Source organism: Rhinolophus sinicus, linkage group LG15 (assembly GCF_036562045.2).
Source record: "Rhinolophus sinicus isolate RSC01 linkage group LG15, ASM3656204v1, whole genome shotgun sequence".
NCBI classification, from domain to species: Eukaryota; Metazoa; Chordata; class Mammalia; order Chiroptera; family Rhinolophidae; genus Rhinolophus; species Rhinolophus sinicus.
Window position 1 is genome coordinate 27,467,431 of NC_133764.1, and position 288,358 is coordinate 27,755,788.

At 43.7% G+C, this 288,358-nt stretch overlaps 4 protein-coding genes and 1 long non-coding RNA gene across 14 annotated transcripts; 3 read left to right on the top strand and 2 right to left on the bottom strand.

Moving 5' to 3' along the window:
* The first annotated feature begins 4,132 nt into the window (after positions 1 to 4,132).
* Positions 4,133 to 10,068, top strand: LOC141568801 (uncharacterized). The gene is made up of 3 exons (XR_012492013.1): positions 4,133 to 4,331; positions 9,698 to 9,758; positions 9,863 to 10,068. It is a non-coding gene; the product is annotated as an uncharacterized LOC141568801 (long non-coding RNA).
* A 14,496-nt stretch (positions 10,069 to 24,564) lies between these two features.
* TLK2 (tousled like kinase 2) lies at positions 24,565 to 121,063 on the top strand. Of its 6 annotated transcripts, none has more exons than XM_019733010.2 (22): positions 24,565 to 24,997; positions 26,809 to 26,894; positions 58,025 to 58,096; positions 58,920 to 58,989; positions 60,002 to 60,045; positions 60,756 to 60,851; positions 70,412 to 70,579; positions 78,859 to 78,954; positions 80,211 to 80,303; positions 84,543 to 84,653; positions 86,127 to 86,263; positions 91,656 to 91,808; positions 95,091 to 95,157; positions 96,134 to 96,231; positions 97,851 to 97,932; positions 101,597 to 101,688; positions 107,241 to 107,330; positions 110,565 to 110,734; positions 111,942 to 112,080; positions 115,934 to 116,045; positions 117,881 to 117,988; positions 119,961 to 121,063. In XM_019733010.2, the coding sequence occupies exons 2-22, from the start codon at positions 26,814 to 26,816 to the stop codon at positions 120,132 to 120,134; spliced, it is 2,253 nt and encodes a 750-aa protein (XP_019588569.1). In that variant the 5' UTR covers positions 24,565 to 24,997; positions 26,809 to 26,813; the 3' UTR covers positions 120,135 to 121,063. The 6 variants fall into 6 exon arrangements, with proteins under 6 accessions (XP_019588569.1, XP_019588568.1, XP_019588567.2 ...); XM_019733009.2 differs by having other exon boundaries at positions 24,613 to 24,997; positions 26,812 to 26,894; XM_074320671.1 differs by lacking the exon at positions 24,565 to 24,997 and adding an exon at positions 25,106 to 25,320.
* Positions 121,064 to 132,162: 11,099 nt separating this feature from the next.
* On the top strand, positions 132,163 to 183,513 carry MRC2 (mannose receptor C-type 2). 4 transcript variants are annotated; one of them, XM_074319620.1, is made up of 31 exons: positions 132,322 to 132,576; positions 161,374 to 161,775; positions 162,532 to 162,705; positions 162,902 to 163,066; positions 163,283 to 163,396; positions 163,888 to 164,031; positions 166,298 to 166,486; positions 166,651 to 166,805; positions 168,098 to 168,205; positions 170,294 to 170,409; positions 170,850 to 170,998; positions 171,616 to 171,833; positions 172,582 to 172,724; positions 173,845 to 173,947; positions 174,230 to 174,368; positions 174,479 to 174,514; positions 174,753 to 174,913; positions 175,017 to 175,084; positions 175,815 to 175,915; positions 176,225 to 176,367; positions 178,745 to 178,859; positions 178,979 to 179,142; positions 179,329 to 179,437; positions 179,929 to 180,167; positions 180,313 to 180,481; positions 180,576 to 180,722; positions 181,049 to 181,168; positions 181,363 to 181,542; positions 182,013 to 182,039; positions 182,162 to 182,421; positions 183,148 to 183,513. In XM_074319620.1, exons 1-30 carry the CDS (start codon positions 132,459 to 132,461, stop codon positions 182,380 to 182,382), a joined length of 4,437 nt encoding a protein of 1,478 aa, XP_074175721.1. In that variant the 5' UTR covers positions 132,322 to 132,458; the 3' UTR covers positions 182,383 to 182,421; positions 183,148 to 183,513. The 4 variants fall into 4 exon arrangements, with proteins under 4 accessions (XP_019588585.2, XP_019588588.2, XP_074175721.1 ...); XM_019733027.2 differs by having other exon boundaries at positions 182,159 to 182,421; positions 183,148 to 183,285; XM_019733026.2 differs by having other exon boundaries at positions 132,163 to 132,576; positions 182,159 to 183,513.
* A 7,855-nt stretch (positions 183,514 to 191,368) lies between these two features.
* MARCHF10 (membrane associated ring-CH-type finger 10) lies at positions 191,369 to 277,241 on the bottom strand. Its single transcript, XM_074320075.1, has 11 exons — positions 277,115 to 277,241; positions 271,398 to 271,504; positions 262,822 to 262,941; positions 235,312 to 235,483; positions 222,563 to 222,715; positions 215,973 to 217,389; positions 211,772 to 211,938; positions 209,373 to 209,482; positions 200,412 to 200,525; positions 195,013 to 195,055; positions 191,369 to 191,559 (listed from the first exon to the last, which is right to left on the bottom strand). Exons 2-11 carry the CDS (start codon positions 271,485 to 271,487, stop codon positions 191,498 to 191,500), a joined length of 2,448 nt encoding a protein of 815 aa, XP_074176176.1. The 5' UTR covers positions 271,488 to 271,504; positions 277,115 to 277,241; the 3' UTR covers positions 191,369 to 191,497.
* LOC109448010 (large ribosomal subunit protein P1) lies at positions 241,191 to 241,520 on the bottom strand. 2 transcript variants are annotated; one of them, XM_019732831.2, is made up of 2 exons: positions 241,434 to 241,520; positions 241,191 to 241,373 (listed from the first exon to the last, which is right to left on the bottom strand). In XM_019732831.2, the coding sequence occupies exons 1-2, from the start codon at positions 241,518 to 241,520 to the stop codon at positions 241,191 to 241,193; spliced, it is 270 nt and encodes an 89-aa protein (XP_019588390.2). The 2 variants fall into 2 exon arrangements, with proteins under 2 accessions (XP_019588390.2, XP_019588388.2); XM_019732829.2 differs by having other exon boundaries at positions 241,191 to 241,520.
* Positions 277,242 to 288,358: the final 11,117 nt, after the last annotated feature.

Below are 288,358 nucleotides of genomic sequence, written 5' to 3' on the forward strand. Positions count from 1 at the left end.
TTCCACCCTTTCACTTTGAGTCTATGCTTGTCCTTGTAGCTGAGATACGTCTCTTGGAGACAACATATGGTTGGGTTTAGTTTTTTGATCCAATCTACTACTCTGTGCCTTTTTATTGGTGAGTTCAGTCCATTTACATTTAGGGTGATTATTGATATGTGAGGATTTCCTATCATTCTATCTTTAGTTTTCATTGTTTCTTTGCCTTTTTGTTGTTGTCTATTATTTCTGTGTGGTGGTATTCTATGATGTTTCCCTTTGTTTCTTCTTTTATTACAGTATGTATTTCAGTTCTGGATTTTTTTTTTGAGTGGTTTCCCTTAAGTTTATGTAAAAGAAAGTTTGATATTTAGGGTATTCCATTTTCTTCAGCATGCCTACTTTCTCCATTCCCGTATTCTGGTTCAGGCCTTTACTCTCCCTTTTTGTTTTGGTTGCCACAAATTGTCCCTGTTGATGGTGGTTGAATAGCCTCCTTTAGTATTTCTTGTAGTGCAGGTCATGTATTAGAAAATTCCCTCAGCTTCTGTATGTCTGGAAAGGTCTTTATTCCTCCTTCATATCTAAAGGATATCTTTGCTGGGTATATTATCCTTGGCTCATAATTTCTCTCTTTCAATAGTTTGAATATTTGGTTCCACTCCCTCCTGATTTGTAGAGTTACTGCTGAGAAATCTGATGATAATCTAATGGGCTTTCCTTTGTAGGTTACCATCTTCTTTTCCCTGGCTTCCTTGAGGATTCTTTCTTTGTCAATTTTAGACAGCTTCAATACAATGTGCCTTGGAGAAGGCCTGTTGGGGTTGAGGTAATTAGATGTTCTATTTGCTTCTTGGATTCGAGAATCCAGTTCTGTCCATAAGTTTGGGAATTTCTTATCGACTGTTTGTTTGAATATACTCTCTGTTCCCTTCTCTCTTTCTTCTCCTTCTGGTATGTCCATTATTCTTATATTGCTCTTTCTGATGGAGTCAGAAAGTTCTGTAGAGTTCTTTCATTTCTTTTAAGTCTCAAGTCTCTTCTTCCATCTGTGTCATTTCCAGGTTTTTATCTTCGATGTCACTGATTCTTTCCTCCATCTGGTCAACTCTACTACCTAAGCTGGCTATTTCATTCTTAATTTCTTCTATTGAGTTCTTAATCTCCAGAAATTCTATTTGGTTCTTTTTTAAAATTTCAATCTCTTTGGTAAAATGTTCATGTTGTTCTTTGATTGTGTTTCTGAGTTCATTAAACTGCCTTTCTGTGTTTTATTGCATCTCTTTGAATTTTTTTCAGAACTGCAATCTTGAATTCTCTGTCATTTAAGTCACATATTTCCATATCTTTAAGTTCATTTTCTGGAGACTTTTCACTTTCTTTCTGAGCTGTCTTGTTGCCTTGGTTATTCGTGGCAATTAATGATTTATTATTTGTCTTCCTAGACATCTACAGGAGTGGGTTCTGCAACAGGTTGATAGGAAGAGGTCTTTCTTTTGTTTTCCGGTATATGTTTGTAGAATGTTTTATTTTCTCTCCATCTACAGTCTTTTTTTCTCACGCTGTAGTGTTATATTTTCTCTGCACTATTCCAGCTTCTCACACAATGGGGGGATTCCCTGGAAGGCGGGCTTCTCCTCTGTTAACAGTTCACCTAGGTCATAGTGCGCCATGTCCTTCATGCCGCCATTTTGATGATGTCTCAACACTATTCTTCAACACTGTCCCCTCACTCTCTCCTTTCCTCTTAAGTATCTGTTCCAGGCTTGTTTGCTTGATCTTGACATTTGAAGATTACAGTATATTTTGCAGACTGCCCCTCAAATTAGGTTTGTTGATGTTTCCTCATGATTGGGTTCAAGTTCTTTTCTTGGTAGGAAGTCGTAAGTCGTGTTGTGCTTCTCCCATTGCTTCCAATTGGGATACATGCTTTTGAATTACCCCATTATTGGTGATGTTGACCGTGATCATGTAATTGAGGTGTCTGCTGGGATTCTCCACTGAAAAGTTATTAATATTTTGTCGAGTTGTACTTTGAGACTATAAATATCCCGTTCCTCATCAATCTTTACCCCTTGCTGTTTCTTGACTTCATGAATTACTCCTGTGATGGTAGCCACATAGTGTTTTCTAATCCCACCACTCCTACATGTATTGGTTGGCATTCCATAAGGAAGGCTTTCTTCTCTCCTTCATTTACTTAATATGGACTTGTGAGTTTCATTTTTATTCAGTGATTGTATACTGTCATTTTGATGCTTGTATTCAGATTTGCCCAGTGGGAACCCCTTCCAGTACTGCTGCGACCCATTGTTCTTTGAGCACTTCAAACAAATTGATCCAGGCCCACCTTGTACTTTTTCTGCCCCAGTCTGAATCAGCCATTTTCCCCAAGGAGTTCTGGTCTCTTGGTGGAGAAAGGTATTTAGAAACCTTTGCTATCGGGGTGTTCCTGTTCCCAGGCCCCCGAAGCAGATGGAGCTGAGGGATATATATCTATGTATATAGTAATATATACACACACTTATATCTGTATTTCTATACTTAGATATATTGAAAAACATCAGATTAATACATTTGATTCCAATCCAACACTACAGGATTTATTCTAGTTTTGATTCTCTCTCTGCACTTGAAGTTCCCTTTTCCAATAATCCCAACTCCTATGATCCTTATTATATTGGGCCAATTCCCTCACACATAGCCATTCTTTTGCCACCATTCACACACGGATGTCCTCACCCCTCTTGGGCTCTGCACCCCATTCCAAGCCACTGTTGCCACCACTCCCTCATACAAATACCATCCTCACTCTGCCCTGAGTCCAGTAACCCCATGGGGTCACCACCATCCATCCCTCTACCCCTCTGCTAGCAACTACTGAGCTTGGCTACACCTAATGAGTTTTAAAAGGTAGGAGGAAAGGAGGAAGGGAGCTGCCATCTTTTCCATTGTACTGAATTTATTTAAAAGGAAAAGAATGAGTCACTGGAATGGTATTTCATTTGTCTTTTGAAATGAACAGACACATTAACTCAAGTGGTCCACTGAAGACCTTCTTTGCATCTCCGAGACTTTCAAAGCAACAGGAACAGTTTTTATTCCATCTTCCTGGCACCTGACTTGGGCTTTGGGCTTAGGTGAAAAAAAGATGAGCCTCTTCCTGCCCCCTGTTCCCGTTTCTTTGCCATCTGCTAAGCTCTGACTTTTTTATCTGTCAGGCTAACTTGAACTCCCTAAGGGATTTTGCATACTTTTTCAGCCTTAGCATTGCTAATGATGGACAGAGGACAATTAAATGTGGTCAGGGTAGATTAAAGCATGACCTTGGTGCCACTCAAAAAAATATAGACTGTCTAGACTATCGGTCTGACTCCGAATGGTATCTCTTGATATTTTTAATACAAAAAAAAAAAAAAAAAAGTGCTGCATTGGCTGGGAAGGGAGCTCCACGTGTGAAACTGCTCAGGAAGTTGTGTGGTTTAGATTCGAGTCTAATAGAGAAGTGTTTCTGAAACTGACTGATCTTCCTAAGTAGTGTTAATTTGTCTGAGGAGATCAATTCAGTGTTGTTTGAAAAATGAGGCCCAGTTTAGTTTGAAGCAAATGCACTGGAGCTATTGGAGTGGATCTGTGTTCCTGAAGGTGGGCCCCAGGGTAACACAGCACGCAGGGAGCAAGGGTCCTTACACCACAGAAGGGGCCCATCTCCGATTTTGTGTGCTTCATCTTGAGCCTGGCCTCTGCTAATGCTGTCAAATCTTTATTTTGCAATGGGTCTGCTACCTGCCTTCATGTAAATTCATAAGGTCTCTGGTTGGAAAATTAGGGCCTTGTAACCTTAGTAGGAAAAGGAAAATCTAATGGACTAAGACATCCTACTTTCCCCTAATTGATTCCTCTCTTTGCTTAAGGATACTACTTTAGTAATAGCGGGGAGCTCTATCTGTGGCTTAAAAGATGAGCACAGGACAAACAGCGTCTTTCACTATGTTCACAAAGGCCTGTTCTTTGGTTTGTGGCTGCAGCTGCTATTTTCAGAGCCCGGCTGCATCGATGCATTACAGATTTTTGTGTGTTTCTTAATTTGGTGCGCAGGTTATGATTTGAGAAATGGAAGAAGTGCTGATGGTGAATTTCACAAGTAAAAACATGGAAATGGTACATTATTTCAATTAATTTCTAGGTTCAAGATTGGACATTGTCTCTGCACCATAGTCTATGGACTAGACTGTGTGACCAAGTAACAGGACAGATAGCCACAATCTGATCCCATGCTCCAGTGGGGGACCCTGAGACACAGTAACCAGAAGCCTTGTCCAAAAGCTCAAGCGTGGCATCTTCACCCTGAGGTGAGCCCTAAATTGCATTCGTTCATTCATTCCCCACCTTCCTTTCTTTGAGTTGGGAATTCTCCATTAAAACTTAAAATACCCTTAGAAAGAGCTGTACTTTACACATGAATCAGTAATAGCATGTTGGAGAAACACCTCCCAGGGGATGGTCAGGACTGGAGAACGCCCTGACATATCTCAACGCCCCCCGCACCCTCTTCAACCTTGCTTCCCATTACTCAACGTGTATTGATTGGATGATGAAGGCTGACACCCACTAAATGAAGAGTTCCTTGGGGGCGGGGGTACTTTGTATCCTCAACACTTAGCACAGCAGCACAGCGCCTGCCCATGGCTGGGTCACCATGAGTGAGAACTGAGTGACTAAATAGCTTCTTCCTGCCCTGCGCAATATTCCCCCGCCTCCTGGGACACCTCTTGACACAGTTTGTCTTGAACTGCAGAAGACCACAGTGTGTAGGGCTATGGTTGCCAGGATCAGCAGCTCAATCTGGCTTAAATGAGAAAACGAGGCAGAAGGAGACAGTGTGTCGTGGACCACGAGGGCAGAAATGTGCAGAGGCCTTAGAAGAGCCCTCGGAAGTGGGTACTCACCACCACTGCCCTCGGCTCTCTAAAGCCCTTCTGTCTACTCTGCCATCCACTTGTAGGAGGGAACAGGAACCTAGCTCTGGAGGCTTAACAGTTCAGTAATAGCGGCGTGTTGTGTGTGTGTGTGTGTGTGTGTGTGTGCGCGTGCATGTGTGTGTGCATGTACACATTTACGTGTGATGTAAGCAGTTCCCAGAATGGGTTTACCGGCCAGGGAGAGTCCCCAAAAGGCATCCACAGAGCACTAGTTTTGTTTCATCTTCCCAAATATTGACGTTGTCAACTGAACACTCATATCAACTAGATATTCCGTCACCAAAAAGGATTTATTTGGGAAAAAGAAAAAGAAAAAATGGGCTGCAACCCAGCACCACTAGCGTGTGCAGACCCAGCAAGCCACGTGCACGTTCTGGCTTGTGTGCTAAGATGCAGGGTATTTAAGGCAGGGGGGCAGGAAGTGAGAAGCATAGAGCTTTATGGAAAGGAAGTTAGGCCCACAGAGCCGGACCAGGTGTCATGAACATCCATGAGCCGGCTCCTGCCAGCCTGACCACTTTTCTTACAGCCCCAGTTCATCTTTAGCAACATCCAAGTATCACCATTATTTCCTTGATCTTTTAAAATTATTTGCATTCTTAAATGTATTTTTAAAGGAAACCATATTACTGCTATAAATGTAAAATAGTATCACTTGTCATGAACAGAAGGTATTTTAAAAAACAAATCCAATGAAAACAAAAGAATGCTATAAGTTCTAGCTGGATCCCATTGCCGGCCAAATGCTCTGAGCCATAGGCCTGGCAACAGCAGTGAACAGAACAGAGTCACAGACCTCTCAGAGGTAACATTTGGATGGGGAGAGCCCAACAACAAACCCACAGAACATATATCAGGTGGGCATGTGCCAGAACGAATTGAGCAGGACAGGAAGCATAGAGAGGGGATGGGGAACAGGGTAGAAGACCCTCTGGGATGAGGTGGACAGAGAAGGTCTGGAGGAGGCGACACCCCTCATGGGATGTCTGGGGGAAAGGCCTTCTAGGCAGAAGGAACAGTCACTGCCAAGGCCTGAGTGAGAATCATGGTAGACTCCCACACTCTCCACCCTCGAGCGTGGGGACCACTGCATCATAAATACACGCCTTCGTAAGAGTATTACCCAGTGCGCTATGTATTAAGAAATGAGTCAGAATGATCGCTTGCCTCCTACTGACCCTCAAGTGCAGCCAGAGTCTGGATTCTTCTCGGTTCTAGGGACTATTAAAATGACGAAGCCAGCCCAACTCACAGGAGTCTGGTATGTAAACCAGGATTGTTGGCCTGTGATCTGAGATGTAACTGACAAGCCGAGGGGATCTCCCCAGGAAAGGAAGCTGCTTGAGAAGCTGAAGTAAGATCAGAAGTTGATTGTTAAGAATACACCAGAGCCCAGGAGTCAGATGGCACCAAGAGAGGCTTCTGCCAATCCATGGCTGTCCCGAGCTCCCCGCACCAACCGGGCAGCTGCCGAGCAGACCTGTGGTACAACGGGTATTTGTTTAAACCTTAATACTCTGTAAAAAGCTTTTCACATATTTCATCCTCTCAGCGCCCCTGTGAAGTATAATTATCTCCATTTTACAGATGAGGAAATCTGAGGCTCAGGAGGGTAAATGATTTACCACGGTCAGACACTCTGTGTTAAACGTAAAGTAATTAGCTTAAGATTAAGGAGGGGTGGTTTGATATAAATGATATTTGACGTAATGTACGGGTTTAAACATTCTTGACTCCAACCAACTCTGTCTGCCCAGAAGACAAAACATTACGCCTGCTCAGAGGTTTACCCTGTTGCTGCCCTGGGGGAGAGAGGGAAGAGGAGAGACGGCACTGGCTCCTGCCCACACCCCTTACCCTCCCTCACCCCCCACCACCTTGCAATCTCCCAAGGAAAAAGAAAACACTGCAACTATCAGAAGTGTAACACAACTATCTAAAGTCCACAAAAAAAGCTACATAAATTGTGTTGGTTTTGCGACATTGTCCAATTGCAACATTTTCATCAAAGTAGAAAATTTTAATCCACCACCTGTCCCCTGTGGTGGGACCCTGCCTTTGAGGCTCAGCTCAGCCTGCGGTGAAGGGAGGACCTCGATTCGGCTGCCTCATCTTCCTGAGGGACCCCACCAGGCCCAGGGCCAGCATCATGGGCTGTGTGTCCTGTTCAGTCACACAGCGCCAGATGCTCAGAAAGGCCCACGCTAATTTTGGTGCTCTGCTGTTGCTCTCTTGAAATTGTTAATAATTTTTTAAGAAGAGGACCCCGCAAATTGTGTAGCTAGTCCTGCTGCTGCTTCTTTCTTGCCCCTTCCTCCCTCCTCCTTCCTTAGGAAAGAGCATCTTCTCTTGACTTTTATTTTTCACTTCTCACCTTGTCAGCTAACCCTTGGCGGCCTTGGATTGGACCTTCTCATGCAGGATAGGACCCCCAGCCCACCTTTGGCTCTTCCTGACTTTCCAAGTCATTCGCTCTCCCATCAGGCGGGCTTTTCAGACACCCAAGCCCAGACAACCTCAGGACTGACGCTCCTGCTGGAAAGGCCCCACATACACCCCATTTTCTCATGGCCAGTACCTTCTCCTCATGAGAGTCTCAGCTTGAACCGCCCTCCCCCACCAAGAGTCCTTCCCTACTCACACCCTTCCCCAGTATGGCCACTATTCCTCAGAACCCTTTCCAGGCCCACAGTCATTCTACTTTATGCAGCTTTCTCTTCCTCAGACACATAGCAGATTTTTTTGTTTAGTATCTGCCTCCTGTCTCTAGACTATAAGCCCCTTGGGGTCAGGACTTTGTTTACTTTATACACAGTTGTATCCTCAGTACTTGTAATGGTGTCTAGCACATAGAAGGTGCTCAATAAATATTTACTGGATGGGTGAGTCATAGACTGTCACCCAGGAGCTGGGTCCATAGAGATCATCTGGCATCAAAGTAAGGAAAGTCAAGTTCTGTCATCTAATCCAGCGAGAAATGGTGGGGCCGAAGCTGAAATTCTAAGCCTGGTAGCCAGGGTCTGTGAACAGAAAGTTATGTCTAAATGTTTCTCAGAAGCCAGGCATACCTGGGAAAGAGTAGGGAGTGAGAGCCAGCAAGGGAGCAAAGCTACCCAGCTTCCCAAAGAGGGAGGCCGGATCTGGATGGTTGAAAGGTACAGAAACTATTCTAGGGAAGCCCTCTGGCTTGGGCCCGATGGTACCGAGAGACTGCAAAGGAATGAATGAGCTGATCCTTTTTGAATCTTTAAATGCCAGTTGTACTCAGATAATTTCCAAATCTATGTCATGAGCTAAGGGTCTCACTTAAGCCTTGAACTAGTTTATCTAAGTACCTCCTGGACATCTCGCTCCCTGGAAGGCCCTTGGGTACCTCAAACTCAGTCTGTCCAAAGCTGCTTGTAAGGGTACAGACTGGGGTTGAAATTCTGGAGTCACCATTTCATTTGTCCTCTGTGTCATCTTGGCCCAGTTACTAAATTCCTCTGATTCTCAGTGTCCTTAACTACATATAAATTGAATGTAAACATTAATAATAATTCAGTAGTGCTAGTGGCCCCATAACTCAATCCTAACTTCTTGCAAAGAACAGCATCAAACGCCAACCTCTCTGGGCTATTATGTATTTACAAGGCTCGTTTGTGTAATACACACTTTTGTTATCCATTGTGTATTGAGCAGATGTATCAATGGTATGTACCTTGGCAATTTTTGCCTGAAAAGACTCAACATGTGTTATTGAGTGAGTCTTGGTAAGATGGTAGCAGAAAGCACTAATCTACATTTCTCCTCTAAGGTCTCAAAGAGCAGTGAAGAGGAGGTCAGCTCTTTGGGCTTTCAATGAACTTTGCCCTCAGTCAGGGTCAGCTTCTCCACTAGGCACAGGTCACATTTCTCCATTGTGGTGCAGTGTCTGGGGCCCACAATATCTTTAGGAGCCCCCAAAATGTTTTAAATTTATTTTATTATAAATCCAAAAGAAAAAAATGAATATGACAGTCATGAATATATGATAATGAAGGCAGCTTAGATTGTGTATGTTTTTATACCAAGATTGTAAAAAAAACTAGCTACCCTGTTTTCCCGAAAATAAGACCTAGCCAGACAATCAGCTCTAATGCGTCTTTTGGAGCAAAAATTAATATAAGACCCGGTCTTATATTATATTATGTTAGATAAGACCGGTCTTATAGTAAAATAAGACCAGGTCTTATATTAATTTTTGCTCCAAAAGACGCATTAGAGCTGATTGGCTAGGTCTTATTTTCTGGGAAACACCATACCTTTTAGATACATAGATGATAGATAGATAGATAGATAGATAGATAGATAGATAGATAGATAGATAGATAAACAGATAGATTTTTTTTTTTAATGGAGGAAAGAGCCCATGAAAGTATAAGTGCCCAGGGCCATGATAGTCACAGAGTGGCCAGGCCCTCATTGGACATTAGCCTCCCAGATGGAGGGGCAGAATTGATGGAGGTAGATGTGGGTGAACCGTTCACTCCACTTTTCCCATCTGCCCAACTCTCACTGTCTCAGGGAACCATATATGTGGGAAGAATTGTGTAAAGCCTCTATCCTTTCTGAGTGCATGCAGGGCAGTCTAACTGGGGGAAATATCAGTGGGTGAGGAGTTTGGAATGGTGGCATTCAGGGCATCAAGGAACTAAATCCAGCCATTTTACATTTATTTTTGTGGAAATAATTTCTATTTATATGTTTCTTGCTAGGACTAGCATTTTCCTAGAGCATGGAAGAGCAGGACTTCTTGGAGAGGATGTCACAGATCAGGTAACCCTCGGGCAGGGTCTTGGAGGATGAAGAGTTTTTCCAGGTGGATGGGATGGGATGGTGTCTGGCCAAGGGAACAGAATTTCACAAAGACCCATTTACAGGGAAGGACAGCAGATGGACAGGATCACCGCTGTTCCAGAAGGACAGTGCGTGGAGCCGTTCTCCGAGCATCCCGTGAGAATTAAATTGTGTTCTAGTCGGTTCCTTCACACAGATGGTGGAGGTCTCACATGCCATGCTGTGGAGTTGGGGCTTTATCCTGTAGGCAGCAGAAGACCAGTGGAGAAACTGAAGAAAGGGCAACAGAATAATTTCAGGGACGTCTAAGTTACCTCTGACAGCAGTTGGGACAGAGAGAATCACAGGGGATAAAGGGGCATGTGGGTGGGTGGGAGTGATAGAGACCAGAGCAGAGAGGACAGTGAGAAGAAGGTTCCGCTAGTTCCAACAACACAGGATGAACCAACGCTATGGAGGTGAGGAGAGAAAGGTGAGAGCAGGGTCGGCCACACTTCACCCATACAGTGGATGGGATTGGTGATGGGTATGAGACGAGGGAGGCAGGAGGTGAGAGAAACTGAGAATAACCTTGAAATTTCTGGCTTTAATCATGGGGGGATGTTGATGCCATAAGTAGGGCTTCAATCAAGAGAAGGAAGAAGAACTTTGAAGGTATGGAGGAGGGAGAGTAATGAGTAACAAATAACCTTTTATTGGAAAAATAAGAATGAACCTTTTATTGAAAAAAGTAATAAATAAATAAAGGCGCAGTTCCCAATAGGTTGTGTACTGCTAAGAGGCCAGTGCACTGAAGACTGAGCAGAGGTGTAGAGACAGCTTGTGGGGGTCCATCACCCATCCCTTCCCCCCCAACCTCCAGTCCCTGAGGGAACCAGAGCAGCTCTTGGCAGCCATGTTTCTGCCCAGTGACCCACTCTCTGGCCACAGATGATTGGACAGGGGTCTGCATGTGACACCAGCTAAGCCAATCAGAGCGCTTCCCAGTACATTGCTGAGAGGGCAGCCATGAAGGCCGAGGAGAGGACAGCCACTGAGTCCCAGGGTAAGAGCATTGCAGGCAGCGGCAAAAGCCAGTACAAACCAACCTTCGAGGGGGGAAGCCTCAGCATTCAAGGAGCTAAGGGGAGGCCAGTATGGGGTCACCAGAAAGAACGGTGGATGAGGGCCACATAAGCCCTGCTGTGTTGGGAGGTTTTCTCAACAATGAGAAGCTGTTGGAGGGTTTTAAGAGAGGGAGTGACCCGACATGGATTACATTTTCTAATATTAGTGCTTCTGGGACATGACTGTGGGGATGGGGCAAGGGTGAAGAGCAGTCTGGGGGCTCCTTGGTCTCCGGGCAGCTAATGGTGGATCTAACTTCAGCAGTGGCCATGAAGATGGAGGAAGTGGAGTCCAGACAGGCCCTGGCGGTGGGGGGGGGGGGTTGTGTGGAGAAGGAAGAGTGGACTCAGGACAGATGGTGGGTAATGGTGATACTGGTGATACTGTTACTGAGATGGGAAAGGAAGGAAGACATCAAGACCTCTGTGTGGATGTGTATATTATAAATGTATAATATACATTTATATTATGTATATTATCTATCAGAGAGAGAGGGAAAGCAAATGTGGCAAAATGCTAATTGGAAAATCTAGGTGGACGGTATTTTAGTAATTTTTTTAACTTTGCTGTAGGCTTAAATTTTTCCTAAAAGAATTGGGAAAGAAATAAATTAGTGACTAAGTGGAAGCAGCATAGTTTTCAAGGAGAGAAATGCTACAGCAAGGAGCTGGAGGGGAATGTGAGATCAAGGGAGGGTTTTATACAATATTTTTTATTATTATGAGTTGCAGGTGTACAAAACAACATAATGATCAGACATTGACATACCTCACAAAGTGGTAACCCCAACAAGTCCATACAAAATTTGTAACAATGAGAGCATATGTGTATCTTGACAGGAATGTTTCCGCGGAAAAGGAGAAATTAGTGACGTCAGAAAGGAGTGAGGGGGGCAGGCAGGCAGTGGCACCCAGCACATGGAAGGCAGCCTTTGGGGGGTGGGAGGGTGCCAAGGTGTTGTGCTGGGACACGGGGTCACTGGTGGTGAATGTTCCTGTCTGATGACTTCTGTTTTCCTCACGAAGTAGGGTCTGAGGTTCTCTCCTGACAAGGGCCAGGAGGGCAAGTAGATTGGGACACAGGGCCAAGAAAAAACTGGCAAGTTTGGTTTTTTGTGTTTAAGATTCTAATAAAGAGTATTCATCAGCGTAAAGAAGGAGCCAACAGAGGAAAAATTTAAGTCTTTATACCTCTGGGCCTCAGTTTTTCCATCTGTAACATGAGGGGGTTGAACTGGCAGCTCTCAAAGGACCCTCCAAACTCCTGTACACTCAGGGTCCCTTTTTGACACCTGATAGGGAGGCTTTGACTGAATAGCGTGCGTTTGGGTTGTTTAAGAATTAAAGATAGCTAGTAAGAACTAGACACTTGCCTAAGAGGTTTCTAATTGAGGTAAAAGCCAATATATACAGAGAGACACTTGAAAGGCCGGCTGCTTCAGGCTTCAGGGCCCCCCTGAGGGCGTGAGGCGGTGGTCTGGAGGTCGCTGGGGTTCTGTGATGCCTCCAGGCTCTTTTTGAATGAACGCAGTATGAGGTCTCTTGGAGAGTAAATTCTGCTCTCTCCTGGCTCTCGCTGAAGTTGGCATCGCACAGCGTGAAATGAAACAGCACATTAATGTGATTAACACTGAGTAAACCTCCGTGTGGGAGCAAATATAGCATGAAGTGGGTTCAGGAATTTTAAAATATCTATTATTAAAGACAGCCCGCAGGGCTGCTGTGGCATCTTATGACAAGCCATAGGCTGCTACGGGAATCTAATATCCCCGTAGTCCTTTCCCCAGGCAAGGGGTGTTTGCAGGCTTCTGTGCGAATGCTCTTTCCAGATCCTCTTAGGGACTGTCACCGCTACCCCCATTTTATAGATGAAGAAACTAAGGGCATTGTCAACAGCAGGTTTTTAATATCGTTGAAGGCAGAGACCGTGGGTGTCATCGGCTCCCCAGTGCCTGGCAGGGTGCCAGGGGAAGGGAAGTTGCCTGTCAGTCCCTGAGAGCTGGCCTGGTGAGGCAAGGGCACCATGCTGGGACGTGCCTGCTGAGCGCCTGGCTCTGTGCTGAATGCTTTTCGCAGAGTCTCACTTAGTCTTGAAAACAACCCTTGGCGGTTGGTAGTATCATTAACCCCAAGAGGAAACTGAAAGCAGAGAAGTTTAATAACTTGCCAAAGGTCACCCAGCAGAATCAGGATTCAAGTTCACGTTTATCTGAACCAAAAGCTTGTGCTCTTGAACTGCTTGGCTGGACACTGTCTTCCAGAAGAGCACGGTGTGGATTTTGGGAGTCCTTGCATTCTCTTGACTTGAAAGGGGTTAGCACCCAGCTGACCACTGGTAATCACATGCTTGACAAATGTCATGAGTACTGACTGAGGAACTGACAGTTTGGTTGAATGAGTGGAAATTCCTATCTTGTGGAGTCTTCCTCTTCAAATTGAAGATTTCCCTATAGCTTATGAATGCTCAATCTAATTAAGGCAAAAAGGCATCAGAGAATTGCTGGGCCTTTCCTTTATTAACTGTCAAGTGCAAGCCATGGGCTGTTTACGTGCCAAGGTCAGAGATCAGTCTTCCGCCGTTCTCCTTTCATTCATCTAGCAAAGCCCGAAAACATACAGTTTATTGATGCAAAACTGATTGGCAGGTAGGGGTAACGAGGTGGCGGGGACAGGGAATATCAGAAGGAGTTCTAAGCCATTCTGGGGTCAGTCCTGCTCTTTTGCTGGGCTATCTTCCATACTCCAGGTTACTGGGTCGTGGGTCTCTGCACAACAGTCTAGATGAGCCGCAGATGTCTGGACCTTGGGCAGTGTTCACACAGCCCAAGATGGGGAGGGGAGGAAGTCCCTACTCCTGGCTTTGTCTGCTATTTTGAACAGGAGAGAGGGAGGCATGGAAGGTTAGGTAGGGATGGTCTTGAAACTTCACAGATAAAAGGAATTCCTGTGTAAGCTTCTATCAGACAGGCCTGGGTGGGATTTGTTACACCTGCAGTTTGCAGCCAGCCCATGACTAAGTGGCCCCCTGTCTCTGGCCAGCTCCTGCCAGTGCCTCCTCTGTGCCCACCAGCAAAGAGGGCAAGGCAGCATGTGTGAGTCTGCACCTGGCTCTCCTTGCAGAGCAGCCTCAAGATAAAACCCAGGCGGTGGGCAGTAAGTTCCAAAAGAGGGAGGTGGACCCAGGAGTCACTGCAGCTCATGCCACGCAAGATGGGGAGAGGACTCAAATATCATTCCTTGTTATCAGGACCAAACTTGATTCTGTCTGATCTGAGAAAAGGCCCTGACTGCAGGTCATTTTAAATGCCTTCTGAGTCTCTGGAACTCAGAAATAGTGGTTTTCCATGGTAGACAGCTATCTGGGTTTAACCCCACCTACTCACACATCACAAAGTAAAATAGTTTATTTAGAAGCAAAAAGTAACAAAATTAAACAAACCAAACCCCCAACCTACGCTTGTTTTATTTCCTTAGGAAACAGTCCAAGTTCAAGGTCTAGTGTGAGCAGGGAATGTTTCGTTTCCTCTCCTAGTCTGTTTCTGGACAGGCAGAGGGACAAAGTCCCTTTTCCGCTTCTCGGTGGCAGGGCTAGGCCCAGGGAGCTCAGAGTTCCACAGAGAAATGCCCCCCAAGGAGCAGGGCAGAATCCTCCCTGAGTTCAGTTGGTGACCAACAATTGCTATCGTCAGGCGCTAGGATAGGAAGGTGATTATGGATCCCGGAGACCCACACACCAACCACTAACCATAACAGGACATAATAAATGCCCTATTCACAGTAGGAATAAAGTGTTTTAGGTGTACAGAGGAAGAAGCGGGGTGAGAAAGGCTTCAGTGGTTCTCAGGGGTTCCCTCATTGGGAAGTTGTCAGGAACTCTGGGGGTGAGGCCCAGCACTGCATTTGAGGAAACGCCCAGGTCATTCTGATGATGGTAAAGTTTGAGACTCATGCAGGCTCAGCACACTCCCCCGCAACCAGCAGCCTCGTTTTGCAAACAGTTTAATCTGAGCACAGCCATAGTCATTCATTTACACATTGTCTGTGGCCACTTTCCTGCCATGGCAGCGGAGTTGAGTACGTGTAACAGGCAGTATGGCCCACAAAACCTAAAATATTTACTATCTCACCCTTTATAGAAAAACATTGCTGCCCCACCCCCCACCCCCCAAAAAGGTGGGGATTGGGAAGGGACTGATCTCCTGCTGCCTTGGATCCCACCTCTGTGGCTGGTGCTACGATAGCTTCAGACAGCTACGCTTCAGTCAGCCAGGTGCTGGAACTCAGCCCAGTTTGGACTTCCTAAAAACCCTAAACAGAAAGTTTGATTCATGATAAATACGTATTAGTCAATACAATTAGGAAGGTGGATTTTTTTAAATGAGCAAGAGAAGTCATTATTCCAGGAAGCCCCCCTCCCCGCTCCATTATTGACTGCCTGTTCAGTTAAGCACTTGCTTGATGCTTTAGATGGCCTAACTCCACCCTGAAAGATGGGTATTGTATCCCCATTTTACAGGTGAGGAAGCTGAGGCTGGGAAAATGAAGTAACTAGCCCAAGTGCCCAGAGCTCAGCAGAGTAGAGCTTGGGCTGGATCCTACATCAGCCTTGTGCCCCAGTCAGGCTCTTTACCCCACACCCACCGCCTCTGCTTTCCCAGTTCTAAGGCAGAAACTCCCCTGATGGACCACGAGGCCCCTCACAGGGATTTATTGCAACACATCCACTTTTCATACTGTTTCCAGTGAAAGAGATGGGTCCGCAGGCACTGGAGAGCTCACCTCAGGCTGCATGCGGTGGTGTCTAGGCCTGTGGGGGGGAGCACAGTAAGGGGAAGGCAGGAGATGTGGAACCCACAAGGACGTAGGACCAGCTCTCACCTGCATGAGGCGAACGCCAGGTGAGGCCATGCAAACCCTGCATTGGTGCCACATACCAACACCACAGGCTGCAGGTCCTTCTGTCCCACTCGTGGGCTGTCATTGTGGGGGTATGAATCAGGGTGCCCCAGAGAAGAAGAACTTGGTGGTTCGGTGGGTCCGGTGTTCCTGTGAGGGGACAGAAGAACCTTTCAGCGTATTTCCTGCTCTGACACAGAGTCCCAAGAATGAGCAGGACAGGAAAGATGCCAAGTTTATAATCAGATTGGGGAGCCTGTTACTAATATGTGGTATCCTTGCCACATTGAGGCTGGGGACTAGAAGTCAGAACAAAAGTGAAGTCTTGCGCTGCTACCACTTAAGAAACCTAGAGGCTAGAACACCGCTGTCTGGGTGGCTCAAACAGTGACCAAGAAAGCCCCCTGCCCAGTTTTCTATTTTGACTTCCAAATATTTTGTTAGACTAGGAAGACAAAAAATATTCTTAACAAACAAGAGTGTGGTATGTCAGGCAGAAGTGAAAACCTCGGAAGAAAGCGTACATTTTGAGAAGACTAATGATAAACTGCTTTCTCTCACCAGCCAAATCAATGCCCATGACCTAACATTTGTATTATTTTTAAACAAGCACCTTGGAGTGTCTTCTACATGTTAGACACTACGCTAATCTTAACCTAGGTTACCAACATCCCATCCTCAAAGCAGCTCTGCGGAGAAGCTTCTCCTATGAGAAGCCCCATTTTATCGATGGGGCAGCCGGAGCTCAGGTGAGTGAGTGATACTTGGCTGAGCCTCACCCAGAATGCGTGGCAGAGGACTTGGGACTCTGTGTCTTCTATTCCTTTCACAGCATCACATTTACTCTGCAACCAGATCTGGCCTTAGGAAAGAGGCCAGGGACACCAGGGGAGCACAATCCTTAGTCTGTGGGTGGCTTCACCTGGAGATAGTATTCTTAGGGCAGTCAGTGGTTCTTGAACGAGGTGGAACTACACTCCCACTGCTAACGGACGCTGGGCTGCTGTGTAGACAGGCAATCCAGGGTGCAGACCATGGCTGCAATGTCATCCTCTCTTTCCCTGTTCCAACAGTTGTTTTAGGGAGACCTTGCCTTGGAAGTAATTTCATCTTGCACTTGCATGATACTTTTTAAAAGACTTGACTGTATTAACTGGTTAAATCCTTAGCGCAACCTTGGATGGAGGACAGATGTTAGCTCTCAGTTTGATAGATGAGGAAGTTGAATTAACTTTCCTAAAGTCTTAGGCTAATGCATGTTAAAGCAGAGTCTAAAACCTGAGGCCTAGGCAAGATACCTGCAAAACTTGAAAGACTCCAGAGTGATGGATGCCATCAGCTACCCACAAAGAAGCAGGGCTGGCTAAAAATGCGTGATCTAAATTTCTAAGAAAATGTAAGCCTATACATTCCTGGTGGTTGCAGAAGAGGCACGATCTGCCTACCCAGCATCTAAGAGAGGGGAGACTAAAAAGCAGGGCTTTGGTGTGATTCCATGAGGGATGGCCCTATTTCAAGGAATTAGGAACAGCAGCTGAATATAGCTTGACACAGTGGAGCCATTAAGATTATCCCACTCTTTCTCCTTGTTCCCCAAGGAACATTCTGGTTGTGGTTTGCCTTCCTGAGTAGCTGTCCCATGAGGAGAGTCTGGTGAAATGTTGCTACACGGCAGTCATGTTCTCCTTTTAAAATGAACAAATTGGGGTCCTGGATTGTGTACCATTCTCTCAGTATTTTGATTACATTCTTCCCGAGTTTGATTAACTCTGGGGCACGGGGGACCTGAAGAACTGAGAAGCAGATTCTGGCTGATGGTGAATTTGATAAGAATCTTACCTAAGTAACTAACCAATTGCCCATGCCTAAACCTTCAAAGGAAGCAGAAACTAACTGCCAGGTAGGGAAGTGGGAGAACACAATAAATAGGGGGTAGTGAAGCAAGAAGCCAGAACAAGATGAAAGAAAGAGTTAATTGAACCAAACTAAAAGGAGCAAGTGGCACCTAGAGAAAGCCTTAAGGACTCAGGTCAAAAGATAAAATAGCCGAAGGGGAAGTGGGGCTGAAAAATGGGAGCTTATTGATAAGACTATTGGATCGACTTTGGAAGGCCTAGAAAAGATTTAATCTGAAACAAGCAAATGGGTTAAAAATGCAGAATTCTTCTAGGCCAACTAACATCTACCAGTGGTGCCTTGGAAGTGAAGAGTTTGAATGGGGTGAGAGAAGGGGGCACAGAAATGAGTGCTCCGTGCACCTCATATGGCCGAAACCCCAGCAGAGCAGGGGGCAAACAGCCCCCATGCTGGAACCAGACCGTCTTTAGGAGAATTCCCTTTCAGCTGCCTGTGAGCGGTGACTGGAGATTCCATCCCTCCTCTCCACTTTCTCCTCCTCACCTGTAAGGTGGGCTTCCCTCAACGTTGAAAGGATTAAACGTGATAATGAACATGCTCTTATTCCAGTGCCCGCCCCATAAATGCTCAATAAGTGCTTTTTGTTATAATCCCTGTCCTTTGGGATTAGGCATTAAACACAGTCTCAAGACACTGAAACTCACTACAGCATAAAGTACCTATTACAGCAAAACTGCGGTGAAATCGTGGTCTCCTTGTGTGCGGGGCTTAGCAGCAGGCAGCCTTCTCACTCTATCGTGCAGCCCAGAAGGCCAAGGCCGCTGTAGTTTTGCCTGACAGTCTGCCTGCTGCAAACCCTGTGAGTTCTGGCCCTAGGGCATTTTCACTCACTGTTCTGCCTGGAAGGCTCTTCCCCCAGACGGTGACAGGGTTTGCACCTTTATTTCATGTAGACACCTGCTCAGATGTCACATTATCAGAGAACAGCTGTCCCTGACGGAACTTCCTATAAAGACCGCCACTGGGGGCCTAGCACTCCAGCCACGTCCCCTGCTTTCTGTTTCTGTTTCTCCATGGCACTCATTACCTCTGACATGGAATTATGTGTCTCCTGTCTGTTTCTCCCATTAGCACGCACACAAGCACAAGGATTTGGGTCTGGGCTCTGCTCTTTTTAAATCGCCCTCCTCATTTCCTCCTACTCAAAAGCCTGGCATGGCTCTCTCTTGAACGGGCCTGGAGGTTCTTCTCACTGTCGTGGAGAGGCAGCTACTTGCCAGCTCCGTATCATTATCACACGTACACGGAAGGTAGGACGTACTCCATGCGATGTAATAATATGTCGTCATGCCGGCTAGGAGTATTCCAGGTAGAGGTGTAGTAGGGACAAAGGCCCTGGGGCAGGAGAAGGCGGTAAGGCTGGAGTGGAACGAGAGGATAATCCCAAGGCTTTTGGTCTAAGTAATGAAAGAATGGGATTGACATTTGCTAAAATGAGTCAGCTGGTGGAGGGAGCAGGTTTTGGGTGTAAGTTTTGAGATGCTTTCTGTTTGGAGGCACCAGCCAAGAATTAGGCAGTATGCCCTTTACTGCCCAGATAAAGAGATCAAGGCACCAGATGTCACGTGTCCCTAGGTCTCAGAACATGTACCGAGAAGGCTGGGATTTGAACCAAGGCTGCTTCTCCAAGGACTTGTCACTCTCAGAAGCACTGGTTACTGAAGGAAGAGCTGAGAGAGGACTTGCCTGAAGTTGGAAAAAATCAGGAATAATCTGGATAAGGTGAACTCAGACTTCTTTCCCAAATTCGGCAATACCAGGACCAAGAAGGCCCCTCCAGTAAGTTTGGGGACAGTACGAGGAAGCACCATATCACAGGAGTGTTGGGGCCGCAACCCCCTAGGCTCAGACATGCAAATCCATTTCCACAGCCATTCAGGCTGTCATGTGATGCCAAAACAATGGGAGGAAACGTGGAAAATCCGCTTGAGGTTATTATCATGGGTTACACTCCAACTTTTCATATTTTCTAACATTTGTTTACTTAGGAATCATTCACCAAAAATACCACTGATGTGACAGACAAGCCTTTCAGAGCCTTGGTACACAGTGTGGTCTGCAGCCCAGAAGCAGCATCACCTAGATGTTGGAAATGCAGAATGTCAGGCCCCACCTGACTTACTAAATCAGAACATGCATTTTAACGAGATACCTAAGGGATACATGCGCCTGTTACAATTTGAGAAGTTCTGGCCTAGAGCAGGTCCACAAACTTGTTCTGTAAAAGGCCAGATAGGAAATAGTTTAGACTTTGCTGGCCTGTCGGAGTTACTGAATCCTGCCACTGGAGCACAAAAGCAGCCACAGACAATATATAAAGGAATTAGCATGGCTGTGTCCTAATGAAACTTTATTTATGGACACCAAAATCAGAATTTTAATTATTTCCACGTGTCTGAGGTTATATAAAAACACAACCATCTTCTGACTTGCCTTTCTGGGCTGACCATCCCCAAGCTCCTGTTCCCCATGGGTGATCCTCTTTGTGAGCAAGAGGCTCAAGCCCCCTTTCCTTCCTGGCCTGGGTCAGTGTATCTGAAGGTTGATTACTGCTGCTTAATATGAAAAGTCAACGGAAAACTGAGATTTTAATAATATACTTTGCCAGTTTCCACAAATACAGTGTATTTGCTGTTGTTTTCTACCTTGAAGTTTTCTTTCTCAGCAAGACCAATATGGAGGATTCAATAGCCAAGGGGAGGGGCATTTATTCTCCTTGGCCCCTCTATTTGTCCATTTTACATTTCAGCTGCTGGAAATAAGGAGCACACAATGCAGGAAAAAGACAACTATTAAAAAGAAGTAACGTTTGGGGAGGGAGTTGGAAGAGGAAATTAGAAAAGGGTGGTACTCTCCAGGAGAACAAGACGATTGTTCCAGCTTCAGTGGGCTTTGGGGCTGAACGCACGACTTGATAAAGAAAGCAAACTGTGTCAAGGAGACTTGCTCAAGAAGAGTTTCTGAAGCAAGTTGGGCAGCAGGAGGATATGAAAAACAAAGATATGAGAGTGATTGGCACAGCATCTTCCAAAGGCCAAGAGCTGAATTTTTAAAATCGGTACTGCACTTTCATGGCAACCAAACACTTTTCCATTATGTTAGGAATAGGGAGGAGAGAGGAAATAACATTGACTAAATGCCTACGTATGTCAGGACCGGTTACAAGGCATTTCCCATCATTATTTCCATTTTAATTAGAGCCGCTCATGGAGTGAGGTATGCTGGCCACAGCTTTCAGATGAGGAACCTGAAAGATGAAGAGACGGGATTGGAACCTACTTCTGTCTGACCACAAATACCCTAATGTTCTATATTGCCCCACCAAGAGTTTATAATGGAAATACTGCCTTCATGAAATTCCTATTTCTTCCTAACACTAGCAACCCTCGGTTCTCAGGGGTGGGGGAAGAATATAAACAGACCGGGCGACTTTTTTGTTTTTCTCTATTTTCCCCCTCCCAACAAATGCTATGCTTTCATTAAAGAAACATCAAGTCCTTTTTCTGTTCTGAAGAAAATAGTACCAAGGGAACTCAGCCCATCGGCAGCCTGGTTTCTGAAGTTAAACTGTGTGCCACCAAATGAATCTAATGATAAATGTATAAGTCCTTGGCAGAAATGTGAAGTCTGGGACCATTTATCCAGGAATTACTCTGTCAGGCAGATGTATCATCTCATTTAATCCTCCAACAGTCCTGTGAGGTTTTAACACCATTTTATGGATAAAGAAACCGAGGCTTAGAGAAGTTAATTATCTTGCGTAAAGCCTACACAACTGGTAAGAGGCAGGGCCAGGATTAAAACCAAGGACCTTGACTGGGAAGTTTATCCTTAGGCTCCTTTTAGAAAAACTGCAATCACGCAAGTGAAGATTCCTGAGCACTCTCAACCTGCTCAGTATCATATGCCACGATCTTTTGCTAAAGATGGTGGCTATGATGAAACATTCAAGAATATGCTGCACAATCATTAGTGTGGTAAACATGAATGAGCAAAAGGGGTTAAACTACTCTTGTTCTCCTCAGTGTCTTCCTCAGAACAATTTTCCCTTGAGTACCCTGAGACAACAAACCAACCAACAAAAAACCAGGGTGGTGGTTCCAAAATCAATTAGGAAAACAGTGAATACCCCAGTCCCCCTCCTGGAGATTGCCATATGCACATTACACATTTTAGGCTCTGACTAGTACTGAAATAAAGGATCCCACTTTAACCCAGAGTTTCCCAAAGACCATTGTAATGTCTATATTACACAGCATATAATATTAAAGCATATTAACCTATTGAAACCTGCAGAGGACACCTTGGGGAACACCAGAACTAGTCTGAGGTGTGTCCATATTCCCAGAGGTGGTTCGCTCTGGGAATGTGAACTTGGAGTTGTCATACACTCCCTGAAAGGCACGAAGGACCAGATGGCCAATGTGCTCATCTTCTAGTTGGACCCATGTTTGAGCCTTCTGTAGCTGATGGGAATTGGGCCTTTGTATGGGGCAGGTCACCATTTGCCAGTACATGACAAGTTGAGTGTCACAAAGTTGCCATGTGATCAAACACTTGAAACAAGTTGGTTCATGAACCCAAGGTTAAATCACATTTGTAAGAGGAACCATTTCACAACAGAATTTATTTTGAAATTATCCATCTTTCTCTGGGAAAGGTGAGCCCTATTGTCTGTTTTTTTCCTTACTATTGATATTTTCATTCATATGCCTATAAATAGAAGCACCAATCTTTGTGGTAAGCAAATACATTAAATTCCAATGAGCATTCCTATTGGGATGAGTGTTAAATCTGGAGGGGGACTGTGACTAGACATATGACCGTGTAAGTTCTTTGCAATGCCGAGAAAAACACATTAGGAAAGAGAAACTAAAAATCTCATCTTCCTGTGTTCCAATGATTACTTTAAATAATTAATTTTAAAAACAGAATTACAGGCTTTCAGACTGAAAAGGACTTTGGAAATCCTCCTTCACAGGTGAGGTTGGCGAAGCTTGAAAATGTTAGGAAATAGGCCCATGCAGCTTGTTTGTGGGAGAGCTGGGCTGGAACTCAGCTGACTCTGTTCAGTGCTCTTTCCTTCAACTCTTCTCTCCTCATTGAAGACATTCCAGTGTCATTTTAAGGAGTTAACTTTCTTGATCATTCACTGTAACGAAAGAGCTTGGCTCATTTGCTTTTCTTCTGTGTCGGAGTGGAAGGCAAGTCGTATGTACACTATCCACCTCTTGGTTCCTGTCTTGATAGTCCTTCACCTTGCCCTTTCCTCCTACCCTCTGCCTCCAACTTGCTCTCCCCCTCCCCTTCAAACACTGTTATCTTTGGAAACGTGTGCTGCACTTCCCAACCTGGCTTGGATCCAGAGCAAGGTGACTTTTGGTTTAATGGAGTTTTTCCACAGTGCTTGATTTTGCCCAAGGGTTTGGAAGGTTGGACAACTAACAGGAAACGGCCATCCTTTGCCCTTTCAGCAGGTTTATGTTCTGTTAATATGTGGAAGAATTAAGAAGTAACAAGGAAGAAAAATAGGCAGAAACTTCACTTAAAGTACTTGTCGACCTCCTGGAAAAGTTCAAGGCTATTGTTCAATGTCTGAATTTTTCCCTTGTGATTCGCTTGTAGTCCTTAAGTCATCTTCAGACATCTGATCAAGGAAGAAGCATCAGAGGAAAATAAAAAGTTGGGTATTTGCAAAGTTGGGAAGTCAGCGCCCTGCCTTGCAGGAGTCGGTGGAGAATATTTTTTCTTTGGTGCAGGGTGATCATAGTGGGAGCCGGAAAAGGAAGCCCTCCTTGCTACAGGAGCTACTGTGCATAAGAACTCCCTTCCATATTTCATTCCTCAGTAGACATTGTGAGGGGCACGCCTGTTTTTTCCATTCTAGCACTTACCCTCAGTCCCTCCTAAGTACCCAAGAGGGCCGTGTTTTTAATCAGAGGTTGAAATAGAACCTCCCCCTGGGTGCCCGAAGACAGTCCCTTTGGGGTAGCGCTTCCCCCGGCTTCTGGAGGGCAACATCCTGGTGGGGGTGGGGGCTCAGCTTTGATCCCAGGGCACCGTTTTTGTCCCTGGAGACGCCCTGCCAACCAGGTTTGTGGAGGAAAAGTGCTGTCTGTTTTCCAGGGCGGCAAGTGTGGATTTGGGGAGCAAGACCATCGCTTTGGAGAGTGGCGGGGCGTGAGAGCCAGCGAACACCGGTGGGCACAGCGAACTCACTAACTGGACATCCCCGGGGAAGTTCGGGCGGGATACGCCGGCTCACGGGCTTTCTTCCTCTAGAATCCATCCTGGGCAGAACCACCCCACTTCTCACCCAAACTCGTGGAGACGAGGGATTAGGCGGGCGCGGGGTTCCGCGAGGCGAATCCGGGAAGCGCCCGGCCCCGGCGGCGAGGCCCCTCCAGCGCCGGTCCGTAGCCCAGGGCGCCGGCCCAACCGCCTTGGCCGGGGCTGCTCCCGTGGGGCGGGGGCCGGTTATACAAAGACGGCAGCGGAGGCTCCGGGACTCCGGCCGGAGCCGATCTCTGGGCGGCCCGACCTCCCCTCGCGTCGCTGTCGGTCCGCCGGCTCCGCCCGCCCTCCCGCCAGGCGAGGCGGCGGCCTCCTCCACCAACGCGGGGTCCCCTAGTTAACCCCTGCCCGCCAGTCCGGCCGCTGATTGGAGGAGGCGGGGCGCCCGGGGCAGCGGGGACCCCCACCTTCCTCGTCCCCTCCCCCTCCTCCCCCACTGTCTGCTCTTCCCCCACCCCCCCAGGACCCCCCCTGCCTCCCAACCGTGCAAATCTCGCGAGGAAACACGCGGTTTCACTAGTGTGTTTACACCGATCACTACTAATCCGGACCGAACCGATCCGGATTAAGGGGCCGGAGGCGGGTCCTGGGCACCAGCGGTTCCGACCCCCCCGCCCTCCGCGCCGCACCCGAGTGGCCCCCAGCCAAGCGGGTCCCCACCTCCCGGCCCGGCCTGGGCCCTCCTGCGCCTCCCTTGGCCTTTGTCCGGCGCCAGGAGGCCGGTCCCGCGCCCCCCGTGGCCGCCCGGGCCCGGGCCCGCGTCGGGCGCCTGGCTCTGTACGCGAGCCCGGGGATCTGCGGCCTCCGCGGCCCCCCTCCCCCGCCCGCCCTCTCGTGGAGCCCGGCGCCGGCGGCGGCCACCCGGGCGGGGGGTTGCGGCGCTCAGGAGAGGCCCCGGCTCCGCCCCGGGCCTGCCCAGGGGGAGAGTAGAGCGGTCCGCAGCCGGGTCGGGTCGGGGCCCCTCCCTGGAGGAACGTGGAGCTGCGGCGGCGGCGACAGCGGCAGGTGAGAGGCTGAGCCCCGGGCGGGGGAGGGCGCCGGGCCTGAGGCATTAACCGTTCTGGGGACCCCTTCGGCTGAGGAGGCTGCGAACCGAGCCCACTCGGGGGGCCGGCGCCGGGCCGCAGCTCCTCGGTGCTGAGGCAGGAGGGGCTCCCCGAGGGCTGCGGGTCGCCGAGGGGCCGAGCGGAAGATGGGGGAGGCCCAGGCGGCCCCGGCCTGGGAGTGGAGCCCGCGGCCGGCAGGGAGAGAGGGGCGCCTGGGCAGCTGGAGGCCCTGGCAGTCTCCCGGGCGCCCCCGAGAGCTGGCCCGCCCTCCCTCCGTGACAGGTGGGCCTGGAGTTGGGGAAAGTTTAGAGCCGGCGGGAGGCGAGGGGCGCCGGGACCAGGCCCCATCGGTCCTGCTTCCCGGCTCGGGTGTACAGGGAGGATCCCAGTCCAAGGCCCCGCTGGAATGAGACTGAGTGGTATTTCCTTAACATGAGTTGACATTAAATGAAATAAACGCTTGGGTGTCGTTTTCCGAGCCAGGCCGGGGGATGGAGATTTAGGAAATGTTCGAGAGACCCTGGGGTTTGAGGGAGGCTGCAACCTCTGCCATTCCGGCCTCGATTAGGGCAGGGCGACACGCGAGGAAGGCCACTTAAGGGAAACTCTCATTCTCCTTTCTGTCTTTCTTTTCCATTTTAAAAGATGCCTTTCTACCCTTCCTTGAATTTTCTAATTCCCTCTCTAACCTGCACTCGTATGTGTGGGTGAAACTTTAATTTGTCACCCTTTCATTCCTCTTTGCCTCAGGCTCTCAATCCAGGAAGGAAATGAAACGGGAGGACTTGTAGGGGTTGTTACTGGAAATTGTGGAGTTGTTAGATTGCAGAAGAGAATGTTTAATTCATGTTTTCAGTGAACTTTTAAATCATGGCAATCATTCCTATACTATTTAATAATATGTTCAAAGGGGGTCTATGGAATGCTGTGTGCTCCTTTTCCACAGAGAGGTTTCCAATGGGTTCTGCAAAAGTTGATCTCTTGCGAAGGATGGACATATTTGCTGAAAGTGGCCTGTGCATTAATTGGTCATGGAAGGAGTTTAAAAATGGTGTCCTTCTGCCCCTCCCTGCTTGGAAGGAGTGCTAAAAGCAGATGTCTAGAGAAACCTACTGCTCCAGGGAGTGGTCAGAAAAAGATTTCGGTAAAGGGATGGTTATGGAACTGTACTAATTTCCTGAGTGAATGCAGGTTGATGGTTTTACCATGGGTTCGCTATTAAATTTAAAATAATTCCTTTTTTCATGAGCCACTGTGAGCTCTTCAGAGAAAGAAGCTATATAATAGCGTTAATTTCGAAGTTATTTGTAGCTTCTGATTCATACTGTACAATGAAATTATTATTAATGATTCATAGTTTTAGTTTAAGAACTAGTTCCTGTGTGTTTGGGAAGGAACTATCCAAAAGTACTTAGCTAAATTCGGAGGTTGATAGAAGGAATTTTATTTTTTTCAAGCTAGTCTCCTTTCTCAACTTTTACAGAAATTATATGAAGCGTTGGAAGTTTGAGGTTTTTTGCTGTTAGAATCAAATCAGAACTAGAGAAGAATAAGTGACCCTCAGAAGAGGACTTTTGAGCCGCTTTATAACTTGAAATGTATTACTATTTGATGCTGCACGTTGTTTACTTGTATGCTATATTTACTTGAGCTTTACCTGTATGTGACCATTCAGTGAAATAATTCCTGTGAGTTTTGTTATATGGAAAACTTGGCTCCTCACATTTTAGCTTTTATGGTCTTACAACCTACTTTTTTTTTTTTTCCCAGTAGAAATGATGGAAGAACTGCATAGCCTGGACCCACGACGGCAAGAATTACTAGAGGCCAGATTTACTGGAGTTGGTGTTAGTAAGGTGAGTAAAATGATAGTGAACACTGTTCGTAGTCTAATTTAAACACATTTAAAGATCAATTAAGGGCAGTTTGGGTGGGCCATACTGATAGGTGGTAGGAGAGAAGATTCAGCTTATGGTTCCAATGAACTTTTAAATCCTGCCAGTCATTCCAACCATTTAGCAGTACATTTGAAGGTATTCTATATGGGAGTATATGCTCTTTCCCCTCTGATTCGGGAGAGGTTTCCCATGGATTTTATTGTAAGGATGCTTAATGGTGTGTGTAGTCTAGGCCATATTTTGTCAAAACTCCTCAGTCACTCAGAAGAAAACTGTTCATTGAAAGGTATTGGCATAGCTTCCTTACACTGGACTTTTTGGGTAGTTATATGGTAGAGTTTGAAAACTCTGTGTCTTCAGTTTGTCAGTTCTCCACATCTGCAATTCAGCAGATTCCTCCAGGTTGCACCCCCAGACTGCTTTCTTTCTCTTCATATTTTTTCCTTCTTGTTCACTTTTTTTATTTTTGTCCTGGGAGCATAAAATAAGATCAAGCCTCCATTAACAGGCAGGTGTTAAACAATGTTAGGGCTTTCTGTGTATCCTTATGTACCTGCTACTTTACCCCTCTGCTCTCATAGGATGGTTTTAGTACAATAAGTAAAGCATATTTGACTTAATGTGATACATTTCTTTCTGTGCTATTCAAGAAATCTTATTTCTCATGGTGACCTAGATGTCAGTCTCCTGTTTTAGTTAGTAGCTCCTTAAAGAAGATGTTTGTCAAGTGTTAGTTGAAAAAACTAGCTGCTTTGATGAGTCTCATAATTTTGGTGAGCTGGAATAACTTGATAGTTTTTGTTCATTCAACAAATGCTGAGTGCCTACTGCATACTGGCATTGTGCAGGGTGTTAGGAATGACACCTCAGCCCAGTGCCTCCAAGCCCCCAGAAAGTGAGAGACACAGACAAAGAGAGATGATGAGAGCTGTGATGAGAACTGTGTTAGAGCTGTGACATGGGGCTATGGGAACACAGGATTTGTTACACATTTTGTACTTGGTTTTTTTGGCCACTTGAATAACTGACTTTGTGGCACTTTGGAGGGCTATACTCCTGACTGTTGTTACATATATTGAGGTTATATGATCTAGCTGAACTAGCTTCAACTGGAAGTGAGCACTATGTTTAAGTATTAAATTGATCTCTGATTCAGTTGATTACCTTTGATGTGTCTTTTAACTTGGGAATTCAGCAGAAGGCTCATATCCAAATTCGTCTGTTCAAATGGTTACCTACTGAGTAAAAGTAAGTTTGTATTCAAGTTGTAGGTAGTTTAAACTGGTTGGACTTGGTTGTTAGTATGCTTTTCTTTCCTTTTGTTTTTGGGTTCCTGATAGCTTATCCAAGTATACTTTTGATGGCTTAGAGCATGAGTGATGGGAATGAGTGACATTGTAAATTTTGCTGTTCAGACCCAACTTAACATCATGTAACTAATATGTCAGAAAATGTAATCCGGTGATCTGTTTAATAGGAAGTTCTACCTTTAATATATAGAGAAAGAAGGTCATTTCTATCCAAATGTTTTTATGGCATTAATTGTATGTTATTTTGACATTTCCAGTCATGGTAAGTATATTGATTACAATAAATACGTTATTCAAGGACTAGCAAGGGAGTGTGTTTTTTTCCCTCATAGCAAAGAAACTTGAAGGAAAAAAAAGCAAATAAATTATTCTGTAGTTTGCAGAGTTAGGAAGAGGAAAAGAAAATCTCCATTTTGTACAACTTCTTTTGCCTGCAAGACACTGTCTCCTACCACTGATTTGAAATAGGAGTTGAGAGGAGGCCATGGTCTGGGAGAAAAGGTGCTTTTGGAAAAATTCCTCCAAGTTTTGAATTCCTCATTATGGGTCATTATTTTCTAGTAAGGATGTCACTGTGTTGATGACAGCTTTCAGTTTTGCAAAAATCAAGAGAGCTTTCAGCCCTTACTCCAAAAGGGAGAGCAGAGTGACTTTCCTGTGATAGTGCCATCTAGTGGGGCTAGTGCAGCCGCATGGGGTGTCTCTTGAGTTTCTCCTAACTATTCATGACATTTTCAGTCCTTTTTGATGTCCATAGAAGGAAGAAAGTCAATGCTACTGTAGATTCTTTCCTAGCGGATAGGAGTGTTTCAAGTAGCTGCAGTCTTTGAACTTCCTGGTTATTATAGATCTTCTGTCATGTTGCTTCAATTTTTTTTTTGCACCTGCAAATTAGATACGCATTGCAAAACTTACACTGACACGAAATGGCCAAGCCACTGCATTTATTACTTCTATTTAAGTTGCTCTTTATTTATATTTAAGCTTTTATTTGCAAATTTAAAATATTCTTGCATTTTGAATTTGTATGCATTGAATTTCTCCTTGTTTAGCATATTTAATTTATAATAACTGTTGAACCAAAAGCACTTGTTTTGTGCTTTGGAATGCACTATGTGTTTTTTATTTAAGAGATTGATGTTTTCTGTCATTAGTGAGTTGATGATAGAGGAAAGTAGCCTAATGTGCTCCAAGAAGCTGTAGTTGTCTTTTCTCCTCTGGTCTAGCTGCCACTTTTTAGGAAGACCTATGACCATTCTGTTCACCTTTTTGAGGTGATAAAGTTAAATTGAGTTATGAACCTACTTTTTCATTTCTTGTTGACCCGATATGTGAGCTAGCCTACTTCTTTTTTAAGATCTGTTCCTTTAAGCACTGGATAACCCACTTCCAGTAATGTGAAACTGACTATACCCTGTATTGATATGTTTCCAGTGAGGACCATTGCAGTTTATATTCCCTTCTTTACTCCCTTTTGACAATTTAAGTATAGGTAGTCTCTGATTCTGGAGACTGTAAAGTAGGTGGAATTTCAACCTTGCCTGCACTCTTTACTGTACCTTGTTGAATTTTAATGCTAATATAGTAGCAAATACTTATATAGTACTTAGGATATGCCAGGAACTGTTCCATGTACAGTAAAAGCAATAAGAAGTAAATTTAGATCTCTCTTAACAGAGATACTAGTCAATAAACCTCCATTCTCTTTTTTATAAGACATGAGAACTAATGCCCACTGCATTGTTCCTACCAGTTGAAGTATAGACTTACCAAGGATCACTTTATGACAACTTGCATTTGTAGTATAATTTAATACAAAATTATGTGAACTAATGACATATTTTAAAATGAAAGAACTACTGGTTCTAAAAAAACTAAATTAACTGCCTTGGAAAGACACAATATAAAGTGCTATCTATAAAAATGTATAAATTACCTTTTTTTTTTTTTTTTAAATCTGGAAGAATTCTTCATTTAGATCCTTGCCAAGCATCTTTTAAGTTCTCCCTTCACTTTTAAAGAAATCGAAACTGGAAATTGTAGATGATGCATTATGGGTGTGGTTTGTGTAAGTGTAGAACTGCAGTCAGTGGATTTATAACTCAAAAGACCTGCATCAAAAGACTGGCAAGAGAGCATACATTTGTATAAGTTAAAAAAAAAATGTTTAAGGTGCCTTTTTCTTTTTTTTTTAGATTCCACACTGTAACCTACTTTTTGTCTAATGTCATTGGTTTTAGTTGTATTGGATAAAAAGGGTTATGCAGTATGTGGATGGTATTGAAAAGAAGAGCAAAATGAGAAGCCATGAAAAAATGGGACCGTTTGTTTTGACACAATAAGAACCTTCACTTTATAGAGCCTGAAGCAAGACCATATACTTTTAATTAATACCACATAGATTTTTGATGTCTTCTTAAAGAAAAATTTCATTTCCTGTCTTTTATAAATTTAAGAGTCTGATACACAATCACTTTAAATGATCAAATTTGACTTCTGAAAAGATATGTAACCAACTGCTACCTTTCTCTCCTATCTTTTAGTTAATTGCATCAATTAGAAGGTATCAGTTATGGATATCTGGTGTTAGCTGTTTTATATATCAATGGCAATAACTTAAAAAATTGTGTACGTTTAGATGTTTTAATACATAGTTTGACAATGCTCAGTAAGCGTAAATGCTGAAAAATAGTCTATACTTCTACTGGTGAATTTAAAGGAACTATTGATAAATGTATTATTGTGTTTGCCTTTATGTTGTCTTCTTTTCATTTGCTTTAGTGTTTATTTGATGCTCTCATTTCACATGTAGTCAAGTTATTAACTCATGTCTCTTCTTTCTCTGACATTTCTCAAGCATTTGTTTGCCCCCACTGCTACTGCCTTCATCCAGACCTTCACTCGTGACTGTAATAGCCAGTCTCTCCTAGCCCGTTCATCTTTCCGTAAACTGCCACGCGTTATGTTTCAACAAAATCCCAGGATTATTGTTTTACTCCCTTGCTTAAAGGCTCTATTGCCTACTGGATCAAGTTAAAACTCCCTATTCTAAATTTTCAACTTTGTGGCTACTTGTCTATTCCTCGACTGCTGTGCTCTGCTACCTCAAACCATGACGGATCTCCTAACGTTAGCGAACAGACTCATGCTGTCTCCTCTATCTTTCCTTTTTTATTTGCCTGATGAACTTTCAGTTTATTCTTTTTTGTTTTTCCCCTTCTTCTGCCTCCACACCCCCCCCCCTGCCCCCCGCCACTCTGGTTCAAGCCGTTGTTTCTTAGTCTAGTTGTGTAGGACACAGCTCCCTGGCCCATGCTGGTGTTATGAGCCTTGCGCTCCCCCCAGCTGAGGCTGTCATGTCAGTGGGCTGCTCACAGTAGCTCATGGCAGCTCTTGCCGGCTGCCGGCCCTCATGCCCGCCACTGGCCGCTCCTGGCAGGACATGGCAGCACAGCTCCAGGGAGAGCTGTTGTTCACAGTCTTAGCTGTAGAGGGTGCAGCTCACTGGCCCATGTGGGAATCGAACCAGGGACCTTGGCGTTAGGGGCACAGTGCTCCAACCACCTGAGCCACTGTGCTGCCCCCAGTTTATTCTTCAAAGCATAATCCAGATATCTCTTCATAGCTTTTCCAGACACCTCCACCAATCTAGTTGCATTATTTTATTAGCACTTGATAACCTACTTTTATTATAACATCATTAGTTTCCTTGGGATATGGATGATATCTTTATCTCTGACTATTCAAATGCTTAGCACATTATATACATTGAATAAATCTTTGTTGAATTGGAAAAGACTATTGAGAAGATGAAAGTAGAGTTAGTGGTGACCCATACAGGCATGGTCCACTCTAGCTTTTTGTTTTAATTCAATCTCTAAACTCTTGCCTTGTAATTGGAAGATTTAGTTCATTTACCTTTATTGCAATAACATATATTTGGGCTTAAATCTTCCTTGTTTCTTTTAAAATCTTCTTATGCTTTTTTAAACCTTCTTTTGAAATTAATTTTTCCATTTATTCTCTACTATGAAAGATAAAGAAATACGCATTCTCATACTTTTTCTTTTTGTCTGTTATTTATTTTTAACATTACATTTTCTCTTCTTCTAGTTTGAAACTTATGGACTCTTATTTGTTACCACAGAAATTGCAGCATGTGTCCTTAATTTATCAAAGATAAATGTTAATACCATTGCCGTCCTTTTTGTCAGTACCAGGACCTTGAAGGTTTAACTCCATTATTCCTCTCCCAACTCACATGCTGTTCTATATTTAATTATATGTATGTATATATATACGTGTGTGTATATATATATACACACACATACGTGTGTATGCATATATATGGATATATATACACACATATATATATTTTAATTAATAGACTTCATTTCTTAGAGCAGTTTTAGGTTTACAGAAAATTGAGCAGATAGTGCAGAGTTCCCACATACTGCCTCCCACCCAGCCAGTTTCCCCTATTACCATCCTGAATTAAGTGTGGTAGATTTGTTACAATTGATAACCAACATTGATGCATTATTATTAACTAAAGTCTGTAGTTTAACATTAGGGTTTACTCTTTGTGTTGTGCAATTCTGCGGGTTTTGATAAATGCAAAAAATGTCATGCATCCACCATTTGTATACATATTTTTAAGAGTCCACAGATATTACTGAATTTGTTTTATATAGTCAATGTCCATTTAGCCTAACCTACATGTTTACCCTTTTGTTCTTCTTTCCTTTTTGCATCTCTGACCTTCTATCTGGAATACTTTTCTTTTGCTTGAAATATGTCCTCTGGAATTCCTCTACTGTGGGTCTGTCAGTGACTGTCTTCCCTTTTTATCTGCTTTAAAATGTCTATTTTTGACTTTATTCTTGAATAGTAATTTTGTTAGGTTTAGAATTCTAGGTTGGCTATTATTTTCTTTCAGCACATTGTTCACTGTTATCCACGGGCTTCCATTACACCATTTTTATTTTTATCTTATTGCCCTTCTGTTGAAGGTAATTCACTTTTTCTTTGTCCATTTCCAAGATTTTCTTTGTCTTTTGATTTTCTGCGCTGTAATGTGGCAATGGGAGATATATCTAGGTTGGATTACTTTTTTTCTTTATTATTTACCTGTGTTTTATTTATATCTGAATATTTTTCAGGAACATGAGCATGCACTTTAAAAAAAAGTAGGTATTTGTTTTTAGAGCAGTTCTAGGCTCACAGCGAAATGGAGTAGAAGGTACAGAGATTTCCCGTGTTTGCCCTGCCCCCGTACATGCATAGCCTCCTCCTTACCAAGATTCCTCACTAGAGTGGCACACTTGTTACAATTGATGACCTATAGTGACAGACACATCATTGTCACCCAAAGTCCATGGTTTACATTAGGGGTTCACTTTTGGTGGTGTACATTCTATGGGTTTGGTCAAATGTATAGTGATATGTATCTATTTACAGTATCATACAGAGTAGTTTTACTGCCCTAAAAACCTGTGCTGCAGCTGTTCATCCCTATTTAACACTTGGCAACTACTGATCTTTTCACCGTCTCCATAGTTTTGTCTTTTCTGTATTGTCATGTAGTTGGAATCATACAGTATGTAGGCTTTTCAGATTGGCTTCTTTCACTTAGTAATAATGCACTTACGTTTTCTTCATGTCTTCTCATGGCTTGTTACCTCATTTCTTTTAGTACTGAGTAATCACATTCCATCGTCTGGATGTACCCAGTTTATCCGTCACCTACTGAAGGACATATTAGTTGCTTCCAAGCTTTCGCAGTTAGGAATATAGCTCCTATACACATCTGTGTGCAGGTTTTTGTGAATGGTAGATTTATTTATTCCCTTGGGATTCATTGGGCTTCTTGAATCTGGATTGCTGGTTTTTCATCAGTTGTAGAGCATATCCCCAGCCATTGTCTCCTCATACGAGGTCTGCTAGTTAAGTTTGCGAACTCATCCTAGAAGAAGTGCTACACACCTCATTGCTGAATATCACTATGGTCACCTTCGAAGGACTCCCCTTGGGAAGCTATGCACCAACGCCAGTGCCTAGTCCACCCTTCAAAGTAATTTTGGAACTCTTTTTTTGGAATAGTCATCAAAGCTGTCATCGTATTACCCTTGATGTCCTGAGTGTCATCAAAATGTCTTCCTTTCAATATTTCCTTTATCTTCGGGTAAAGAAAGAAGTCACTGGGGGCCACATCAGGTGAGTAGGGAGGGTGTTCCAATACAGTTATTTGTTTACTGGCTAAAAACTCCCTCACAGACAGTGCCGTGTGAGCTGGTGCATTGTCGTGATGCAAGAGCCATGAATTGTTTGTGAAAAGTTCAGGTCATCTAACTTTTTCACGCCTTTTCAGCACTTCCAAATAGTAAACTTGGTTAACTGTTTGTCCAGTTGGTACAAATTCATAATGAATAATCCCTCTGATATCAAAAAAGGTTAGCAACATCGTTGCAACAAGTTCGCAAACTTAATTGTCAGACCTCATATACGATGGCCTCTGTCAAATTCTCTGTCTTCTTCTTCCACTCCATTTAAACATATGTTAGACCTTCTTACTTACTGTATTTTCTCTTCTTATCCTGTCTTCTGTATTGCTCCTTTACTTCCCAGGGCTGAATACTGGGTAGTTTCTTCTGACCTACCTTCCACTTCTTTATTTTCTCTTTTAATTTGTAATCTGCATAAACTTATCCATTCAGTTTTCATGAGGGCTCTTTTATTTCTGGGTCGCTCTTATCCTGGGAGGATAGCCCTGTGCTCCTTGTTTAAAATATGGGGTGGGTTTCACAGACTCCCCTCGTTGGACAGGTCCTGGGCTTTGACTTTATTCTCTCCCCACATTCCCAGGCTTCCTATAGTACAGCTCAGTTTCAAAGCTTTTTCTGTAGAATTAAATCAGCAAATGCCCTCAAATAGAAGTGATTTTTTTTTTTTTTTTTTTTTTTAGTACTGAGCTTACCTTTCTTAATTCTTGTCTTCTCATGGATTTTGATGCAGCAATTCCTTATTTGACTATTTTATAATCAGTAATATAAAACTGTTTAGCACTTATAAAGTGTGCATGAACTCTGTGTCCCAGTATGTAAAGAATCCATATCTAGTTTCTTCCCATGTGATTTTTCACTTCTCATCTGTTCTTTCCTTCCTTCCTATATTTGGTCAGTGTTATTATCATCACTCCTGGCCATTAATGTCATTTATGTTATTTCTTATTCTGTTTACTTTTAGTTAAAGATTAGATTGAAATATTTCTTAAAACTTAAGGCAGGGAGAAGGAAAGCAAATAAGGTATATTATCAGTGGTTTCTTATTTCAAAGCTGAGTCTAGGGATGATTTGGCTTGGTCAGTGTTCTTCCTCTCTGCCTTGTCTGGGTCTCAAATTGCTAGGTCCCTCTTGGTGGTAAGTTTCACTTATTCCTAACTACTACTAGATGTGATGGGATGGATTAGTTTAACATCTGCTTCTTAGTATGTTAGCCATGCTTAAACACTTCTTAATGCTATTCTCTGACCTTTTGCAGTGCAGGTGCCCTGTTTTTCTAATCCAGAAAGAGATTTGGCTTGCCTAGTCTCAAATATTTCTTCCTTAGACTTTGGGCCATTAAGAAACAAAACAAAGCGAAATGAAACAAACATTCCTGGAGTGCTTGGTGACTTTGGCCTGCAGAAGGGTTCACATTCCCATATTTTTGTTCTCTTTGGTTAGTTTGAGGGTAGCATTTTGGCTAAACGTGGGGCCACAGAACCCCTATTGTAGGGTTATTTGTCCTAGCACCTGCCTGTCCCTTTCCCTGGTCAGCTTTTTTGTCTTTATTAAGACTTTCATTGGAAATCTTGTTTCATAATTTGGACTGTTCTTTCTTTCTACCCAAGGAACACTCTTGCATGTTAGAGCAGTCTGAAGGATTTGGAGTATCAGCAAAAGCTCTTCCCACTTGGTTTATTAGTTTTGCCTGCTTTCTAAGATTCTCATGACTAAGTCTGGTCCTTGGCTTTCTTACTACTCCCAGTACATTAGTTTTCTAGAATCTTATCTTTGCTGTTTAGCAATAGATCATAGTCTACGTTAGCCATCAGATATGCGATGTTATTCCCTTCACACATATACCTTGTGCTGTGGAATGCTCACAGTCAAGTAAATGCTCACAGTAAGAGAGAATTTTGGTTGTTTTCGATAGTTTTAGAAACTTAATTGGTAAGTTCCTATGCAATTTGAGATACAAAGCTAAGAATGGAATTTTTATTATAGTCATATGATGCTCTTAACATACTTTTTTTTTTTTTAACGGCAGATATATCGAGATAGGGATAATCTAGCTTTAGTCCTAGTACCGTCTAAGAAATGAATTAGCTATATGACTTGGAAGACAGTTCACCTCTGGCACTTCTGATTTAAATAATTTATTTTTGATGAACTATACCAAAAGAGGGAGCCATAGTTGAGATAGTGGAAAGTAAAACTCAAAAATTTCATTTAGGTATTAACACTATCAAAGAATGAGTAGTGATATTAAAATACAAAACCCTCAGGAACAAAGGCTAGAACAAAATCTTGCCAAAATTCTTTCCTTATTAAGCTCTTCACTATGTATATATAGGCTTTTGAGAATTTTGGTTACAAATACCTTAGGAATGAGAAAAGTACCTTGTTCTAAGTGTACTCTGAAGACAGCGTCAAGGAAAATAGAGGTAGAACATTTAAAAAATATATATTCTCAAAGGCAGGATGATGTCTGTTTCCTAATCCTAATTAGATGAGGGAGATAAAGAAAGAGGTTGGTCATTTAACTTTATTTTTTATTGTGGTAAATAACAAATAAAATTTACCATTCTAACCATTTTTTAAAAAAATATTTTATTGGGGAAGGGGAACAGGACTTTATTGGGGAACAGTGTGTACTTCCAGGCCTTTTTTCCAAGTCAAGTTGTTGCCCTTTCAATCTTAGTTGTGGAGGGTGCAGCTCAGCTCCAGGTCTGCTGTTTTCTAGTTGCACGGGGAGCAGCCCACCATCCCTTGCGGGAGTTGAACCGGCAACCTTGTGGTTGAGAGGACGCGCTCCAACCAACTGAGCCATCTGGGAGCTCAGCGGCAGCTCAGCTCAAGGTGCCGTGTTCAATTTTTGTTGCAGGGGGCGCAGCCCAACATCCCTTGCGGGACTCGAGGAATTGAACTGGAAACCTTGTGGTTGAGAGGATGTGCTCCAACCAACTGAGCCATCCGGGAGGCAGCTCAGCTCTAGGTGCCATGTTCAATCTTAGTTGCGGGGGATGGGGCCCACCATCCCTGCGGGACTCGAGGAGTTGAACTGGCAACCTTGTGGTTGAGAGCCCACTGGCCCATGTGGGGATCAAACCGATAGCCTTCAGAGTTAGGAGCACGGGAGCTCTAACTACCTGAGCCACTGGGCTGGCCCCATTCTAACCATTTTTGAGTGTACATTGATATTAAATACGTGCACTTTGTTGTGCAACCATCACCACCATCCCTCTCAAGAACTTTTTCATCTTGCACAAATGAAATTACACTTTTATTTATTACAATAACTCCCCGTTTACCCCTCCTCTCACTCCCTGGCTACCATCATTCTACTTTCTGTTTTATGAATTTGCTCGAGAAACCTCATATAAGTGGAGTCATACAGTATTTGTCTTTTTTGTGTCTGGCTTATTTCACTTGGCATAATATCTTCAGGGTTCATCCATGTTGTAGCGTGTGTCAGAATTTCCTTCCTTTTTAAGGCTGAATAATATTCCATTAATGTACCACATTTTATTTATCCATTTATCTGTCAATGGACTCTTGGATTGCTTCTGCCTTTTGGCTACTGTGAATGATGCTGCTGTGAACATGGGTGTACGGATATCTGTTTGAGTCCCTGCTTTCAGTTCTTTTGGGTGTATATGCAGAAGTGAATGGCTGGATCATATTAAAACTTCACTTTTGTGTTAAAGCTTGACTTCCCCTCAACCCTTATCGACAAAGGGTGACCAGCAAATGGTGATTCTTTTTCTTTTAGTTTATATTCAGCAAAAGCCTTAGAAGTCTTAGAAATTTTAATATGTGTAGAACTAGTACTCATACTCAAATGGCAATTATTTTTGTAAAATACTAGTATTATTTGCCCAGGAACTTGAAGAACTAAGTCGTCATGTAACTTGGTGAGTTACATAGGATAGCCTTTTATTTTAACTAAAGCATAGGTCAATTTTAGAATAACAGCGAGTGACTATCCAAAGTTGCTGTGTTAAAATTTTATTTTCACCAGTGTTGCCTCACATCGTAAGTCCTATGAAGACTGTTCATGTTGCCCACATGAAGATCACAAGTGATGGTGTCTGTTGTGATGGATGTGATCCATATCGCTAATAATTTTGCCTTATACAAAGAGTAAATATGTGACTTTTATCATATGAACTGCTGCCGGAGTTGGTGTTAATTTAGTTCCTGTTTTGCCTGACTGCAGAGAAATAGTAAGGATTAATTGTGAAATTAGAATGTAATCTGAAGGGCCAGTTTATCTCAGGAGATAGTACCTCTAGTTCAGGATATCTTAATTAACTTTAGCAATCAGATATGTTCAAAATTAACAGAAGCTAGTAGCATCAAACCAAAGCTGACTTAGCCAGTCTTCATTATATTAACAATTGACCCGCTAGAACCAGGACAAACTGTTCCGTCAGTTTCATTTGGCCTGCTTGTAGGGTAGTCTGGATAAGATGAAGGAAAAGATACATACAGCTATATTGCAATTTTAGTGCCCAAATTTTCAGCAGTTGAGTTCAACCAACTTTTATTGAGTCTGTACACTGTCTGGGTGTTACGGAGAATTAAAAAAAAAAAATCAGCCAGTTGCACTGTATACTCTTGAGGTACTTATAATCAGGCAGACATGGACCCCGATGTCTGTGGCACACAGCAGAGGGTGGATATGGAGATGGGAAGGTGTTACGCGCCTAAAAGAAGGGAGCGTAATTAATTTGCTCAGGGGTCAGGTTGTGTGTAGAAGGGTGAGACTTTCTGTGTTGTTCAGAAAGATCACTGTAGATAAACAACCTAAGAAAAATTCTGATAAAATATTATGAATAAGTCATAGAATGATAGTACAGAATAGATTGGTTTTGAAGCTTAGCAAAACTTCTTAGGGTCTGGGGCAGAGATTCTTTTTTAAATAATTAATTTTGATTACATGATATAGTCACATAGTATGAAATTGAAAAGATTTCAAAGATACAATGAAATAGCTCTTGTGTGCCTTTTCTATATCCACCTGGTTTCCCTCCCTGGACACAACTATTATTATCAGTTTCTAAATTTATGTATATATGTATATCATATGTATAATATATGTGATATGTCATAAATACTTGATATATATGTGAAATGTATATTTGCGCAAATACATATATATATCTATGTAGTCATCCCCTCCAGTTTAAAAAAGATACAAGGACAAGCATATACAGCTGTGTATTTTGCTTTTTGTGCATAAAGTAATTTGGAAATGGTTTTATATTAGTACATACAGAACTTCCTTGTCCTTTTTTTTCCTAGGCTGCTTAATATTCCATTGTACTGCTGATCCATAAATGAACCTGTTTCCTGTTGATGGACATTTAGATGGACAGCAATGTTTTGATATAAGCAGTGCTATAGAGAATAGCCTTGTACATAATGTCATTTTACACGTTTACATATATTTACAGGGTAAGTCCCTAGAAATGGAATTGCTGGGTCAAAGGATATGAGCATTTGTCATTTTGGTAGTTCTAACCACATTCCTCTCCATTGAGGTGAGGAATAGAACCATATTTCTCCATCTGTGAATGAGAGCATTTGTTTCCCTGTGGTCACCTATGGCAAGAGAGTCTTTGGACAGATGTCAGGGTTATCTTTTTCTAGGGGGAGAGGTCCACAGTTTTCATTACGTTTTTTGAAAAAGATCTGTGACTCAAAATAGGGTTAAAAACCACTGTCTGGCAGTTAGCTGCCTCAAATTAGAACACATTGCTTTGTATGGTATTTCTCTTTTATAGGAAGAATTTGAGCAGAAGCGTGTAAGTACATAATTATTATAGATGTTATATGGAGAGTTACTGTGTAGGAGACTGGACTAAATCTAATTCCCAACCTTTGATTATTCTTCCTTTCACTCCCTGGGAAGCTATATTTTAAAAGGTCTTTTTTTCCTATTAAGTTTAATTTATTAAGCAATACTTTACTTCACCAATTTTGTTAATCAGAGCTTTAGAGCAGTATCAGATGAATTTTACTATAAGGAGTTGAAATCTTTTTATTTATATGGAGTTGATAAAATTTTAGCCAAAGTCAAGTGAATTTGGTGTTTTAAGTAGGCTGTGTAGGTGAAAAACAGTTCAAATACTTCCATAATGATCTTTAGGAGACTTATTGGGGATCTAAGGAATAAACCTCTATACCAATTAATCTCCAAGACCCTTTTTAGGTTCTGTGTGTGGGTGTCAATATATATTACAAGTACTATTACAGATAAACTCTTACCATAACAGATTCCATAAGACTTTCATATTTTGGGATAATGGAATTAATTTATGATATTATATAAATTATTGAAAGTCAAAATTTTGGAGGTCCTGGAGAGAAAAACAGGAGTTCTATATAATGAATTAGAAAGTTAAAGTTTTAATTTATTTAGAGATAGTTTATTTAGAGATGGTGTTATGTAAAGCCCTCTTTTTAAATACTGTATTATTATTTGGTGGCTTGCTTTGAAAGAGGATTTTTCTAGAGATGATTTGGAATATCTTTGTGGGGAAAAGTGAGGTGAAACTATATGTCATTCTAGATACTGGAGCAAAAGTTAGAAGGTCTTACCTGTTAATAACACTCAATAGGAAATTAAAAAAAAAAAAGATTGTTACATATTCTGGAAAAGAACCAGAGGAGCCATTTGTTGTACAGAATTATTTGTTGTAGATAACTTATTTTAACTAGGTATTACTCAAGTTTTATTTCGGAAATGGAAGCTTAGAACAAAATTCTTATGGGCTATCCTTAGGACTTTTTATAGTGCCTTCTGCTATAATGGGATTCTCCTTTTACTACAAACTTTGATTACAGTGAACTTCTAAGATCCCTATGCTATTGATTTCAGATAATATTCAGATTATTTGAAGGTAGACTATAAGTTAAATAAGCATACCACTAGAAAAATAACAAAACAAAGCGATAATATTATGCCAGTATTCCTTCGGGGAAATAAAATGGAATATTTAACATGTCAGTCCTAAAGAAGGAAGGAAAAGAAGAAAAAGAAACAAACAAAAAAGATGTGACAAATAGGAAAATAATTAACAATATAGTAGATTTAAACCCAGATATGTTGATAATTAAATAAATTGTAAATCGTGTAAGCACTCTAGTTAAAAGAGTGTCAGGTTAGATCACTGTGTATGAAGTGTGATCAAACAATATGGTGAATGTTTAAATTAAAAAAATTATTACAGTAAAAGACACTTTGCCATTAATCCCCCTCACTTCGAACACACTTATCCCATTGTTTTTGCCACTTTCTGAAGCAGTTCTGGAAGTCCTCTTTCGTGAGTGTCTTTAGTTGCGCTGTTGTGGCTGCCTCCATGTCCTGAATCATTTTGACTTTTGGGGGAAGAACCAGAAGTCACACAGTGCCAGATCCAGTGAATAAGGTGGATGAGGACACACTGTCGTGTTTTTATTTGACAGAAAGTGCCGAATACCAGAAGTGGATGTGTGACACAGAGTGTTGTCATGATGGAGGATGATTTATGACACATTTTAAAACACAGCTTCTTTCAACCGTAGCTCATGCCTGACTGCACCAAACAAGTTGAAACTTTCCACATGCTGTTACTAAGGTTGGACATGCCACTTCCCATATGAAGATCCCTGCCTTTCCGTTGGATGGCACTCGAAAGCAGCATTCACTGTATTCTTTGATCACAAGAAAGACTCCGTGTCACATACCGCTTCTGATACGGATCGAAATTTCTGTCAAATAAAAACATTACAGTGTATCCGCATCTGCCTTATTCACTGGATATGGCACCGTGCAACTTCTGGCTCTTCCCCAAAGTCAAAATGATCATGAAAGGCAAATGTTTGCAATCGATGGAGGGCACGGAGGCAGCCACAACAGCACAACTAAAGACGCTCAGGAAAGAGGACTTCCAGAACTGCTTCAGAAAGTGACAAGAACGATGGGATAAGTGTGTTCGAAGCGAGGGAGAGTATTTTGAAAGCCACGTGGGTCTGGACTTTACTTTGTGGAAGCGAGGGAGAGTATTTTTTTAAAGATTTTATTGGGGAAGGGGAACAGGACTTTATTGGGGAACAGTGTGCACTTCCAGGCCTTTTTTTTTTTTCCAAGTCAAGTTGTCCTTTCAGTCTTAGGTGTGGAGGGTGCAGCTCAGCTCCAGGTCCAGTTACCGTTTTCTAGTTGCAGGGGGCACAGCCCACCCTCCCTCGTGGGAGTCGAACTGGCAACCTTGTGGTTGAGAGGATGTGCTCCAACCAACTGAGCCACCGGGAGCTCAGTGGCAGCTCAGCTCAAGGTGCCGTGCCCAATCCCAGTTGCAGGGGGCGCTGCCCACCATCCCTTGCAGGACTCAAGGAGCTGAACCGGCAACCTTGTGGTTGAGAGCCCACTGGCCCATGTGGGAATTGAACCGGCAGCTTTCGGAGTTAGGAGCATGGAGCTCTAACCGCCTGAGCCACCGGGCCGGCCCCTCAACATACCATTTTTAAAATGACTTTAATACACTTGAATCCAAGTCATTGTCAATCTATTTAAATCGCCATGCTAGTTTAAGTCTGAGCCATAAGCCATGTGCTTTGGGAAACGATGTTCTTTATTGGCATAAGGAACAGTAACCTAGCTAAGAGTCTTTACATAGGTTATACCAAGTGTACTACCATCTTTGATGATTGGATAGCAGTATAATTTTTGGAATTGGAAGGTGAGCAGATAAGATTGCCGTGCCTTGATGGAAAATCTCCCAACTGTCTTTCCCCCATCTGGAAACAGCTAAGTTGTGTGTGTGGGAGGTAGTCATTGATTATATAAACTTAAAATTATAATCTTGAATTCTAGCCCGTGAAGGGGGATAAAGAGCATTAGTGATATCTTCCTGGCTTTTTATAAATGAGTAAACTGAGGCTCAGAGAGAGCAGTTGACTTGCTGTAGGTTGGACCATAGTCATTAAGTAGCAGAACTGGAACTTAGACTCCTGCCTCCTGTCATTATACTGACATATCGGGCCCTCCAATAGGAATTTTGTTGTACTGTTTTCTATAGGAGGTGTGTTTCTTACAGATTAATTAATTATCTCTTCAAAACAGTAAAAGCCAGGAAGCTAAACTTATTGAGATCAAACTTTCTTCAGGGTTGTATATCTCTTGGCTATATTAAATCTGGATTATGTCAGTGTTTATGCTTTTGTTCTTATTCTTATGACCATTTCTTCTATATTGTCTTTACTGTGAATATGCCCCAGGATTATACACAGAGCTTCTTTTTTCCACTTGTAAATATTGAATTTGTAGTTTTTAATCTATAAAAGGAGAGTTGTTTAATGTAAGGAAAAAAGTTAAAGTCTAAATTGTGAGTTTTCTAGTGAAGTGTATAGTAGCCCATCCACATGACTATTGCTTCTATGTATATTGAAGCCCTGCTTCTTTTCCTTAATATTAGTTTTTTTAGTGATTAATTTTCAGTTATATAAGGAATGCTTGCATACTGTAATAGCTCTAGGAAGTTTGGTACATCTCTATTTTTAAAAATACTGTACTTATCCACCTGCATCATATTTACCCATTAGAAAACATACAATACTGACTTTTGCATGTGATTTTTAGAAAAATTGAATCATTATTGTTCTGCCACTTGCTTGTTTTTCACTCAGCAGATGATTTTGAGATCTGCCCTATAGATGTTGCAGTATGTAGATCTAGTTTTGATCACTGTTCTTTAAACAGTCATCCTGTAAATACATTTGTAGAACAGTGTTTTGTCACTCATTTTAAGAAATATTAAATGAAATGAAGGAGTTGAGAATTAGAGGAGAAACCAGTAACCTAATCGTTTCCATCGCTGATCAGGAAGCGCTGGAGGGCAGGAATCTCTGCTGCTCGTCTGGTACCCACCAGACAGCGGACAGTCCTATGCTTGGAACACTTCCTGTGTTCCGCAAAATTGCACTGGATCTTGTCCTTTAACGGCTTCATTGTGATATAATTCACACACCGTACAATTCACTCAAAGTGTAGGATTCAGTGGGTTAGTGTATTTACGGAATTGTGCAACCATTACCACAGTAAATTATAGAACATTTTCATCACCCCAAAAAGAAACCTTTATCCCATAGCTGTCACCTTCGAAACCTCTATCCCTTTCAGCTCTGGGCAACCACTAATCCACTTTCTTTCTCCATAGATTTGTCTATTCTGAACATTTCATGTAAATGGATCATACAATATGTGGTCCTTTGTGACTGGCTTCTTTCACTTAGCATCATGTTTTCAAGGTTCATTCATGTTATAGCATGTGTCCAACTTCATTTCTTTTTATTACCAAACAATATTCCGTTTTATAGATAGATCACATTTTGTTCATCTGTTCATTCTTCAGTTGGTGGACATTTGGGTTGTTTCCATTTTTTGGCTTTTATGAATAATGGTGCTGTGAATTTTTTTGTACATGTCTTTGTGTACAGTTACGTTTTCCTTTCTCTTGGGTATATTCCTAGGAATGGAATTGCTGGGTCATATGGTTGAGACATAACTGCATTCAAGGCTGAACCTAATGTAAATCTCTATACTTTTTTAGTGATTAGTTTAACCATTTGAGGAACTGCCAGACTAATGTCCAAAGCAGGTGCTCCATCCCCACTAGCAGTGTGTGAGGGTTAAACTTTCTCCATATCCTTGCCAACGCATTATTATCTGTCTTTTTGATTACACGCTCCAGGTCTTGAGTGAATTACATAGACTTCCATAGGCAGGTGTCCAGAAGAGAAGACAGTTAAAGGATTTCTTGCTGTTCTTATTGTTGGGCTTGCTGTTTGGAATTGGATGTTACTAAATCACATGGTTAAGATTTGGCATAACTGAAATATTACTAAAAATCATTAATGTTTGTTAAGGATTTTCTTGTCAGTATACTGGAATATATTTACTTACTATAATACATTTAAAATTACCCCATCTTTTGTTCTGGGGGGGTGTTGAGACTTCATTTTTTTAATTGAGGTATAATGGACATAAAACATTATGTTAGCTTCAAGTGTACAGTAAAATTACTCCACTTTTGGTCAAAATTAAATGGAAGTCAGAAATGGACCTTATCATTTTATCTTTGCCACCCAAGTATGTTTGCTACTATCGTTAGAAGAGGTAAGCCAGTTGATCGTATTGAACGTTTCTTCTGTTTTTCTAGATTAGTTAGCTTCAGTTCATATCAAGGTCGGTTATCATAGTAAAGAGCTACCTCAGTTAGCTTGGCTTACAGTTATAAAAATTGTATTGGATTAGATTGTAATAGTGCTGCAGTTTTTAAGTCAAAGTTCATTTGTCCTTTAAAAATTGTTTTCTTAAGAGGAGTGTTGTTGAAGACAGTTTTATAAGTCAAAGGGGTGCAGTGCTGTCTGCTAAATTGGGAACGTTCAGGAAGTAATGTGGGGATTCTGCCAGTTGCTGAGTATGTCTGTTCCAGTTATACATTCTGAAACTGGGGAAATAACCACAGGATGGGTAAAGGCACCCACTATTAGACGGACCTGAGCTAAATCTCCATCGATCATCTGACCTCCATAAGCCCCTATTCTGACAGGTGGGCCACAGTGATGTTTTGGGCCTTCTGGAATTAATGTCAGTTCAGAGCCAGTGTCTAGTAATCCTTGAAAAGTCTTTGATTATTTCATTTTCCCCAGTGCACCGTCACCCTTGTAAAAGTCCTTGTCCTTTTGGAGGAAGGCTTGGTGAAAAACTGACTGTAAGTTTCTGGCAGTGTAATGGGATCTTTCCTCAAGGAGATCCATCCAATGGGTTCTGCGTCTGTAAACGGACTCAGATCTTGGGATTGATTGAGGGGCCATGACTTTCTCTTTTTAATGACTCAAATTAGGCTTTTGTTCATTTGAGCTAGAGCTCTGCTTGTACAAGTCAAGTAAAAATTTAGTGAACTTCCCATCTCCTTCACTGCTAAGAACACTGTATCAACTAGCCCGTTCACAGGTCTCTGGGAGTGAGACAGTTTTAATTGCTGATTTGACTCTACTATGGTGTGTAAAAGTGGTGCTACTAATGACTAAAAAAATTATAGACACACTTAGTTTTAATTTTCCATTAGGCCTTGCCTTTAATAGAGTGTCTTTACTACCTGAGGTAGATTAACTCTGTTGTCAGCTGTGCTCCTTTATACTTAATCAAGTTTAACTTTTGTCCACTGTTGTCAATCCCTTTTAAGATGCCTATTTAATCCAAGGAGGAAATGAAGACTTTAGAAACTCAATAAATGTTGACATTTAAACTTTTACAGGAGTGAAAGATTAACCTTTGACCCTTACTTCCACAGATTTTCCTTGGTTTACATGAGCTTCATTTATGTGTTAAAGGCTGGTTGTCAGCCTTTGTATCTTGATCTCAGTTTTCGTGATTTATAATTTACCCACAAAGTTTTCTTTAGGCTTGTAACTGATGTATTTTTTAAAGCCACCCCCAAAAAGTGCATTTTTAAGTATATTAAAAATGTGTTTTATTTTTGGAAACGATACTTTTTTTTTTTAAACAAGCAACTTGACTCTCATCTATGTTTTAAATTGTCCATTTGATTTTTTACTTTAAAAAATTGTTAGTAGCAGGAAACAGGGTAAACAGTTTAAATGTTTGCATAGAAAATGGAGCTTTTTTACTTTTTACTTAGGAGTCTAAAACTTGTCATACTTTTTAAAAAAAAATTCTTACTGGCTTCTTTTTGAGCGTGAGATGACTCTTAAGGCACAGTTTCTCCTCCCTAGTGACTTACATAGCTGTTAGTAAGCATTCTCCTAAATAGCTATTGTATATCAAATAACAGGCTATTTTACTTAGAAAATAAAATAAATGAAAATACCATGTAATTAAACATGGACAAAGAAGTACTTTGTGGACAAAGAAGTACTTAACACAGAAGAGTATGAATTTGCCATTCAATTCTAAGGTTACAGGAAAAAGAAAAAAGAAAATAATAATAAAACTACAAGAAGAAATAAATACACAGCAAAACAGAAGAATTGGAATTAATCTATCCAGAGTTGAAAAATTAGGAAACTAAGAGAAAAATGGAGGGAGTAAATTGGGTGTAACAAAAGATCCTAAGGACCTGTAAAAAGAAAAAACTGGAAATGGATGCTGTTAGTTCTACTCATATGATGTTGATATGAAAGTCTCAGTGAAGGAGATAATTTCACTCAAAGCTAGTAGGAATTCATGTTTGCGAAATAAGATGTAAAAATCAGAGTCAATTCATATAACCAAGGAAAAATTGAGGTGATTATAAAACTATTTCCTCCTCCTTCTCTTATTCCTTGAAGTAGGGCAAAAATCTACTCTCTAGTTATTGGTGGTCTCTCCCTAACCTTTCAAGGAATTCATAATTCTCATGTAAAATAATAATATAGGAAGTAAATAATACATAAAATATAAAAACTTAAAAAACACTTTGTTTCAAAATAATTATATATTCAAAGGAAGTTGCAAAAAATGTACAGAGAGGTTCCATGCACCCCTTCTCCCCCAATGTGAGCATCTTGCGTAATTTTCATGCAGTATTAAAACCAGGAAATTGACATTGGTAAAATCCACAAAACTCATTCAAATTTCATGTTATACCTGCATCATTTGTGCATACGTTTTTCTTTGCAGTTTTATCGCTTGTGTATCTTCTTGTAACTACCACCACAATCAAGACTTAGAACTGTTCCATCACCACAAGGCTCTCTTCTGCTACGCCTTTGTAGCCACCCTACCCCCCCCCCCATTGAAACCCTAACTCCTGACAAACACTCATCTGTTTTCCATCTCCATAAATTCATTATTTCAAGGTATATATGGTATACATCTTTTTGAGATTGTCTGGCTATACCAGTTTACCTAACCATTCACTCATTGAAGGACATTTGGTTTGTTTCCAGTTTGGGGCTATTATGAAGAAAGCTGCTGTGAACATTTGTGTACAGATTTTTGCGTGTACATTATTTCCCTGGAACATATGTTCATTAGTATAATTGCTGGGTCGTATGATAAGTGTTAAGTGCATTTTTAGTTTTAAAAGAAGCTGCCAAACGATTTTCTAAATTGGCTATACCGTTTTTTATTCTCACTAGCAATGTATGAGTGATTGTTTTTCTATATACTTGCCAACATTTAGTGTTGTCACTATTTTTATTTTAGCATTTGATGGTGTGTAATGAAATCTTACTGTGGTTGGAATTAGTATTTCCCTAATGGCTGGCTAATGATGTTGAACATCTTTTCTTATGCTTATTAGCCATCTTTATATCCTCTGTAGTGAAATGTCTGTTCGTGTCTTTTGCCATTTTCTAATTGGATTAAAAAAAAACACTTGCCTTTTGAATTCCTTGTATAGTCTAATACCAAGTCCTTTGTCAGCTATGTGGTTTGCAGATATTTTTTCCAGTCTGTGATACATCTCTTCATCCTATTTATAGGGTATTTTGCTGAGTAAAAATTTTTAATTTTGGTGAGGTTTCACTTATTAATTTTTTTCTTTTGTGGATCAAGCTTTTGGTTTCAATTCTAAGACCTCTTCACCTAGTCCTGAGTTATGAAGATTTTTCTCCCTTTTTTTTCTAAAAGTTTCATGGTTTTATATTTCATATTTAAGTTCTTGATCCTGTTTGAGTTAATTTTTTAAATAAAGTATGAGGGTTAAGTTGAGGTCGTATTTTTGCCTAGGAATGTCTAATTGCTCTAGCACCATTTGTTGAAAAGAATATCGAATTGCTTTTGTACCTTTGTCAAAAGTCAGCGGGGCATATTTATCTAAATCCGTTTTTATCAGCTATGAGAATTAAAGTGCTAATATAGAATGCCCAGCCCACGGAAGTGCTACAAAAGTGCTGGCCATTATTATTATTGCAATAACAAATAAATAATAATTTTTAAAAAGCATTTGCATAAACTTTCTAATTAAAAAATAGTTTTTTTAAGCTTTAATTGTGGTAAAATACACATAACATAAAATATACCATCTTAACTATTTTTAAGTGTACCATAGTGTCAACTACTAATTGTTGTACGGCCGATCTCCAGAACTGTTTTCATCTTCCAAAACTGAACTTCTGTACTCACTGAACAAGCAGCTCCCTGTTCCTTCCTCCTTCCACTCTATCTACTATCCTACTTCTGTCTCTATGAATTTGACTGTTCTGGGTTCCTCATGTAGGTGGAATCATACAGTATTTGCCTTTTTGTAACTGGCTTTCTTCCTTAGCATAATGTCCTCAAGGTTCGTGCATTTTGTAGCATGTGTCAGAATTACCTTTTTAAGGCTGAATAATGGTCGTAATAGTCCATTGTATACCACATTTTGTTTATTCATTCATACACATGTCAATGGACACCTATGTTGCTTCCATCGTTTGCTATTGTGAATAATGCTGCTATGAACATGGGTTTGCAAATAAGTCTTTGAGATCCTGTTTTCAATTTTTTGGGGTGTATACCCAAAAGTAGAATTGTTATACGATATGATCATTCTATTTTTAATTTTTTAAGGAACCGCCATACTATTTTCCACAGTGACTGCACCATTTTACATTCCAACCAACAGTGCATGACAGTTCCAATTTCTCCACCTCCTTGTCAGCATTTATTATTTTCTGGGTTTTTTTTATAGCAACCATTCTAATGGATATGAGGTGAAATAATATCTCACTGTGATTTTGATTTCCCTAATGATTAGTGATGTATCTTTTCATGTGTTTGTTGGCCATTTGTGTATCTTTGGGGAAATGTCTATTCAAGTCCTTTGCCCATTTTTTAATTGGGATGTTTGTTTTGTTCTTGTTAATGTATAAGAATTCTCTGTATATTCTGGATATTAACCCCTTATCATGAGATATATAATTTGCAAATATTTTCTCCCATTCCTTAGGTTGACTTTTCACTCTGTTGATCATGTTCTTTGATGCACAGAGGTTTTTCATTTTGATGTAGTCAAATTTATCTGTTTTTTTGGTTGGTGGACTGTGTTTCGGGTGTCTACCATTTTGAGTTAATTTTTGTATAGTATAAGATTAAGGGCCCAACTTAATTCTTTAGCATGTGGATATATCCAGTTTTCCCAATACCATTTCCTCATTGAAAGGACTTGTCACCCTTGTCAAAAATCATTTTATCTCAAGTCATTATGCAGTACACCTTAAACTTATACAGAGCTATATGTCAATTATATTTTAACAAGATGGGGGGCGAGGGAGAATCAGCAAAGACAAAAATGGGAAAAAAATAATTTGACCATATGTGCAAGGGTTTATTTCTGGGTTCTCTATTCTATTCCATTTGTATATATGTCTGTTTTTATGCCAGTACCATGCTGTTCTGATTACTGTAGCTTTGTAATAAGTTTGGAAATCAGAAAGTGGGATACCGCCAACTTTGTTGTTCTTTTACCGGATTCTTTTGGTTATTTGAGGTCTTTAATAGAATTTTTAATGGTAAAGAGCTAGAGTTATCTTGAAAAAGAACAAAACAATGTTATGATGACTATGTTTTATTCAATGTAGTAAAATGTGAAACAGATAAGAGATACAAAACTGGAAAGGAGATATAAACGTATTTTTTTATAAATGCAATGACTTTATTTTCAGACAACTAAATCAAAAGGAACAAACTGAGAGATGGGTTAGAAAGAATAATAGTTCAGTAGAGTGACTTGCTAAATGGCAGGAAAATTATAGTTTCAGCAGTAAGCAGTAAGTGTCTGAAAATAGGAAAATCGAATCTCAGTTATTATAGATAGCTTCAAATATGTGAAGAAGTCACAGTGGTGTGTGGGAGGGAGTTAATTCTTGATGGCCCATAAGCTCTTATGTCTTGGGGTTTAATTTACTTCTGGGGATAGTAATTGAGGTCAAAGGCCAGAACTGGGACTGTATTACGCTTGCAATTGGAAGGGGCAAGCTTGTCTATGAACTAGACAAAACTGCCCAACAGTCCAGGACAAAGGATAGAATTGAGCCAATTAACTTTGGGTTGTGGCTGCTAAAAGCCACCTGTAAGAAATGGAAAATCCAACCTTGTGTGGAACTCCTGGGTAGGAAAACTAATGCATTAATGCATTAATGCATTTGGAATTGGTGAGTGTTCAGGGTACTGGCAGAGTCAACCATTAAAATGCCCTTGGGGCTGCTCTTTAACACCTGAAACGTTGAAGACTCTCCCAAAGCTGAATATGAACTCATACAAAACTTACAAAGCACCTTAGTAAAAAGATGCAACAAATGAGAAAATTTACAATTGAGGAACTGATAGTAATAGACTAGTTTGTAAAAGGACTTGATTGTCTAATATGTGGTCCATACTCAATTTCTGCATTTCTCCCAGTAATGACTTTTATAGCTGTTGGTTTTGCTTTGTTTTGATATCCAGGGTCAAATCTAGGATCATATGTTGAATTTAGCCATGAGTTTTTATCTTCCTCTAATTTAGTTGTTTTTCCTGCCTTTTTTCCTTGTTTTTTTAAATGATAGTGACATTTTAAAAAGATAACACTCAGTTTGCCTAAAAGCCTTTGGTTAGCGCTCTTACTAGAGAGTATGTTGTTTTAGAACAGGCAGTGTATGTCATTTATCCTTGTTAATTAAATTTAATCTAATGATTTTATTATAGTTTGGGATACTGCGCTTCAGAAAAGGACAGGCCTGTTAGTTGAGATCCTGTGCCTCTTGCATTGATTGATATTTCAAACATTGCAAGTACACATCACTGTTATATATACTTTATAGTTTATTTCATTATTAGTAATTGCTAATAAAAAAGTTTCTTCAGTTCTCCCTTGTCTGTATTTATCACTTACCATTTCCTTCTGGAAGTGAGGGATATTTGGTGGGTAAGGTGGACAGTTAAAAAAAAAGCTTATGGTTTTATACTATCCAAGGGGGAAAATGCTTCATAGTGGTTACAATAAAGATAATTCATGAAAGAATATTTTTTAAATTGGGGCATAAAAATGTTCAATTTAAATTATTATAGAATTCTTATGTAAATAAAAATTTTTTTTCCATTTAAAACATCATGAAACTCTGTATCTTTCTAGGAGTAGGTCTTTTGTTGATTTATGTCCCTGGAAATAGATGATTTTATTTCTTCTCCCTGGTTTCACTTTATTACTTTTCTTTGCAACCTCACAAGTATCTCACTATGAAGCTCTCTGGTATATTGTGTTAACTACAGTTTAAAAATAGTGCTTTAGGATACAGTGAAAAGAATACCTAATACACCCTAATAAGAATGTAAATTATTTCTGACACTAAGCCTAGTAGCTGTTGTTTTTTAACAGCTTTATTGAAATATAATTCATATACCATATAATTTGCCTATTTAAAATACATAATTTATTGGGTTTTTGTATATTCACATATACGGACAACCATCAACAGTTTTAGAACATTTTTAGCAACTCAAAAAGAAACCCCATATTCTTTAGCTATCACCTCATATCCCCCCAACTCCTACCCTAAGCAAGCCCCAATTTCTGCCTTAGATTTCCCTATTCTGGATTTTCATAGGAATGGAATAATTTAATATGAGGTCGGTTGTGACTGGCTTCTTTTACTTAGCAAAATGTTTTCTAGATTTGTCTATATTATAGCATGTTACCAGTACTGAATTCCTTTTTATGGCCAAATAATATTCCATTGTATAGATATACTGCATTTTGTTTCTCCATGTATCAGTTGATGAACATTTGTATACGTTTTCATTTTTCTTCAGTATATACCTAATAGTAGCATTCTGGGTCATTTAATTGTTTGAGGAACTGTCTGTTTTTGAAAGGAGCTGTACCATTTTTTTCTTTTTTTAAAGATTTTATTGGGGAAGGGGAACAGGACTTTATTGGGGAACAGTGTGTACTTCCAGGACTTTCTTTTTCCAAGTCAAGTTGTCCTTTTGATTTTAGTTGTGGAGGGCGTAGCTCAGCTCCAGGTCCAGTTCAGCTTCAAGTTGTTGTCCTTTCAGTCTTAGTTGTGGAGGGCGTAGCTCAGCTCCAGGTCCAATTGCCGTTGCTAGTTGCAGGGGGCGCAGCCCACCATCCCTTGCGGGAGTCGAACTGGCAACCTTGTGGTTGAGAGGACGCACTCCAACCAACTGAGCCATCTGGTAGCTCAGCGGCAGCTCAGTTCAAGGTGCCATGTTCAATCTTAGTTGCAGGGGGCACTGCCCACCATCCCTTGTGGGACTCGAGGAATCGAACTGGCAACCTTGTGGTTGAGAGCCCACGCCCCAACCAACTGAACCATCTGGCCACCCGGAGAGCTGGAGCGGCAGCTCGTTGTCTTCAATCTAGTTGTGGAGAGCACAGCTCACTGGCCCATGTAGGAATCGAACCAGCAGCCCTGTTGCCCAGAGTTCACCTCTAACCATCTGAGCCAACCGTCCGCCCAAAAGGAGCTATATCATTTTATGTTCAGTGTACTTATATAAAGATTCCAATTTCTCCATATTGTTGCCAGCCCTTCTTGTTGTCTTTTTTTTTTTTTTTTTTTAACTTTTTTAAAATGTGTTTTTCCTGGACCCATCAGCTCCAAAGTCAAGTAGTTGTTTCAATCTAGTTGTGGAGGGCACAGCTCACAGTGGCCCATGTGGGTATTGAACTAGCAAGCTTGTTGTTAAGAGCAGCTCTAACCAACTGAGCTAACTGGACGTCCCCTCTTATTGTCTTTTTGATTCTAGACATCCTTACAGATGTAAAGTGGTAATCTCTTTGTGGTTTTGATTTGTATTTCTCCGTTGGATAATTATGTTGAGCTTCTTGTCATGTGCTTATTGGCCATTTGTACGTCGTCTTTGGAGAAATGTCTATTCAGATATCTTTTGCCCATTTTAAAATTGGATTATTGGTCTTTTTATTATTGAATTGTAAGAGTTCTTTATACAGCATACAAGTCCATTATCGGGTATGTGATTTGCAAATATCTTCTCCCATTTTGTGGATTGTCCTTTTACTTTGTTGATAGTGTCCTTTCAACCACAGAAGTTTTTAATTTTGAAAAAGTTCAGTTTATTCTCTTTTGTTTATACTTTTGGTGTCATATCTAAGAAGTCTTTGCCCATTCAGAGGTTTACCTCTGTTTTAAAACTCTGCTGTTTAAGTCCTTGAACCATTTTGAGTTAATTTTTGTGTATGGTGTGAAATAAAGGTCTAACTTCATTGTTTTATCTTTGGTTATCCAGTTGTCTCAGCAGTATTTACTGAAAAGACTATTCTTTCCTCTATTGGTCTTGGAACCTTTGTCAGTAATCATTTGACTGTAGATTATGGATTTATCTCTGGACTCTTAATTCTGTTCCATTGATCTGTGTTTTTAATTTTTTTTATTGGGGAACTGTGTTTCTCCAGGGCCCATCAGCTCCAAGCCGTTGTCCTTCAATCTAGTTGTGGAGGGCGCAGCTCAGCTCCAAGTCCAGTTGACGTTTTCAATCTTGGTTGCAGGGGGCGCAGCCCACCATCCCATGCGGGAATTGAACCGGCAACCTTGTTGTTAAGAGCTCGCTCTCTAACCAACTGAACCATTCGTTCCCCACCCCCCCCACCCCCCCGCCCCCGCCCCCACCTTTGGTGGTTTTTAGAGTATAAGTTTTGTACTTTTTTTTGTTTATTCCTGGGTATTCTTTTTGATGCTAATGTGAATAGAATTGTGTTTTTTTAATTTCACTTTCAGGTTTTTCATTGCAAATTTATAGAGAGAAATTGACTTTGTATATTGATCTTGTGTCCTGCAACCTTGCTGAATTCATTTGTTAGTATTTTAGTAGATCCCTTGGGGTTGTTATACAAGATCATGTCATCTGTGAATTGGGTTAGTTTTGCCTCTGTTTTTCCAATCTGAATACCTTGTATTTCTTTTTTTCCCCACTTTGGGTCCCCTCCCCCTTCTTGCCTGAATAGAACCTTTAGTACAATGTTGAATAGATATGGTGAGAGCAGACATTGTCGTCATATTCCGGATCTTAGGGGAAAGCATCCAGTCTTTCACAGTTAAATATGATGTTAACTGTAGCTTTGTTTTGTTTTATTTTGTTTGTAGATGCTCTTTATCAGGTTGAAGAAGTTCCTTTTTTGTTTATCTTAGAAAGTCTTTATTTTGCTTTCATTTTTGAAAGATTACGTTGCTCAGTGTAGGATTCTTGGTTGATTTTTTTCCCTTCTCATACTGTGAATATATGCTGTCTTCTGGGTTCCATTGTTTTTCCTCAGAAGTCAGCTGTTAATCTTAATTGGGATTCCTTTGAAAATGATGTGTCCTATTTCTACTTTCATGGTTTTCTCCTTGTCTTTGCCTTTGAACATTTTTCTTATGATGTGTCTGCTTGTGGGTCTCGGTATTTATGCTTCTTGGAGTCCACTAAGTTTCCTGGATGTGTAAGTTACTTTTTTTTAACACATTTGACAAGTTTTAAGCCATTGTTTCTTTGACTATTTTTTCTGTTCTTTTCTTGCTCTCTCCTTTGTTACCCAGTTATGTACATGGTAATATACTTTACAGTTTCCCACTTTTCTCCGGCGCTGTTTATTTTTCTTCTATTTTCTGTTTTTCAGCTTCCATAATGTCTTACTGATCTATCTTCAAATTTGCTAATTATTTCTTCTGCCTATTCAGTTTTACTCTTAAGCTTCTCTAGTGCATTTTAAAATTTGTTATTGTAGTTTTCAACTGCAGAATTTCCATTTGTTTTTGTTTTGTTTTTTAATGTATGTAATTTCTATGTCTATTGATATTCTCTATTTGATGCAACATTGTCATCCATATCTTTCTTTACTTCTTTCATTTTCATTGTGGTTTCCTTTGAACATATTTATAATGGCTATTTTGAAATATTTTTCTGTTAAATCCAACATGTAGTCACTCTTACAGGCAGTGTCTTTTGTATGCTTTCTCCCTCTCCCTTCGGCCCCCACATAGGTGTTACTTACCTATTTCTTTGTGTGCCTCATGATTTTTTTTGTTGGAAACTGGTCATTTTAGATGATATATTGCAGCAGCTCTGGGTACTGATTTCTCATCCCATCCCTTGGGACTTGTTACTGTTATTTGCTTGTTTATTTGTTCAGTTGACTGCCTGGGTTATTTTAGTGAAGTCTATTCTACCACCCCATCTCCACGGCGTCAAGCCTCCGGTGGTGTTCCCTGGGGAGGCACAGCTGTAGATCTGCCACAGCCACCCTGGGATGACTGGTACCGGTTGGCCTCTCTTTCCCTGACCAGCCCAGCTGCTAAACTCTACTAAGGGCCCAGATTGTTCTGTTTCCAACAATGCCCTGAGGCACACATTCCTCCACACACTAATCCAATCAAATTGGGGCTCCTTGAAAGGAGGAGTTTCTGAGGTCAATGTTTGCCGTGTGTTCTGACCCCTGGAGGACTCCTCCCAGATGTCTTATTCCCTGGTTCTCTCCTGCAAACTAACCGGCCTACAGTTGAGGCTGTATTTTCATTACATCCAAGAATCTCCTTCCAATTGCCTTTTACTACAACCTCCGCTGTTCTTGAGAAACGCCCTTAGATGTAAACTTGTCCACATCCTTGGGAATGAAGTCAGGGCCTTTGGAAGAGATTTGGTGCTACCCGTTTCTGCTTTTACCCCCTGAGGCAAAATATCTGAGCCAGGGTTCTGGAGCTGGGGGTGGGGACACTGGTGAGCTTTTCTGTGAGTGATCTTTTCACTCTATGAATGAGCCCTGGCCCTGAAGGGGGTGGGGGTGCTGCCTGCACAGCAGCTATCTCTCCTGATGTGGAACCACCCCCTCATGATCTGGGTGAAAGGGCTATTGGGGCCCCAGTATTCTCAGTGGACCATGCCTGAGATAGAGCCTCTGTTCCACAAGCGAGGGTTGGGCAGCAGGGAACCCAGACTTCACCTATCAGACTGAATCTTCATAGATTTCATTTGCTGTTTGTCCTTTGGGACCATTTTCAGGGGCTTTGAATTTGAGTGTGTGTGTGTGTGTGTGTGTGTGTTTAAATAATTTTTACCAGTTTCATTGAGGAGCAGGCTAGCAGAGCTCATGCTATTAGACCAGAAGTCAGTCCCTTGTAACTTTGTTTTTTGAGCTAGCAGCAGTCATGCTTCCTTAAACATGACTCAGAAAAGCATTTCCTTCATTATGGTCCCTGACACCCCCTCCTAAGGATCCCTCAACTTGTACCTGAATGATACAAGAGGCCAAGAGGATTGATTTGGCCTGCTTATTTTCCTTCAAGAATGAATTCCCTGCGTGTGGAAGTATTCTAGAAGGTAAAATCTGCACATGAGTACAGGGTTTGTAAAGGAAATGAAAATAATAGTAGCTAGAGCATTTTAGCTCAGTTGATGGAGTGCTTTTCAAGTTGGCTTGGAGGTGTTGCAGTTGTTACCTCTTGGCCTCTGACCTCTTGGCCTTGATATCAAAGTCAATAGGCTTATTCCTCACTTTTGCTGCCATCTCAAATCAGTTTCTTTTGATTCCTTGTTTTTCCTTTCCAGGGGCCGCTCAATAGTGAGTCTTCAAACCAGAGCTTGTGCAGCGTGGGATCCTTGAGTGATAAAGAAGTAGAGGTAAGAGCCATATCCATTGAAAGACTTTTCATATTCCCACACTTTGAGTCTAGGTTAAACGATCGCATAATTCCAGGGGGGCTGTTAGGGTTCATGCAGTGTGAGTTGTGTGCTCTTAGTGTCTGTACAGCTGTTAGGTGGCTCTGATGGGTTTTGCTATTATCATCATGTCTGGGTTGTCTTTCTTTCTTTTTTTTCTTTTAAAAAATGTTTGCTTAGTTGTCATCAATAAAGGACAAAAATCTGCTGTTGAAGCTGAATTAGCTTAAGGTGCCCTTGAACTGTAATACTTGTCAGTATGTCAGCTGGGTGGGTCAGTGCATTAGTGTAACCGAGCTGCATGCATATAGGTCCAAATCTGCAGCCACCTATTTCACACTTCGAGAAAACTTTCAGTAAGTTAGAGCCAGTTGATCGATTATGCAGATCTTTTCTTTTTGGAAAAAGGGAATTGGATTTAAGTTCTTATAAAGTAGACAGCAGCTGTTAGGATATTTCTGCGAGCCTACTATATATGCTAGATAATTGTACTACATTTGTGCTTTATAGAATATCTTATTTAAGCTTTGCAGCAATGCTGATTTACAGATAAGTAAATTGAAGCTCTGGTATTTTAAGAAGTTTGTCAGAAATTATCTAGATGGTTTGGTTCCAGACCTTGTACTCTTCCTATAACCCTGCTCTAAGAGTGGGATACAGAATTAGGACTTGTCTGTGCCAGTTAAATCTCCTTATAAATTTGATATTTTGTACATACTCTCTGATTTTCATAATGTGAAAAATTTGACAGAATGCTAATTGTGATGTATGTGGTATTTAACAGACTCCTGAGAAAAAACAGAATGACCAGCGAAACCGGAAAAGAAAAGCTGAACCATATGAAACTAGCCAAGGTAGTAATAATTTCACCAATAAAAATAGTAAATTTTTATGTACTTAGAATTTTCCAACTCACACTAAATAATGAGTTTGTATACAGGGATTCCTAACAAAGGAGATTTGTGTACCTTAAGGGAATACCAGGCTGTTTATTATAGATGTGCCATTTGATATACACTTGACAAAAGTGTCAGTTCTTGGGGGACTGTTGTTTTCCCTGTTGTAAGTTAACAATCTCACCACAGGTTTTTCTTCAGACTAAGCATGTATTGTACGGAAAAGAGGTTACACTGGAGTTTTAACTATGTCTTGCATTAGATCAGTGATTTGTTAATAATAGGCGACCAGAAATGGTTTTATTTACCTGGCTGTCATTTCCATCTACTCTTTTTTCCTTGTTAATTATTTAGTTGAACGTTGGCACCCAAATGGAATAAATCTATAAATATGACCGTTCTAATGCCAAATATCTCTGTATAATTAAAGAAAGAATAAATGGTTTGGTTCTGCCCCCCTCTCCGCCTCAAAGAAGTGGAAGTCAGTCTTTTTTTACATTTGTCTTGTTTTTAAATCTACAAATCATTTTTTACTTTAGGAGGGGGGATTTCTCCCAAAGTGACATGGTCACGTAAAGTTTTTTGTGAAATGGAATAAACTCTATGGCTCTGATGAGTTTGTTTTGAATTCTTTGTTCTCTTATTTGGGGGCATGGATTATAGATTCGTTTTATTTTGATTCACAGTTGTGACATATGTTTTGTTGGTGTGTTTATAAAAGAAAGATGAGCAAATCTTAAAGGAAAACAAGCTCTGAATAAGTCTTTCACTGGTTATTCGGTCTTTTATTATGTGGAGGGAACTGTCTCTATTCTTCGAACATAGGTATTTTGGCTCATTTGTTAAAAAGTAAGGCTGGCACTTGAAATGATAACAATGTATACAGTTATTGAACACATTGTATTTTTTAATGAATGATGGTTTACATGTGTTACTGGAAAAACTATACTTACTTTGCTTTCATTTTCAGGGAAAGGCACTCCTAGGGGACATAAAATTAGTGATTACTTTGAGGTAAGTTAAAGTTTTTTGGGGAAAAAACTATAGTGATTTTTTTAAAACCTAAATTCTTATTCTTGCATTCATTTAAGGCTTTAGAAAGCAATATTTTGCTTTTACTGTGCCTTCCTCTTCTTTCTTCCCATCTTCATCAGTCAAATGCCACCCTATCTCTCTATAAGAGGGAACTGCTGCTTCCTAAATTTACATTTGATTATGAAGTGTCTTGTCTGTGATGATATAAAAATTCACAAATGAGGTGATTTTTCTCTTGGCCAGACTAGGTTTCATGTCTTACACAGATTGAAGTTGAATGACTTGAACTCTTCTTTTGTCCTCTTACCTTTAGTCCAGTGGAACCCATAGTGAGCTCACTGACCCATCGGTAATGGTTACTAAAGAAGACACTAGCACCACTCTACCATTGTCTGCCTGCTTTGTTTGTTTTGAGACAAGAAGGGAAAACATTCTTCTCTTGTTTTTCAAAACCATTTCTAGCCATGTTTTCTTTATATCTTGGTACATTTCTGCTGTTGCTCCTTAAAAATCTTGTTGAAAAGATAGCAAAATTTGACTTACGTGGCATTTTTTTCCTAGAATAAGATGTATTGACTTAAAGGGGCCATATATAATTAAGAGCTGTTTGTGTATTAATCTTTTACTCTCCTTATCTGAAGCATAGTACTATTTTGAATTATTCATATCCATTTTTCCCTGTTGGCCAGTTTGCTGGGGGAAGCGGGCCAGGAACCAGCCCTGGCAGAAGTGTTCCACCAGTTGCACGATCCTCACCGCAACATTCCTTATCCAATCCCTTACCGGTAAGCATTCACCTGGAGAAATGTGACACCTGTTATAGGAGACAAGAAACCCAGGAACAAGCAGTTTCTCTTCCATTAATTACCCAATGGGAATGAGGCATTAAGGAGAAAAGTTCTTGGTATTACCTATGAATCACTTGGATTCAAATCTATATGTCAGTAAATTAACGTTGTACAAGCGTTAACCCTATTTTCTCAGTATAGTAAATTGCCTCTAACCCTACAGCTCAGTGTCCTGTTGAGGTAGTGATTTCCAGTCCAAACAGTAGGTTTTTATCCTTGCCAAACTTACATGTTCCTATAACTAAATTCTGTTTTTAAAAAAGTTGGTTAGCTTCTGGCATTTGAATTACTTTTCAAGGCTTAATCAGTGATGTAGTAGAGAAGTTAACGCTATAGAGAAATTTGAAATAAGTTTGTTTCCCGCTTGTGAGATCTGAAGGTCTTAAAACCATTAGAGCTAACTTAGTGGTTCTCAGTGGGGTAGTTTTGTCCCTCAGGGGACATTTGGCAATGTTGGAGTCATTTTTATTCACAACTAGGGGTGAGGGGTTGCTGCCATTGGCATCTAGTGGGCAGCGACCAGGAATGCTGGTAAACATCCTGCAATGCACAGGACAGGCCCCCACAACAAAGAATTCTCTGGTCCAGAATGTCACTAGTGCAGAGCTTGAGAATGCCTGAGTTAGCTAATGTAGGATTTTGTGTCAACCTGCTTGAGTGCCTTTGGATAATTTATGGATACAATACAGTATCTCTGTACTCAAGAATGTGTTAGCCACTGATGCCTCAGGTATTGCTGTGGAGTCTTGGGCGACAAGGGGTCTCCCTAAGATCAGGAGTTCTTACCCTAGGTATCTGTTTAGGAAAGTGGGTTTTTTTCTCTGCCTCAGCAGAATTGATTAATACTGCTCTTTTCCTAAGTGATTATTCTTCTGTATTGTTAAAGTATTTTAAAATGCTCTTCTCCTCTACTATCTCTTAAAAACATGCATTCATTAGGGTGATTGTAATTATTAAAGCACTTATAAAAATGTATTCAACTTGGAATTTTCTGCTATTATTTTGTCATCCTTGCCATACTTTAAAATACTAGAAGTGTTTGATGTGTAAATCTGGCTAGGTTGAGGTTTGTTAGATAACTGTTTAGGAGGCCTGTGTCTTTATTTTTGTTAAGTTTTAACTAAAAATGTTAAATGAGATTGCAGAATTACCTATTTGAGACAAATACGTTGTATGAAGATTGTTGTCTGTTAATTACTCTTTTCTCCCTGAAGTATATATTTTCTCATTTGGTTTTTAATAGTGTGACCACCCGTCTCATTTGTCAATTTAGGTCAAGTCTTACCTGAAGATAAAAGAGATGTCCTCAGTGATCTGTAGACCTTTCTGACAGCTGTATGAATGGTGGCTGGGCCTCATCATTGTGCAAATCTAAATAGGAACCAAGCCATAACTTTCCTTTTCTGTTGCACCGAGAAGCTCTTTATCCTCTCAGTGTAGATCCTGTGCTTCACCGTTGTAATCACTGATTGGTGTGTGCCCCTCAGTTCCCTTTCTCCCACTCCCTTTCCATCATACTTGCCTGAAAAACCCCAACCCTGGTTAAAGCTAATTCTTCTCCACCTTTTCCTCCTGCCTCTAAGCAGCTCAGCATGCTTAGAGGAAAACACACATGCTGACAGACCTCACCTCATGGGCACTCCTAGCTGCCTGCCAATCCTACTGTATCTCCCTCGTTAGTTCCCTTTCCTAGATGAATATTTATGTGAATATATCATAGTTTTGTCATTTCCTGCAAGCCTCCAGCAACACTTCCTTCCCCTCCACTATCTCAACTGATGGCTTTGGTTTTTTTATTTGCCTGAGAAAATAGAAGCAATCAGGAGAGAGCTTTCACATGCTCCCACACCAAATCTACTGAGCTCTTTGCAGCAGCATCTGTATCTGCCTTTTAGAATGAATGAACTGGCCTGCCTGATCATTAGATGTGTACCTCTGTACTTGACATTTCTGCTTATATATCTAATGGACATCTTAAAAATGTCCAAAAAGGAACTCTTGTTTCCCCTTCACCTCTAAAACAACAACAAACCACTCTTCCTGCAGCCTGCCCTGTCTTGGTAAATGATAGTTTACTCCATCCAGTTTTTCGGGTCATAACCTCATACCCCATATATCTAATCCATCAGTAAATCCTTTTTTTTTTAAAAAATATATCAGAATCTGACCACTTTTCTATTATGGTTCTCTGCATCAGCCTCCAAAGTGGGTTCCCTGTTTCTGCCCCTGTCTCACCTATTCTCAATATAGAGTGATTTCTATTTCAGTTAAAAAGTGTAAACAGATCCGTGCACTCCTCTGCTCAAAACTGCCCAATGCTCTAGACTTATGTGGTCTGGAAGCTCCTACGTGATCTGCTCCCCTACCCCCCTGACTCTGACATCATCACCTGTTCTCCCTCTCACCACCACAGCCATGCTAGTATCCTCCTTAAAGTTCCTTGAACATGGCGAAGCACTCTTGCTTCGGGCCTTTGTAGTTGTTATTCCTTCTTCCAGGAACAGAATGAGTAGCAGTCTCTTCCTCAGGTTATTGCTCAAAAATGACCTTATCAGAGAGGTCTTCCTTGGCCGACGTTAAAATAAGTAGTCCCTCACGCTTTGTCACTGTGTCCCTAATCCGGCTTTATTTTAAGTCTTAGTTATTACCACCTGACATATATTTAAATTTTGGTATATATTTAAATTTTCTCATTGATCCTATTTATACATATAGAAGAGTACACATAGAAGTCTAAAGCTTAATGAATTTTCAAAAACTGTACCAGCACAAGAAATGAAATATTACCAGCCCCCCCGCCCCCCGAAATCGCCCTTATGCTTCCTTGCATTTATTAGCCTTCTCTCTGCCATCTAGAATAGCTACTATCCTGACTTCTAACAACACAGATGAGTTTTTTCTGTGTTTGTGTGCTTTGTATAAAAGGAGTCATATAGTATATACTCTCGTGTCTGGTTTCCTTCTTTCAGCATTACTTTTGTGAGATTCAGCCATAATGTATGTTATTGTAGCTCATTAATCATCATTGGTGTGTGGTATAGTTTTAATAAATTTTCATTTAATATGTTATATAATGTGTATATTAATTTTTAACTATACAATTAATCTGTCACCCATCTTCTCCCACTAGACTGTTAATCCCATGAGAACAAGGGCTTTGCTTTATTTTGTTTACTGCTGTTCTGTCTCTCGCAGTACTTATTGCATAAAGATGTAATTATTGTAACTATTTCCCCCACTTGACATGGAATATCTTGACAACATAATATCTTGTTCAATTTTCAGTCTCTAAAACCCCAAAACAATGCTTGGCACACAGCGGGTGCTCAGGACTGTTTTATTGAAAAGGGAAGAATAGATAGATAAATAATAACTTTAGCTTTTTAACCCCTAAGTGATTCTTTTGTATTTTTTGTTAAGTACAAAAATTACATAAATCATGAGTATTTTAATGCAGGAGTTGGTAAACTACAGCCCACAGCTGTCTAGCTAAGAATGATTTTTAGATTTTTTAGAATTGTAGAGACAAAGAATTATATGGCAGAGAGGATATGTGGCCTGAAAAGCCTAAAATATGTGTTTCAACAAAAAAGTTTACAGGAAATCATTATAAAGTTAACTCTACGTAATCATTACTTAGGTCAAGAAGTAAAATATTTCCAGCTCCCTGGAAACTTATGTATGCTCTTCCCCAATCACAACTCCCTCCCTCTACACTAGAAACAACCACTGTACCAGTTTTTGTGATTATCACTTATTTTTCCTCACAGTTTGACCATCCATGTATGCATCCCCAAACAGAATAGTTTGTTTTTGTCATTCAGTCAGTTTTATTAATCACGGCGTTTAATCACAGTGTTTAAATCTTCTGTATTCTGATTTTTGGTTTTCTGTTCTATCAGTCATGATTTTGGAAGTTGTCCGTTTCTTCCTGTATTTATATTTTTGCTTTGTATATTAAGTGACTGCATCTCTTGTGATGCTTTTTGCTCTAAATACAGTTTATCTGATATTTAATATATCCAGCCATTGTATGATATAAATACTTCCATTTTTATACGGTTAACTTTTCATTATTATGTTTTCAGTGTATCCGACATATATAGTTGAATTTTTTCTTTTATTCAGTCTAACATCTTGTTAACTTCAACATTTTCCTATTTTTAATACAATTATCATTATGTTGGATTTAAATATATCATCTCTTAATGTATTTTCTATTTATCCTGCCTGGTCTGTCATTTTTACATGTGTATCTATCTGCCTTTTTCTTTTCTTGTTTTCATTTGAATTGATTTTTTTTTTTTATCATTTCAGATTTTCCTCCTCTACTAGTAGCTAGACCCTATTTGGTGTTTCTCTGAGAAATTACCACATTCGTCTTTCACATGCTGAAGTTTGATGTTACTAGTAACTTTACCCTGCTCCCAAACAAATGACCTCAGAACATTAACTCAGTTTACTTGCTGCTGACTTGGTGGTGCTGGTTTATGTTTCTGTTTTGCGTTTTTTTAAAGCCTCAAAGCATTATTATTTTTTACAGTCACTATTCGTTTAGATTTATCTATGTACTTACCTCTTTCTTTGTACTTCTTTGGCATCTTCCACCTAGAGTCTTTCCCTTGTGTCTGAAGTACTCCTTTATTCTTCTGTTAGTATGTGTCTGGGGGTTTACTCTCTAGGTTTTTGTTTGCTTAAATAGCTTTATTTCCCCCTTATTCTTGAAAGAGGTTTTTTGCTGTGTATGTTTCTGGATTGGCACTTTTTTCTTTTAACAACTGAGTATATAATTATCATCTTCTGGCTCCCATTGTTACTATTGAGAAAACAGCTTTCCTTTACTTATTTCTTTGAAAGTATTTGCTCTTTTTTCCCTGGTTGCTTTTGAAATGTTTATCTGTAGTGTTTTGCAGTTTCACTAGATGCATCCTTTTATTTCTCTTGCTTGTGATTTATTGGGCTTCTGGTATCTGTGGGTTGGTGTCCTGCACCATTTCTGGATAATTATTACCTGATGTCTCTCCAAATATCATCTCTGCCCTGTTCTCTTTTTCCTTCTTCTATGAAATTCTAATTAACCATTTGTTAAGGCTGTCTCACTTTATCGCCATACCTCTTAGCTTCTTTTGGTCTCTATGTGCTACATTCTGGATACTTTCTTGCCTTTCAGTTCTCAAATTTTCTGTTTTGTTGTATCTGATTTGTTGTTAACCCACTGAATTCTTAATTTTTGTTATTGTATTTCCCTGCAGATATTTTCAAGCCTATCTTTTCTTTTTTTTAATCTAGTAGAAATAACTTTTTTATAGTCTGTGTGTGATGATAATTCTGGTATTTGAAGTTTTTTTGCATCTGTTTCTGCTGTCTCTTGTTTTTTCTAGTTGTTGCTCAGGGCTTTATTTCTTTATGCTCCTTCTTCTTCTCTTTCTCCTCCTCCTCCTCCTCCTCCTCCTCCTTCTTCTTCTTCGTGCTGGCCATCGTTCTTGAAAAATTATTTGTGAAATTTCTTTGAAATCTAGGATAAAGATATGTTCCTCCAGAGAGAATTTTTATTTTCTTCTTCCAAGTACCTAGAAAGTCTACCAATCCAACTCTACTTGAAACTACTGAATTCGTGGCTTGCATTTTGTTTGTTTGTTTTACTTATTTTGTTTGTTTCAACCACCCAGGGAATATTAATTTGAATTATGTTAACATTTCTAAGGGGAGCTCCACCCCCTCATTGCCAAAGCAACTTCTTTGCAGCTCCCTGAGGGTGGGGGGAATTTTTCTTCTGGCTTACATTTTCTCTGAGAGTGTGTAGCCCTTTGGAAGCCCAGCTTGAAGTGGAAAGGTTTTCCTATTGAACCTGGTTGGTCTTTGGCCTGTGACTGTTTACTTGGGACTATGATGCTCTGGAAATAAAAATTCAAGATCTGCAGGTTCCCTGAGGGCAAATATGGCTTTGGTACTTTTTTTACCTGTCTTGTGTTCCTAATTTCCCTTAGATTTTGCTCTGGTTGATCCCTACCATTTTATTAACTCTTTGATGCTTTTAATATCTTTTTGGGGCGTAGTTTGTCCTGTTTTCTGAGGGAATGTTGGCTCAAACATCCTAGCCTGATCTGTTTCCAGAAATATTTTTAAATCTATCAGCTCTTGGCAAATATTTATTAAATACATAACAGAATGATTAATTTGAGCATTGCAGCTTTAGAGATACATTCTCCCAAGTAGTGAGAATATTGTTATGAATGAATATCACAAGCATTCTAGATTCTGAATTTAAACCGTTGCGTTTGGTGAAGTAGGAGTGCTGGTTTTAAGGAGGTGGACGCATAGATCTTTTTTCAGGATTGCCTTGGTTATTTTATTTTATTTTTATTTCCTAAAATAAAAATGTTAAATAGTTTTTTCCTGATAAAGGGATACATACATATTTTGAAAGTCCAATAATTCAGAAATGGTAAAATAGAAAGTCTCCTCCAAAAGCACTGTTATTAAAGAGTTCCATGACCATATATGTATACATGTATGTTCATATGATCGATTTTCTTACTTCGGTTGTAATTAATTTATTTAACCAATATCTTATAAACATTTTATGTTCTATAAATAATGCTATAATGAATGTCTTTGTATATATACATCTGTACTTACATATTTTTTTTCCTTTGGCTAAATTTCCAAAGTATAATTCCCAATCAAAGAATATGCTCACTATAAAATGTCGTTACATAATTGCTAGCTGATTATTAGCAGTTTGAAAGTCTCAGTTTCTACATACTCTTCTAATACTGAATTTTATCATTGTAATCTTTGCCTGTGAGACAAATAACCTTGTTTTAGCTTGCATTTCTTCATTACTGATATTGAACATTTTTTCATGTGTTTAATGGCCTTTGGATTTCTCTTTTAATGCTTGTCCACGTCCTTTGCCTATTTATTTATTGGAGTATTTGTTTTTTCTTACTGATGGGTAGGAACACATTATTTATTAAGATTGTTAACTCATTATTTGTATTGTAAATATTGTTGACTGTTTGTAATTTTGTCTTTTAACTTTATGTTGACCTTCACCATTCAGAAGTTAAAAAATTTGAAGTAGTCAAATTTACCAATATTTTTCCTTTATTACTTATTGGCTTTGTGTTTTTCTTAGATGTTTCTATATGGTTTGTATTTTTAATGTCATGTTTAAAAAGTCCCTCATTACTAGAAAGTTATAGAAGCATTTGTTTATACTATAATTTTTATGTATGATATAAAGAAGCAATCTGCTTTTCATTTCTTCTAATACCTATGTAAATATCCTATCATCTTTTTAATAAGTTCTCATTACTTTGAAATGCACTTTAATCATAAATTATACATCCATCTTGGTCTCTTTCTGAATTTTCTGTTCTGTGCCACTGATCCATCTCCTGTACCAGTGTTATACTGACTTCATTAATGTTGCTTTGTATATGTTTTAATTGTTACTCTAGTTTTCCTGATATTCTTTATCAAAAATTATATGACAAATTTTGATTCTTTTTCTAAGTGAACATCAGAATTCATTTTTTTTTTAAAGACTTTTTTTTTTGTTTATTGGGGAAGGGGAACCGGACTTTTTTGGGGGAACAGTGTGTACTTCCAGGACTTTTTTCCATGTCAAGTTGTTGTCCTTTCAGTCTTAGTTGTGGAGGGCGTAGCTCAGCTCCAGGTCCAGTTGCCGTTGCTAGTTGCAGGGGGCGCAGCCCACCATCCCTTGTGGGACTCGACGAATTGAACTGGCAACCTTGTGGTTGAGAGCCCACTGACCCGTGTGGGAATCAAACCCGCAGCCTTTGGAGTTAGGAGCATGGAGCTCTAACAGCCTAAGGCACCGGGCCGACCCCAGAATTCATTTTTGAAGTTCCACAAAAATAACCCCCCAAAAGAGAGCAAGAGGGAACCTAGATGATCACTTATCACCACAACATTCTTTTGCAAAAAAAAAGAGAAAAACAAAACCAAAAATAAAAAGACCTAAGCATTGGCTTTTAGAGAAATTTGACATCTATAAAATCTGCATCCAGGAGCATGGTTTCGCCATTTAACTTAGTTCGTCTTTTATATCTGTCAGTGAAACCGTAGTTTTTCTTTATATGTAATCTGTGTATTTCTTACATTTACTTCTGAGTATTTTACAGATTTTTTTGAAATTTTGAATCTGCTTTTTCTTCCATTACATGTTCTGATTATAATCAATTGTGGTTGGTATATGGGGAAACTATTGATTTTTGTGTATTTACTTTATATTTGGCCATCTTACTGAGCTTGTTTTTGTTTTTTAATTGATTTGCTTGGTTTCTTTTGTGAATAGTTATATCATCCAAAAATGACACTTTTTAATCTTTACTACTTTCCAGTGTTTATACCTCATATTTTTTCCTTATCACCTTGACCAAAACGTCTATAAAAATGTTGATTGATTGTGATATTAATGTTAACCCCTTTGTAGTTCCGAACTTTAACGAAAGTGTCTCTAGTATAGTACCATTAGTTATATTTATGTTAATTTCTGAAAAAAATCTGTTGTATTAAAGGTATTTGTTATAATAAAGATGGATACTTCCAGGTTTTTTGAGGGGATTAACAGACTGATTATTTATTTATTATTAAATTTATTGGGCTTACATTGGTTAATAAAATTATATAGGTTTCAAGTGTACAGTTCTATAATACATCATCTGTATATTGCATTGTGTGTTCACAACCCAAAGTCAAATCTCTTTCGGTCACCATATATTTGACCCCCTTTATCCTTTTTGTGTTTTCCCCTTCCCGCTTTTCCACTCTGGTAACCACTAAACTGTTGTCTGTGTCTGTGAGTTGTTGTTTGATTTCTAGTTGTTCTTTTCTAAGTTGCCCAATAATGTGCAAATCTTTTTTGGCATCTAAAGGGAAGAATCTTGATTTTTTTTTTTCCTCCCCTAACATTAATGTAATGAATTGTATTAGTAAATTTGATAATAATGAGCCATCCTTACATTTCTGGAACAAATCATACAAAATTGTGGTATATTATTCTTTTAGTGTACTATGAAACTTGTTTTGCTTGTATTTATTTTAGCTTTTTGTATCTAAGTATAGTATGGTGACAATAGAATGAAGAGTGAAATAAGATCTGCCCATAAAGTAGGGAACAAATGTCTTATCTTTATTTACCTACAGGATGGAAATAACATTTCCTTTGTAGGAATGAGGGTGTTATGAAGTTGATTTGTTGAACTCTACAAAGTAACCTGAAAATTCAGTTATGTAAATATAAAACCATTAAAATATAATTTTGCAGAATTTGAGTAAGCTATTAACTAAGGTTTACAGTTAGATTATAATCCAGTTTAATGTTATGCTCTCCATATTTGTTTTCAGGGAAGGTTTTTTTTAAAGAAAAATCATTAGATTTGATAACTATTTTAATCTGTTGCATGTTTTGGCAGTATCAGATTTCCTTCTTATGTAATTTGTGTGTTTTCTCTAATGTTTTCCAGCGGCGAGTAGAACAGCCCCTCTATGGTTTAGATGGCAGCGTTGCGAAGGAGGTGTCGGAGGAGCAGTCTGCTCTGCCAACCCTGATGTCAGTGATGCTGGCAAAACCCCGGCTTGACACGGAGCAGCTGGCACAGAGGGGAGCTGGCCTCTGCTTCACTTTTGTTTCTGTGAGTACTAAGGCTAAATGTATGCAGCGCTGTGCTGCCCTGGAGCTCCTTGATAAAGCTGGAGTAATTATTTTGGTAGAGAGATGATGACGTTTCTAACTTGGTGTCACTTCTGAAGGGAGTATGCGTTTCTCAGGTCCCCTTGGTGCAAGGGGCTGAGAGAAACTGCTTTCTCAATGTCTGAGCACACCATGGAAAGGAAAAAACAATCTCGGGTTGACAAGTAAAAAAAATGCAGATCAAATTCCATTACAACCAAAGTACTTGTATAATTAAAAACAAAATCTGCAAACTCCAGCCGTCACTTATTTATAGCAGTATTCACGTCAGGAAAATTTGAGCATGGAAGCAGGCGTTCCATAGCGTGCTCACCAGTCATTTCCCCCAGTGGTATTTGGGCGACCTACACGCTGCCTTCTCCCACCTCTTCAGAGTGGTCGTATGGTTACCATTACCAGGAATATTTGGCTACCTGTTGGCTCTTTTCAGCTTGCTTCTTTCTCCCACCTTGAAGAACAAGAACTTGAATATTATGAAAGTTTGACTCTACTTTTATTTGCCAAATTATAATGCAGTTTGACTCAAAAGTTTCTACTTTTCTTGGTTTCGTGCCCTACCAACTACCTGTTTGTGGCCAAGGATGGTATAAAGCAAGAGAAAGCCTCATTGCCCTATTTTTCCATTTTTAGGGGCTTCTTTCAGAGTTAAAAGTCATTGTTGATTTAACTTCTTTCCCTCTTACTGGCTCGTTTTCTCCAGTTGCAGTCTATGTTTCCTCTTTATTGGCTCTGTGGATTGTGAGTCATTAATCCACATGTATTTGTATTCAAAAAGGTCATGAAAATGGTGGGTGTCTTAAAGAAAGGAAATAAGAATAACAAAATAATTAGATGGCGAATCGTTGTGCATTATTCGGAACACTTTCTTAAAGTTGTTACTGCTTTTCCTCAAGAAAGATAATACAACTTTTAAAGAACTTACAGAATATTTTAATCCTCAAAGGAATGGAGAAACTTCTTGTGTGAAAACAGTATAATTTTATCCCTGGGTGGCTAAGAAAGCGTGGCATAAAATGGGAGAACTGCCCAATATAATACTGTGGGTGTGCCTGTCAGCAGTAGAGACTAGTTTGTATGAGAATGCAGTAGTTCTCTATAATGTTAGTTTAGAGAATGTGTCTGTCTGTCTCTCTGTGTTTGTATGTATTTCACTGTGCGCTTACTATTTGCTGATAGTTAAGTCTTCATCTTAGATCTAACTTTCCCAGGCAAAACCTTGGATAATTGGGTTATTTGTCCTTTTGTTTTTATTGACTTAAAAACTACCTCCTTTCATTTGAAGGGCATTCCCTTTGTTCATTCCACAGATATTTACTGAACACCCCCTATGTGCCAGGCATATAGTAAATTCACAGGATTTCGATCAGCAAGAACTCGTTTCCCTAATGTAAGCGCCACATAAAAGGTACAAGCATGCAGGCTTGGGGTGCGTGCACACAGACCACCACCTTCTCGGTCCTGTCAGCTAGTACATCAGCCTGTCAGAGGAGGGGCAGCTGCTGCAGCCAGATTGTTCTCATGTGGAAGAGAGGTGGCAGAGGAGTAAGAAAATGACATGTGAAGAAGGAACATGGGAACAGTGTAAAAACCAAAGGCCTGAGTGCTTTGGTACAGTTCTATTTCTCTGCTTTTCTGTAGTTCCAGCCAGGATATAAGCTTAGTAATACAAAGTAAGAGAAAAGCAAGACTTACCATTATATAAAACAAATGTTGTGAATCAAAGACAAGCAGTTTTCTAAAAAAATAAGCAAAGACTATGAGCAGGCCGTTTTGTAGGGGGGAAAAAATAAGACAAGGGACTAACAACATGAAAAAATGCTTAACTTCAGCCATAGAGAAATGCAGAATAAATCACGATAACATTTTTGACCTTTCAAATTGGCAAGGATTATAATAAGTTTGGCACTTCTAAATGTAGGTGGTAGTTTAGACACACATGTAGTTCTGTGCTGACTATAAATTGGTACAGTCATTTGGACACGTTGGGAATGCAGCTCAGTGTTAAGTTTACGTATCCTTAAGGTCCAAAATTCCATTCCTGTAAAACTACACAAAGATGTGTATTGTATTGTTTATAATTGCAAAAATCTGGAAGCAATTGCACTCCACCAGTGTTGCAAAGGAACTTAGAAGGAGGATATCTGTGACTTCTACGTTGCTAAACCCAGTGATCAGAACTTAACCAGCATGACTCACTGCCAGAGTGATCACTCCCTTCTCCAAGCACAGGCTCTTCTCTAGGCCTCCACTCCTGCGGTTTTCCCTGATTTCCCACATCTCTAAACATTGGAGTGCCACAGGGCTGTCTTCAGACTCTTTGGTCTACCTTTATTCTCCACAGAATTTCATTTAGTTTCTTTGCGCTAATGACCCCCCATATGCAGAGGACTTCCACGTTTATATCTCCAGCCCAGAGCCCTGCCCTGAATTCCAGACCTATGGAGTCATCTTCTCTGCATGTCTAAGAAACACTTCAAATTTAACATGTCCAAAACGGAACTCGTTATTTTGTTCCCCTACTCCAAACCCGTTTCTTTCACAGCCCTCCACATCTAAATCACTGTCAACTCTCTCCCTCTGATTGTTTAAAACTCTTGGAGTCATTCTTATCTCCTCTCTTTATACCCCATTTCAAAATCCATCAACAAATCACATTGATTTTACCTTCAATATATGTTCAGAATCCTGCCACTTCTGACCCTGTTCACTAGTACCACTCAAATCGAAACCATTGTCTCTCACAGAGGTGATGGCTGTAGCCCCCTAACTGGACTCTGCTTCTACCTTTGTTTCCTTTTAATTTGTTCTGAACAGATCAGAGTGATTCTATTGAAACATAAGTCCAGTCATGCCACTTCTTAGGCTCAAAAGTGCCTAAAATGGCACATAAGGCCCTGCATGGTCAGTTTCCCACCACCCTGATATTCTTTTACTACTTATCATCTTCCCGCCTCACCACACTGGCTGCCTTGCTTCCTCAAATACTATCTGTCATGCTCACCTCAGGGCCTTTGCACTTACCTCTGCATTTTCCCCCCTTGCTCCCTTAGTTCTCTTTACTCTCTGCTTATGTTTACCCTATTAAAGAGGCCTACCCTGACTACACTATGAAATAGCAACTTCTCCCTGCCCACCCCACACATTATCTATCTCCTGTGCCCTACTTTGTTTTTCTCCTTAGTCTTATCATCAGCTGACCTGCTATGATATACATTTTTTGTCTGACTCCTTCTTCTCTACCCCTGCCCCCCCCCCCCAACATACGTTTCTTCAGGTCAAGGACTTTGCTTTGTTCACTTTTATATCTCCAATGCCAGAACAGGATCTGCTCTAATAGACACTAGTAATTGTAATTACATGTTGCATGAGTTAATAAAAGCATCCTTTATATAGAAACTAGTTAACTAAAATATGATACATATATACAGTGGAATGCTATACAGTTGACCAAAAATGAGATATATATGTGCTAACAATGAAAGATCTTTAGATATATTGATAAATAAAATTAGCATGTGGCAGAATATTATGTTTCATCTTTTAAATGTTATGTATATTGTTACACAATTTTGTTTTAATGTACAACCTTTGGTTTTTTAAATTATAAGCATATGATTTTCTAATTGTAGAAGGACACATACATGACCAACAAAAAATTAAAGTGATGGCAAAGAGTAAAATTCTTTCCTTTGTACCCCTCAGAGAGATAACCACTGTTAAGTTTGTTTTAGATTTCCTATTGTTTACCATTTTAGCTTCAAATAACATCTCTTATTTAATCAACTTTAAACAACCTATTTGCTCCCATTTTAAGAGATGAGTTTAACATACTCATAACTATCACTCAGCTTCCTTTCTCATCTTTTAATTTAGTTATTGTTACATTTCAAAGTGTGTGATAGTTTGTTATTTTAACTATAATTGAGTCTTTTCTGCTTTATAAATTATTCTAAAATTTGAAAACACTTAAGGAGCATTTATAATAGTATGATTGTTTCATTATTAGCCATTGTAAAACCAAATGATTTTATTGGGTTCACTGAGAAAACAGCCCTAATCCTTGAAATAGTTTTGATTGAATGAGACAGTTCTACTTGTGAAAGTCTACTGAATCTTTTTTTTTAATGTCACGTCTATCACTTCCTTGAAAATTATATCTTTGAACATTATGTAAGATGTTTTTAAAAGCTTGAATTTTTTAAAATGTAGGTTTAATTTGCCATTTTTTAATGCTGAAATATTATAAAGTGCATTTCAGAAATCGTGACCACCTACCTCTAAGTAACTTAACAGGCATTTTCTTAAAAATACTAACATTTTCCTAGGTAATGAAATTACCTTTATAATGAAATTAACATTATCACACTTATCTTTTATTAGTGTCTATTGTTATGTAAAAATAGATCCTCATATTCTGAGTCTGTTGGGCTACATCAACATATGGTTCTACTAGAAAGGCAGGTTAAATGCTTATTAGTTCTTTCCTTATAATTACTAATTTTAATTTTTTTAATGAAATTTTAATTTTTAAAGTAAGCAGTAATAGCTGTATCAAATGGTGACAAACAGCTTTCTCGTCTTTCTCATCTTTGATTATCATTATAGTTTCATGGGTTTTCATGGATGTGTATCAGTAAATATAATCACTCTTTTTGGTGCTCAGTTGGTCACAGCTCTATTTATCCTTCATCAGTTGATGGACATTTGGGTTTTTTCTGCTTCCTGGTTATTAGGAGTAATACTGCTGTGAACATCCTGTACAAGTTTCTGTACATGCGTATGTTTTCATTTCTTTCGGGTGTATACTGAAGGGTGGAATTGCTGGTTATGTGGAAACTGTTTTTGCGACCCTCCAAACTGTTTCACAAACGAGGTGCACATTCTATGAGCCCAGCAGTAGCACATGAAAACTGTACATCGTCATCGTCACTTGTTTTCATTGTGGCCATTCTAGTAGTGGCTGTCAAGTGATATCTCATTGTGGTTTTGATTTGCGTTTCCTGAATACTGATGATTTGAGCATAGCTTTCATTCGCTTATGGCTATTTGTATGTCTTCTTTGGAGAAATGTCTATATAAATCCTTTGCCTGTTTTTAAATTGGGTTATTTGTCTTTTTGTTGTTGAGTTGTAAGATTTCTCTATATATTTTAGCTATTAGACTCTTACCAAATACATGATTTACAAGTATTTTCCCATCTGGGTTCTTGTTTTACTTTCTTTTTTTTTTTTTTTTTTAAGATTTTATTGGAGGAGGGGAACAGGACTTTATTGGGGAACAGTGTGTACTTCCAGGACTTTTTTCCAAGTCAAGTTGTTGTCCTTTCAATCATAGTTGTGGAGGGCGCAACTCAGCTCCAGGTCCAGTTGCCATTGCTAGTTGCAGGGGGCACAACCCACCATCCCTTGCGGGACTCGAACCGGCAGCAACCTTGTGGTTGAGAGGACGCACTCCAACCAACTGAGCCATCCCGGAGCTCAGCGGCAGCTCAGCTCAAGGTGCCGTGTTCAATCTTAGTTGCAGTGGGCGCTGCCCACCATCCCTTGCAGGACTCAAGGAGCTGAACCGGCAACCTTGTGGTTGAGAGCCCACTGGCCCATGTGGGAATCGAACCGGCAGCCTTCAGAGTTAGCCTTCGGAGCTCTAACCGCCTGAGCCACCAGGCCGGACCCTTGTTTTACTTTCTTAGCGGTGGTCTTAAAACCACAAAAGCTTTACTGTGAAAAAGTCCAATTTATCTATTTTTTCCTTTTATTGTTTATGCTTTTAGTGTTGTAACTAAGAAGGCTTTACCTAACATAGGGTCATGATAATGTACTTCTATCTATATTTTCTTCTAAGTGTCCTTTTAGCTCTTATACTTAGGTCAGTGATGCATTTTGTGTTAATTTTATGTGTATGGTTTGAGGAACTTTGTTCTTTGGCATGTGGATATCCAGTTGTCCTAGGACAAAGACTGTTCCTTCTCCATTTAATTGGGCAGCCTTGTCAAAAACCAGTTGCCTATACATGTAAGGAGTTCATTTCTGGACTCTCATTTCTACTCCATTGATCTATATGCCTATCCTTACGCCAGTACCACACAGTCTTAATTATTATAGCCTTGTAGTAATTAAGTTTTGAAATCAAGAAGTGTGGTTCCTCCAACTTTGTTCTTTTTCAGGATTGTTTTGGCTGAGGGATCCCTTGCATTTCTGTATGAATTTTAGGTTCACTTTTTTAATTTCTGCAAACAAACCAGCTGGGGAGTATTGCCCACATAAAAATATTAAGTCTTCCAACCCATGAACATGAGATATCTTTCCATTTATTTAGGTCTGTTTAATATCTTTCAGTAATGTTTACAGTTTTCAGTGTACATATTTTTCCCTTCTTTTGTTAAAATTATTTCTAAATATTCTTTTTGAATCTATTGCAAATAGAATAGATTTTTACATTTCATTTTCAGATTGCTCATTGCTAGAATATACCATTGATTTTCTATATTGATCTTCTACCCTGCACTCTTGTTAAACTTGTGTTTTAGTTCGAATAGTTTATTGGCAGGACTTTCTGTATATCAAATCATGTCTTCTGGGAATAGAGATAGTTTTACTTCTTTTCCAGTCTGGATGCCTTCTATTTTCTTGGCTAATTGCCCTGGCTAGAAACTCTATTACCATGTTAAATAGAAGTGGTTCAAGTGGACCTCCTTGTCTTGTTTCTGATCTTAGCGGGGAAAGCCTATGATCTTTGACAGTAAGTATTATGTTAGCTGAATGTTTTTCAGAGACGGCCTTTTTGGGATTGAGAAAGTTCTCTTCTATTCTGAGTTTGTTGAGTGTTTTTATTATGAAAGGATGTTGGATGCTTTTTCTACATTGAGATGATCGTATGATATTTTTTTTGTTCTTGAAGTCTAGCCATTATTGATGTTTTTTTCTCCATTAGTGTTGCTTATCATATGGTAGACCTTTTCACTCATAAAACTTGTCTTTTTACCTCAGGGAAATTTTATTTTACTGTTCTTTCCCTATGGAAAGACTATTAGTTTTGGAGTCTCTGTGGCTGTTCATATTTCTTAACTTTTCTTTCATGTTCTTTTTGACTCATTGTTTTATCCAGTATTTCCTAATTGTGTCTGTGATGGGTTGTACTATGTTTCTAGGTGCAATCTTGCTTTTAAAAGGACTTTTAGAAGTGTAATGATTACATATTCCTGAATGGTTGAATCATATTAAATCCTAAACCTTATAAATTTAAAAATGCCTTAGAATACCCTATCAATTGTATGTAAAAGTCACAGCAAGTGATAATATTGGAAATCAACCTGGGTTTTTGAACCAGTGTGTTCATGGGTAATTTTTGCAAATTTAGGAGACTATAGTAGTCCCTCCTTACCTGTGGAGAATACATTCCGGGACCCTCAGTGAATGTCAGAAACCACTGATAATACTGATACTATGTTTTTTCTTATACATAACATACCTTTTCACATAAAGGAGGCACTTCATGGCTTCTCTTTGGCATATTTGAATTGCATTCATCACTATTTGTGCTCTTTGGGGCCATTATTAGGTAAAATAACACAAGCACTCCAATCCCAGGGCAGTCGAGACAGTTACTAAGTGACTAATAGGTGGGGAGAGCATGGAGATGCTGGACAAAACTATGATTCACGTCCTGAACAGGACAGAGTGGGACAGCACAAGATTCCATCACATTACTCAGAAGAACATGCAATTTCAAACTTATGAATTGGTTATTTCTGGAATTTTCCATTTAATATTTTTAGATCACGATTGACTACAGGTAACTGAAACTGCAGATGGGGTGACTACTGTATTCTGAGTAGTAGTGCACAGTCCTTTCTGCCTAGAGTCACTAGCAGGCCCTGTGCATTGGATGCTTCGCCAGTCTTTCTGACAAACGCATGTTGAAACAAATGAAAAGGGCCTGTTATTACAGGAACAACATTTTAATTTTCTTTAATTTACATATTTAAAAATTCATTTATAAGCATTTGACACTTGAAGCTATTTACAGGAACGAGGTTCAAGCCACCATGTCTAGCCCTTGCTTCTCATTTGAATTGTTTTCCTTTCTCTTTGGCTACATGGCCCTGACTTCTGCCTTTCATCAGATAGAGTTTGTTTTATATAGAGTTAATCCCTTGCATTCATACAAATGTTGAGAGAGATGCAAAACTTTCTTGTGATTGGTGATATACCTTTATTACAGGCTCAACAAAACAGTCCCTCTTCTACAGGATCTGGTAACACAGAGCATTCCTGCAGCTCCCAGAAACAGATCTCCATCCAGCACAGACAGACCCAGGTAGGTCGATGATTGAGAAACAGACGAGGAAAGATCTACTTAGGAATAAATGCTAAGCACATAGAAAATCTCCGAGTCCTCTCTTTGTCTTCCCTTTATGTCGCTGACTTTACCTCATTATAGGTATTATATTCAGAACGTGTACTGTGAGTACTTTAAGTCTTTCAGAAGGTGCTCTAACTTTTTGAGGTATTTCTTTTCCTTTCTGGTATGTTGCAGTGGAAATGCTTTTACTGTAGCATGGTGTTGAGGAAAGAGCATTTGTTTGGAGAGCTCTAGGCCTGGGTTCAAATTCAGGCTCTGCAACTTACACTTTATCTTCTTGGGCCTTGGTTTTCTTGAGTACAAATCATCTGTAAAATGTTGGTTCTAATTATCTCAGGCGATGTACACAGAATGCTTATTAGGACAGTGCTCACAGGAGGCTTCGTTGAATGTTAATTCACTGCTTCATGAAAGGAGTTCATTTATTCCTTGTACCTGCTTGTTTGGCAAGACCTACCTAAACTTCTTTTTTTTTTTCCCCCCTAAACTTCTTTAACATGTGCCACACCGACAGAATTTTGTTCTTAAACAGTCTTCAGAAACTCTTTTTAATTAGGGAATGTTGTGAACATTCAAAGATAACACCTGAAAAGGACAGTGGATAATATGTCCCTGGTTTTGTGATGTTGCTCTAGCCAAATAGTACACTGGCTTTTCTGCAAGCCTCTTGGCACTTATGCGGCCTTGATAATCTCGGAGGATTTCTTAAATCTCAAGAGCTGCACAACCCTCAGGAGCAGATTTTAATTTTATTTGAATTGCCAGTCTCTGTGCAATTGAACACACTCAGATGAGCGTTTGGGTAGTAGCTTCGTCCCTTCCCTTCTGATTGCTCTGTTTCCACTAGGTGGCGTGTTTGTTCTTTAGAAATTTGGTCATGTCTCCTGAAGTCCTTTTCTATTCAAAGTTACTTTCATTTCTAGAGTAATGTGTTTCTGTATTCAATGCACAGTAGCTTAAGAATTCATATATTTGATTCCAGTGTTAACATGTTTTTGAAGTGCAGGTATAGCAGAATATAAGGCTTAACAGAATGGGGTGAGGAAAGACGATTTAATTGTTTCAGCCATATGATTCCAGGCTGCTTTGTGTTAGCAAGTGCTTTTTCTTTCTTTCTTTTTTCTTTTTTTTTTTTAGAAAAGTAATGAAAAAAATATGACATGTAGTATTTTGAGACTAATCCTAAATTTGTTTTCTTTTTGTCTTGATAGTCTGACCTCACAATAGAAAAAATATCTGCACTAGAAAACAGTAAGAATTCTGACTTAGAGAAGAAAGAGGGAAGAATAGATGATTTGTTAAGAGTAAGTATTAAAATGTGGTAAGAGACTTTATAACAAGCACTGATTGACATTATGTGCATATCACAGAGATGATTACTATGGTCAAATGACAAAGTTAAACAATAAACATTTTGATATTTTCCTTTAATCTAAAGGAATCTGAGTAGCAATCAGGATCAAACCTACATTCTAAGCACTGTCTTTAAATGGGAAATCTTATATTGTAGAATTTTGGTATTTAAACATATACTAGAGATGTAGATGTGCAGAGTATTATATTTCATCCAAAACTGTGGGAATAAGTATAAAATGTTTTTCCATTCCAAAGGAGTTATTTTAATATTCTTGAATTTTTAAAACTATTTCACAGCCCTTGTTTTGTAGTTTGTATCTTTTATACCCTACTCATCTAAAGTTTTTTGTGCTTACAACACAAACTTGAACTCTGGAATTAAAAAGATACCACTTGAAAGCATACCATATTTTTAAAATAAAATTTTAATAAGAAAAACAGTACATGCTTTTTATGAAAGATTTAGAGAATATTGAAAACTATGGCACACATCATTACAGTAACTGAGATAAAACATTTAGTACATTTTCTGTAGTAATTTTTTGAGCCATATATATAAATGCATATATACATAAATATAAATAAAATTGGCTACCATTTTTCTCTTCTCCGGTGATTTAGAAGGGGTAGGTTTGATCTTATTTATAGTAATGTGGTAGTTTTCAAACTGTCCCCACGGGGCCCTGACTGCTCTGTAGAGGAACCTCTAGGGCTCCCGTGACACAGCTGGGTAGGGGTCTGTAGCCTTGCTTTTTTCAGTTTTTCTTATCGGGTAGCACATTGTTTGAAGAAAGAGTTCTGTTTAATAGTAAAGATAATAAGTCACTCTATTTGTGATTATCTCCCCTGCAAAAAAAATTTTACCTTTATTTCTGTAATTATCAAAGTATAATAGGAAATAGTATATTTGACTCCCTCCTATGTAAAACCTGGAATACCATACATATCTAAACCATAAGCCTGATCTTCATTAGTAAAATCTGATTTTTTTAGACTTATCACTATTTTTAATATTTTATATAAGACTAATTCTTATAACTTGGCTTTTACCTTCAAAAGGATTTGTATAGTATTGAATTTGTAAGCTTTGATTTGTGAAATCCGTATTTGATCTGTTTTCTTCCAACCGTCTAGACTTTGATTTTTCCACCCCAGTGATATCTCACTTTCCCCTTTTTATTTTTACTTCACTTTCCTTTAATAACTTGTCATGTTCAGTATTCATTTTTTGCTCTTGTTCTTGAGTACTCGTATATTATGCTATACTGGAAAGTCAGTGAAACTGTCGAAATATTCATTATCTCAATAAGGTACTTGTGATGAAAATATTATATGGGAACTACCAAAAAAAGAATAATTCTTATAATTACGGGCAGTTTTATGACCAAATTTATAATAATTAGTTACACATGTTTGTTGAACTGGTTTCGAAGCTCACTGTCAGTATTTTATGTTTTTTAATCGGTTTTTGTCTTATTTCATCTCTTGATTGACTGGGACACATTTTTAAGTAGTTGTTTTTCAAGAAGGTTGTATCAGTGTTAAATTTTCTATGTCCTTGTAGAGCTGAGTATTCTTTCTCTTCCCTTCCCATATAATAGATTGCACTGTGTGTAAGATTTTTGTGTCATAACCTGTTGGCCTTCTCCTCCTAACACACACACACACACACCCCTTGTCAAAAATTTTTTCTGGCATTTAATGTTTCAGAGAAGGCATGACCGACCACCGGAACAAACACTGTGTTCTGTTTTCCATGATGACTATAGGTTTTTCCCTTCCGCCACCCCATCCCCTTTATTCTTGTGGTTAAGATTTTGCCAGTGCACATTTATATATGGGTCTCTCTCTTTTTTTCTAGAAATGTATGGTTATACCTAATTTTTGCCTTTTTCCATCTTTTGTTGGCTTCTTCCTTGGTTTCTAGCTTGGACTCTGATCTCTAACCTTTATTTCTATCATTTTATGTCTCATTTAATATGACTACCCTTCTCTTCTGAATCTCATTAAATATTAATTTTGTCTTTCATATGTTTTCTGTTTACTGCAGCTCATGTGAGTTTTGATTCTGTTATTTACATTTTTAATTTACCCGCTTTTTTCCCTTATCTAATTCACTTTCTTATCCTATCCTGTACAATCTTTATGGTTTTTGGCTCCTATTTCATAGACACCACGTCCTTTTGCATTTTATGGAATATGTTAAGTGGTATTCTAAAATGTTCTTTTGATTTCTGTAGGGAGATCATTTTCATCATTTTCAAGCTGATCTTCCCTTATTTAGAAATATTTTTCCTTAGGCCTGTTTTTTGTTTGTTTCTTTTCCTCTGTCTTTGAATTAGGAGAACCATGTTTCGAGTTAGTACTTAATCTTCCATCTTTCACTGTTAGCACATATACCTGTTTGGGGTTGCTCTTATTCCTGTTCGTGTTCACTTGGAGGCATTTTGAATTGCCAAGATTTACAATTAGATATATTTTGGGTTTAAAATGCTCCTGGCCCAGTTGCGGTGCCAGCAGGTTTTTGCCCAGAGTAGCTCTAGGGGACTGAAAAAAGACTGTGGGCTTATCTTGGTCTTTTATCGCTTGACTCTTAAGATTGAGAAGATAGAGTATATGAAAAACTCAAACCCTGATTTAGTACTCATTTTGGGTTAAAAAAAAAAAGTCTGCTTTCATTTCCCAGGAAGCAGTATGTTCCCTTTGTTCACCACTATCCTCCTTCTGCTCCCTTATTTTCTGAAGGTTGTAGTCTTTCTTTGATGTTGAGCAGCACCAAAGGAATGGATATCAAAAAGGACAACAGAGAAAGACAGCTGCCATTTTTTCATGTTGATTAGAACTTGTGTTACTGATCTGGAGGGACGGGGGCAGTGACCACTGGTCTTGACATCTCTTCTCAGGCAGGCATGGATTCATTGTTCGTTGAGTTTTGCTATTTTGGTGAGATGTTGGGTAAGGCTGTCAGAAGCTGTGTTAGAAACCACAAAAATTTAGAGTTCTTAAAATTTTAAGTAAGCTGCCAGAGATTGATTGATTCCATTCCATACATTTGAGTACAAATTTCAAGGGAATGTTCACCTTTCAAAAGGAGATTGCATTCCACATAAACATTCCATAATCTTTGGCTTATAGGTCCTTTAATGTTAATTAATCACATTTACCCAGATATACTTGCACTTTGCCTTTGACACTGTGGTCCATAGAACTCTAAGAAGAATTAATAGGAAGAAACTATCCCTATGGGAAGAGGAGAAATTTGGAGATGGAGACAGCTGTACTCCGGTCACTTTAAAAATGAAGCTGAAAAGTCTCAAAAATTGAGTGTGCTGTAATACCTTCCATTTGTGCTTTTTACTGTTTCAGAAACACTTATTTCATTTGATTGGGAAATACCAGATTTTTTTTTCATAATTCAAGCAAGTTGTTATAAAGTAGCGTTTATTTGCCAAAAGAGGAGAGATCTTTTATTTAACACAAGAATAAATTCAGGAGTTGCAAGTCAAAATTGACCTTGGGTTAGTGGTTCTTTCCTTCCCTGTTATTGTAGAAGCCTTGAATTTTTCAAAGTATTGAGCTCATCCTTCTGGCTACAGCTAAATTAACTGTGTATTTACATTCTGGCATTCTCGAATCAGGCTCTTGTATTCAACTTGTTTGTCAGTTCTGTCTTATGTGGGCATGGGTGTGCCTGGCTTCTCTGGTAAGAAGCATGTAAATTCATGTCTCTTTCTTTGGAAACAATAGAAAAACAAAGAACAATCAAAAATAAAGAACTATATGTATGTGCTTTTTTAATTCTGTAAGTGCTGTAAAGTGCTTAATCATCCTTTGTATTTTAAACATCTTATTTATAGTAGGGTTTTCTTTCAGTTTGAGGCAATTTAGGCATATATGATGTATTAGATTGAGCTGTAATGTAACTGGCTTTGAGGAGGAGTAAAATATGATCAGTGGAAAAACAAGCTCACTTCTAGTAACAGAATTCGTCTTTAACAAATAGCTGGTAAGTTTATTAAGAGAGAATAAAATATTCACCCTTTTTTCTAAAGACATAGTTAACTCTTCTTTGACCCTTAATTTAGTTTTTGTTTTAACAACAGAAATGATTCTCGGACCCCCTAGAAACTGCTTTTGTTTTAATCTGTCTTCCTTGGAGCTAATTAAAATTTTGTTTTTCATGGAAGGCCAACTGTGATTTGAGACGGCAGATTGATGAACAGCAAAAGATGCTAGAGAAATACAAAGAGCGATTAAATAGATGTGTAACAATGAGCAAGAAACTGCTTATAGAAAAGGTGAGTGATGGATGGTGGCCTGAATTCTGTATCCCCAGGTGATTAATATGTGTTACTGTTGTGGCTCCTTACCTTACCAGAGAGGAAAATATGTCAGAGTAGTGATGTAGATGATGTTGGATCTGCTGGCAGTTTCTGGGTGTGGGCCGGGATCGTGTCTCGTGAAGCTGAAGAATGGACACGCAGACCAGGGAGAGGCAAAAAGTTTTAAAAGAGGCAAGAGAAGAGGGTGCAGCTCCTGAGCGGGAGGGGGTTCCAAATGGGGGTGCCCACTGCCTAAGGCAAAGACTTTTATACTTTCCCCTGCCTGCTTGGGGAAGGGGGCTGGAGCCTTCTAACAGAATTCATCTATTAGATTTTTTCCTGTTTGCTCATCCTGAAGGGATTAACAAGCAACCCATTCCTATCTATCAGATAGGAATGCTCCTTTGTCGGCCAGAAGGGACTTACCAGAAGGGGTTTGAGATCATCTATTAACCTTAAGGCGTGTTCCCATGTGTCCTGTTGCAGAATATGGCAGCTCTTTTGTTTATTCCACCAGGGACCCCCCCACCCCGCTCCAGCAACCATACTAACTAACTTGTCTCAGTAGGACTTTTGATGGTTTGACAGAATTCTTTCTTGCATGGAAACTGGACCAAGCCTTCAGAGTGATAATTTGGAACATTCTTTCTGCTTGTGCATTGCTTGTGCATTGTGTTGACTGGACAGAGACAGCTTGTCCTAATTGAGTTTATTTGGAGTGTTGCACCCCTAAATTCTTACATTTATCCTATCAATTTAAGTGTGTATTCTATTATTATTACAAATATTTAGCAGTAGTTAAACATTTCCATTTCAGAAATGGTATTTGGAATAATTTATGTATGTAATAATGTGATAATTAAGTGCTTTGTGCTGTACAATGAAGTTGTTATATACTTGTATGTGATTACTTTAATTGGCGGGCATCTTCTTTATAGTAATTGATTAGTTTCAACTTGCCTTTGATAATTATTAGTAACTATTTCTTGAAAGATTTTTTTATTACGTCCTCAGTACTTATTTATCTTACATTGAAAGTTTTAAGATGGCAGTACTTCCTAATGAAATTATTACAAGCTAGAGGTTTGAGACAGACTGGTGTTACTTGCGCTAAAATTTTTGGAATGTTGTTAAAATGACAGGGAACACTGATGAAAGTAAAGTAGATTATTTTATTGACGTCAAAGATACTGAGGGGAATTTTGCTTCATCTTTTAATTCATTAATTTTATACGAATGAAACCACCTTTTTCCATTTTTTATCATAAAAATAAGGTAGATATTAATACAGAGAATTTATTTAACATGTTGGGGTACTTCATCAAGTCAGTGTAGATTTAGCCAGTTGTACTTCACTTTGAACAGTATAGTACAGAAAATAAACATAATGCGGTATCTGAGTTCTCAGAGGAAAATGAAATTATTTTCTATTTGTCCTTTTCCCCTAAGTCAAAACAAGAGAAGATGGCGTGTAGAGATAAGAGCATGCAAGACCGCTTGAGATTGGGCCACTTTACCACTGTCCGACATGGGGCCTCTTTTACTGAACAGTGGACAGATGGTTATGCTTTCCAGAACCTTATCAAGTAAGTTAATTGAAAATTGAAAAGTTGGTTTGGATTTCTTAAGTTTCCTGTAATTGTAGTCACTAATAAGCCTAGGAGTAGTAATCATCTTTTCATTCAGTTTTAGTCACCACACGTGTAAAATGCAGTGAATGAGGTGAAGTCCTGGGAAATGACAAATAATCAGAGGAATAAAAAACAAATTCGACATTAAAGCTTAAAAGAATTAGAATTGGCTGAAGCTAAGGAAGAAAAATGTAGGACTTGACTTGATATCTTTTAAACTAATTATATAATGGATTTTCATGAGGAGTCAGATGAGCGTTCTTCTGGGGCCACAGACGAATGAAATGGACAAGGACCTAAGACAATGCTCTGAGTTAGGTATGAGACAAACTGAAACCTAGAACCTCAGAGGAGATGTCGTGGAGGCTCTCTAAGGAGACAGTATCCCTGCATCAGAGCTAGTCACCTCCTCGAGTGCAGGGACTGAGCCAGTGGTCAGGCTGGCGACCAACCCTACTGTCTGTGCCTATTAAGAAAGTTGAAACCTCAAGTGCTCTTTTGCTTTATCATAACTTTGGTTTGAAACATTCAAGTGTTTACCCCAAGAAGGGAGTTAACATTTGAAATCCTAAAATTCCGACTGTCGAAATTAGCTCAGGACTTAAAAAAATATCTTCAGGTTGTAGTATCTTTTGATGTATCTTATTTATTTATTTTGTTAGATCATTTCTATTTGAGACGGGGGGGCATTGTATATTTAATCATGGGAGTCAGTTCCATCTGAGACAGGTTGGGGGCATTGTATTTTTAATCATGGGCCCTCAAACTTTAGATCTGCTGATCGTCGTGAGTTGGAGGGTTTCATAGACTGCCTTTCCTACCTTTTTTTTTTTTTTTTTTTTTTTTTTTTGCTGAAATAACTTATTGAGAACTAATTGGAGGCCATAGGACTAGTTTGGAATGGTAATGAAACATAAATAATAACAAATTTATGCCTGAAAGAAAAGTGCAGATATTGATGTTATTTAATCATACTTTGTTAAAACCTTTGAATTACACATTGGTAGTCATTGCTTTATATGTGATATACATGAACCTCCAACTTGGTTTAGATGTGTTTTTGCCTCACAAATGTACCTCGAGAATGTGCATTTTGGTGTGATGAGAGGCTGTCCAGTCAATACATGCACTGGAAGAAAACAAAGCCTTTTGAGTTAGGTCGGCTGCCAGAGCAGCATCTACCCTGAGATTTGAGCATATATACGTGGCTGGTGATAGCAGAAGTGGAAATGGGTGCTTCCCGGAGATATGACACCCCTTTCAGAACACCCTGACCAAGTTGTGCAAATGCCCTGAAAGTGGTATACCATCTGATTTCCATTAGAATCGGATCAGAAGATATAACTTGTATTCCCATTATTGTTCAAAGACACATAATGCTCAGACTGAGTCCCAGACCCAGCCCTTGACAATAGTTACTCCTTAGATGGCAGTCTTGAACATGTCAAGACTTTGGTTCAGAAGGATAGTGGGTTTGCATAGAGATGTAAAATGTAGTTAGTTTTAAGAAGTGGTTACAGTTCTTGCTGATATTAGCACTATTTTATCTTTTTATTCTATAAGCAACCTGATGCTCAGAAGGCTCTGGAAATCTTACAGTTAGAGTACAAAATGATGACTTTGCTGTAGAGCCATCAAATCAGAGAAATTTGGATTATCTAAACAAGGTTCCTAACCAGGATCTCTCCTTCTAGGTAGATAGCATTTTTTCATGGTTTTAAGTCATAAATTGTAGAATATCCATTTCTTGGGAAGCTATTTCTGGTCAATGTCTATTAATTATAGGTATTTTATTTTCTAAAGCTTTGCTTTAATTTCCTTTCTCAATTTTAATGCAGAAATTGAAATTCTTTTGTTGTAAAATGCTATTCTTTTGTTGTATAATGCTGATATTCTCACAAATGATAATTCTCTGTGTATAAGAAACTCCATGACACATAATTTGGTGGGTGGGTTAGCTGAATACAAGGCAGCAGTACTAGATTTTATTGGAAGGGACAAACCTCATGACATTTAAAAATTTAATCAGAATCAAATATAATCTCAACAGGAGCCTCAACTCAGTTCTTTTGTTTTCACTTTGTTCGTTGGCTCTTTTTGGAATTAATCTTAATCCCCTAAAACAGAAGATTGAATAGGAAAATCATATCAGATTTGTAATATTTTTTGGCCAGGTTAGTAATTTTTCCTTTCCAAAGTGTGTTTGAACCAGTATGAACTCATTTTAACTAATGACATCTTTAAAGGTCTGAATCTGAGTACTGGGGGGTTAGGACTTGAACATATCCTTTGGGTGATACAGTTCAACCTGTAATGGTACCTAAGACTGATTGTTTATTTTCTTTTACAGCTGATGACTTTTTAAATAGGGTTATTTAGATTTGAGTGAGATGGATTTGTCAGGTCATTAATACTTCTGTAAAAGATAGAAACACTTTTTCCGTGGGTGATGAAGGGTGGAGTACAAAACATATTTAAGGTTCAGTAGTATAAAAGGGACTGTCATACGTGTTGGAGATAGAAGGGTTGATAAGACACAGTTCTTGTTCTAGGAGAAGTTAGTTATCGACATAATCCAGACTTTGTACTCTCAAAATAAACTGTAATGAAGTATCACTGATAGACTATCTTTAGATAACTGTTCTTGGTAAGTATAAGTAGCTAAGTAGTTTTAAGAATATCAGGAATGAATGCAGGAATCCTTACTCTATGCAGCATTGATCTCTGGTGCATCAGATTTCAGGTCTAAGGAAACTCTCTCATTCTTAGAGTGTACAGTTTAAGATTTCCCCAAAGATGTTTTTGCATCGGTATACCCTTTGTTTATGGTTTATATGTATATGTTGGCTGTGGGGCCATTTTCTTGGTGAATCTGTGAGATTAAATGTATGGGTTCTCCCTTTATGTTTAATAAAGGTGATTGCTAAAATCTCAATCTTCCAAAGCAGTTAGTCTTCAAAGACAAAATGTTAAAGCACATCACTAGCCTACTGTAGTTTATAGTTTAAACAGTGTGTTTTCTGGTTGTCTCCAGACAATTCAGAATGCCTTGTACTCATGGTCCCTGAAAGGGTAGGAATGAGCTAACAATATTTTTTACCAGTATTTTTGATTGGAAAACTCATGTTCAGAGAAGGTAAATTTTTTTTCCTCAGGAACGTTCATTGAATCAGAAAGATTGTGATTTTACCTAATCTCTGTAATTCTGTGTCTCAATCCAGAGTTCTTTTAAGCCATGAATTATTCTCATACATATATTTTAGAGAGTGAGACATATCTCTAATGATAGTTAAGAAGTTTTTCAGACAAGCAGAAAAACTCTTAAGTTAAAATTTCCATTCTACTGTTAAATTGACATCTAGTCAGTGACCCAGCTCATATTGAAGCCACGGAAATTGTATTATCAGATGAATGGTTAGTTATTTGCAGTACTCAGATAAGGTTAACTTTGCTTACAGTGTTGCCCTTATAGATATGGCAGCATAAATTGTATTATAGGCATCTACCCTGGAATATAGTCTTGTTTTTCTGGCTGCCATTCTTCCAAGAAAGATATACTCAATGTGGAAAAGGTCTAGAGATTGACAACTACAGTGTTCAGGAAAGAGAGTAGAATAAGTTTAAAAAAATAGATTCTGTCATTCTACAAAAATGAAGATTGGGTCAAGAAAAGGAGATGGGGGGAGCATGTTAGAGAGAGATGGAAAAGGGAGCTAGCATTTGACTGTCAACTATGATAGGTGATTTAAAGATTTTAATCTGTTGAATGTTTAATCCCAAATCTTGGGATGTGTGTGTGTGTGTAATTTAATGGCTTAAAAAAATAAATATTTATTATTTCACATTGTCTGTGGGACAGGAACTCAGAAGACGCTTAGCTGTGTGGTTCTGGTTTAGTGTCTCTCACGTGGTTGTTGTCAACATAGTGGTTAGAGCTGCTGTCATCCTAAGGTATTTGGGTTAGGAGACCTGCTCTCAAGGTGGTTTACTCATCTCGATGGCACATTGGTGCTTTACCTCATCTTTTTAGACTACGCATGTTCCTTCCCAGAATTCAGTCTGTTGTAATGATATTAATGAACTTCCGGACATATGTATGGTATATATATATATTTTTTAAATTAAAGTTTATTGGGGTGACAATTGTTAGTAAAGTTACATAGATTTCAGGTGTACAATTCTATAATACATCATTTATATATCACATTGTGTGTTCACCACCCAGTCAGTTCTCCTTCCATCACCATATATTTGACTCCGTTTTCCCTCTTCTAGAACCCCTCCCTCCATACCCTCCTGTAACCACTATTGTCTGTGAGTTTTTGTTTCTTCATTTATTTGTCATGTTCTTTTGTTGTTTTCAGTTTTATACACCACATATCAGTGAAATCATATGGTTCTCTACTTTTTCTTTCTGACTTACTTCACTTAGCATTATAATCTTAAGATCCATCCATTTTTTCGGGTATATTTTTATATACCAAGTCTATAAACCTTTACTATCTGTTAGGTGGTAGGATACATGAGAGAAAGTAGTTTTCTTATTTTGGTATTTTTTATTGACTCCTAATTTGTAAACTTGTTTATTATGGAAAAGTTGGACATCTTGTTAGGAAATACTCTACTGGTAATGGTGTTAGATGTCTGAAGAGTCTTTATATATGTTTTTTATTAATTCATTTAATGTACCATTCCTTAAGGAATTTTTACTGCTTGCAAGGCTTCATTGTGTTTCTCTGAATGTGCTTATTTTTTGAAAATTTAGTTTAGGTTTCAGCATATCACTGAGTGAGAGTGACTTGGAATGGTAATGGCTCACTTAGACTAGAATAAATGAAAGTCTTTTTTTACTTTGTTTCACATCCTTCAAATTTGTATCTTTTTAAATATAATTTGAGGAAACTTTAATGCAAAAATAAATAAATAAAAAGGCACTTCGATCCTTTCGTACTTTTTTTCGTGCATAAATACAGTTCTTTACTTGAATAGATTCATACCAAAGAGTTGTTTTCTTAACTTTTAAAAAGGAATCGGAAAATTCTTCTTTTTTCATCAGAAAATAAGGTCACAGTAGAAATTTGATATTGTTCCTTCCTGACCACTTTTCTACTCTAAGAATAATTATAACTAGTGTTTTAAAGCACGGACTCATTCCCAAAAATCTTTCTTACACCAATTATTTTTCTCTTCCAACCTGAAATTAAAGTCAAATTTCTACTTGAGTTAAAAGGACTTATTTTTTCTGAAGTCTCAAGTATGCAGGCGACAAAGGTATTTGTGTTTATTTTATAGCCATGTTAAAATGTTTTGACCTTCTTCCTTTGTGCGACATCTTTTACATCTCTAGGCAACAGGAAAGGATAAATTCACAGAGGGAAGAGATAGAAAGACAACGGAAAATGTTAGCAAAGCGGAAACCTCCTGCCATGGGACAGGCCCCTCCAGCAACCAATGAGCAGAAACAACGGAAAAGCAAGACCAATGGAGCTGAAAATGAAACGTACGTTCTCTATTGATGTGAACTATGAAATAACACACTCTCCCCGAAAACACAAATGTCCTAATGAATGCCACTGGGGGGAAAAAAGACAAATAAATTATGGAGATTTCTAGAGCTTAACTAACCTCTCTTCTTAGTTACATTAATGGATTTGCTCAACTCATATAAAAGCCATATGCAGTTAACTCATTTTCTTAGTCCTGATCTTATTTAGGGAGTTTTGAATGAGAGGGAGCAGTGGTGTCATGATCTTTGGCTACTCTTATAACAAGTGTGATGTCACTGTGGTATTCAAAGGATATAACTGCTTATGTGTGGTTCTCGGTTATGGCATGTTGGTATCATTTTATGGGGATTGCCTGGCGGCTATCTCAGACTGAGGAATGTACAACTGAAGAATGATCTTTACTGGTTTAAAGAGCACTTAGTTAATAGCCACAAATTTAGGAGTAAGCTAAGAAAAAAATGGGGTATTATTTTAGGAAAAGGACGTTTTCCCAATAAGCCCAATCTTGACATCAGTGTTTTTCTCCTGTTCTGAGGGACGTAAGGAAAACACCAGTATCTTAAATTGCAGTATAGTCATCTTTATCACTGCCCCTCAGCAATCATTACATCGCTACCAGCAACAAACAGGGTAGAATACCCTGAGCACAGATGCCTTCCTTTTCCAACGCCACTCCATGTCAGAGTTCCCTTTTTGATCATCGAATTCTTGACCACTAAGAGAGTCTTCCTCTGGGACAGGAGTTGGCAAGCTTTTTCTATAATGGACTGGCTAGTAAATACTTTAGGTTTTACAGGCTAGAGGGTCTGTGTTGCAACTACTCAAACTCTACTATTGTAGCCCGAAAGCAGCCATAGACAATACATAATGAATGGGTATGGCTATGGTCCAATAAAACTTTATTTAAAAAACAGACTCAACTGAATGATCCACTGGCTATAGTTTGCCAACTAGACAGAAACTGCCAAACAGTTAGAATTGGTATGGGAAATAAAACCTATATATTATGTACCTACTTAAAATGTTTCTTATGCATATCCCAGAGACATTTAAGCCATCATCTGTCTTTAAGAGGCTTTCAAGTTAAAAAGGGGGGTGGGGGAAGCTCTATAGATAATAGTGTAGGCAGTGTGTAAAGAATTGAGGTTAGCCATTAAGTTGGTTTCTGAATTGGATATCTGAAATTAAAAACCTTTTTTAATAGAAACAGTCATTGGTATTGTAATCAGTATATCTAATCAGTGTACAGTGGCTACATTGGTTTTTCAAGGGAAAAAGAAATTTTGTAAACCTGTCATTATGGGATGCTTTAATTGAAAATAAGTTTCAAGTCTAAAGATAGCCACAAATAAAACATCATAATATTGTATAATTTATTAACCAGTGCATCTTTTGCCTTTTATGTCTTCATATCAGTTCACAAAAACGTATTAACCCATAATCCACCTCAAGTAAAATAATACTTGTATTACACACATTGTTAAAAAGTCCATTACATTACAGAAATGTATCTTTCTTCATTCCAGTGAGACATGGCTTAACACCAATCCTCACCCCATACATACCTGGTATATGGAGCCTTTTCCTTGACATTCATTTAGTAAGTCTATATTAAGTGCTTATTGTATACTCAGCTCTGTTCTAGACACTGGGGATACAGAGCGGAAGGATACAACCCAGCCTTAGGAGCTCACAGTTTACTTAGGGGAAATGCACAAATGAATAAACTAGTAATTACGTTAAGTATAGTGATAAAACTATACACAGTGAATAACCTTGGGAAACATCTTCACTCTTATAGCCTGAATATTTTAAAACTAGATTTCTAAATAAAAAATACTTCCTTTCAAAAAATCCAAGTAGAAGCCCAAATTTGAAAAGATTCTCCAGGCAAGTGTTGTATACATTAATCTGATCTCGCCTTCTTTCATGACACCTGTATTCTGTGAAGAGACTCTTCTAGTATTACTTGAAAATTATTTAAAGCCAGTGCATAAAACCCTTGGCTTAGGAGCAATAAAGAAAGCATAGATTGTTTCCTTGCCATAGAACAATAATTAGAATTCAGTTTAGTCCAGTAGTGTGGCAGTAAGTAGTTGCCATCTGGAGTGCTGTGTAAAATCCAAGCTAGAAGGCATTCGGTCCAGTTTTTAATTAGAGTATCAGTGACTTGGCTCATTCCTTTGGCCAGAAGCCAGAGACAGTCTTCTGGAATATTGGAGGAAATCACATTATTCTTGCCTGGTACGGAACCTATTTTAGGAAGAGAGAATTCTTAACTGTGATTTTTCATTTCTTCCATTTTTACTGGTGTGATAACGAAGTAATAGATATAAGTATTTCTGCATCTATGAAGGGATAGGTGTAACAACCCTAGTGGATGTATTTCTTCTTGTTAACTCCTTTTACTTTCTTTTTGTCAGACCTCAAAGGCTCTATTTTGTAGCCCCTTCTGGTTGATAGGATAGCTGTTTCTTCTTTCTCCTGCTATTTAGAATAAATCTACACAGGGACATCTGAAACTTTATGTGTATGCTTCTAGAATGTGAAAAGGATGAAGATGGTGGAGTATCTTACATGCTCATTCTTGAGATATGAGCATGTGATTGGGGTTAGTGGAACATGAAATGAGTGATTATCCATCAAAACAGTCCTTTGAGAATTATGTTTAAATAGCATTTTACAAATTATAGTTTATTTTCACATTCTCAGTTGATAGTCATGACAGCTTTGTTAGATAGGTATTGCTGGATTCTTAGGAAACTGAGACTTAAGCGGCTAGTTTCTTCGCTGGTGTCTCATGGCCCAAGTAACACTTTGCACCCTAGTCCTCAGACTCCAGATCCTGGACTCTTTCCACTATATCATTCTTTTGTTATTATAGTATCAAGGTCTAAGTGTTATCAAAAATAATCAAATCCATTGTCTTATTATTTTGCCCTTTAAAAAAGAATTAGACATAATTTTTCCCACCTCTCCTGATGGATTTTCATTTGAGTAATGTTTGGGACAAAACTAATTTCATAAATAATGTAAAAATATAAGCTCATTTATTTTTCATTCTTTACAAATTAGACTTCTGGCTTTGAAGTCCTTTCATACCACATCTGATAAATCACGGAAGTTTTTTTGTGTCAAAGGACTGCAAGATAATCTGTCTTTTAGTCATTTTTACTAAAAGACTGAATATATTAATACCATATAGCATGCTTTGACATTTCTCTTTAAACAGTGATTTCAAATAATTTATTGAAATTTCTACCATTATTTTCCAGGTTAACATTAGCAGAATACCATGAACAAGAAGAAATCTTCAAACTCAGATTAGGTCATCTTAAAAAGGTAAGTGTAATGAGAAATGCAATTTTTAGTTTACGTTTTGTGTTGAAGCAGTTTGGTTATTTGGGCAAATATAATAGTCTCACATACCTGCAGCAATCTTGAGTAGTTACTCTGTCATACCTTGTAGTCTAATAGTGGAACTTATGTCTTTCAATTTTCAAGTCAACGGCTACCCAATAAGAGTATTTTTCCATCAGTGATGTACCAGTAGATAATTGTGTAGACCTCATTAGGCTTCACAAGTGGTTATCCTTATAGTAAAAATCAAATATACAGTAAGAGTAGATGGTTCCGAAATTATTAAAACTCTTAAGATATTTTAAATCACATAGCAGCTCTTATCTTTTGCGTAAACTCTGGCTAAGAAAGAAAGGTCTTACATCAATCAACCATATTATAACACACAGGCACCTACACAGAATTTGTTATTGACAGTGTTCACAGAAGCATCTTAGATGTAGACTGCTCATCTCTAACTCAGCAGCTCAAACATTTTTGGTGGATGCTGCTTATAGTGATGATGGTCAATCAGCATTTAATAAACTGCTATTGGTGTGTGTTTATGTTTTTCCCACTGGGTTTTCAGATCTTGCTAACTGAGTGGAACCAGTTAGAACAGAACCAGTTAGAGAACCTGATTTTTGTAAAAACTTGATTGCATCCTATATGTAAATAATAAAACATTTCTGGAAAATTTGACACGAAACTTAACAATGGTTACATCAGGGGAGTGGATATGGAGAAGAGTAAGCAGGGGAGCAAAGGACTCTTACTTTTCCTCTGTACTCCTCTGTATGTTTTGAATTTTGTTTATTATTTTGTTGTGAGCTTGGTTTTTATGATTAAAATTCTAGTTCTTAAAAAAATTTTTTCAATGCAAAACATCTTCCATTAGTTCTTCACGAGAGAACTATCTGCTCTTGTTTTTGAAATGGATTTTTTGTGTTCTGAGCTTTTTCTTTCCTTTTCACTTTAGGAAGAAGCAGAGATCCAGGCAGAGCTGGAAAGGCTAGAAAGGGTTAGAAATCTACATATCAGGGAACTAAAAAGGATACATAATGAAGATAATTCACAGTAAGCAATTTGGGGGTATGTTGGGTTGGAAATTGATGAGCACTTTCTGATGTGAATTGAATGATGTTTTTGTTTAATATAAATTTGGGAAATTAATTCCATGGTGTATTTAGTTCTATTATAGGGTGTAATACAGTTTACCAACAAAATTACGGTTTGCTTTAGTTTAAATACTTTAGATTTATATATTAAATATATATCTATACATATAGCATGTTTACCCAAGTGTAGAGGTCACTAAAACAATGTAGCTTTGTAATTGTAAATGGTTGGGATACCTGTATGTTCAGATTTATCTAGAGAGTCTTACTAAAGAGAAGCATGGGTAACTGGAGTGTTGTGGAAAGATTATTGGGTTGAGATGACAACCAGTTTCTGAATGACCTTTAAAGGCCATTCAGCTGTTGAGAATTTAAGCAAGACTCTGTTAAGTTCAGCACATTAATTTAAATAAATGCCCACTTGTGTTTATAAGTCATTTAAGAGATTGAAACTGAAAAGTAGACTGCGCGTGGGAAGTGTCTTCTATCCATAATCCATTTCTTCCCATTTTTTAATTTTTTCACTCTGAAACATGAGTTTTTTGACTTAGCTACAGCTTGTGTATTTTTATTTGGCCAGTGTGAGCCATGGACTTTGCTTTCTATAACGTGACTGGCAACAGCTGTTACCTTACTGAGCACTCTTTCTGTGTCAGGCTTAATGTGTTAAGTACCCTTGTGTTCTGTCATTTAATCTTCATGATAACCCAGTGAGGTAGGTGCTCTTTGATACATGGATCTGGAACAGGCTTAGAGAAATTCAGTTAACTTGACGAGGGATCCATAACTAGTGGACCAAACAGAATTAAACTTGAATCTGTCTGATCCCTGAGCTAACCACTTACAATACAGTCATGTCGTCTCTCCCCACAGGCATGTCACTGTCTTAAAATCAAAATAATTTCAGGATTAGTAGTCGGGCTATTGAAGATCAGGAGCTAAGTAGAAATATTTTTAAAGTTATTTTTACCAGAATCTCTCATTTCTTTGTCTTACTGAAAAACAGCGCAAGGTGCTATCCTATATGGGGAAACAGTTATATCATGAAGACTTTCTGTCCCACAGAGAGAAAACGAATGCACATAGAACTTGTAACTCACTTTATAATCAAATCTGTTCTAAAGGCCATGTAAAATATCTTTGAATTTTATCGTATGTAGTTAAGTAATGGTGGGAGCAGTGTGGCTCTTGAATGATTCAGAGGAATTGAGTAGCACAGTTTGAAAATCTCTGATCTGGTATAGTCTACTCCCTTCACTTTCTAGCAGGGCAGAAAGGGGAGGCTGACAAAGGTCACAGGCCTAATTGTGGTGACGCTGAGACTGGCACCTGTGTCTCATGCTTCCACAGCTAGTGCTGTTCATTGCAATTACGCTGTCTCTTTGAATTGTATAATTCACCTCTGTGCTCAGAATTAGTGATATTGGTGTTGATTGCCAAACTAGCAGCAGCAGCTATAATCGTGTGTAACGTGTTAGATATTCTGAAAATTTTGCAAATATGGAAATTATATTATATATATTTATATATATTAATATAATATGTTATCAGGATGTTATATATTCCCTGTTTCCACAGATTTAAAGATCATCCAACGCTAAATGACAGATATTTGTTGTTACATCTTTTGGGTAGAGGAGGTTTCAGTGAAGTTTACAAGGTAAGTATGAGGAACCGGGTCCAAAGACTGAGAGTTAAACTATTGATAGTTACCAACTTGGAGAACATTTAGAATAGTGGTAACTGTGGGTTGGTATCTATTGGTTGAAATGCAAAAAGTTGAAGAACCTATATCTTTGGGAGAAGTGCTTTTAATAAACGTCAGTGCCTGTGAAAGGTACAATATCTTGCCCTGTTTTCGAGTTGAAAAATAAATAACTAGATTTTTAAAAACAGGAAGGAAAAACCACTAATGTCTGGGTAGTGGAATTACGGTGATTTTTATTCTGGTTCTGTACTTTGCCTCATTTGCATCTGCTAGAAATGAGCATGTGTTTCTTTTATTCTCATAAAAAAGTTTTTTTAAAGAAAATGGATATGTTACCGTTAATTCTTACTTGAAAACCTGCTTTATGTTTTAAAAGTGTTCCCATCTTTAAATCAGAGTGTTTAGTAGCGCTGGCATCTTGTAGGAGTGGCCCGGCTCAGAGAGCTTTGCTTCAGCAGGGCCAGCAAAGCAGTCCGTGGCGCCTCCAGTTGATTTGTACTAAACCAGGACTTCAGCCGGTTCTAAATACAGCTGCAGACCGAGAACATGTTCCCCAGCCACAGCCTCCTCACATTTCTCTAGATGTTTCTGGCACCTGGCTTTAAATGCAGGATTGGTTTTATAAGTGGTCTTTACTGCGGGGCCCTGCTAATTCTCTTTTCTGAGGTGGAGCCTTCCCTGTGAGGTTTTATTTTATGCCCGTATGAGGTTATATATGGGAACTCTTGTGTAAGATAATCAGTTTTCATTTCAGATAAAAATAGTAAAAAGTAGTTCTACTGGTTTCCCTCTTTTTTTATGTTAATTTTTAAAATTGTGGTGATATATACATAAAATTTATTATTTTAATTAATCATTTTTAGGTGTGCAAGTCAGTGGCATTAAGTACATTCCTGTATTGGGCAGTTATCATCACTAACCGTTGCCAGAACTATACTATTGTCTTTAGTGTACTGCTGGGTTTGATTTTCTGATATTTTGTTCATATTTTTTATCTGTGGGACTGGCCCATAGTCGTCTTTTGTGCGTAAGTAGCACTGTCTAGCTTTGATGTCATAGTTATTCTAGAATGAGTTGTGAAATTTCTCTTTTCCCGTGCCCTGGGATGCTTTACATAGGATGCATTACATAGGAATTGTTGGCTCCTTGAAAGTTTATTAGAGCAAACTCATAAAATCACCTGGGTAGGTGTCATTTTAGAAGAAAACTGATCACCTTTTCAATTCCTTCTACAAGTATCGATCCATTCAGATTTTCTTTCCCTTCTTAAGTCAGTTGTTGGTAACTTAATTTTTCTGGAAAATATTTTATTTCCTCTTGATTTAAAAGTATCATCCGTACCTTAGTTATTTCTCTTTTCTTCTTGACTCGTAGACTAGAGATTAGTCAATGCTTTTTTTCCCTCTAAGAATCAACTTTTATTTCGTTGATCAGGTCTACTATTTGATTTGTTTTCCATTTTATTAACTTGCTTTGAATCCTTCGGTTTTCTTTGTTTTCATTCTTGAATCATATGCTTAGTTTATTTTTTATTTTTGGTATTTTTTTAATTGTGGTAAACACATGAAATTTACCATTGTAACCGTTTTTAAGTGTGCAGTTCAATATGTTAGGTATATTCATGTTTTTGTGAAACAGATCTCCAGACATTATTCATTTTGCAAAACTGAAATTCTACCCATTAATCAATAATTCTACTCTCCATCCCCCAGCCCCTGGTAACTACAATTCTACCTTCTGTTTCTATTTGACTGTTTTTAGATACCCCATATAAGAGGAATCACAGTGTTTATCTTTTGTGACTGGCTTATTTCACTTAGCATAATGTTCTCAAAGTTCACCCATATTGAAGCACGTGACAGGATTTCCTTCTTTTTAAGGCTGAATAACATCCCATTGTGTGAATGTACTACATTTTCTTGACCCATTCATCTGTCAGTGGATATTTGGGTTGCTTCCTCTTGTCTGTTGTGAATAGTGCTGCTTTGAACATGCATGTGCAAATAAACATCTCTTTGAGACCCTGCTTTCAATTCTTTTGACGATATACTCAGAACTGGCACTATTCCTTTTTTTAAATCATCAAAATTGGTTATTGGTGCTTCCCAGTTACTTGTTGACTTCTTTATCCCATTTTTTCCTTATGTAGTCTTTAAACATTTTAACATTTCTGAAATCTAAATGCTACTTCCAGTGATGTATCCATTTAATGTAGTTACTCTTTTGCTGTTCTCCACTCTCCAAAAGCCCTTCTTAAATCAATGGAGGATCAGTGTCTTGGATTCAGAAATATGGTGTGGTAGTTGGAGAAAATGGGACTTGTGATATGACTGTCCTTACAAATTAGGTGGTATTTAATCTGGCTTTTAATGGCTTGAAGTGGTTCTCTTCTCTAAAGCCATGATGGTATACATGCTTACTATTGGAATTCAAACTCTGTAAGAAAAATAGAGTTCAAAAGTTTCCTTTTCTGTGAAATAAGATACTCTGTTTGAATTGAGTGGTTTTTATATTTTTAAAAATACTGGTTTATACTTGGTGTAAATTAGAAGTTTCTTTTATAAGCAGCTCTCTCTTGCATGCATGCGGTGCTTTCCTAGAGGTAGCTTCCATGTTAAAAGATCTGTAGACCAGTTATCACTCTTCATGGACTGTGTCTCCTGTGCCTGTTGCCTTTATCCGTTCATACACTTGTGGAAATTGGTGGATGGGTGGTAACGGTGTTGGAACTGAAGTAGTAAGTTTTTAATCTGAACTTTAAAAACCAAAAAACTATTCATTCTAAAGGAGTTCCTCAATAATTTTTTTTTGTATAGGGGAAATAGTCTATTGTAGTAAAATGCTACTTACTTTATCAAATTGTGATTTACACCCAACATCCTCAAAAAAACATTGGTTACTCCCATGTTATAGCACTACCTAGCAGATGTGCCAACAGTGGTGGTCTTTGGGGAAAACATGTCCCGTCTTTGGACTGTGCTAGAGAAGTGACTCTGTGACTAACTTCAGACGCTGTTGGGATCAAAAACTACTTTTTATTTACCTGGCATATATGAGTAGGACTAAAGGCAAGGCTTTTCTGGGGGGTTCTGTTTCTGTTTTTACTTTTAATAAACACAATATAACAAATCACAAGGTTATTTTCTAAACAAACATAGCAAAGAGATGTATTCTCTTTTAATACATCTATATGTCCCCAGCATTTCAAAAATGGCAAGACTTACTGTTGAAGCCTGTCGCAGTGTCAGCTGAGGGATGAGAGACAACCTAAGGGAGAAAGGTCCCAAAGGGTAGATGATGTCCAGAAAGAGAATTGTTTGGAAGTGATTGTTAAGGCAGTGCTACCTATCTGTTTGTAGTGTATACTTGGATTTATTTTCTAAACCCCTTGGTACCAGTGCTTCTGGAGAATTCTAAATTATCTGATCACAAGTTTCAAGAAAATGGTTGGTACTCTGAAACAAGTATGTGATGTATTGTCTTCCGCTGCTGTTTTTATTGAATAATGCATTTTGGACTTTGAGTATGTTAATCTGTTAAATAGAAGCTTCAAGTCAGTTACCTGTAATTCTTGTTAACATTTATCCAGAATATAATTTATTCCTTTTCTTTATAGGCATTTGATCTAACAGAACAAAGATATGTAGCTGTGAAAATTCACCAGTTAAATAAAAACTGGAGAGATGAGAAAAAGGAGAATTACCACAAGTAAGTGATACTAGAGTGATTTTTCAAAGTTTAATAGTAATAGTTGAAGTTTGAGCACTGTGTTAGAGCTTTCCATGCGTTGTTGTTGTGTCATTTAATCCTCATAACTGTCCTAGGAGAGTGAACACATTTTCCATCTTACTGATGAGGAAACTGATACTTAGAGAATTTGAGTAACAGTTAAGAAATGGCTGTTGCTGTTTAAATCCAGACTTCCCTTAATGCAAAGCCCATGCGCTTACCCTTCCCTTCCATTGTGTGTGTAGCATTTGCTACAATAAACAGAGCCTCAGAAATCATTGTGGCTTGTCTGTAGAAACCAGATGAGAGTGTCCCTCAATGGTCTGGGGGCCCTGGGGGGCTTCAGGTGGGGCTTTGTTAGCTGCTTCCGTCATTTCATTACGGAGGAGACTGGGGAGGCACCTGTGTGCCTCGGTGGTGCTTGTTCAACTTGTCCAGCTCCTCGGGGCTGTGCTGCCTTCCTCGGCACAGCTTGCCCTTCTCACAGTTCTCAGTCTTCAGTGTCCTTCTTACTGTGCTCGCCTCTCTTCAAATGCCACTAGTAACAGCCGTTATCTGTAGGGGGGCTGGGGGGGGACTTATTTAGAATGAATAGTTATGACACGTGCAGATGTGAATTTCTTTGTTTCACTAATGTCAGGTCTTGCTTGTTTCCCTCCAAGCTTCACACTGTTGGAGTTCATGGCTCATTTGCTTTGGAGGCCACACAGAATCAATTTGCTATTAGGATCCCCACTGGGCTTAATATTGTTTCCTTGTTGTAGGTACAAGTACTGATTTAGACATGTCCTACCCCTGAAAGGAGGAGACCACCTCCTCCTTTTTTTCTCTCAATTATTTAGGACCTTTATTAATGGGTGCTTGCGATCTGTTGACTTTTTTGAAAAAAATCAAGTTGTAAACTTTTATTATGAATTAAAAAGGAAGTTCTTAAAAGTCTCAACTTGACCAGATATGAAACAATTAAAAAAATTTTAAAGGTGTATTGAGAAAATACAGCTTTTTTTTTTTTTAATTAGAATCACGTTTGTCATTACTGAAAAGAGACGTCTTTAGGTAAAAATAAAAACCCTATGCTGCATAGATAATGCAGATACTTCTAGTTATCTGATCAAAGAGCAGAAAACAAGCACTTCAGCTCTAGTCTTTTGTTCATTTCTTATTACTGGAATTTCATATTCATTCCTTTTTGTTGGGTGACTAAACCGGATGGTGGTAGAGATGGTAAGTCAGCATTTCCTCAGCCCTACCTGCTCAATCTGGGGAGCTGACAAATTCTCAGCTGGGAGATGACCCCTTTTGATATAAGCAACCTGCCTCCTTTCTCTAAAAGCAGTTTTGGTTTTTTTCTTATAAATAGTACTTTGGAGGGAAAAAAAGCAGTGGACTATGTAGTAGCCTTTTAGTTGGCTTCTAAATCTCAAGGGGAAAATAAAACATTTCTACATCATCACCCAGTTATTGGGACATGGACCAAGGCAACTCTTGCTTTCCACCTTTTGTTCACCGGGGACGCAGGGACTCTTCCTAGTCCATGCCAATTGGCAGTGGCTCTCAGCACCGGGGGAGAGAAGGCTCCAGTGGCATTAAGAGAAATAGGGCTCAGCAGAGGTAGGAAAAGGAATTGAGATGCGGTTTATGCTTGGCGTCCTGCATGTGTGTCTTACAGGACAGGCAGCTGCAGTCCAGATGCTTGAGTGGCAGTTACACTATTATAAGCACATGTCGGTCACTTGACATGCAGGGACAAATGGCAGGCCACAGTGAATGCTAGGAGCACTTCAGAGAAAGAAATCACATGTTGTTCTGACCCGTTGTAAATGAATGAGAAATGTCCCCATTATTTTGCGACTCAGGGTACCGAAAGGTATTGGAGCAGTGCATGCTTCTCTTTAAAAATGCCCTCCCGCGAGCCCTGGAGCCTGTTGCATGTCATGTGTGCACTGACCACTCTAAACCAGTTGACTCTAGGAAGGCTCAACCTTGGTCAACCAAGACCAAGGTCAACCAAGACTACCTTCTCAAGAAGATAGTTCCTGTTCCAGGATCTATACATATTTTGCCTCGTCTCAGTATCCAGCTGTTAGGCTGACCTTAAAGAGAACTCTGGTAATGATACTGTAGTAACTGTAGGTCGGTGTTCTGCTCACCCCAGCGGTTTGAAACAGTGAGGGATGGAAGCCAGGGCAGTGTTATGAATTGGGTGTCTGTCTCACATTACCAGGCAGAGTCAGAGAGCAAGTGGAGGGGATTGCTTCATGTTTCTGAGCTCTTCACCGGCCCAGCTCCCATTCACAGTGGTGCCTTCCTACTTTGTTTCCTCCCGAGGTGGGGATGAGGGCGCCTGAGCTCCTCTGTGGAGCCATCTGGACAGTAGCCATTTCCCAGCTGAGCCTCGGGAGTGGGTGTGCGAAGTTACTGTGACCCCCATTCATCCGTGGGGAAATGTCAAGTACTCCCACCTTTCTTTGATAGATTTTGCTTGCTAAATGATATGAAGTCATACTGATGAATTTCAGGCTATAGGTAATAGTGAATTAGCAAAATGTCACTAACTCCTTTTAACTGAAAGGAGGTTTATATGAAGCACATAACAGATTTTAGAAAGTGCTTTCAAAATTCAGTATTAAACAAAGAAGTAGTATACTTTAGTGTTGTGGTAACATTATAAAATATGAAAATGCTACTCTAACCCTGCAAAGTAAGGCCTTTTGATTGTTTTTCCTTTCATGAGGACGAGTTTTCAGTCCCATCTAGAATCAAGACATTTATTTGGGTAAAAAACAAGGAAAAGGTTAAAGACAATAAAAGTTGTTATTTTATTTAGTTTTGAGTTCTATTCTGCACCTCCTTTCCTCCTTCTCCCACAAACAAAAAATAAACTGATTGTTTTACTTTCGCATTATTAAAACATTAATAGATATTACTAGATTTCTTTAACTCCCCAAAATAACATATTATAAAAACTCTACCGTAGGAAAAAGTTCATATAAAGCTTTCCACAGAGATAATTACATTTGAATTAGGTAGTATACTCTTATGTGATACTCTTTTCTGATTTTTTAGGATAAAATCATCTTGAAAGTCTAAATATGTATCCACTTGTAAGAGAGTAAAAGACTGATACTTTAGAATAAGTTTCTTCTTAAAGTTTTTGTACGTATAGTACGTTAATCCCTTGGATGCCAACTTGAAAGCTGAACATACGAGGGACATGGCAGGCCCCTGCCTTAAGGCAACATGAGAAGTAGGCTTAGAGCCTGATGTGACGTTGAGGGAGTGCTTTCAGGGATGCACAACAAATTCCCTTAGTTGGGGAGGAGTTTGAATGACACTTCCTTTGATTCTTAATTTTTACCTCCTTTACTTTCCTCTGTTTCTGTACCTTGACAGAGAAATTGGTCTCTACTCTGAAATGCACAAAATCAAAAAGTTAAAACAAAAATGCAGGGAATTACAGATTTATAGCATGCTAGAGTAAAAAAATGACTTGGAACAGTTATCTATTTAGTCCATAGGTTTCTAAACTTTTTTTTTTTAACAGCATCACCTTTATTTTACTAAATGAAATACTACATGGGTTTTTTGTTGTTTTTTTCCTCCCTTTCTTCGCGCCCCCCCGGCCCTCCTCGTTCAAGTCATTTCTCGGTCTAGTTTTGTAGGACAGAGCTCCCTGGCCCATGCTGGTATTATGAGCCTTGCGCTAACCCCTCGGCTGAGGCAGTCGGTCGCCACAATCGTCAGCTGCTGGCCACTCATGCTGGCTGCCGGCAGCTCACAGCGGCTCACAGCAGCCTGCGGCAGCCCAGCTCCAAGGAGAGCTGTTGTTCACAATCTTTGCTGTAGAAGGCGCAGCTCACTGGCCCATGTGGGAATCAAACCGACGACCTTGGCTGTAGGAGCATGGCACTCCAACTACCTGGGCCACTGCTTTCAATCTTGCTATATGAAAAAGGACAAGTGTGGAGCTGCTTTGGTGGAATGGGGGGTTAGGCCAAAGTTATATTTGCTCAGTGTCTCCACAGGGGCTCTGGAGGCGTGGCTCTCCACTGAGCCCCCTTCACAACTGCCAATCCAGTGCAACGATGGTGAAGCCCGGTGACGTGGTATCACAAAGCCCAGACTGGAAGCCAGGTTTTTTGGTCCCAGTACAGTTTGTATTCTAACACTGCTCTACCTAAGTGCTGGCAAGTCTGTCTTTTCAGAAAGACATAAAGTTGATGAAATGAAGCCTCAAAAGAAGCAAAAACTGCCAAAAGTGGCAGCTTGAACAAGAAGCCTAATCAAAGTTTCCATTGGAGAAAAATACATTTAATTACTTTTAGATTCCCATTCCTCCCTCCACCTTCCCCTAATTGTTTCCTCAGCTTTGTTAATTGAATACTTTCTATGTATTTTTAATATGTTGGAATACACCAATTTCAGAAAACATTACTTTTAGTTTTATTTTACCGTATTATGGAAAGTTTCTTTTCTGACTCTTGTTTTATAACAAAATGCCCCAAGCTGAATGCTGCTGGGTTAGTTAAAGTATAATTTCCTGTTGCTCTCTTTGTAAATAAGAACTACATACTTTAAAAATTATTGATGATTAGGGCGGCCGGATGGCTCAGGTGGTTAGAGCATGAGCTCGGAACAACAGGGTTACCGGTTCGATTCCCATGTGGGCCAGTGAGCTACGCCCTCCACAACTAGATTGATGAACAGCGACTTGGAGCTGATGGGCCCTGGAGAAACACACTGTTCCCCAATATTCCCCAGTAAAAATTTTTTAAAAAAGAGGAAGTTTAAAAAAAAAAGATTATTAATGAATATATTGTATAAACATGTTCTATTATTCTTTTAAAAATTCAATATATGAAAATATCAGGTTATATAGTACCTTTTTGTTCCTAATCTTATTAAATGCTTTTAAGTTGGAAAAGTACTAAAAAAAATGTTAATACATGTATTTAAATTCTTGTTCTAAGAAAACTAGGGTTTCCATACTTTCAAATTTTCTAACAATTTCACATTTTCTTGGGAAAAAGTAAAGCTGCTAGCCCTTTAAATTCTTTTTGTCAGCAGTAGGATTTAAAAACAAATACAAAGCACTTGCCTTATATAGCCTTTATCCTTTATCCAAGGAGTTTGTATGCTAATTGATCGATGTAACCCTAGGATATAAACATTTATAGATATGAAGTATTAGCTTTAGAAGAGAGAAAAAACTGTCTTTGTAATTTTTACAGCTCTGATATTTGGTATAAATATAAAAGAGATGACATTGTCATAGAATGCACTTGAAAGGGATAAAAATCCATTATTCATTCAACAAATACTTGAGCACCTACTATTTTCTGAACAGCTTGGTAGATGCTAGTAGAGAAAATAGGATGAAGAAAGATAAGGAGACCGTGTGGATCTGAATGGAATGAATAGAATGAGTAGGTGAAAACAATAGAGAAATGAGAGACTATGTAGAAGTGTCCTTGATGAGTTTTCAAAAGACAGGCCAAAATACAAATGTTAATTTTCCATTTTGTTTACAGGCATGCATGTAGGGAATACCGGATTCACAAAGAACTGGATCATCCCAGAATAGTTAAGCTGTACGATTACTTTTCACTGGACACTGACTCGTAAGTGCTGTGCCATTTTAGCTTAGCAGTTAATACTGTTTTCTTGCAGTGTGTTGACTACTCGTGGAGAGTAAAAAATAGCAAAGTTTACCCCTTTTACCTTTTGCGTAATGATTTAACTAATGCAGTTTAGCAAAGAGAACTTTAAAATCTGGACCGTATATATTTATTTATGGACAGATGATCATATGTGAATACAGCTTTGGGCCAGCAAGACATCTCTCGGCCACAGGATGTGTGCTGGTAAATGTTTAACATCCAGTATAGTAGGGAGAGGGATGGGACTAATTTGTAGTATTTCCCAGTTTCTGTGGCGTAAATACTCTCAACATGTCCAATGTCAAGCTACTAATTAAAAAAAAAAAAGCTTTATTGAGATATGATTTACATATCATACAGTTCACCCTTTTAAAGTATACAATTCAGTGGTTTTTACTGTATTTAGATGCACGCAACCATCACCATAGTCAATTGTAGCTAATTTTCCTCACCTCAAAAAGAAACCCCATACCTTTTTCTGTCATGTCCCCATTCCTCCACCCCTTACCCCCAGCCCTAAGCAACCACTAATCTACTTTTTGGGTCTATAGATCTCCTATTATGGACTTTCATAATGAATGGATCATATAGTATGTAGGCTTCGGTCACTGGCTTCCTTCACTTAGCATGATGGTTTGTTTCAAGGTTCATCCTTGTCGTAGCATAGATCAGTACTTCATTCCTTTTTAATGACCAAATATATTCCATTATATGGAAGTACCACCTTTTTTTATCCATTCATTCTACCAGTGGCTTCATGACCAGCTCAGAAAATTCCTGAAAATTATCAGCTTTCAGAAACTGGCACAAATTGGTGCCAACATACCACTTGACAAGCACCAGTGAGTGCAGACTGTTCAGGAGAGCCTCTGCCCCACCTGGAGACTCTGATGAACACTGACAGGCCTTTTAAAGAAGAACCAGCACTGTGATTTATCATAGAATGAGACTGAATTGCCATAAATGAAGCATTGCCCAATGCTGCATGTTAAAATATAGGTCATAGGCTTATAGGATGTTAGAATTGGAAGGGATCTCAGTCCAACCTTCTCATTTTACAGGTAGAGATTTGAGGACCAGAGAAGTTAAATGACTTGGCTAAGATCTTTAATAATCGTAGGTATTGTTGTATTTCATTACCAGGTATAGGTAAGCTCTAGCACCGCTGGGTTTATCCAGGAGTTGAGAAATAGTTCAGCATTGGAAACGTTTTCTCTGTAGGAGTCTGAACTGAGTCAGGAGAACATACTCTGGGTCTGGTCTACAAGTGTTGCTTTTAGTGTTCCAGAAGATCCTAGGAGTTTTGGCCTGTTTCAGGCAATAGCTATGTCAGAAATTGCTACACAGAGAACTGCCCACATTTAGAAATGACCCCCAAAGGAGACTGTAATTCCCTTTGGAAATGTGAACTATCTCCTCTTTCATCTGCTAGGGTGGCCCTTGCACCAGGCATAATCATGTATGTTTAGCATGGAGTAGAGTTCAGAAAAGTATCTAGTTAGAGAGCAGCTCTCCACAGGGTGGCTTTACTGGTTTGCTTTGATGAAATTCCTTGAACACTAGGTAGGACCCTCACCCCCACCCCCAAAATGTAAGTACAAAAACTATTTCAAAGATAAATATAGTGATTTAGGTGATCAGTTGTTTTGAATTGTAGAAATTAGCTGCTTCTGTACTATTCTTGATGTATTGTTCTTCCTATTGTATGACGTATTTTCATCAACAATAAGTCAGACCATCATTTTAGAAAGTCTTCTGTGAGTTGTTTGGGTATTAAAAGTGAGATTTTATTTTCAGCTTGCACTTGGGTCAAAGAATAAATCCACTAAGCATGAGAGTCCGTATCTTAGATTTCAGCATCTCAGACCAGAGAATCTATACACCTCATATAGGCATTCTCATACATGGTGCTAGCATGCCCTAATATGTCTCATAGGAAGCAAAACGCTGTGTTGAGTTTTGGGTCCCATAAGACTGAGTGTCCACATTTCCTTGCAGTGCATTTTGAAGGCCTCAAATTGCCGGAGGCCCGTAGTGGTAGTCCTGAGCTTGTTTGCTCTTGGGTCTGCTCCTTACCTCCCCCTGTTCCCCGTCTTAGATGAGTTGGCCCTCCCAGACTGTGTTTACCAGGCTCCTGTGTCAGTTGTTTAGCTGCGTTCAGCCAATGGGGAGACAGAGATGGTTGTGGGTGGAGGACACCCCCACACCGTGGTTCCAGTTTCCCTTGGTGACCCTGGGTTCTGGTTGCACCATCTCCTCCCTCTGGCCCTCTGGCCTTAGGGTGCTAATGGCTTCCTGCTCTAGATGATCTCTGGGGTGCCTCACTGGCCAGTTGTCTTCTCAAATCTTTCATCATCTATGTGTTCAGTTCCCTGAATTAAAGCCTCTTTGTTTTAAATACTCAAGTGTTAAATACTCAAGTGGCTAGACCCTGGGTGATACACCCATATTCTCATAACTTAAAGTAGTTTAAAAGGTATTCATCTCAGGAATACTCAAAACAGTTCAGGAAGCCTAACTTTAGTTTATAACTGGCTTGGAAGATACACATGACCCTTAATGCCACGAATGGTGTGTAGTGTTAAATTTGGGTCTGTTTAATGTATTGATACAAGTAAAGGAAGGAAATCCATACTGTGTAATTACACATTTGTTAGAACCACAGATCCTATACTTTAAAAAGCTCTTTCATATCTGTGTTTAGCAGAGAAATTGTAGTACAGTACTGTGGAAAATGCCAGGGATCTAGTATGCCACCAGTCCATGGGACCTGGGCCAACCGAGCTGCGTCCTCACTGTCAGCACTCGGGCATAGGAAATATTTGCTGAGAATCGTGTACTTGTTTAGAAATGGAACATGATGTGGATATGTAAAGGGGACCCTTCCAAAAAGATACTTACCTTCAATACGGGCAGTTCTTGTCAGTGTTCTTATAGTCTGGACTCAAGAAGAGGTATTGTAGCACAACAGATTCCCGCGCGGGGGGTGTGGACACTCTTCACCAAGCGAAGAAGCACTTTTCTTCCTGTAAACCACTTAGGTAGTTATTAGCGAATAAGGAACAGAAGAGTATTTTAAGGAACAAAGAAGGGAGTGAGAAGCCAATTACCTGAAGTTTTCACTGGGGCTGGTTTAGTTAGTCTTAATCTACTTGCTCTCATCCCACAGTCAAATGTTGGTTTATTTGTCTTTAGGTTTTGTACAGTATTAGAATACTGTGAGGGAAATGATCTGGACTTCTACCTGAAACAGCACAAATTAATGTCGGAGAAAGAGGCCCGATCCATTATCATGCAGATTGTGAATGCTTTAAAGTACTTAAATGAAATAAAACCTCCCATCATACACTATGACCTCAAACCAGGTATGTCTAACTTTTAGGAGACAGTATTGCTGGCTTTTCCGTGGTCTTATAAGTGACTTGTAATTTTATAAAGTTAGAGAATTTGGCAGGAGACAAGAGGCCTAATACCATCTGACTTCAGATGGCTTGAGTGGGTGTGGGAATGAGTCCTAGCCACGCAGTGCTGGGTTTAGGAGGGTGGATCACAGTAAATGCGCTGGAGAAACAGTATCTTTGTCTTTAGAGCCAGGACAATTCATGATGTCAGTCCAATTAAGAAAGAATTGTTCTGGCAAGCTCGGTTTTGTTTTTTTCCCATTACTCACACTCCGTAGCAGTTCCTCTGCTCCAGGTCTCTTTGATCAGTGCCCCAAAATGAACGACGTATTTTGCACGTATATCTCACATTTCCGTAAATTCCGAACAGAGTTTTTCATCTTTTTGGTTACTGTGTAACTTAGATAGTCATCAGCAAAAACTAGAGGGCAGTTAGACTTCTTCCCTCTACTTTTTGTTGTTGTCGTCCTCAGCTGTTTTGTGGGAGCATGCACCTCTGTAGGCAGCTCTAACCAGCTTAGGTGTGGTGCTAGGGAAGGTGAACCCGCTTACCTCCTGCTGAGGCACAATTGTTAAGTTTGCTTTCCTCCTCTGGTAGCTACGTATTAAATCTCACTCTTCATTTTTCTTTAATGTTCTAATACAACTCACATGACTAAAAATTTCATTCCAGTAAAGTGATTGTTAAAGAGATGGCCATTGTGCGATTGGGGTTTCCATCACTGAATCCAATACATTTTCCTGCAGTAGGAGCTGTAGGTGGCACTGTGGTGCTAGCTTTGATTCCCTTGTGTTTTCTTTTGATTTTTTCCCCCCTGAAACTAATGTTCTGAACACAGTGGTTTAGGGATCCTTATTGAAAGGTCAGATGAAACTTTCCCACCATCTTTGACCAAGTGTTCAAGTGATATTTTACTTTGGCGAGTTATAATTTTTTTCCACTGCTCATAGTGGTGGTTTTGGCACATTAAGCAGGTGATTCTTGGAAATTAGAAGGTTGCAGCCAGACACTGAGGACTCTCCCCCAGCATTCAGAGTCCAGATAGTTTTATTCCAGGGATTTAGATGTTTGCTACCACATGCAATAGTTCAGTTGTCCCATTCTTGTCTGTTATTACCTTGGCTTTTTCTCTGAAATTAGTAAGTCTCATGAAGATTTTTATCTTTTTAGGTAATATTCTTTTAGTAAATGGTACAGCGTGTGGAGAGATAAAAATCACAGATTTTGGTCTTTCCAAGATCATGGATGATGATAGCTACAATTCAGTGGATGGCATGGAGCTCACGTCACAAGGTGCTGGTACTTATTGGTAGGTATCCAGGAGATCTGCCAGGTTGGCTGGTGGAGATGCGGCTGTGCTACACTCAAGTGTTGGTAATTAATAATTAATATCTACATCCTGTCTGCTTAGGCAGTAGCAATGCTGTAAACCCCAACAGATTTTCCTCCCCAGATAGTTACTGTCTTTTAGCAATAACTCTTTATAGTAATCTGTCTTAATTTTTCTTTCCTTTCTTGAAAACCATTGAGAGAGAGATTATGTGTGGCCAGGTATTTGAGCTGAGTGTTTCTTCCATAGGGTTGGCCATGCCAAGTAGGTAGAGAACGAGGTTGCTCATGTATGTGTATATAAAGAATGGCCCTCAGCCTGGTGGCTCAGGTGATTGGAGCGCCATGCTCTTAACACCAAGGTCCTAACACCAAGGTCACCGGTTCGATTCCCACATGGGCCAGTGAGCTGCACCTTCTACAGCTAAGATTATGAACAACAGCTCTCCCTGGAGCTGGGCTGCTGTGGGCAGCTGACGACAGAGAGCTGTATCCTACACAACAGCGGCTTGAACTGGAAGGGGGGGGGGAGGCAGAAGGGAGGAAAAAAAAAGAATGGCTCTAAATTCTTTTCAGTACAAATGCAGGTGTCTTCATGTGTTAATAGGATGAGGGATTTGTTTCTAGAGTTGCCTGAGGATGATGGACTCTCAAGAACTAAGGAGTTCTGAAGATCAGGATGTAAAGTAATCAGGATGTAAAAAGCATCCCTTGAAATCTAAACAGGAAAAAGTTTGCACAGTTTGCCAAGAAATTTATCCATCCGTCTCAGCATGTTCTAAAAGGTTTTGAGCCACATTTCTTCCCATCTATTGTCATTCATCTCTCCCCAGCTAGCTCTACCTGCTTCTTCTATGACCTATTCTACTTCTGCCGAGTATTATTTTTGACAGTGAGAAACCTAAAAGATACCTGCAGTTCAGGCATTTAACTTTGTGGTTGCAAATATGTGTGTTAACAGAGTTTCCTTTGCATGTCTGAGGTGTTAACACAAAGCCACACATGGAGTGTATGGTTCTGAACATGAAGAAAGCTTCCAGGAGCACTAAGGGAGGTGTGGCACATTCCGTTATACCCCAGGGTCAGTTGATCAGATCACTTACGTTTGAGACTATAGAATAGTGACTGTCTGGGAATGAGGGTGTCGATCTGAAGCAGACAGAAGAGGGGGTGTCTTTCACAACATACAAGATCAGTCCCATCATATTTAAGTTACATATATTAAAAAATTGATCAAATCCTGTTAAAAACAAACAAAATTTATATTTTCCATTGCTCCTTATTGCTTATGGAGATAGTACTAAGTGAAAATCAGTCACTAAATTAAAACTTTGAGATTCTAGGCTTAAAATAGATGCTATATTTACAGTTTTATTCACTATGGTGGTTATTGTGGGTTAGTGTTCCTGTCACTAAATGATACAGAAATATCTGCTGTTGGAAATTCTGGCAACAGGTCTACACCTCTGCTATATGAATTCACTGGAACTTGGATTTGAGTTTTTTGTTTTATAGTTTGATCTTTTTAAGAGGTGAAGCTTTTTCTTGTGTAATTGGTTTTCTCATTGCTACCTATTGTTGTATTTACTAAGCTATAAAAATTCAGTGGTTGGAATTTAAATAAAAATTATATGACGTTTGAGATTTGCTTTTTTTCAACATAATCTGTGGGGAGTGGAGAGGGGTATATATGAATAAAGATTCACCAAGTGTTAATAGATATTGAAGGTAGGTGATTACTTGGAACTTCATTTTACTATTCTTTCTACTTTCGATTATATTTAAAGGTTTTGGGATTTTTTTGCATAGTGAAAAGTAGAGAGGGGCTCCTGAGAAAATTAAATTTTATGGATTTCTATGAAGGTTTAAAAAGTCTCCATATTGGTAGAAACATTGTCATAATCACCATCGTCAACATATCATCCACTTCTGATGCCCCAGAGAGATACAAATAGGACAGGAGGTCATGACAAATTCTCAGTGACTGTTTGCAGTATTTGGTTGTTCCAGAATTATTCTACGTTGAATACTATCTTTAAGTAAGAGATCTGTAGAATAGGCCTTGAGAATCATTTTTCTCTTTGAGGATTTTATCGTGATGAAATATGCAACTATGTTTGTTTTTTAAACACAATTTAGTGTAGTGTCATAGACCTTCTAGTCTTCCTCGCAAAGTCCTTCATAGGGAATTACAATGCTTATTATTTTCAGTATTATTTGGGTGAAGAACTAGTTTATTTCTTCATTTACAGATGGGGCAAACTGAGACCTAGAAAGTGATTTGCCAGATTTCTACTATTAATTGTCAGTGTCTTTTGTATTCTAAATATTTGGCTAAATTATTACTCTGCATTTAGACTAGTTTAACAACTTCTGTTTTTCCCTACCACACACAACTTGTTCTTCCCCACCACCTCCACAAAAAATTTATAAATACATTAGAATGATCATTTTAGAGTCAAGATTCTATTTTTTGTATATCCAAGGTCATATTTAAGTTATATATATTAAAGAACCATGAAAACTAGGGTTCAGGGGGGTTTTAGTAGCATTTGGAAGAGCTGTTTTTTTTAATAGATTATTTTTCCTATTTTTTATTTCTTTGCCATTCCCCCCCCCCCCCCTTTTTGTGTGTTCTGTATCTGTATATTCATTTTTCAATGTGTGTGTTTTGGCTAAAAGCATTTATTGTGAAATACTCTAGCTCAATGGTCTTAATCATCCAAAATATCTGCTAACATTAATAAAAAATAAGAACATGAAACTAAATTTCTTTTACAAAAAAGAAGAAAGCCCATCATCTGAGCATTTTCTGCCTCTCAACTCTTCTTGTCCCCTTCAAGCTATAAGTTTAGCTTTTTATACTAGAAGCACAGCAGGGTCTAAAATACAGAATTTTTCACAGAATTGGTTTTGCCAGCATGAAATCTGCAGAAATCGATCTGTTATCTTCAGAATTCTGCCTTCCAGCTGTGCCATGGCTGTGACTCGACACAATGAGTAGAGTGTATTCGTTTGGTTTCCTAAATGCGGGAGGCGCTAGTCTTCCATACCTTGGAATTGATATGGTTGGCTGTCCAGCTGATCTTTTTGGAGGCAGGAGTGGGTGGGGAGGGAAGGACTTCAGATGAGGATTGAGTTGTGCTAACTGGTTTGTTTAGCTTTCTCTGCACTATTTTTTAGTCTTCTAATAACTCCCTGATCAGCCTTAAAGTAGGAAATGTCCTTTGATAATATGGACTTTAATGTCACCATTGATTATATATTGTAGTTATTTTCAGTCCAAATTTCTGAAAGAGGCTACATTAAGAAGACAGAACAACCACTCCCCTCAGTTTTCTACTGGGTCCTGAAATCATTGGGACTTTAAAAATAGTTATTTGTTTCACAGATATCTTCTTCAGCCAACATGAAAGGAAAACCACATCACCTCTGGTTATATTTTAATATTTGTTCATGCAGCTGTCATAAAAGGGAATGCACATTTTTTTTTGCTCCCCTCTCCCCACACCTTTTTGATTTTTTTTAACTTGTTGAATGACACATTAGGCACAACCCAGGGAAAGGAGTCTGGGGTGGGTGATATAGGAACTAGGGAGAATATTCCCCTCTCGGTGAACTGAGAAATGTATTTTAAGGCTTCACAGGACATTGCTGTGTCCTTAAGTTAGTGTCTTTTCATTGGCTTTCTCCAACTAGGTCTAAGTTGCTTTTGCAGCTGTTAAAATCCATATATTTTTATTTCCAACAAGGTTGTTTTCTTTGCTTTTTTGTTCATGTCTTAGGTTTATACGGTCATTTTTCTAAGGATTTTTATTTCCGTTTTGTCCCAGGTATTTACCACCAGAGTGTTTTGTGGTTGGGAAAGAACCACCAAAGATCTCAAATAAAGTTGACGTCTGGTCAGTGGGTGTGATCTTCTACCAGTGTCTTTATGGAAGGAAGGTAAGGGAGAAGGTCGCATGCAGTGTCTTGACTGCCAGCTTGGGTGGCACATGTACTCAGTGGCATGGGGTGGACTGTTCTCTGGGGTCTAATCATTGGGTTATACACAATGGAAGCTTGAAAGTTATGGTGTGAAGAAATATAGACTTAATAAAAAGCTTTGTGTATACGGATACATTTTCAACCCTAGAACACCTAATGAATTCTGCTGGGTTGTGGAAAACATACATTTTTTTGCTGTTCTCAATTAGATCCAGGATATGTTTTGATTCTAATAATATGTTATGGAGAATTATATGAAATAGCTTATTAAAGTATACAATGTTCCCAAGAGCCATTATTAAGGGTCCCCAAACTTGAAACATCTGTAGTATTCTTTATTCCCAACTACTCCATTAGTTAAAACTTTTACCGTGTTTCCCTGAAAACAAGACCTAGCCAGACCATCAGCTCTAATGCATCTTTTGGAGCAAAAATTAATATAAGATAAAAACTAACATAATATAATACTGGGTCTTATATTAATTTTTGCTCCAAAAGACGCATTAGAGCTGATGGTCCAGCTAGGTCTTATTTTCGGGGAAACACAGTAGTAGTAAAAGCATGCTTTATATTTCTACACTGGGTGGTATTCATTGTCTGTTACCTCTGATCAAGGTGATACATCATTAGAACAAGTAATAACGTAGGTAGTAAACTATACCTAATGAATTTTCACATTTGTTTTTTCCTTGTGAGTATAATACCTTATAAATGTACGTATTAGGGTCCAGCTGTGCATTTATATACATATTTCTGCTGTCAGTGTGTTTGTATGTTTCAGTGCTCCCCATTAGGCTGTGAGTATAAGCTATTTGGGAGTTCTGCAACTCCCCTGGACTCTTAATATTTTATCACAATCCCCCGGCCAACCTGTTAATTCAGATTTCAGCTTCCTCTTTAACTTTCCCTTGTTTCCTTTGATTCTTTTTTTTTAAAAACTAATTTTTTGTTTTTTAATTTTTTATTGGGGAATATTGGGGAACAGTGTGTTTTCCAGGGCCCATCAGCTCCAAGTTGCTGTCCTTCAATCTAGTTGTGGAGGGCACAGCTCACTGGCCCGTGTGGGAATCAAACTGGCAACCCTGTTGTTCAGAGCTCGCGCTCTAACCAACTGAACCATCCAGATGCCTCTCCCTTGTTTCTGTAGCCTACCTCTCTCATATGGGGAATTATTCAGAACAAGTAGGAGTTAATTATTGTTTATGCTCTCTGATAATGTGGAAGTGCTGCTGATAGTGGTGGCAGAAGTTATCTAGAAAGAATTGTTTGTGATCTCTCAGTAGAAACACTAGAGAGACATTAGGCCTGGACTATTTTTTAAGAGTTTATCAGAAAATGGCCATTTGGGGCCCAGATGAAGCCACCAAGTAGCCCCAGCTCTAGTTTTCTCCCACTCTGTCCTTAATCCTTTACTCTTACTTTTCCATCTCTTTTTATGTGTGTTTTGGGTCTGCCAGTGGCACCTGTATGTATTGCTTAAGCCCACAGGTACCACTCAGGGCAGAAGGTTCCTGCTCTAAATCTCCTTTTCTTTGCTGTAAGCAAAGCTCAGCAGGGGTATGGTTAGAGCAGGTGCTGCTTCTGCTCTCGGCTCAGCCTTCATCTAGATGTTGGACTGTCACCAAGTTACCTAAGCTCTGAGCCTGTCCACTCTTTATCTACAAAAAGAGAGAATTAGAGATCATCTCCGAAGTTCCTTCTAGCAGTTCTCATTGAGACATGTCTTCTCCTTTTCCTCCCTGAGGTTTTGAATTGTGTTCTTAGTCTTTGTTTGTTTTGTTTTTATATGATAGCCTTTTGGTCATAACCAGTCCCAGCAAGACATTCTGCAAGAAAATACTATTCTTAAAGCTACTGAAGTGCAGTTTCCGCCAAAGCCAGTAGTAACACCTGAAGCAAAGGTAAGTTCTGATCCATTGGCCAGCACAAACGACTGCTTTGGTTTTTGTGTTACTTCTCTGGGTAGTAGTGGATCCTTTATTCAGTACAAAAATCAGGAGTCATTAAAAACTTCCTCCTCCTTCTAAATGTGTATTTCTCCAGCCCCTACCCTGTTCTCCCCCTCTCCTCCCACAACAAATATTTATTGAGTGCCTAGTAAGCAGTAGACACTGTTCCAGAGAGTGGAGAAGGAGGAACTCTGAGTATGTAGCAATGAACTATACAGACAAGATCCCTGCCTTTAAGGACTTTATATTCCACTGGATGAGACAAACAGTAACGAAAAATGGGTACAGTTCAGGTAGTGATAAATGTTATGAAGTAAATAACAGAATACGGGGGTGGAGTGGTCGGAACCCCTTTTCTGGTGGCACAGTCAGGGAAGGCCTCAGTGATGAAGTCAGGTTTGGAGCACTATTGAGTGATGTGCCGGTGGAGGCCATGCATACATTTGAGAGAACGTTCTGAGCTGAGAGACGTAAGTAAAACTCAGATGTGAGTGTGAGCTTAACAGGTCCACAGAGCGGGCAGAGCAGAGGGGAGAGTGGTAGGACAGAGTGTAAACTGGGATGAGAAGCAGTTGATGGTTTTAATCAGGGCAGCTGTGTGATCTGATTGCTGGTTCAAAAGCCTGTACTGGCAGCTGTGTGGAGAGAAATTCAAGGTGAAAGGAGTTGATTTGACCGATATCCAACCCAAGGAAACCTGTTTAACTCTAGTTCTAGGTATCTCACTAAGAAAGGTTTGTTTTTAAAGACCAAAGATCAATATGTTCATTTCTGTGAATTTGTTTTTATCTTCCAAATGCCTTAATCAAGCAACTCCCTGTAGGTATCTTTTATTTTGAAAAACCAGGATTGGTTTTATGCTTTTGTGTTTTGTTAATTGAACACAGAAAAACATAGAAAAGTATTTCATGTTTTAGATTTTTGTAAAATAGGCTACTTTTTAGAGTAGCTTTAGATTCACAGCAAAATTGAGTGGAAAGTATAGCGTTTCCATGTACCCCCAGCCCCATGTACACACAGCCTTCCTCACTGTTAACACCCCACGGCAATGTGGTACATTTGTTACAATCAGTGAGCCCCCATGGAGGTGTCACTGTCACTGTCATGTAAAGTGTGGACTTCGGGTGACAGTGATGTTTTAGATGATTAAAATGGATTCATTTATTTAAAATAATTATATTACAAGGCTTTGATTAAATAGAACTGTCTGGCGAAAAAGACCATCTGTTTAAGGGCCTTTATGATAAGAGTTGTAGAAACTGCAACTACATAGCCCTTCATACCCAGCGTGAAGGAAACCTCCGTGTCAGTAGTAAATTAGGATTCCGAATCAAACCCCACTCTCAGTAGGTCTTCAGGTCTGCGATACTCTTGGGGAGACAAGTGCTATTCAGGTTTCCCCTTACTACTTAGGTATGTGCCTGCTCATTTGCTTAATGATCTTTCAGGGACGAGTGAGATACACAGGGAAAGCATTTACCAACCTGTGACACACTGCGGTGTTAGTCAGTGCCGGTCTCCTCACCTGCATGTGGTGGTCGTTTGTCATTACAATTCCCTCTTCCTTGGGAAGCTCATATGAGATCATGGTTTGGACCATGAAGGACCACGAAGTTAAGACTGTGCCCATGCAAACCAACCAAGGCAAATAGAGTTCTTTGTGTTACTCTTTGTGCTTTGGGGGCAGAGCTATTCAGAAGCCATGCCCCATTCCCTCTCAGGAGTGGCTCAGCCGCCTCCGTCTGGGAAGGAGTCAGTGGCCACAGAGAGGTCCTGCTGCCAGCGCGTCTCCTTTCCTGGTCTTCTCCAGGTCTGCCTGGTGGTTTCTGGGAAGGACCCTGGCAGCTGCTGTAGAGCCTCAGGGTTCCCTCTTGGGGCGCCAGGATTGTCTGCTTCAGGCTTCTTCAAGAAACTTTCCTTTCAGGCGTTTATTCGACGATGCTTGGCCTACCGAAAGGAGGACCGCATCGATGTCCAGCAGCTGGCCTGTGACCCCTACTTGCTGCCTCACATCCGAAAGTCGGTCTCCACAAGTAGCCCTGCTGGAGCTGCTATTGCGTCAACCTCTGGGGCATCCAATAACAGTTCTTCGAATTGAGACCCACTCCTAGGCCACAAACTGTTCAATGCACACAAAGTGGACAAATGGCATTCAGCAGCGGGTTTGGAACATAGCGAATCCGAATGGATCTCATGAAACCTGTACCAGGTGCTTTTATTTTCTTGCTTTTTTCCCATCCATAGAGCATGACAGCATCGATTCTCATTGAGGAGAAGCCTTGGGCAGCTCTGGCCAGGCCTCGTAGGAAAAGGCCCCGCCCGAGGTTCCGGCGTCAACGGCCACTGCATGTGGCTGCTCTGAGTGAGGAAAAAATTCAAAAGAAAAACTGGTTCCATGTACTGTGAACTTGAAAACGTGCAGACTCAGGGGGGTCCCTGATGCAGTGTTTCAGATGAAGAATGTGGACTTGAAAATACAGACTGGGCTAGTCCAGTGTCTATATTTAAACTTGTTCTTTTCTTTTAATAAAGTTTAGGTAACATCTCCTGAAAAGCTTGTAGCACAAAGGCTCAGCTGGGGATGGTATTTGACTTCAGAGGAAAAAAGTTGCTATTGCCCGTTAAAGGCACTAGAGTTAGTGTTTTATCCCTAAATAATTTCAATTTTTAAAAACATGCAGCTTCCCTTCCCCTCCCCCCTTTTTTTATTTTTGAAAGAATACATTTGGTCATAAGGTGAAACCTGTATTAGCAAGTACGGGGCGGTGTTCATTCCAGTCAGACGCAGCTTTCTCCTCCGTCTGGTCTCCCGTTTGCCGTTGCTTCCCTTGTCTCTGTAGGGAAAACGTGGAGTGGGAATCCTGAGGTGTGCGGGGTTTTGCCATTGGACAAAGAATGAGCTTAGAAGACTGCAGCTTGGGTCTCTAGGTTTTCAACTATTTCTTCACAATTTGAACACTTGACGGTTGTCCCTTTTAATTTATTTGAAGTGCTATTTTTTTAAATAAAGGTTCATCTGTCCATGCAGTCCTCTTGAATTCTCTGAATGTAGTAACTATGGAAACTGCTGCAAAGGCAGGCAGAAAACGGGCTGGGGAGCCCCGGCTCCAGGGTCAGGGGTGCCTGCCCGCAGGCTCTGTGTGCTTGCTCAACGGTGTGCATTTCTGTTACCCATGATATTAAAACTCGATCAGCACATAAGCTTTCCTCTGTTAGGTCTTTTGGCAGGAAACAACCTCCAGTCCTCTACACGTTGTGGGTGTGTGCTGGTGTGCGCGTCCGTGTGTGCATGTACACACGCACTTTGTCTCACTCACTTTATAGATTTCACTAAGTGGAGTTAAAAAATAATCTCAAGGGAAATAGGTATTTTAAATATGAACATTTTTTGGAACTAATTTTTTAAAAAAATTTGGCTGTTTCTAAGATGTACGATCAACTGAAGATGAAGCTGAAATGGGAGCTGCGTGGCCCCACCATGGCCTTGAAACAGCAGAGCACTCGTCAGTAGAGAGAGGAGGCCAGAGTCTGCACATGTGGTAGCCAGCTTGGAATGTTACTGACATATGTGGCAAGAGGGCTCCGCCAGAAATATTTAAAGATGCAGCATTCGGGCCTGCGAGTTTCCTGGGCAGGGGAAGGGAAGTCAGGAAGGGTAGACAGCTCTCAACTAACTCATGACTCTAGTGTTTCTTTTACATGTGAAACAATGCCACTGGTGACACATTTGCTAGGACCTTTGTTTGTTTTGTGAATCTGCCCCTCCCCTTTATCAGGCGATCTTAGGGGAGAATAGTGTGCTCCAAATCGAAGAGAAGTTTGTGGGTCGGTACTGTCTTCTGGAACTCTGAATGGAAGGAAGTTAGCCCCAGACCCTTGGTGCCCCTGAGCTTTGTAAAGCCATTTTATTGCAATATATATGTGCATACATGATATATGTGTATGTGTGTGTGCAGCAGCTTTTTTCTTTTTTAACCAAGCTGCTAAGCACAGGGTACCCATGGGGTCTCAAAGGTCAATTGAGCACAATGCCGAAAGGATGGTGTCCGCACATGAAGAGAGATGGGTGAAGTTGAGACCGTGTTTAAACTGAAACTCAAAATATTAAGTTCTGTTCCTTATTTTTCCTCCCTCTCTTTCAATAAATAGTCTAGTATAATTATTTTGAAATTTTTTTAACAGTTAAATGCTGCATCTTTAAGCCTTCCCTCCAAAGCTTCCTGCCTCCTTTTATCCCAGGGCCTAAGTGAAGCTGCAGGACTTTGTTGATTTACCTCTTCTACCCTTGTCCTGAAGAAGGGGTGTTCCCGCTCCTTGCTTCTTTTGGGTCTAGGGCCAAGTTGGAGCTGACTGGGCTCAACTGTTTGGGCAAGGCCTCTGCACTGCATGGACCAGCCCCGGAGAACATGCAGGGTGGTGACCTTTACTAGACTTTTAAATAGCCAGTGAAATCACTAGTGGGGTTCTTCTACAACATATTTTGTTAATATGGGTTTCATTTTTTCCAAGAATAATCCCTTATTGCCACAATGTTGATTTACTTTAAATAATGATTTAAAAATGTGTATTAATTTGTAATTAAATCCAGCCAGACTGTTATGGCCTGTCCCAATTTGGGGGGTGGGGATGATATTAAAATAAGTTTTAAGAAGTGAATTTCCCAGCCTCTTGATTTTACTCTAGTTCTACAGCTTCAAACAGAACCCTTACCATCTAGGGGGTAGATAGGGGAGTCCTGGCAGCCGGGTGAGTCCAAGTGGACGTCGCAGGCTTAATGAGAAAGTGTTGATTCCTGCAACACCTTTTGTACCTCTCATGTACCAACAACTATGCCTGTGGGTGGGATACAGTAATGAACAGGACAGGGAAGGCCCAGCCATCAGCTCACAACCAGGGATGAAGGCTCTGGGCCCCAGGAAGGGATGGAATATGGGGGTCTGAGGGGGAGGAATTGGACTCCGAAATCTCCGTTGTGAGATGGGCAGCAGTAAACGGAGACGCTCCATTCACAGCCATATGCACCCCACTTCTGTGGCCAACCTGTATGTCCGCTCTCTTCTTTAGAAGGGTTTGTCTCCCTTTCTTACTAGTTCTATAGGGACAGAGTTTCCTCCAGCTGAGAAGCTTAGCAGTCAGGAGCACTGCATTTCTTTAGCAGGTAGCTCTCTTTAAACATAGTTATCTTAGAATCCTAGAGCTCGAAGCAAGCTGCAGGTCCAGCTCCTTGCTTCTAAGGAGGCAAAGTTTGTTGGTGATTTTTTTTTTTGCTTTCTGAGAATCTTTTCCCCCTTAATCATCATTCTAATTACCCAAGCTCTTTTTGTCTGTAATTAAAATCTGCCTGGGGTAAGTGGGGAGAGACATGGTACACAAACTACTAGTTGGGGTATGGGGAGTCCTTCTTCCTAAAATTAGCTGTTCTGTCTTATCTTCTTAAGGCAGAATCGCCTAGTGGGTAAGAGCCTGGGCTTTAAAATTAGGTCTGGTTCAAATCCCACCTCTGTCCCTTGCATGGTTGTAATAAAGAGTAGAAATAAGGTATGTAGAGTGCCTGGCAGATAAGAAGGGAATCAAAAAATGTGGTTTAAAAAGATCACAAGATCCAGTAAGTGAGATTGCTGGTCCTGGAACCCCCAAGTTTGCTGGTTGAGGTTCAGAGCCTTTCTCCTCGCCAGGCTGTCAGGAGATCCTTTGCCCTGGGTAGGTGATGCAGACCTTTTGGGAGCCTTAGCCCTCTGGCTTGGGATTCATTGCCAACCTCTGTCTGATGAAGTGAGCAGTCTCCACTTACCTGGATCCAAGACTGCTTCCGGTCTAGTCTGGACGGAGCATCTTACAGGCCAGGCTGGCCCCAGGCCAGCAGCGGCACCATCACCTGGGAACCAGTTAGAAACGCAAGTTCTCAGCCCCGCCCCCGCCCCACACCACCCCACCCTGTCTGTTTCCCAAGTGGCTTGAGCACTGAAGGTCAGTCACAAGTCCTGGTGACCTTCCTATCAGCCACTGCAGCAAGGGAGGGACAATTGGAGGGGCCGTGTCTAACTCACCCAGCTAGAAGAGAGATGACTGTTTTATTTTCTGTCTTAGGGCTGAAAATATAAGCTCTGGGCTGTCCTAGGACCGATGTCATACCTAAGCTCTTTTATGGGGAGCCCGAGGAGGGTCCCTACAACACATCCCTTACACAGGTGCCTTGGTACCTAACAATATACTCAAGAAGCTTCTTACCTTTGGCCTTCTCTTAAAGTATGTAACAACTCACCAGTACCTTCTCATGAATTCATTTATCACAGTTTTCTTTCACTGGAGGGCTATGAATCCAGCCTGGCAGCCTGGATCAGGGGTGAAGAGAGCCGGGGGCTGGACTGGAGCTCTTCAGTGGGGGTGGGGGAAGAGAGTGTAGAGAGGTTGCAGGGAGAGGAGGAGGGTTAAGGAGGGAGTACTTAGGGACTCTGGCTGCTGCTGAGCTCTGCTGGTGGGTTGGGGGAACCTGCCAGAGGCTGGGAAAACAGGCCAGGGAGCAGGTCTGGGACCTGGTGGGGGCAGGGAATACAAGGCCCTATTGTGCTCAGGGAGCTCAGCAGGGGCCCGAGACAGGCTGGAGTCAGCATAGGGGTGTGTGTGTGTATGTGTGAGGCACTGGGCTGGAGACCCTGTGGTGCAAAGGGGTCAGAGAGCAACTGGCTGGCTCACTGGGCCCCACCCACCCCTGGCCCTGGGTCTGGCCTGGAGAACTGGTAAGCTCAGCCTCCTTGGGCCTCCGGCACAGCCTGCAACTTTGGTGGCCTGTGCTGCCCAAGCCTTTTCACCCTGAAGGCAGCTTGGGGAGGGGGGAGCAGAGGGCAGCATCTGCCAGGACAGGGGCTCTAGACGACAGCTGCGTCTCTTCATTGCCTAGGTGTAGGCAAGGTAGAAACATCTCGTTGATTTTACAGAGGGGGAAACACGCAGAGAGATTCGGTGCCTGGTGATAGGTAAAGCAGGGGTGAATGGGGATGGGGTGAGGTGTATTCTCTTGAGTGCCATCCTTGTATAGACACCGCTGTGGGTACAGGCTGCACTTGGGGTCCCAGCTGGAGGCATATCTTGCCCTAATCTAGGGCTCACTCCCCCAGGCTTCCATCAGTGTCCCTCCCCTCCCTCATGGCTAGCCCTTAGAAATCTGCTCGGCGACCCAGCTGGCCTGGGCAGCAGTCCTGGGCTAGAACTGAACTTAGCTGGGAAATGGGAGCATGGTTTCCCAGAACATGCCTGCTTCAGGTTCCCTAAGCCATCTGATCTTGTCGTCTTGCTTTATAGATGAGAAAGCTAAAATGTTCCCCCACCCTAGCCCTGGACAACTCTGTATCTTCCTGTTCGTGTGTCCTAACTTTGTGATTGCTGTAAGGCTTGAAGGGGGTGGGAGATGTAAGGATATTTTCCGAAGCTGAAAAAGTAAAAAGGCAGAGGTATAGTTAACGCTGCCTCCCTGTCACAGGGGCCCCTGGGGAGATGTCTCCAGTGCGGCCTTGGCCAGAGGCCTGTGCCCTGTGAAAGGGCACGCCACCGACAAGTGTGAAAGCGAAGGTCTTTCCCTACAAATCAATTCCAGGGGCCATTGCTTCTTTGTATCTACAAGATTCTCAGAATCCTACCCACAACCTTGACACTAACCCTGCTCCCCACATTCACTGGACAAAACTGCCCAGTGTCAGAATCTGGTAGAACAAGATGACAGGACAGCCCCGAGTGAGGACTACGTTCAGGTCACAACTCTAACTTGTGTGACCTTGGGCCAGGCGCTCGTAGCTACAGTCGCCACATCTGTGAACTTCATGCACCCACTCAAAGTACGTCTATGGAGAGCCTTCTGTTTATATTACATTGGGCTAGATTCTTTGGCAGGTAAAAAGGTACATCAGATGTGGCTCTTGCTTTAAGGAAGGTAGGTTATCAGCTAGAAACTGAATGTAATAAATGTAAGCTGGGAGCTGATAAATTCCCTAAGCGAGATGAGGCCCCTGGGGATTTGGGGGCTGGGTTTTGAAAGATGGGCAGAATGAACTAGAATGAGAAGGGACAGTGTTTGCAGCAAAGGGTCCCTTACCCTTGCTGTGCTCTTCCTATATGAAGTGTTTGTCGCACTAAGACCTCTCCATGCTCTCACACCTCCAAGACTTGGCCATCTGACTATCCTTGAAAATAGCTCACGTCACCTGCAGCCTGCCTGCCTCTCGGCTCAGACAACGCTTTGTACACCTTTCCTTTACTTATGCCTTGTCACTTGTGTGCGGTTATATGGCACCGCGAGACCTGGCCCCTCCAGGGGGTAAGCCCAGGGCCCGACTGAAGGAAGGACAAGTAGTTTGGCCTGCTGAAGCCTGGTGCCCAGAAGGAGAAGTAGGGCCGGGCAGATGGTAGTGAGGGACTTTAGATGTGGGACAGGAGGAGGTCGGGGCAGTCACCTAGAAATAGGCTTTGCTCAGGGACAGCCAGGAAGCCTGCATAGCTGGTTCCAGGTCTTCAACAGCGTGTTTTTCATGACAACCCATGGTAAGAAACACCACAACCCAACACATATTTCGTAGAATAGAACTTAGCTCACATACAATGCACTCTGATATTTGTTTTACTTCATTTTTAAAATGCTGGTCACCACCCACTGGTGCCCCAGTCCACTTCTTGCTGCCTCACTGGGGGTTATGGGGGGTCTGGCCAGCCTCTTGGAGCTGGGGTGGGGTGGGGCGCCAGCTGCATGCAGCCCCTGGCTCCTGTTCTGGTCAGGGGCTCCATTCCAGCAGGGGCTTAGAGTGGGAAGGATGGGTCAGGGGAGGTTCTGCATCTGAACAGCCACCTCCTGCCCGTCCTGCCGTCAGGCCACAGTCAGCCACAGAAGGCTCTTGGCAAGACTGATCAAGTACTGAGACTAGAGAAAACCTCATCCTGCCTGCCCTTCCTGAATTGAGGAGACAGTCAGGGACCAGGAAGCAGCCTCAGATGACATCTGAGGGAGAGGCAGAAGTGCCAGCCCAGCCAGAGCTGTGGACCAGAGGAGGCCTTGACTCCTGGCCCAGCCCTGTCCTCAGTGCAAGGACAGGCTCAGAACTGCAACTCCAGGTTGGGGGCGGCCCCATCCAGCAGGCCGGGCAATGTGACACCCCTCTCCCCAAGCTCTGCACAAGTTGGCTGGGGCACTAGAAGGTTCTGGGAACTACATTCCACCCAACTGCATCTGGTTCTTCAGCTCGGCTCTGCTGTCTCCTCTTCTGCCGTGCATCAGGCCAACCTCTGCCTATCTCCGAGCCCGTGGCGGCCAGCTTGCTCCAGGCCTGCTAAAACCTCCGAGTGGAGACGGAGGCAGCGAGGATCCTGCTGCAGCCTGGGCTGTCCTGAGCCCCCGTGGCTCTGAGCTTACTCTAGGGCTGTCCTTGCTGACAGTGGCAGATGTTACTGTGTGACTCCAACTGGGAGCCCTTGTCCAAACTCCAAGACCCATGGGGCGGAAGTCAGCACTTGCTGCTCCCCGGAAGGGGTCTTGAGGTCATTTTCTCCTACTCCTTGGGAAAGAAAAGACTTTAAAGGAAGCCTTCTAATACAGGCCCTGGATTGAAAGAGTGAATACAAACTCAGCAGCCCTCCAGGGGCTTGGGGGGTGGGGAGGGACAGCTTCTAGATGTTCTGTAACAAAAGGGAGAACAACCTAGGGAAAATGTGCAGAATTTTTCTGAGGTGATATTTGTGGCAGAGCAGTCAGCAGAAGGCAGACCAGCCGTAAAATTCCCTAGTGACGTGGATGGGAGAACTAGTTCCTTTAGATTAACTGGCTGTCCCAGTGCCATACAACCTGGAACAGGTGGAGCCAAACTTTGAAACTTGGGTCTGTCTGAATCCCAAGCTTGCCTTCTTCCTTCCCTCTTTAGCCCAGTCTCTCTGGGATCCTCAGTGCTTCAGAGGGTGGGGGCGGGGGTGGCGGGGCACATGGACTCACAGGGAGGAGGAGAGTGGAGGATTTGAGCTGCGGGAGCCCAGAGGGGAGAGAGGGTGGGATCTGCCCAGCCAGCCCTGAGCTTGGAAAGGGTGAGGGTGGGGGAAATCTTAGAGGCCCCTTGGAGTTCACACTCCCTCCTTTAGTTGCCTCAGGTAAGAACTGACCGCTACCCTAGTACGAGGCCACCAGATTGCATTCTTCCCGTCTTGTTTTTTCCTGTCCTAAGCTTTGGTTGTAGGCTTGCACTGCCAGGGGTGTCCACAGGCCTTGCTCTGCTCCTCAGGGCACCGTCCTGCCAGAGAGGCTGCCAAGCCCAGAGCCAGGGAAGAGGAGACTGATGTGAGAGGAACCCTAAGCACAGTAAGTAAGAACACCAGACTGGTTTGGTAAACGGCTCGGGAGACTCAGAAGGGAAGTGACGCGCTTGGGGACACGTGGCTAGTGAATGGCCGAGCTGGAATTCCAACTCAACTCCAGCCTCCAGGCCTGGACTCATCCCACTGCCCTATGCTGGGCTATTTACAGACATGCGTTCCTTCACCAGCCAAAGTGAGCACTCAGAAGGTTCTCCCTGGATTTGGTTACGCTGCAGCATTACCGCTTCTGTGTACAGTGAGGCCTGGCGAGGTGCAGACAGGAGGGCAGGCTGTATTGTTCGCTCATGCAAAGGAAAACGCCAGTGTGGCCTGAGCAGCTCACTGGACAGTGGGGTGGGGGTGGGCTGGTGAGGCAGGCAGGGTGAAGGATGGGGGGCAAGGGAGACACCCTCATGTCCAAATGGCAAAGGAAGATGGGAAGCCTGACATTCCTGAACAGCTTTATCCAGGGGCCATGCCATCCCTTTATACATCACATTTAAGTCTCCACTGCTGCTGATGCAGGAGAGTTAGCATGTCCCTAGGTAGACAGGGAGGTCCCTGGTGGAATAAACAAAAGACAGCCATATCCTAAAACTCCAGCTTTTGAAATCACTCCCTTCACTCCAGGACATAATGTAACAAGGCCCTGAGATGAATCATAAAATAAAACTCCTTTTGGCCTGACAAACGGAGCAGATCTGATAGATAAGAGTAGGTTATTTTGCTAATTCTTTTAGGGTGGGCAAGCAGAACAAACCTGGTAGACGAATTTCATTAAAAGGCGCTAGTTCCCTTCTTCACACAGTTCCCTTCTCCAAACAGCTCCCCTTCCCCAAACAGGCAAAGGGAAGGTATAAAAGTAGGAGCTTTTGCCTCAGTCACGGGACCACCCCCATCCCTCTCCGGAGCTGCAACCTCCTCTCCTGCCTCTAATAAACTATCCTCTTTTTAAAACTTTTTGCCTCTCCCTGGTCCGTGTTTCCATTCTTCGGCTTCACGAGACAGGATCCCGGCCCGCACTCAGAAACTGCCGGCAGATCCAACATCCCCTACATCACTGTCTCATTTACAAATAGGAATTGTGAATGCAAGAGAAAGCTTGAGGAATTCACCGAACATCGCAAAGCTGGTAAGTGGGAGAGCCAGGTTCCAAGTGGGATCTCTGACTCCAAAGTCTGCATCTTCCACTAAACTGGGTTTTTTTGCAGTCGGTAAATGGGCAGTGCCTGGGCTGGCTAATGGTCAGTGTGTGAAGGAGAGGTACTTCTCGGTATTGATTCCAATCTTGGCAAAAATTCCCTGGACCAGGCCAGAGTCACTAAGTCCCCAGCACCTCGCCTGGTGCCTGGCACATAGTGATACTAATAAACGGCAGTTCAACGGAGCTCTAACAGGAGTGGCGAGGAGGCTGTGGGTACAGAGGACACTGGCCCTTCTTTGAAATCAGATGCGAGTCTAGGTCGGGTGGGGGGTCCCTCTGAAAGCCCTAGCCCTCCCAACACCCAACACGTCTACAGGCTGTGACCACGGCTTCTGCACATAATCTTTAAGCAGTGGGGGACGGGGCTGGATTCTCCACAGGGAGAATGGCCCAGACGTGGCCCAGCTCTCAGCCCTGTGAGCCCAAGATCTAAGACAGATGGTGGCCGCAGACATGGGCCCAGACAATCAGCAGAATACAATGTGTAGCCCTGGCATGCTGAGCAGGAAGTCTCACCCTTGTCAGAGACTAGATCAGGGCCTCAGAGGAGCAAACGTCCATCATCCCTGCTAGCACAACGACCGTCCCTGCTAGCACTGTGTCCGTCCCTGCTAGCACAACGTACGTACATGCTCCTCAGCCCTTGAGTGGCAGTTTCTCTGCCTGGAATATGGCAAAATTATGTCTATTTTCCCTACTAAACAAAACTCTTCTGAGATGGTTTGCTCATTTTGTTTCCCCAGCAACTAGCACAGAGCTAGCCATCAGTGGTTGTTAAATGGGTGAATGAAGAAATGAGCGTCTGCGTGCCCGGCAAGTGGTGGCCTTGCTGGACCCACGACATTCGCTGGTGATGTCAGGCAGTTGGCTTCTGCCCTGCTGGTGGGAGGAATGCCCAAACCTACTCAGCCTGGTAGGGAAGGCCCATCCACCCCTGTTCCAGAACCTGGAGGACTCCTTGGGAGCCCTGCCTGAGGTCCCCTTCAGAGGAAAGGGGTCCCTTTGGTGAGGACTGACCAGCACATCCAGAGATAAGCGAGCGGATGGAAGCCTGTGAGTTGACTTTGACAAGACACATCCTGTGTTTTGGCTGCTCAAGACAGGGAAGAAGAGTGAGCAGCTTAGCTGAGGCTGGCAAATCCTCAAACCCCTTGTAGATAACAGGACTGTGAGAAAGGGGGCCAAGAGGATGACCTTTGAGGCAGCGAGGTCAGAGACTGGCGAGCGTGGGGTCCCAGAACATGCCACCCCAAGAAGGTGTGTGAGTGGAGCAGCAGTCACCAGAAGGGTTATGGTTCTGTCAGACGTGCCCACACTAGCCGTGGGGTGCCAGGGGCTTCTTGGGCCTGGTTGCTAACCATTTTTAGGACAAACGGAAAGACAGTGGGAGTCTTTCCAGGGGACTAGAGGGGATTTCACTGAGGGGTCACTCAGGGGCTGGACAGCCTTTGGGCTGATACTTGCCAAGAATTTCAGCCCAGCAGACAAGGACAGAGCTAAGCAAGCATCTCTAACCCCTAACCCTCATTGCAGAGATGGGGAAAGATGTACCCAAGGCAAGAAGAGTACAAAAGGGGAGGAAAAAATGAGTTTTTTATTTCCCAAAATAGCACCGAGGTGGACAGCACAGGAAACAATAAAATTTATATTACAGTTTCATAGTGTTTTTATTTGATTACTCGTGGTGGGAGAATGTGAATCTTCTCAGCATTTAGGGTCTCTAAAATGTCTCAGTCTGGCTGTGAGCCCCGAGATCCCTAGCGACTTTTCCAAGAAAGCTCAGGGAATCAGAAGTCGAGGTGGGGCTGGACTCCACCATGCTGACTCCGGATCCATGCTCTGCGCTGCAGTGACTTGTTGCATAAGACGGACTAACTGGATTGTCCTCCCTTTTATGAGATTTTCTTTTGGTTCTTTGCGACCATCCAGCCGCCGGGCTGCTGGTGAGAGTGATGATGTCCGTCTTCTGGGACATCCAGTGGACCGCTTTTCCTTAGTTTTTTGGATACAGCCCCAACTAGCAAAAGCACTACACCCCTCTGGGCCAGGGACGCTGACACAGGGGTCACGCAAATGCTAAAACGAGACCTGCAAATGGTTGCGCTCCGCATATGGCATAGGGGCCCTGCCTCCCCCACCCCCCCCCACCCCATCTTCGTCCCGGTGGCCGAGCTGTCGGCTCCGCCCCTTCCCCACCAGACCCAGGGAGGGGTCCTCCCAGGCGAGAAGGTAGCGGATGCTCGGCTGTTAAGAGACGTCCACAAAAAGAGGCGGGATAGAGGGGGCTCCAGCTGCCCGGGTGTGGTTGCTTGGGTCAACTGCGCGCCCCCGCCCCGATCAGCCCGGCCTCGCAGCCCACGTCCCGCCACGCCGCGAAGTTTGCGGAAAGTTTTGCAGTTGCTTCCCCGCCCGCGCCAGCCGGGGAGTTGTGACGCAGCGTCTGGGGCTCCGGGCCCGAGCCGAGAAGAGAGGGAAGGCGAGGCGGGGTGAGAGGGAAACGGGAAACGAGAGAAAGCCGCACGCCGGGGTCCATCTCGACCCCGCGAACCCTGCTCTCCGCCTCCCCGCCCTCTCCCCCTCCGAGCTCTCTCTCCAGCCCAGCCCGGCGCCCGCCTGCGCCTCCTCCCCCATCCCTTCCACGCTGCCCACTTCCCATCCCCTCTGCCCCTCACACCCTCCTCCCGGGTTCTGCGCTCCTCCCTCCGCCCTCCCTCCGCCCGGCCTGCCTCCTTCCCTCCGCCTCCCCTCCTCTCCCCGGGAGGCATCACTTCGTCCCGCCCGGAGGAAGAGGCAAGCCCCTCGCGGGCGGTCATCACAGCCCAGCGCCCGGCTGCCACCCTGCACCGCACCCGTGCGCCCTCGGTCCCAGCGTCTCCCGCGCGGCGCGACGCGGGCATGGGGCCCCGCTGGCCGGTCCCCGCGCCCTGGCTTGGTCACCTGCTGCGCTACGTCCTGCTCCTCGGGGGTCTGCACTTCGGCCGCCCGGGGGACGCCGCCGCCGCCGCCCTCCCTGGTAAGGCGCTGCCAACTTGGCCAACTTCGGGGGCCGGGCGAGGGGAGCGCCGGGGAATGGGCCTCTCTCTCGACTTTTCCCTCTTTTTTTCCCCCCCGAAGCGTGTGTGCTTGTGCTTGTGCGTGTGCGTGTGTGTGTGACTGGGTTTTTAAAAATCATCTCCTCTTTTCTGAAAGCGGGGGAGGAGAGGGGGAGGAGCGCGCCTGGAGGTGTGGGAGGGCCTGAGTGGAACCAGATGTGGCGGGAGGCGGGGGAGGGGAGCCCAGGGGTCTCGAGCCGCCTCGGAGGAAGAGGGCGGGCTCCGGGAGGACCCCTGCGCCCGCCCTCCCGGACCACCCGGCGCCGGCCCTGCCCTGGGCCCAGGGACCTGCAGGGCGCGCCCGGGGGAACAGGAGGCTCCTTCCAGGAGACTCCAGGCCGGTCGGTCTCCTTGCTTCTCCCCAGGACTGATGCGTTGTGATTGTTTTCGGATTATTCGCCAGGGCTTGTGTGCCCTTCCTGGCATCTCGGGGTTTTTATATTTTCTTTTCCACATTTGGTCTTCAAGGACGGCTTGCGGCGTGCAGCATCCTCACTGCTTGAACAGAGCCCTGTGGGGCAGTTTTGTGCCACCAGGATGCAGCAACAGGCTGGGCAGCGTGTGTGTGTGTGTGTGTGTGTGTGTGTGTGTGTGTGTGTGTGTGTGAGATGTGGGCGGCTCTGACCAAACTGGCATCCCTCCAGAGTGGACAGATCTTGGGCTGCCAAAGAGCTGCTAAAGATGCAAAAACCCAACCAACAGAAAACAAAACAAAACAAAAAAACCCTTAAGCTGTACCTTCTCTTTCTGCTGCTCTTTCTAAAGAGTAACAGTGAAGTGTGGGGACAGATGGACCCCTCACCGAGAATCTGTGAGTTAAAGGGAAAGAGCCACTTCCTGGAGGGCTTGCAGGAACCAAAGCTGGAGTTGCCAAGGAGTGTGGTCTCTACGGCCCCAGCCTAGGTCTTGCTTTATGTTTAATGTGGGGATGGGGTGAGTGAGAGGCGACAGTCAGTGCAGTGTTTGCAATTTTGTGCAAAGTCCAGACAGCCTCCGGGAGGGTGTAGGGCCTCCTGCCACAGCCAGTGCTCGCTGGGTTGGCCCGCCCACCAGGCGTGACTTAAACCACCAAAACACTTATCTGCCCCCATTGAGAGGTGGAGGCCAGTGTGACCCATATTCACCCCAAGCAGAACCCTCCCTGCTGAATTCCAGGCCCACCTGGAATTGAGTGTGGACCAACACAAACCAGGCAGTAACTCCCCACCCACTGCAGGACAAAGCACACAGGCTGCCCCTGCATGTCTCTGTCCTGCCCCTCTGTAAAGGAACTGGGAAGACAGGCAGGGTGGGGTGGAGGAGGACCGCCATTCCAGAGCCCCAGAGCACACTTGAAAGCCAGGCCCAGGGACAGTCAAGGCCAGAGTGCTGACTCGGCCTTTTCCCTCCACCGTGGAGCTTTTGACAGAGGGAGCTGGAAGTCCCTGGTGAGAGGCCCTGTCAGGGAGGATGCCTGGAGGGCCCCCTCTGCCTCCCTGTTACCCCCTGGCGCCCCCTGCCCTCCCTCAGGCTGTATCCCTGCACACTGGTAGCCCCACTTCCCAGTGGCATTGCTTCGATAACCCCTGAAGAAGCTTAGATGTGGGGTGGCCTGGTCTCCATGGCAGCAGTTGAGGAAGAGAGGGCAGGATTGTTGAAGGTCCTGTCCAGCACATCCCTGTTCCCTCTGCCCAGAATGCTCGACCACCCCTGGTGAATTAGGTAGTCACTGGGAAGAACTTACCAGAAGCAGGAGCCGAATGGCCCCAGGAAATGCTTGTGGGAGATAGGTTTCAGCTTGGCAGGCCAGTGCTGCTGGAATGAAACTTACCCTTAGGACACGGGTGCGTGTAGGTGGCTTCCTGACCACCAGTAGGGAGCCCTGTGGGATGAAACAATGGGGCACCGCAGCGCCCCTTGGGGGCAGCAGTGTCCTTGTGGTGTGGGGATGGTAGAGTCCATATTTTTCTCCACCTCCATGGGGTGCTCTACAAAGTTTGTGGCCAGAAGACCTCTTTGTTAATTGCAATATTGACTGCATTTTTGTAACATTTACTGTTCAATCCTGAGCCAAATACTTGGGGAGGAGGGAAGGTACAGAAGAGTTAAGATGCATCCTTGGGTGGGGGGGAGCTTGAAACATGAAACACTTAACAGGCTGGGCAGGCAGGATTCCATTGGTGGGGGGCCTGTTCGTGGCCAAGAGCCATGTTAAATGCTTTATGTGCAATTTCTTATTTATTTCTGATTACTAACCCAAGGAGCACAAAATGTTGGGCCCATTTTGCAGATAAGAAAATAGAGGCTAAGAGAGGTTTGATCATTTGCTTTGGGTCATGCAACTAGTAAGTGAAAGTCTGGGGCTGTGGATACTTAATGTCTGGAGGCAGGAGGCAGGAGAAACTGGGGCAAAGGGTCATCAAGGCTCTCTGGAGGGAGGCTGGGTGGGACCAGGCTTTGCAGAGGTAGGGAGTGGAACAGAGAGGGCGAGACCGGCAGGGTGGGCTGGGTTGTTGTGGGGATTATGAGGATGTTGGCTGGGTTGGCATGGAGAGTTCCTGAGTGGGTTGGGAAGTGATTTGAGAGAAAGAGGAGGCTGGCCTGGTATCTGAGAGGTCAAAATGGGAGGGTGACTTTTCAGTTCCTGGTGGGGAACCCTGGAGAACCCCTGTGGGTTGCTGAGGAAAGGAATGAGGTGTGGGTTGGAAAGAGGGTTGCGAAGAGCCCCAGGGATACGGTCAAGGTGTGAGACAACTTGGGAACCCTCACTGTGGGAACAGACTGCTGTCTGAAGGGCAGGGAGGCGCTTCAGGTACTTGCTGCTACTGCCAGAATCCGCCAGAAAAAGCACCTGCACTTCTGGCCCAGCTCCTGGTGAGTCAAGGAGTTCAGAGCTTTCTTACCAGCCTCCCCCGTCTGCCCGCCCCCCCCCCCAATAGTCAATCTTCCTTGTTCCAACCCGCTCACCTTCTGGGAGCTGCCAGGGCTGGGGTGGTGCCCAGCTGAGCTATGGTTGGTACTGGGATCTGGCCCTCCCGCCAGGTTCACCTGGGCAAGGTGAGGGTGTAGGCTGGGAAGGACGAAGCCCAGGTCTTGGTCCCTACCTGTTCACACTAGAGAAATCTTGGCTTTGAGGCCTGCAGGGTATGGTGATTTGGGAGGATGAGATGAATTCAGAAGTACCGGGAAATTCTCAGAAGGGTATTCATTTGGATTGACCACTGATTTAAGCATTAAATAGGAGCCCCATTGCACCCTGCGGAGCGAGGAAGGGATAGCAGCCGTGGCTACCATTATAAAACATGGTGCGGGGCGCTGTGCCAGTTGCCTACAGGTGCTGCCCTGACACCTCTCACCGCCCTCGGAGGGTGTTCTCACCCATTTTACACACAGATTAGAGATGGTAAGTCCTTTGCTCAAGACCACACCACTCGGAAGTGGTAAAAGCGGGATTCAAGCCCAGGTGTGGCTTTTCAGCTTGAACACTTCAGTACCAGGCCACACTATGTCTCCGTAAAGTTCGGCCTGCATGGGTGTGTTAGGAAAGGCTGGAACATTCTGCTAGATGGGTTTTTCCCCATAGCTCCAAGCCCTCTGGAACATCTTGCTGTGTCCTCCTGAGAGGAACTCCAGGAAGAGGGTAGAGTGGGCAGCCCTCTGTTACACTCCCGCTGTCTGGGTGCTTGTTTCTCCCCCAGTCCAGTGGGCCCGAGTGGCAGGGACAGAGCCCCACTAGTTGTCCTCATGATACCTGAGGTGCTGCCCCAAAGAGGCAGGCATGAACGAGTGACTGAAGGCGCATGGTAGAGGAGGAGCCAGCCTGGCACCCCAGCGTCCCTGAGGTCAGGGGAGATGTGATCCTTCATTCAGTCGGGCAGTGGCTGTTTCCTGAGCCTGCACAGGACCCAGAGCAAGGAGGATGGTGGCCCGTTCTTGGGAGGCCACCTCCCCCTGTACCTCCAAGGGCGTCCCTGCACTTGGAGGGCCTGAGCATTGCTGACAAGAAGTGTCTCTCCTTGTTTAGTCCTTCATGAGATGGGGAGGAGCACTTTCCCATGACTGGATCCTATAAATCTGGGTGGGGTGGGCCATTGGAGTGGTGACCCAGCACTTGGAACTCACCCTGGGTTCTGCACCTCCCGTGACTCCTCAGCTACGGGCTGTGTCAGTCAACAGGCAGACTGGATGACGGCCTCATGATGGCCTCTGTGGCCCCGGAGACCTGCCAGCATCAGCCAGCTCCAGCCCCTTAGGGGACAGGTTAGGTTGGCCACCCTCTCTCCCAAACTTCATACATGGCCGCATGTGGAACTTCAGGGGTTAAGTTCCTGCCCTTCCTCTTCTTCAGAGCTCTGTCCCCTCTGCTGACCCCTGACTGTGTAGACCCCTCCCATCCACCTGGATGGGCTCATGGTCTCTGCCTCACCTCAGCCCTGCCCCTTCCCCCACTTCAGTTCCTCTGTACATTCTGCCCCCAAACTTCTGGTTGTGCTGCTAGAAGACGGCTATGAAGCCTCAGCTTTTTCCCAGGTGACCCAGCCACCACGCCTTCCCCCTATTCTCCTTCGCATGCTGTGCTCCATCCTTCCAGAACCTTCATTGCCTCCCCACCTCCACGCCTTTGTACACACACTGTTCCCTCTGCCTGGGATGCCCTTCCCTTCTTGTCCCCTGGCTGCTTCTGCCCCTTCCTTCAAGACCCAGGATCTGAGATGGACACCAAGGGGTCCTGATCACTGCCTCTTGGGCCCATCTGGACTGTGGGGAGACGAGCACCTAGGTGTCACACATCTGTCTCTTTCTCCAGGGTTACCTCTAGGAGGACATGGAGAAGCTTCTATGCTTGGCTTGGAGCTCCTTGAGGGGAAAACGAGAAGCCGGTTTCCCAGCCTTTCCCAACCTCCTGAGCAAGTGTTTGCAAGGGGAGGCGATAGGTTCTCCCCAGTGTAGACTGAGGCAGGAATGGGCGTGGCCAGAAATGTTTCCATCTCCTCTCAGTCCTCTGGAAATGTAAATCAGGACAGGAGTAATTAATGCCATTCACCAGCTGTGTGACCTGGGCAGGGGCTCAAGTTTCTTCATTTGTAAAATGGAAAAAATAAAATAATACCCTTTTGTAGGATTAGTGTAAAAAATAACACAGAAATGAGATAATACGTGGTTGAGATACATGCCTGGTATAATGCTGGATACAGTCGTTTCTTAGGAAGTAATATTAAATAATTGTTGTTTTTATTTTATTAGGAAGAGAAAACCTGAATATTAAGGGACTTACGTAAATATGAAAAAGCACAGACCTCAACATACAAAGTCCTAACTACAGCCACATTTTTTTTTTTTTTTAATTGGGGAAGGGGAACAGGACCCTGTTGGGGGAACAGTATGTACTTCCAGGCCCCTTCCTCCAAAGTCAAGTTGTTGTCCCCTCAATCCTAGCTGTGGAGGGCGCAGCTCAGCTCCAGTCGCCGTTTTCTAGTTGCAGGGGGCGCTGCCCAGCATCCCTTGCGGGAGTCGAGGAATTGAACTGGCAACCTTGTGGTTGAGAGCCCGTGCTCCAACCAACTGAGCCATTCGGGAGGCAGCTCAGCTCAAGGGGCCGTGCTCAATCCCAGTTGCAGGGGGCGGAGCCCACCATCCCTTGTGGGACTCAAGGAGTTGAACCGGCAACCTTGTGGTCGAGAGCCCACTGGCCCATGTGGGAATCGAACCTGCAGCCCTTGGAGTTAGGAGCATGGAGCTCCAACTGCCTAAGCCACCGGGCCAGCCCTACAGCCACATTTTTTTTTTTTTTTAAATCAAAGCAGGTCTAAACTCTATCACTTGGTGACACTTGGTTAACTACTGTAAGTACGTAAAAGCTAACCATTCTTTCTATGAAGTAAATTTAAATCATGAAAAAATAAAACAACCCATACTCAGTTGTCCTTACCCTTAACGTACCACCCTCTCTCTTCGCTTTCTTCATCATGAAGCTTCTCTAGCTAACCTTCACTTAGGAAGTGCAGACTTTCCTGGACTCTGAACTTTGGATATGAAAAACCAGACCATCCCAGACAAACTGGAGCAGTTGGTCATATTACTTCCACTTCCTGACCACTGGTCACCTTAGCATCCCAATCGTCATAGTGATTAGGCTCTAAATTACCAAATTCAGTGACTACTCAGGCCGTACCTTGTAGTGTATGGGTGCTATTGATAGCCTCAGTTTTAATAATGCGTGCTCAGCAGAAAACAGACCACTTACTAGAAGTAAAATACAAAATTTGAAGTCCCCTCTCCCCTCAACCCACACCCGAAAAGTAACCGCTGTCAGTAGTAACCTTCTGGTTTTTTATGCATATGCACACAGACGAATAGGACCGCATTTTATACTGCATAATAGAAATGATTTTTATTCTTTTATATTCTTGGAGAGCTTTCCATGATAGGTCGTAGAGCTGCCACATTCTTAATGGTGCTTGGTGTTCCTTATAAGGATGTACTGTCTTTAAAAAAAAAAAAAGTGCTTCCCTTTGGGCACTTTTTTGAAAATTCTCTCTTCCTCTGGCCTTTGTGATGCAGTTTGCATCCGTGTCTCCACCTCCTGTCTTCCCCTCCACCCTCAGCCAGCGCTGCTGCCACATTTGTGATCCTGAAGGATAGCTTTAAGCATCAACAGAACAAAGTCTGAAGTTTCTGAATCCAGAATTTGAAGCCTTCCGTAGTCAGGTTCTAGCTTTTCTCTCCAGCCCCTTGCACAAGTCAAACTGAGCTACATGCCATCACCCACAGATGCCCCAAGGTCTGCCCAGGAAAGCCTCTGCACATGCTTTTCTCTCCACCAGGAGTGCCTGGTTCCACAGGTCTGCCTGCGTGCGTCCCAGCTCATACCTGAGTTGCCCTCAGCTGGAGGAATCCTTTCTTTCCAGAGCTCCTCTTGCATTTCGTTTCTTTGTCATCCACCTGGTGAAGCCACTTTCTCCCTTCCCAGGCTGTAAACACCCCTGGGGCAGGGCCCTTTTATCCCTGTATGGGTTCCAGCACAGTGCCCTGAACACAGTGGCATTTAACATATACTTACTGAAACAAAACAAAAAGAAGAGCAGATAAGTGTTTCAAAGAGCCGCGCCCCCCCTCCCCGTTTTATTGAGACTTAAGTGACACGTAACACTGTATTAGTTTAAGGAGTATCGTATAATGATTTATAATATGTATATAATGTGAAATGATTGCCACAATGCGTTTAGTTAACATTCATCACCTCACATAGTTACAAAATCTTTTTTTCTTGTGATGAGAATTTTTTCTTTGTAGTAGAAAGGCAGTGAGGAGAGAGTTATCCTTCCAGCGTTTTAGATGATGTCACAGTCATGGAAAACATATGGCACTGAATTAAAGTAAACAGAAAAAAGTCCAATGGACTGAAATAAATTCTAGCGGACTTAAACTGTTTAAGAACTTAATGTGAGACACACCAGAAAAAACACGCTCTTGGGAAAAGGAATCTTTACTTTTAAATGTTATTGAACAGCTAGATTCTAATGTGAAATTTAATTTCAATTTGTAGGTGATCACACTTAAGGAAACTCAGATGGCAACTTGTCACGTAGAAAGTGCAAAGATCACTAGAAGTTAAAGAAATTAACTCTCTTAAAATACGTAATTGAACTAGTAAAAACAGAAAACCTGATCTTAGCCGAGCTCCGAGGAAGCTAGTTTATAGCGCTGGGGCACTGTAAATTGGTTCAGTCTTTCAGGATTCAGTCTTTCAGACAATATGTAAGAAACTAGATATGTAAGACTTCGTATCCTTTGACCTCATGATTGCACTTTTGGGAATTTATAAGGCGTTAATCCCAAAGAGAAAGAAGTGTTTATAGAAGTGCTATTTGTAGTAGCAGAACAAATTGGAAACTGTCTAAGTACCCAACCGTAAGAGTATGGCTAAGCAGACTAAGAGATCTTAACGTGACAATTTATATAGTTCTAAATAACAAATAGACAGCTAATATCAGTATGTGGAACTATGTCTAAGAAGGAAGTTCTCATGACCGTAAGACAATCTCACAAAATAATGTGCACACACCGGTAACAATGAAGGGAAGATGCATGCCTGGTCACTGATACTCATTTAGTTAACTGTTTTGTTTTCAGTTTTGTTTTTGTTTTCCTGAGCATTGAGAATGTGCTAGGCATGGTATTTAGTGCTGAGGACACTGGTGAAAAAAACCAAGCCTTCCCAACGCTTGTATTTTGAGAGCAATCCCCCAAAATGTAGAGCAACATAAATAGAGTCAAAGGTTCACTGATTTCATTTTAGGGGCCATTTTTCAAGTTCATTAGAAGAAAGATGGCAACAATAGACTGCTCTGAAATCTCAGACATGGGGTTGGGAACCTGCCTGACCGCAGAGAGAACAGCCTTGAGTCAAACCAGCCTGGTGGAATAGGAATTCAACAGGAAACAGCCTTGCTGTCAGTCTTGGCCCCTGAGGAAAGGATTTTCTGGTATAACCCCATAAATGCTTAACCTCGTTTCTGAAAGATCTGAGGAGCATTCGTGGTTTGGAAAGAGCTTGGAAGCACTGTTTATAATAGCCAAAGCAAAAACAAAAATGCACGTCACAAGAAATATGGATAAATAAATTACAAAGTGTAGACACAATGACATATAATGCAGCCGTGAACTACTGAACCTCAGCTCCGTGCATCCACATGGGTGAATCTTAGACACATAATGCAGACGGGGGGAAATCTTTCTCCATTCATCTATTGTTGGGCACTTAGTTTGCTTCCACCTCAACTATTATAAATAATGCTGCCATGAACATAGGGGTGTATATATCTTTTCCAATTAGTGTTTTTATTTTCTTCCGACAGTTACCCAGAAGTGGAATTGGTGGTTCGTCTGGTGGTTCTGTTTTTAATTTTTTTGAGGATGGTGACGATCATTTTGATCACTTGGTTCAGGCAGCGTTTACCAGATTTCTCTGCTAAACTCATTAGGTACTTTCCCTTTTTGTATTTAGTAGGTAATCTAAGGAACCCAAATTATATTCTTTAAAAAGCCAAGTTTTTCATAGCAGCGGTCTTCATAAGAGCCCACAACTGTCTGGTTCCCTGCATGGTCTTCTTTTATTTTACAAATAAAATATGTAAAACATTATAATATGACGAATATTTGTGAACCCACCACCTAATCCAAGACGGAGAACACTGTAATACGTATACAGACACGCCTTGTTTTATTGCACTCACAGATACTGCATTTTTCACAAATTGAAGGTTGTGGCAACACGGTCTAGAAAAGGACTTTCAGCACAGTTTTTCCAAAACAGCATTTGCTCACTTCATGTCTCTGTGTCTCATTTTGGTAATTCTCAGAATATTTCAAACTTTTTAATTATTTTATATCTGTTATGGTGATCTGTAATATTACTATGATAATTGTTTTGGGGTACCACTAACCATGAGAACTTAATCGATAAAGGTTGTATGGTTTCTGACTGTTCTACCAGGGCTGTTTCTCTTTCTCTTTCTTCTTGGGTCTCCCTTCCCCTAAGACACAACAATATTGAAATGATGCCAGTTAATAACCCTACAATGGCCTGTAAGTGTTCAAGTGAAGGGAAGAGTCCGAGGTCTCTCACTGTAAATCAGAAACCTACTGAGGCAGGCCGAAAACTGAGATAGGCTGAAAGCTAGGCTTCTTGTACCAAATATGTTAGCCAAGTTGTGAATGCAAAGGAAAAGTTCTTGAAGAAATTAAAAGTGCTACTGCAGTGAACACAAATGATGAGAAAGCGAAATAGCCTTATTGCTGATATGGAGACTGTTTTAGTGGTCTGGATAGAAGATCAGACCAGCTACAACATTCCCTTAAGCCAAAGCCTAATCCAGAGCAAGGCCCTAACTCTCTTCACTTCTATGAAGGCTGAGAGAAGGGAGCTGCAGAAGTTTGAAGCTAGCAGAGGTTGGTTCACGAGATTTAAGGAAAGAAGCTGTCTCCCTAACATAAAAGTACAAGGTGAAGCAGCAAGTGCAGATGTAGAAGCTGCAGCAAGTTATCCGGAAGATCTACCTAAGACAATTAATGAAGGTGGCTACAGTAAACAACAGGTTTTCAATGTAGATGAAACAGCTTTAAATTGAAAGATGCCATCTAAGACTTTCATAGCTAGAGAGGAGAAGTCAATGCCTGGCTTTAAAGCTCCAAAGGACAGGCTCACTCTCTTGTTAGGGGCTAATGCAACTGGTGACTTACTTTAAGAAGCCAGTGCTCATTTACCATTCCGAAAATCATAGAGGCCTTAAGAATTATGCAAAATCTACTCTGCTCTATAAATGGAATAACAAAGCCTGGATGACAGCACATCTGTTTACAACATGGTTTACTGAATATTTTAAGCTCACTGTGGAGACCTACTGCTCATTGACAATGCACCCGGTCACCTTCTAGCTCTGATGGAGATGTACAATGGGGTTAATGTTGTTTTCAGGTCTGCAAACACAGCATCCATTCTGCAGCCCATGGATCAAGCAGTAATTTTGACTTTCAAGTCTTATTATTTAAGAAATATATTTTGTAAGGCTGTAGCTGCCATAGGTAGTGATTCCTCCGATGGATGTGGGTGAAGTAAATTGAAAACCTTCTGGAAAGGATTCTGCATTCTAGATGCCATTAAGAACATTCATGATTCGTGGGAAGAGGTCCAAATATCAACATTAACAGGAGTTTGGGAGAAGTTGATTCCAATCCTCATGGATGACTTTGAGGGGTTCAAGACTTCCTTGGAGGAAGTAACTGCAGAGGTGGTAGAAACAGCAAGAGAACTCTAGAAGTGAAACCTGAAGATGTGACTGAATTGCTGCAATCTCATGATGCAATGTTCACGAATGAGGAGTTGCTTCTTATGGATGAGCAAAGAAAGTGATTTCTTGAGATGGAATCTACTCCTGGTGACGATGCTGTGAAGATTGTTGAAATAACAGCTGAGGGTTTAGAATATTACGTAAACTTAGTTGATAAAGCAGCAGCAGGGTTCGAGATGATTGACTCCAGTTTTAAAAGAAATCTGTGGTTAAAATGCTATCAGACAGCATTGTGTGCCACGGAGAAATTGTTCACGAAAGGAAGAGTCGATCGATGCAGCAGACTTCACTGTTGTTTTATTTAAGAAATCGCCACAGCCACCCCAACAGTCAGCAACCACCACCCTCGTAACCAGCAGCCATCAACATGAAGGCAAGAACCTCCACCAGCAAAAAGATTACAACTTGGGTGGAGGCTCAGATTATGGTTAGCACTTGTTAGCAATATTTTAAAATTAAGGATGTACAGTACATTTTTTTAAAGAAATTGCACACTTAATCAACTACAGAATAATGTAAACATTACTTATGTGTAAACACAACTTCTCTTCTGTCTCCCTCCGTTCCCCCCAGCCCGTCTCTATTTTGTGTTGATCCATTCCTTGCTTTTAAAATGTTAATTCTTGCAATATAATGTAAACACATGAAAGTGAAAACATCATAAATGTTCAGTTCAGTGAATTTTCACAAACTGAACACACCCATGTAACCAACACTCAGATCCAGCAAATAAGAATTTTGCCAGTATTCCAAGTGCCTTTACACATTTTCCATGGGCTTATTAGGCATAGGTCTTTCTTCTTTGTGAACTGTTTGTTCATATCCTTGATTATCTTATCTCTTCAGGTCTTAGAACCTTAAAATGATCAGGGTCTCTATATTTTTCTCCTTGGCTTATATGAATTTCTTGCCATCATTGTTACAAATATCTTTCCCTTGTTGTTCATTCAAAAATTTTATTTGGGAATTATTAGTTTTAATTCCCCCACCTCCTCCACACACTTTGCCTCGTTAGTAAAGTTTACAAAGCCCTTTGGGGTCGGACTGGGTTCTCCCTTTCATGGGGAGCTCGTGTTCTCCCTCTGATGTACCCCCAACTTTTCTGTTTGACTAGCCCTCCTTCTTTCCCTAAACCCTCAGCAGCTCATCTGCGCTGGTGGGGAGCTTCAGTTAGTAAACTTGATTGAGGCTGCCAAAAGATAATGTTACATATGTATTTTTTCAGGGTAAGAATATACTTTTTGTGATTGTAAGAAAAAGAGTCACTGTTTACAACTCAAATAATGAAAAAAAAAGTTACCAAAAAAAAAGAAAGAAAAAGAAAAATTACCTGAAATTTTCACCACTTAGAAACAGCCCTGATAACATTTTGGAGAATATCCTTCCAAATTGTGTCTCCTCTCTTCTCTCTCCCACTCCCTATGTAAGACTTTACATAGATGATTTCGAACCTTCGTTTTTCATGAGCCAGTATGTCGTCAATTTATTTCCACCCAATGCTTCCATTGGCTGTGTAGGATTCCACTGTACCTATGAACGTACCCTAACTTATTCCTTGGTGAACATTCAGGTCATACCTCTTTTAATTACCAAACACATTAACTGTAGAAAATACAAAGAGCAGAAAATAGAAATGAGGTCATAGTATACATTCAGTTTTTTAAAAAGTTACACTGTGGACCTCTATTCATGTCTAAACTCTTATAAGTCAATTTCTGTTGTCTGCAGCGTGTTCCATTGCATGACTGTGTTTCAGTTTATTCAGTCAATACCACATGGTTGGACATCCGTGTTCCCCCAGTCATTGCTACTGTAAATGATGCTGTGTAGCTAAGTCTTTGCATAGATTCTTAAGAATTTCCTTAAGCTAAACTCCTAAAAAGTAAATTCGGGGATCAAAGGATTTGTGTGTTTGAAGGCTTTTGGTATATGGTGTTGAATTCTCCTCCAGAAGGCTTGCCCCCTGGGGCCACTGCTACCATGAGCTCACACTGTGTGGGGCAGCGTGCCCACCGGGTGGGGAGCACCAGCATGGCTCCTGGCACATGCTGAGTGCTCAGCGATTGTTATGTGCAGTAAACATGTGGAATATTTTCTCTACCCAACAGATGAGGACACGGAGGGATGATGAGGTCCAATGACTAGTTCAAGAGGGGGAATTCAAACCCAGCCTTGTATCCAGAGCCTGTGCTCTCTTAACCGGGCCACTGACTTTTAAAAAATATTTTTATTTTTCAATTACAGTTGACATTCAGTATTATTTTATATTAGTGTCAGGTGTATGGCATCGCGGTGGGACATTTATATAATTTAGGAAGTGATTCCCCCCGATTCGTCTAGTCTCCACATTGGTTTTTAACTAATATCAGAGGGAGGAACAGTGATGGTTGTGGGAGCAGTACTTTTTTATATAGACCTGAAAATGTATGGAAGAAATTGGGAGTGAAAGGATGGGGAAAGAGAGGGAATCTGGGGCGACCTGTACAGACATTCCTTTGTAGGTCAAGTCTATTGTAGGTCTGGGTGACGTCACAATGGTGGTGATGGTACTGGGGTGTTGTGACCCCTTGTAGCTTTCGGGGGCAAAACAAGTTAAACTCAGCCAACAAACACTGAACCCGGAGTTGGGTTCCTGTGGGAAATGCAGAGAGGTTTTGTTGCTTCAAAGATCTTAAGATGCCCCCTGTGTCTCCCTTCCCTCCATTTTATTTACTCTAGAAACATTATAATAATATAATAGAAAGTTACAGATAATCCCAACCTCCTGGCACAGGAAATAATTTCATGTTTCCCTTATTCCCTTCTATTCATTGTCCATACATAGATCTGTTTTTAAAGGAGGGTATAATTTAGAGGATGGTAAACCCGTCCCTTAGGACAGAGGGCAGCTTCCTTCCCACCTCCCCTGGTCCAGTCCAGTGCAACACACATGTATCAAGCACCTGCTGTATGCCCTGAACAGGGAGAGAAGTGGGTAAGACACAGCTCCCGCTCTTAAGGAACCCATTTAATGAGGGGGAGAGACCATAAAAGGATCCTGTTAGTATTTTTGTAGCTCTCTCCGTAGCTCTCTCCCTGTTTGTCTCCCCAAGAGTCTGTGAAGAGATAGAGAGGGTATTTTATAATTCAGTTTGTAGGTAAGAAAATAGAGTCACCTAAGGTCATTTAGATGTAATGGCAGAATCAGAACCCGAACTCCTGGGCTACATCTTTATTCTCAGCCTGTACTGCTTACCCCTTTCCTCCCTCCCATTCTTCGGATCCCAATGCCGCGTGACTGCCTGACTCCCGGCGAGGGTCCCATGTACACTCTGTCTCCTCCTCCTTTCCTGGGCGTCTGCTATGCTAAGTGGCCCAGGCACTACCCCAGCTCCTTTCACATTCTCCCTTCCAGCTGCATATTTCGTGACCTCATTTTCCCTTTGCAGCCGCCCTTGGAGTTTACTTCTGCAGAACCTGAATGCGGCAGGGAGACCAGCATACCCCAGGCTGCCCTGACCCTCCAGAAATTTCCTAACTTTTCCCTAACACACTCACTGCCCATGGCCTCTTCTTGCATCTCCTTTCCAGGCACACCTGAGGAGGGGTCCAAAAGTTCCGAGGCCAGAAACAAAGGATCGTTGCCAGGGACCAGGCACCCATGGGAATGGGGGGAGGACTCCGCATCTGGACCGTGATTTATTTTTCTTTTAATTCTTCTGAAGAGCAGCTTAAACACTTGAGTCCCTGGCGGTATTTCCTCTTATCGTTTCCTTTTATCCAGAGTGCAGTGTCTGCTAAGCCTGGTTCCCAGGCTCTCTGCTGTGAAACAAACAGATTCTTGAGCTCAGGGCCCCAATCAGGACCAAGGCTCTAGTTTTAATACCAAAAAACAATAGTGGCCTTCCATTACTGAGTGCTTACAGGCACTTTCATATGTTTTCTCGTTTAATCCTCCATGAGACGGCGCTTATTAGTGTCTTTCCCAAAGTGAGGCTCCCAGAAATGAGGCAGCCAGCCCAAAGCCCAAGAAGGGACGTGAACCTGGGTGGGTCCAGATTCCAGAGCAACCGCCCAACCCTCCACCATGGTGCCTCTGGAGAAGGTGTGTATAAGTTCCCATTAACCTGTCACTGCAGAGATCAGCAAGTGTTTAATCTTTGGCATATAGTTTTAGGGAGATCCTGAAGGTTCCCCAGCAAAAAAGATTTTTCAGTTCAGCTAACTTCAGAGAGTGCTATGCTTTCCTTTTAGAACCAAACAAGTCATCCTTGAATGTCACTCCATCAGAAGGTCAGGGAATTGCCAGTGAGCAGAGAGCAAAAGCTCATTAGGAACTGTGTCATGTTTTCTCAGAGTCATATTTTGCTGTGTTTCAGACACATCTCGTGAAAGGAATGCAGTGTGTCACAAGGACATTGTGAAGCCTAATTTAGAGGCACTCCTTCCCCCTTTTATTTTAGTTTTAAAATAGAGCCCTCTGATCATTTTTTTTTTTTTAATTTTTGTTTTTTGGTGGGGGGAATATTGGGGAACTGTGTGTTTTTCTAGGACCCATCTGCTGCAAGTCAAGTCGTTGTTTTCAATCTAGTTGTGGAGGATGCAGCTCAGCTCCAAGTCAAGTCATTGTTTCTTTTTTTTCAATCTAGTTGTAGAGGGCGCGGCTTGCCTATGTGGGAATCGAACCGGCGACCTTGGTGTTATGAGCACTGCACTCTAACCAACTGAGCCATCCAGCCGCCCTTCTCTGATCATTCTTAATAGAGACCAGAATACTGAAGAATGTTCCTCTATTCTGATAAAAAAAAGGTGCAAACATAACATATGGCCAATCTCATTCCACCCCAGTGTTGGGGTGTGGGCTGCAAAAAGGATGGGTAGGAACTGGGGCAAGCTGATAAGCTCCTTCCCAGATGGGCACCTCCACCGGGAAACTGACTGGCTCCCTGCAGGCACACTGGCTTAGTGTTGTTAGGCCCCCCAATATTTCCAGGAGAAGCTGGAAATCCAGATTTTTATGTGGAATCGCTACAGTTTCAAATGTTGCCTCATTTTCATCACACTGTGATGGCCAAATACAACTTGCCTGTGGGTTATCTGGTTCAAGTACGTGAAACAGTTGTTTGGGGCTCAGCTCTGGAACCTGTCTACCTGGCCTCCCATCTGAGCTTTGCCTCTTATTAACTGTGTTATCAAGATGTTTGATCTCTAGGTTACAGAGTATCTCAGTTTCCTGATCTGCCAAATGGAGATAGGAATTTTACCTACTTCTGAGGGTCACTGAGAGGATTAACAAGAAGATTAAGGAGAAAGCCTTGGAATCCAGTGCCTGGTACCTAGCAAGGGCATGGTAAACATTAACCTGTAGCATATTTGTGTCCCTTTCTATAAGTGCAGAGTGACCATATGAGGTCGGACAATTAAGGTTGTGAACTCATCCTAGAAAAAGTGCTACACACCTCATTGCTGAATATCACTACCATCACCTTCGAAGGACTCCCCTTGGGAAGCTATGCACCAACGCCAGTGCCTAGTCCATGCTTCAAAGCAATTTTGGAACTCCTTTTCTGGAATGGCCATCAGAGCTGTCGTATTACCCGTGATGTCCGAAATGTCATCAAAATGTCTTCTTTCAATATTTCCTTTATATTCGGGTAAAGAAAGAAGTCACTGGGGTCCAGATCAGGTGAGTAGGGAGGGTATTTCAATACAGCTATTTGTTTACTGGCTAAAAACTCCCTCACAGACAGTGCCGTGTGAGCGCGTGCATTGTTGTGATGCAAGAGCCATGAATTGTTGGTGAAAAGTTCAGGTCATTTTCATCTAACTGTTTCACGCAGCCTTTTCAGCACTTCCAAACAGTAAACATGGTTAACTGTTTATCCAGTTCATACAAATTCTTAATGAATAATCCCTCTGATATCAAAAAAGGTTAGCAACATCTTTGCAACAAGTTTGCGAACTTAATCATCAGACCTCTTATGTCTTAGTTTGCCTGGGGCAGTCCTGGTTCAAGTTTGTAGTGGTGTGATTATCACTGCTAACTCCCCTTTTAATTCTCAATATGAGACAATAAATTATATGGTCAATTATATAAGCAAATACTGGCATTTTGCTGTTCAGGACTATGAAAAGGTCTCGGTTCCAATTGTTGGAGTCTCTTGGACAAGTCACTTAACCTTTCTGTGTTTCAGTTTCCACCTTATAAAGCATTGACAAGATGAAGTCTAAATTCCCTCAGTTCATATTCATTCTATCATTCTACAAAAATTTACCATGAGTCCAGACTATGCCAGTGAACATCCAGAGCTTAGAGGGGAGGAGGACGGACCTGGGCCCTGAAGGGATGCTTGTCATGGAGGACCAACTGTGCGGGGAGTTGGGAAGTCCTACCCTTTTTTTTTTCTGTTATTTGAAAGACTGTTACCTAGAAATTGTTCATAAAATGTTTTGAATTGAATGTTTATCCTTCTAACCTCAATTTCTCACAAACAAATCATTCCAGTTTGGTATACTTTCCTACACATTTCTATTTTATGACTGGGTATCTACATTTAAAAAAACACACTGATTTCACTGTGGAAAATTAGAAAATACAGAAAGGCATAAAAGATTCTTCATTTCCGTTGACTCTGGCAGCGAGCAGTAGGGGGGTGTCTAATATTTTAGCTTTAGGTTACTCCCGTCCTCCCGCCACCCCCCCCACTTCTTCAACCACTTTGTCAAAACTAAATTAAAACAAAAACAAAAACAAAAAAAACTCTCTCTAAATTTGCCTGGGTGTCTCCAATAAATGCTCTCACTCGTTCATTTATTCATCCTCAATAAACCAGGTATGGACCACCTAATCTGGTACTATGGCAGGGGCCCCAGAGGACTCTCCTGTCTGTTATTTTATGAAATAATCTGCTCCTGACTCTCCCTCCCACAGATAAATAAAACAAGGGTGGCTCAGCAGAGGCCTTCAGGATCGGCTTTAACGAGTAGGTGGGCCTAGTGGGTGATGTGGTCACTGCCAGCTGCAGGTGATTTCTGCGCCTGGGCGTGGACGTACCTCCACCCACGCGCGCTCCCTGCCAGTGGCAACTGCAGAGCTCAGCCCAGCTACAGACCGGATTCCTGGGTCCTGCCCTTCGCGGTCGGGTCAGTGAGGTTGGGTTGTGCTGGCTCAGAAAGCCACTTCCTGCCGCGACCGGAGCCGGCCGTCGCTGTGAAAGTTGCCCCCCCGGGGAAGGAAGTGGCTTTGGGCTGTTTATTTTGGCTGCGGGCTAGCAGACGGCGCCGGGGGCCGCGCAGACCCGGCGTTTGCAGAGCTGGGCTGGGGAGCCGAGCGGACCTCGGGACCCCGGGGGAGGCTTCGCGCCGAAATGCCGCGGGGCTCTGAGGAGAGCGGGAGCGGGGAGTTGGGGGTGGCACGTCGCGGAGGGTGCTCGGCAGGGTTGGGGGGCGGCACATAGCGAGGGGCGGCGCATGACCGAGGAAGGGGGACGCACTGGGAAGGGGCGCGTGGCAGGGGCGAGGTGTGCTGCGAGAGCCGGCGCGGTGGAGGGAGGGCGCGCCGCAGGGGAGGGGTGGCACTTCGCGCAGGGAGGGCGCATGGACTAGGAGGGGCTGCACTGCGCAGAAAGCGCAGCTGCGGGTGAGGACTCAGAGCTCCGAGGACAGGCGGGTTCCAGCGCCTCACGTCCTGGGGACGGGATGAGGTAGGCAGGTGTCAAGGTATGCCTGTCCCTGGGATGCGCAAATGAGGAAGAGACGTGGGGAAAGGGCAGGGGAGCGAGGCCGCGGGACTGCCGGGAGCGGACGGTGCAGGGTCCAGTCAGAGGTTAGAAGCGAGATCCTCTCTGTCGGGGCTCGGCGGCTTCCCGCCTTCATCCAGCAAGATGGGGCCTGGGACAGGACATACCGAGAAGACACATGTTTTTATCTGAGAAGATTTTAAAAACCAGCAGGGGATGAGATCAAACACCGTTAAATCTCTAGAGAAGGTCAGGGCAGGTGAGCATTTGTGTTCCAGAGAGCGCCAGAGGCCGGCCACACTCAGCAGACACTAACTGGGGCACCTGGGGAACCAGGCAGAGCTGTGAGGAGGGTGAAAGTTACCTTTCCGAAATTACACGCATTCCCACTCCCCACCACCCCATCACATCCCCCTTCTCATGCAGTTATTAGATGGAGGTGAAAGCCCATCCTTAACCCATTCCTTGACAGAGTTTGCCTTAATATCTTCCTAGAATACAGCATATCACATTTGCAAAACGTACATTTAAACATCTCTGGGGCTGGCCAGGTGGGCTCAGGCAGTTGCAGTGCTCTGTTCCTAATGCCTGAGGTCTGGGTTCTATTCCCACATGGGCCAGTGAGCTGCGCCCTCTACAGCTAAGATTGTGAACAACAGCTCTCCCTGGAGCTTGGCAGCTGTGAGCAGCCAGAGGTCAGCCTGAGCTGCTGTGTGCTGCCACCGGCTGCTGTGCTGTGGTGGGCTACCGTGTGCCACCATGAGCAGCCGGTGGCCAATGTGCGTGGCCGGCAGCCAGCTTGAGTGGCTGGCAGCCAGCGTGAGTGGCCATGGGCTGCCATGTGCCGTGGGCTACCGTGTGCTGCCATGATCGGCCAGTGGCCAATGTGAGTAGCTAGCAGCCAGCATGAGTGGCCGGCAACCATTGTGAGCGGCCGGCAGTCAGCAAGAGCTGCCATGAGCTGCTGTGAGCAGCTGTCAGACACGACTGCCTCAGCTGGGGGGAGCACAAGGCTCATAATACCAGCATGGGCCAGGGAGCTGTGTCCTACACAACTAGACTGAGAAACAACGGCTTGAACCAGAGTGGGGGTGGGGGGAAACTTCTCTAGGAATGAATAATAAAGGAAGCTTACAAGGATTGGAGAGAGAGAGAGAGAGAGACCACACACACACACACACACACACACACACACACACATACACACATGCATGTGACAGCAAGACCAATGAGGCCGTGTGTTCGGTTTAGGCACTGTAAGCAATGGAGGGCTAGCAGTTTGTCCTGGCTGGAATGGAGGGGCTGTTGAGGAGGCGGGAGGAGAGTATGAAAGGCCTGGAGGCTGGAGGGTAGAGGAAAGCTCACAGTAGCCCAGGATTTTGGTGGGGATATTTCACAGCTGGACATGGTATTGGGCCTCAATGTCATGTGACTCCCCTGCTGTCCCCACACTATTCAGGTCCAGTGTACTTGCATGGATATGGTACATAGCCTCTAGCAGAGGTGGTGCAGGGTGGGGTGCCAGGTCCCCAGGGTTAGCCCCTCAGCAGGGCGGGACTGGCTGCTTCTGCTGACTCAGGGACATTTCCAGGCCTGGCCTCAGGGCCAAGCTGCTCATTGAAAACAGCTGCTCCTCTTGGCTGGTGGCCTTGTGGGCGGCCCCTGACTCCCTGGGATGACCTCTTGCCTCTGCGTGGTCTGGGGAAGAGGGACTGCGTCTGGGGAGGGGGGCCAACTTCAGGGAGGCTCGGCATCTAGAGGCCACCCTGCCCTACCCTCGGGGACCAAATCTAGTCAACCCCCCGGGACTCGCTAGCTGGCCCTAGTCTCCAGCTCTCTAGGAGCTGAGCCAGGCTGGTTGCTGGGTCTCTAGCCTTTGCTCCTGCCATTCCCCTAACTTGGAACACCCATCTTGTCCTTGTCTCTGCTCACGCCTTTCAGGGTTTTGTTTGACATGCTTCTCATTCAGCAGATACTTGTTGAGAGTCTGCTGCGTGCCAGGCACTGTGCTAGAATTAACTTCCTCTGCACTGTCTTCAGCATGATGTCTTTAACTTGTAATGGAGAGCAGCTGTCTTATTTGAGGTCAGACCTCTGGCTGCCTCCACTGCTGGGCTGAGTCCGGGAAGCTTCAGGGACAGCTGAGAGCTTTGCTCCTGAGAGGCAATGAGTCTTGAGCCTTTGCATTCAGCCTCAGGACTCCACCAAAGCAGTGCGTGCACCGTAGCAGATGGGGAAGGAGGCCACAGTGACCGTCAACAGGACAGGGAGGAGACGGGTTACTGACTCAGTGTAGAGCAAGGAGCTTTAAAACCCAGTTACCTCTGAGCATAGGAATAAATTTCCAGGATGATGACCTGGTGGTCTGAAAAGCAAGGAATTGTGGACTACACATCGCAAAGATTCCTGTCACATTTCAGTTATCTGGAAAATCCATTTCTATCCAATAGCTTCACCCCCAACCATGCAGTCAGTATAAGTTAGACTTGACTCTTTTGTACACTTGTTGATGTGTTGCTTGTAATTTTTTCATGGATGGCTTCTTGAGTTCTCTGCCTCTCTAGCTGCATTGTAAACGTCCCAAGGGCAGAGGCCATATTGTCTAATTTCCCTGTAGTACCTAGTACAGTACTTCATAAATGCATGTCCTCTGCATGAGTGAGAAAGCCTCCGGGGGAGCAGGCAGCAGGGTGATTAGGAGAATAGGGTGGGGTCCAGCCCGGGAGCACTTCCTCCAACATGGCCCAGAGCCTGTAGCAGCCCAAGAAGCTCAGTACTGATCAGACAGTCAGAGGGAATCCTGGAACACTAGCCTCCAGGGGAATAAGGAGAAATGGCCAGTGTTCCAGACAGAGAAGGGTCTGGCTCCAAGACAGGATTTGTGTTTATCAGGATTCTTCTGGTTACAAGGTCAGAAACCCAATGCAAACAAGCTCAGCAAAAGGAACGTGGCTGCAAATGACCCTGAGTGATTCACAAAATGGAGGAAGGGCCTCAGGAACTCGGGGACCGGGACTGGACGTTGAACATGTCTAGGACTCCCTTCCTCTCCCTCCGTCTCTCAGCTCTGCGTCTCTTTCTATATTATCCCCATTCTTGCCTGTAGCAGAAAGGTCTTCTCCTGGTAGGAAATATGGCTACTGGCAGCCCCAGTTTAGCCATCTCAACAGAGAGAGACAACTTCATGTATTCCAGGGGAGAGCTGATCGGCCTCGTGTGAGTTATGTGCACAGTCACTGTGGCCAGGGGGATGGACACTGATTGGCCAAGAGTGAGCCTTGTGCCCACTCATATAGCCAGAGGTGCAGAGAATTTCTTTATAAATATTAATAAGAAGGGGATGAGAAGTTTGCTGGACAGACAAAGGCCAGAGACTGTGGGCAGTCAGTGAGGTCAAGGATTCTGTCGTCTCCATATTGTCCAGTGCCTCCCAGACCATGTGACAATAGGAGCTGGATTATGTCTCTATTCACCACTATACCGTTGGAGCCTGGGACCCTGCCTGATAACCTATGAAATTCTCAACAAAGATTTGTTGAATGAATGATTGGATGACATCCAGTTGGTGCTCAGTGCACGGTTCCCTGTGTGGCTTCATTCATTTATTCACTCACTGAACAAGTACATAGGGAGCCACAACTTAGCGTACAGCACTGTGCTAGGTGTGGTGTGGTTGCCAACACAATACAAGAGGCCATCTTTGTCCTTGGTGAGGACCATGCCAAGATCCTAGTGAGGGGCATTTTCCCTCCCGGTACTGATACCTGATGCTCCCAGGTGTGTGGAGTGAGGCTAGAGGAGTGGGTAAGGCTGGAAGGAGCCTTCTCAGGATGGGGGAGGGGCATAAGGCCCTTCCTTTGAGCTCCCTCAGCTACTCTGTGAGCTTGCTGAGAGCATGGATACAACGAACACAGTTCTCCAAATGCCTCCATTCCCTTCCCTCTTCCCTTAGCAGATCCAGCTCAGCCAAGGCTGGGCTTGCTCTCTTCCTCCATTGGGCCCTGGAGAAAGAACCTCCTTTCTGTGAGGGCCCAGGCCCACCCCTTGACTTTGGGTACAAAGTGCTCTCCCAAAAGCCCCTTAGCCCCCAGCTTGGCAGAGACCTGGGGATCCACCTCCAAGAATTCCCCTGTCTCCCCTTCACTTTGTACCTCTCCTGCAGGCCTCTTCTCGGCTCCGAAATGCCTCATCCTTTTCTCATTGCTGCCAAGGTAGTTCCGTGACCTGCATTCTTCACCCTCTGCCTCTTCCAGGTCCTCTGTGTCTTCAGGGAATCTCCATGCCCTTGGAAGGCGCAGCCCCCTCCTACTCCCCTAGACACCTGGATTTTAAAGGGCTTGTTTCCCTCGTGTCCTGCTGTGTCTAAACCCACTGTTCTCTAACTAGGGCAGTGCTGTGTGTTTCCTTGTGGCCCCAGCGTTGCCTGGGACATGCTACACACATAGCAGGCACTCCAAGAAGATATGTGGGTTTGAACCCAGAACGTCAGAAGAAGGAGGGGACTTGCAGCCATGATTCATGTGACAGGAGGAAACTGAGGTACTGTGGTTGGGCATCTCTTTCCCTCTCTGGGCCTAAGTTTCCTCATCTGTTGAGTGAGGGGAAGGTGGCCTGATCCTGGGATGGCCTCTCCCGATGGACATGGATCCCTTTCAAACCCGTCATTTGTCATGTGTTACGACTGTACAGGCTGGCCAGAATTGCTTCAGCCCACGTGTGGGTTTTCTGATTGAAGAGAGGAAGATACTGTCCCCCTGGGCTGCTGTGGGCTCCTGTGATGGTTTGGGCTGCACTGTCCAGTCCCATCTCTGAGAAGCATCTATAAAAGCAAGCACGATTTCCTCCCTTTTCTGGTCCCAGGCCCTTTCTCTGTCCCCTGTCAAGGGCCACTTTCTGTTACCACTGACTCGTTGCTGAAATGGAGTTTCTGAGAATCAAATACCCAGTCCCTAGAGGAGGCTCAGGCAGGTCTGGATCAAGTCCTGGGGCCAGTTTATTCTTGGAGGGTGGCTTCAAGGGGGAAGGATTAGCTGTGGCAGTCACCCTGGAGGTCCTTCAGGAATTTACCTGTGTTTTGGTGCTGTGAAAGACTAAAATGACCAGTGTCCCAGCTCTACCAGCCTGCCCATCGGGGTGTGTTGAACACTCGGTGACAGGAGCTGTGGACATTCTGTTTTAGGAAAATCGGGCAGCTGGGACAAAGAGAGAAAACCAGTCTGGCATGAGGTTCATTCATTTGTTCATTCAGTATTTATTAAGCACCACCGTGTGTCAGGCAGAATTACGGGTACTGGGGATATGATGGTGAAAACAGAGATAGTCCTCAGAAGTTTGAACAAGATGGGAGACAGAAAATAAAAATGTGTCAGATAATGAGGTCTAGTTCTGGAAATGGCAGGATGGCTTGTATCAGTTGTGGACAAAAAAGAGGCCACATATTAAACCTGACAAGCTCAAGGGGGGCCAGCATGGTGGGGCCTACAAACGAAGAGACTGAAAGTCTGAGACCACATAGGATGGTCTGAACATAACTCCTGACTAAAAGGAGATGTCCTAGGCCTGTAGCTTCCTTGCCAAAGGTCAATCTTTACCTTAAGTGAGTCTGTTTATTGTCTTTGTTCTTGTAAGATAACATACCTTTGAACCGTCAGAGTGGTCATTTACAGATCCCCTCCAAGGCACCACTGCCAGAGCCCAAGACCACAAACCCCTCATTATCACTGTGTTCCTCATACTATCTCTCTGTGCTGTAAATGTTCATCATTAACTGTCCTGTACCCACCAATGTAAAAGAAATGTGTGTCTCTCCATTTTACTTTTTATCCAATCCCAGAGATTTCCCCGCTTTGTTTTCTCCCGCCTCCCTAATCTATCACCAGTGGATTGCATGTAACCCTCCTTAGTCTCCTCCTTTGATTCTAATGTATAAAATAAACTGCAAAACTGCCATTCTCTGGAGCCTTTCTCAATCTGTTGAAATTTTGCTTTCCGGTAATTGTCATCAGTTTGACTCAAATAAACTCATGAAAATTCTCTATAGGTTTGGACGTTTCTTATGTCGACACAGCCTAACTCTCTAGCCAAGAGTGCTTATAGACTAAGGATAAAATATAAAATACGGTGGTTTGAGAGCAATCAAAAACAGGTAGATGCTGGGGAGGAAACAGTCTTTGAAAGAAAAGAAGCAGATGAGGTGAGTGGCTCATTTAAGCAGGTTCTTCCCCCTTTCCCCCCCCCCCCCCCGCAAGAGTACTGCCCCGTATGACGTGTCAACGTAAGAACATCCAAACTGGTGGAGATTCTTAATGAAAAATTGTTTGAGCCAAACAGAGGATACACCTGGAAACAAGATCTCTACAGACTAAGAAAAATGCTTCCAAGAAATGACAGTTTGCTGCTGCTTTTATGCATTTGGAATTAAGGGGGGAATGTAAGGAAGATTACATGAAGGTGGGAATTGAATTACAGGATAGTTAACAAGATGATGAGCTCTCTTGAGGGTGGTCTGAAAAGAGGCATTTCAAAGGTGTGTTAACCTAGATGCACAGAAACAATGGACAGGGCTGCTTGAAGCAAAGATAAGCCTTTTACTAAAGTTATCTGCCTGTGGTGTGACTACCCACTGTGACCTGCCCATTCAGGAATTTATAATCAGATCTCCATGTGAAGTTACTTTCTGTAGAAGTAACTTCCCCTTTTTTGTACACAGGGGAGCTAAAACGCAAAGTGGCAGTTTTACTGGTTAGAGTTTGGGGCTACCATAAAAACTAAAAATCAAGAAGGAAAATTCTGGAAAGGAAGGAGCCATAGAGATGTCCCCTACAGATTCTCAAATCCTTGGTGACTGCTGAACTGTGCATGGGCAGTTTAAACTGTGAGGCTTTAAGGAACCCAGGAAGAAACAGCAGCTGGGAGGCAGAGGTTTCCATTGTTCCCAGTGCCAAGGAAACAGTTTGGAATTCAAATTCTACCAATTTAGAGGGGCTTGGTAATTGCCTAAGGTTTTCCTCTGAAACTCCAGAAGGGCCTCACCATATGATTAAAGCCAAGGCTAAGGACCACACCCTAAGACTAAAGGCAAAACCCAAACAACCCCACCCTAGCAAAGCCTAAAACCAAGCCTCTACAGGATCAAGGTGATCCACCAGTAATTTAACTGCCTGCCAGAACAAAACTCAGCATTCTTTTTAGGAAGATAAATCCAGACTCCCTGTAACATGCCATCTACAACGTCCCATATACAATAGTATACAATTAAAAAAAAAAAAATCCAGACTCCTTATGACATTATCTACAATGTCCAGTATGTAATAAAAATTACTAGACATGCAGGCAGCAGGAAAAAGTGACCCATGATCAAGAGAAAAAATAGTTACTAGATGCAGACTCACAGATAACCCAGATGTTGAACAAAATATCAACGAATAATAAATGTTGTGAAGAGAACTACAGTCAAGTGATATGCTAGAGAGTAACTGTGTGGTGACTTTAGAATAGGAGGTCACGGGGGGCCTCTCTAAAGATGTGGCTTTGTTTGAAATGTGAAAAGCCAAGCAGAGGAAACAGTGCCAAGTTTCTGAGGCAGGAAAGAGTCAGGCCTGTTCAGTGAAGGGTGAGGAGGTCAGTGTGACCTGAGTAAGGGGGAGTAATGTGACCTGATATCAGACGGGTAGGCAGGACCAGATCATGTAGCATCTTGAGGCTCGTAGTAGACTTTGAATTTTATCTGAAGAGTGCTGATTGCCTTTGAAGGACTTAGCAGGACAGAGATTTACCCAATTTAGGTTGTTTTTTCTTTTACTGGAGTCAGGTTTTCATTTCAAATATTTAAAAGCCCATTCATTTTTTTAGCTGTTATACATATCTTTTGCTCATTTTCTATGGCATTGTTGCTATTTTGCTTAAAACATTTTTTTTGTAGACATTCTTTTTATATTAGGGACTTAACTATTTGCCTCTGATAAGTTACATATCTTTTTATCATTTCAATTTTGATTTCATTTATGGCATTTTTCTTGCCATGAAAAAAATTATGTCATTGAGTTATCAACTTCAGAACGTCCAAACCTATAGAGAATTTTTATAAGAATTTATTTGAGCCAAACTGAGGACAGTGCCCAGAAGCAAGATCTCAGATGCTCCAGAGAATGATAGTTTTGCAATTTCTTTTATACTTTGGAAGGTAAGGAAGATTACATGAGGGCAGGGGTTGGATTACAGGATAATTAACAAGACTGTGCTCTCCCGAGAGTGGTCAGGCTTTAGGAGGAGTGGTCTGAAAAGAGGCATTTCAAAAGTATATTAATCTAGATGCACAGAAACCATGGACAGGGCTTGCCTGGGGCAAAGATAAGCCTTTTACTAAAGAAGTTATACGCCTGAGGTGGGACTACCCACCATGACCTGCCCAGTTAGGAATTTATGATCAGATCACCCTGTGAGGTTACTTTCAATTAAATTTATACAGTGCCTCCTTTTCACCCACAGAACCCATCATTGTTTCTATATGACCTTCAACACTCCAATATGATTTTTAAAAGTATTTTAGAATGTATTTACATCTTTAAAAGAGATCATTCTGGCTGGCCATGGAGAACGACCTATCGAGGGATGATAAGGCCAGCATGGCAGAACAGAAAGAGCTTGAGGTTTGGACTCAGAAGACTGGGATCAAATTTCAGCTCCATCGGTCACCAGCCTGTGATTCTGGTCCAATATTTTTGCCTTAGTCAATTTCTTTACCTGTAACAGAATAATAATAATAACAATACTACTACTACTACTACTACTACTAAACATATATAGTGCTCTTACTATGTACCAGACCCTGTTCCAAACATTTTACATGTATTATCTCATTTAACCTTTACAACAGTCTTATGATGAGGAAACCAACTCAGAAAGAGGTTAAGCAACTTGCCGAAGTGACACGTTAAGTGGCAGAGTTGAGATTTGAACCCAAGCAGTTAGATTCATGCTTTCAAGGCATGAAAATTAATCCTGTGGAGCTAGTGGCTAATGGATGCAAAAGTTCTTTGGAGACTGGGATGTGTCCGTGTGTATGTTGCGTACTAAATCGAGGAACACGAAGGGGGTGGGTGAAATGTGAACGTCAGAGAGACTGGGTTTGCTTACTGGCTCTGTGATACTGTGAGTAGGTCACTTTATGTCTCCAAACTCATCTCAAGTCTCTCTCTCTCTCTCTCTCTCTCTCTCTCTCTCTCTCTCTCTCTCTCTCTCCCTCTCATTCTCCCTCTCTCTCCTTTAAAATATAATAGCAACTTTAAGATATAACAGCTTTGAGATAACTCACATATTGTAAAACTCACCCATTTAAAATGTGCAATTAATTGGATTTTTACTGTTTTCACAGAGTTGTGCAACTGTCTCACAAGATAATTTGAGAACATTGTCATCACCCCAAAATAAACCCTGTACCTTTTAGCAATCGCTCCCCATACCTATCACCTCAGTGCAGCCCCAGGCAACTGCTAATCTGCTTTCTATAATTTTAAGTCTTGATCTGTAAAGTGGGTGCTCGGAGAGGTGATGGGCAAGAAGATGCAGGATTTGGGAAGCCAGAGAGCTAAATGCTGCCTAAAAAATAGGACTGAAATGATTATGGAGGGCATGAATGGCTGGGTATGCGTGGTGGTGAGTGGTTTGAGAAGATTCTAGATGGGGGGAAAGGATGGAGCCACTGGCTGAAGGGCAGGGGGGAAGAGTGAGACAAAATGACTCCAGGCTGGAGAAGACGTTTGGTGGAAAACCACGCTATATAACAGAGTTATGTGGTGTGTGATGCAATGTGGTGTGTGATGTAAACGTCTCCACTGCTCCCATTAAGATCTTCAGAAAAGTTTACAGTAGTCAACTTGCCATATAGAATTGGGTTTGCTTTTGGGATGGGACAGGGCTGAGTCCTGCCCCCAGGTGGCATGGAGCTAGCCCAGAGGCTGCATGCAGACTTTTCCTCAGCTGGACACGGGCGTAGCAGTGCTTCTCACCACCCTCCCAAAGGGATTAGTAGTGAGGACTGAGTAATTTGACATATGAGAGAAAGCTCACAACCAGCCCTGGGCTCACGGTTAATGTCTGTAGGTGGCACTGGCCATCAAGGGCCAGCCAGGAGAGCCCCTGTGGTGTCTTCATGCCTTGCCTTCCCTTCTAGAACCCAACGTCTTCCTCATCTTCAGCCATGGACTGCAGGGCTGCCTGGAGGCCCAGGGTGGACAAGTCAGAGTCTCCCCAGGCTGCAATGCCAGTCTTCCTGCCCAGCGCTGGAAGTGGGTCTCTCGGAACCGGCTCTTCAACCTGGGCACCATGCAGTGCCTGGGCACAGGCTGGCCGGGCACCAACAGCACTGCCTCCCTGGGCATGTACGAATGTGATCGGGAGGCACTGAATCTTCGCTGGCACTGTCGCACATTGGGTGACCAGCTCTCCCTGCTCCTGGGGGGCCGTGCTGGCAACACGACCAAGGCTGGCACACCTGAGCGCGGCGACCAGACCCGCAGTGGCCAGTGGCGAATCTATGGCAGTGACGAGGATCTATGTGCTCGGCCCTACTATGGTGAGAGGCTGCTTGCAGGGGAGGGGAGGCTGCTTGTATGGTCAGGGAGCCACAAAGGGACAGACTCTGGGGTGACAATGCCTTTGGCCTCTGCAGACCTTTGGCAGTCACATCTTTAATTGTAATAGGAAGCATTTTTGAATAAGAAAATTAACTTCAAAGCATTTAATTTACCTATTAAAAAATAACAAAATACAGACTTGTAAAGACCTCAAACAGTACAAAAGTGCGTAATACAAAATTAAATGAAAGTTCCCTTCCCCAGGCCCACTCTCCAGGGAGACCCCAGGGTAAGCCCCAGAGGTGCCTTGATCCCCGTTTTGCAGACGTGACTAGAGACCAGGGTCACCCAGCAAGGGGCCTTTTGTGGTGGGCAGCTCCATCCTGGGGTCCTTTTCCTGGAAGCCGCCCTAAGTTCCAGGATGGAACCTGGGGAGGAGGGGCTCACAGGCTGGGGAGCTGAGCAGGATTCCTTCAGGCTCAGATCTCTATGGGTGACGTGGAGGCCCCCTCCCCCAGCTGGAGTTTGGACAGGCGTTGGGGCATTAGGGTCCCCTTCCCAGCCATTGGGATGAGCAGCAGAAACTTTCCCAGGCTCTTGGGCTGATCTGATGACGGAGGGGGACGTAAAGCCACAGTCTGGCACCACTGCCTCCTTCTCCGTCTGCTGACCCCTGCCAACCCCTGGCTCCCTGGGTTATAGGGGTGGGCAGCCTCTGGCGTCCAGATGCCAAGGCCTGGCTCTCCTCCTTGCAGAGGTCTACACCATCCAGGGGAACTCCCATGGGAAACCATGCACCATCCCCTTCAAGTATGACAACCAGTGGTTCCATGGCTGCACCAGCACAGGCCGTGAGGACGGACACCTGTGGTGTGCCACCACCCAGGACTACGGCAAGGACGAGCGCTGGGGCTTCTGCCCCATCAAGAGTGAGAGCCGGGGGCTCCTGGCGGGAGGCTGGCCAGAGGGTGTGGGTGGCAGAACTTCTGGGACCGGGGAGAAGTGGCCCCTCCCTCCCAGCACGGAACAGCCTGGGTGGGGTCTCTGCACTCCGTGAGGGACCCCTGTGTGGGCCCTGAAGGACAGGACCCAGGACGGACCCACGTCCGGCTGTCATGGTGGCAGGTAACGACTGTGAGACGTTCTGGGACAAGGACCAGCTGACCGACAGCTGCTACCAGTTTAACTTCCAGTCCACGCTGTCGTGGAGGGAGGCCTGGGCCAGTTGTGAGCAGCAGGGGGCGGATCTGCTGAGCATCACCGAGATCCATGAGCAGACCTACATCAACGGTGAGATGACAGACAGGCCCTGGGTGGGGCTGGCTGGCGGGGGTCTGACCCAGCCGGGGACAGGGCAGGGTGCCAGGAGCCTGAGACCTGCTCCCACCTTGGGAGGACCCTGAGCCCTTTCTGCTTGTGGGGGGTAAGGATGGTGTTGGTGGGGGCAAAGAGTGGGAGGGCCGAGGATGGGCCCCCCGCTTCTCACTGTCACCATCTTGCTGTCAGGGCTTCTCACTGGCTATAGCTCCACACTGTGGATTGGCCTGAATGACCTGGACACCAGTGGAGGCTGGCAGTGGTCGGACAACTCGCCCCTCAAGTACCTCAACTGGGAGAGTGGTGAGGCGTGGGGTTTGGGGTGCAGGGTGGCCTGGGGACACCACAGGCACTCAGCCTCCTATTTATTCCTCGTACCCTATTCCAGGCAAGCAGGGATGCCGGGTAGGGGTGGATCCCCCCACCTTCTGGACTGGCCCCACTAGCCCGTGCTGTGCCTCTGTGAATTATAAACGAATGCTCAGGGCACAGGGCACGGGCAGTAGACTGGATTTCAGCCGCAGCCCCGTGCACCAGTGCACCCAGTGCCACAGCAGCCTGGCTGGGCAGGCGGAGTGGGGCTGGTACCTGTTGCTGAGTAGAGGGCTCGGGACATGTCGACCCCGGAGGGAAAGCAGTGAGGCCCTGGTGTGGCCAGTGCCGGAAGGCTGAGCGGAGCGCTGGGCATCTCCTTCTGGCCCAGGCTTCTCAGGGAGCAGGGGTTTCGGAGGAAGGCTCCGGGGCCAGGGTGTGAGTCTCGCTCCTGGGGTGCTGGTGCCCTGCCTTCCCCACAGATCAGCCAGATAACCCGAGCGAGGAGAATTGTGGAGTGATCCGCACGGAGTCCTCCGGCGGCTGGCAGAACCGTGACTGCAGCATCGCGCTGCCCTATGTGTGCAAGAAGAAGCCCAATGCCACGGCCGAGCCCCCGTCTCCTGGTGAGCGGAGGTCCCAGCGCAGGGGGGTGGGTGTAAGGGAGGGGCTTAGTGTCACAGCCACAGCGCAGCCTCACAGCGCAAGGTGACGTTGATCCTCCCTGTTCTTATTTAACGGCTCAGCTAAAGTCTGAACAACTTGCAATGTGCTATTAATTCATTGGGGGATTTGTTGAGAACTGTGTTAAATGCTGGTGTTACTTACCTTGTCCTAGTGGGGGGTCACAGTCTGCTGGAGGTGACAGACATCTCAATACACAACAATCCCAAGTCACGCACTGTTATGAAAATATGTGTAGTAAATGTTACAGGAGAAGAAATGCCTAGAGAAGGAATTGATTAGGCTTGTGAGAGTGAAACAGGGTTTCGTGGAAGTGACATTTCAAGTGGAGTCAAGTTTAAAGTGGCATAAAGAGATGCGAGGAAGACCTCAATGTAGACTCGCAGGCCCTAGCCCAGATTGATTGAATCAGGACCTGCATTTCACACAATCCTGTACCTGCAATTCATGTGCAGGTCGAGTTTAAGAAGCACTGACAGCGAGCGTGATGAAAAGAACAGTTCAGAAAGGCAGGGTGCAGCCAGTTCCTGAAGGCGCTTGGCTGCTGGGTGAAGTTTGGGTGGAACCAGGTGTGCTGTGGGGAGCCTTTGCTGGTTTGGAAGCTGGGAGTGTCTTGCTGACTTCTATGATTCATAGAGAGAGCTCTAGGGGCCCCTGGAGGAGGTGGGAGGGTGGCAAAGGGCAGGACACTGCTCTGGGGGCTCTGCCCTCACTGGTGTGTGGCCTTGGGCAAGCAGCTGTTTCTGAGGTGCAAACTGAGAATAAACTCACACCCCTCGCAGGGTTGCTGTTAGGCTGGTGACTTGGCCTGGGCCAGAGAAGCATCTCCATAGGTGGCCGAGGGTGTCTGTTGGTTTAGGCTGGAGGGGCCCCTGTAGGAATCCAGTAGCCCTGGGAATGGTGAAGAGGGGAGTTTTATAAGTAAAAGGCAGCAAAACCAGAAAAAAAATCCATAAATCCACAGAAAGTAAAGAGCTTACAGAGTAAAACTTCTGTTTCTGACTATTAAAGTGTTGCCAAAGACCGAGCCAGGGCCGTCAGCTTCTGTTTTCTCCCCTGACGTCCTAGGGGTTCAGGAGCAAAGGCTTAAAGCCTTGGCGCTCCCCCCCCCCCCCACCCCATCTAGGTCACCTCACCTCTAACTGGAGGGAGCCTGGGCAGGAACCAAATCCAGGTGTTCTCAGAAGCTGCTTTTCTGAAGGAAGGAGGGCCTGGTGTGGGCAGGTCTAGCCTATCTGTGGTCTTCCTTGGGGACGAGACCCTCACCAAGTTCTCCTGGGTCTCCCCGATGTGGCCCTGTGGCGAGTCCTCTCATGGACCTGCAGATGTGTCCATAGCCTTGGTTCTCTTTCACCCCAACCCACATCTTTCTGTATGAGGCATTTTTCTAGGCAGTTTCTTCTGCCTTCCTCGTCTCGTCACTGAAGCCATGTCATTTCAAAGGCAGCCACCATCTTGCCCCCAAAGTGTCCATGATTCCTGAGTTCCCTTCCTCCCACAGCCCAAAGCAAGCCCCCTGGGGTCTGAACACCCACTCAGCTCCTATTCTTTTGGAGGGCGGCAGCCTCAGATCTTAGCTCAGTGGCCAACAGAGATGATTGACAGTTCCAGAGCCCAGGAGCAAGCCCGTTCTGGCTCTCATCCCTGCCTACTTTGCTGGGTCACTAGGAAACAGTATAGCTGGACCCTGGAGAGGTTCCCAGAATGGAGTGGATCCCAAAATCCCAGTCTGGAGTGATGCTTCGAGTGGGTACATGCTTTCCCACCCAGCCAGGCAGAATCCTGCCCAAGCCTGACGTTGTGGGTGGTTTTGTAAAATCTTATTTTCTCTTGCCAAGGCTCAGGTGAGGGCTTGTTTGTCTCAGCTGCCCTTGGACCACGATCCCCAGTGGGTGAACTTGAAATACACGGAACTGGGGGCCAGGAAGGGCCCATGACCACACAGTTCCTCAGCCCCAGGGTGCAGGGAGAGGAGCTGGGGGTGGGGGAAGTAGCAAGAGGAGAAATCCCAGCCAAGGGATGCCATCCAGTGAGCAAGGACTTTACGTGCTGCCAACACAGTGGGGCTCCATTTCCTTACCTGTCTTGGTGAGAAGGGCTAATGTGGGACAGGTTTGGGGAGGAAGTGACTTTGGGGCCCTGCCTGTGTTAATGCCCAGTGGGTTGGTGCCCAGGATGCCTGAGCAGCGACCCCGTGGGTCTCTGCAGATGTGTGGGCCAATGTGAAGGTTGAGTGTGAGCCCAGCTGGCAGCCCTTCCAGGGCCACTGCTACCGACTACAGGCAGAGAAGCGCAGCTGGCAAGAGTCCAAGAAGGCATGTCTGCGGGGCGGGGCCGACCTGCTCAGCATCCACAGCATGGCCGAGCTGGAGTTTATCACCAAGCAGATCAAGCAAGGTGAGGGGCTGCTTGTCCACTGCCAGTCAGGGGTGGAAGGCAGGGCCTCCCGATGCCCAGCCATCCTTCCCAGGAGACTCAGGGACTGTCCCTTCCTCCCCTGCTGGTGGCTAAGGCTGACCTCTCCATGTCTTCTCTCCCCTCTCTTCCACGGCACCCCCCAGAGGTGGAGGAGCTGTGGATTGGCCTCAACGATTTGAAACTGCAGATGAATTTTGAGTGGTCTGACGGGAGCCTTGTGAGCTTCACCCATTGGCACCCCTTTGAGCCCAACAACTTCCGGGACAGCCTGGAGGACTGTGTTACGATCTGGGGGCCGGTGAGAATCCCTCTCCCTATCACAGGCCCCTAATACACCCCAGCCTCCTGGTGCTACCACAGTCCTGTAATCGGTGCCTGCCTGTAACTCCACCCCATGGCCTCTCAGAAGCCCCCCACTTCCCCACCAACCACTTCCACATGGAGAGATTGCCAGTGTTTGACACCCGTCTCCTCCCCCAACTTGCTGGATCACCTTGGGCAAGTTACTTAACCTCTCTGCCTCAGTTTCCTCATCTGTCAGTGAAACAGTACTGGCGCCAACCTCAGAGGGTCATTGGAAGGATAAAAGTTAATTCTCCCAAAGCTTTAGGACGTTTCCTGGAGCCATCTTGGTCTCCTGCCAGATGCTTCTCCCTGCCAGCAGGTGGCATCAGAGCCCACATTATGTGGACATTGCTGCACTGGTCGGGCTGCTCTGTGGAGTCCTGTCTCCTCAAGAAATTAGGGGGTGATGAGTATTTGCCATGTCATTGGCTCAGATGCAGTGTGGGTAGATAGAGGAATTGATGCAAGGCTTCAGGCAGAGATAAGAGACCTTTTAAAAAGGGACAGAGCTATGGAGATAGACTATCCACTCCAGGGACAGAGAGGATACTGTGCCATGAGATACCACAAACAGTGCCAGGGACCATAGAGACAGAGCCATCTAGAGTAGGGGATGCTATTTTAAAATTTATAAACAATTATTTGTTGAGTGTCTACTACATGTCAGGCATTCTCCTGGGGGCCGGGATAAACACCTCTACCCTCGGATGGAGCTAAAAGGCAGACAAACTGCTGGCTGGGAAGCTGTGGACAGAAGAGGGCTAAGGTATTGGGAGGGGCTGACCACTAAATTTCTCCTCAGCTCCGTCAGCTGTGATTCGGGTCTGAGCACCAGCCTGTGCTCAGCCTGGATCTGCAGGTAATGGCTGGACGCCTTGAAGTGGGAATGTCATCTGTCTGTCCTGCCATCAGTTACACCAACAGTCTCAGCCAGTGTGCCCTTGATGATTATGAAATGTGCTATAAATAATCTAAAAGAGTGCCTCTTTCCCTTTAGACAGTGCTTGTTGAAGTTTTTAAGGCATTTATTTGCACATCAACTCTGTGCTCTCATCAGCCCCACGCGACTTATAGAACTAACACTGCTCTCCCCATTTTATCACCTGGAACGCAGAGAGGTCAAGCCTCTTGCTCAGAATCACACAGCAAGCCGAGGCAGGGTCATGTCTGGAAATCAGGTTTGCGGAAAGGTTTGGGAGATTTAGGGGAGGAGGCCTGAGACTCCTCCTCACCCTGTATACCCAGGAAGGTCGCTGGAATGACAGTCCCTGTAACCAGTCCTTGCCGTCCATCTGCAAGAAGCCAGGTCAACTGAACCAGGGGGCCACTGAGGAGGACCACGGCTGCCGAAAGGTGAGGGTGCTTCTGGAGCTGGGTGCTGGGTGGGGCCAGCCAGAGGGGCTCCCAGGGGAGGGGGCGGATGGAAATCCTGCAGGCTCCCACTGCATTCTTCCTTCCATGGCACACCCTTTGTTTTCCGCTCTCCAAACAGCTCCTTTCCAGAAGGAGTGATGTTGCATGGGGTGGGGGGCTGTTGGGAGGAAGCAGAGCTCCCTATCCCCATCCCTGAGCCCCCTCTCCATGGGGAAGCCACTTCCCAGAGGCAGCAGAGAACAGGAGGTGACAATGGGCAGCCCCCGAGTCTGGCCAGCCTTTACTTGAATGGAGGCTGCTGGTGTGAGCCTGTGTCCTCTGCACCTCCAGACCTGCTTTCCCACCTCTATCATGGCTGGCACAGATCATGCCGTCTTTCATCATGGGTGCGCGTCTGTCTCCGGAGAAAGGAGGCCATTCTGGTGTCTCCCTCCTCATGCGCCTAGCCCCGTGGGGGGGGAGGGGGGGGCTACTAGAAGATGTTCAGGGAGGGAAGGAATTAGGACCGAATGGCAGAATAAGTGAGTGAGGGACTAAGTGTATGAAAGAGGGCAAGAGTGGGGGTCAACCCATCTCCCTCCTCCAGGCGCCCCCTCTCTAGCCCCCCGCCGAGCAGTGGTGTGAATGGTGTGGATGTATATGGGGAGGTTGCTCATATAGGACACTTTGTGGCGTTTTGGCCCCTGACAGCTCCATCTTCCAGACCACGCTCCTCCCACCAGCCCCTTGCTGCCAAACTGGCTCCTCACTCTGTTTTCCTTTGGATTAAGTCCCCTTACCACACCCCTCCCACCTGCACCCAAACTCTCCCCCAGGGGAGGAACGGGAACCACCAAAAAGCATGACCTCCAGTCATGGAGGGCGTGAGCAGACAGGCCCAGCTGAAGAGTCTGGGGGACCAGCTTGGTCAGGGACTGGCCCAGGGGCTCTGTCCTGGCTTGGGTGAGGTGGGGGGAGGGTGTAGACAGGAATTACTACTAACAACCGTGGCACCAGGGTTGGCCTAGAATGTGTGTGGGGTTTGAGCAGCCACAGTTAACACCCCAGGAGAGCTAGGGGTCTTAGCACAGCCCTGCTGGGCATATGGGACACACACATACGCGCGCGTGCACACACACACACATGCACACATGCACATGCACACACACTGCCCCCCACACCCCCTCCTTCTCTTCTGCCCTGGCTCCTGCCCAAGGGGCTGTGTCTCTTTCTCCCAACCTCGAGCCCACCCCAAGGCTTCCCACTTCAAGGGCTGCTGGAGGGAAAGGCCCTGGCAGGCATCTGGTGTCATCTTAGGGGAAGGAGGGCTGTGGTGAGGACAGGCACAACCTTTGTGGTGTGGGGTCAAGTCCAGGCTCCACCTTGTACCATCTGTGTACAAAATCTAATCACGTAGTTTCTCTGAGTCTCAGTTCCTCATCTGAACCGCAGGAGCACAGAGCCCCTCAGGGTGGCCCAAGGGGAGAGGGGTCTGGGGGATGTCGGGACCCGGTAGTGGAGAGCCAGCTGCTCGGGAGTGGTGGTCTCTCTTCCACAGCTTTGCTGCCCCTCGCTGAGGGTCTGTTTCCCCTCCCAACCCTCAGGCCAGGCACATCCTCCACTTCTTCCAGCTTCTCCACTTTTCCAGGCCCCTGAGGATTACCCAGCCCCCTCCACATCCTGGCAGCTCTCCCAGCTTTTTGGCTTGGTTTCTCAGCCAACTGGCAATGTTCCCATTGCTTCTCTTGGTTTAAATATTCAAGAGAGCAGTGTTATGGGCCACTTATCTTTCTGCACCAGGCCATGGGCCAGGTCACTGGCTGCCCCCGATCAGCCATTGCTAGGCCATGCTTCCACCCCGGGTCTGGCAGTTGTGAGTAATGGTGGGAGGAAGAGTATGGAGTGATAGGTGTAGAACACAGCATAGGAAGAGCCATCCCTGGTGTCAAACAAGTCCCTTCTATGCTGTGTCCAAGCCTGTAACACATTCAGTGATGACACTGATGGCATCCCCCTGCTCCAGGATTTATGGGTGACAGAGGAGCATCCTCCCCACAGACACCCCTCTTTTGCCCACTCTCGAGCCAGGGTTGGAAGTGGCACAGCCCATCCTGCTACTGGCTGGGAGAGGACCAAGTGACTTACAGTGAGGCCCGGCGCCTGTGCACCGACTACGGCTCTCAGCTGGTCACCATCACCAACAGGTACAGGAGGGGGTGGGCACCCAGACCAGCCTTCACCCATGTCCTGGCCTAATGTGGCCCTTGCACCAAACGGGGTAGCATCCTGTTATCAAGTACAGAGGGACCTGAGTCCTTTGAGCCTTAACTGACTCCAGGGCCTTTTTCTAATATTGTCACGAGAATGAATCTGACTATTAAGCCACCCCAGGGTGGGGCACACTGGGCAGGGGCATGAACAGGTATAGACGTGGGCTGGATACCCAAGAGAGGCCGTGGTTCTGTCTGATTTTGTCTACTTTCTTCTGGGGGAGCTGGGTTGCTATGTGTTAGTTGCAGGGTCCCCAGGGGTCCCCACTTCCCTGAGCAAGTTATTGGTCGGACACAGCACCCAAACTCCCAGGGCAGAGCATCTAGCCTGTGGCCCGAGGAGCGGTGGGGAGCGACCAGCCTTCTCCCCACAGGTTCGAGCAGGCCTTTGTCAGCAGCCTCATCTACAGCTGGGATGGCGAGTACTTCTGGACCGCCCTGCAGGACCTCAACAGCACCGGCTCCTTCCGCTGGCTCAGTGGGGATGAGGTCATGTACACCCACTGGAACCGGGACCAGCCTGGTGAGCTCCTCCTCGACAGCGCTTGGTCAGCCCCCTTCTTTGACTTGCCTCGGTGGACCTGCCCTGCCAGGACCGAGACCCAGTGAACTGATCATTTGTACAGTACGGTGAAGCCATCAGGAGCACAGGCTCGGGAGCCAAACTGCCCGGCTCAGATCCTGATTCTGCTGTTTATTAGCTGTGCATCTTTGAGCCTCAGTTTTCTCATCTGTCAAATGGGGATAATGGTGCTTTCCTCTTGGGATTGATGTGGGCTTAAATGGGTTAATACAAGTAAAGCTCTTAGAATAGTGAGCACAATATAAGTGCTTGCTATTATTATTATTACCATTTTACATTCATTATCTTTATTAACACTTTCAATAACCTGATGAGGTCGATGATGAATAGTTTCAGAGAGATTAAGCAACTTACCTAAGATCTCATATGAGTGAACATAGCGCTATGACTCTGCCTCCATTCCCCTCTTCCCATGTGGGCCCCACATAGTATGTCCTTGCAGAGCCGGCCAAGCTGGTTCCAAGTGTGAGGGCTGTGGTGGTGCCCCACGGGCATGTGAGTGAGGGCCAGACCATGAGTCCTCCTCAGCATAAGGGTCTCCCTTCTCCTTCCTTCAGGGTACAGCCGTGGGGGCTGCGTGGCTCTGGCCACGGGCAGCGCCATGGGGCTGTGGGAGGTGAAGAACTGCACCATGTTCCGGGCTCGTTACATCTGCAGGCAGAGCCTGGGTACACCAGTGACACCGGAACTGCCTGGGCTAGACCCGACGCCCAGCCTTACTGGCTCGTGTCCCCAGGGCTGGGCCTCAGACCCCAAACTCCGGCACTGCTATAAGGTACGCAGCCTTTGGCATGAGGGGAGGGAGAGAGAAGAGAGCAAAGAGGCACCTCACCTTGGTTGGGGGTGGGAGATCCAAGTAGAACCCACCTACCATCCAGACAGTGGCCCCAAAAACACTTTTCCCTACAATGGACGGCAGACAGAGCATTTCTGGTGAAACTTGTCAGTGGAATCTGAGACCTGGCACATAGTAGGTGCTCAATAAATATTTGAGGAATTGAAGAAACCATATAGATTGTTGGTTTCAGAGGTTCCCACATGTTGGGGGCCAGGCTGGCTGCTCTTCAGAATTGCTTGGGTAGCTTGATAAAAATAAAATCTTCAGGCTGCCACAATGGAGATGGGGATTCAGTAGCTTGGGGTGGGGCCTGGTAATCCGTATTTCTAAACTCGGCTGGGTTTGGGAGCCACTGACGTAGTCCAGGCTCTTTTATTCCATGGAAAAACTGAAGTCCAGGGAGGGGGAGGGACTTGCTCACAGCTTATTGTGGCTCTGCTGAGATAAGAGCCAGATCTTGCCACTGGTCAGGGGGACCGGGCAGGGGGCGTTCTGCAGGAACTGCCTGTGCCGGCTCTCTTCCTCCAGGCTCATGCTCTGATGAGCAGGATTGTCTTAGCTAGCCTGGACCCCCTGTACAGTGCAACCCCAGCCCCGCTCCCCATTGCTGTCATAGCGGGGCAGGCGTCCCCTGGGGAACTGGGCCAGTGGGGACAGCTTGGACAGCTGGGCTCTGCTCCTGTAGGTGTTCAGCTCAGAGCGACTGCAGGACAAGAAGAGCTGGGTCCAGGCCCAGGGAGCCTGCCAGGAGTTGGGGGCCCAGCTGCTGAGCCTGGCCAGCTATGAGGAAGAACACTTTGTGGCCAACATGCTCAACAAGATCTTCGGGTACTGAGCCTGGGGTGGTGGCCTGCGTGCATGCCTGTGTGTGTGGCTCTTGGTTTTACTGGGCAGGGTCCAGGGCGAAGGTGATTCTAGCGTGGCCTGTGTGAGGGCTTGGAGTGACCTGTGTATCTGCTGCTAGTGCCAGGACCATTCTGTACCCCTGGTCTCCCTGGAATTGGAGACCACGTGTTGTCCACCAGCATCACAGAGCCAGCAACACCCCCTCAGACTCACAAACTTACACAGTAACTCCTCCCCATCCGTCCTCCGTTACAAAACCTTAGACAAGTTGAGTGTTTCCCCCCCACCCTATCCCATCCCATAATAGCTCACACTCCTCAATAAAAAGCTTTTCCTGAGAGACAAGGGGAAAAGGCTACAAAAATGAGCATTTGCCAGTGGAGGTCCCTCCAGGACCCCATCTCTGTCCCGTGGGCTCCAGGCATCCTATGATACACACAACACCTGTAATCTATAGCCCTGGGAAAAATCCAGGTGCATCCAGGCTTCCTGAGGTCTTAATTCCAAGGATATCTCCTCCCAGCAAATACCACAATTACATTATTTGACTAGTTATTGTAATAGCTCATATTGATCGCTTCTCACCAGGTACCAGGTACTGTGCTAAACATTTAATCCTTATTTAATCTTCTCAGCAACCCTAGCAAGTAGATATTATTATTGACCTTGTGAGCTGATAGAGAGAGATTGGGTTATTTCCCAAAGGTCACAGAGCTGCTCCATGGGTGAAGCAGTCCTAGAATCCATGGTTACCTGATTCCAGAGTCCCAGGTTTATCCACTCCCATCGACTTCTAAACTCCCTAAAGTGAAAGCTTCAGAGTCTTGCTGGCAGAGCAAACCCCACCCAAAGGGAAGCCACAGGAGGGAGCCAGGCCATCCACCACTCCATGAGCTGGGGGCCTGGTCCAGTTCTCTGGGGAGAGAGCTTTTAAGTGGCCCCAACAGTGTATCCCCCACCCCAGGTGAGCATGAAGCCCAGATGGAGAGACCTCAGGCCCTGGGGGACTGCCCAGGTCAGAGCTGCAAGGGGCGGGGGTGTGTTTGGCCCCTGCTCCTCTCACTCCAATCTCTTCTGTCCCAACCCCTGGGTTGTGCTGAAGTGAATCTGAGCCTGAGATCCATGAGCAGCACTGGTTCTGGATCGGCCTAAACCGTCGAGACCCCAGACTGGGGCAGAGCTGGCGCTGGAGTGACGGCCTGGGGGTGAGGCCTGGAGGAGGTGGGCGGGGCATTAGTGGGAGAGGCTTGATGGTGGGCGGGGTCCTTTGGGGGTGGGGCGCACAGGGCCTGGGCTTGGGTGAGGTTGAACAAGAGGTAGGGCTTCTGGCCAGAACTGGCAGGTAGCGGAAAGGATAATGGGGGTCGTCCTGCCCAGGTTGGGAGGTTCCCAGCTCAGGCCAGGCCTCTTGTTCATCTCTTCTGGGGATGGGGGCAGCCTGCGCCTCGTGCCTTAGGACCCTCTCCCACTCTGACCTCCGTCTTCAGTTCTCTTACCACAATTTCGACCGGAGCCGGCACGATGATGACGATATCCGGGGCTGTGCAGTGCTCGACCTGGCCTCCCTGCAGTGGGTGGCCATGCAGTGCGAGACGCAGCTGGACTGGATCTGCAAGATCCCTCGAGGTTGGGTGGGGGTGGTTCTGGGGGACGGAGTGGGGCAAAGGGCGGCAGGCCCAGGACCCAGGGGAGGTTCTCCTTTCCTTGCATCATCTCTGTTTATATTGTCCCGGTAGGTGTGGACGTGCGGGAGCCAGATGTCAACCCACAAGGTGAGGCCCCCCTGCCCATCCTGTTCCCTATAGCAGTCCGGAGAGGGGAAGGGGTGTCACCTCTGGGGCAGGGCCTAGCCAGGAAAAAAGTTAGGGGTTCAAGCCAAAAGAAAAGGGATCGGGGCACCTATAACTGTATTGGCCAGGAACTCTGCCCTGGACCAGCCTTGTCCTTCTCCATGGGCGGGCAGAGAGCTGCAGCCTGGCCGCCACTCCCACGCCCTCACTGCCCGCGCAGGCCGGCGGGAATGGCTGCGTTTCCAGGAGGCCGAGTACAAGTTCTTTGAGCACCATTCCACGTGGGCGCAGGCACAGCGCGTCTGCACGTGGTTCCAGGCTGAGCTGGCTTCTGTGCACAGCCAGGCAGAGCTGGACTTCCTGGGGCACAACCTGCAGAAGGTGGGCACGGGAGGGAGTATGGGGCTGTGGTCAGGGGAGGGCAGGCCCAGGAGCATGAAAGAGAGGCCCTTCTGACCCTCCCCTGCTCGCCTGGCTTCCCCAGTTCTCCAGGGGCCAGGAACAGCACTGGTGGATTGGCCTGCACACCTCGGAGAGTGATGGACGCTTCAGGTAGGAGCCCTGGGGGTGGGGGGAGCGGGTGTGGGAGGAGGTGCATGCCTGGATGGCTGGCCCCAACCCCCGGCTGCAGGTCGGGAGGCTGCACAGCACACACAGACTGATGGACCTGTATTTGAATCCAGCTCTGCCCCTTGCTGGCTGTGTTGCTTTGAGCAAGTGACTTAACCTATCTGGGCCTCAGTTTTCTCATCTGAAAATGAGAGTAATGAGGTCTGCCTGGGAGGATTGTTGTGAGAATTAGAAATAAGATATATGAGGTCCTTAGCACAGAATCCAGCACGTTATTGGGCACTAAATCATGGCAGCTCATGTTCTGCTGGAGTCACTCATAAAGCAGTCCCTCGCAGGACATGGGGAAGAACATGATAACAGTCCAGAGGGGCCTGTTTGTATTCAGGGCCCACCTGCGATGCACTGAGGCAGGAAGGACCAGGAGCACATGGGTATCCGCACAATGCTGCCCTTGGAGCCCTGCTCTGGGATTCTTAGACTTTTTCTCTAGTTGGAGAAATCGGTGTCCAGGGAAGGCCGGGCCTTATGGAGGCACCAGGTCCTCGGGTCTCCCTTGTACTGAGCACAGTAGCCCCACTCCTCAGCCTACAGAGGAGCTCCTGAACTTGGGCCCTTCCCTGCCCTCTTTCCCATGGCCTTCACTGCTGTATATGGGGGAGGTGGAGACTGGGGCCGGTGCTGGAGTCACCCCTGCTTGGTGCCACTGCAGGTGGACAGATGGATCCATTATAAACTTCATCTCCTGGGCACCCGGCAAACCTCGGCCCATCGGCAAGGATAAGAAGTGCGTGTACATGACGGCCAGCCGAGGTGAGGGCAAGGGGGGGGCACGGGGTAACAGAAGCTGAGGAGGGTCAATGTTGGGGCCAGTGAGGTGAACGTGGGCAGGGGCCCTCAGTCTCTTCTCATTCTCTTTGTTCCCACAACTCCACAACTCAAGTAGGGCCAGACCAGAGAGGAGAAGGCCTGTCCCAACAGTCCCACAGCCACAGAGGACTTGAGTTCAGAGTTGGGCACAGGGACCTGAGCCCCAGCTCAGCCTCCTCTCGGCATGAGACAAGCATGCTGCCAGCCCTACCCTGAACTGGAGGTGACTGCCCTTTCCTCCCCTCTCTGCAGAGGACTGGGGGGACCAGAGGTGCCTGACAGCCTTGCCCTACATCTGCAAACGAAGCAATAGCACCAGAAAGATGCAGCCACCTGACCTGCCACCCACGGCCCTGGGGGGCTGTCCCTCTGGCTGGAATCAGTTCCTCAACAAGGTAGGAGGAGGGGGGTCACCCCCAGGAGTCGGGGAGAGGATGTGAATATGGGAAGGTTGAGCCTCAGAAGTCCTGGCCCTTTGCCAACACCAAGATGTCAGAAGTCATGGCCTTTTGTCTGTACCCACCCACCTCTCCTACTTGGCCCCCAAGCCAGGGCTAGACTTCTTAGAAAATGACCCCGTGTGGTAACACCTGATCCATCAGGAACTGAGAGTGTCCAGAGTTGGTGAGTTTTCTAGATAAGCAGTCGTCAAACATTTTTATAATGAACTCCTATTAGTGAAATAAAATATTGAACATACAAAGTGTGTGTGTGTGTGTGTGTGTGTGTGTATGTGTATGTATGTTATATACAGAGGGTGCCAAAACAATGTATACACATTTTAAGAAAGGAAAAAACTGTATTAAAATTGTGATACTCAATATATACCAATAACAAAAGATGAATACAAGTCATATGTATACATTTTTTTGGCTCCCCCATACATGTGTGAGTACATAATATATATGTGTATATTTAATTCCATACTAATGTGACTAATGTTATATATAGGAAAATACACACAAGAACAAAACAGTATTCAGCATGAGCTAAAGATTTTAAAATAGTATTTTTAAGTTTAAAAATTTTTCTATATTAGTGGTATGAAAATTTTTGTGCTCACTCAAAAATTATCAATCATCACTATTAATATTTAAATAATTATAAAGAACACAGTGGTTGCATATTTCTCATTATTTTTTAAAAATCTTGGTCCGATACTTTATGATTCATGAATCACGGGTCTTGTTTGAAGTTCTGATTATTTCAAAACATGGATTTAATGCTTGTTGCAGATTAAAAAGTTGACTCACAAAGACAAATAGATCAAAGTGAAAAAAGTTCATCCATCATTGGCTGGGCTTCCTAAGGCATTCTCTCCACTTTTCAGTCCTTCTAATTAAAGAAAGGTTTTTCTATAAAAATTGGCTGGTAAATTTCTGCATTTGAAACTAATCTCCCTCATATACTAATCATAAGACCTGATCAAGTAGGTTAAAAAAAAAAGTCCTTGGCAGATTTTTTTAAAAATAACATTTAGAAAATTTTCTTCTCAAGTGTTTTGAGTGTACACGTAGGAAAGTTTGGGGCAATAAAATTAGAGTGGATATGTTTCTAAACATGTTTTCAAAATGCTTCTTCTAGAATATGAGTTTCTTTCCAAAAGTGATTCTGTTTGCACCCTCTGCTGATTGATCAGACCTGATTAGACCTTCATTGTTTTTACTAGTAGCTGAAGGGAGTTTATCCCGGGAAGAGAAGGTGGAGGTTTCCTTGTTTGTACTGGCATGAGTTTCCATCCACTATTTCTTCGCAGCATATTGTAAGACCACTTGTTCTGACTGAGAGGATTAGATTAGGTAACCCTAGATAATATAATCCATAAGTCTTTGTCATACATTGGAGTGCAACCAGCCTCTTAGTGTCATAGAGCTTACTCTCCTCAGAATAGTTGAGTGAATATTATACTTTTCTGTTAAAAAAAAAAGTAAGGCCTGTGTATTATTAAAACTTCGGAAAATACAGAAAGAAAATAAAACTCACCCATTCTCTCCAGAGATAACCACTATATTTTACTCCCCTTCCCGCCTTTTTCTGCATAATTGAGATCATACTAAATAATGCAATTTTGTATCCAGCTTTTTTTCTCGGTGTTGTATTTTGAGCATTTTCTCATGTTGTTAAAATTTTCCAAAAACTTCTTCTCAAGGGTTCTTCCACCTAATATAAAACAGAATGAATTTTACATATATTCTTTCTCCCCATCACACTGCCTCTGAGCAGAAAATCACTGTACATCCTTCATTTTCAAAGAGAGAGTCTTCGCGTGATAAAGATTTCCTTTAACATTATGGAAAAAATGAAGGTGGGAAAGAGAAACATAAAATTACAAGCGATAGAAGCTGTTGACTAACAGATCATTTAAAAATAAAGATAAAACTATCGTAGAGATGATCATGTAAGTTCAAAGGGCAAGATAACAGATTTCAGACAACACTCAGGATGTTTAGCAGAGGGTGAGACAGACCTTGTCCTACCTCTCAGTGCTTGGCCCAGGTGCCATTGTCATGGGTAGTAGAGCCTTTGGTGACCCAAAGAAGTGCTCCCACTAAAAATTCCCCAGAGTGTGGGCAAGTGTGTGTGATCTGCTGTGGCAGGTTGAGAGGGTACTGGAGGCTTGCTCAAGGGGACCCAGATGTCCTGGTTCTGATATTTTTCTCACAGCCTCCAAAGCCTCCCCAGGGCCTACTGCTGAGGGGTACGCAGTGGAGTTTCTGGGTTTGTGGGACAGGGAGGTGGAACTGGACATCATGCCTCCCCCTCCGCCCCCAGTGTTTCCGAATCCAGGGCCAGGACCCCCAGGACCAGGTGAAGTGGTCAGAGGCACAGTTCTCCTGTGAACAGCAAGAGGCCCAACTGGTCACCATTGCAAACCCCTTAGAACAAGGTAGGGCCAGCCCCTGGGGAGGCCCCAGTATCCTCTGACACAGTCCCCCAAAATGACTAGTGCAGAGTGAGCAGGGGGCTGCCCTGTTGCTCATAATTTTCTCTTCTGGGGGACTGTAGCATTCATCACAGCCAGCCTGCCCAATGTGACTTTTGACCTTTGGATTGGCCTCCATGCCTCGCAGAGGGACTTCCAGTGGGTGGAGCAAGAGCCTCTCCTGTATGCCAACTGGGCACCGGGGGAACCCTCTGGCCCTAGCCCTGCTCCCAGTGGCAACATACCGGTGAGGAAGCCCCTCCCCACTCTCCATTGCCACCCACCCCTTGCTCTGCTGCCCTAGATTGTGGCACTTGCCTTCACTCCCTGGGTTCCCCCTCTTCCAGCGTCTTTACTCATAGTGCCTTTTGGGGGCAGTGGCACAAGGTGGAGGCAGCTGCTGGGGCTCCCCTGAGCAGCTCCTTCCCCCCAGACCAGCTGTGCGGTGGTCCTGCATAGCCCCTCAGCCCACTTCACTGGCCGCTGGGATGATCGGAGCTGCACCGAGGAAACACACGGCTTCATCTGCCAGAAGGGCACAGGTACATGTTACCAGGGAACTTGGGAACCCCATCACTGGGCTAGATGCTGTGGGCCAGGTCAGGAGGAATGAAACATGGTTCCTGACCTCAGGGGTCCTTGGGGTCACCCCCAGAGTCTTGTATCTGCTTGGGAAACAGGTGGGCAGAAAGGCCAGGTACCAATCAGAGGGAAAAGTAGTGAGCACCGAGGGGGCTCAGGAAAAAGGTTTGGGGTATAAAGGACTGACCAGGAAAGACTAGACATTGCACATGGTGTCAAGCAACCTGAGCTTCTGCATCACGCATTCCTCTGCCTTGGGGTCCTGGGGTAGGAGAATTCAAGGCTCCAGCTTGTTCCTCGGTTTACTAGCGAGAATGCATTATTAATCATAACAGTGGCTAACACTCAGTGTTACTTTGTGCCAAGCGCTGTGCCCCATGGAAACCTGGTCTCTACCCGATGCCTGATGCTCCCCCAGCCTCATGCCTGAGCCCTGTCCCCTTCCCTGTAGACCCCTCGCTGAGCCCATCCCCAGCAGCATCGCCCCCTGCCCCGGGCATTGAGCTCTCCTACCTCAGTGGCACCTTCCGGCTGCTGCAGAAGCCACTTCGCTGGCATGATGCCCTCCTGCTGTGTGAGAGCCGCAACACCAGCCTGGCACACGTGCCTGACCCCTACACCCAGGCCTTCCTCACTCAGGCTGCCCGAGGGCTGCACACACCACTCTGGATCGGGCTGGCCAGTGAAGAGGTGGGCTCCCAACCCTTGTCCTGGCACCGAGACTGGGCCCACTCCCCTGAGTTTCCTCCTGTCCCTTCCTAACCCCCTGCCTTACCTGCCCCCACCTCCCGTGGCTGGTCCCCTTCCTCCACCCTGACAGCCTCCTTGTGCTCAGGGCTCCCGGCGGTACTCCTGGGTCTCAGAGGAGCCCCTGAGCTATGTGAGCTGGCAGGACGGGGAGCCCCAGCAGCCAGGAGGTTGCGCCTATGTGGACGTGGATGGGGCCTGGCGTACCACCAGCTGCGACACCAAGTTGCAGGGAGCTATGTGTGAAGTTAACAATAGTGAGTGCCCAACTGCTTGGATGGAGGGATGGGCAAGGCCTAGGCCATTCCGGGGAGGACTCTGGGCCACTTCATCAATCCCGCACCCTTACAGGGCCCCCTCCTCGAAGAATAAGCTACCACGGCAGCTGTCCTCAGGGCCTGGCCGACTCCGCATGGATTCCCTTCCGGGAGCACTGTTACTCCTTCCACATGGAGCTGCTGCTGGGCCACAAGGAGGCGCTGCAGCGCTGCCAGAGAGGTGGGTGAGGGCGGGCTAGGGCCCACTCGTGGGCACTTCGGGTGGTGACCCGTCTCATGGACACTCAGACCCCATGAAAGCAGTCCCCATGCTACACTCTTCCCGTGAACACTCACACATACGTGCCCTGTCACATTCCCATAGACAGAGACCATATGTGACATTCTACGTATATACCCCTACAATGTTAGCACGTGCACACACGGATGCATGGACTCCACACCATCCTTGACTCAGGCGGTCAGAGAGGAGGGCTGGGGCCTCTGGGGGCGCTCTAGTACCCCAGGGAGACCTGTGGTGCCTGACGTGGACCTCCCTTGTGGCAGTGGGTGGGGCAGTCCTGTCCATTCTGGATGAAATGGAGAACGTGTTTGTCTGGGAGCATCTGCAGAGCTCTGAAGGCCAGAGTCGGGGCGCCTGGCTAGGCATGAACTTCAACCCCAAAGGTGGGTACCCTGTGTGTGGGGTGGGGAGGTTAAGGCCTCAGGCTGTAGGGGAGATGCCCTCCACCAGGGCTTGGTGGGTGTGAGGACTTGTGGGAGGGAGAGTTGGTTCTAGAACATGTCTGCTCTTTCCCATCTGCTTCTGCTCCAACATGTGTCCCCTCCCCTGCACCCCCTCAGTGCCTTCTTTCCCATAGGAGGCACCCTGGTCTGGCAGGACAACACAGCTGTGAACTATTCCAACTGGGGGCCCCCTGGCCTGGGCCCCAGCATGCTGAGTCACAACAGCTGCTACTGGATCCAGAGCAGCAGCGGGCTGTGGCGGCCTGGCGCCTGCACTAACATCACCATGGGCGTTGTCTGCAAGCTCCCTCGAGGTGAGTGCCCTGGCAGGCACACCGCTCAGCCTCCTTCCGCCCCCACGAAGCTGGTGCTGGGGTGTGGCTCAGGGCTGCGTCTAATTCTGCAGGCGACAGTGCATGTGAAGAAATGAACAGATAGGTCTGGGGCTGCTGGGACCCTCCCCTGGGATAAATTGGTCTGTAGGAAGGACCGTCTTTTCCTACAAATTTCCAAGATAGACAGCAAACCCATCATTTTGTAGTGGTTAAGGGCATGGGCAGGGTTCAAGCCCCGGCCAAACCACTTACCATCTATGTGACCCTGGGCAAATTACTTAAACTCTATGGCCTCAGTTTCTCTATGTAAAATAGGGATAATAACAGTACCTACAAGATGAAATGAACTAATTAAGTGTCTGGCACTCAGAAAGTGCTCTATATGTCTTTGCTATTATTGTTATTATTACTAGTGCTATTCTTAACTGGTTCCACCTTCTTCCCTGCAGCTGAGGAGAGCAGCTTCTCCCCGTCAGGTGAGTAGAAGGCAGGGCTAAGACGAGCCTTCTCCCTCCTTTTCCTCTCATTCTGGGTGGTGGGCAGCGGGTTCCTGGCAGTGGTGGGGTTTCTTGATTGAATGTCCCTCTTGCCACAGCAGCGCTGCCAGAGAACCCGGCGGCGCTGGTGGTGGTGCTGATGGCAGTGCTGCTGCTCCTGGCCCTGATGACCGCAGCCTTGATCCTCTACCGGCGGCGACAGAGCGTGGAGCGTGGGGCCTTTGAGGGCGCCCGCTACAGCCGCAGCTCCTCCGGTCCCGGCGAGGCCACTGAGAAGAACATTCTGGTGTCCGACATGGAAATGAACGAGCAGCAGGAGTAGAGCCAAGGGCGTGGTCAGGGCCTGGGCAGGAGGAGCTGGGTCAGCTGGGCCCCCCACTAGCTACCAGTCCAAGATGGGCTATGGAGGGGTGTCCTTGGGAGCTGCTGTTGGGAGGTGGGGCTGGGCAGGGCCTGGGCTGGTGGGGTCCCCTCCCTCCCATGAGGGCTGGGCTGAGACCTGGCTGAGAGCAGCGTGGTGTTTGCCTTTTGGGGGACCTGAGGGCTTGTCACCTGGGCCTGTGCCCCTACAGTAACCAGAGGCAGGACAGAAGCCTCTTTCTGCCTCTTTCTTCCCAGACCCCCCTGCCTAGGCCTGTTGATCCATGTCCTAGGATCCCCTATTCACTGCACAGCTTGAGGAGCCTCCTCTGAGCCCTCAGCCAGCCTCTGTCGCTTCTCTCCTTCCCACCTGGCAGCCTCAGCTCTGAGCCCCTCACCCCAGCCCCTTTTCCCACTTCTCACCCAGGCCTTCCTTCTGAGCCAAGGCCCTGGGGTTCGGGGAGTCCTCTTGCTCTTGGTGGGGGGTCAGCTGAAGGGTCCAAGCATTCATCATTCCTGTGCCTGCTGGGGTGGCCATTGGGCGTGGCAGGAGGGGCCAGGGCACCGCTGTGGTGTCAGCTGGGCTGAAGATAGGACTGGGGAGAGACACCCAACCTCTTGGGGGTGACCGAGCTGGGCTGGGGTGTCATCTCCTGCCGGTCGGGGGAGGGCTCTGTCCTTAAAGAGTCCCCTGTGGGGACCAAAATAAGTTTCCTCGTGTTTCCAGCTCCTGGCTCTGGTTTGGAGAGAGAGCGGAGGGGGTTTCCAGAGTCCTGGGGGCCTCAGAGAAGTGGGAGCTTGGGACGGCTCCAGGTGCTCGCCCTCTAGTGGGGCCCAGAGGAACAGTGCCCACGCTCCTGGAGTGGCCCCATGCAGAGAGCTGACCCGGTGCCTTTCCAAGAGGCCGGAATCCCAGCCCCGGTGGAAGTGTACGGCCTGTCCTGGTGCCGCGGCGCCGGACAATGTGAACATGGACTCCAAAGACATGGTCCTTTTTTTGTAGTTCTTAATTTTTTTAATGTGCCATTATTGTCAAAAGAAAAAAAAAAAGAAAAAAGAAAAGCAACAAATAAAACACCTTTAAGAGGCTTGAGAGAGGATTCTTGCCTTGTCCGGTTGTGAGCCTCGTTCCTCATATCACTTGAGAGATACATGCTGTCTTTGGCGCTCGCGTCGTGCGTTCTTTCTGCAGTGCACCATTTGGCTTCTACCTCTGGGCCTCACAGGACACTCACCCTGCTCTGTTCTTCCAGGACCTCACCTTTCTGGGCCCGCTCACCCTTCCCCTGTTTTTCTGTTCTACTTGATTTGTATGTGGTTGAGAGAGCTCAGGAGCCACCTGACACCTGTGTAAGTTTGTGCAATTTAGCTCAATTTTCAACAGGTGTAAGCTGGGCGAACAGGGCTCACCTCCTAGCGTTGCTTTAAGGGTATTTAAGGATTAAGTGAGATCATCTGTGCAAAGCAGACTAGCAAGTGCCACGAGCTCTTGTAGTATGTGCCCCATAAATGCCAACTGTTATTGTTATTTCTGGGCTTTGGCTCCTGGGGGAGCATTTGTGGTGCGGAGGTCAGCCCTGGGTGGCGGCCTCCCATCACCGTCCTTCCAGAGCAGCCATCATACCTGCCTTGAGCTTTGCGAAAGCGCACACTTGTCCTTGGGAGCTTGGGCTCTGAAACCACCCAGAGCAGGGGAATGGATCACAGGACCTCCTGCCCCACACACCCGCCTCACTCATCCGCTCTTTCACTCAGCAGATAACTGAGCTGGAGATACAGCAGCAAACAAAGAGACAGCCCTGCCAACAGAGGATGCTCAACTCTGCCAGGTCAGCCAGATGCTGTGAGGAGGGCTAAAGCAGCCCAAGGACATGGGTTGGGGAGGGTCTCACCTGAGGGAGGTGAAGGAGTGAACAATGTGAACACCTAGGCCAGGTGTCAGGCAGGTGAAACAGCCCAGGCCCTGCTGTGGGGGTCCCTGGTGCTTCAGGGGACCAGCAAGGGAGGCTGAAACGAAGTGGGGAGGGAGGAAGAGTGGGGGCAGGGAGGTGTGGGGGCGGGCCATTTGCCCAGGGGTAGAGAGTGTGGACTTTGTTTTAAGTACAGTGGGAATGGCTAATCTGATTAACCTTTTAAGAAGGTGGTTTGGCTCATGACTGCAACAATGGTCCGATTCTGTGCACGTGCGCGTTCGTGTGTGTTTTGCCTTGTTCATGATTTTTTAAACAAGTTTCTACTTCTGTGAATAGGTAATAGCGTCACATGGTTCAGAGCCTAAATGATATAAGCTCACCCTGTCCCTACCCAACCTGTGTCCCCTGCCCCGACAGGTAACGACTTCTTAGTTTCTGTGCATCTTTCTGGTGGTATGAAAAGACAGATTTGTCTGAAGGGAGAGCAAACGCACTTGCTGGGGACTGGATGTGCTGTGGGAGAGGAGGGAGGGGTCAGGAAATGCCCCAAAGCTTTTGGCCTGACAGCAGAGTGAGTGGGGTGCCATTTACTGAGTCAGGGAGCCCCAGCAGGGGTTTGTGAGCTGCTTTTCTGAGGCTGAGCCCAAGAAAAGCAGCTTGGCCTTCCTCCAGTTTCCTTCCAACTCTCCCCTCTGCAGCCCCATGGCAGCAACAGGACTGTTACTTTAGGGAGGGAGCCCCAATCCAATCAGTCTCCGTAATGATGAATCCACTTCACCCTGAAGTGATTCTCTCTCCAAACTCAGGAACAGCTTTGTCTGTGAGTCTTTGGCCACAGCTTGGCTACAGGGAGTCACCCTGGGCAGAAGCCCTTGCCCCAGGAGTGAAAAAAAGCTGAGGGCTGACTCCTGGGGTGGCAGGAGCAGCTGAGGAAGTGAGGACCCAAATGGCCAATGCTGTCTGGAGGGCAGTGGCTGGTGAGTGTCCAGAGGTTTCAATCACTCCAGAAATACCTGTCCTCACTGCTCTCTCCTTTCCTAGCCCTGCCCTCACCTGCAAGCATTTCAGACAGCGTCATAGGCCCTGGGGGCGCCCCACAGACTTGGTTCCCAGCCTCTTTGCTGGGGGGGGGGCTGCAGGAGGAGGGTAAGGGGACGCTCCAGTAGCCCTGTCAGGGCAGGAGGAGGGCTCTGGACCTTGGCTATTTGCCTCTGGTTCTAGCACGGTTCTAGTAGAGCTCATGAGACAGCTTCATTTCTTTCGGCTCAATTCACTAAGCATTAAGCACCTCCACATGCCATTTTTGTTGGGTGGGGGATGCCCTGAAACCCATCCCCATGGGCCTGGGCAAAGGGTACTGTAGGCTAGGAACTGAGCCCAACAACCTTCACTGGCAGGGCTGAAGCGGCCCAGCTCTGGCCACCTGGACTTTCAGGGACAGCTCGCTGAATCCATGAATGAATGAGAGAATGGTGTCAGGCTTTTCACAACCTCTTCTTGTCAGGGCAGAGATGCCTCCTCCCAGGTGTCCTGGCAGAGTTGGCCTGGCCCAGTGGGCAGCGCTGTGAGGCCGCAGGGGTGAGGAGCCAGCCAGCCACACCACATGGCTCTCCTGGAACAGAGCTGCCCGTACCCTGCCAAGCTGCCTTGGGCACTAAGGCTTGAGTCGGTTGCAGGCACAAGGTAAAGATTTCTGCTTGAGGGAAGACCCCCAGAAAGGAAAGCAGGAAGAGCGAGGAAAAGGGAAAGGAGTTGGAAGAAAAAAGGAGCAGCTCTAAGGGGAACCAGCATGAGATGAAAGTGCCCAGCTGTGCAGGCCTGGCCTGATGGTCTTTATCTTAGGGGCCTGGGCTGCTAAGAGCCCCAGGAAGAGGCTGACTTCCATCTTGAGCTGCAGATTTCCGTCCTTGTCTGAAAAAGCAGGTGGGCTGCCAGAAAGGAACAGAGCGAAGCAGCAAGCAGGTACTTCCTGCTTGAAATGGATTTGGTGCTGGCAGTCAGTGCAAAGAATGGACTATCTTCTGAAAGCAGCTGTTGGCAGAACTTTAGTTTTAGCCCTTTTAGGGAAATCCTGGTCTATGAAGGTTTTCTCATCCAGCCAGCGTTTTTCTCCTTTCTTCCTCTAAGTTCTGAGTGTCCAGGGATCTGGTCCTCATCATTGTATGTCCCTCCTGGCTTGTGCAGAGATGCCTTTCTGTTGCCGGTCTGTATCTCTCTCAGGGACTTGGGAAACTTTGGATGGTGTCTTTCTCCATTTGTGAGCTTCGAGGGACACTACCTCAGACAAGCCATTCCTCCGTGACAATTGTAATAATCGAAATATTTATTGAGTAGTTCCTATGTGCTGCCCAGTTCTCACTGCTTACTGTGAATTAACTCACTTTGTCCTCTCAACACACCATGAGGTAGATGCGATTGTCCCCCTTTACAGATGAGATAACTGAGGCACAAAGAGAACTTGCCATGCCACCTCTCCTCCACCCTCCCTGCACTATAGAAATTGTTGGGGGGGGGATGGGTAAGAAGCATTGGTGAGCCCCCCCCCCCCACGATTGCGCAGTCAGACTCAGACTCAAGAACTTTGTCTGAACCTGTCATGTCTGCTGAGCTTCAGAAGCCTATTTTCAGTTTAAGGGTTAAGAATGATCTCTTTTCTTTTGTTCTTCTGATGGCTTCCCTTTCGAGGCAGTGGAGGAGAGATACACGTGTCCCCCGCTATCCAAAAGTACGGCATTCCTATGAGCCCTTTCATAAATGGAAATGGCGTAAAGCAAAAAAGCAATTACCATTAATTTATATGGAAACATTTTTGAGCATTCTAAGACCCAAATTCAATGCATGCACAGTGTCTTTATTTCATCCACCATGATTAAAATGCTAATTATGTCCAGTTTTAGGCTAATTGTAACACCCTTCCAAGCTCTCTCAGGCTCTTCTGATACTTTAGGACACATCTTGCTCATGGATGCATAGCGTAAATCGAGATAAAGCCCAGATGCTCACAGATACAGTTCCAAGCTTTGGAGGCTTGATGCTGAGACGCTGAGTATAGTTCCCAGGGAGGGAGGGAGGGAGGGAGGAGGGAGGGAAGGAGGGAAGGAGGGAAGGAGGGAAGGAGGGAAGGAGGGAAGGAAGGAAGGAAGGAAGGAAGGAAGGAAGGAAGGAAGGAAGGAAGGAAGGAAGGAAGGAGCCTGGCTCGGGCACTCTCGATGCCCGGGGTGGCACACTGCCTTTAAACTGCTTGAGGCAAAACAAACTCTGTATGTTATTTTCGCTTTTCGCCTTTTTTCATGAAGGTGAAAATCCACTTTGGATATTTTTCGGTTAGTGAAAACAGGTAGTAATGTAGGTCTTTTGTAAAAGCGAGGTGGTATAATGCGAACTTTGGAAAAGCAGGGGATACTTGCATCAGGGTAGATTTGGGGTAAGACCATGGGATATGATGCACAGAATTGTATAGAAGGCATAGAAGTGAGATGGGGGCTGAGCAACAGGGTGCTGTCCCCTTCTCTCCTGCTACCTGCTCTTCTGGTCCCACTTCCCGCATCTCACAAGTCTGGGTTGGTGGCATTTGGTAGCTCCCTGTGGCTTGTGTGTGGCCCCTCAGCTCCCTGACCTGGCCTCGGGGGCCACCTGGCTCCCCTGCCCAATGACCCCTTTCTAACCAGCTGCTCCCACACTCCCTACATCTGTGTGTGCTCCTCGCTTGTCCTTCCCTCCCTCGCCTCTCTGCTTACCTGGGCCCCACCATCCTTCAAGCCCTTTCTCCCCAACAGGTCTTTGCTGCATCCATTGGCCCTAGTGACCACCTATTCCCCTGACTTGTGAAGCTGGTTAAGGATGGAGGTAATCCTCTCAGGCAGGCCAGAAGCATGGCCGTGGCCAAATGACTTACTACACCCTGTAAACTTGAGCCTGTCATGTAACTTCCCTGAGCTTGGGTTTTGTCATGGTTAATTGACTGGGCTAAGGGATGCTCAAATAGTTGGTAAAAATATTATTTCTGAGTATGTTTGTGAAGGTGTTTCCTGAAGAGATTAGCATTTGAATTGGTCGCGTAAGTAAAGACTATTGCCTTCCCCAGTGTGGGTGGGCATCATCCAATCCATTGAGGGCAGGAATAGAACGAAAAGAAAAGGCGGAGGAAAGGCAAATTTTCTCTCTGCTTGAGCTGGGCCGTCCATCTTCTCCTGCCCTTGAACATCAGGGCTCCTGGTTCTTAGACCTTCAGGTTTAGACATGGACTCACATAGTTCTCGGGCCTTCGGGTTTGAACTGGAACTACCTCACCTGGGTCCTCAGCTTGCAGACGGCAGATCATGGGTCTTCTTAGCCTCCATGATTGTGTGAACCAATCACTCATAATAAATCTCTTCCTATATATCTCTATATAGCCTACTGGTTCTGTTTCTCTGGAGAACCCTAATACAGGTTTCCTCCTATGTAACATGGGCTTAATAATATCTGCCTCACAGGCTTATTGTGAAGATTCAAGATAAATGTAAAATGCTTATCCCCAGGCCCACCTCATACTGTGTTTCCCCCAAAGTAAGACCTAGCCGGACAATCAACTCTAATGGTGTCTTTTGGAGCAAAGTTAATATAAGACCCGGTCTTATTTTACTATAATATAAGACCCAGTACTAATATTATATTATATTATACCGGGTCTTTTACTATTTTTTGCTCCAAAAGACGCATTAGAGTTGATTGTCCGGCTGGGTCTTATTTTCGGGGAAACAGGGTAGTAGTACCCCGAGGCTCATGTTACCTCCATTTGGCTTTTTCTATATGTGTCCTGTCACCCCATTAAGCTCCAAAGGGATGAGCCTTGTCATTTTTCCTGTATCCTCACAACCTGGCACACAGTTGATGGATGGTTGATAAATGTTTGAGGGTCATGATGCCAGCTGCCTGACAGGCAAAGGCTTGGAAAGAGCCTGTGTCCCAGCCGTTGTGCCTCAGCCTTTAATCGATCTGGCACTATACAGTTGTAGAGGGGAAAGATAGCCCTTTTCATCTCTGTCTTTTAATAAATAAGACTTGGTCCTTTATGGCACCTAAGGCCATGAGATGCCCCATAGGCAGACCGCGGGCTGCCACAATGTAGACTTGGTGGCATGGGTAGTTATAAGACCTACTTGTGCTGGTAAATCTCTAAAATAGTTTTCTGTAGAAAGAGCATAGTTTTCAAAACCCCAACATTGGCTGATGTAAACCTGTGACCGTCTCAGTGTAGCTGCCTCAAACACTGTCACATCTTACCGTGTGGATTTCACCTGTCAGGTGTTTACACAGCCCACTCAAATTCCATCCTGATCTCTATAAAACTTTTAAAATATGCATTGTTCCTTCTTAGACATTTCTCAGTATTGTCTCCTGGACAGATCTGTTCAGTCAACTTTAAAGTTCAGTTAAAAAACAAAGGCTCATTTTTCTCATGTAATGGTAAGGGCTGGGGGCGTCATTTGTAAATGAAGGAATTTGAGGTTTTAGGAATTTTATTTACTTCATGAGATATTTTCGACTTGAATGGCACTTCTAGGCTTTATTAACATTCAAAGACGTCTGTTTTGATCTTTGATCTTGGATGTAGGCTGCCTGGTTGAATCTACTTGTTTGTAGTACTTGAGTCACTTTGCTTAACTGTGGGACATAGAAGGATGGGACAAGATTTTGAGATAATTCGAGTCTAGTCTTCCTAAAACCTTGTTGGCACCATAATTCATCTCAGGTGAAACCCTCTTTACAGCAAAATCTACAGTGGCCACTCCTGGTCTAAGGAGTGAGGGTCTTAAGGGTGGGAGAGAGAAGTGCCTCTTTTTCTTCATTTTACCTTTGTCTCTCTCCCTTTTTTCTCCCACCCTTTCTCTGTTCCTTCCTCCAGTATTCAGAAAATTAATTGAGGTATATTTTACAATTACACCATAGAGTTCACCCATTTTAAATGCACAGTTCAATGAACTTAGGAAATTCATCCAGTTGTATAAACATTAGCATGAACGAGCTTTAGAAGATCTTCATCACTCCCACAAGTCCTCTTGAGCTGTCGTCTACAGTCTACCTCCGCTCCTAGTCCCAACCCCCGCAATCAATGATCTTTCTGTGTCTAGAGTTTTGCCTTTTCGAGAAATTGCATATAAATAGAATCATACAACATGGAGTCTTTTGTGTCTGGCTTCTTTCACTTAGCGTCATGTTTTTGCATGTATCAGTACTTAACTGAGGAGGGTGCAGCTCACTGGCCCATGTGGGAATCGAACCGGCAACCTTAGTGTTAGGAGCATAGAGCTCCAACCACTCGAGCCACCGGGCTGGCCCCATGTATCAGTAATTTGTTCCACCTTTTATTATTTTTTTGACCTCTCTCTCTCTCTCTCTCTCTCACACACACACACACACACACACACACACACACATACACACACACACAAACACAAACACACAGTTTTCTCACAAATCTTCTCTGACATTTTTTCACACCAAGTTTGATCTGGTCTTGGGGCCCTAAGATGTAATTAGGAGAGAAGCATGGAGTCCACACACCAAACAGGTCCCATGTAAGTGGGTACCTACAGGGGCAAGCTGTCCATCCGGTTGTCCCAGCCCATGATGGTGCAGGCTGTGACATCCCTTGTGACAATGATGGTGAGGAGCAAGGAGAAGTGGAGGTGGAGTGGGGGCTGTTGGACTGCTTCCCCCTCCTTGCAAATGGAGGCCCTCACCCTTTGTCCATGGAAACTGCAATAAACAAAGCAAAACTGGGTGAATTAAGACAGTTTACTGAATATGTGGTTTAGTCCCACTCAGTGGACTGAGGCCTAAACAGGCACCCTCAGCAGAGGGACCCCAGGCCATTAGGCTTGTCAGGGCTGCTGGGTCCCCTGCGGCTTTTGGGCTGAGGGGCAGCAGCAGAGCACCCTGCAAGGGGCTCAGCAAGCCCAGGCTGCTTGGCCTGTGTTGTCTGGGGCAGGGCTGGTCGCTGGTGCTGTCCACAGATGCTCAAACCAGACCCCAAGAAGAGAGTGGCATAAAGTGAAAATGGTAACTGCGGACATGCTGGCTTCAATTTTAGTAAAAAGGAGGAGGAAGGGAGTCATATGGGGATGTAGAAAGGGCAGCTGGGGGAGAGGTCGCCCCCAAGCTCCTTGGCCAGCTCTCTTGCTAGACGACCCGGCTGTTGCTTTGATAAATGCTGCTTTCATTTCCATCTCCCAGCTCAGAATCTGGAAAGCAAGAAGATCTCTCAGGCTGTAGAGCCATAGCAGACTGCAGGATCTGCTATGGAGGGTGTGGTATTGCTGCCCCTCCTGGCCCCCCCGCCCCCCCACCCCTGGCAGTGCGTGTGCATGCGCGCGCGCACACACACACACACACACACACACACACACACATGCTGCAGTGCCTGGAACAGTGTGGGGAACAGCTGCAGCCTGGGGCTGGAGAATTCCTAGACTGCCCCACTGGGCTTTCAGCCAGGCCAGGGCAGCTTGACTGTAAGTCCCTTAACACAAGCACCTTAGTCATCACCACATCCCCACGTGGCCTGGTGAAGCAAATGTTTGCAGGAAGAATAGCTGGAGGAACCTCTCAGGGTAAAGCCCCCACATAATGCTCTCACTTTCTTAACTTGGCTGGGAAGGGGGAAATTGACCTATGTTTTAAAGAAGTCTTTCAGAGATCAAATGACTGGAAGCAGAGGATTGTGTGATGGCAGAGAGGGAGGGCAGAGAGGCCCTGGGATGGCAGTGGAGTCTAAGTGAGAAGGTAGAACTGAGGTGAGAGGGCTCTTCTTTATTCTTGGGGGAAACTCTTGTTCTCAGTATATTTCTTTTCCCATTGGCTTGAGTGAGGGCTCCCTGACTATTAGGAAACAAACGGTTTCTGACTGTTGAAGGACAGGGAGCAGGAGAAATCGACATTCCCCATCCCTACCTGGACCCTCTCAGCTTCTACCTGTGCTACAAGGAAACCCCAGCCCCACAGCTGCCCCCGTTCCCTCACCCATCCTGTTCTTTCCCCTAAAGCGAGTTGCCTTGGCTTGTGCATATGGTGGGGAGGCCCAGCCTTTGGCCTAAAGACCCTTATGCCTGAGACTATTCACACCTGTCTTGATGGCTGTAGGAGGCATTGTTTCCCTCTCTGGCCTTGGACTTGGTTGTGGTGACATTTATGCCAGCTGGAAAGCAGTTGTCAGGGGGGCTGGGTCAGAGCCATGTGACAGGTTGTCAGACCTGGGCACACCCCCCCGGGGACACTCCCCAGTTGCTCTTACCTTGGTGTCACCTGTGGCATGTGTGTGTGGCTTCGGTACCCAGGTGCAGGGGAGGGGTGCTAGTGAGAATGAGAAGGTTGGCATGGGCACCACAGAACCACAAAGAGGCTGGCATTGCTTTGTGCCACCTGGTGGGCCCTGATGTTTTGCCTTTTTCCCTCCCTGTTTACCTGAACTGAGCTAGGGTGGCAGGTCACAGCTGTGACTCAGCTCTGGCAACCCAATTTAATAAAGTGCTGCCAACCAGGTGAGTCATGCCTGGCTGTTGGGGATCAAAGAAAGTGTGGCCCGCAGGAGGGCAAAAGGCATGTGAATCTGCCTCTGGCCGCCCTGGCTCTTTTCTTGATTACGGCTCTAGCAGGAAGCCAGGCACAGGCTGCATGTGACCAGCGTGCCAGGCCCGTCCCTCTGTGCAGGACTCTTCCCCACCTCGGTTGAGCCCAGGCTGGGGGCAGGTAGAGAGGGCCTAGACCTACATATCCAGGGGAGAACTGGCTGCCCCCACATTGGGGCTGATGTGGGAGAGTGGGTGGATCCTAGAGCTAGTCCCAGCTTCCCGAAGAGGGATGACAAATGACGTCTCTCTCGAGCAACACGTGAGGGCAGCGTCGCAGCGCAGAGCACTTGCAGGAAGGGCCCCCTACAGCCCTGTCCGTGGAAACTCCTTTTTAAGCACCACCCAGGGATGCTCTCCTCCTGCCCTCCAGAGACATCAGTTTCCCCTGGGGCCCGGAATTGGAGGCTGGGGTGTCCCGTCCCCATCCTCCCAGCCCGGCCCTCAGGCTCCTGTAGGAAAGGCTCGGCACTGCTGCACCTCTGGGGACAGCAGGGAGGCACCAGCTCGCGCTGAACACTAGGGGACGCTCCTGCCCAGCTGAACCCACCCGGACGCGTCCGGCTGCGGCAGGTTTCCAAGAACCCGGGAGAGCCGCGGGCGCCTCCCGGGCGGGGGCTAGGGAGGGGCGCAGCCGGCACCACGCCGAGACACTGCCCTGAGCTCTGGGTCCGGAGTCCCCCGCCCCCCTCCCCCCACTCCCCGCGCCCGAGGTCGGCTTAATGTCGCGCCCTTTCCGGAGCTGGGGCTCGCGCCAAATGCCGCGATTAGGACCAGGGAGGTGCAGCGCAGAGGCATTTTCCCCGAGATGGGGTGTGTGCGCCCGCGACACAAAGGTCTTTCTCGGCCGCACCGCTCCCTTCCCGCTCGCTCGCTGCCCAGCTGCCGGAGGGGGAGCAGCCGCTTTGGGTCGGCCCTAGCGACTATGCTAGGTGTCGGGGGCGGCAGCCCAGAGTGGCCCCCGGAGGACGCAGGGGGACATTGGGACCTCGTCCGGCTCCGTTGGACACAGTCGCGCCCAGGACTGGGAATCTGGGTTCCTTTTGTGAACGAAGGCAAGGGCCCTCCCTGCATCTCTGAAAATGGTCCCCCCATGCACACTTGGATCTCAGGACTGCGTGCCCTGAATTGTAAACTGGGTTCTCTAGGGTCGTCATCTGGGCCCTACCCTGTGCTATTTGGAGCTAGTTCAGCTTCTTCTCCAGGCAGGTCTATTGGGGGTTCCCAAAAGCATCCCCGTTACCGGCTGCGTCGGGATCACCAGGGGCTCACCCCATGGTCTAACCCGGAATCTCTGGGAGGGGCCCAGGAATCTGCTTTTGGTAAGTCCCCAGGTGATTCTGATGGCAAAGCCTGTGTGGGAATCACTGTTCTAAACCTTTTAAGGGCAGGCAGTTGTAAAATTTCTCCCCAGAAGAGCCTCTGGGGATGGAATTGTCTCATCCCCCTAGGTTCATTGTAATGTTTATTCTCCCCACTGATGGAGAAGTTCTTCCTGAGTCTGACTGCAAGTCCTCCTGCTTTAAATTAAGCACCTTTTCTCCTGTTGGGTTATATATGGGATAATGAGCCTGTCTGAAGACAGATTTGTCTCCTTTGAGGGACCTTTCTCAGGAGATCTGTTTTTCTTGTTCAGCCTCTGAATCCAGCAGACCCACTTGATTGGGCCCAATGGTGAGAAAAACCCACGAAAGCCACCAGCTTGTGATTGAAAGTGGTCACTTCCACAGAGAGGCTCCCCAAGTACTAGAGCTGGAGAATTCCAGCAAAGGAAAAGGAAAAAACCTGCAGCAAGGCACCCTACAAGCACAATACCGTCTTCCCTTCTGTTGGCCCTTTTCCTTGCTTTCAGGATGAATTAAAATTCTTATCTGCTTTGCGTCCAGAGTACTTGGACTTGCCTTCCTGATTGCTGCAGCTAGAGTTTCCCAAGCTTGTGGGGCTATTTTTGCCTCTGGGAGGTGGTCATTACTTCCTTCCACGGTATTAGGTTCAACACAGTGACCGAAAAAGAGTAAATTAGCAAATATCCTTCAAATGGTAGGACTGACCCCCCCCCCCACAACCTACTTTGATTTTCCTCCGGCCTGGGTTGTGGGAAATTTCTTGAGAACTATGAGAAAGGAGACAATGAAAAATGAATTGTTTTTCCAAAGCAGTTGTGAACAGATGTATAATTCCCTAGTCTCAGGAATGTTCTAGGAATCCCTTACATCACCTTAAAGGGGCAGAGGAAATGGGCGGAGGTGCCGAGGGCATATGCTGATATTCAGCACCTGCGTCCTCGTCCTGAAGACAGCCGCAGTTTAACCCAGGTCACCTTTGCTGGTTCAGGGCTTCTAAATTTGGCAGTGTGAGCACACTTGCTTCCTTTCCGCAATTGATCTGAGTAGCAGAATCCCATTCTGATGGTCCGAATTACATTTATAGGCCGTGGGGGTGAAGGCCGTGCTAATTGGCCACTTGCCTCACCACTGGCTTTTAAACAATCGCTTGTATTCTCTGCCTGGCAGGAAGCAGCAGGCACATCAAGGCTCTGGACTCCCTCTTTGTTCTGACTTTATGGCATTTTATGCCACAATAAGAAACACTGTGTACTCCGTGGGAGCCCATTGTGCCAGGCTGCAAGGATGTGAGCTCAGTGCAGAGGGCGGGTGCTCTTCCCCCAGGAAAAGAGGGGTTTTGTAACAGGCTGGGTGCTGGACACTGTTACTGGGGCAACTGCCTAGCCAGTGTGGAGGCAGCTTTGGCCCCTGGGTGCCTGTCACCCATTGGCCAGGAAGAGGGCAGGAGAAGGATGGAATTTCTTGTAGAGGAGCGGTCCCAGTTACCTGGTAAATTATATATCAGGACTGTGCTAACCATGGCTTCCATTGTCTTGGGGCTGGGCTGCTGGGATGAGCTCATTCTGCCTCTAGACTCTGCCAGGTGATCGCATCTATCTAAACCAGTTCTCACACTCCACCAGGAAACACCATCTTGGTGAGTGTGGGCCAAACCTGAGCCGTCCCTATTTTGGGTAGGTTTGGTCCTTTGAGATGAGAGTTTGGGGTTTGTAGAAACAGTATGAATGGAGAAGGCCTAGAGAACTTTCACCCAGCCTCACACATAAATGGATGAATGGGATTCAAAAGCTACTTAAAGACCCTACCTGCTTCCCAGGCCAGCCATTGCACTCCCCTCCCCCTGGTTTCTTACAGAAGATTTTCCTGTAGGTGCAGTGTTACCAAAGCACAGCTAGGTCAGGAAACAAAGGTGGGCCTCACTCCAGGAGGGCACTGCAATGGTGGGGAACGCCTGGGGTCCCTCTGCTTTTCAGCACACTGACAGGGATGCTCTCTATTGTTTTACAGAGTTTAGCGAATTAGGCTGTTAAGAGGTACAGGGGACCTGCCATGGGCAGGCAGGGAGAGAAATTCAAGGTATAGGTACATTTCATTGGGTGGGATAGTGAGCATGGTAGAGATAAGACCTATGGCATGGCTGAGGATGCCCAGGACAGGGGACTTTGGGGGAGCAGGCCCTGAATAATGGAGTGCCCTATGTGGGTGCTGAAAGGAAGAGAGGAGAGAAGGCAAATCCATTTAGCTTTACCTCACAGGCCAGCCCTGTGTCCCCATCACAGGGTGAGCCAAGTGGGGTCACATGAGTGGTGGTGTCCTGTGTTCTCTGGAGGTGCTCCTACCACGAGCACCTAAAGTGAGAAAGGCCAGTTTCCTGCTGAGCACTACGGAGAACACCATTCAGTCCTTCTTTCAGCCCATCCCTCACTCTGTGCCCACCAAGTCTGTCCTTCCCATCTCCAGTGGTTTCCCAGCGATCCCATGAAGTGGGTATGTGAAGAGACTCTGCATCCAGACCTGCCCATCTCCAAGTTTTCTCTATATGACAGCAACTCAGTTGCTCATACTTTGGGATAGGTGACCAGGTTTTTAACTCAGCCCCTTACCCTGTACCATTGCAGCAGCTACCCAGCTGGTTTCGTCCCCCTCCAGCCCACCCACCTCATGGCTGCTCTAATTATCTCTCAAAAATGCAGGCCTCCTGGCCTGCTAATCCCAGGTTAAAAACCCTTCAGTGGCCTTCTAGAACTGCACACAAACCCTTCACGTTCTGCTCCCTGCCTACACCTCCAGGCTCACTCCCTGCCAGTCGTGGCCACACTTAACTCCTTGACTTTCCCAAACATGCACGTCTTTTCAGGTCTCTGAGCCTTTGCATTTCCTTCTGCATGGAATGCCCTTTCCCTCCCGCCTACCCTTGCCCATCTCCACGATTCAGTGTAAACATTACCTCCTCAGCTGATCAGCTGAAGAGAGCAATAATGGAAGCAGCTTTGCCACCAGGCTCTCAAAGCAGTCAGAAGACTGACGGCAAAGAGTACAACCTACTTGGATTAAAAGCAAGGCCTTGGAAATGTTGGCTTGTGTCCCTGAAGACCCTGCCTGGACAGTCTATCCTGGGGAAGGAATGGAAGGAGGGGGCAAGAATGGCGGCTCCTCACATCACCTAACTTTGCTCTATGTTCTCCCACATCTGGCTCAATCTTCTACATAACACAGGCACGTTTTTGATGCTCTTGGTTACATGTCTGTTCTCTCTTTAGACTCTGAATCCCTTATAGGCAAGGAGTGTCTTAATCATCTTTGTATTCCCAGAATCTAGTTTAGAACCTGGCGCATAGTAGGCACACAGGAAATGAATAAATAAATATACCTTGAACTTGGGTGTTCCTTTACCTAGAGTACCTTTCTTGCCACAGTTTTGTACTATCACTTTCTCTAAAACATAACTCAAGACTAGCCTCCAGATTTTGGTTCATTGACTCATTGTTTGAACATCAAAGGTTGTTGAGCACCTACTATGTGCCAGGCATTTCCTAGGCACTGGAAGACTGTAGGGTACAAAAGAGATAAGGGTTCCGTACCCAGGTAACCAGTGAACACCTCCCCCCTGCCCCCCCCCCCCCCCCGTGCAGTCTTTATTGGGCAGTCGTTTAGCACCTGTGGAATTAATCCATGCTCCTGGCATTCATAGCGCCTGGGACATGGTCAGGAGTCAAACATGATTCGCTGTGTGACAGCGTCATGAGAAACAGAGTAGAAGGCCAGGCTTTGCCTTCAAATAGCTCACAACCTCACCTGGGAAACACATTTTTCATTTATGGGATCATTGAAAATCCAGCCAGGGAAGACCTGGAGTTGTCAATTTCACAGCTTCTGGGAATTCATTGGGTCCACCGGTTCTCTTGACCAAGTGCTACTTTCCAATTATTTTCTGGTTTTCTAAATTCCAACTTGATCATAAGCTCCACAGAGAAAGGGACTTCATGACCTCATGTCTGGTAGCCAGTCTCCCTGATCCCCATCTCAGCACCTGATACGGGCCAGGGCATGAATGAATGAGTGAATGAATGTTCATCACCACTGACGGGCATTTATCACTGGGCACCTTAGGGAGGCACAGTCAAAAAGAACAATGTGAATGGGTTCTCCAGTACTGGTAGGTAAGAGAGAGGGAAGGAGGCTTCTCTCCAAACCGTAGTGCCTCTCTTTTGCTAAATGTTACCCACAGATCCTGAGTATTTTCTACAAGAAAATACTGAGACTCAAATCCAGACGTGTGAATTTGACATAAGTCCTTCGCTTTCCTACTACCATTCGTGTACCTCTTAACTGGTGATTTGTACTGGCAATTGCTTGGTAGTTTAGTGGGTGAGGTCTACCTCAAGGGTTTTCAAATTAAATGTAAACTGTGGTGAGAGAAGTGTGTTGCCCTATCCTTTCAGCTCTCTTCTGCCCTGGTTCCCAGCTCGCTCCTGGTGTTTCTTACTCCTTACTCCTGCTCTAGGAGGGTTTTACCGGAAGGTTCTTCAGAGTCAGTACTTTAGAGCCTTGGTTTTCATCCATCGGGTTGTACTGCTTTGTTGTCTTCTCATGTTTGCTTTGCTGTCTTGGAGGCTAATGTTGCTGGCATTGGCGTGCTGATGTTGTGGCCATCTGTAACCTATATCAACCCTGGGTGCTTTGAAGTTCAATGTGCAATAAAAAGTTCATTAAAAAGATGTGGCATCATGAAAATGAGGTTACAGAAATGTTAACAAAGGATCATTTCCTGCTTCCTGTACCATTATTTTTACTTTTTTTAAAGTGTATTTCTCTGAGGAATTTATGTCACCATTAAAACTACGGAAGAGTTAAAGGAAGGACAGGCCTGGGTCAAGAAGAGGGTGAGATTCCTGAGGAGATAGCTTGGCAAAGACCCAGGCTCTTTGCTTAATTGAGGGCTTAGGGTTTAAGCCAGAAAAAAACATCAGGAGAAATCTAGAATTCTTAAGACTAACGGTCTGAACCAGGCGTTTTTAATAGAGATGGTTCCAAATGGATCGCAAGAGACTCCGGTCGTGCAAGGTCTGCGGCAATGTAAGCAACACGTGGCATCACTGGATTCTAGTCTCCAGGCAGTGACTGTGCTGGCAGATGCCTCTAGTCCACTTGAGGTTAGAGGAGAAGACAGAGAGATGGAGAGAGAGGTACATGGGCTAGTGTGGCAGAGTGTCACCGAGACTGCCTCATGGCACCATTGGCTTGCTCACTGCCACACTGGCTTACCTTGTAGAAGGTCAAGTTCCAAGCCTCAGGGGATGTTCTGGGAAAGCAAAACACAAAGCACAGCAGCCCCTGGCACGACCTTAAGATAAGGGAGGTGCCCTCACCTGCCAGTGCTCTCTGCTGGCCCAGCCCCAGAGAGACATTTAACCAAGAGGAGAGTCCCTTGGGACTCAGGGTTCTGACTTGACAATGACCAAGACACTTCAGAGGTTGGCCCGTGCACCTCCTCCTACATCCTGGTTGACTTGGCTGAGGCCAGGCTCCAGTGAGAGCAGACCCAGGCTTCTCCCTCCGCACCATGAAGCTCCTAGAGGGCCCCTGCTTTTCTTGTTAAAGGAAAGACAGCCACAGGTGACCATTCCTGGTAAACACATTGTCACTTCTCTAATGACAAATGGTAACACCATCAGCACCTTTATTTCTTGGCATATGCACTCACACACAGATGCTAGAATAATGTACCCTGGGATCCCAAATGAAATAAACAGCTTTCTTGTGGGGCAAGGCCCCTGATTTTCACAGGCCCTCCATGCTTGAGCAGTGGGAATGCCCACATCTAATGTTCACGCAGCCTCAGCAGCCTTGCTGGCCTCTATTCTGGGGGGCAAATATCCCTAGAGACTCACTCACCTGTATGACCATTAATGACCATGGAACAACCACTCATGTTTACCAGTAAGCGGTTATGTGATTATCACTTACTATTCAACCAGCAGCCACTAAGTTTCAGTCCTACTGATGCCAGTGCCATGTCCTACCGAGTGACCGTGAGGACCTCAACAGAATGCACATCTAGTAAACAGCACTGCAAGGCTTTGGGGCCTGCTGCTGGTTGGTCCGGGTCAGAGCCAGACTTACCTGCTCTCTCGCCAGCCGGTTGTAGTTCCGTCTCACGAGCTCAGCGAACCTCTGCTTGTAGAGGTGAAGCAGCAGCATCAGATACAAGCCTGAATTCATCAGCTCATTCTGTACCTGAATTTGGAAGAGGAAGTTCTCGAGTTCATCTACAAAATATTCATGATCTAAACCATGGGGTGGAGGGTAATAAGGCCAAGAGGTGACAAGACATGGGACAAGAGTGCAAGTCCCAAGGCCAGGCCTACCCTGGAGGGCCAGAGAACAGAGCCATCCGGGAATTTTTTACAGCCTACTGAGGACGTCCTGGAAGAGCTCCATGCCCCAGACTCAATTCCATACCATGAACATTTATGGAGCAGCAACGTGTTAAAGCCTTGAGCTGGGTGTTGTGGGGAACATGGGCAAAAGGTCTCAGCTCCCGGCTGGGACCCCATCATCTGATGTGGGTAGGGTTTCCAGGCGGGAATTCCCACCCATTCTCAGGAATTTTTTTCACTTTCCCATTCCCGAATCCTGAGAAAAGTTGGTTGGGAAATCAGGAAAATCACCTCCTTGAACCCAGGTGGTTGGTAGTATCGGCCGTCACTTTGTGGAAACGATTCATCATGGAGAACAGAAAACAGTTTATATCTCGGGATTTGGGAACCGGAAAGTGAAAAAGATTCCTGAGAACGGGTGGGAATTCCCGCCTCAAAACCCTAGATGTAGGAGAGAGTGCCTCGTTCATAAACAGCTCCTGTATCGGCTGGATACATCAAGGGCTCCAAGGGAGATGCAAGGGGAAGAAGGAGACTCACTGAATTTGACATGGGACAAATCTTCTTTGATGGTCCTTAAAGGATGGGACTTTGGTAGGTGGCTCTGAGGGGTGCTAAGGGCCTTTCAAATGGAGATACTGAATGCAAGTGAAGGTATAGAGGTAGAGAGAGCAGAGAGTGTATTGGGCAAGATTCCCTACTCACTGGTGTGTCTGGAGTATAGGGGGAGGGGTGTTGCAGACTTAAAATTTTTTTTTGGCATGGGCTGGGGAGATGATGAGGTGGGACCATACTAGGCAGAAATAAGGAGTGTGGACATCATGCTGTATGTATGTTATGTAGCTGCTGGCCTCTGAGCAGAGGAGATGTGTGTCTTAGGAAGGCAAACTTCTCCATGGGAGAATCTGGAACACAGATGTCGTGGGGGCATCTCCCTTTAAAATTATACTTAATGATGGTCTCACCTAAGGCCTTCCGCCCAGGCTGGTCTATTACCATTTAACCCCCAGAGAGCGGGTGCCCGGCTTGGACGGCACTGTGACCCTCAGGGCCTTTGCTTATACTCTTCCTCTTTTGACCTGTTGGCTTGTTTTTGTGTCTCTGGTTTGAATGTCAGGCTGTGTCCACAACTTCTTTTACCACTGTCACACTGTCACCTCCTTGCAATTGTCCCAATGATTCCTTTAGCCCCTGACTCTGAAGCGTTTGTTTTTATTTTGCATACTGTGTCTTGTACTTGTTAATGTTTTTGCCTTTTCTTGGTGGGTGGGTTGTGTGTTAGTTTCCTCCCTGGTGCTTAGGACATGGGGAGGATCTGGCCATCTGGCCGACCGTGGCTCCTCTGTCCTCAGCTCCTTTGGCGGTCTGCGCTGCAAAGCCTCACCCTGTGGATGCTTCGTTGACCTTCAATAAATTAGTGGCATCAGCAGCCACTCCTCCCCTCTGCCACTTCAATCCCCCATCTGTCCTCATGCCAAACCCTCACTGGGGGGAGGTCTTGGGAATGAGCCAGACAGTGCTCAGGAAGCCCCAGGGGACTAAGCACCCCAGCAGAGGGCATGGCCCTTTACATCCCCCTTGGGAAAGGTCCGAACTGTGACTGTTTTCCCAGGATAACTGAAGCTTGGACTTGACACAGCGACCGCCTCGGCACCTCTTCCTTCCTCCCACAGCAGCCTGAGGTGCTTCACAGACCCATCTCCCTGTTCCTATTCATTCAAGGGCAGCTCAGGAAGCTGGCACAGAACACACCTCATCCAGGATGAAACAGCTGCCAGAAAAGGTGCCCAAGTTGAGCAAGGAATGATGTGCTTGCTCCTCCTTCTGAATCAGGGCCAACTCCAGATCTTGGTGACCACTGGCCCCAAAGTCACTGCTCAAGGTCGCTCCACCACCCTACAGACCCATCTTTAAAGGCTCTCGTCAATTGTCCTTAGCAGTTAACCTCCTATTTTTAGCCTTTCGTCATGTTTTCTGTGCTCTCCTGACCTTGGCCTGGAGCCGGCAGAGAAGTTGCTTGTTTTCACTTTTTTCCCCCATTTTAATTGACTCCTCCCACCTTCCATATGAGTCGGTGACTACTTTATGGTCTGTTTCTCAAGCCACCTCCTCTGGGAAGCCTTCCTAACCTACCCTTTAGCTCCTCCAGACAAACCAAGCCTTGTCCCCTGTTTGCTTTTCTCGGCAGCAGTAGCTTCCTACGAGCTGCTGATGGTTTTCTCTCCCTCACTCTCTTCGCCAGTAAGCCTTTTATTCTCAGAGACACTCGGAAGCATAATGGCAAATCAATCAGCTAGAAAATGGCTTGGAACTATCAGGTTTGTCAAAGCATTCAGGGAAATCATTTACTTTTTATGACTCAATAAGGCCTGGAGGCATGCAGATGGGAAAATATCCACTAATGTTTTCTGCAGATAATTTGAAAAGTCACTTCTAGCAGATTGTGTCTCTTCTCTGGTCTGTGGGAGGGAGCCTGTCACGGCGCCATAAATCTCAGTGGCCCTGCTCCTTTATGTGGCCCTTTGCTGAGCATGTGATGCTCCACAAAGGGGCCGGGCCAGCCAATCCGGGCAGGCGTTTCAGAGATGAGCTAGGTCATCCTTATACTCCGAGCCACAAGTGGGAGGGATTAGTTATCAGAAAGAGTTCCACGGCGTTTTGTTCAGCAAGGGCCAAATGACCTAGGTTTCGGGAGTGTTATTTATTCAGCTCCTCATGACCTACCTCTCCCCTGACCCAACTGTATCTCATTTAGATGCCCATGTGCAGTGTTGGGTGGGAGGAGGGGGTGGGTGGGAAGAGCGGATGGGAAGACTTGAAAGGGAGAGCATGTGAAGCAGTGGTCAAGTGCTCTGGAGTGCTCAGCCCTCCTACCAGATGTTTCTCTTTCTCCTGCCCCCTCTTCATTTTGTTAATATTCATTTCAACCGAGAGATTTGGTACCGATGGAAATTCTCAATTTAATCCACTTGAAGAAGCGGGCAGCCTGGCAGAATGTTCTATCAAGTCTTCAAATATGTTCGAGAGATGCTCCCAAGTGTGAGGGTGATTAGGTGACTGCGTGTGGCCAAGGACATCTGCCCGTGGTTGCGATGGAGTGAGGCCAGGCCTGTGCTTCGGCACAGTGACAGCCAGAGCCCCGCGGAGACCCTCCTGAGCTGTAGTGCCAAGATGGCAGAAGCACTTCTGCATCTCACAGCGGGCGTGGGCCCCGGCATAGGCAGCCTGGAGCCATGAAGGGCTATGATTTTGGGCAAAGAGTTTTAATTATGCATGGCCAAAGTGGCTCCATTTATAAAAGGGGAGACGTCACCGCTGTTCTGCCTGTTTCCTCCAAGGCGTTATGGCAAAATGAGGAATACTAGTGGGCACAATATTTTACAAAATGAAAACGTCCTACAAGAGCTGAGAATTGAAGATAGGATCCTGGGCAAGGACCCCATGTGCCCTGTTTGCCTGTGTGCGCTTAGTGACTAGCCCCGTGCCCAGTACAGAGTGTGCTCAGTAAATGTACGTACAGATGGAAGGAGAAAAAAAAATTGTAATTTTAGACTAGGCAGTGGCCCACTCAGTCATATAACCTTTGATGCTAGTGGCTTCAACTTTGACATGCAGCAGAATTACTGAAAGAGCCTTTGAAAACACACTTGTTGGGCACTGCCTCCCTTTCTCTCCCAGTTTCTGATTCAGTGGGTCTGGGGTGGGGGCCTACGACTATGCATTTCTAAGAAGTTCCAGGTGATACTCATGCTACCAGTTTTGAGAACCACTGCTCTAAACTAAGGCTCAACAGTGGGTCGCCAATAAGCTGAATCTGACCTGTGGGTGTGCCCTGGCTGGAAGAAGGGAAGGAAATGGATCTCTTTAGTTGGAGAGAGTACGCTCCATTTTGCCACCACTCCCTATTGGATGACACTTGGACGATTCTGATCATCTGTTACCTGCCTGGCCTCCATGGCATTTGAGTGTAAAATCTGTGAACTAAATTTTCCTCAGACCTGTTTTCTCCTGGGCCGTTTTTGGAGCCTGGAATGTTACCATCCAGGAGTTCTTGCTTCCACTCAAAAACCAAGTGAGCCAACCAGAAGCAGGTATGAGCCTACTTCCGGTTAAAGATGACACACGCAGGGGGAGATGTGGACTTGCTTCACAAGCAACACTACCAAAAGACAGGCAGTGGGTGTGCTGTGCCTGTTAGGCTTGATTTTCAGGCATCCTTGAGTAAGCAGAGAAGGGAAGCGGAACCACAGCAAACCCTGACAGGCCCACAAATGCGCCGTCAGCTGCCAGCATCCCATAGTGCTTAGTCCAGGTCCTGGGCCCACAGCTGCTTTGGCCTCCTGCAGCCCCTCTCCAGACATCCTAGAGGACAGCCTAATCTAGTCACTCAAAACCTACTAAGAAGCCTTCACTCTGAGACCCACGGGGCCCATATGGGAACCACACAATGAGAGCTGTAAGGATAGTTAGATTGCAGTGTCCTGTAGGGCCCTTGGGAAGCATTCACTCTGCTCCTACTCAGGTGCATTGAACCAACGCAGGAAAACATACTTTGACCTAAGCCCCTCCCCGCCAAAGACCACTGACGATGCCGACTGGGCATCTAACGGGCATGGCCCCAATCAGTGGTCAGACCTCAACGGAGGTATCTATCTCAGATGTCTCAGACTTTGTCCTCAAAGTCATATGGATAGAGGGCTCACTCTTTTTCCTTCCTGGTCTTAAAAATCTCTTCCACGGGAAGGACTTCTCTGGTCTGGAGAGCAGGTCAGACCCCTCTGTGGCTGTTCAAACAGCTTGGCTAATGTGTCCCTTGTTCTTACCGTTCACTTACAATGTTCCCTGTTAGAAGGCAGTGACTGGATTAGTCTTGGGGAACCACAGTATCTCCAGTATCTAACTTACGATAGGCACTCAATAAGTGTTTTAAAAGTTAAACTTTTATGTTACGTGTATTTTGCCACACTTAACAAAAATTGATACCTGGTCCCATTCCAGGACAATTAAATCAGAATCTCTGGGGCATCAGCATTTTAATAAGAAAAAAAAAATGCATGCAGCTAAACGTTAATTTTAATTAGGGGATGTTTTTCTGTGTCTGTGATTTTTATCATTAAAAGCAAAATAAAAATCTCAATGGGAAAAATGCATGAGAAAATAGTGAGTTAGCTAGTTAGTTAGTTGAGGCCAAGTGAGAGCCAGACTGAGCTAACGCTAAAGTTCTAGGTTTCTTCTGGTTTTGTCCCTTTCTTTGTACATGTCTGTGTTTGGCACGGGCTACCCTACCTCAATAAAGGAACCTGTTTTCCAGGGGTGAACAACACTGAGGGTTGGCGAAGAGGGTTCAGAGGAGCCAAGGCATGGGAATCAGGGGGGGATCTGGGCCGCAGAAGCACAGGTGTACACATCAACTCCATGGCCGGGCCTAGGGGCCGCCCGCATGGGGGACCAGCTGAGGTTGTAGTACCTCTTCTGTATCTTTGTGTTAAACAACAGGCACTTCAGTTTTGGTCCATGGAGCCTTCCTGAACTTGTCTAAGTCATGTTTCTCTAGTGTCTCAAGTTTAACTCAGACTTTTAGCAGACTGACGCTGTTAAATTCCCAGTGGGCTACTGGAACAGTCAGAACTCATGTCAAAGTGAGCCCTCAACTGCTTTCCATCAGCAGATAAATATTGCTCGTTGGTTCTCGGGACCGTAGTTCTCCCACCAGGGTGGGTCTGTGAATCTGGTCTCCACCTATGATTATAATAAAGGGCATTTTCAAAAGGCTTTGATGGCCTGTCCAGCTCTTACTGAAACTAATTTCAATGCTTTTCTGCTTCCAAGTGGAGTAATTACCGGGCTGGATATTTTCCATTTTCCCCTTCAGGTCCACTTGCCACCCTGCTCGGTGGCCTTGAGGCTGATCTCAGTGGATTGCACTAACTAGGCTCCTTATCCTCTGGCTTCCCATTGGGTTTGGCCAAAGGGAGGTCCTGGCAGGAGACTAGAGAGTAGGAGGAGAGAGAGGCTGGGGTAATCATTCCCCTTGTTCCCTCTCTGCTGGTGCAGCAGTGGTTACCTTCCCTCTACTGAAGGTCACAGGCTGTTGATCCGATAGCTACAGCCCTCCTGATCCTGGTAACTGCCCCCTCCCCGTGTCAGTTCAGGCTGAGGGGCGGTCCCATTTGGCAGTCTCATATGCTTAGTCATTTAGTTCATTTCTTTCACTGCCCACATTTTCTGCCCTTCATTCAGCTTTCAACACTCACCCTTTGTGAGTGTGCCATCATCTTTTTCCTGCCCGGACAATGGCTGACACAATCACTTTCACAGCTCTTTTTAGCATGTGCTTATAGCTGGTTATCTCAGCTGGTAGGATGCAATGAGGCTAAGGATATGGGTATGACCCCTGCGTGGGCCAGTTGGCTTGGTTCAGGGAGGGACTTCAGCCTGGTCCTGGTGCACTTAGCTTTCTCCCTGGAGGGCTGAAGATATTGGCTGTCTCTGTGGCTGTAATATGGCGGTTCTTATTTACTGAGAGCCTTCTCCGCACAGGCGCTATATTAGGTAATGTACTCAGGTCTTTTCCTAACATCCAACCCTGTCAGGTAGAAGTTATCATCTCCACTTCCTACAGATGAGAGAACTGAGACCCAGAGAACTTGTGTAGTTTCTCCAAGGTCACACGGCAGCTTTGAGGAAGGGAATAGGATTTAGGTTCACATCTGAGTCAAAGCTGCTATGCTTTTCAGTGGGGTGGGCTGCCTGGCTTTATGAATGCAAATGTTTTAGTACACATGGAAACATTTGCTGTTAGCAAGTCAATTCTACAAATATCACTGGTAAACCAACAGTAGATGGTGGCAGCAGTAACTTGGCAGAGGGAGAATGATGTGGAAATGCTTGGGCCCAAAGGGGTGTTTACTGGACGAGGCGTTCCCCTGGGCTGGGTATTTGTGATGTCTACAGACCATTCTGGCAGTATTCTGGGTAACCCAGCCTTGTCTGGACACGTCCTTCTCAGGAAGTCTGACAGGCTCTGTTTCCTGAAATAATCTATTCTTCAAGATGACCGCAAGGAACCTGTCTGCACCCAGGCTGGCACCCTGACACCAGGCACTCAGAGGGCCTGGTTCCTTTCAATATTTTGACTCCAGTGTCCTCAGGGTCCAAGAATGTGAACCGCTTTTGTTTCTCATCTCAGATCTCAGTGCCTGGGGATTATGGCAGAGTGATTCAAGACCCTCAAAATGTATGAACTCAAAATACTGAATTTAGTTCTCAGGAAATTCTTTCTCCCTCCCTCCCTTCTGTCCTCCTTTCCACTTCCTGTGCCCATTCTCTGCGATGCTGGTGTGGCATTATGTCCATTATATCAAACTTCTTAGTCACGCTGTTCAGATCCCCATTCTTACCAATAGTTCATTCTTTTGTCTAGTAGCAGCCTTAGGATTTTAAAAATGTAACTACAGAATTGCCCAGACTCACATGCACCCTTTTGACTCAGCTGTGCTATTTGCAAAAAAAAAAAAAAAAAAAAAAAAAAAAGTCTGGATATAGGATAATAATGATCTGAGAGCCGAAGTGACTCCTCTGAAGGGTGACATTTTGGTGGTTAACAATGATTTTATAGTTTTTAAATTACATGCTTTACAGTCGTGATTATTAATCATTTTTTCCCTAATCACACTGTGAGGGAGGTCAGCCTGAAATTATAATGGCAATGTGGGTTATTTTCACTTGATAAATATCTATTGACTACTTATAATGTGCAAGGCACCTTCTAGATCAGTGCCACCCAATAGAAATATAATGTGAGCTACAAATGCAAGCCGCCCCTGTAATTTGAAAATTCCTAGTAGCCACATTAAAGAAGGAAAAAAGAAAAAAACTGGTGAAATTAATTTAATATATTTTACTTAACCTTATATATCAAAAATATTATAATTTCAACAAATAATTAATATGTTTCTTTATGTGATACTTTGCATTCTTTTTCTTGTACTGAGTCTTTGAAATTTGGTGTGTATTTAGCACAAATTGATTGGCAGTAGCCGCCTGTGCATCAGCCACAGGAGGCGTGGCTTCATACTGGGCAGTGCAGTTCTAAACAGAGGTTGTTTGTCCGAGAATTGGGCAATTAACTATTACCCTGGGCATAAGTCACCCTCCCACCCAAGGTTAACTAATTCCTTCACAGTATTAGAATTGCAATCCAAATGTCCCAGGAGAGTTAATTCACTCGATGTTAAAAAGCGCACAGTAGGTGCTTACTACATGTTCATTACCCTTGAGTTAAGTAGTTCCTTATTACCCTGGAGTTACTTGATATATAGATTGGGGACCATTTCCTCCAAGACCCTGGGTTTTTTTCTCTCGTTGCTACTAAACATAAATTCCTTCAGCCAATTTGGTTTCAGAGCTTGCTAGACGTTTCCTATTTCTGTGTCAGCTACTGCAGCTTCCTACTTTTGTCTCTGACAGCAGCGGGACCTCAACCCAGGACAACCAAGATTTTCCACTCCTCCAGGGGTCCAATTTAGTAACAGATCTTCTCAAAGAAGTGAGCTAAATGGACACTCCCAACTCAATGACATGCACAGACAGGCCTTCTACATTCTTTACATCAGGGTCAGAGCTTTTCCCTTACCTTGCACCCCTCACTTATCACCTATGTAAGCCTGCGGCGGCAGAGTGGGTGTGCGCATGTGTGTCTTACCCGGGACTGCTGGTGCGTCCTGTAGAACTCGGTCACGTTCAGTTCATCCAGATTGACCATCAGGCCTTGCTTACACATCTCACAGGTCTTCACAGTGCCTAGATCCGCTCCTTAAAGGAAATAATTCTTTGTTACACATGACCTTGGGTCTTTTGTGTTGACGCTTTGGGTCTTTTTATGTTGACATTTTGAGAGCGAACTTGTGTGTGTTATGAATTTTGAGTTTCAGTGACCTTCTTTTTGAAGTCAGCTAGCTTCCGTAGAAAATGACCTTGAATCTGATATCAGAAAAAATTTCCTTTGTAATCATTTTCATTATTATGCAAGCTTCATGTAAGTGAAATCCCATGACTTTCAAATAACAGGTTTTGCTTTCAGTTGAAATATAAACACCCTGGTTCATAAAATTGGATTTGCTACATGGAGGCTAAGAGTCTGTAACACAGGTGTTTGCAAAAAGAGGAAATACTGGACCTATGTTTTTGCTGTTTTTTTTTTTTCTTGAAGACCTAACACGGGTCCAAGGAAATAAATTAGTGAGGACCAAATTAATGGCAGAAGCTATCCTCAAGCAATGGCTTAAAAATCTGCTTTTACTCCCACGCAGGTGACTTCCAACCTGAGGAAAGTGAGGGAGCCAGGAGCCATATGTGGGAACTAGCACAGCAGTATCTGGGGCCAGCCTGTGAGCTCAGCCACATTTGGGAAAAGAAACATGAGAAGGCTTCCTTTGTTGCGTGTGTGTGTGTGTGTGTGTGTGTGTGTGTGTGTTATGCATGCATTCTAGATCAGCATTTTTTCTCTGCTTATCCTATTCCCAGTGCAGAAGTGGAAGATGCAGACCTGTGGCTGTTCTGTCTGGGCAAACATTCTGTCACATGTCTTATCCCCAGTGTAGTTGCTGCCTTTTGGCTAATGATGTGCTGGTGTTTGTTTTATGCATTAGAGAACAGAGGATGAATTAGTTACCTGCATTTATTTCATAAAGACAGGGTTTGTGCAGTCTTAGAGCCGAGTTCTACTCTTCCCCACTGGGGATATAAAGAAATAGTAAATAATAGAGAATTTCAAAGGACAAGGATGAACAGTGATCCCTTATCCGCATTTGGTTTGCTCGGTTTTCTTAAGTATCATTCTGTAAAGCTTTAGGCTATTGAGTGTCCCGTGTGTCTTTCAGGCTAATCCTACTCAACACACCCACACTACTGTCAGTATTGATAAGCATTTAGTAGCACATTTATCACGCATTTCACAAGTAATTTTTTTCAGTGCTAGGTGTTTAATTGACCTAAATTTCTAGTAAGATCAAACATTGCATGACAGAGGCATTAGCAGCTGAAATCCACTTGTTTCTTTGCTTTCTGAAGGACGGACATGAACTTAAGCAGCATGGGCAGTGTTTCCTAGATTTCTCATGCTCAGAAAGATGCATGTGTGGTAAAAGGGCCTCAGGGAGGAGACGGTTAATGTGATCATGTCACATGCTCATTCCTCTGATTAAATGGTGTTCTGTTCTTGGTGAGGGGGCACAGCCAAACCCCATGGGGACAGGGTAAAGGTCTTAGGTCTCCCAGGCTGCCTGGAAGGTGGCCACTAAGGAGGAAAACGTGGAAGAGGAGAGAAATAGGATCTGGCTATGGACTGAAAATTTTCGGAGAGGCGTGTCAGACATCGCAACTATTTTCTAATCAAGTTGTTCTCTGCATTGGTGTTACATTTTTTTTGTTGTTCAAGTTGCCTTTATTCCTAAAACAATGTTTTAAAGAAACCTCCTGCTCTCTGCCAAGAAAACTACACCCAACCTATTGTGTGGCTGTATTTAGGTTATAACCTCCCCCAGGGCATTGAGAAGGGGCCTTACACCCAGTTACCAGATCTGTTAAAGACAACGCTGACAAAATCAGCACATGGAAACCTTTTTGTCTAATATGGTTCTAGAAAATTCAATCAGTGCTCTTTTCCGATCCCTACTGCAAAAAGGCAACTTTGCTCAGTTTCTTCGGTGGTACCCCACTTCCCCCACAAATCAAAGGACGCAGAACTGTTTCTGCCGGGTGTCTACTAGCTGGCATGGCGGCCGTGTGCTTGCTGAGGTTCAACCGCTGACCCATTTCTAGTTTCCTTCCTCCGGGGAAGCAATCTTAGCAGCTCTGCTCAGGTGTCGAGCAGGTATAGCGTTCAATAGCATGTGGTCCAGGATTCTTCTCTCAGACATGAAAAGCAATTCATTTCCCTCCCATGATTTAAAGACAGCAGCCTGTTACTACTCTGTCAGGGCTGTGAGCAAGAGTCCTGGCCCAGTGGAGGAGAGTGAGCTGTTGTCAAGGTTCTGAGTCCCACACCATGGTGTCTCTTATTCTATGCTGTTGCACGTTTGCCACTCTTCCTTCCCCACCTACCTGATGTTATTTTCACTTTCAGCCATTTTCTCAGGCACTCTTGATGAACAAACCGCAGGCTTCCCACACAGTCGCAAGGCTCCAGGAGGGGGTTGGTTGGGGAACTCCTGGGTATCTGACAGATGCGACACAGGTCTCCCTCCTCCTCTGAGTCGTCCTCCAGGAGACTAAATGGAAAACAAGCCCTTGTGACTAGGAGTCAACATGTATGCAGTTTCCACAAACACCAGTTCCCAGGGCCTTAACAGGGGAAGGGAGAGGGAACAACACCCGCTCCTCCCCCTCCCACTACCAGGGCTCTGGGCCCCTCCAATGCTCCCTCTGACCCTACTGAAGGTTCTTCTAGGTTTGGTTACTCATGATAGGTGCATGAATTCTTGTATCAGCCTGATTCGGGTGAGCTGGCCAGAAGAACCAGCACTGGTACCCCAAGTCTAGAGCGTGGGAAAGGGCTGCTGAGGGGAACTGTGGAAAAGGCTAGGAGCCCCTCTCCCTGCCATGGCCACTGTGACTTAAGCTTCCCAGCTCTCTGTTTCTTCATCTGTAAAGTCATGCTGATAATGATACTATTGCTACCTACTACACAGGGTAGTGAGCAGGCTGTGTGCAAGGAGGATGGGAAACCTGTTCTGGAAACTGGAAAGGGCACCCAGTGTCTGGCAAAGTATTTGCACGTAGAGATCACTCAATAGGTGCTGGGCGGGAAGAATGGTGAACCAGTGAACAAAACATGAGCTCACCAACAACACGACATTTGCCAACAAATTATGCCAACATTCCAGAATCTGGTGAAGACGGAATTCATGAAAATGTAAGCAAATATATTTGTATTTAATAAGTGGTGAGTGGAGAATAGTTGGTTGATGTTCATTTTAAGAAGTCTAATGCTACTTTTTGGTTCTTTAGAATCCTCATGGGACTGGGGACTGTCTGGTCAAGGAAAGAAAACTAAAAGAGACTAAAATCAAAGGAGAGGAAGAAATGAGCCTTGCTCTGTGTATAGAAGTGACTGCTCAGTGTCTTGAGAGACCTTCCTCCCTAAGAAAGTGAAGTTCAATGAAAAAGAACAGAATTACAGTTTTCCATTATGGACACAAACAAAAGAAGAGATATACTATGTTTATCAAAGAAAGACTCTATGTCTCTAAGATGTCAGTTCTCCCCAGGGTAACCTATAGATTCAATGCAATGCCAATGAAAACCCAACATGCTGATTCTTCAACATATATAGTCAAGGACTTTTAAGGAACAAAGTGGAAAGGGAAGCCTTGTACCATCAGTTATCAAAACTTATAAAGCTGCAGACGTTAAGATGGTGTGGTATTGCATTATGGAAAAACAAAAAGGACCAATAGGACAGAACAGAGAGCCCTGAAACAGTTATATGTTTATAGGTATGTTACATGACATACCTGCAAGTTGGCCGGGAAAGCTCCTGAGACAACTGTGTATTTATAAAGTGTACCTCACACCGCATATTAAATGTCACTTCACATTTAAATCCAAAATCCATTTCACTGAGTGTGCAAAGTAAAACTGTAGAGACTTTAGAAGAAAATAGGTTTGGGAAAGATTTCTTAATCTAGACAACAGGATACAAGTCACAATCCAAAAGAAAATGGATACATTCTTTTTTGGCTATGTTAAAATTAAGAATTTATTTTCATTAAAAGACATCAAGAAAGAGAAAAGACAAACTACATATTAGGAAAAGATATTTCCAACACAGAACTGTCAAAGGATTAGATTAGTAGCCAGAATATATAAAGGACTCCCAAAATACAAAATATTCTAAAAGGGAAATGGGCAAAGGACATAAATATTTTTCAGAAGAGGAAACGCAAATGGTCATTATCCTTCAAAAGTACACATGAAATGCCTAACCTCGTCAACAGTCATGAAAATGTAAATTAAAGCCACAATATCATTTCACTTCAAGCAGACTGGCAACAATTTGAAGAGGCAGTCAATACAAGTGCTGGCAAGGATGGACAACAGTATACATTACTGGTGAGACAATACATTAGCATTATTTATTATGATGGAAGATGTGCTATCCGCCAGCCCAGCAGGTCTATTCCTAGATAAATAATATCCCAGAGAACTCTTGCCATGTGTACCAGGAGACGTTTACAAAAATGTTCATGCAAAACTGTTTGCAGGAAACAGCAAAGAACTCAAATGTCCATCGACAGGAGAATGGCTGGATTGGGGTATATTCATATAATGGAATACTTTGTCGTGGTGAAAGCCAACGATTTCAAGCCAAAAATATCAACAAGAATGCGTCTCGCTAATGATGCAAGGGAAAAAAGCAGGCGGCAGAAGAATAGATATTTCATTTTGCAGAAGAATCGATATTCACAAATAATAGACATTTCTATAGAATTTAAAAATATACACTATTGTTTAAGAGTACATATAGTTGTATGGTAAAACCCTAAAGGAAAAAACTAACAACAAAATAAAAAGCAAAGAATGATAAATGCAACGTACGAGTGGTTTCCTGGGGGTGGAAGGCCGTGGAAGGAAGGAGATGAGGGGGGGAGGTGAGTTAGGTGGGTGAGGGGCTCACCAGCTCCAGCAGTGTTCTTTTAGCTGGAAGGTGGGCGCAGGGATGTCTAGGTTTTGTTTTGTTTCTAGTTCTTTAGAGTGTACATATGTTATATACTTGTTTGTAGGTATTAAAGTAACTACCTAAGGGAAAGTTTTTAAAGAGTGTAAGTGGCATTGAATAATGGGCTTGAAATATTAAAGTGAGGCATATTATAAAATATGAACCAATATTCACTCAAAATTGCATTTATATGCAAAGATAAAAGACTGGAAGCAGTTTTTACCAGGGCCTATCGTTGTATTATAGGGTTACAGGTGATTTTCCTTTTAAGTTTATATTTTCAGTGTTTCCTAAAATGAATATTTTTGAAATAAGAAAAGCATAAGGTTGATTATATACAGAAAAGAGAGCATGCCTGATAAACAATGCACACAAATAATAGCTGTGTAATGCATTACCATACTTAGAAGTAGATGCATTTTTAAAAAAAATCATTTTTAGCTCAAAGGTATCACTTCAGGATGGTGGAAGTTCAGATTCCTTACAAGTGGGTCTGAAGCTGCATTTTTGGGTAGGGGAGGATTGGATGGGTGTGAGGTCTTTTGGCTTTTAACTATGGCTGGGTCTTCTGGTAGCTTGTTTAATAAGGAAAAGAAAGGTGAGGCTGACTAGAAAGTTACTTCATTTCTGCAGTTGGATAAAAGTCGTATAGGAGTATGCATGCATTCTATGTCCTATTTTTCCCCTCCTTTTTGCATTTGTAATTCATTGCTATGCAATTTTCCCACTTACAAATAAGTATCAATAAGATAATTAATGGTCCAAATGAGCCATGCTAACACACACACACAGAGGACCCAAATTCAAAGAATTGATTTCTAGATCTGTAAACCAAGATCAGGGCATGGTAACACCTATCACAAATGAAATGGTACAATCCTGACATGATGTTTAATGATGGCTTTAAAAAGTATCAAATTTCATAGTTGTGAAATATCCCAATATCAACTCACAAGAAAGGAAAGATCAAAGAAAAGGGTAATTAAAAAGAGATCTTATTTCTCTCTCTCTCATGCATGAAAAAGAGCACATAAAATGGAAGCAGTGGTTACCCTCGCACAGCCCTTCAGAGAACTGAGGTAACTATGGTAACAGTTGGGGACCAGCCTTTTAGTTTGGAAGATTCAAATTCTAGAACTGTTGGTTAGATTTGCGAAAAGTCCTATGAGGGAGAGCTGGTGAACTTCAAGTGCTGAATGTCTCATTCTTTGGGGAGGTAGCAACCTTTTGGTGAAAAATCTTGGTTCCTAGTTGCCAGGAAGAAATCCTTGTCTAGGAAGCAGTAAGAAACCCTTATATCTAGGAAACTTGTCTTTCTTAAAGTTACGGTATTCAAGGGAAAAGCACTCTGGGAATACTGAAGAAATTGAGCTAGAACACCAAACTTTTCTTTATAGACAAATGTATTTTTAAGAGCAACAAAATAGACAATTTTCTTGATATAAGCAGTCATTAAAATGTCAAGGAAGGGCCTACCTATGATTTAAAATTCCCATGACCCTCTAAGGAAAGCACGGCTTATTTCAGCATTGGAAAATTGAATAAAAATATACATATTTACATATAATTATGAAAATTCCTCACCTTTCTTGCAATTTCTTCAGTTTCTCAGGGTCTGCCTTTATTTTTGTGGCTTCCTGTGCATCTGTGAAACCAGAGACTGCCATTCTGTTCCCATTATTGTTTTGATTTGGGAAATCAGATACTGCAAAGAAAGGAAAAGATGTATTTTCTTGCAGGGCCCCAGGACCATGCAAGTGGCCTTGCAAGTTCACTCTGGATGGAGAGGAGCTGGAAGACTCCACCAAAGAGAAGCTGCTTTGAGGATTTAGTAACAGATCTTCTGTATGCAATGGAGCCCCCTGAGGTTGGCTTGTTAAAGTAATAGCTTCTGCTCCCCTGACATCAAGCTCATGTGCACTGTTTACTGGAAAATAACTGTGGTTTTCAGGACTGGCAAATGGATTCCTATTTCTAATGGGGGACAGCGGTCGACGAACATTAAACCTTGAGTTTCCCTCTGAGCTTGAACTGTGAACTAAAGTAGATGTCATCGACAAGTCCACTGGAATGTCGTCTCTTGGGGCAGAATGCAACAATGATCCAGGAGTGTAATAAGTTGAATTTATTGATGATCTTGGAGCTGTTGTTCTGGCAGAAAGAAAATAATCAAGAGAAGTACTAGAATTGTTTAAATAGGTTTGCCAATCTCTTTCATAATCATGGGTACCAGGCCCATCTTCCGTAGAAGTGCAATCACTAAATACATCTTCAGCACTAAGATCATCATCTAGACTACTTTCGGATTTAGTGTCCCATGAATGAAAGGTCTTTTTCTTGCTTTCACTCTCACTGCTGTCATTCTCCTTAGCAGAACCCCCATCAGGCAGCCTGGGGTCTTGGAACACCCTTTGCCTGACAGAAGGCTGCTCGGTCGCTGGCTCCACAGCATTGCTTATTCTTCGTGAGCCATGACTGGAACCACTTCTTATAGAACTAGCTCTGCAATGTTCAGGATTGTCTTCGGAATTTGGATTTTTGGCCTGAGTGGCTGATGTCCCAAGAAATCTACTTCTCTTCCGATTGGAAGGAGAACAGGGTGGTTGCATACTGATCAACAAAAGTTCTTCCTCTATGTGGGTTTCCTCTTCAGTGTCATCGCTTTCTTTTCCAGGGCTTAATGATAAAACAGAATAAAAATCTTCATCTCTGAACCTAAATGGCACTCTTTTGGACCCTCCCATTGTGGCGGTTATGAGTGGTAGCCCCAAGGACTTGCTCGGTACTTGAGGACTGTCGCGTCTTTGGAAGGCCTGGGATATGGCTGGGTATGGCTCATTCTGAGAAAGAACACTCGGGTCTCCTTTTTTGGCTCTCTCATGGATATTCTTAGTCACTGTCATTAACTGTGAGGATGGAACTAAGTTTCTTCTCTCTCGAGCTGGTCTCTTCAGCTGGGTGTCACTTGCCCACCTTGGGCCTTCTTGTTGAACTACTGGATCTGCATTGAGAAAAGACAAATTTATCATTCTACTATAGGTGCTCATGAGTGAATGTCCTCTTAAAACCAAGGGTGTGGGTCCCTTAAGGTAACAGATAAGCCTTAAAGAAGAAAATACGTGTGGTCATAATGGCTGGAGGTATGAGAGGAGTGCAATAGAGTTGGCTTCATTTTACTGTTTCTGAATTTTCCTTTGTACATTTGTGGCGCTCAGGCTGGTTCTGGGAAAACAGGGGGTTAAAGATCCTTTCTGCAGAAGCTTTGGGAAGACTGCCCAGCCCGAGCTCAGTCAGGGCTGATGATGGGTAAATCTCACAAATGCCGGTTTTTATTCCCATATGTATGGGAAAGGAAAACCAGTACTCCAAGAATGACTTCTACGAAAACGACCAGTGCTTTCTCATCTGAATTCATTCAACAAACATTCATAATGCCCCTGCTTCACACACAGCATTACAAAAATCTTGAGAAAAGTACAATCTACTTTGGCAGAGTGGGAGGAAGGCTCTAGAAGCTGGTGCCCAGTTAAACTGATGAGCTCTAATTACATTTACCACTTAGTGCAAATAAAAATCATAACTCTCTCATGAAATCATTATGTCTTCTTTGTCACTAGCCTCTAGTCAATTTGTAACTTCTGGCTATAATATAATTCCTCCCCTCTGTGCCCTGAATCAAAAGTATGAGGAGATGTAGAGAGAGGAGACAGGTAAAGTGCCCATGTGAGCAGGAACTTTTACTGGTGAAATCCTTTGGTGATAAATCGCCTTATAACAGTAATGCATAAGCACTACTTATTGAGGGCTTATACCCAACGGGTCAGGCACCATGTTAACTGTTACATACACACATTTAGGCTCACAACCCTAAAACAGGAAACAGGCACTACAAGTCACACCACATGGTAAGGACGGCCCCAAGGCTTAGGGAAGTCACATAACTTGTCCAAGATCATATTTCTAGTAAGTGATGGAGTGAACATTTGAATTCAAGCCTGACTGATATGTGGTCTGTGTTCTTAACCACTACCCTGCGTTACACCTTAAGAAACTGGCTGGACTTCCAACTTCCTTGTGAAAATGAGAATCCATTTGATTCACTGTCATGTGTGTGTTGTTGAGGTTTTTTTTTTTTTACATCTTCTTGACGTAGATAGGACACGGAAGGTACTTCCCTGATCCCACTTACTTTTGTTCCCTCTTCTGCAACCTTCGCTGCCACCGTGCAGGATCTGATGAGTCGCTGCTGACTTTATTGTTTGGTTTCTAAAGCGGTTCACCTTGCGGAGTAGACAGGACTCTGAAGGTTTGGGAAGGCCTGTGTGGTAACAGCTAAGGCAGGTGAAATGCAAATCCTCTGAGTGGCTCCGCCAAAGGCCAAGTCAGTACTGACTCACTTTATTTGAGGCCTCCCAGGGCAGCACCAGCTCAGGTCTCTAACATCCTAATATTCTCTCAGCCTCTTTTATTGTGAACTGCATGGGACACTCAGCAATGCAGTGATAGTCCTCAGCTCTTCTAGAAATCCTTTATGCTCTTCTATCAGGCCCCTCGTGGGTTTTATAAACCCCAACAAGGGATGTATCAGCGATTCCAGGATGCTGTGGCATCTGGCTGTGTGTGTACAGGAGTGGAGCTGGTGTGCCCACCCAGACTGGGCTGAGTGCTGGAACCTGAATCTTCTGCTCGTTTCCTGAGCACACAGGACCTGCTGAGTGGCGGCAGCTGCCCCCTCTGCCCTGAGCCAATTTAGTTTGGGCTTTGAGAGACCCCTAATGGGCAAAAGAATTAGCTAGGGCAGCTTCTCAAAAACAGAAACTGAAAACTCAACAGGAACCATAAGCTTATTTCACGGCAGCCACCGAGCTGTCACCTAGTGTCCCTGGCCTCTGGAGCAGGAGAGTCACAGGCTAAGTGCTGCACTGCAGGGCCTTGGATCCCCAAACACCCTGGGGAAAGTATCTCCACCCTTCCTTGGCACTATAACAGCCTTCCTCTTTAAAAATTCAATCAGTGCCTCCCTGGTGTGTGTGTGTGTGTGTGTGTGTGTGTGTGTGTGTGTGTGTGTGTGTTTCCCCTAAATGTGGCAGACTGTGCCATTCTATATTTATGCTATTTTAACCCTATTTCTGTGTCTATCAAATAGGGAGCAGATTTCATAGCTCTAGGCCCGGGAATAAACACCCTGTTTGGTACACCAGGGACATGCTATTCATAGAGCAGCCCCACAGATGCTGCAATGCCTCTGGGAGGCTCTGCATGGCTCCAGCTGTGAATGGAGTGCCTGCCATTCCCAGTAGTTCAACTAGGTGCCACTGCACAGTCTACGAGCAACGAGAGAAACCAGAAAAAGCATCCGTCTGCCCCAAGACTATGCCTTTGGTCCAACTTCCTCATGTGCTTGGCCAATAGTTTCCTGCATTCTGACGGCCATACACTTTTAATTGTTTTCCTCAGGTTATAAAAGTAGTCGATGTTCCTTGTAGGAACGTGTAGAAGAGGATGAAGAAGAAATACCCCCCCCCCCAATCCAAAACTCCGATGTAACTGTTCAGGAATTCAGGGGTGGGTTGCAAACTGAAGACCCCTGGGCTATTCTCATCTTGCAGGTTGTACTTGGGCTCAGCATTTGAACTTCGTTAACGTCTTCTGGTGCAGCATGAATGTGCTGGTTTACCCTGGGCCCTGCAGCCCTGGTTTTATATTTCTCCTGCCATACCCTCCTATTCCCTGAAGGCATTGGGGTCTCTCTTATCTAGAAATATTGTTTTAAGAAACAAAATGGGGATATTTGGGCATCTGCAACATTATGTCCTGCTTTATTTCCTTACAACTTTTATTGGGAGCATTATCTCCTGCCATTAATTATTTTTTCAAGAGCATGATAGTAATCATAGTATAAGGACACATTATATAAATGTGTTTTAATTGAACTCTTCTCCTATCTTTGGGCATACCTATTGTTTTCGAGTTTTTGCTGCCACAAAGTACACTGTGATGAACGTCCTTGTTCATACATCTTTGACTACTTGCCTTATTTTCTTAGAACAGATTCATAGGAATTGGAATTGCAAGGTCAAAAGGTACAAACTTTCCAAAGACTGTTGACACATGTTGCCAAATTCCAGTTTGTACCAAGTTACTCTACAGGTAGGATATGAAAGCATCTCTCTTAACCGTGTCACCAGCAATGCATGCCAAGGGCTTGGCATAGCATCTGACACTACAGTGCCCAGGAAGTGTTAATTATTAATTTCACTATCAGTATTGAGTATTATTTTAATAAACTTTAATCAATTTGGTAGGCCAAATTTATGTAAATTTGTATTTATTACTTAGTGAGGTTGAAGTTTTTTCCCCCCAAATGTTTAGTAGCTACCTATATCTCCTCTGTAAAATTGTCTGCTCTGCCTCTTCCCCACTTTTTTCTGGTAAGTTTTATTCATGGTTTTCTCATTGATTTGTAAGAGCTTTCTACATATTGCCTCTTTGTTACATTTGCTTCAAATCTCTGATATAATTCAAACATCTGGCTCCTGCTCCAATTGATGCAAACCACTTTAGCATATGAATAAAAGAACAAAAGAGAGACTAGTGTGGAAATAATTAGGGAATGATAAGGAGCCCTGAATATAATATAAAATTGAGGCAAATTCTCAGTGAATCTCAGGATAACGGAAGGTGTCTTCTGGGTGCAGATGGAGGACTGTATGAGCCTCAGGGGTCCAGGAAGTTTTCACGCATGGGAAACCTCACCTTTCAAATAGTATTCAAGAGTTCATCGAGGGCCATTGGGAGGTGGCAGGAGAGAAACGAACAATAGTTCACTGCCCACTATAGCCAGGTGCTGGTCAGTATATTATTTCCTTCAGTTATTATAGCAATGCAATGAGATGGGTTTCATTATTCTTATTTTAAGACAAGAGAACTATAACCCAGAGTGGCTACTTGACACCCAAGGCTCCACTGCTACCGTGTTTCCCCGAAAATAAGACCTAGCCAGACAATCAGCTCTAATGCATCTTTTGGAGCAAAAAGTAATATAAGATACTGATATTTATATTATTATATTATATTATTATATTATATTATATTTATTATATTGAAGACCTAGTCTTATAGTAAAATAAGACCAGGTCTTATATTAATTTTTGCTCCAAAAGATGCATTAGACCTGATTGTCCAGCTAGGTCTTATTTTCGGGGAAACACGCTAGGAGGAAAAAGAGCTAGAATTAGAAGTGAGGTCTTCCCTTCCCTACAGGAGGCCTTAGGTCATCGGGGCCTGTGGATGTCTAGGTGCTACAGGCTCACATATGCTCTAACTGCCCCCAATTCCAAGCCATCCAAATGCTATCATCTTCTATATTTACATGTGTCCATTTACATATTTTAAAATAAAGGCTACTGTGTTCAGTGGGTGGCGAGGAAGTGTGATGCTCAGTGGTTCCCCCAAGGGGGAGAACAGGTCCATGGCAAGGTTGGCTGTCAAGTGTGGCTTTCCCTGAATCCCACGAGGTTCTTTAGGCCCTGTCCTTCTGTCTGTCACCATAGGAGAGGGCAACATGGTTAGCAGAGCAGCACGGCTTAGGCTTAGGCCTTAGATGAATGCTCAGGACTGAAAGAGGAGGTGTCCACCCAACCAGCATTTTGAAATAAAGCATACATTCATTTGATGTTATTTCTTACACATTTAGATCTTGACACCTTGGATCAGAGGGAGAAGACCTCTGTGGGGTGTGAGCAGTTTGCCCCCACACACAGCCATCCTCCCCTCCTGGGAGGTGGGTGGGAACTATGGCCAAGTGAGACATTCCCAGAGCTTCTCCACCTCCCATTTCTGCCCCAACTCCAACAATCATCACCCACCACCCAAATGCCCTCTCTGGAAGTCTAACAGTGGGCACCCACTCAAAACCATGCACAGTCATGCTTACGCAGTAATGACAGAAAAAAATAAAAAATAAACTCCCTTCTGCCCTGCCTTTCCCCACCAACTTAAGGAAACTAGATCCAGTGGTTTACTTTTAAAACCTTTTAAGTGTTTCATTTTAAAGTGTACTCCCCTTCACATAAAAGCACAAGTGTCTAAAAAACCCTATAGAATTCATCAGGTAACAGCACAAGTCAGTTCTCCTCTCTGAGGAATGAGACGCATGAGCCCCAGGTCCTTACCGGCTCCCCTGAGGGTCGGCACCTTCGCAGGCAGCAGTGATTTCTGTCTGCTTCTGTCCCCAGATGCTCTTGGGCAATGTGTGTCTGGGCTGACGGTCATTCTCCCCAGGTTTGGCCTCCTCTTCTTTGATAAAATCTGTTGTGCCTGGGCTGCTGAAAGGTGCAAAATCTTTTCAATAATTTTTTACAGGAAAACATCACCTGTATAAAGAATGCTCAGAGGGCCTGCAATAGGGAAGGCAGTTAAGAGAATGGACCCAGGAGGTCAGAGAAGAGTTGGAAGAAGAGTTGGATTTGAAACCTAATTCCATGCCCTTGTAGTCATGTGGGCTTGGGCAAATCACTTCACTTTTCAGAGCCTCCGTTTCCCCACCTGTTACATGGAAATAATAATACCCACTTTACAAAGCTGTTATAACCATTAATGAGCACCCATGACACCTGCAATGCAGAGTCTGAAGGGGTCTTTTGCTCTGAAGTTTCTAGCTTCCAGTTCATTGAGGTTAGGATGAGCCCATTGGTAACACCATCCAGAACCTTCTACAGTGGGGCACACAAAGGCCCTGCTCCTTACCTGTCATCCAAGTTTGAATCACAGCCTGTTTTGTACCCGCATATTCATATCCTCAGATTGTTTATTCGCTAACATGGCCTTCCAATGGGGTCCCAAGCATTGGGGGCATTGGGGACCATATACCTTTTTTCTTGCCTTTGAACTACCCACCACTGTGCTGGGATGATACACTCACGGGAAGACGGTAACTAGAGTGTAAACATGGATTGAGTTCCCAATGAATATATATATATTTTTTTCTTCTTTTTCCCTCCAGGGCCCATCAGCTCCAAGTTGTCCTTCAATCTAGTTGTGGAGGGCGCAGCTCAGCTCCAAGTCCAGTCGCCGTTTTCAGTATTAGTTGCAGGGGGCACAGCCCACCATCCCATGCGGGAATTGAACTGGCAACCTTGTTGTTAACAGCATGCGCTCTAACTGACTGAGCTAACTGGCCACTCCTGCCAATGAACATTTTTAATTTACATTTCAAATTAGGTTGCTGATTGGTCGGAATAATCTCAATTTCCTTCTTCACAGGTACTGAGCATCGGTGTGCGTGAGTTTGGGAAGGAGTTTCTGTATTTCCCATGCAGCGCCACAAGTTCTTGAGTTCACAAGCAGTTAAAATTGTGAATAGCTGGACTAAATCCTTCCAAGAGAATTTTCCTGGCTCATCCCCTTTTGGACAGTTCAGAAATTTCACAAATAGCTGTAGCCAGCAGGCAACAGGGGTAAAGCTGGGAAGGGTCCCTGTGTTGTGTGCGAGAGAGCAGCTTTCTTGGCACATGAAGACAACTGGATTTATGTTCCAGAGTATAAATTGTGGTTGCGTGAATAGTTTTCCTCCAGATTCAGGAAAGGAATGAAGTTCTCCTTGGCAGCCCATGAAGTCTAGTTTCATACAATGATAGGTACTACCTACTTTCCCGGATAGGCCCCAGGAGGGGAAGTCAGTGGGTTCTGTGCCTGAGACAGACAGGATCATGTTCCACAGGAAACTTACTAGAAGAGGGAAGCTGCCTCTGGTGTTGGGTCCAGCTTAGGGCCAGTTAGTGGAGCCCAGAGAAGCTGTGGGCGTGACCAGAAAGGAGAGGTGAGAGCTCTCCAGAGATTGAGAATATAGTCTTTGGAGCGTGGAGGGTGGTTATTAGACACAATTTCCCAGACCAAGAGGAGAGTGAGAGGAGGAGAGTGAGAGGGAGGGATCAGGGGCTTTACAGTAAGGGACCCAACACAGGGGAAATGGGGGAGGAGCTTTCTCAGCACCAAGAGTTGCTTTCGTCTAATCCAGAGGCTTGTCCTTGAGGCCTCATCCCTCTGCAACTCTCAGAATTCAACAACTGCCTCCTGCCTCTCACCTGACTGACAGGGGAAAAAGCAGCACGATTTTTATTTACTGAGGAAGAAGTGGGGGGCAGGAAGGGGTGGAGAAACCATGGAAGGGGCCAGCTTGGGGCTCAGGCCAAGTCCAGTGCATGTTTGGGACCCAGCCCAAAGGTCCTAGTCACAAACATTTCACTTTGATTCCCAGCAGGAACCCCCATAGAATATTCCAATTTCCTTCACACCCCAGGCTGTAGAAGAGTCACAATGCCCACAGCCTACTCCTCCACTCCATCCACACCACTCACCCTCAGGGGGAGTGACCCTCCTTCTCAGTAGGTCCTTCAAGGTCTGTTTCTAATTGTACGTCCACCAAGTCTGCTCTGACTGTGCTTTGGCCTTACGGCCTTTAGCATTTAAATATTCCACAGTTGCCTACTGTGTGTCTTTTCTCCCTAACTGGAATGTAAGCTCCTTAAGGTTGAGGACCCTGTTTTAGCCAGCCTGTGTGTTGCTTCACACTCCCTGCAGGACAAATACTACCCACCTAGTACGATCTGCAGGGCTTGAGAAGGTGCATTCAGCTGAAACTATGGGGAAATCCCAGAAATAGAACAAATTTTTTTCTTGTGCAAAACACCCAAGGTGGCTTACGGTAGCAGGTGATTTTCTTGTCTTATTCAAAAAAGTGCTTTCTTCAAAGCATCAGATCTCTTAAATTATTTCCATTACCATGTCTCCTCTAATCAAGTTTTCAGCAAACTAAAGTAACGAAGCTGAATGACTAGAGATTGTTTTACCAGGCTTGGCAATGAAGACATCACTATTGGTGGTGCAGGCAGAATCCCCTGACATTTGACAATTTGAACCTCAGTATTGGCATCTGTAAAATGGGAAAATTCCTATCTTGTAGAGCTAGGGTAAAGTTTAGCACTAATGTATGTAAATGATCTAACACAGTGTCTGGTACTTATTAGCTGCTAAAAATGGTAGCTGCAGCTTCTATAAATAGTCATAATAATTGGAAATCTGAAGTCACTCCCATGAAAGAACTGAATTTGACCAGGACCTTATTGTTATGCAGGCTTCATAGGTTGAGAATAACTTATTCAGCAACCTTCATTCCTGACTCCCTCAAATCTTTCACAAAATCCAAAAGGCAAATAGCAGCTCTGTTTTTATTATAATTTGTTCGACAAATACTTGTGTGTCTTTGCTCTGCCATAATTTGAGGATGCGCAAAGATGAGTAAGACCTTTTGATCATAACCTTAAAGATTATAATCTAATTTGGCTGTACCCTGTGAAACCCTTTAGGTTCTATGGAAAGCTAATTCTTGTGAACTGTTCCTTCTTCTCCGTCTGTAACTGCAGTCATTAATGAGGTGCCTTACACTGCATAGTTTGTATGTACCTGGGCTCCAGTTCCCAGTCACCTCACACACTCCCCAAAGTGAACCAAACGTCAGAGCTTTGGGGCGTTTCCAGGATTGTCCTCACCATGGCACGGTCCATAGATTAATTTGCAAGGAGACCAAGTCACATTTACAGTGGAAGATGAAAGCTAACTCCCTCTTCAGGTAGTAGGACAGGCCTTTTGCCTTGCAGAGAAGGGAGGGGCAGTGTGTTCAGGAGATTTTTCCACCAGGCAACTCAATAACCTGAAGTTTGTTCGTGAGTTTTGGAAAGATCGTGGTTTGCTTGGGACAACACGAAACCCGTACTTTGTTGTTCTATAATAGTATCTGAGCAAGGCGACGCCTCCAGTAGCAAAGAAACCAAACAGCTGTTTAGATGAAAGTTGTCTCGCCTCAGTTCTCTTGACAATGCTGGGGCACTGTAATTATTGACTGAATAGTTCTGAATTGGACCAGGAAAGGAAATAAAGGTAGAAATCTCTTATTCATACAAGCCCTTGACAAATGGGCATCAGGTCCATTTAACGGTTCACATTAATTCCATGCACCTACCAGTTGTTCAGTTCCTCACATCACTCACCATACACAGATACAGTTCTTGACACACAAAAAGAATGGGAAGGCCCCAAATTCCTGAACCTTCACCCCTCCCCCTCACTACCTTGACTCGAACGCCTGGTGCTGAGGAGGTGCCAAGGTTCTAAGAGATGCCTTTTAAAAATTTTTATTGCTTCCTTTAATTTAGATTGTGGGGAGAATTATAGCTCAATTGCCAGTGCTTATGTTTCCTTGGTGTAATAGGCAGCTTTCTGTACAATCACAAATAATAGGCCACGTCTATTTGCCTATTTGTGTGTGCTGGAAATGTGTGTTGTCTCACATACCCAGAGGAGATCTTAATTAAAGCTTAATTATGTACCATAAATATGTTTTATTTTTGAACCCAGGAGGTGGGATTTTTGATTTTGGGAAATGTAGTACCTAATAAGTAGGCAGAAAAGGGAATGTAAACAGTGACTGAACCCTTTAATTTGTCCCTCCTCTGTGTGCCTCTGAACGGGTTTGCAGTTCCAGCCTGTGCATTCCCAGGGCCCTGGCCCAGTGTCCCCCTCTCGGGGCTGCCTCCCATGATCTGATAGGGAAGAGCCCGTTCGGTTTCTGGGGGTAACATTCCACAGTGTGCCAGACACAGGAGTGAAGAAATCAAATGAGTCTCCAGAGATGACGGGATTTTATTGGTCGCTCATTCCTTGGTGCTAGAAGGGCGCTGAGTGAAGTGGCAGCAGCTGTCTCGTCTTCCCACTCCCCTGCACACCTCCCCTCCCAGTGGTGGTGGTTCGTGGCATTGGCCTCTGGGCCCCTTCCCGTCCACCTGCCTTCTGGAAGCCTGATGTTCTCCTCTCCCTGACTCGACTGTGCTGTGTGCCTGGCCGAGGGTGACTTACCACAGGAGGTAAATTCTACTGGGCCTTCTGGGGCCAGGTAGGCACAGCACTGGGGTCTCCCCCCGGGTGGGGCAGGAGACTGGGAAATAGCACAGGGCTGCTGGAGACTCGGGTCCAGGGTCCAGGGAGGAGGCAGTGGGTCTCATGAAGGAGGGCAAGGAAACTGGAGGGAGATCGGGGGAAGAGTCTTGGGCTACTGGGGTGGCAGGTGGCACTAGTGGCAGGACGAGGCAGCAGTAACTACTATTGGGCTGCATGACAGGGGCGAAAGCAAAGACGGAGCAGTAAGGGGAATATTCAACACAGAACAGCGGATGCTCGCTGCTGTCACCTGCACAAAAGAAAAAGAGCAGTCAAGAAGCAGCATTCACAGTGGGAAAGGACAGAAAAAAGTCTGTGAATGAATCAAAACTCAAAAATTGCCCTTCGGGGGTGGCGTCTCCAGGTTTCATGGGGCAGGAGGCGCCTAGCTTGGATTCCAAGGTCGTGGAGGAGTTAACCCGGGAAATGGCATCAACCACCATCACACCCTTTTCCAGCCAATCGTCTCTGGAGTCCCTGACAGATGCAGGAAAGTTCTTTCCCCACTAAGTTCCCGTGCGGAAGCTCTCGCTGCCTTCTCTGCTCCCACAGCCAGTGTAATTAGCTATTCTGGCAGCAACATATGGTGGCCGGCAGGATCTCACTTAGGTAAGGCTCTCCCCGCCCAATCCTCCAGCTGCCCCTGGTTGGAGGTTGTGGTCATGCCTTCATCTGGCCTTTCTGCTGCAGAGGGGAAGCTTGGGAAAAGAGAAAGATGCAGAGAAATCCTGGTGGGATCATGAGAAGGGAGAGGGACCACGGATGGGAAAGGCAGGTGGACGAGGGAGGTGTCCAAGTGAAGTTAATGATTTGTTCACTAACCTCACACTCAATCTGCCAGCCTTGCTGGAGGCAGAATATGGGCACCTGACAGAGAAGTCATGATCAGAGACCCCCTCATGCATGACAAATCTCTCAGCTCTGCCACTAACCAGCTGGGTCACCTTGGTTCTCCTGCTTATCTTCCTGAAAACTGTTTCCTCATCTGCAAAATGAGGCAGGTGTTCTCTCTAGCCTTGCTCCTCCAAAGGTGGTCCTTGGACCAGCAGCAGGGAGATCACCTGGGAGCTTCTGAGACCTGCAGAAATCCAGCCCACCCAAACCTACTGAATCAGAACCTGTAGTTTATCTAGGTCTCTGGGTGTTTCTCAGGGACTTTAAAGCATGAGGAGCAAAACTCTGAAATAGGTGCCCAAACCTCTGTGAGGAGAATCACCTTGAGTGCTTGTTAAACGCACAGTTTTGCACGCCCCTTCATTGGAGATTCTAGTGCTGTGGGTCAGAACGGGGAACCAGGAATGAGTATTTTAATTAAACACCTTCCTGGTGATTCTTACCATCAGAGAAGTTTAGGAAATGCTGCCTCTAAAATCAGTTCCAATTCTAAAATGCCATCGTTGTAACCATCCAGTTGAAAACCATTAAAGGCATATCTCGTTTTACCGGGCTTTGCTCTATTGTGCTTCACAGGTTTTGAGTGTTTTACAAATGGAAGGTAGAACCCTCCACCAGCAGAAAGATTACGGCTCGCTTTAGTGCAATAGTAGCTTTATTCCAGGGGGTCTGAAATGAAACCCACAGTATCTCTGAGGTATGCCTGTCCCTATAATGGGAGGGGTCTCGGTCCTTATTTACCTGAATCCTCTGTAGGATCTGACGCTATTATCCATTCCTTCCTCTCCAGATGCTTCCTTTGGCTCCTGCAGTGGTTCCTACTTCTCAGATCATTTCTCTGCAGTTGTCTTCTCTCATTCTTCCTTTAACTGATCTTATCTCTCAAGGTTCTTTTATCGTCACTCTTCTTACTCTATCTGTTCTCGCAGGGAATACGCTTGTGGTTTCACCTGTCTTTTGCTCACCGTCGGCTCTGGGATTCCTACTGGCCGCTGTGGATCTTTGCTGAGCAGCAGACCTGGTTATCCGGGAGCTTCCTGGCGTTTCCTCCTGCACCTCCTGCCTGCCCCTCAAAGACAACGCCCACAGAATGGGACCCACCCTCTTCTAACTTTTTCAGCCTTGGCAAAGGCAACCACCATTGGCTTAGTTTTCTGGGCCAGAACTCTGAGTTCCTTTTAATTCCTCCTGTTTCTTTATCCCCACACCCAACAGTCACCAAGTTCCTCCAGGTTTACTTTCTTCAGCATCTCTCAAGCTCTGGCCCTCTCCTCTATCCCCTCTGCTTTTGCTACAGGTCAAGCCCTCCTCATTAGTCTCTGGGTCCATTGCAACTAGTGCTTGTCTGGTCTCCTGGCCTGTGTCTGCCCTCGTCCTCCCAACTAGTCCCCTTTCTGTGCTATGGCCGGAGTCAGGTTTTAAAATCCTGATCTTCAAGTGGGTACTAGACTTATCGGGGGGATCACTTTGTAAGTGTGGGGGCAGAGCCCCAGAAAGTAGTTTCCAGGCTCTCAGCCTCACATAGAAAGGTGTTGGCTCAGGTAGTAAATGGCCAACTGTGATTGCATGGCCATCAGCTGTGGCTAGTTGGCCGTCAGCTGTAACCAGTGAGCCATTGGCCACTAATATAACTGCTGTGGCTACACTAGCAGAGAAGGAAGAGAGAAGAGGAAGAATGGGGGCTAACAAGAAGATGGCGGCTGGGCTGGCAAGCGTGGATGGCGGTTTGCGGACAGTGTGGATCCAGCCTCCAGTGAGAGTATAGTGCCGCCAGAGAAAATATAGTGGTATGACTCCCCTACCTATGGCTCCATGGGTGTTCCTTTTTGGCCTCACCATATCCTGCGTTCTTGTATGGGGAGCGGGAGCAGAGACCCCGCAGGCCGCCCCGCCTGACAAATGGCGCAGCGAGCAGGGTCCCCCGCACGACAAATGGCGCAGCGAGCAGGGTCCCCCGCATGACAGTAAGTTATATAAACATCTAACCACTGTGCTGTACATCTGAAATTAATGTAATATTGAATGTCAGCTGTAATTGGAAAAAACCTTTTTTTTAAATTAAGATGCCGATCCGACCGCATTACTTCCTGCTCGGCCCCCGTCCACGGCTGATGCGCCATCACCTTCAGCTTGATATTCAAGGACCTGGAGGACCTGGTCCTTGCCTGCCTATAGGGTGTCAACTTTAGACTCTCCACTTCCTGATTTGTAGCCTGACCCTAAATCAGAGCTTCTCAGACGTAGAGGTGAAGGGATCTTGTTAAAGGCAGGTTCTGATTTAATAAGTCTGGGTTGGGACATGGGGTCATTGCATTTCTAACAAGCTCTCAGGTGATGCCTCTGCTCATAGTCTGGGGACACTTGGAGATACAAGGCCTTAGACGATTTGTCGTTCTTCAGTGTCTGCCTGCCAGTCTCTCTCCTCCATGCCCTCGCGCACTCAGTATATCCTGCTGGGCACACCATTCTTGCCTTCGTCCTCTGGCTAAATTCCTTGTCCTTCAGGATTTGCACCCCACTCACCGCACCCAAAGCTCTTAGAACTTACCTTGGTCAGGGCGTGTTGGCGTCCTGCCTTCCCACTAAGCTGTGAGCCCCTGGAGGGCAGGTCCTGTGTGTTTTATCTCTGTATCCCTGGGACCCATGCAGTGGCTGGCAGGTAAGCGTGCAGTAAATGAATGCTGAAGTGCTGAATGAATGAGTGATGGGTGAGCAAACCCGTGCACCCTGCCGTTATGTACCCTGGGACAGTGGGGGCAGGTAAACATATTTGCTAGCATCCCATAGATACTGGAAAGTAGTTGTCGTCTTTGATAATCAAATAGTTAAAATATTTAATAATGAAGTTATAACCTCTCTCACGCCACAAACTACAATTTCTCTTATAAAGATGCTAACCTGAGGAGAGCATATGGGAGCAGGCTTTATAAGCAGAGGGAGAACTGGGGATTAACCTTTACCTAAGGCCCAGTCTACAGCCAGGATTTTAGTCCTTCTGTCTACCTGATGAGGCAGGTAATAACTCGATTTTGCTAATGAGGAAGCTGAGTTTGGAACTGTTGCCAGTTCACATTTATAGGGCTATAAAGTAATAGATTAGGATTCTGAGCCAGGACCTCAAATTGTGGGCTCTGTAACACCCCTGAGCCCCTCTGTCCTGGAAGTGTTACCATAAATGGACCAAGAATTATGATTATCTGTGTAAGAAAGGGAGCATTCCCTTATGTTGGTTGTTTTCTGACTTGGGCAGATAGCTTGGAAAGTTGTTGGACACCAGTGGACTTGCCATTAATCTTGACCTTTCAGAGAAAAAAATCTTCATCAGAATTTATTTGCAAGCTAAGTTATGAGGATTTGGGATTTGCCTCAAATTTCTTTTCCAAACTGCTCTTCCAACAGATATTTCCGAATTTAACAGAGTTATTTTAGATGTTTATCTTTATAGATCTGAATTCACTGCTTTTCCTTGGTTTTATAAGAACATGTCTTCATGATAAGCAACTATTAGGCTGAATATGTTTTACTGCTCTTACAGATCTGAGTATGGTAATGACCCCACTCAGTCATAAGGGAGGATAATTTCAGAGTGCCTGGCTTTGCTTTAAAGGGCAACATTTTGGAAGCAGGCTAACAGGACTCCATCCAGATGCGTTTTCCCGGCATATAACTAGGGGACTATGCCCAAGCGCTAGGTGAGAGGAGAGGGCAGGAGAGGGCACCCTCACCTCCCATGTGCCTGGCACTGGGGTAGAGAGCACTTGAGGACTCCGGGAGCCAGAACCCTGTAACATGATGGTTGTTGGATGCCTCTAATGCCTGGAAAGGAGAGGTGGCTCCTTTCCAGCTGAGGCTCAGGCTGGGAAGGGTCTGGGGAGCAGGAGGAGCCCAGGAGCTGGAGGTCACCGAGCTCTCTGCACCTCCCTGTGTCCCTATGCTCGCTGGGCCTGCCTACTGCTCTGCTTCTCACGGGTCCATACAGAATTCTGAAATCAGAATGTGTGACTCTGCTAGGCTTATTTCTCACCCGATGTCAGTGTTCACCTTGATTGTGAAATAGGATTTCTGAATCGGTTGCACATCAGACCCAGCTGGGTCTTAACTCTGTCTGGATTTTCCATGTCTTTTTGGAGATAAAGCAAAGCTCTGGCTTGGTAAATGCTTTCTGACTCTTCATCTTTTCCCATTTGGTGTTTTGCTTTGGAAATTCAGGGTGTAGTAAAAGTGTCTGTACCTGCATTTATGGTAGAATTTAAAAAATACAACTCTGATCTTTGGCAAAGGAGGAAAACGATTAGAGGGAAAGGAACAACAGTAAGACAAAGAAAACAAAATTTTCTAGTTCATTCTTCCTATGAAATGCAGCTCTCATGTGCTTGATTCATAATGCTAGAATGTACCGAGGGCTTCTGCTGGCAGGCACCCTTCTAACAGCTGCGCATATGTTTTACCATTGAATCATCACAGCAATCCTAGCAGGTAGGATCTGTTTTGACCCCCCCGCCCCCATTTTGCAGATGAGGAAACTGAGGCACAGAGAAATTACTTGCCCAAAGGTACATAGCAAATAAGAAATGGGGCCCAGCTGCTTGTCTAAGCATTTTGACTCCAAAGCACTTGCTCACCCATAAATCACACACCCCACACTGCATAGAGATAGCAAGAAGCACAAGCCAGCTCATTTAGAAACATTTCCGTTGAATATAGGAGCTTAATTTAAAAGGCGCGAATTCCTTCTAATAGAGTGTGAAGAACAAAGAAAATCTGATGCTTTCTCAGTTATAAATCTATTTGTAGAGGGCACTGATAATTCCTATATTGTAAATAGCCATTTTAGGGGTTCTTGATGGCAGTTCACATATAAGGAAAAACTCTGTGATATGAGTCATCATTACATAGATTTGTAAGTCAATGTAAATCAAGCCACATCCCCAACTATGTTAATTCAGTAAAAGTCTGGCATAACACTGTATGGAAGGTTAACCTACCAAGCAGATATTGCAAAGGGATTTCACTGTGTTTGATGCCTCAGTTTTGCACAGAACCTGAGGTCTGACATGGGAAGGAGTTTGGTGACTCAGTGCCAACGTTGGATTGCCCCCAGAATGCATTAGGAAAATCTTTCTCTCGAGAGGTGAAGAAAAGCAGGAAACTATAAATTCACCTGGTGAATTGGATCAACATGTCCAGATAATTCAGGTCCCAATTTTTTTTTTTTTCTGTAATAGCAGAGTATTTATCTGATTTTTCTGTATTGTCACCACCAGTTAACTGGACTTTTCCTGGACAGACTCAGCTTAAATTCTTGCCCTGTCTCTGGGCTCTCCTTTTGCTATGCTAAGTAAGGAACTCTGACAATGCGTCTACACATGTAAATTGCGTGGATCTTAACACACCAAGGCTTTGCTTTTAGCCAACTTCATAATCAGCCCAGTTTGCTGCACAACAGATTTGGCTTCTGTAGCAAAGGATGTCAACCAGCAGGACTGCTATCCTCGCAGGACAGCCAGGCCACAGTCCAGCTCATGTCGGCACGGGTCTTGGACATGGTCTGGGGCCATAATATGACGATAAGGCTGGTGGTTTTTAAAGGCTTTTACTACAAGGAACATCCCTCCTTTGATGAAATAGATATCTTCCTGCCAACTTTGCTCTCTTGCCTAAACCTTGATGTTTTCCAATCTAGTAATGCTTCAGATTTATGTTTTATAGTATGTAAAGTGAATTAATCCATCCTTTTTGTCAGTGTTGTAAGTTACATAGGGAGATCTCACATCTGTATTAATCAGACAAGCTAAAATCTGCCCAGATGACAAAGCATACCATGTGAATAGCTACCCAGTTTTAGCAAGCAAGCTCAACATTATATCGAGTGATGGACTTGCATTATTTAAACTTAAATTCATTTTTTTTCTATCAAAACATCCCCAATTCAATAAATTGCAACATGTATTTTGAAATATTTGGGGAATGATCTTCTCTGCTTTATTTCACTCTTAAACAGCTGAATTAAACATTCAATTCCTACTAAGAATCTTCAAAATGAGAAATTACCTGTGAGGATACAGTCCCCTGGTTAAATAAGAAAAAAGAGTTGGGGCTTTGCCTGAAAGGACTTCATTTCAGAAGTCAATTTGTCTTTTTACTTCATGAAAGCAAGAAAATGTGGGGGGTTAATAGACAGCTGCCATTTTCTAAAAATGCATTAAGACAACTGGGCGGGTGGTTGCATACAGGAGCTATTTCAGATTAGAAAGTAGCTGTGATGAGGATGTAAGTGAATTGCACACGATTGACGAATTCGTCAGCAGTTAATTTGGATCGTTTCCATCCCACGGCAAGCAGAAGGCAGACCTTTCTGCCCGGTTCTCCCGACTTGGACACCCGTCCCCAGAAGAATTGAGTGTGTCCTACAGAGGTTGGCTTCAATGGGGATCAGCCCGAGGGACTGTAAACTTTCCGTTGAATTTATCCCCTTTCTGGATACTATTAAATCACTCCTGCCCCGAGCAGAAGACTGGTCTTTGCTTCAAAGGCAGCTAAAGAGTGAATTATTTACCAAATTGCACAAAGGGGAGAATTTATCAAGCCCCCTTTCTCCCAGAGAGAACAACCCCAGAACTCGAGGACTTTATTGCTCTTTCTCGGCTATAAATTATGCCATTCAGATGCTTATAAAAGCTTCTCTTCATGCTCTTGCTTGAGTCATAAAACTTGATACCTGGGGCCAAATGCCTTTATCCCTCCCAGAAGGGTGAAGAAGATGAAAAGGCGGCAGTTCTAGGCCAGTGCCACACAAAGCCAATGACTGGGCAGAAAATGCTGGCAGTGGAGACAGTTACTCTGCATAATTCACGCCTCCTCGACCTGACCTTCTACTCTGAAATGCATTTCAGTGTTTGTATAAGATCATCAGACCCTCCAAAACCTGAATTAGTGGAAAACACTGGGTGTCACCAACATTCACCAATTTGATTGTTGTCATTACCTTGAATACTAGGATTTTAGAATTTGTGAATTTTAACAAACCAGCACTCACCTGAAGACGGTTTGCTGGGGCCCACTTTCTCTGGTTTCCTTATAGTCGTGGTGCTTTTATGTTTCTGCTTGACTGATGTTTGGTCAATTGCTGGAAGTTTGGAATCACACTTAACCACAGAATTCTTGGTAGATAATCTCGGCTCGGCTAGAGGATCCTCCTCACCAGAACTCTATCGAAAATGAAAGGTGTCTGAGTATCAGTGGCCTCGTAGGTCATCTTCGCTGGGCAGAGGGGAAAAAAGACAAGCCAAATGCCGATAACACTGAAGCAACCTGCCGTGTGTGTTCAATAGCCCCTTCACCAGAACTTGGTGTTATCATTTAGAAATAATAGAAAAGTTAATGAGTCTATTTTGTAGGACATTGTAAAAAGAATGCACACCTATGGGTCCATCTTGTAGGACATTATGAAAAGAATGCTTTTCTGACCCTTCAGTAGTTTGATGACCAGTAAACCAGCTCATGTTAAAAGCTACATATGAAAGCAGGAGAAACTAGCAGTGCTTCTAAACTTCTTGCTATTTGTAATTTGAACTACTTTGGGGGTGGGTGAGAAAAAAAAAACACCTTCCTTGTGTTAATCCTATACTTGACAATGAAAAGGAAATTTAGATAGTGTGTCGGGACTGAATAAGTCAGACCTCAGTTTAATATTCTGAGTTATTGGGTGCAACATAAGACAGACTAATCTTTTTAAAAGCCCCCTACTTGTCAGTCTGCTATAAAGAAGTCAGTATAAATCTACGCACAGACAAATCATGATTCCTGCAGTGTCCGAATATCTCAACACAGCCTTGCAGAGGCAATAAAAATTATCCAGGCATTTGATAGTTTTAATACTTTGCCACACTTCCACCCACCAAAGAAATGATGAAAACAACGTAAATGGCTTATGAGAAACCTGGTCTTGAAGGGTGATTTAAGTCCTGCCTTATGGTTTAGGTCCTGGTGTTAGTATTATTTGCTAGGTGATACACTCAGCAACAAACAAAACCACAAGGTTCCCCCCACATCCACACCAAAAATCTCCTACCACTGATACTAAATTCTCCTACGTTGTGCATTATAGTCCAGTATTAAAAAGTCCTCTGAAAATGCAGTGTTTTGTAGACACAGAATGCTAAATTAATGCCCCACCCCTTCCACTTCCCCAACTGTGGCAATTTGTATTGATCTTGCTCATCGTGTTCACTGACAGTTGTGGCATTTTCATTTCAAGGCTCCTGACTCAGGAAAATACTCCGAATAGCTTTGAATTATTGGGTGCACTGTAAACCCTCAAAAAACCCCCTACTCGTCCGTCTTCTTTAAAGAAGATGAAATCTACAGGTGGACAGGTCGTCATCCTCCAAGACTGTAAATCATGTTTTGTAAATTAGTGTCTGGATGCAGCCTTCCAACGATTATTGTTTCTCCCTACATTTTCGGAAAACAGACCACCCTCAGATAAAGGGACAGGAAAAGGAAAGGACATAATGAATTGGTTTTTCTCCCTTTTCCCTTTTGATTCTGGAATTTAATAGAAAATTATTCTGAAATGTCAAAGATGAAGCATTAGGTCATTTATGAACACGAAATAGGCTCTCCGTTCTTAGAAAGGGAAGTGTTGGCAAATTTTAATTATGACACCTAAGATCGTAACAGGCAAGAAGAACATCAGTGAACGTGGGACAGAATTTCTTCCAGAAACTACTCACATTCTTTGTTTGCCCCAGGCAGTGGTGAGTTGGGAGGAGTTGGTGAAGAGACTTTATTAGATGGGGTGTTAAGCCAAGTTTATGCTTCCTTTACCCATCCATCATCCTTGAGCCTTCAATAGCACCAAAGAAGGGAAAGAAAGCTTGGCATATTACATATGGAATCGTGCACCTGTGTCCCAAGTATATCCTTCTCTGGTTCCTGGTTCCATCAACCTTACTTCCAGTTAGTAAACATTCTTAATAGTCCAGAAATTGCGGCTGGAAGTGGGTGTTTTATCAGTTGAAAACTAAAGCCAGAATGGCAAGAACTAAAATACTTATGAATGTGCTGCGGGATATTTTCCTGCTTGCTTCATTGAATAATCTTAAGCAAATCACTTGAACTTTTTGTGTCTTTATTCATGTCCTCTGATGTACTCAGCCATTCTCATCTATCCTCTCATGAAAACCCGTCGTATTTTCCGGGGAGGCAGATCCTTGGGTGGAAGAAGTTGTAGTAACTTATTCTGACACTAACGTGTGATATTTAAGACGCAGAGTCCAGCTTCCTGGGAGTGCCCCCTGGCTCTTTCATGTTGTCATTGTGTGACAGTGGGTTAGTTCTTCTCTCTGTGTCACAGATATTCTCATTTGTGAACAATGGTATTCACCTGTTGGTGGTTCTCTGAAGATTAAATGAGTTAAGGTATGTTCATAGCACTTAGAACAGTGCCAGGCACACAGTAAGTTCCATGTAAGTGTTGACTTTTGCAGCTGGCCATTAATTAATGTTCAACCATTTTTTAAAAAAGATTTGTATTAAACTATAGCTAACATACATTATTATATTAGTTTCAGGCGTACACCTGAATAGTTATTCAACATTTATATACCTAAAGAAGTGATCACCATGATAAGTCCAGCAACCATGAAACACTGTACCATGCTATCACAATATTATTGACTATATTCCACATGCTGTACATTACATCCCCGTGACTTATTTGTTTTACACCTGGAAATTGGAACGTCTTATTTCCCTTCATCTTTCCCCCCTTTTAAAAAATTTTCAATTACAGTTGACATTCAATACTGTTTTATATTAGTTTCAGGTGTACAGACAGCATAGTGGTTAGACATTTATATAATTTACGAAGTGATCCCCCTGACTAGTCTACTACCCACCTGGCACTATACATAGTTATTACAATATTTTGACTATATTCCCTATGCTGTACTTTATATACCCATGACTATTTTGTAACTACCAATTTGTATTTTTTAATACCTTTACCTTTTTTCACTCTGCCCCCAAACCCCCTCCCATCTGGCAACCATCAGCTTGTTCCCTGCATCTACGAGTCTGTTTGTGTTTTGTTTGCTCATTTATTTTGATTCCATATGTAAGTGAGATCATATGGTACTTGTCTTTCTCTATCTGACTTATTTCAGTTAGTATAATACCTTCCAGGCCTATCCATGTTGTTGTAAATGGTAAGATTTCATTGTTTTTATAGCCAAGTAATAGTCTTTTGTATATGTGTACCACTTCTTTATCCATTTGTCTATTGATGGACAGGTTGCTTCCATATCTTGGCTATGGTAAATAATGCTGTGATGAACATAGGGGTGCATATATCTTTTTGAATTAGTGTTCTGGATTTCTTTGGATAACTACCCAGAAGTGGGATTGCTGGATAATATGGTAGTTCTATTTTTAATTTTTTGAGGAACCTCCATACTGTTTTCCATAGTGGCTGCACCAGTTGGCAATCCCACCAATAGTACCTCCACATCCTGGCCAGCACTTGTTGTTTGTTGATTTATTGATAATGTCCATTCTGACAGGTGTGAGGTGATATCTCACTGTGGTTTTAATTTGCATTTCACTGATAATTAGTGATGTTGAGCATCTTTTCATACGTCTATTGGCCATCTGTGTGTCCTCTTTGGAGAAATGTCTATTCAGGTCCTCTACCCATTTTTTGATTGGATTATATATATATATTTTTTGGTGTGAAGTTGCATGAGTTCTTTATAAATTTTGAATATTAACTCCTTATCAGATGTATCATTAGTGAAAGTCTTCTCCCATTCATTGGTTGGCTTTCTGTTTTGTATTTCCTTTGTCATTTATTCAGTTTTTCTTTTGTTTCCCTTGCCCAAGGTGACAAATCAGAAAAAACTATTACTAAGAGCAGGGTCCGAGAGTTTACTGCCTATATTTTCTAGGAATTTTATGGTTTTGGGTCTTACATTTAAGTCTTTAATCCATTTTGAGTTTATTCTAGTATATAATGTAAGAAGATGGTCTAGTGTCATTTTTTTTGCATGTATCTCTCCAGTTTTCTCAACACCATTTATTGAATAGACTGTCTTTACCCCATTGTATATTTTTGCCTCCTTTGCAATAGATTAATTGACCATTTACGTGTGGGTTTATTTCTGGGCTCTCTATTCTATTCCATTGATCTATATGTCTGTTTTTATGCCAGTACCATGCTGTTTTGATTAGTATAGGCTTGTAGTGCCTTGATATCAGGTATTGTGATACCTCCAACTTTGTTCTTCTTTCTCCAAATTGCTGTGGCTATTTGGGGACTTTTATGGTTCCATATAAATTTTAGGATTATTTGTTCTAGTTCTGTGAAAAATGCCATTGGTATTTTGATAGGGATTGCACTGAATCTTTCGATTTCTTTGGGTAATATGGACTTTTTAATGATGTTAATTATTCCTCTCCATGAGCACGATATATGCTTTCACTTATTTGTATCTTCTTTAATTTTTTTTCTTCAATGTCTTATAATTTTCTGAGTACAAGTCTTTTTCTGAGTAAAAGTCTTTTACTTCTTTGGTTAAATTTATTCCTAGGTATTTTTTTTTTTTTTTTTTTTAAAGATTTTATTGGGGAAGGGGAAGAGGACTTTTTTTTATTGGGGAACAGTGTGTACTTCCAGGACTTTTTTCCAAGTCAAGTTGTTGTCCTTTCAATCTTAGTTGTGGAGGGTGCCGTTCAGCTTCAAGTTGTTGTCCTTTCAGTCTTAGTTGTGGAGGGCGCAGCTCAGCACCAGGTCCAGTTGCTGTTGCTAGTTGCAGGGGGCGCAGCCCACCATCCCTTGTGGGAGTCGAGGAATCGAACTGGCAACCTTGTGGTTGAGAGCCTGTGCTCCAACTAACTGAGCCATCCAGGAGCTCAGTGGCAGCTCAGCTCAAGGTGCCGTGTTCAATCTTAGTTGCAGGGAGCAGAGGCCACCATCCCTTGAGGGACTCAAGGAGTTGAACCGGCAACCCTGTGGTTGAGAGCCCATGCTCCAACCAACTGAGCCATCCGGGAGGCAGCTCAGCTCAATGTGCCGTGTTCAATTTTAGTTGCATGGGGCGCTGCCCACCATCCCTTGCCGGACTCGAGGAGTTGAACTGGCAACCTTGTGGTTTGAGAGCCCACTGGCCCATGTGGGAATCGAACCGGCAGCCTTCGGAGTTAGGAGCATGAGCCACTGGACTGGTCCCTATTCCTAGGTATTTTTTTGATGCAATTATAAATGGGATTGTTTTCTTAATTTCTCTTTCTAATAATTTGTTATTGGTGTATAGAAATGCAACTGATTTCTCAATATTAATTTTGTATCCTGCTACTTTACTGAATTTATCTATCACTTCTAATAGTTTTTGTTGGAATTTTAGGGATCTCTATATATAATATCATGTCATCTGCAAAAAATGAGAATTTCTTTCTTTCTTTCTGATTTGGATACCTTTTTACTTCTTTTTCTTGTCTGATTGCTGTGGCTGGGACTACCAATACTATGTTGAATAAAAGTGGTGAAAGTGGACATCCTTATCTTGTTTCTGATCTTAACAAAAATGCTTTTAGCTTTTCACTACTGAGTATGTTAGTTGTGGGTTTGTCATAATGGCCTTTATTATGTTGAAGGATATTCCCTCTATTCTCACTTTGCTAAGAGTTTTTATCATAAATGGATACTGGATTTTGTCAAATGCTTTTTCTGCATCTATTGATATGATCATATGATTTTTATCTTTAATTTTGTTTATGTGATATATCACGTTAATTGATTTGCAGATATCGAACCAACCTTGCATCCCAGGAGTAAATCCCACTTGAGCATAGTGTATGATCTTTTTTTTTTTTGACCAGAGTTCAACTTTTTATTGAACATGTTACAAAAGAAGTTTAGTCAAAAAACCCAAAGCCCATGTCATCATCAGACTCCTCAGATTCTTTCTTTGCTTTCACTTTCTTCTCAACTGGGGCAGCAGTGGTGAAGGGGGCAGGACCTCCTGCTGGTGCTATGGGGGCAGGTCCACCAGCCCCTACATTGCAGATGAGGCTCCCGATGTTGACATTGGCCAGCGCCTTTGCAAGTAAGCCTGGCCAGAAAGGTTCAACATTTACACTGGCTGCTTTAATGAGGGCATTAATCTTATCCTCCATGGCTGTCACCTCATCATCATGCAAGATGAGGGCCCAATAGATGCAGGTGAGCTCCGACATGGAGGCCATGGTGCAGGCGAGTGCTGGGCGAGTGCTGGGCAAGTGCTGCCAAGCATGGTGCTAGTTGCCAGGTGAAGTGAGGGCCTTATCCCAATGCAGCCTTAGCTTCCTTAGAAGGACCGAGCACCTTACTGACAGCTGAGGAAAGGGCATATATGGTTTTTTTAATGTATTCCTGAATTTGGTAAGCTAATACTTTGTTGAGGAGTTTTGCATCAATGTTCATCAGGGGTATTGGCCTATAATAGTCTTTTTTTGTAATGTCTTCGTCTGGCTTTGGATTCGGGGCTAATCGTGACCTTGAAAAATGAGGTTGAGAGGCTTCCCTCCTCTTGAATTTTTTTGGAATATTTTGAGAAGGATAAGCATTAATTCTTCTTTGAATATTTGCTAAAATTCACCTGTGAAACCATCTGAACCAGGGCGTTAGTTTGGAGTTTTTTGATTATTGATTGGGCTTCATTAGTAGTAATCAGTCTGTTCAGATTTTCTGTTTCTTCTTTATTCAGTCTTGGAGATTGTATGTTTCTAGGAATTTATCCATTTCTTCCAGATTGTTGAATTTTTTGGCATATAACTGTTCATAGTATTTTCTGATAATCCTTTGTATTTCTGTGGTGTCAGTTGTCACTTTTCCTGTTTCATTTCTGATTTTATTTATTTGGATCCTCTCTCTCTCTTTCCTGATGAGTTTGGTTAAAGGTTTATCAATTTTGTTTATCTTTTCAAAGAATCAGCTCTTGGTTTCATTGAGTTCTTTTATTGTATTTTTTAGACCCTATTTCATTTACTTCTGCTCTGATCTTTATTATTTCCTTCCTTCTATTCACTTTGGGCTTCGTTTGCTGTTATTTTTCTTGTTCCTTTAGGAGTAGGGTTAGATTGTTTATTTGAGATTTTTCTTGTTTCTTGAAGTAGGCCTGTATTGCTATGAATTTTCTTCTGATGACTACTTTCACTGTGTCCCATAGATATGGGGTCACATATTTTTGTTTCCATTTGTCTCAAGGTATCTTTTGATTTCTTCCTTGATCACACTGTTAACCCAGTCATTGTTTAGCAACATGTTATTTAGCCTCCATGTGTTTGTGTTTTTCAGTTTTTTTCTTGTAATTGATTTCGTTTCATACCATTGTGGGTGGAGAAGATGCTTGGTATGATTTCAACCTTCTTAAATGTATTGAAACTTATGTGGTCTATCTTGGAAAATGTTCCATGTGCCCTTGAAAGGAATGTATATTCTGCTGCTTTGGGGTGAAACGCTATAAAAATATCAATTAAATCCATCTAATCTAATGTATCATTTAAGTCCACTGTTTCCTTGTTAATTTTCTGTCTGGAATCCATTGATGTGAATGGGTGTTAAAGTCCCCTATAATGACTGTATTATTGTCAATCTCTCCCTTTGTGTTGGTTAATATTTGCTTTATGTATAGGTGCTCCTATATTGGGTGCATAAATGTTTATAATGGTTATATCCCTTTGTTGGTTTGATCCCTTTATCATTATAAAATGTCCTTCTATCTCTCTTATTATAGCCTTTGTTTTAAAGTCTATTTCTTTCTGATGTAAGTATTGCTACCCCATTTTTTTTTCCATTTGCATGAAATATCTTTTTCCATCCCTTTACTTTCAGTCTGTGTGTTTTTCAATCTGAATGGGTCTCTTGTAGACAGCATATGTATAGGTCTTATTTTCTTATCCATTCAGCCACCCTGTGTCTTTTGATTGGAATATTTAATCCATTTATATTTAAAGTGATTATTGATAGCTATGAAGTTATTGCCATTTTATTGTTCATATTTATGTTCTTCTTTCCACTCCTTCTTCTTAAAGAAGTCCCTTCAACATTTCTTGTAATAATGGTTTGGTAGTGATGAATTCCTTTAGCTTTTTCTTGTCTGGGGAGTCCTTTATCTCTCCTTCAATTTTAAATGATAGCCTTGCTGGGCAGAGTAGTCTTGGTTGAAGGGCCTTGCTTTCCATCACTTTGAATATTTCCTGCCAATACCTTCTAGCTTGTGAAGTTTCTGTTGAGAAATTAGTTGACAGTCTTATTGGAGCTCCCTTGTAGGTAACTAACTGCTTTTCTCTTGCTGCTTTTAGGATTCTCTCTTTGTCTTTAACCTTTGGCATTTTGATTATGATGTGTCTTGGTGTGGATCTCTTTGGGTTCATCTTGTTTGGGACTCTCTGTGCTTCCTGGACTTGTATGTCTAATTCCCTCTCCAGGTTCAGAAACTTTTCAGTCATTATTTCTTTAAATACATTTGCAATCCTTTGTTCTCTCTCTTCTCCTTCTGGTACCTCTTTGATGTGAACGTTGTTATACTTCATGTTGTCCCAGAGGTCCTTTAAACTATCCTCATTTTTTAAAAATTCTTTTTTCTTATAGCAGTTCTGATTGGGTGTTTTCTGCTACCTTGTCTTCTAAATCACTGATTAAATCCTCTGCTTCATCTATCTGCTGTTGATTCCTTCTAGTTTATTCTTCATTTCAGTTATTGTATTCTTCTTTTCTAACTTGTTCTTTTTTTATGGTTTCTATGTCCTTTTTTATGCTTACTACCTATTTGTTGAAATTCTTACTAATTTTCTGAGCCTCCTTATGACCAGTGTTTTGAACTCTGTATCTGGTAGATTACCTCCAATTCATTCAGTTCTTTTTCTAAAGATTTCTCCTGATTTTTTATTTGTGACATGATTTTTTATTTCCTCATATTGGCTGCCTCTCTGTGTTTGTTTCTGTATATTAGGTAGATCTGCTATGTCTCTCAGTCTTATCAGGGTGGCCTTATGTAGTTGGTGTTCGGTGGAGACCAATGATGCAGTCTATCTGGTCACCTGAGCCAGATGCTCCAGGAGTGTCCCTTGTGTGGATTGTGTGTGCCCTCCTGTTGTAGTTGAGCCTTGATTGCATGTCAGTAGGTGGGATTGACCCTTACACTTCCTGGTTGTGAGGATTGGCCATGACCATAGTGTATGAGCTACTGTGCAGGGACTGACCCATGGAGTAGGATTTGCCCCAGTGGGCTCTGGTGCCTGCCAAGACCACCCTTTGTGTGTGCTGCTTGTGGAAACAGTCGGGTGGTGTTCTGTTGCAGTTTGAAACCAGCCACCAGGTGTGCTGGTTCTGGGACCTCTTGGAAGGGGCTCCTGTGCAGGCCAAGATTAGCTGCTACCTCTGATTGGCCCAGAGCTACCTGGTAGGAGCTACAAAGCAATCTGCAGTTGGTCACTGCCTGTGCTGGACCTGGAGGTGTGTAGAAGAAGCCATGCTGTGAAACAAGGTCTGGCCATCCCCAGTTCTGGACCTGGGACAGCTCAGGAAAATGCCCAGGGCACCCTGAGGCCTGTTATTTCCTGCCAGCTGTCCATAAGCTCAGTCGCCAAAAGAGCCTCAGGTTGGTATAGAAGTTGGGTGGGGCAGGGTCTCAGGGAGTCACCAGTGTGGGGTGCGTGGTGTTCACCAGGCCAATGAAAATTCAGATTTGGGGGAGGGCTCAACACAGGCACAGTGGCAGCTTTCCCTCCAGTCATTGCCCTGAAGCCATACAACTCAGTCTCTCCCTTTATGTCTCTGGCATCTTCCAAGTTTCTGTCCCTCTACCAGCACCCAGGGTAAGTGCCTGGGAATGAGAGATGCTGTGAGTGGATCCTTTAAGAGGATGCCTGGGTTTTTTGATGCCTTCTGTCTCACCCAGATGGATGGAATCCCCTTTGATTTTCACAGCCAGATATTGTGGGGGCCGCTTTTCCCAGCTCTGGTGCTCTGGGCTGAGGACACTGGTGTGGAGCTGGGACCCCTTGCTCTTCAGGGGGCATCTCTGCAGCTGAGAGATCCCTCCCAATTCTCGACTGCCACACGTGGGTGTGGGGCCAGCCCGTTTCATGTCTCTCTGCCCCTCCTACCAGTCTAGAAGTGGCTTCTTCTTTATATCCTTAGTTATTGGATTTCTGTTCAACTAGCCTTTGGATCATTCTCCAGATTGGTTATTCTATAATTTAGTTGTAATTTTAATATGGTCATGGAAGGAAGCAAGCACAGCATTTACCTACTCCACCATTTTGACTGGAACCCCTGTTCAGCCATTTTAAAAATTAACCAGCTAACTATTAAACAGTAACTACCCACTGTTGAAATGAAAATCAAAAGCTCCAGTGAAAAATTCTACTGGGTTTTCACCTGTTCAACATATGAACAGAGAAATTGGTCAGTTCCTATACTGGACTCTTGTTTTTTTCTGAAGGCTATATAATTTATGATAGTTGTATAAATAGCCAGTTGAAATTGATCTACTCTTAAGAAAATATGGTACAATTTCTCTTTCAGACAGTAGAACTCTAATGGCAAATATTTAACAACATTTAAAGATTCTCAAACAATAATAATTAAATTATTTTGATTTAAAGTTGATTTTAAAACTGTGTGTTTTCTTCTTGTAATTTTGAACAGTAATTACATTTTTTATTTCTTCCCCCATATGTTCCTAAGTTAAAATGTCACATGGAGGTGGAGGCAATAGCACGTTGCTATTCCTTTGGGGGAAGAAAACCAGATTTCTCTTTCAAAATCAAAGCCTAAAACATAAAATAAATAAATAAATAAATACCCAAATTGCATGATACATGTGTAGACTTTTAAGTTCCCTATTGATAATATGATGAGAAAGTCCTAATAAAGCCATGTTAACTAAATGAAGTTATTTTTAAAATCAGTCAATATTTTCTGGAACACTATTTTTGTAGTTAACATTTTCTAAAGATCTGCAACTTGTGCTTCTGGCATCATCCACACTAAAGTAGAGATATAATCTTGCCCAAGGCTAGGCTCTCTCAAAAGTTCAGAGAAAGACTCACACTGGGAAAAGAAAGGATTTACATTAGGGAAATGGGCACTGCATTAATTGACTTAGTAACATTATAATGGTTCTAGTTAGACCTCCTGGAAGATGGAGAGCCAAGGATTGTGAAGTGGGATGCATTTCCTCGGGGATGTGAAAATAGCTAGATTTTTAAACTGGGATCTAACAGCACTGAGAACATATAAAGTTATGTTCTACTGAGTCTGAAATGGCAAGGGGACAATGAACAGAGATGATCAGAAGAGCAGGGGACTAAAGCAGTCAGGGCCAGAAAAGACGAAGTCATTCTCCAACTCTTGCCTGATGGCTCATTTTCAAGACCTAGGAAACTGGTTCTCAACTAGCATTCCCCCCTCCCTCCCCCAGGGTGTGCTACTGAATTCAGATTGATGTGTACAAAGCCCATTTTTGCCATGTGTCATGTGACGGAAGGCTGAGCTGAGTGGATCTTATGACATAGTGTAGATCAGAGCATGACTTGCTGTGAATAAGAGAGAAGAGGCAAAGAATAGTGTCAGGCTGGTGCCAGAGAAAGACTCTGTTTATTATATTTGAAATAAATGTAGTCTCATGAGATTATGAAAGAGAATGATCAAGGCAGTGAACCTCGACCCTCAAACAGTAACAACATGAGAAAGATGACCAAGGGACTGTGAATGCAAATGAGTATTTTCAGAGTGCTATCCCCAAAGTCCACATTCAAACTGTGCCTCAAGCAAACAAACAAACAAAAAAACTGCCTTGAGGAATCGAGGGCAGCTTGTATAAATAGCATTCTGGATAGGACAGATACCTTTATGTGTTCAAGAAATATAAAGTTATGTTCTACACAGAATGCTGTTGTAGCACAAAGCAGGCTAAACTTTCTCTTATCTAAAAAAAAAAACTCGAAGAACAGCAAAGTCCTTCACATGTTCAGGACAATTTTGAGCTTATCTGAACTGTAAACTTGAACAACAATAAAGAAAAGGGATCGGTAACTTTTTCTTTTTTTTTTTTTTTGACTCACGTCCCGTCCATCTGAATCAAACTGCAGCTTAACCCCATTTCTGCTTAATCCCACCTGAAGACTGGCTTCCAGGATCAGCAAGGGAAATCCTTGCTCTCCATTTGCCACAAGATGCTTTTCAGAGTCAGCTGGGCTGCCATGTACATAAATACCATGGGTACCTATCTCTACCATTGACTTCTGTAGAGAATTCTCTCCCACCTGCCTCCTCCTCTCTGATTCTCATGCCAGCAAGTTTTGGAATGGCCCAACTTGAGACACTGTTCTGAGAGCAACAATGGCCTGCATGACTAAAGTCTTCATAATGTTTGATAACCATTGGGTCTGCTCTCTGAACAAGAGGCACGTGGCACTTTAGAACTTGCTTCATGATTACTACCCATCCCACTATGGAATGGCCTCTGGGTGAAACTTAGAGCCGCAAGCTACTGAAATGGCAAACATGGCGTGTCTTCTGACACTTGCTAGGTATTTCGTATAATGCACATTAAGCCGTTGTGTGCTGTGGAAATCACTGTCGGTTTATATGGCTGTTAAACACGCATTTTCATATTTTGAGGACAAGTGTGTACCGTGTTCTCTGGGATGGAGTTTTGCGTGGTGGGCAGTGAGTAAGGAGACAGTATGTGGCCACAAAATTGCTGGATTTAAAAAAGTTGACCACTGAAAAAAGTTGACCACTGAGTGTTTAGTAGCACGTTGAGACTGCCCTCAGTTGGGTATTTTTCAAGCATGGTTTTGCTACAGTGTGTTTCTCCTTCTTCCTTTATTTGAATTCACATTCTTCTTTTAACTGGGAGGAGCATCTGAGGAATACAAAAGACTTGGCCATCAAAATGGATCTCATCCATGAAAATACCTCCTACTCAAAATAATAGGTCATAAAACCTGGAAATTAATTGAGAAATATATGTACCTACTATGTCTTCAACCCCATGCTAGGCGTTATAAAGGAATATAAAAATAAGACACAATGGGAGAGGTAAGATTTATTTTATACCAGCAAAATGCTAAATAACATTTAATTAAGTAATCAATTGGCTGGTACCAATTCTAAATTCCAAAGGAACTCACAGAAAAAGGTGAAAAGTCAAGGAAGGCTTCATGAAGGAGGTGGTGTTTTCTGGGACCTGAAGGATGGGTAGGAACTGGCTTAGACTGGAGGCAGCACATGAGCCAAGGTATGGATGGAGTGAAAAGTGTGGCATGATTCTTGGACAGTGAGGTGAGTGGCCAGAGCAGAGGGTATGGGGAGGAGAGATGAAAAATAAAGCTGAATGGTAGGGTGGGGTCAGATGGTGGGAGGCTCTGAGATTCAAGCAAAGAAGTAAGACTCAATGTGATAGAGAACAGCGTCCAACTGAAGGTTTCTGAGTAGTAAAATGCTTAATGTGGTATTTAAGATTAGCTTGTATGTTTCTTTCAGAGAGAGAAAACAAAGCATCCTGCAAATTTGCCAGTGAAATATCTTTTTGTAGTTTCAATGGTTTATTTTTGTAAAGTGTAATTCTTTTCTTTATTACAAAAGAAATGCAGTTCATAATGGAAAAATAAAGACAAGCAGGAAGAAAAATTAAAACACTCAAAACCCTATTAACCTTGAAATAAAAACTGCAAATAGCTTACGTTATACTTTTTCAGACCCCTTTTTAACGACTGTAATGGAGACGACTGGCTTTACACTGAAATCCCTTTTCATATTTGAATCTGGGATGTGGCTGCCCACCTTGAACTGAATGTTTTAGCCTCTCCTGCAACTAGGTAGGGCCTCAGGAGGAAAGTCTAACCAGCGGAGTGTGGGCGGAAGTGACATGTGCAACCTGCTTCAGAGATAATCTCTGGCCCCGCATCTTAGCTAGAAAAGCAACAACCTGGAAAGTCACATGTGGAAGACAACAGAACCATCGTCAGCCAGAGTCCCTGAAAGTCCAAGTGGAGGAGAGCTGCCTGCCGATCTGGCCCATCCAACTGGACTGTCACACATGCAAAAAATAAACTTCTATCTTGATTGAGTCCTTGCATTTTTGGTCCCTTTGTTATGGCAGCTAACGTTACCCTAACATATTTGTTTATGTATTTGTATAATTTTTTTTTTTTTTTACAAAACTAGAATTGTACCATAAATACTATGTCACTTAATACATTGATTGCATCAATAAGTACCATTCTATAATTTTTCAACCTTATTTTGAAAAATTTCAAATCTACAGAGAAGTTGATAGAATGCTACAAATAACATCCATATTTTTTACCTTGCCAATTTGCTTTATTTCTATTTATATTCTTTTTCTGAACAATTTCAAAGTGACTAGACTTCATAATATGTCACCTGTAAATACTTTAACATGCATCTCCTATGAAAATAGACATTCTCTTCTCCTACAAAGCCACAATATCATTACATTACCTAAGAAAATTTAATAGTTCCATAACATTAACCAATATGTAGATCATACTCAAACCCAAATGTCCCTGAAATGTCTTTTTAGCTTTTTGTTTTGATCTATGATCAATCAAGGTACATGCATTGTATGTAGTTATTATGTCTCTAGTCTTCAGTTCTCTGCTGTTTTTACTGGTTTTTAAAAATGTTTTAAAGAGTCCCTGCCTCATAGGATGTCCTATATTCTGAATTTGATTGTTTCCTCATATAAAATTCAGGTTAATAATTTTTTGGTATGAATATCCTACAGGTGATGTGCTGTCCTTTTTTATAATATCACATCAGCACCGAAAAATGCTGTTTGGAAATGATGTTTGATCTCTGAAGTCAGGTGGTAACAGCCATATTTCTCCAATGGAAAGGTACAGTTCTGCCCCTTTTGTAATTAGTATGTAATCTATTGGATGATTCTCTGACACTAAATGGCCTTATTCCTAAACAACATTTCACCCAATGATTTTAGTATCTTTTGATGTGCTTTGCCTGTATTGATAATTACAGTGGGATAGCAAAGTGATAATTTTTCTAGTTCTATCATCTCTTCTACAATTATTAGCTGGCATTCTACTCTAAAAACAAAAACAAAAAACTCCATTTATTTATTTTGGTCACTGTGGTCTCAAGGATATGTTTTATTCAATTACCTCTTTACATTTTTTGATGCTCAAATGTACCAAAAACGATAAGTGGGAGTCCATTGAGTCTTTGAGCACTTCTTTGCTTTTTGGTACAATAAAATACTGTAGTCTCACCTTGTACTTTACCTGCCTCAGAACAGGAATTAGCTATTTTCCCAAGAAGCTCTGGTTCCTTTTAGTTGAGAATGGTATTTAGAAACCAATATCTGCGTGCTAAGTGTGTTCACTGCTACTGGGGTGACATTGTTCCTAAGTCCTTTCAATGGAGTTAATTAGAAACATGTGCTTTAAAAATCATGAATTCATAGAAATACTTCTAATTAAAAATTAACACTATATGGGGTTTTCCCTTCCTTTTATATTTGTATCCCTTTTCTATTACATTTTAAATATTTTTATTAATTAAATTAATATATTCATTTGTTTTACTCTGCAACAAACATGAAATAATTTCAGAATCACAATACAAATATTACTCTAACAGTAAACTCAGTAAATAAAGTTTATTATTTCTTTGAAGTTCTCTTTGTCTTTAGAGTATATTCCTCATTGTATGGCCCCATCATAATTCTTTTTGCTGGTCACGTAGGTTGCTTCCAACTTTTTCTATGATAAATAGTGCTATGATATATATCCTTATATATTTATCAGCATCTTTATCTCTTTAAGATCCTCAAAGTGGGAATTTATACTATTAGATTGAAAGCATCACAAACATTTTAAATTTTTTTGTTCCCAAATTGTCCTCCAAAAATATTGTACCAATTTACATTTCTAGATGTATACAAGAATGCCAGTTTCTACATAACTTTTCCAATTTTTGTCTTTTAAAAAGTCTGTAATTTTGGAAAAAGATTATAATTTTTAACTTGTATGTAATTTTTTTTTTTTTTAAGATTTTATTGGGGAAGGGGAACAGGACTTTATTGGGAAACAGTTTGTATTTCCAGGACTTTTTTCCAAATCAAGTTGTTGTCCTTTCAATCTTAGTTGTGGAGGGTGCCGTTCAGCTTCAAGTTGTTGTCCTTTCAGTCTTAGTCGTGGAGGGCGCAGCTCAGCACCAGGTCCAGTTGCTGTTGCTAGTTGCAGGGGGCGCAGCCCACCATCCCTTGCGGGAGTCAAACCAGCAACCTTGTGGTTGAGAGGATGCGCTCCAACCAACTGAGCCATCTGGGAGCTCAGTGGCAGCTCGGCTCAAGGTGCCGTGTTCAATTTTAGTTGCAGGGGGCGCTGCCCACCATCCCTTGTGGGAGTCGAGGAATTGAACTGGCAGCCTTGTGGTTGAGAGCCCATTGGCACATGTGGGAATCAAACTGACAGCCTTTGGAGTTAGGAGCATGGAGCTCTAACCGCCTGAGCCACTGGGCCGGCCCTGAATGTAATTTTAATTATTACAAAGATTCATTTATTTGTCTAATCTATTTAGAATATATATTCCATCTATTTATAAAAAGGATCTGAGATGACTTAGGTAGAAAGTTAAACTCAAACAGTCTCTTAAAAATTGAACAAGAAGAGGCAAAACTAATTTATGGTGGAAACACTCAAAACAATGGTTGCCTCTGAGAGGGACATCGGCAGGAATTGACTGGGCAGGGGCATGAGGGGACTTCATGGAATGATGGATACTTGGTGGGGGTTTGGGTTACATGGTTACATGTATATGCCAAAAATCATAAAATATTACTCTTAAAATTCATATAATTCATTGTAGGTAATTTTTACCTCTAGAACAAAAACTGAGAAAAACATGAACTATCAAAATTACAAAAATGTAACCATATGCATTGGAATATGGGAATGATGAGTAAAACAAAGATTGCCCTTGTAGAGTAGTCTAAGTGGGGAGGTAGATAATTCAATCAAATAATTATTAAATAAGTGTAAAATTACAAGTCATATATATATATATACACACACACACATATATATGTACACACACACACACACACACACACACACATATATATATATATATATATTTTTTTTTTTTTTCTTAAAGGAAATGTATGGACAGCCATTAGAAGATAGGGCAGAGGGGTCCAGATCTAGTTGGGGGAGGGAGCAGTTGGGGAAAACCTCCCTAAGGAAGTGATCTGGGCTGAGATCTGAGGCATGGCAGGAAGGTGGGGTGAGTGTTACAAAAAGTAGGAACAGCATGTGCAAAGACTCTCTAGCAGGAGGTGGCCTGGCACATAAGAGGACCCAAAGCCAGTGTGGATGCAGCATAGAGCGTTACAGAGGACCAGATCGCGCAAGGTCTGGTTGCCTACATCATGGATTTTGGTCCCCTTTCTAAAAGCCACAGGAAGCCATGAAAGGGGTTTAAGCAGGCAAGTAAAGTGATCTGAGTTCCATCTGTCAATATCTCTCTACCTGTAGTAGCTAAAGTGGGATTTGGGGGCAGGAGTAGAAGTGTGGAGTCTTGTTAGGAGGCCTTCGCTGTAATTTAGCCAGGATAGTGGAGAACACAGAGATGGATTAAAAAGATGCTGGGGAAGTAAAATTGATAGGACTTGGTGAAGCATTGATTATGAGGGTGAGGAGGAAAGCGGCAGATTCTGATGATACCCATACAAGGAAGAACGAAAGGGCTAGATGGGGAACTTGAACAGAGGGCCTGTTGATTTTGAGATGATTTTGAGACATCCAAGCAGAGGTTATTGCATAAACAATTGGATACTCAGATCTGGGTATCAAGCGAGGTTTGCGTTGGAAATATAGATTTGGGAGTCATTGGCAGTTAACGTCTTGATGTTTGGCAGTTAAAATCTTGATGAATTAACTTAAAGAATATACAGAGAGGGGCTTCTTGGGGATGCGGCATAAACGTGGATGGGAAAAAAAAAATTACATCTTTATTTCCACTAACCTCTAACCGAAATCTAGGCATATCTTTCATTTACGAATGCAGACAACAAACCACAGTAGTATTAGCAGTACCCACGATTTCATTACCAATAGAAATCACAGATATTTTCACATTTCGTTAAATTTGTTGCAGATGTCTCAAAATACCCTTTACACCCATCACTTGTTATTTAATGTGTTAATAAAGAAGCACATATATTACTGAATCACAGCTTTCTAAAAATATTTTGATGATTATTTCAATAAAAGTGGTTTCCTTTGAAATCCTATGTATCTTATTTTATACGTTTGAATATGTCCTGAGTTGAGGATCTAGAGAGTTCACCATACTAAGAGGTCTGTGGTACAAAAATAGGGTAAAGCCTCCAGGTATAGAGTGAGAAGAGATCTGAGCCTCGAGGGGATCCAGGACCCAGAGCCTGGGTGGAGGAGGATGAGACAAGGGAGGAAGCCAGGAGAAGAACGTGACTTTGCAGAAGCTCAGAGATGCAGTGTTTCCAGGAGGATCGCGTGGCCAGGCGAGTGAGTCATGGTTGCCGAGAGGTCAAGCATGGTGAGGATTGAAAGAGACCTGCTGCATTCAGAGACGTGGAAGTCATTTGAAGAACAGCCATTTCTGTGGAATGACGAGTGTGGAAGCCAGATTGGAGTGGGTTGAGGAGTGAGTAGGAGGTGGGGAAATGGAGTCAGTCAGTGTAAATAATTATTTTGAGAACTTTGGCTGTGAAGAAGAAATAAGTGGAGGGGATGTGGGATCAAGGAAGGGCTGTTCTGTTTTGTTTTTTTTTTTCTTCTTTTTTTTTGGTATGGGACCTTAGATCACGATTAAATGCTGATGAGAAGGCTCTGGTACAGGGTTGAAGATCCAGGCAGGGAAAGGATGATGGATGGAGTAGGGGTCCTGAGGAGAGTTAGGAGGTAGGACCCTGAGCACAGGTGGAGAGGTGGGAATGAGGGGAGAGTGGTGCATAAGGAAGGAGGTGGCTGGGCTGGGCAGCAGGGAGCTGAGGAAGCTTCCATCTGAGGACTGAGGGATTGAAGATTCGGGAAATAGAAGGTTTGAAGTGGGAGAGAGAGCTGACCAGAGAAATAGTGCAGCACTGAGGAGTTACAGGAGGTTAGTGGCTGTGATCTTTTGGTGGCACCATTTTGCAAAGTAAGATGGTTTTTCTCCAGCAGCCACCAGTGGCCTGGGTGTGGGCTCAGAGACCATGGATGGGTGAGATTTTGCCAGAGAGATGTGAAAAAGAAAAAAGAAAAAAAGACAAGGGGCATGGGAACTATTAAGAGGATCAAGCAGAGAACCTAGACTGCTTAGGAAGGGAAAGTCAGTACATAGACGGCAATGAGAAGGCAAAGGGAGAGGAACCAATGGACCAGAGGTCCCCAAGAGACAGCAGAAATGTCATGGTAGAAATGGATGGGCAGGAAAGCAGGAGAGCTGAAAGCTGGTGATGATCGCGAGATTTGGGAGATGGAGACCCTTTGGTTGATGACAGTCTAGGATGTGCTGCTGGGAGGGGGACACTTGAGGTGCATCAGGGACTGAGAAAGTAGGATGTGGCTGGATTATCCAGGATACATGCTGAAGTCATCTAGGATTGTGGCAGGAAACCAGGAGAGGGGGTGAACAGAGACAGAGCCACTACCAGAGTCTTCACTGAACAAGAGAAGAGGGGCCGGGATGAAGTAGTGGTGGTGGTGGGGGGGAGGTGGTGGTGGAATAAAACAGCACAAGCCTCAGTGGACCCATGCTTCCAACAGAGCCTGGGAGCAGTGGTCTGCGAGCAGCACTGGGGAGCAAGAAGGGCACCCTCCTGCCTCCTGATCCTAAGGACAGAAGCAGCCTCCTCTCAGGGAGGGGAGCTCTGGAAAGACGTCTGAAGCACATTTCCTGTGCTGCAGGGAGACCAGAAGGCTCACCTTTTTCCAAATGTGCCCATCTCTCCTTGACCTAGGCTATTCCTTTCTGTAATGTCTGCTTACCTATAATGTCTGCCCTACCTCAGCTCCCCACCCCCATTTCCAGTTCCCCAAATCCTGCCCATGCCTTAAGATCCAGCTGAAAATCTGCCTCCTCTGTGAAGCTTTCCCAAGTTTCCTTTTGCTTTTTTATTACACTCATCGGATACTGTCTTGAACTGCAGGCATTTGTGTAACATCTTATTTCACCAACACTGTGAACTACCCAAGGACTGGGGCATGGTTTATTCATTACTGTGTCCCCAAAGCCCCTAACACAGTGTCTTGGACACAGGGGTTTATAATTCCTTAACAAATAAAGCAATGTAAAAACAAAACAAAAGAAAGTTTCAGGATGAAATATGATCTATTTCATGTATGGTATAAATCATGTTTAATGCAGGTATGCACCTGAATAATAATAATAACACCTCACAATGGAAAAAATTTTAAATTTTGATATCTGAATTTTGATTGGTTTTAACAAGTTTTTTTCATTTTAAAAATTAATTAGAACCATTTTTTAAATGGGAATTTTTAATAAAATGCAGTAAACTGAAATACATAGCACCACAAAAAATGGGAGAAAAGTCACTTCATTATAATCTTCCTTCATGCAATTTCTGAGCTGCTGAGTCCAATTAACACAGAGAGCTATGGGTCAGAGGCACCAACAATTTCACGGAGCTAGGATAACAATTGGTGTTTGTACCACCCGGCCATGTGGCAGAAGCGCCCTACTGGAAGGATTGACTCTAGGGTGTCTTGCTTATCTGTTGAAAAAAGCAGGACGACGTTCTGGAAGCAGCTGCAATTTAAACTGACAGTTGCCCCATTTTACTGCCATGCCCTATTTTAAAACTACCTACTGGAACTCAGACAAAGCACAGAAACGAAGGAGAAACGAGGCGCTGCTGGCATTGCCCAAGACGCAGTTATTTTTGTTTGCTCCATTAATGCCGTTGAAGGTCTCCAGCATCCTGGTTTGCCCACAGAGGGGCCTGCACACCAGGTAATCCAGTTAATCTATAATCTTATCATCAAAGAAAGAACCAATGCAGTCTGGTGAGTTATCCGGCAGAATGTTCAGTCACTGCAAGATGACGTCTGTTATCAAGTATAGTGAATCCTGGGCTGACTGTGGGCCCTTCTGCGTTTCCTCAGTGCCCAGAGAGCTGCCACCCAGCTGTTCTTACGTCTTTGTGTTCTTGCCTACCTGTGACAAAAGCAACTATCAGAGCTTTAAAGAAGCCATCTGTCCCTTTGCAGAGTGGTATGCCAGGACAAGAACGCTATCTTTAGCTGGTTACTCTGGTCACCACCAGGGCAGAGGTTTCCAAATCGTTGATTGTAATTGACTAATCTTCCAGCCCAAACTGGCCATAGCACACTGGCAGCCTGGCCTAACTACTCGCCTCTCAATAGTTTCAAACCAGGTCGGGGGGCACTCACCAATCCATGTAACAGTGTCCCTTTCTGCTCTTGTGCCGGATGAGGATTCCTGCCCTGGCTGTTACGGCTCTGTCGCTACGACTTCAACACGTGCGCATTCCTAAAACACTCTTGCAACTGTCAACCATCAAACATTCACCTAGCCTCTGTTATGTGGTGATCATTGGGAATACAACAATAAACATGCTTTCTCTGGAGTAGTTCCCAGCCTGAGGCAGGAGGCAGAGGGGAAGGTGTATGTACCTCCAGGTATGTTTGAGTCCAGAGGGTGTTATGGGAATAACAAAGGAAGGACAAGAACAAAGTCACCTGACCCTCAGGAAAAGCCCTGGAAACTCTTCCCTGAGGAGGTGCCCTCAGAGTTGAGAGCCCGGCCATCAAGGGCCTTGAGTACCTGGCTACAGTATTTGAACTTGATCCCCAAGACAATGGGGAATGACTAAAGAATTTTTAATAGAGGAGTGACATGATCCAATTTGCTTCTAGAGGGATCAATCTTACTGCAGCCCGGAAGACTGGCTGGAAGGAGTGCGGTGAAGACAAAACGAGCAGGGAAATGACCCCTGCAACAATCCAGGCACACAAAAAACAGGCTCCTGGAAAGGGAGGTGCTGGTGGACAGATTCAAGAGAAAAGAGATAAGACAGTCCAGCTTTGGTGTCTGATTCCTGTGAAGTGTGAGAAGGAGCAGGAGGAGGCGTCTTAGATCATTTCCAGAATCCTGGCTGGGGCAGAAATAGATTCAGGAAGAGGAACAATTTGAGGGGAGTAGATGATGCATTCAGCATCTTGAGTCCGAGGGACTTGTGGGACACGCCAAGGTGAGCAGATCAACAGCTAAAATGGAAAACAAACTCAAATGAAAATTCCCACAGATCCGCACTTGTCATCCTGTGGGCTGCACACTCCCTCGCCATGACGCACGCTTGGGGCTGGAGGTGCCGTGTGCAGAGTGGCTTCGTTACTCAGGTGCACCTCGAGGGCGCGGAATCTGAGCCAGAGTCAAGAGGGCGGCTGTGACAAACACCACGCCAGGTGTTAGCGATGACTCACAGCCTCCAAGGGTGGGGCCCTTTGGCAGCTAGAACCAGAGTGTACGTCTGTGACCTGCCTCATCCGCAACAGGCCCAGGGACAGAAAGAAGGGAGGTCTGACCCACAGGAATCCGACAACAAACAAGCAGAAGTTAGAGAAAATTACAAGGGTGACTCATGGAATGCGTATGTCATGTGCTAAGCCCTGGCTGCTTTCACGACACTGTTCAGGGTGTTGGTAGGTTGACATTGACAGATTAATGGGAGAACAACTCCCGAAAGCTGTTTGAAAGAGGAGAAGCTAAAGGTTTCACAGGCAGGATAGGCGGAATAAATAGGTAATGAAAGGAGTCAGGCAAATATACCCAGTTGTTACAAAAACACAAAATGCAAATTGAGCCAGCCAGAGCTGCAGTATGCAAAGCATTATATTGTGGATTATGCAGTTTCTGGGAGAAAAAAAAAATCCTTCCTGGCCCACGGGGTCTTGTCTTGTTTGTGTTTTGAACTTGACCACAGTCTGGAGCAGGGCTGTCCCACAGATCTTCCTGCAATGATGGAAATGGTCTGTATCTGCGTGGTCCAGTACGGCAGCCACGGACCACATGTGGCTACTGAGCACATGAAATGTGGCTAGTGAGACTAAGGAACTGACATTTCAATTTTATTTTCATTCATTTAAATTTAAAGTTAAATAGCCCCCAGGTGCTAGTGGCCACTGTATTGGACCGCATGGTTCTAGACTTTTGTTGCCTTCACGTACAGATGGACATTCTGCTTTTTAAGCCACTGCAGTTTACTTGAAAAAGCGTTATTTTTTATCCTCCAAAGTTTGTGTGGATTATCATGGACAGAACAATGAAAGTGTTTGTGTTGGGTAACTGCCTTCACCCTTCGGCTTACCTGGCTTTCTGGAAGATTTAGGTGATCTCACTGATGTAAACATCCTGTGGAGCCAGGCCAGGGCAGAGCCAGCTGCTGCTGGTATCAGGTGAACTGCCTCCTGCCCAATGTAACATGGGGTCCCTGTGACCTGGTACTTAGTTGCTCAGTTGCTGATGGCGAAAGGACAATAATCCTAGTCCTATCAGCAGAGCAAATAGTGCTCTTGAAAAACTGAGAGCTCATCTCCACCTACTTTGCCAACGAAGTAAATGCAGTGACAACACCTCCTCAGTCCTTGAGGTTTGTGCATTTGGAACAGTGTCCCATCCAGCAAGGATACAGGATCTTGGAAGATGAGAAGGGCCCAGGATGTGTGTCTTCATAGAAGGTTGCTGTTCCCCATCCTGGGCTAATTAATCATTTTCATCATTTTCTACGCAGAAATCAGGGCTCCTGTGCCTTCTCTGCGAAGGTTTGAGAGGGTGAAATATCCTGGTGCCCCTGGCAATCACAGTTGGCTCTTCTAGGCCAGCAGTGGTCCCCAGGGACACGATTTCCTGCTCGTATCGAGAGACGGCTTTGCTTGTTAGCCTATTAAATCGTCCAGCTTCTAGTTGTTATGTGGAGCTGATGCTTCTTTCCCTGTTAAATTCTAGTGTGATGAGACAGTTCACAAAGTTGTATGTAACTTTGAAAAGGGTCTAAAATTAAGTTGCTACATTAGGTTGGCTTTTACAAATGTGACCTGGGGCTGAGCTGAGGTATTAGAAGGTATTCTAGAAGCCTCCAGAACCTGCGCTCCCACTGATATCTGTTGGAGCATCATTTGCAAGAATAGTAAGACACCAAGGCAACTTATAATGTGATCTAATGTTAGTATGACATTTAAGAGTCTCACTCAGTCTCAGAATGATCCAGTGAGATAAGTATAATGGGAAGTATTTCCTTGGTGGGAAACTGAAGTGCTCAGAAGTAAAGTGGTTTTGCCTGAATTCACACTGTAATGAGGGACAGCGCTGGCCCTCGATGACAAGTGTTCTTTCTGCTATTCCACGCCACCCACTTAAATGTACTGAGGAGGTACCATTTTAAAGAACATCTCAGCACAGGCTTGATAGTTATTGCTTTGTCTTGGATTTAGATTTAACACAACCTCTGCCTACCCAGAGGTTAAAAGCCACTGGCCCTAGTGAGCAGGTTGTGCCAAATGGAGTGGACACCATGTGAACTGTGCATTTGGGGACCTGCCCACCTCTAGGCAGGTGTCTGGAAATGATAGCTTGAAACTGGCTCTATTACTTGATGGTCAAGGCCTCAATTCTTCCAAGCCCAACAGAATTGTGACAATCTGAGACTGGGTTGAGGAATGAGCAAGTGATGGAAATTGCGATACGTGTCAAAATTTGGTGGCGGCATGCTTGACGTAGTGCCTGTACAGTGGAGAAAATTTCCATGAATTAAGCAATCCACTTTCATACTACCCACTCAATCAGAGAGTGAACTTGCCTTCAGAAATCAGAGCCAAAGCGTTCCTTAGCGTTTCAGCCACAGCAATCTCTAGAAGGAAATGACTTAGGGGGATGTTCGTTAGGGAAGAGGTCTTTGGTTAGGTTTATACCATCTCATTGAGCTGTATCTTGCGCCGGCCCTTTTCTGACTGACCAAGGATCTTTTGCGCTTTAGTGCCTGATGTGAAATTTAATACAGTGAGCTCTGGAAATTGGATCAGTCTGGCCTCAATTCCCTTTGGGAGATGCCAGAATTCTCATTCACAGCCTCCTTCTGGGAGACTAGCTCCAGGAGGATCCTGCAGAAAGAGGCTTGGTAAGTTCTATATTCTCTCAGGATTCAAGATCTAGAAAGACAGGCCCAGACTATGAAGGTTTAAGAACAACCAGATTTTCTTAGAAATTTGGGTAGGGATTCAAACCTGGGAAGGGAATTCTCCAAACCAACCCACGATCCTGGGGACTGAGGATTTCCAAGACCCAGTTTGAGTCTCATACAGGATATCTGGCTTCCCTCGTACTGAACAAATGTTGTGAAGGATTGAGCCGGCAAGGATCAACGTCACGAGCACACGAGTCAGATGGCTGTTGAGAGTGATGCATTCAGTGACATCTTCTCTCACCCTGCCCTTCCTGCCCTTTGATGTCCAGAGGCCAATCCTCCAGGGTCCCCCTAAGAATATCTGTGATATAGAAAGCCAAGCAGAAGTGAATCTCACTGCAGAAAATTCTGATTTTGTCACTCTTCTCAGCAGAGAAGATGTGACCTTGAAGACACTTGTACAATCAAGGCCCAAACCCTTGGGATATGATTATCCTGAAAAAAACTGGGATTATGTAAGTAATGCTGTTTTGAGTTCTTTGACATATGAGGTACGGTGACATAGTACAAACAGGAAAACTCCTGCCCTTGTACTGCAGAATAGAAATTGCCAGTTTTATGCATTTAACCACATATTTTTGTCTTTATTTCATAATTACTTTTATATGGACAGCTATGTCCTATTTTAGATGTGGTCTGAGTGTTTTGCAATGATGATTTAAGGAATGAATAATTTTTATAGCGTGAAGAAGGAAACTTCAAGAATCTGTCACCAGCTTGTCCCCCAAACAAAGTTTGTGGAGAGGAGCATGAAACGTTAAGTCCTAGAATATCCCAGATTCATGAGTATTGCCATACAAAATGGCTACAACAATGCCTGTGGGTCTTTGCATGAAAATACAAGAACCCAGCTGCCCAGTGCTTAGTAATTCCAGTCTAGGAAGATTGCTACATGTTACCATTTGACTTAAATTACATTACTTTTTATTTTTAATCTGTCCTTGATTTTTGTTTCTAAGTACAAAAATACGAGAAGTCATCTTAATGCTAAAAATGAGTTGCTCTAGCCAAACTAGATTTAATTTTTGGATTAATCTCACTCCCTAAATTTAAACAGCATCAGGTTGATTAAATTATATTTCGTTCTCGAATAAGGAAAAGATCCAGGTGACATGTTCTTCTCAGCGCGGCCACAAATCTGAGATAGTCTCTCTCACCCTCACACTCTAGGGGAAATATTTTATCATGTGATTGTATGTTCTTAATAGGGAGGATAGATCTCTCCCAGGGATGCAGCTACATCCATAAACATCAATCATGGATGTTTTTAGGTGTCTTTTGAACATTAAATAACCGCAGTGTGAACATCCTAGATTAAAGAAGAAATCCCAACAAGACTCGATTGATTCAGGTATCCAGGATCTATCTCAGGGGTCCACACCACTGATAAAAAAGAGAGTCCATCCTCTAGAGTATATTTCAGGCATAAAATATTAAATAAGAATTCATAAAAGGCATATTACTCATCTTAAATCAATTCACCATGCTAACAACTGGTATTGAATGCAGCTTGTGGTACTTAGCTTACATCGGGTAAGTAAAATTCTTATGCAGATAAGATCTTACACATGAAATAGGATCGTATAGCTTAGTAGTTCAGAGCACTCCTTCTGGGGTTGGATTGCCTGGAACAGAATTCCTGCTCTACCACATACTGGCTGTGAAATCTTAGGTAAAGTTTCTTAACTTTTCTAAGGCTCAGTTTTCTCCTCTGTAAAATGAGGTGAATATATAGAGAGATTTATGAAAATTAAATAAGCTAATACACATAAAGTGCTCAGCACCATGCTGGAACATTGTAAGCACTCAAATAACAGTAACTACCACTACTGCTATTATCCTCATTCTCATATTACTACTAAATTGATATTATCATCCTGGACAAAAATATTTGAATTGGTAGTTATTATATGATACAGTTATTACTTCATTTTACTCTCTTCATTTAAAATAAAAACCACACCCAGCAATGCAGTGGCTTAGACTTTAAGGAAAGAAGAGCAAGGCCCAGCTCGGGTGAAGAGGGAAGGTCATATGGCCGGGGGTCGTATCCAGGATGGCAGCCCCTGACCCTGCCTCTCCCTGGCCTGAACTTTAGGATTCTTTAACATCTTCTTTTTGAGGCAATTTTTCCCTAAGTCACACACACACACACACACACACACACACACACACACACACACACTCACACTCACACACACACTCACACTCACACATGCGCGCGGCAGCAGTAGGAGAATGTCTTTCAGAATTCTAAGTACCTGTTTAGAAGATGACCCGCTTGAAAACCGGGATCTCTCAAAATTTGTCTCTTGCCCCCCAAACTGATCTCGTTTCTTCTCATTTGGGTCTTTTCTGTATTCCTGTTGTCTCAGACAAGCCTGGAGAACAAAATATAGTGTTGGCTTTTTTTGTCTTAGGTCTATGACTAGATTTGATAATGCTACGGTTACTTCCTGTTGTGAAGAACAAGAAATATCTGCTGTATATCTCCAGTGTTCATCAGCCTTGTTACCGAGTACGAACACTCTCGCCGAGGCCTCACTCCCTTCCTTTCGCCCCAAATGCCAGGTCGAAAATATTAGCCGCCGCTTTCATAAACTCACACAATAAACATACTAAGAGGCATTTTGTCAAGTATTTACCCATAATTGCCTCCTCAAGGAAGGAAGTATGTAATACACCATAATAATCCTCTGTCTGGTCTCTCTCTCTTCATAGCTCTTCCATACTCACCTCCACCCTACTCTGTCCACTTGGATTGCACCCTAGTTCCAGGCTGAGAGTTTTCATACATGAAACCTTTAGCACCTGCTGTTCCTTCTGCTTAGAATGCCTTCCACAGGATGTTCTCTTGGCAAATCCTGCTACTCCACTAAGAATTCGCTCCTGGCATCATTTACGTTTTCCCGGCCTCACCACTCTTCGCCACGCCAAGTTACTTGCTCCTTTATATCGACAAATCTTGAATTTTGCAACTTTTTCCTGTTGTATTTACTTGTTTTGTTTTTGAGCCTTTTCTCCTTCTGATCAGTGAGAACCCTGAGGGTAAGGACCACTTCTTACCTTCGGAATTCCCAGCATCTAGCATTTAATGTTCATTGAATCACATTTTTGCTTTGGAGGAAAATATCAATCCCCAAAATGTGGAATAATAAAAATAAAATAACTTTTTTATTTTTTAAAACACAATATAGAACCAAAATATTTCTCCTCCAGTCCAGGGACTGAACAAATCCAAAGAATATCATGTGCTACGGGGGTTTCAATTGGTATTTTAAATACTCCCAAAGAGTAAAACTTCTTGGAGCATTTCTATATCTGTAGATGCAGTCACTGAATTCACGACTGCCCTGCCAGAGCCAAATTATCTACTGCCATAGTAAAGAAAGGTGATGTAAAGACCAACAATATTGTTTCTAAACTATGCCAGACATGTCCTCCTTCCTGGCTGGGTTGAGAAAGGAAAGATTCCTTTGGCATTTCCCCCATTCTGTTAGAAAATACATCTCTTTCTTTGATGTAAAAGGACTGGCCAGGGTTTCCCTGCCATGAGGGAAGCCTAGTATTTCATGCTACAATAGTAAGAATAGAAATGACCTGATATTAACTAAACATTTCCCACTTGGAATTGCAACCGGAGAGTCAGTTATACTGTGCACTGGCCTTCAGATCACCTGCCGCAAGCAGAATCCTGGATTCCCAAGAAAATCGTACAGTTTCGGCCCACCTTGTTTAGAAAGGGAGGGTACTCCAAAATGGTTGCTGCTGCTGGCGTTGTTTTTTCTGTCCCACAGTTAATCTTATTTCCAAAAACTATGCCATGTAGAGAGTAAACCATTGTAATAAATAGTGGGCAGTGTTTGTTTTCATGAATAATTTAAACGAGGAAAGTCAAAAAATACTGGACAGTAACTATACAAAATATGATAAACAAACACCAAAGAGAGTCAGCTGGAGAGCTCAGCGAAAAACAGCTAAGTACGGGCCTCTCTTTTTCTATTCCTTTTATAATGACTTGAGATCAGAGCTACTGCTGGGGAGGAGCTCTGGTTTGGAGCGCTGCTTCTCCAAGCGGCAGATGTCTGTGTTATCCTAACCTCCTGGTATTAAAGGCACAAGAAGAAAATGCTGATGGGCTGAAAGTGGAGGAGCCAGTCCTAGCAAATGCTCGCAGGACCAAGGCAGAGTTTGTGGGATGAACAGGATTCTTGTGGGCTGAGTGTTTTTTGAAAATTCTTTCCAAGAATGCATGCAACTTAAATATTTCTTTACCAAAAGTGGATGAGGAATAGAATGGTTTGCAATGTTGAAATAAAGTTTCCCCTCTGACTCCTTATTTCTCCTCTCAGAGAGGAGCAGGAGAACAAACCAGTGGCAAAATAGGTACTTCCAATTTTTTAATCTTGATCCAGCCAAAAGTTCTGTGTAACTTTTACATCAGTCTTCTCCAAGTTATAGCCTGGTTGAGAAGGAACACAGGGACAGAGCCCAGGCCAGGGTTCTAACCCTAGAAACAGCAAGAATCCAAGAATCCAGCCATACTACACCCCCCACCACCACCACCGCAAGGGGCTAGCTTTCCTGTTATTTGTAAATGTTCATGATTTTTTTGTTGTTGATGCTGACATTGTTTCTACTTTGGGGGTCCGGAAGTGACAGGGGCAGAGGAGTGTGAGATCCATAGGATTAAGAGGAGGAATGGACTTGTAATTCATAGTCACCAGGGGCTCCCCTTACCCTGGAACTTTAAAAATATCCCCCTTTCAATTTCACGTGCCTGGAGCTAGATTGCTATAAATAAGTTCCCGTTCATGTGACAAAACTGGCTGAGAGCAGTCTTGAAATTGACAGCGTGTCAGGGAACTTCTTATTCCTTCCTTCCAGGGAGAATCAGGGCTTCCTCCTTCACTCCTCCTTGGTGTTGCCCCTCCTGCATCCCCACCCCCCCCAAGCACATCCCTCTGACTACAGCTCAGGCAGTGAGGCTGCCTTCTGTGCAGAAGCTACCACTGTGGGGGCAGAACACAGAAGTCGCATATATGCCTGTGGGGGATGACGTGGGTTTTGTGACTCACTGTAACTCAATACTGGTAAACACAACAACCCCCAGCTCTGCCACTTTCTAGCATCGTGACCTTGGGCGAGCTGACTAACTCCATTGATTCTCATTTCCCTCATCTGTAAGAGGGGGATGTGAGATGGGCCAGTGCTGCAAGATTGGTAAGAGATCATGAGGCACGGTTGGTAAGATGCTTAGCAGAGTGACTGGCTCTGGTGAGTGTTCAGTAGATGGCACTCATCACCATCACCATCACCGTCATCATCACCACCATCATTATGAGGCTTTTAATTGTTTCCAATCCCATTTCTTGGTTTACTTTGGTTTCTAAAGTCAGCCTTTGCCAAATAATGTGACTCTGATCTTGGTCATGGAAGAAGAAAGAATCTTTCTGTCCAGGCCTGAGGTTCATCCTTGTTTTTCTGCCCCTGAAAGAGTGGCATGTGTCCTCAGCCGGCCCATTCCCCACGCAGCCAACTGAGGAGATCCTGCTCTAGTTACACAGGTACCTCTGTAAACCACTTCTTGTCTTCAGTTTTACAGCTTTTTGAATCTACAGGGGTGCTCAAAGTTTCTTTCGTTTCTTTTGTTATCAGTCCCCTCCTTTACCTGGGCTCCTGGTGTCTGAAGAAGCCATCCAGGTTCCACAGGGACACTTCCCACTCTCGTAGTTCTGGTATAAAGACCATTCTAAGACCCGACTCTACATCTCAATCAACAGTGGCCCTGGCAAGGTTATTGTTCCGCAAACTCTGCAAGCATTTGGGGAAGTGGGAGTTGCCACTGCCTTCAACTGGTTCTTTTTGGGTTTTGTCCTTATGATCTACCATATGTAACCCAGAGTTTTAGGTTTTAATTATCATTGGTGACATTATTAAATAAATGTCATTAATTTTGAAAGGTTAACTAATCAAAGATGTAAAAGCAGTTTGATGTGCTAGTCCCTCAAATGAGTTTATTTTCTTGTTCTAGATGTGAAGAGCACAGAAACACATACCTCAGAGGTGAGCAGAGCAGAGAACCCTCCCTCTGACTCCCATGGAAAGGGAAGCTGAATTATCTCCATTCCCTGAACCCCCTGAGTGGCTGGTTCCAAACGCTCTCCCCTGGCATAGTCACCTATCATGTTCTTGAGCAGTTCATATCCTAACATTCAGTTGTTTGATCTGCACTTGAAGGAATCAGGATGAACAGTGACATGAAATGAAACCCATTTGAACACATTTGCTAGACTATGGAAAATCATTCTGAAATGCCAAGTGTAATCTTTTCAGCTCTCAGTGGGCATTAATGGCTAAATTCTGCCTCAAGTTACATACGCATATTTGACCAAAAGGAAGAGGAGAAAAAAAAAAGCTATGCAGCATGAACATCCTTAAAAAAATAGAGCCAAATTCTGAGATGGCATATAATTACGTACTAGTTACCAGATTCTGAAATAGCATGTAATATGCCAAATAGATGTTTATTTCCTCTTGTTTTTTCAAAAGGGTCCCACCCAACCACTGAAAGGAGTAGCATCAAAATAACTCAGGGTGGGTTTAACCCTCCTCTCATGCTGCTAGCACACAGACCTGTAAAGGCACTGCTAATTTGGTGCATACCAACCCTTAGCATATTTTAGGATGTAGCAGGAATAGTGTATAAAAGAGGTTTCTAAGGGCTTCAATTTGAGCCAGTTCATTAAAGGCGAGCCAAGCATAAGAAGGACTATGTGGCAAATGCGTATGGTTAGGGAGTCCTATCTAGTTATTAGGTCTCACACTATTTGTACACCCTGAAATGGGGACTCCCTACTGTCCAAGCAGGTGGCTGCACTGTGAGTAAAAGCTGGGATTTCCATAAATGTCTAGCCAAGTTATGTGACCCAGGGTTTTAATATCCACCCAATACAAAGTCTACCTTAGTAAATTATCTAAATACACATAGGTCATATATGGACCAAGTTATCTAGGGGTCATTAAAGTCACTCACCGATTCTCAAACCTCTACTTGAAATCCTTTCTGGAACAAGGCAAGGCATAGATTAAATAATATAACTGACTCATCGTGGTTCCCTTCAAAGCAGTTTCTGTGGGTTGCAATATAGTTACTTCAACAATACTCAGAACATCTTAAAGACAAGCCTATTTATTTTTTGCAGACTTTGTGGTGAGTGGCTTTGAAAATGCTTAATGGGGGCGAATTTGACGGTTAGGGTAGTTACAAGTCAGCTGGATCTAAGTCTGGTAAACAGAGTTGGTGGTCAAATTAGGTGACACTCGCTCTCCTCAATGACCAGGTGTTTGGTTCAACAGTGACGAATAAGACACACAAAAGATAGTTTCATAAGTGACGTGAGCGAGGTATGAAAAGGATAGTAAGGTGTTGGAGTGATGGAAATGTTCTAAAACCGATGATGGTGATGACTGCAAATTTGGTAAATTTACTAAACGTCATTAAATTATACAATTAAAATAGGTGAATTTTATAATATATAAACTATGCCTTAATAAAGTGGTTTTTTGTTTGTTTGTTTTTTAAAAGGTACTATGGGAATACAGAGGTTCCCTTTGGTTCTAAATTAAAACGGTGGTCCTCACCATCCTTGTCCAGAGAGTAAAAAAGAGGAGAGAAGAGGTTAGAGATGCGATTGAGGTTTAGGCTGGTCTTGCTGTGGTTCTCGGGTCTTGGACCTGCGTTGAAATGAGAGGAAACAACCAAGGGGTTTCATGCATTCCACTGGCGTAGCCAAAGTCACATTTTCGATAGATTTCAAGAAAGCAAGATTAGAGGCAAGGAGACTGGTTGTAAGGATATTGTAATAGTCTTGGAGGGAAACTCGGGAGGTTGGAACCAGCATTGGGGCAGGAGTATAAAAAGGAAAGCCCAAGTTCCTGAGCTTTGAGGTAACATGGCAGGACTCGGTAACTGGTGAGAGAGGAGGAGGAGTCAGGGCAGGCTTAGGTCATTGTCATCAGACAGGGACTACAGAGGAAGATGACAGGAGGATGGACATGAAGAGTGCAACTGTGGCCATGCTAATTTGTGGTGCCAATGCGACATCCAGTTGGAAATGTCCAACAAGCAGGTGTGCATCTGATTCTGACACCTTGGGAACACTCAGGATTACAAGTCATTAGTATGTGAGTGGCGGTGAAAACGTATGACAGGATGAGATGGGTCACAGAGACCTCATGAATTAGAAGAAAATTTGGTGGAGGATGGAACATTTGGGAGAATTAATGTTTGAGAGGCAGGGAGAAGATTGTGAGAGAAGCAGGAGGAAAATCAGGGGAGTGTGATGTCAGAAAGCCAAAGGAGTAACATTTCAAGAAGAAAGGAGTTATGGTGTCCAATGTACATAAAGCTCCAGAAAACGAAAGCTAAAAAGGTGTCCACTGAATTTGGCTACTGGTGAGAACAATTTCAGGGGAAGTGAGGTGACAGTCAGGCTGCAGTGGGTTAGGGAAAGAGTCGGAGGAGAGGAAGTGGAGCTAGAAATGTAGCTGACTGGGGACATCTGGAGACGGGAAAGTGCCAGGGCTGTGGCTAGAAAGGGACACATGGTCCACACACAATGCTTTGTTTAGTTCTTAGAAAGGACAGGCTTGAGCATGTTTGTAGGCTGGGCCAGTATGAAGAAGGGACAGTTCTGAGACACAGAAGAGAAGTCCATGGATGGAGAAGGGCTGGAGATGAAGGGGCGCGGACCAAGATCTCAGGCTGAGCATGAGCACTCAGAGTGTCACCTTAACTTTTGTGACCTGAGAGCTGGATGGGTGCGTGGCCTGGAACAGAAGGGGAGGTGTTGAGTGGCTTCCCACCTGATGGCTGTGGGTTCTTCGTTTTGCTTCATGTGTGTGTAAAACAGGAAGAGAAACTCTTTATTGAAAGTATGGGTATTGGAGGTTTGAAAAAAGTAGGAAAGTTTAAAATAGTGACAACAGAAGTTGCTGATGGACAAGTAACCACGTCGAAGTGAGTCATTCCTTTCTCTCCCTCATTCCCCCTCTCCATCTATCAGCAACATGTCTGTGCTGCTTCTATTTCCTGGGTTGGGCCACTTTTTGCCACCACCCTGGTCCAAGTCACCATAATTTCTATCCTAAATTTCTACTATAGTTTCTTTACTAGTTTTTCTGCTGCTTCTCTTGCCTCTTTCAGTCCTTTCCCTACACAGCAGCCAGAAAGATCTTCTAAAAATGTAGACCAGATTATACCACTCCCCTGCTTAAAATCATCCAATAATTCTCATTGTGATAAGAATAAACTCCAAATACCAGCTTTGTCCTGAAAGACTCGACATGACCTGGCCCTATCTACCTCTTCCATACTCTCCCTTGGTGTTTCAGCTACTCTGGACTTCTTTTGTTTCCTCCAATGCATTAAGTTAGTTCCTGCCTCAGGGCCTTTGCACTTGCTTTCCTTCTTAGGATTCTCTAGCTGGCTCTTTTCCATCATTTACTTCCACAGCCAAAGTTTCTTCCTCAAAGAGGCCTTCCCTGCTTGTGTAAAGGAGTATCATTTCACCCCCATTACCTCTATTTTATCTGCCTCATTTATTCATCAGTAACTGAAACTATCTTACATATTTATTTAGTTGTTCGTGTTCTCTCTCAGTCCTAGAACAGAAACTCTGGGAGAGAAGGGGCTTTGTTCGGGGCACTTAAGTATTATTATTAATAAGGACAGTATTAAAAGCCCAGCAGAGATTAGAAAATAAAACTGCAATGGCTCCAAGCCACACAGTTGTGTGATTTTTTTCAGCAGAGAATATAAAATAAGATTATCTTATGTGCCTGGTTTGGAGACCATTGCGAAGTCTTTTGAAACATGGGTTGAGTGGCAGAGGCATCTTTGTGAAAAGTAGATGGACTCCCAGCATGACTGGTTCGAATGTTTATGTTCTTACTTATTTTATAGAAATTCCCTCAACTTTATAGCCTTATAGGTACATTGGCAAGTTGTGGGAGGAATATGCTGACTCCATTTCCAGCCCCAAAGCTAAGCTGTGTTATACAGGTGAAATCAGGTTACCGAGATAGGCCTGGTTTCCTTGGTGACCTGGGAGGTTCAGTTATATTTGAAATTGTTAAGGAGGAGAAAAACCTGATAACGGCAGTTCTGTGTTTTCCTTAGGGATGGAGCACTTTTCAATCCTTAGCCAAGGCCAAGGACATGCCTCCTGGGTTGGTGAGGGTTGACCTCCCACCAGCACCAGCGGCTAACTGCTCTCAGAATCCCACACCCAGTCTGGCAAGTTTGTCCTATGCCAGCTCTGGGTAATTGCATCATGACTCCTCAGGCTCTCTGTCTGTTTTGTTTTTGCATGTAAACACTGTAACTAGGGTGATGAATAGTTAGCTTATTGTAAAATGTGCTAACCACCTTTCTTCTGGAGGGATGACAATGGAAGGCCATATCATTTGATAAATCATAGGGAGACCCAGTTAACTCTTTAATGTCTTTTTCCATGATAGCTGGTTTATCAAATTTAAGCCCTAGCATCATTTGTTGACAAGGTTTCTGTGCCAAGCTCTGTGCTAAATACTCTTAAAATGTTATTTCATTTGTACTAAGTTATGAGGTGGGTACTATTATTATCCCCATTTTACAGATGAGGAAACTGAGACTCAGAGAGGTAAAGTGGCTTTCCATAGTCACACCGCTTGTAAGTCGTGGGTTTTGGATTTTAGAAAGTATTACTGTTTATCATATACTAATACTGTATCCCGAATTTTTCCATAATACTGTAAGCGAAAGTAGAAGATAATTCTTGTTTTCTGCAATTACCTGATATTCAGAGTCCACCTTATGCTGCATGTCCCGCAGATATAGAACTTCACTGACAAACTTCTGCCTGTCCCTTGCTTCATGCAACATGATTCTTAATCCCCAACCTGCATATAAAAGATAAATAAATGTGCTGTGACAGAATCCTTTGTTACTTTGCCACATTTGGAATTATCTTGGTATAGTTGCTTTTGTTCTCTTATTAATCTAATTTCCATTGTTTGAAAGGCACAGATGCTCCTTTCAGACTGAAGGGCCTCTTTGTATTGGTGTGGATGCCCTCGCAACCCTCTGTTCCAGGCATAAATAATGCAGCCATCAGCTGGCTTCAGTGATCCTGTCCTGGCTCATCACAGGGAGTTAGACGGACAGACACCTGTTTCAGACGCAGTTCTACAACATGACAAAAAAGAAAACCTGGCTAAATTAGCAGTGGCCAAAGTTATGAGCCTCGGAGAATTTAAATTTATGTATTCAACTCTTATTGCACTCCTGTGCCAACCCAGGCACTGTGCTGGGGTATAGCACTCAGCAAGATGAACACGGCTCCTCTCTCGGGTGGGAAGACCGACATTGAGCACGTGAACCCCAATGGTGAGCAGTGCTATGGAGACATACGGGGTTCTCTGAGAGAGTGTTATTATGGAAGGGCATATCCTGGTCTGGGAGGCCAGGTTTACTTTCGGAAACGACACTGGGTTTGCTAAGAAGTGAGCTAGGCAAGAAGTTGGACAGAGAGCATCTCGGATGGAAAAGGACAAGAACAGCAGGTACAGAAGGGGCTGGCTGAGGAGCAGGTGGGCCGGTGCCGCCGGAGTCGAAGGGATGGGAGGGGCCAGGTCAAGGGGGTGGGGCCTTGAAGATCATGATTCCAGGAGCCATAGAAAACCACTGGAAGGTTCCAATCTGGGGAGTTAATGATTAGATTTGCATCTTTAAAAGGTCCCTCCAGCTGTTATATGGAGAATAGATGCGAGGGTTGGAGTGAAAACGTGGAAAGACCATTGGGAACATATTACAGTTATCCAGATGAGATAAGATGGTGACCAGACTTGGGAAGCAAAAGTGGAGACTAAGAGGAGGAAGAGGTTTGGAAAGAGGGGGACAAAGAGCAGGAGGAGGAGAAAAGATCATAGCTACTACTTACTGCACCCCTGGAAGTGCTCGGCACTGTTCTAAGCATTTATATGTATTAACTCATTTAAATCTTCACGACCTCACTATGAGGCAGGCACTATATCTCCATTTTGCAGATGAGCAAACTGAGGCACAAAGGGAGTCAGTAACTTGCCTAGGGTTACAGAGCTACCAAGTGGAAGAGTTGGGATTTGAACCCAGAGAGTCTCATGCCAGTGTGGGTACTGGCATGGTGAAATAAGGGATATCCAAGAGAGAAAGTTGCTAGGATTTGGTGGTGCATGGATCACCAGGAGAGGGACATGTGGAGGAGGCTGCCCAGGTTACTGGCTTGAGCAGCTAGCTGGTTGGTGCCAACATTTCCCTCAGAAAGGGAGAAGGAAGGAGGAACAGACTTTGAGAGAAAGTAACATGGAGTTTAAAACGTCTGGGGTACAGCAAATGGAGATGTTAAGTAAGTCGTTAGATGTAGGGCTCTGGAGCTGATTAGAGAGGTAAGGATTTGGTCATGGCTGGCATTTTGGGGACAATTGAAGTTGAAGGCAGAATGGGTATTGAAAAGAGGAGAACCCAGGACAAAACTCTGAGGAATGCTAAAATTTCAGAACAGCGAGTGGAAGAGAAACCCTGCAAAGAAGCCAGAAAGGCAGGAGGAGAACCAGGTGGGTGCAGTTTCATAGATGGCGAGAAAAGTGTGTTTCAAGGAGGTTATTAATGACCTTGGTGAGAGCATTCAGTGGAGAGACAGGGCTGAAGACAGACTGCAGTGGGTTGTGTAACTGAGAGGTAAGGAATTCGAGTGCTTTCAAGAAGTTTGGCTCTGATTGGTGAGGCCTAAATTTATGACCAAAGTTATTAAATGGACCTGTTAATAATGAGTCTGCTAGACGGACGTTAACTAGACTTCTTGTGGTGATTGTTTTGCAATATATACAAATACCGAATCATTATATTGTACACCTGAAACTAATATGTCAATTATAACTCAGTAAAAAATAAAATAAAATAATAATGAGTCTGCTAGACCTCATCTGTAAGGTTATCAAAGTTTCCATACAGTTCCTGCTTATTGTTCAGTGAAGTTTTTTTCCTTTATTCTACATGTATGTTTTAATGATTACAGGACAGGTGATTTCTAGGCTTTGGGGAAACAGCAGGATCAGACAGACAACATTCCTGCCCCCCAGGTGTCTACATTCTCCCACTTTTCTTCCCTTTGGTTTATTCCGTTGTGTAGATATTGGCAGAATCAGCTTGCCCTTGATTCATGGTGACCCAATGTCTGGTCTTGTTGCTGTGAAATCTTTCAAGGTTTATTGTCTAGCCCTGAGCAACTGGGAGAACTCCCGCTGGTCCCTCGGGGGTTATTTTTCTCTTAAGTATAGAAAGTTGGTCTTTGAGAGCGGGAATCTGAAACTACAGTCCAATAGGTAGTTGTGGGGACAGAGCCAGGAGTGCAGTTTCCAGGCTCTCGCCCTCATGTGGAAAGGTGCTCACTCGGGTAGTAAATGGCCATCAACTGTGATTGGATGGCCGTCAGCTGTAACCAGTGAGCCACTGGCCACTAATATAACTGCCGTGGCTATGCTAGCAGCAAATGGGGGGCTAGCAAGAAGATGGTGGCTGAGCTAGCAAGAGCGGATTGCAGTTAGCAAGTGAAGTTGGTTGGCAGAGAGAAGTGGACGGCAGGTTGCAGATAGTGTGGCTCCTGCTTCCTGGGTCTCCAACCCAGCCGCCAGCGATAATATAGTGGTATGACCCCCCATCTATGGCTCCGTGTGTGTTCCTTTTTGGCCTCACCATGTCCTGCGTTCTTATGTGGGGAGCGGGAGCTGAGACCCCGCATGACACCCTGCATGACAGTAATTCCACAATCTGTACACAAAACCCAAATCTCTGAGTATTTTAAGAGTCACTTATGAGATTACATTTAAAAGATCACTTTGAATTTGTACCTGCATGGAATGAAGTTATGTTCCCACCCTTTTCAGAAATCAATGGTGTTAAAACAGGCAGAAAGATGAACCCTTGCTGCTACGGTTTTGTTGGAAAGAGAAGACTGTCTGAATAGTAATAGGGGCAGGGAACATAAGAGTTCATAATGAAAATGTGTTCGTGGTCACTAAAGGGGCACATCCCAGAGTGTACCTTGCTGATACCTTTTGGGCACAACATTAACATAGAAAAGCCAATTAATCTTTCCAGGCTTTAATACAGTGCTAATTTTAGGAGGCTTCTAAGTCAAGAGCCATGAAATAACTTTGCCTAAATAAGTAGGAAATAACACTATTTGAATTACGTGCTAGGTTACCTCTGACTTCATAGTCACCTACCAAATAAAGGACTTTAAAATTATCTCCAAAAGTTTCTTTTCCCTCCCATAAACTCTATTGCTGTAATTTACTGTAAAATGAGTAGACTCATCATGGTGTCACATGTAATTTCTTATTTAAATATATCAGTACTTTGTGAGATTAAACAAATACTACAGGCACCAAGGAAACAGATGGTTATAGAGATCAAGGGGACAGAGGGTCTATCACCACAGTTTAGGCAAACACTCTCCACGTTTCTGAAGTGTCACTTGAACATCATACTGTACTGCAGGTTTGAAAAACTGACCAGGATGAACAAGAAACAGAAACAACTATGGAAATAAATCCACATGAGATAATGCTTAATTCGTGGATCTCAGCTTTGTGGGCCTACTCAACCAGATGGCCACTTGAAGCCAAAAATTTTTCCTCAGCAAATACAGACAGGTGGGGTGGGGGTTGGAGGTGTGGGGAACGATAATAAAACGTGGGCAAGGCACACGTTTCTAAAATAGTATCCTGTATTTGTTTCTGTTTCTGACCTTTGAACTGCTTTTCAAGTTCAAATCCTTTCATGGATGGTCATGCACACTTCTGTTTTAAGTCTCTGGTGATAAGATAATGTGTCAAAATTGTGCTTTAGGAATCAACGTAAGATGCCATTTTAAGTTGGGAGAGGGAGAAGAAAAGGGGAAGAGAGTAGGAGGGATGTAGGAAAGGGAAAAGGGAGTCGGCTTAGCTAAAAAGCAAGAATCAGTGATTTTTCTTGGCCTCAGAATTCTACATATCTGTGAAATTTCAATGAGGAATATTCTAAGAATTTTGTGACATATGCATTCCTCTCTAGTGTAAATTTCCAGTGAATTCAAACCAAATTTCCCTGACTAAGGAGAACAGAATCTCATTGTGGAAATGTTTTTCAGTTCTCTAAAAAAATCCTATCTATATAGGATATATATATATATATATATATATATATATATATATATATATTTGATTTGGAGGCAGTTTTTTTTAATAACAATTAAGCTATTTTACGGTTTTCTTACTATGTTCTCATAGTAGAAATATCATTAAATGAATTTGTTATTGGCTCAGCAATAAAGAAAAATGTAAATTTAAGCCCTTCTTTAGGCTGAAGTTTCCCTTGAAACAAAATCTAAATGGCTATATAAATACCTGACAATCCGGTTTATAAATTCCCCTTAAGAAGTACAAATTGCCAGTTATAAAAACAGTCACGAGGATACAAAGTATAGCATCGGGAATATAGTCAATAACATTATAATAACTATGTATGGTGTCAGATGGGTACTAGACTTATCTAGTCTTCATAAGTTATATAAATGTGTAATGACTGTATTGTACACCTGAAACTAATATAATATTGAATGTCAACTTAATTTAAAAATGAAAAATATTATTAATAAAAATAAATCCCCCCTTTTCCACAACTGGATGCCTAGAAGGATTCAGGAGACCTTATTCATTCTTTTACATAATTAATTAATTTCTAATGACAAATATTACAGAATTTGTTTAAATCTTAGCTTTAAGAAAACTTAAGATGCTTAAAATCTTATAAAAATGTCTTGAGTATAAGCGACAAAAGTGAGTGATTTGGGCCCAATTTTCCTCACACTCGCTGAGAGATTAATGTGACAGAAGAGAAAGGAAGAATCGAGAGGGGTGAGGGGAGATGATTGGACTCTTCCAGCCAATTTGGCTTCGGAAATCAAGGGGTGAGGGCTATAATGGGCTTGTAAGAAAAGCTCCTTGGGGGTGACTCTGGTCACACACTGACCATCACGCCCAGAAGGGAGAGACTCAGTGTGTAATTGGGAAACTTGGGTGGGTGGTAGGTAATGTCACAGGCTTGACAAGCAATTCGGGGTTCTCAACAGGAATAATATCAATAATTTCGCACTCAGAGGTCGGAGAGGCCATATATATATATATATATATATATATATATATATATATATACCTCGCCCGGACTTGCAGACCATGGTAATCTACGGACAAGTTATGTAGATGCGGGGAGGACGCCAGTGTGCAAATAAATGATCACAGAGTCCCCAAAACCTGTCCCTTCAAAAAAACGGGGGCCGTGGCAGCCCAAGGGAAGGGGAGGCCAGGCCGTCGGGCTGCAGGCCTGATTTCCCTCCAGAATCGTTTTAGTGGGAAGGAGAGGTCGTCCGCTCCTCCTCCCCACACCTCGCAGGACGACCAGCAGAGGAGGGCGGGCCCGAGCCCGGCCGTTACCTGGCGGGTCTGTCCTCGCTCCCCGGGAGGGGCCGAAGGGCGGGGCAGGCAGACTAGTCCCGGGCGGAGGAGGAGCCCATCAATCGCTCGGGCGGCCTTGCTGGCTCCTCTTCCTCCTCCTCCTTTCTCGTCTCCCCTCCCTTTACCAGCCCCTCTTCCTCCTCCTCCCGGGAGGCGGCTTTCCGCGGCTGCGGCCGGCCTTTCTAGGGGCGGAGGCGGCGGGGACCGCTGCCTGGCGTCCTCCCGTTTCCTTGGCAACCCGGCCTCCTCCCTCCGCGCGCGCAGGGGCCGGGGCTCTCGGGCGCGGGTGTGGGGGCGGGGCGGGGGTCTCGGCCCCGCGGTCCTGAGCGGGGACGTGGGCGCCCCTCCGGTTGCCGTGGGAACGAGTGGGCTGTGGTTGCGAAGGCAAAGCGGTGATGGCGGCGGGCGGAGAAGAGATGCTGCAGGAGGGAGGAGGCGATTGGCTTTGTCTTGCTGTCCAAAGCCCAGACCTACGTAGATAGATGCCGAGGCCTTCACTCCTGTCCTGAATCAGTGCTGTGCTTTTTGAAGAATCAGTGAGAAAACGGGAAAATGTTTTTAACTGAATCAAATAATATTAAAGGCAATACGTGGGTAAAGGGAACGATAGTGCAGCCGTGGAGTGTGCGTTGTGCAGGGCAGCTCTGAAATACCTGCTCCAGTATGAAAAGGAAGTCAGAAATGATTAAGGGCGGCACCCCATCAACAGACCGAGATAAGAACCCACTTATCTCCTGGTTATCAGCTGTCTTGGCTGCCTTTCCCAAGGAAGAAAGTTCTTAGAGGTTCAGAGCAGTGTCCACAGAGCCTCACCCTGTCTCTTCCAGATTTGTTTCTGTCTGTGGTTTTCATAGGCAAAGATGAGTCTTCCAGTTGTTTTGCATAGTTAGGCACTGGATGCCTTGCCAACTGAGACTAAGTTAGGGCATTTTTGATTGGGTACAGAATAGGGAAAAAGGAGAGTAGAAATTCTGGGACCTTTCATCAGTGTCCAGAATCGCTAGGTGTCTTCTCACCGCCCTCCCACCTCCTCTTGGCAGCCATGTCCTCTGCAGCATTGCACCCCTCTTTCTATTCTTGGGGTCTCCATGACCTCACAACTGGATTATTGTAAGGGCGTCCTAACCACACTCTGCACTATGTCTTCTAAACCCTAGTATCTCTACCATTTCCCCTATTCTCTAAGCAACATAGGTCTAATGTCATTGGTCCCCTGCGGAGACGCTTTGAAAATTCTTCTGCTTTTGGAATGAAGTCCAAACTCTTGACTGTGGCTTTCCCTGTGCCCTCCCCCAGGGTCCACTTTCTTGGTTTTTCTCCTTCAACACTTCTTCACTCGTACTTCAGCCAGATGAGACTATGTGTTATTACCCACTGTACATTGCTCCCTGCCTTCACACCAACTTCTGAGGCATATCCTGAGCAAGGCAGAATCCAGATAAAATGTACATAGGTGAAGTCTTTGTTTTGGGCACTTTGTTATCCACCTACCAGCCATCAGTACCTTTCCATCTCCAGTAGCCCAAACCAGGTTCCATTCTTGTCCTCCACTAGCTATCAAGTAATCCTCATTAAAGTATTAACTGCTAATTGAAGCATTAACTGATAAGTACCCTGTTTCCCCGAAAATAAGACCCAGCTGGGCCATCAGTACTAATGCATCTTTTGGAGCAAAAATTAATATAAGACCGGTGCCCTTAAAAAAGGGTGAGAGTGCCAGAGGTCAACCTGTAAGAAGTTATTGAGCAACTCCAAGTTTAGTATGTAATGAGTAAACTTAAGCTCAACATGTAAATTACAAATAAGATTAGCTTTAGCATTAAAAGGCAAAGTGCTAAGGAAGTGAAGTATTAAAGTAAGGAGGAAACACAATTCCTGGTTGAGGGAATCCAGCTCTTCATGACTCTTTTTGTACAGTGTCCCTGGCAGACGATGAATAAGTGAAGACAAAAAACTTAGACTTAAGTAGATAGTGGATTCTAATGATTGAACTATTTGGTGTTTGCAAATAAGTACCAAGACACTCTTTAGTTTAAGAGTTCTGCAAAGAGCAATTTCAAGTATAAAATTTCAGAAGTAGACCCGGTATTATGTTTCAGAAATAATATTTTTGAGGGAAATATTTAATTCAGTGCAAAGAGTAAGCTGTCCAGAAGGGGTAGCTATACATTCTAAGCCTCCCAAGGCTTCTAGGACTGGGGTATCTAGGAGCGTCATGGAGACCTGGCCCAGCTACTTGGTACTTGAACAACCCATGCTCTCCTTGTCTACCTCGTATTTTCTCTTCCTGAGAGAGAGAGAGAGTCCAGATAGGTCGCCTTGTCACTATCTAATCAGGAACTCTCCTGATGGGTATAGAGCTTCATGCCAAGTGGCCTCAGAAGCAGGTGGCCTCAGAAGCAGATGGCCTCCTTCATATACAATATGGTGGTTTTCACCTTAGGCCTCATCATGGCTAATGGGTTTCTGTTCTCATCAGTTGAGTCTGTTGTGGTGATGTTGCCTTCATTCAATGTACATGGCTGGAGCCATGACAGTTTGTTTGTAGAAAAAATGTCTAAGAGTGGCTTTCCTGAAGGGGACTGTGGGCATGTTAGTCCTTTGAAGTTTCATGGCTCCTCCTCCAAAACCCCTTTGTGTAGGGGATTCAGCTGATTAATTTTTAAAACTGGCTAATGTCTTGTTGAACATGCTGTGGACTGTCATGACATCCTGTACTCATCCCATAGCTATTATTTGGCCAGATTGTGAGTATGTAATATGACAGTTTCTTAATGTCACTCATTAAAAGTGGTCCTATGTCAATGTTGTTAAGATGGCCAGAGAGCTTGGTAGGCTATTTCAAGGTGGGCCCTCTTGTCTATGTATACATTTTGATGGACGTCACTGAAGACCCGGGATTGAGTCCTTGGTTTTGTAGGATCAGAAACACCATTTTAGCTAATTCAGAGCTGATCTTTTTGGGAATTGATTCCCAGTAATTCTGCTCAGCAGAGACTAAATGTCCTCCTCCTGACCAAGTCATTATTTTATCGCAGAGAATGAAACTGGCAGCTGACCAGCCTTGGTCATGTGGACAAGGTATTTCCTCCCAGTGGAAAGGCATCCCCAGGAGATCAAATTAAAGATCAGAAGGTTTGGTGAATATTGAATTACATCCAAGGGAATTGAGTTCTTAAGGGATATCCCTAGCAGGCTGAGGAGGCCGTAGAGAGTAACCTTCCTTACTTCCAGAGATGTTTTCTGTCTGGATAACTGATTTGGATAATTCACCTCAAAGCTGTTGGAGACTTTTACCACATCTTTGTTTCATTTAGCTGCCTTTTTACTCAACTTCACAGAATCATTTCTCATCCACTTATGCCTTTAGTGGTATACTTTGCAGTTGAAAAGACTAGTTAGAATCCCAGCAGTGGCACTTGCTGTCTGATAGTGGACAACTTTCATCCCCCTTCACACCTCAAAACCCTCATAGGCAGAGCCTCCTCACCAGCTGTGAGGATTAATGAAACAGCAAGTGCAAAATTTCTGGCATTGTGCTGGACACATAGTAGCTGCTCAACAAATGGTACCTATTACCATCACTTATATTACGGAGATTTAATTCTCCTTGCTGAGATCTGAGGACATCCTAAGAACATGAACCAGAAATTGATAAAACACCTCTAAAGTCTTGTTACTTCTTTAAAATGTTAACCTTATGCTACTAATATCATGGTGGTTAATGTTATGTTGATGGCTTTTTTATTCCTGAATTTCAGAGGATGACATTTTATGACTTCATCCCTGAATATGAGGGTGTATCTAGTTTGAGGTTTCCAGCCACCATGAACGCTGTGAAATTTAGTAATGCCTGCTGGGCTTTTGTAGGTCAAATATTTGACATCTGCGATCTCTTGTGGAATTAAGCAGACTCTATTAGAAATTGGCAAACTCCCTACAATTAATAATAATAATAGTAAAAGCATATCCTTTGCGGGATCCCTTAGCATTTTCTTCATTTAAAATTGTAGCTGGTCTATTGTGCTCTCTGACAAATAGAGGGCAAACTCATTAAAGTTTCTGGATCCTACAGTGTTGAGATATTTCTCAAAAGTTCAAACAGGCTTTGATTTCTCTATCCATTTTGGAAGCTTCAGACTTTTCAAAACCCTTCATTATGGCAATTGATGCATCTGACACCAGATTGAATGTGATTATGAGAACTTTGAGAACATAAAATATACTGCTTTTCTGAATTTCTGAGACAGTATTACCAGAGGAAAGAATTTGACATCTGTCCAGAATGAGTATCTGATTTGTTTGGACTTTGGATAAACTCAAGCCATACATGTTTGGCCAAGATTTTAATTTGTGGACTGATCAGCAAGCTCCAGGCAAGACTCAGGCTTCAGAAAGAAGCTATGACAGCGTCCGCAGTCTCACGTGATCATGAAACATGTTTCTGGACAAATAAGGGCTCGGAACAAACAATAAAACCCTTCTAATCAAGACGGCAGGGTAACATGAGTACCGAGCGACTGCTGGATCTTCAGGAAGTGTTATTCTGTGATATTTTGTTTGGATAAAAACTCCAAGCAAGCGAGGGAGAGAGGAGCAGGGCAGCACTGGTTTTGGGGGCAGGCGGCCTCCTTTCTAATCACCCATTTCCTGGCTGTGGCAGTCATGGAGCTTTTGCCCTGTGGAGTGGGGATCCCTTACATGCCCAGGCCACACAGAGGAACATTCATCCCTGACAGAATATTTCTAATGTCGGCCTTCTTTTCCTTCCATGGCTCTTCCTTCTGTGAGTCTTTCTTTTTCTAATTATATGGAAGGGGCATCAGATTCGTTAGTAACTCTAATTTATTCCTTTAACCCCGTGTGCCAGAACAGTAGCCAAATATTTGTGGATAAAATGAATGGATAGAATGTTCCAGATGCACTGCTTTGGGACACACAGCTTTGCTGGCAGCAGTCCCCAACAACCCATCTTTACTTTAACTGTCCCCTCCTCCTCCCTGCTGCTCCACACCTAGTTCCCACCTAGGCCTGGAAGCTGTCCCCACTGCCTGTGAATATCTTGAGTCGGTTACCCCCTAGTTAGAGCGGAGGTAAGCAGCCGTCCTTAGGTGGGGCAGAGGCAATGAGAAGCCACAAAGGTACAGTGACAAAGGATACTGAGTGGGGTGGTGATGGGAAGGGTGAGAGCCTGTTGAGACAAAGAAGTCAGGATGGCCTCTCTGGGTGAGACCTGACAGATGAAGAGAAGCCGGCTCTCTGCGGGAGGAGAGGGGCACAGGTGAAAGTAACAGCATTGGCAAGGCCTGGATGTGAGAGAGAGCTCTGGGATTCAAGGAACTGAAAGGAAGTCAGTATGGCTGGAAGACTGTTGTGAGGAGAGGCTGGTGGATGAGGTTGCAAGAGTTGGCGTTGGATTTTATTTTAAATACAATGGAAAGCCATAGAGTGATTTCAAAGTGTGCTTGTGTGTATGCATGTGTACGTGTGCATATGTGCATGTGCACATATGTGTATGTGTGTGTGCACGTACTCATATGTGTATGTGTGTGCGTGTGTGTGTGTGTGACATATGTGAAGACCCCTGAGGAGGTTCCTCACCAGAACTGGTAGTTATGATCTCACAATCCCTAGCCCAGCCTTTGAGGAAACTTCAAAATGTCATTCAGGCACGTGCTTGTCCGTTGGCACGAGACAAGATGATTAAAGATGAATTATCTAAGATATTTCTCCTAGTTCCAGGACACTGACCTGACCAGGTGGCCCATATTGGGAAGTATATCCTAATATTTAGCTTCTGGTCTCTCATTGCAGTGCATTTCCTAATAGTGTCCTTTACTGGTACATTTCTGTCACACACTGAGTCTTGCTCGTTTTACTCCCTTCCCTTTCTTCCTTTTTTGCCCTCCTCCATCTCTCCTTCCTCTTGTCTCCTTCCCTCTCCTCTCTGCTTCCCCATTTCTCCTCACTTCTCATTCTGCCGTTCTCATTAAGCATTTGAGTTACTTGCCAAAACACAGGTCTTAGATTTCTATTTTCCCAAACAAATATTTTGGCTGTTCATTTTTTTCTCTCATTGGTTTTCTCTTCTTGTTCCATGCCAGTCCCATCTCTGTTTCCCCTTACCTTTCCTAGATGCTCTTCTCCCCACTCTCCCTTCACTCAACAAGCGTAACCCCCAGGTGATATAGTTGAGAAAATGTCAAAAGGAAAAAAACCCTCTTGTTCCAGCCCTGTAAGAAGACGATGTGAGGGAATGAACCTCGGGTGATGTCACACTATGGCCGTCAGTACCTTGGAAGGCAGTTCTTGAAAACCAGATGGAACAGAAGGTATCCCTGTGCAGCCTCCCGTCTGTGGCTCACTGCGCCCTCTGAGTCAGGATAATGAGAGAACATTCTTAAAACATGACTTAACCACGCTCAGTCCTCAAATTCCTGGATGTGTGTGGAATACGCTTTTACAGCAAGCCCGAGCACAGATGTGTGTGGCGGGCTTGTTAGCACTTCTCAGAGTCGCTACCTTTACAAACCTATCTTCTGAGCCAGGTAGTTTGTATTGAAATACATTTTTTAAACTTTTTTTAAAAAAGAAACCTGTAAGGCAGGCAGACACATTGTGGGCCCTCTCACAGCTGCATTTTCATAGTTTTGTGTTGTGGTGACTAGAGCTCTGTCTTGGGGTATTTGGGGGCCCTTGGACATCATACATTAGCAGAAAGATGTTATGGAAATTTCTTGTCAGACATAGAAAACAAACCAGGATATTGTTCATTTACAAAATGCAGCAGAAGTAGAGAGTCACGAATGCAGTGTGTCCTTCATTTTATCTACACGTAGAGGTGTGTGTGTGTGTGTGTGTGTGTGTGTGTGTGTGTTTAACACAGGCGGCTTATCTGAGTGGATTTTAAGAAATTAATTTAACTGAAAAATGATTAAATTACAAAGAGAGGAAAAAGCATTTGGTTGGCATCATACAGGGTCAGAGGCCATTGCTAATGCAATATTTCATCAATTGACTCATTGCTATTCTTTCACTGATGTGATTTAGTTTCTCAAATAGCTCTTATCGTGGCAGGCTTGCATTGGATACATTGTACAGATGTCTTATAATCATTTCAGTGTGTTTACTTAAAATTTTTAAGAGCAATTAAGCAACTCTAAATATATTCATGTGAGTGAGTGAGTGTGAGTGAGAGTGTGTGTGTGAGTGAGAGAGAGTGTGTGTGTGTGTGTGTGTGTGTGTGTGTGTGTTATCCACAGGGAGATTTTATAAAGATTCGGACAAGGGCTCTGAGTGAACACTAGGGCAAGTGTTAAATTTATACACTGTAGTGCCCTTCATGCATTTCAAAGAGCTTCATGCAGACTAATGTTAAGCTTTCTTCATACCCATTGAATATACCATTATCTCCTTTAATACACTGAAGAAACCAGTGGACAAAGAGTCTCCCTGTGTTGCTTATCCAAGGCCACACAACTGTTCCTGAAACCTTGAGCTTTCTGAGTGCCAGGCACTTGCAACATATCGCAAGTGTGGAAGATAGTGGTGGGTCAGTTTGTTAAAAAGTGTAATCATCTACTATTGTGGGGGTAGGGTTTTGGTATATTCTGCTTTGTATTTACTTTGATACAAAATAGAGCAAAGCAAATCAGAATAATGGTCTTTCTCACAGAAACCTACTGAGGTCTGGGGGAAAACAGGAGCATATGTCCATGGGAAAAGGCCGAGCAACATTTTGGCAGCACATAAATAGGTCTGTGCGCACATGGATGGCAGTGTCTTCATGCCCTGACCTGTCTTACACCTCTTCCCCTTCATCTTTGTTTCAGGATGTTGTGTCCAGCGCCTGGAAGTGCAGACACAGTTTGATGTAGAGGTTTGGAACGGAGTGCCATAGGCAGAATGATAGACTTTCCTGGTGCCTCCAATGAGGCCCCCAATGAGGCAGGCAGGTGTATCCATTCATCAAACCCTTATCCAGCATGTAAGTGCCCAGTGCTGTACTAGGTTCTGGGGACTCAGAGGAATAAGACAGGTCTTTGTGCTTGTGGGGGAGGAACGAAAGTAAACAAGACCGTGAAGTAAGTTCTACAATAGAAGTAGGTGTGGGCCTGGGAGAAGCTGAGGGGGAGATGAAATAAGTGAAAAGAAAGGTTCTCACGGTGAGCAATGAAGTGCCTCCAAGTATTGCTTGAGGCCCTACTCAGCGTAGCCTGCGGCTGCGTCAGTTCCCTTCTGACAGAAGCCTTTCTCACAGTGCCAGACTCTGGCTAGACGTGAGCTAGATGACGTTGGCTGTCAGCCTTCCTGTCTCTGCCCTTTTCCTCCCTCCCACACGTTTCTTTCCCTCCCTGTCTGGAGGGCCGCCTAGCCATCTTATCAAATTCAGCTTAGAACCCCCACACAGTCAATCAATATTTATTGCATCGAACTGATCTGAAAAACATCCACATGAAGGCATAAATGACTAATATGGAGTGTACCGGGGAGCATGTGCGTTTAAAAGGCCTCAAAACCTTAAGCTAAAAGAGTTTAGCCAGCTAAGGAGAAAAGCGTTTTTTCAGTGTGCCGGAGCGCTGCATGCACCTCTGAATTCACATATTCTGGACAGTTGCCTACTCTTTCTGTACTTAGCGCTGGCCCTATTTCTAAACATTCAGTCTTACATGTTTTCCCTCCCAGCCCTCTATTGTGACTGCATGATAAGGCCGGGTGGGGGCCCTATAACTACTAACCTGAGTCCTTTAGGCTGAAAAAACCCCATAAGACTGCAGAAACAACCGCTTTGACGCATTTGAGACACCAGTGATGAAAAACAAGTTGGGTGAATGGACCTTTAGATGTTGTCCCCTCTAAATGCACTCACTAATTCCGTTCATTCTTGACTATTTGTATGTTTTCTGCTTCAGGACAGAACTGGCACAAGTGAGTGCATGAATGGGGACAACATCATGAACAGGTAGATATATTGAAATTATATTCCTAATGTTGGGTGGGAGGAAGGGGAAAACGACCAGTAACTTCCACTAGGATTCTCCCAAGGGCCACATTTGGGTATATAAAAGAGTCCTATTGGCATAAAGTACTGCTTTTGTTTTGTGTATTCCCATCCAGGTGAGGTTGTACAGGTTTATCCGTTGTACTAAAAGCAGTCCCCTTGGGGGAGCTTGTGCAGTAAAGACTAGTAATGAAATGTTTTTCAAACCTCACCTTAGTTCATTCTGGAGAATGGTCTCCTTTTAAGCATTATAAACTTCAATTAGAGTTTTAGAAAGTGGACACGTCTTAGTCGGCACTGTCCAATAGAAATATAACGTGAGCCATCTAAGTAATTTAAAATTTTCTAGTCATATTTAGAAACGTAAAAAGAAACTAGTGAAATTGATTTTAATAATATATTTTATTAAACCCATTATATTAAAACATTATCATTTCAACAGGTGATTGATATAAAATTATTAATGAGACAGTTTACTTTTTTTGTACTAAGTATGCAAACTTCAGCATATATTTTTTACTTCCGGTACATCTCAGTCACAACTAGTGTTCACCCAACATGTGGCTGGTGGTTACCTATAATATTATACTGTGAAGCTCTTCGTATCTTTTAAATGACAACAACTTAGATACCTTCTCTGGATACAAATATTTCAATGTGGGAATCAGTGCACCTTGGACAAGTGATGCCTGCCTGAATACGGTTGTGGAGAGTGAATTTTACACAGCACGTGATAGAATTTGGGTTTCTAGTCCAGGTCTCTTTTAGTGACTTAATAAAAATGAAAAGCTATGACTACACCCTCCCCCGTCCTCCCCCCCCCCCCATACACATATACGTATAGTGTGAAATGAATAGTCTCTGCTGGCAAATCTGACATAAAGGAGAAATTAACACGGCAAATGGCTGTTCTCCTGGCACGTGCTCCTAAGCCCTGAGAACACAAATTTGGAGAATGGGAAGGAACCTTGGAGATCATGTCAAATCATCTCCTTCTCGGTGCCTCAGAATCACAGAGAGGAACTTTGGGAAAATACTGATTTTGGGGCCCCCATTAGAGAATCAGATTCAGTTGGTCTGGGGTGGGGTCGAGGCATCAGTATTTTTAAAAGTCCCCAAGGTGATTCTAATGTATGGTCTGGGCTCTGAATGCAGAAACATTCCCTACATTTTACAGGTGAAGAAACAGGCTGAGTTAAGTGACTCACCCAAGGTTCCACAGCTTGTGGGAGGCAGAATGGGGCCCTGAATCTGGGGAGTCTTCTGTACCCCACCTCATATATAGAGACACATTTCAATAATACCTCCATTGTGGGTCTTTTTCCTTTTTAATCCCAGAATTACTCTCATTTTGAATTGAGATATATTACCCAGCTCAACCTAGAGTAGACATAAACTGCAAGGAATGGATCTAAACCCTTATTTCCCAGAAAATCTTCAGATCAACGATAAGTGATCTGATCTAGGACAATGGCCCTAAATGCCCCATTTCAGGTCCAATTGGGATCTGAAACTCTATACTTAACGTAGAGTTTTATTGGAAAGGCTAGCTGGAGAGGAACCCCAAAGGAGCAAACACCTGAATCTGATCAGCCTTGTCTTCACTGACTCACCCAGAAGCCAGAGGGGCCTCACGCGCACATAAATCCAAGCAACAAGCAGGAAGTGCATGTGAGTTAGATGGGCTAGGGAGATTGACTATCTAGAGCAGAGCGGGGACTTGCCTAGCTCCTGGCCCTCTGCCGTGGCACAGCCACGTGGATGCTATGTGGCCAGGCCTTCGGAATGCTCAGGAAGATAGAAATGCAGGTTTGTGTTTGTTTCTGTTTTTGTGAAATATCCTGATTTGTGAGTGTTGGCAACAGATTCAATTTTTAGAAGAATATTCTAAGGGTCAAATAAAGCCCACTCATGAGCTCTGTCCTACCTGTAAGCCTTCCGAGTACAACCTTTTCTGTAAGTCTAAGACTTCCTCATACTGAGTCTTGAATTTTATTGGTTGACAAAATGTTGGTCTAATACCATCATGCTTACATTTGTCTTCAACGCTGTGAAGCTGATGCAAATGACATCAGTACTAGAAGGAAAAATAGTAGAAAAGTAGTGCCTCCGTTTCCTTTTAAATTTTATTCATTTTCTCATTGTTCACATTAGTTCTTTTGGGGTTGGCACCTCTCATGTGTCATAAATTTTCATAATGAAATTTAAAGTAAAGGTCATTA

What these genes read in the sequence shown, in the direction of transcription:
- TLK2 (XM_074320671.1), top strand. Translation starts at nt 25,185, where the DNA reads ATGGGGGAGGCCCAGGCGGCCCCGGCCTGGGAGTGGAGCCCGCGGCCG. An exon ending in AAATTAGTGATTACTTTGAG is followed by an intron (nt 60,046 to 60,755) that starts GTAAGTTAAAGT and finishes CCTGTTGGCCAG; the next exon opens with TTTGCTGGGGGAAGCGGGCC. An exon ending in AATGGAGCTGAAAATGAAAC is followed by an intron (nt 91,809 to 95,090) that starts GTACGTTCTCTA and finishes ATTATTTTCCAG; the next exon opens with GTTAACATTAGCAGAATACC.
- MRC2 (XM_019733026.2), top strand. Translation starts at nt 132,459, where the DNA reads ATGGGGCCCCGCTGGCCGGTCCCCGCGCCCTGGCTTGGTCACCTGCTG. An exon ending in GGAATCAGTTCCTCAACAAG is followed by an intron (nt 176,368 to 178,744) that starts GTAGGAGGAGGG and finishes CTCCGCCCCCAG; the next exon opens with TGTTTCCGAATCCAGGGCCA. An exon ending in TCGGGCTGGCCAGTGAAGAG is followed by an intron (nt 180,168 to 180,312) that starts GTGGGCTCCCAA and finishes CCTTGTGCTCAG; the next exon opens with GGCTCCCGGCGGTACTCCTG.
- LOC109448010 (XM_019732829.2), bottom strand. Translation starts at nt 241,520, where the DNA reads ATGGCCTCCATGTCGGAGCTCACCTGCATCTATTGGGCCCTCATCTTG.
- MARCHF10 (XM_074320075.1), bottom strand. Translation starts at nt 271,487, where the DNA reads ATGTTGCATGAAGCAAGGGACAGGCAGAAGTTTGTCAGTGAAGTTCTA. An exon ending in GGACGCACCAGCAGTCCCGG is followed by an intron (nt 200,526 to 209,372) that starts GTAAGACACACA and finishes TTCCAAATTCAG; the next exon opens with GTACAGAATGAGCTGATGAA. An exon ending in ACCGGCTGGCGAGAGAGCAG is followed by an intron (nt 195,056 to 200,411) that starts GTAAGTCTGGCT and finishes CCTTTCTCATAG; the next exon opens with TTCTCAAGAAATTTCCCACA.